General features: G+C 55.5%; 13 protein-coding genes and 1 long non-coding RNA gene across 23 annotated transcripts; 8 read left to right on the top strand and 6 right to left on the bottom strand.

The window, feature by feature from the left end:
• Window positions 1–310: 310 nt before the first annotated feature.
• DIRAS1 (DIRAS family GTPase 1) lies at window positions 311–20,687 on the bottom strand. 2 transcript variants are annotated; one of them, XM_074939567.1, is made up of 2 exons: window positions 20,442–20,687; window positions 311–5,274 (listed from the first exon to the last, which is right to left on the bottom strand). In XM_074939567.1, the coding sequence occupies exon 2, from the start codon at window positions 5,248–5,250 to the stop codon at window positions 4,654–4,656; it is 597 nt and encodes a 198-aa protein (XP_074795668.1). In that variant the 5' UTR covers window positions 5,251–5,274; window positions 20,442–20,687; the 3' UTR covers window positions 311–4,653. The 2 variants fall into 2 exon arrangements, with proteins under 2 accessions (XP_074795668.1, XP_074795667.1); XM_074939566.1 differs by lacking the exon at window positions 20,442–20,687 and adding an exon at window positions 18,200–18,272.
• A 3,056-nt stretch (window positions 20,688–23,743) lies between these two features.
• SLC39A3 (solute carrier family 39 member 3) lies at window positions 23,744–33,403 on the bottom strand. Of its 4 annotated transcripts, none has more exons than XM_074939565.1 (4): window positions 33,338–33,394; window positions 31,118–31,178; window positions 30,647–30,996; window positions 23,744–30,063 (listed from the first exon to the last, which is right to left on the bottom strand). In XM_074939565.1, exons 3-4 carry the CDS (start codon window positions 30,851–30,853, stop codon window positions 29,323–29,325), a joined length of 948 nt encoding a protein of 315 aa, XP_074795666.1. In that variant the 5' UTR covers window positions 30,854–30,996; window positions 31,118–31,178; window positions 33,338–33,394; the 3' UTR covers window positions 23,744–29,322. The 4 variants fall into 4 exon arrangements, with proteins under 4 accessions (XP_074795666.1, XP_074795664.1, XP_074795663.1 ...); XM_074939563.1 differs by lacking the exon at window positions 33,338–33,394 and adding an exon at window positions 32,332–32,819; XM_074939562.1 differs by lacking the exon at window positions 31,118–31,178 and having other exon boundaries at window positions 33,338–33,403.
• A 6,348-nt stretch (window positions 33,404–39,751) lies between these two features.
• On the bottom strand, window positions 39,752–55,740 carry SGTA (small glutamine rich tetratricopeptide repeat co-chaperone alpha). Of its 2 annotated transcripts, XM_074939424.1 has the most exons (13): window positions 55,592–55,647; window positions 53,013–53,155; window positions 51,950–52,099; window positions 47,257–47,360; window positions 46,899–46,983; window positions 45,373–45,472; window positions 44,342–44,446; window positions 43,994–44,132; window positions 43,105–43,167; window positions 42,659–42,696; window positions 41,199–41,288; window positions 40,683–40,806; window positions 39,752–40,336 (listed from the first exon to the last, which is right to left on the bottom strand). In XM_074939424.1, exons 3-12 carry the CDS (start codon window positions 52,047–52,049, stop codon window positions 40,692–40,694), a joined length of 939 nt encoding a protein of 312 aa, XP_074795525.1. In that variant the 5' UTR covers window positions 52,050–52,099; window positions 53,013–53,155; window positions 55,592–55,647; the 3' UTR covers window positions 39,752–40,336; window positions 40,683–40,691. The 2 variants fall into 2 exon arrangements, with proteins under 2 accessions (XP_074795525.1, XP_074795526.1); XM_074939425.1 differs by lacking the exon at window positions 53,013–53,155 and having other exon boundaries at window positions 55,592–55,740.
• A 698-nt stretch (window positions 55,741–56,438) lies between these two features.
• On the top strand, window positions 56,439–71,101 carry THOP1 (thimet oligopeptidase 1). The gene is made up of 13 exons (XM_074939656.1): window positions 56,439–56,596; window positions 57,853–58,056; window positions 60,546–60,694; window positions 61,284–61,391; window positions 62,139–62,241; window positions 62,648–62,808; window positions 63,341–63,476; window positions 63,563–63,929; window positions 64,822–65,023; window positions 65,804–65,990; window positions 66,336–66,464; window positions 67,068–67,204; window positions 67,464–71,101. Exons 1-13 carry the CDS (start codon window positions 56,581–56,583, stop codon window positions 67,620–67,622), a joined length of 2,058 nt encoding a protein of 685 aa, XP_074795757.1. The 5' UTR covers window positions 56,439–56,580; the 3' UTR covers window positions 67,623–71,101.
• A 6,637-nt stretch (window positions 71,102–77,738) lies between these two features.
• On the bottom strand, window positions 77,739–92,018 carry PLK5 (polo like kinase 5 (inactive)). Of its 3 annotated transcripts, none has more exons than XM_074939164.1 (15): window positions 91,881–92,002; window positions 89,577–89,684; window positions 88,188–88,304; window positions 87,147–87,276; window positions 85,530–85,617; window positions 85,355–85,450; window positions 84,738–84,936; window positions 84,043–84,181; window positions 83,866–83,954; window positions 83,661–83,769; window positions 82,381–82,461; window positions 81,854–82,013; window positions 80,757–80,886; window positions 80,368–80,470; window positions 77,739–79,549 (listed from the first exon to the last, which is right to left on the bottom strand). In XM_074939164.1, exons 1-15 carry the CDS (start codon window positions 91,983–91,985, stop codon window positions 79,263–79,265), a joined length of 1,941 nt encoding a protein of 646 aa, XP_074795265.1. In that variant the 5' UTR covers window positions 91,986–92,002; the 3' UTR covers window positions 77,739–79,262. The 3 variants fall into 3 exon arrangements, with proteins under 3 accessions (XP_074795265.1, XP_074795267.1, XP_074795266.1); XM_074939165.1 differs by having other exon boundaries at window positions 79,237–79,549; window positions 80,368–80,478; XM_074939166.1 differs by lacking the exon at window positions 89,577–89,684 and having other exon boundaries at window positions 91,881–92,018.
• A 10,620-nt stretch (window positions 92,019–102,638) lies between these two features.
• On the top strand, window positions 102,639–121,075 carry ADAMTSL5 (ADAMTS like 5). Its single transcript, XM_074939283.1, has 12 exons — window positions 102,639–103,005; window positions 106,513–106,582; window positions 111,027–111,181; window positions 112,711–112,771; window positions 113,489–113,597; window positions 113,763–113,890; window positions 114,246–114,369; window positions 115,411–115,494; window positions 116,419–116,582; window positions 116,964–117,207; window positions 117,829–117,900; window positions 119,024–121,075. Exons 1-12 carry the CDS (start codon window positions 102,887–102,889, stop codon window positions 119,335–119,337), a joined length of 1,644 nt encoding a protein of 547 aa, XP_074795384.1. The 5' UTR covers window positions 102,639–102,886; the 3' UTR covers window positions 119,338–121,075.
• A 3,665-nt stretch (window positions 121,076–124,740) lies between these two features.
• Window positions 124,741–129,348, top strand: LOC141977982 (CTD small phosphatase-like protein 2-B). Its single transcript, XM_074939817.1, has 10 exons — window positions 124,741–125,004; window positions 126,216–126,393; window positions 126,571–126,705; window positions 127,054–127,168; window positions 127,260–127,365; window positions 127,546–127,632; window positions 128,248–128,310; window positions 128,833–128,912; window positions 128,994–129,120; window positions 129,331–129,348. Exons 2-10 carry the CDS (start codon window positions 126,231–126,233, stop codon window positions 129,346–129,348), a joined length of 894 nt encoding a protein of 297 aa, XP_074795918.1. The 5' UTR covers window positions 124,741–125,004; window positions 126,216–126,230.
• Window positions 129,349–129,953: 605 nt separating this feature from the next.
• LOC141977643 (uncharacterized) lies at window positions 129,954–131,969 on the top strand. The gene is made up of 3 exons (XR_012636253.1): window positions 129,954–130,113; window positions 131,199–131,294; window positions 131,837–131,969. It is a non-coding gene; the product is annotated as an uncharacterized LOC141977643 (long non-coding RNA).
• A 4,478-nt stretch (window positions 131,970–136,447) lies between these two features.
• Window positions 136,448–146,837, top strand: LOC141977712 (uncharacterized). The gene is made up of 4 exons (XM_074939322.1): window positions 136,448–136,501; window positions 138,544–139,564; window positions 143,525–143,738; window positions 144,673–146,837. Exons 2-4 carry the CDS (start codon window positions 138,688–138,690, stop codon window positions 144,884–144,886), a joined length of 1,305 nt encoding a protein of 434 aa, XP_074795423.1. The 5' UTR covers window positions 136,448–136,501; window positions 138,544–138,687; the 3' UTR covers window positions 144,887–146,837.
• Window positions 146,838–147,577: 740 nt separating this feature from the next.
• PCSK4 (proprotein convertase subtilisin/kexin type 4) lies at window positions 147,578–162,904 on the bottom strand. Its single transcript, XM_074939251.1, is given in 16 exon segments — window positions 147,578–147,703; window positions 147,705–148,159; window positions 149,199–149,318; window positions 150,119–150,243; window positions 150,964–151,143; window positions 151,723–151,840; window positions 152,165–152,268; window positions 152,853–152,953; window positions 153,233–153,445; window positions 154,083–154,255; window positions 155,515–155,603; window positions 156,375–156,451; window positions 158,173–158,301; window positions 158,745–158,840; window positions 159,737–159,841; window positions 162,734–162,904. Coding segments are annotated over 16 exon segments (2,382 nt in total).
• A 1,273-nt stretch (window positions 162,905–164,177) lies between these two features.
• Window positions 164,178–186,116, top strand: REEP6 (receptor accessory protein 6). Its single transcript, XM_074939439.1, has 5 exons — window positions 164,178–164,368; window positions 177,259–177,352; window positions 177,937–178,075; window positions 178,742–178,910; window positions 184,082–186,116. Exons 1-5 carry the CDS (start codon window positions 164,254–164,256, stop codon window positions 184,129–184,131), a joined length of 567 nt encoding a protein of 188 aa, XP_074795540.1. The 5' UTR covers window positions 164,178–164,253; the 3' UTR covers window positions 184,132–186,116.
• A 2,041-nt stretch (window positions 186,117–188,157) lies between these two features.
• On the top strand, window positions 188,158–191,144 carry C25H19orf25 (chromosome 25 C19orf25 homolog). Of its 2 annotated transcripts, none has more exons than XM_074939427.1 (3): window positions 188,158–188,237; window positions 188,920–189,082; window positions 190,255–191,144. In XM_074939427.1, exons 2-3 carry the CDS (start codon window positions 188,947–188,949, stop codon window positions 190,449–190,451), a joined length of 333 nt encoding a protein of 110 aa, XP_074795528.1. In that variant the 5' UTR covers window positions 188,158–188,237; window positions 188,920–188,946; the 3' UTR covers window positions 190,452–191,144. The 2 variants fall into 2 exon arrangements, with proteins under 2 accessions (XP_074795528.1, XP_074795530.1); XM_074939429.1 differs by having other exon boundaries at window positions 188,190–188,249.
• A 2,018-nt stretch (window positions 191,145–193,162) lies between these two features.
• LOC141977763 (granzyme M-like) lies at window positions 193,163–198,733 on the top strand. Its single transcript, XM_074939426.1, has 5 exons — window positions 193,163–193,685; window positions 194,205–194,361; window positions 195,395–195,539; window positions 197,118–197,375; window positions 198,322–198,733. The coding sequence occupies exons 1-5, from the start codon at window positions 193,625–193,627 to the stop codon at window positions 198,472–198,474; spliced, it is 774 nt and encodes a 257-aa protein (XP_074795527.1). The 5' UTR covers window positions 193,163–193,624; the 3' UTR covers window positions 198,475–198,733.
• A 3,386-nt stretch (window positions 198,734–202,119) lies between these two features.
• On the bottom strand, window positions 202,120–246,642 carry APC2 (APC regulator of Wnt signaling pathway 2). 2 transcript variants are annotated; one of them, XM_074939560.1, is made up of 15 exons: window positions 246,504–246,642; window positions 226,311–226,469; window positions 225,344–225,434; window positions 223,536–223,713; window positions 222,533–222,641; window positions 222,150–222,263; window positions 221,537–221,614; window positions 217,323–217,415; window positions 215,760–216,144; window positions 214,284–214,379; window positions 213,733–213,872; window positions 213,168–213,245; window positions 212,385–212,501; window positions 211,826–212,040; window positions 202,120–210,765 (listed from the first exon to the last, which is right to left on the bottom strand). In XM_074939560.1, the coding sequence occupies exons 1-15, from the start codon at window positions 246,555–246,557 to the stop codon at window positions 205,107–205,109; spliced, it is 7,566 nt and encodes a 2,521-aa protein (XP_074795661.1). In that variant the 5' UTR covers window positions 246,558–246,642; the 3' UTR covers window positions 202,120–205,106. The 2 variants fall into 2 exon arrangements, with proteins under 2 accessions (XP_074795661.1, XP_074795662.1); XM_074939561.1 differs by lacking the exon at window positions 246,504–246,642 and having other exon boundaries at window positions 226,232–226,352.
• Between the last annotated feature and the right edge of the window lie 213 nt (window positions 246,643–246,855).

The raw sequence follows: 246,855 nt of genomic DNA, 5'->3' as shown, positions 1-246,855 counted from the left end.
TGAAGCATTCCTCCAGGGGCTGGTTGCCCGGGGAGGGGTTCTGGGCAGGTTGCCAGGGAGCCCTTGTTTAGAAGGGAGAGGGTTGGAAGCTGGATACAAAGCTTGGCACAGCAACCCTTGCCCAGGGGAGATGGGAAGTGACAGAACTGGGTAAGGCAGAGCCAAAGGACTGGTTGCAAAGACCCTTGTTCCAAGAGTGACCGACCCAGACCGATGAGGGATCAAGCTCCAGACACTTCCACCTGGGGGAGATCAGATGTTCCCAGCCAGGCCGTGCTATAAGCCATTGATCACACCAACCATGCAGGAATGCAGGAGTAATTTATTTATTTCAGGAAGACTAGTTCTAGAATAAAGGCTACATTGTAACATCGTCTTGTTCCTTTCTTTCTTTGTTCGGTTGGTTTTAAAAAGCCAGTAATGCATGGGAGCTAGTTACTGATCTCATGCTGGCGTCAGAGGGGGGGTCTAGGCAGGACTGGTATTTACAATGCAAGGTACGAGAGTTGAGTTTCAAAGCACCATACAATATTCAAGACGCCAGTCTCTTAGCTGGGAGGACGTTATCTTCAATATCATATGACCGGGCCAGATACACGTGTAAACAAACATCTTGCTCCTTGTTATTACTATTATTACTGGGCCTGGTTTCAAGGCGACGTGGATGGGTCAGTGCCTTGACAAAACTCCTGCTGAGGGCCTGGACCCCCGCCAGTCCCCCTAGCCGTGCCTTGCTTTCGATACACAGCCTGGCATCCCCAGGGGTAACAGGCTAATGGGGTGATCCCAAGCCTGGCTGCCCCCCGTCCAAGACACGGGCTGAGCACGGCTAGGCTGACGGGGACGACTCTGCTTCACTTGAGACAGAGCCTAGTTTCCTCGCTGGGGGCCCCAGCCACCTCCCACTGAGCCGGGGGAGGCTGCTCTTCCTGGGGGATTGGCTTGCTCGCTTGCTCAGATTCCACCAGGGGACGTGGGAGGGATTTGGGCTTGGCAAACCCGCCCCCCCCCGCGCCAGCGCGCCCACCCCAGGGATGGCCGAGGCCCCTCCCCATTAACTCGCAGCACAGCAGCTGGTGCCCTGGACCCCCATCCAGGGGGAGCAACGAGCCGCTGGCTAGCCCCGATGCAGAGAGACCCCTCTTACTCGCTAGTGGACAAGCTGCCCCTGGTGGTGAGGAGGCCCCTAGCACCCCCTAGGGGACAGGTTTGGGCGAGCAGAACATCCCTTCCCTGGTGCAGAGTCGGGAGGGGACAGCCTGGCCAAGCCACCCGGGGAGCAAGCTCTGCAGGGAACGCAGCTCCTGCCAGGAGGGATTCCAGCTGCAGCCAGCTGCTTCCTGCGGGGTCCTCCTTGGGCCGATTCTGCCCTGCCTGACAGAGCGAGGGGCTGGGCGGGGTTCAGACAGAGCCCTCCCCTCTTCCTCCTACAGCTGCGCACCCAGCAGAACCCTGTCCTCTCTGTAATCTGACCCACCCCCTTATTAGGCATTTTTGTGGCTGTCTCTGAGCTTCTAGGGCTGGAGGGGGCCAGATCCCTCCATTGGCATAAAGTGACGCAGCCCCTATTGATGTCAGTGGGGATTTACACCCGCTAGGGGAGCTGGGCCTGGGATGGGCTGCCCGCACAGATTTGCAGCCCAACTCTGCAGGCTCCAGGAGGCCAAATCCTCCCCCCCACTGGAATGTTCAGGGAGGTAAAGTCAGGTCACAACTTCTCCCCTTCGGGTGCTGCTTTGAACTCTGACTCTTCTGGGGTTTGTCAGTCTCTAGGCAGAGCTCCCCCCCCCCCACATGATGCCTCCTGCACTGGCTCCATCCACGTGGCCGTGGTGATGTCCCAGTGGCACCCGTCACCGTGGCATCAAGCCACGCGCAGGCTACCCCAACAAGGCAGTTGGGGGAGGGGTAGGTGGAGAGGCCATTGAGCCCAGTTCCAGACCTGCCTTGTAGGCAAGAGTTCCAAGACTCCAGCACACGGGGCGTGCATCAGGCCCGGCCTCATTCCCTGGGGTCCATCAGCGCAGACCCAGGGGCGCCCCCGTCAGCGCTCTCCGCGATTGTGCTAGGTCAGGGCTCCCGAGGAGCCCCACACGTTGTGCTTTGGCCAGCAGCTTCTGGGCTGCGAAGGGTTAAGAGTCAAGGGGGCTGGTGAGTGGCAGGGCTGAGCTCAAGGGGCTCCTGCCGCAGGTTGGATCTGCAGAGTTCTGGGTCAGCCTATTACAACCACAGGGGCGGGGTGCAGGGTTTGGGTCCCGCTGGGACGTGCCTGGGGTCACCCCACTTGGCACGGCTACCCCTGAGCATCTGCAGCCGTCGGACCTGGGGCCCATCGGGCAATTCCCTAGGGACCATAGGGATAAAATACCCCAGCCGTGGCCGCCCCCTGCTGCAGTACTGGCATTGCCAGCTGCCGTGCTTGGGGCTGTCCCTGGAGCAGACCAGTGCGCTTATTTAAAAGGAGGATGCCAGTGGTGGGGGGCGCACGGCAGCTGTGCTTTGGCAGGGAGGGAGGGTGGTCCTGGGAGAGCAGGGAGGAGGGTCTTGCTAAGCTGGGTGGTACCCACTGGAGCAGACCCTGTGCCATCCATCGCAGCTGGCTCGCTCACTCTGGTATGAGGGTTTAAGTGCAAAGGTTCCCCCTCCCCCCGGCTCCTGATTCAGATGTCGCAGAGCTGGACCGCGGCCCTCTGCAGAGTCTGTGGCCACTGGGGGAGGAAGGCTTGGGATTCAGACATCTCTAGCTGGAGAGATCCAGCCAGATTTGCCAACCGTCTGCAAAACAGGTCCCTAGTCCACGTGCAAAAACGGGGGACCATGCATGCAAAAGGGGAAGGGTGGAAACCAGGCATGCGCAGAACACGCATTAGTGCAAGCACCAACGGGCAATCAAGCCTGTGGGTGCCCAGTTTTCGTGTGCATATGCTTGTCTCGCACCCCCCCCCCCCATTGTGTGTGCACCGTAGCCTGTTCTGCACCACCGTCACCAGCTGCTGTGCCCCAAGGGCTGCCTGCTTGCACCCGGAAATACACTGTTTGCACAGACAGTGGGGCTAGGGGCAGATGTTCCAAAGGCAGCCCCCACAGTCACACTTTCCACCTCAGGCTGAGATTCTTACCAAACCTAGCACTGCCACGCATGCCCCGGCCCAGCTCAGCCCAGCACGGCCTGGCATGACTTGCCCCAGCCCAGCCCAGCACAGCCCATCAGTTTGCCCCTCATCCCTCAACACCCTGAAAATCCCACTGGCTCCACGTTGTGTCCAAAACACCATCAAGATGCTGGCGCTCACCCCTCCTCCTTCACCTCTAGCCCTTTCGCCCCCACTGCTGGCTAGATATGTGCTATTCTTTCAGTCACTTCCGCACTGCTGACCTATCACGCTGAGCTGGTACTGCTTGGCATTTTGGCAACAACAAAAGAAAAAGGCAAATCCTGAGGGTGGGAAAGGGATCGCTTCTCTCTGGACACCCTGCCCTCATCCCACCTCATCGCTGTGTCGGCGTAAATAACTCCCTTCCAGCTGGGTTCTGTCTCTTCTCGCTGCTTTACCATTCCTGTCCAGCCCCTCCTAGGCTAGCATCTCGTTCTCTTTAACTTGGCCATGGCCAGCTAAAATCCTCCTTGTGCCGATCACATGCATTTTGTTTTTCAGTGTCTCCCACTGTTCAAATAGCCAGGACATTCAGCAATGTAGAGACCCCTCCTTTGAGTGCCACTGCCCAATGGGGTATCGTACCCACCCCAGATGTTCTTGTCAGCTTCCAGGTCCTTGCGTGGATCCTGGCATCTCTTGGAACTTGGGCAAACAACCTGAGAGCGGCCCCATCCCCAGCAGGGCCGCGATGACCTTGGGATTGTGTTGCAGTTAGCATTCTAGCCTGGCCAGACTAAGCTCATTGCTAGTCTTTCAAAGTCTCCGCTTAAGCGACGTACATCGGATCACCCCTTTGGGAATCGTGTGTGTTCCTTTGACTGGTAAGGAAGGGTCTTGCGAGGGCCTGAAAGCACCCTCTGCCCCCTCGCTTGTAGATTTGGGGTCTCGGCGTCGTTAGGGAACCAAATGAGGACTGACCCCCATGCATTAAAATCCACTCCCCCCCCCCCACTATGCCCCAGCTAAAAGCTGTCAGTATTAGCAGCATTCACTGTTCAGTTCGTGCCGCAATAAGTGAGTGTATCTCTGACGGGCTGAGTGTCCATGCCAAGGCTCAGACAGGTCTCCCTGCAGGCTGCATCCACAGATGGAGTCAAAAGCCAGAGAGTGGGGAAGAGAAGAGAGAAGACGTTGATCAAGAGTCGTCTTCCTGCGGCGTTTCCTTCGCTCCCCCCCCACATCCCTCATCTCGCTGCAAACAAACAAAACTGAAATGCACGTGTGCGATCCAGCCCCAGCCCCCAGGATTGCATATCCCCCTTCCGGAGAGCGAGACCGTGGGCCCCGTCGCCAGGGAGGGGAACGTACCAAGCGTGGAATCGGAAAGGGAAATGGTCCTGGGTGAGCGTGCACCGCTGGCTCCCCAGAGCAGTCACAGTGATAAGATGCAGCGAGAGGGAGGAATGGGGGAGACGGGAGGGCAATGCCGCCTGGCGCTCCGATGCCGATGTTTAAACTTGTCAGGCGGAGAAGAGACGAGGGACAGTCCGGTGCTTTACATAAGGCTGCATTTCCCCTTGATTTTGTCTGTCCTCTTCTGCTTGCTGGACCGCTTGCCGTCGATGTTGAGGCTCATGTTCCTCCTCTTCTCCAGGTTGAGCAGCTCCTGGAAGAGCTCCTTGACATTGTAATTCATCTTGGCCGAGGTCTCCATGAAGGCGCACTTCCACTCCTTGGCCACGGCCTCCCCTTCCTTGGTCTCCACCTCCCGCTGGGTCTCGTCACACTTGTTGCCCACCAGCATGATGGGGATGCTGTCCACGCTGCCCTTGATCTGCAGGATCTGCTGGTAGATGGGCTTCAGCTCCTCCAGGGACTGCTTGCTGGTGATGGAGAAGACCAGGATGAAGGCGTGGCCTTTGGAGATGGAGAGGCGCTGCATGGCCGGGAACTGGTGGCTACCTGTGGTGTCGGTGATCTGCAGGGTGCAGACGCTCTTGTCGCAGCTGATGACCTGCCGGTAGGTGTCCTCGATGGTGGGGATGTACGTGTCCCGGAACGTCCCCTTCACAAAGCGCAGAACCAGGGAGCTCTTGCCAACACCGCCGGCTCCAAACACCACCACCCGGTAGTCATTGCTTTGCTCGGGCATTTTGAACGGGGGATGCTGACGCACCTGGAAGTGGATGAGACAAAAGGGAGAGAGAAGGAGACATGTCACAGGGTAGGAACGGCGACAGGCAGGAATGGAACAGGCAGAGCAGGGTGGGACGGGCCAGACTGGCTGTAGGGTCTGACCACCCAGTGTGGCAGACAGCCCATACTGGTTCCAACCATCAGCCCCTGCTCTCCACCTCCCCATCTCCTTGGATCCTCCCACCTCCCCGGACCCTCCCCCCTCCCTGGGTCCCACCGCCCTGCTATATGGTTTGCTCCATCTAGTCTTTGGTGTCACCCACCAGATCCCAAACTACTCCTCTCCTACATGAATGCAATATCACACCATCCTAGTCCTTGTGCTTTTCCCCTCCCACGCCCAGCTCCGCGTGGTCTTCTCCTGTTATTTCTATTTCAACAGCATCCAGAAGCCCCAACCGTGATCGGGGCCCCCCTACCGGGGGCTGCACAGGCTCCGAGTGACAGACAGCGCAAGAGATGCAAAGGTAGAATAAACCCCCATCCCTGGGCTGTGCCATAAGAGATGTAACCCTGCATCTAGCTCCACCCATGGCGTTGGCATTTACAGGGCATCTGTCTCCTTCGTACCAGCAACTCCCATTTGGACCCAGAGGTTTCCACTGCTGCTAAATCTCCCCAGACTTAGCCCTCAGCTGCTATTCTTCCCTGCTAGCCTCGCTGAGGGGCTGTCAAGCCTTGTTTGAGATTGCAGAGATGGGGAAACAGAGGCCCGGAGCTCGTGCCCGCCTTGCCCAGGGTCACACAGCGGGAGTGGCTGGTTCCGCTGGGAGGAGACGCCCAGGTGCTGTGCCCACTAGACCACATGACCTCTCTTTGTTCCACTCGCCCACGCACTGATGCAGCCCCAGCTCTTCACTGGCAGCAGCAGCAGCGGTCCAGAGCCCAGGAGGGGGCCCAGTGGCGAAGCCGGTGCCGACCCCAGCTCCTGTTCCAAAGGGCGACGCCGGGCTCCCCAGATCTGCTCATCAAACCCACGCAGGCCAAAGAGGGAGGGTCAGCCCCGAGGGGTGGTGAGAGCGAGACAGACAGGGACGCGGGGCTTCCACTCCGGGCTCAAAGGCAGCCTCTGAAGAAAGGGCTGGGGATGGGGCCACATTCCCTTTTAACTTAAAAGGAAACACAGCAGGCGTCAACCCTCAAGCTGCAGCCTCAAGCTGTCACCTTCGTGCCCAAGGGCCCAGCTGGGATCAGGGCCCCATTGTGCCGGGCGCTGCACAGACATGGAGGGGAGCTACACCGAAATAGACAAGAGAGGCAGAGGAAGGGCCATTATACCCATTTGACAGGCGATAAGATGCAAAGAGAGTCAGTGACTGGGCCAAGGGTCCATAAGTATCAGCGGCAGACCCAGGACTTGAACCTGGCCCAACGCCCCCAACCCCTAGGCTGGCGGGCCACCCTCCCTCTTGCACAAATGGCTTGGATTTCCCTAGCCTCTGGCACCCCAATGGCATCACCTCACCCGCTCCTGAACTGCAGCCACCACCAAGCAGCAGTTGCTCGGGGCCACCCAGACTGTGCTAGTCTTGGGGCTTGAGAACGACAAGGTCGGTTGGACAGGGTTTGGCTATCCTGGAACCGGCGCTGCCTCCTCCCAGGTGGCCGATGCGGGGAATATGCTGTCAGCACGGCGGAGGGATCGGCTCTGGCGCCCCACACCGCAGCGGGAGGAGAATAGCCCGTCAGCCTGGGCCCACGCTGCCGACGGTGTTATCCCCCCCCATCACAAAGAGCCGATGGGCCATGGAAGCCAAGGCCGGTGGGGAGGGCAGGGCTGGGAGTGAAGGGGACTCAGTGCAATGCTGTTCCCCTGCCACACCAGGGAAGCTGCCAGAGGCATCTTTCATGTGGGTCAGCCCGGCCCTGCATGCTAATCAGCCTCCTTGGGTGTTCTCCAGCCAAGCCGAGGTGGCGAGGAATGGCAATCAGCCAGAGCCTCCCACGCGGCTGTCACGAGCCTGTGGCTCAGCTGCTGCAGAAGGGAGCACTGGGCTCCGGGAGACGCTGGCTGTGCATGGGATGGGGCTGGGATTCCCTGGGTTTCATGCCAGAGGGACTGACTCCGAGGGGGAGACTCCTGCTTTGCAATGGGTGGGGTCCGTGCTGTTTGGTGGGGACCCAGCGCTCAGCTATCTCCCCTGCCCCCGGGATGCAGCTCAGCAGGGTTCTCCTTCTCCTCTTGGAAACCTCCATCCGCTGCCACCCAACCTCCCCCACGTCGGTCAGGGAAACAGGAGCTCGCAGGACCTCGGCCCTGCTTCTCTCCCCCAGCGCCCCCAGCTGGCAGGATATCGGAGTGTGGGGCAGGTTGGACGCTAACCCCTTGCTCCACAGAGCAAGCCTACGGCTCTGGAGCAGGCTCAGTGACGCAGGCCAGTTGGCGGGGGGAGGCAGGGGCACTGGTGCAGAGGGGCAGGAGAGCGGCAGAACGGGGGGCGGAGGGGACGCTGGGAGTCCCAGGATTTCCTGAGGGCTGGCTACATGCATGGAGGGGGAACCCCATGGAGGTTTCACTTCCCCAGCCCAGTTCTGGGAACGGGTAACTGGTGGGTGTGGGCTGGACGTGGTCCAGACCCCTGAGCACACATCCCCTGGGGCCCAATCCCGACCCACAGGAATAGTCCCATGGAAGTCGATAGAGTTACTCACTTGAGTGAGAATTATCCATGTGAGTAGGGGGTGGCAAAATCAGCCTTCTGCATGTTGTTCTTTCGTTAACACCTAGGGGACCCAGATGAGATCAGGGTCCCCTTGTGCCAGGCACGGCCCAGACACAGTGAGAGCCAGTCGCTGCCTCAAAGAGCTCACTGTCTAAACAAAGGAAGGCTCGTTAACCCCATTTCAGAGAGGAAACTGAGGCCCAGAAAGTTTAAGGCCCACATTTTAGAAGGCACTAAGGTGCCCAAACACCTTTAAAAATCTGGGCAATCTCCTAGCAGCTAAACCCCCCTTCCTCTCAAAGTCTGGGTACTTCTGCCATGCGCCCATCGGTCCCTGAGTTCACCCCACAGGAGTCCAGTTCCAGTTCTTTTCCTTCTCCAAATGCCTCTGCTAATTCCCATCTCCCCTTTGACGTTGAAAAACCCTGGGCTGGAGCTCTGTGCCCACCCCAGAATGGATCCCGGCTGTGCCAGTGCTGGGCATAGAAGAGAGATGGCTCATGACCCACGGGTGGTAACCACTTCTCCCCACCCTCCGTGGGTTTTTTTTGTTATCCACTCCAGCTTGGTTTCTGACTCCTCCCCAGCAACGGCTGATGGATCTAGAGGCCAGGTGGTGAAATTACTCGCAGCATCTGGGAGATCTGGGTTTCCAAGCAGTCCCGCACTGCCAGGCAGCTCCGGAGTGGCACTGTGGGTCACGTGTGCACAGCAGCTGCTGTTTTAGCTATTTAAAAATAAAATGGTAGTGGTGAGGGGGGGGTCTCCCCGAGGAGCGGGGAATGGGGGGAACATTCTTCTAATTTCCCTTCTCATTGCTAGCAAAGGGTCTGTTTTTTCTGCCTGTGGGATGTAACTCACCCCTGTGCAAAGGGCCAGCCCAGAGCTCAGGAGTCCTGGCTTCCAGCCCCCCTGCTTTAACCTACTAGACCCCCACTCCCCACCCAGAGCTGGGGATAGAGCCCAGGAGCCTTGATTACCAGTCCCCCCAGCTCTAACAACTACAGCCCCCTTGCTGAGGGGTGGCACTGCCCAAGAACCATGCCATCTGCTTGCCCTTGAAGAGTCCTTGCTGGCACTGTCCCCACTGAGAAAGCCCCAGGCACCTGCCCCAGAACAGACTGGGCCAGGGAACATGCAGGATGCAGCGCTGGGTCCTGCCTTGCTGCCTGGGGTGGACTTCCCAATAATAGATCAGCACTTTCTATTTTTATAAGATGCCACAGTGCAGCCATATGGCCAGTTCACTGCCACCGGCACGGCATCTGTAGCAAGGTTTGCTGGAAGATCACAGACTTTGAGGGGGCGAGGGCTGGCTGGCTGCAGCCCCCTTTTGCCTTGGGGTCCCTGGCTCGTAGCTAACTCAGTTCAGCAATGACAGAAAGCCAGTGGCGTCACCATCCAAGGTGAAATGAACGAGTTCGGGGGGCTCTCAGTCCAGTGGCAGGAGGGCAGGTGCCCCGGACACTGAATTCACCAGCACTAGCCAGCCGGGTCCTCGGCAGGCTTAGCAGACAAGCTGAGGATTGAGACGGCCATAGAGAGCCAGCTCCCCTCTCTGCCTACGGAGAAGTCAGGGCACCATGCCTCCGGGTGGCTGACTCTGCAGGTCCCCAGGCTCTGCCTGGGCTGGAGGAAGAATAAAAGGCTTCAGTCTGCAGGGCTTTCAAATCAGCACCTTTGGCCAGCAATAAACGCTTGGGAAATTGAAACTCCCCCCACCCCCATGCCCTGCAAGACGCAGGGGTGGGCGCTGCACATCCCTGCCCGGGGAGATTGTCCCTTCCAGCGAAGCTCTGCTCCGATTCTGCTGTGGGACGAACACAGCACCGGAATGATCAAAGCCAGGGGCTGGGTTAAAGCATTGGGAACCCCACACGGACGCCACCCCTGGCCTGCTCTGCTCTGCTCTGTCGACATGGGGTGGAGGTAGCTGTGAAACAGGGGCTTCTACCTGCCTAAGCCCTCTCCCTGGGGGTGCAGCTCAGCAGCCATGTGGGGCTGAGTGCACAGTGCAGACCAATGAGACACACACACTGTGCTCGCGCCAATGAAGACTTTTCATTTGTCCTTTCCTACCCCTGGTTTCCTGAGCAGAGACGCAGTATGTGCATTCTGCCCTTCGCATAGGGAAACATTAAGAATTTACAAGTAAAGGGAAGGATTCTTTGTAACTAACAATGCCAAATGCCACCTGGGACATAAAAGTCATACCCAGTTCTTTGTACTTACATCAACACTGGGAACAAAGGGATGTAATTCCTCTGGGCCTTGACCAGTCATTTACACCAGTGCCAGGTGAATGCAAAGGCACCCTGATCTGGTAGCATCTTATACCGGCTCAGCACCAATGTAAATGACTGCACAGGGCCGCAGAGAATTGGACTCAAAGCTTCCACAGTCAGAACCCAGTTGATGCTGTTGCTGGTGACACCCGGGACAGAATATTGCTGTGATTACAGTACACCTAGGCACCCCAGCTGCGATCAGGGCCCAGCTGTGCCAGGCGCTGCACAGACACACAGTGAGAGACTGGCCCTGCCCTGAAGAGCTCACTGCTTAAATAGAAAAAGGGTGGGAGGGGACGTGATTTCCCCATCCCAGCACGTCAACAGCAGAGCTGACATTCGAACCCAGGAGTCCTGATGCCCTCTCCAGGGCCCACTCTGCCAGACCACACTGCTTCACGTAGCTTTCATCTACTTTGTTCAGAGCACCTCCTGGAGGGCTGATGGGAGTGAAGACACCACTGCTGCATTCAAGTCAGCAGACCTGACTCCGACAGACACACAAGCTGCAGATCCGCCGAGTGAGCAGCTGCCATTTTCACACAGGCGTCTGTGGCTGGTTTAACGGCAGCGAGGACACTTTTGATCAGCCACTTCCTAACCCCGGGGACAGCACGAAAAACAACAGCACCCGCCAGGAGCTGCGGTTAATCACCCCTCCGGTGTACTGCAGCCAGCAGCCCTGAATCCCGCCGGAGATTCTTTAATACCGTTCAGAAATTTCCCTCATCCGTCCCCACCAATTATTGAAGGAAATCGCTCCGAACAACAGAGAGCTCGTGTTGGACAGCCCGATTCACCAGTCGGTGCATCTCATGAGCAACTGCAGCACAAGTTAGTGGGGTAAAGCCAGAGTGAGTGAATGGGGACATTGAAAACCAAGCAGGTTTGGGCAGGAGATGAGGTGCCAAAGCTAATCTGCCCCGTAGACTGCACCTGAGTCTGGGCATCAGTGTGGTCTGGTGGATAGAGCATTGCCCTAGGAATACAGACACCTGCTTCATTTCCCAGCCCTGCCACTGGCCTGGTGGGTGACCTTGGGCAAGTCACTTCACCACCTTGTCTCAGTTTCCCCATCTGTGCAAGAGGGATCACGAGACCAACAGTTGCTTTGTAAAGCGCTTTGAGCGTAGCTGATGATAAGAGCTAGGGAGTAGCATCATTCCTCGGCCAATTGGAACAAGAGCATCTCCAGCGCAGCTGGGAGCGAGCCAGAGAGACAGACTCGAGCTAGTGCACTAAAAATAGTGACGTGGATGTCGTGTCTCCATCAGAGACACAGGCTAGCCTACCTGAGCTCAGCCCCAAGGGTCTGGGGGCCATGAGAGTGGTTTTCAGTGCACTAGAAGCTCACCCCCAGCCACAATATAGACACAGTAAAACCATGATATTGAATGTGGCTTGAGGCCAGGTTTTCAAGGCACGGCCCCCAACGTGCAGAACGCTGGGGAAAATCTGGTCACTTTCGTAGATTCCTAGACTGGTGCTGAACTCTTGCAAATATCCCAACCCCAGCACTCAGCGTAGACAGGGGTGGTTGGATTAACACCATCCCAGCTGGTCCCCAAGGGATTTTTAACCATTACAGTCCCAGCCTGCCCTGAGGACCTGATTCCCCTTGCCCTGCTTCATAGATGCCAGTGTGAAGTGATGGTGAAATGCTACCAGGGCACAATGGTAAACTTTTTGCACCCACTTTGCACTGGTGTGAGCGGCGCAAGCCCAGATGGTGTTAGTTACCCTGACCCGGCAAGGTCATGCACTGATGTTGGGACCAAATTTGCAAGTGAAGACAAGCACCCTGGGGATGGGAGGCTGAAGTCTCAGGGCAGCTACATGGCAGCTGGACGTCCTTTGATTTTCAGTAATACACAAACATCTCAGAGCCCAATGCAGGACTGGGCGGGGTCTCATTTAGTAGGGATCTCCCCCCGGCTGGCAGAGTCCCAGACATGCCTTGCCCTGTCTCTCTCTAGGCCAACTCTTGCTACAGGGCTTGAAACAAATGCTTCTCCCAGAGACCATCACCTCCATATCACCAGCTCCAATCTGCCCCCGCCCTCCAACGGTTACCTATTGGGTGGCCTGTGCGTAATGAGTTTGCTCGATCTCAGCCCATCTTCCCAGGGTATTCAGATCACAGACACAAAACCACATTGGCACCCAGACTTTCCAAAGAACACAGCACCCAGCAGCTCTCACTGGGAATCCACCACCCCTCCCCCACTGGGAACAATGGAGAATCCACCCCCCATACTCCACTGAAACCAACAGAGAATCCACCCGCCTAAATTGAGAACAATGAAGAATTCACCACCCCTCTCCCCATTACAATGGAAAACCCACTCATCATTGAGAACAATGGCGAGTCCACCACCTGTCCCCCTCCCAATACAATGGAGAACTTAGCCCCATTGAGAACAATGAAGAATTCACCACCCCTCCCCCAACTGCAATGGAGAATCCACCCCCAGCCATTGAGAACAATGGAGAATCCACCAGCCCTCCCCCTCCCAATACAATGGAGAATTTAGCTCCATTGAGAACAATGGGAACGGAGGGCCTTTGAAAACCTGGCCCCAGTTGAACATCTCAGCCGAGAAATCTCTGAGTAGGGCCAGCTGGGCCATGGAGCAATCAGCACAGAGGAGACTGTTGTGGGGGGCCAAGGGGGGGGGTTAACCAGATGATAAAACCCTTTGTCTTTCCCCTGCTCTAGGGCCCCGGCAGGCTGAAGGCTCCTCTGATCTGCTAGCTGGCTGAGACAGGGCTGGTTTGCCCTCCTGTGATGCTCTCAGAACATCCTGATCCCTTCGCAACTGTCCGAGCAGCTGGGCGGGGAACCGGTGCGAGTTCACCCCGCTGCTCTGCCGGACCGGGTCGGGAAAGGGGCCTGCACAGGCCAGCAATGGAAATGTCCCCCTAGCACATCTGACTGCTCACCAGCTGGTTTAATTCCCAGCCTGGCTGCTTCAGTGATTCTCTTCCGTACCACCCCCACCCCAGCCCTGTTTGTGTGTTTAAATCATCACTGGTTAGGCTTTGTCCTAGTTAATGTAATGCTGGTGAACGATTGAACAGAGGGACCCAGGAAAGATGGATTTGTGGTAAGGCCTTGGAAAGAGACTTGTTAAACAGCCGCTGCACTCCAGCCCAGAGGTGGCTGCATTTCAGTGGTGGATGAGGCAATTCCTTAGCGGCAAAAGGGGTAAGGGAAACCCAAGATACTAGTGGCGGGGGGGAGGGGGTTAGTCTTGTGGTTAATGCTGATGGGTGCTGAGCACTTTGGAAAATCTGGCCACATCCTTCAGCCACCTCGATGGGAGCTGAGTTCCCCTAACAATGTGGCCCGCCCTGAACCAGCTGCTTCTGGGGAGGGAGGAGCAGGCAGGTGAACAAGATGCTGGTCTGATTGTGTGTATTTGGCTGGGGAGTGGGCTGGGAGGCTGTTGGGGTGCGAACCGCGCAATTGATACTCTGGGTCTGCAAAACTATTGCAGATCCATCACCCTTTTTGCTCCTTGTAATTTAACTCCACGGGTTTTTCCCTCCAAGGGCAGGTCCAGGAACAGACCCAAACACATTTCGCCCCAGCCAGCCCCTGCTTTGTGTTAGGATCGGACCCTCTCTGCCTTGAAATCCAGGCCAGCACAGGGGGCTCTGGACACTGCACAGAACCTGCCTGCATTTTCTTCTCTCTTCTCCTTTCCACTCCTTTTCCTGCTGCAGTTTTCCACATTCCCCCCAGCCGACCTTCTCCTGTCCCCAGCCCCTCTCCTAAGCGGAATGCAAACAGCCTTCCAGCCTGAGCCATGCTTTCAACCACATGGTCTTTTTAGCTTGGGTTCAAACTTAGGTGCAATGAGTTTGCCAGCCCTGCTGAAAAGCCAGCTTGGGATCATGGACAGAGGAATCACCCAGGAGATGCCAGGGATTTCTCTTCTATTGTCCTTGGAAAGTCAAAGGCTGGGGTTTGAAGAGTTGAACACATTGGATTCTGCTGTTCCGAACCAAGCACTGAGACATCCTTTAAAATACAGAAATCTCAGACAGCCTTGTCTACACTGGGCAAACGGAAGGCATGTTAAGAGGGGCAGTGTTTCCCAGTGGAGAGGGCACTTTGCTAGGAGTCAGCCGACCTGCATGTTAGTCTCAGCTCTGCCACTCACCTGCAAGGTGATCTTGGACATGTCACTTCACTGCTCTGTGCCTCAGTTTCCCTTCTGCCCTTCGCCTTGTCTATTTAGATTGTCAGTTCTTTGGGACAGGCACTGTCTCTCGCTGTGTGTCTGGGCAGCGATTTCAGCAGGGAACTCGAGAGGCTAGCATCATAATAAACATGATTTTGCCTGTAGCGTGGTAAGGGACTGTCATGTCCAGTCAACGAGGGACTCTGGCCTTAACCACGAGCAGCTAACACATTTGTCCATGTCCACACTAAGTGCTACTTCAGGGTTAAGCTCATGTTAGCACACAGCCCACCACCATGGTACATCTCCCCAGTGGAAAGACAGCCAGACTCTGCAGCAGACAACACCCGTCCCCATCGCCTCTGTTTCAGATCACACAAAGGGCCCCACTCTTGTGCCCCCATGGTTTCCAGCTACCCCCTGGTGGGCACATCCCAGAGAAATGAGGGGACGGGCTAGGTAGGCCAAACTAGAGGAAGGGTAAAGCAGTGGCTGGGGTGCCAGCCTGTGACACAGAAGACAAGGGTCAATTCCCGGCTTTGGCACAGATGCCCTTGGTGACCTTGTGCAAGCTGATTAGGTCCGAATCCTCAAAGGGATTTAGGTTCTTCACTCCCACTGATTTCTATGGGAGTCAGGTGCCTAAATACCGGGGGGGGGGGGGGGAGGCAGTGCCTCAGTTCCCCATCTGTGCAATGGGGACAATAGCCCTCCCCCTTCTGCCGGCTTGTAGGGATAAATAATTCAAAGATTGCGAGGTGCTCGGGCCCCATGGTAATGGAGAGCGATAGAAGCCCCTCAGCAGGAGAGGTTGGTCTCTCCCACCTTCCGCTTCACCGTGTGACACCAGCCCCTGGGTGCAAAATCCCTGTGCTCTGCCCTGAGCCACGGGTGCCATCGCCCCACCAAGCTCTCAGCCCCCTTGAGCCCCCAAGGCACCTCAGGATTCATTGGAGTGCAGAGGAGGGATCACCAGTGGTGCTGGGCAGCCTGAGCCAGGGCCTGAGGGCCCCCATCCTGCTTGGCAAAGGGGTAGATTTGGGCTGAGGAAGTGACAGAAGCAATCGCAGGTGGAAAATTCCCTGGGGTGCAGGGAGAGCGAGTGAGCAGACAGTTCAACAGCCCTAAGAGTCCCAGCAACAATCCCTGACCCCTTGGCATCACTCCCCCCCCCCGGGCAAACACCACCCGGCTCCTGTGCGACGGGTGCAGTGCCACTGGGCGATGCCCAGATCACTGTGCCAACGCTTGGGTTGGCTTGTGCAGGACGCAGCGCTGGGCTGGGCTCTCTTGCTCTTCAGGATATAAAGGCCAGAGGCAAGCACCGAGCTGTCCTGCCCCTTTGTTCCCAGGTACGTCCCAGGGATCTGAGAAAACCCCTCGGGCCCAGTGTGGGCAGGGCACCTGCTGCTGAGGACAGAATCGGTTCCCACCACTTTTCAGATGATTATGAGGGGCCTGATCCCTCGAGGAGCCAAGCACCCCCAGTTCATCCAGGATGGATGGGAGTCAGAGGGCACCCAGCACCCCACCTGGTCACCTCCATCAGGGTACCCCCTGGCTACCCCAGTCAGCAGAATCTGTACAGCAAGGCCATTATCCTGCTGTCCCCAGAGCAGACAGGACCCAGGATAAGGCAAGTTTTGGGGTGGAGGGGACCTTCATATTCTTAGAGCAACTCATGGTGATTAACTCTCCAAGCCATTTCTCTGGGGGGGGGGGGGGGGCATGGCCTGGAAGGGGGGCTGCTCCTGGCACCCACTCTGCCCCACCTTCATCTCTGGCATTTGGCAAGGCCTGAAACATGGTGGGTTTCACCAAGTGGAGGGGTGGGGGGCAGGTGGGACTGCCAGCTGGGTTCTTCCAGTATCCAGCACTGTCTGCCCGACCCCCTATGCTGCGTGGTTTACCCAAACCAGTTTGATCCCCCATTCTGGTTACAGGAGCCCTGGACAGCTGAGTGCAGGCTTGGGGCCGCATCAAGGGTTCCCACGGTGCTTCACAAGCAATGGCCTGTGTGCCGTGTGTGTGCGTGTGCGCTGTGTGCGTGTGCCACGTCTTTGCTGTGTGTGTGCTCGTGCCATGTCTGTGTGCCGTGTGTGTGCGCGCGCTCTATGTATGTAGAGAGAGATCTAGATACACATGTACAAAAACACGTATGACCTCTAGATATGTGTGTGCGCATCTATGTGTGACCTGTACGTACGTATATACAGAGAGAGCTAAATATACGTCTGTCTGCTCTATATGTATGTATATATATGTATAGAAATCTAGATACACCCCCAGAGAGGCATACACAGAAACACACATGCATCCACACACGTACACACATTTACATCCACTCCAAGAGCTCGTTAACTGCTCAAGCCTGGTTTGCACGCTTCTGTTCATGCTCTGAACAAAAATACCTTGATTGCAACCGTACCTATTGGATCCAATTCGCCTAATAGCAGCACAACCCTCTGATTAGGAAATCGAGTGTGTGGAGGAGTAACTGAGGGGGCTTATTTTGGGGGCCCCATGAGCCAGCTGGCTGCCTTGCGATCACCTTCCTGCACAGAAAACGTAGCTAACGCTGTGGAGGGGGGTTTATTTTTATATATTGCCTACAGAGGGTGAGAACAGTCGTGTACTGCTTGGCATGGAATAAACAAACTGCTAATTCCTGATGGGCAGTGAGGAAATACTGCACTAGAGAATGCAAAAGGCACAAAAGGAAGATGCCTGCTACACAGTATGGAGCTATAGACCTATCAGTTACAGGGTAGATAGATAGATATGGGGTGGAGGGAAATGAGAGAGGCAAGATAGATAGCTAGACCTATACAAAAATACATACATAAATCAATCTATACACCCCAGTACATGCGCATGGATACCGCATATGTACATCAATTGATACCTCTGTACATACACATCTCCATATATTTATATGTACACAGGTAGACACAGAGACACATGGGCACCCATATAGACACATGCATGTAGAGATGCCTTTCCATGTGTAGACAGATGTACAGGTGTGTATATATATAAAGATCTGACTGCAGAGATAGATGCCCTCACAGTCAGATGGCTAGAGGGGTGTGTATGACGATAGATGACTAGAGGGATAGGAGATGGGTATGGAGATAGAAGGGGGGTCTGAGGATGGGGTGGGTGGGTATGAGGATTGGTCAGTGGATAGAGGGGGGATATGAGGATGGTGGGTATGAGGATGGTGGGTAAGAGGACAGAGGGGTGGATCTGAGGACAGAGGGGTGGACATGAGGATAGAGGGATGGGGGGTATGCGGATGGGGTGTGGATCTGAGGCCAGGGGGGTGTGAGGATAAGGGGGTGGATCTGAGGAGGGGGGGTATACGGACAGGGGGTGGATCTGAGGATGGGGGGGATCTGAGGACGGGAGGGTATGAAGATAGAGGGACAGGGGGGTATGAAGATAGAGGGATGTGGGGGTACGAAGATGGAGGGGATCTGAGGACTGGGGTGGGTATGAGGATAGAGGGACGGGGGGTCTGAGAACGGAGGTGGGTATGAAGATAGAGGGACGGGGGGGGGTATGAGGACGTTGGATCATTTACCCCCGCCCCCCTCCAGGGGTCCGGGGCTCAGGGGTCCGATTTGCTTTTCCGTGCCAGCCCCCCCGGCCCGCGGGGCTCTGCTGCAGGGCTCCCTGTCCCGCCCCCCGGGATCGGGCTGCGCTGGGGGGGACGGGACACCCAGCGAGCCCGCCGCCAGCCGCGCCCGGCGCTGCCTTACCGTCCGCCCGGCCCCGGGCTGCAGCCGGCTCCCCGCGGCGTGTGCTGGGGCCGCGCCCAGAGCCCCCCGCGCCGCCGCCTCCGGGCCAGCCCCGGCCACTCGCGCAGGGAGCGGGGGCTTCGCTCATCGGTCAGCGGCACGGCCCCGGCCCCGGCTCCTCCCGCCCTGCCCGGCGCGGCGCGGCACCGCCAGCTTTGCGCAGAGGCAGCCTGACACCGGGCGCCTCGGCAGAGCTCCAGCCCCAGCTGGGGGGGGCCGAGAAACTCCTCCCCCAGGCCGGGCTGGGAGGCAAAGGACCCGCTGGCGCAAGGAGGATGCTCCAGCCCCGCCCCGGGGGATTCAGGCCCCCCCTCAGGCCAGGAGGGGGTTTGGGGCTCGGCGGGGCTGACCCCCTGCCTGGCACAGGCCGGAGAGCTGCCCCCAGCGCCCCATGCAGCCCCCGCTGGGCCTAGGGCAGCCTACGAGCCAGGAGAAGGGCAGGGGGAACCGGGTGTTTCTGTGATAACCCCGGCTCCGAGCCCGGCCCCCCCCCGGTTTGCTCAGTCAGCGGGGAGGGGAGGACACGGACCGGTGGAGGAACCCAACACAGAGACCCGAGTGACCTTGCTGGAGGCTCCTTCCCAGGGTCGACCCGGCCCAGCTGCTTCCAGAGGAAAGTGCCTGCGGGTCCAGGCAGGCGCAGAAAGGGGCAGAGTTAAGGTGATGGGCTCACCAGCAGGCTGCCTCGGCCATGCCGCTTGAATGGTGCCTTACCCTTTTTTTTGCAGTTAGTTCCCTAGGCATTTTTAAAGGGAAGAGAATATCTCCTAACCTTGTCTCGCTGTCCCCTTGGACTCCCTGGAAGCCTGTCTCCATCCCCCTTGTCTGATGCTTAGACAGGGAGCTCTGTGACGCAGGGGCCACCTTTCTATTGTGTTTGTGCAGCGCCTTGTCCATGGCTGGAACTCCTCGCTGCTGCAGGAATATAAACGATTCATAACGACAAAGAAATGTCTCCATGCCGAAGGGGTTAAAGGCCAACTGGTGCAGATGGACAACAGCAGTAAACTGTGGCCTTGGGGTGAAATTCACCCCTGGGCAGAGGGCCCCTACAGAGTCCATAAATGCCTTACATCCTCAGCCAAGGGCATAAGTGGTGCCCAGTCCTTGCTGCATGGTGGGAAATTTCACCCATGTACACTTAAGCCCCCAAAGGTAACCTAGTATCTAGCAAAAAGAAAAGGAGGACTTGTGGCACCTTAGAGACTAACCAATTTATTTGAGCATAAGCTTTCGTGAGCATCCGATAAAGTGAGCTGTAGCTCACGAAAGCTTATGCTCAAATAAATTGGTTAGTCTCTAAGGTGCCACAAGTCCTCCTTTTCTTTTTGCGAATACAGACTAACACGGCTGCTACCCTGAAACCTAGTATCTAGCAGCATTGCAGAGGTCCATAGCAATGCTTCCTGGCATGCAATGTAAGGAATCCTTAGGGTAGCATCAGAGGCACATGGCCCTTGGCAAACCCTCTCGTTTTCCACCGCACTGAGGCTTCTGCGTGGGGTAATTTCCACAACCCCTTTCTAGTGATAATACTCCACCCGTCATTAGCAATTCTGCATACATGCACCTGGGAGATTGAAAAGCAGCCTTGCAGGGCAGGCTTACTCCGCGTTGTCTAAGGCTCTGCAAACCCACTGAAAGTCCCATTGACAGCAGCTAGGGCCACACCGCCTCTCGGCATCAGTGGGTTTTGCAGAAGACGTGTTTTAGGTTGAGGCGAGGTAAAAGTTTTACAGTAGGAAAAAAGTGTATTTACTTCTCCCCACACCCCATCGCACAACTGCACACACAGACACACCCTTTCTCTACCACAACTCAACAGCAACTCTGGGGAAGGCACTCAGTTTGCCCCCCAGAATGCACCTTTCGGCTTAGACCAAGCCAAGAACATTCATCCCCCACGGGCGAGTGTCTGGAAAAGTTACAAGCACATTGAAAACAAGGAGGAGGGGAGGGGTGGTAAATGGAAGCTGTTTTGCAACCTTCAGAGAAGTCAGAGGTTAAAAAGTGCTCTGGGCAGGATGGCCTAGTGGCGAATGCGGCTGGAGTAAGGGTCAGGAGACCAGGTTCTATCCCTGTCTCTGCCATGGGCCTTGGTGAGTCACTTTAGCCAGGACTCTTAAAGGAGTCAAAGGGAGGCAGGAATTCTGTCCCAGCCTCCCGTGCCTCAGTTTCCCTGTAAAATGGAGAGGACACTTACCTTCCTGTGTGAAGTGTTTTGAGATCTACCCAGGAAAAGCCCCTGAGAAGAGTCAAGTAGTGGGATTCTGGTTTCTCATTCCATGGTCCACTGCAGAATGGCTCTCTCCAGGACCCTTTCTAGTGTGTTGTCCAGTCTAGGTTTAAAAATCTCAAGCAATGGATTCCCCCCCACTTCTCCTGGGGGGGGTCATTGCACAGTCTAATGCAGGTCAGTGCTAGGAAGTTTTTCCGGATAGCCTGCCTGTGTTGGGCCAATCCTCAGCTGGTGTCAATGGATTCAGTTCTTCTGACGTCAATAGAGCTGGGCTGATTTATACTCACTGGACACGTCACTTCATTTGATCCCAATACTCCGATTAATGTATTGGTGTATTGCCCCCAATCACCAACAGGCCAATGTCTCTGACGTTGCAGGGGACGGTCACACAGATGTTATGGGGGTAGGTCTTTAAGTCTGTAAATATATGCAAATTACGTATGGCCAGCATGTATGGAACTTTGCCAACGAGGTCTCACAGCATCACAACATCTGGCCACTCTTGACACAGCCCGGGTGATACCTGGGAGAAAGCATCCTCACATGGCACGCGGGTGACAACCAACACACTAGCGCTGTCTCAGGCTGTGCGCTGCAAGCCTCACCAGGAGCAGAAAGGTTTGCAGGTGCTGTGGAGGGGCTGGGTTCTCTGCCTCATTTTACAGGGAGCAGAGTTGCTGGCAGCATGGTCTAGTAGGTAGGAGACCCGAGTTCTAGTCTGACCTCTTGCCTAAAGTCTGTCAGCAGGTCAGTGGTAGTCACTTCCCTCTGTTTCTCCTTCCACCTTTTGTCTATTCAGACAAACTTTTTGGACCGGGGCTGCCTCTTTCTACATGCAAGGTCTTTACAGCTGCTACTGAGTTATAGTTAAGAAGGGATGTTCGGAAGTGGGGAGGAATGGGGGCGGGGGGGCGTTTGAGTCCTTCCAAGCTTTTTTTTTTTTTTTTTTTTTTTTATTAAACAAATACCTCTTACTGTTGTAACTCTGGCTGCTCTCATTCTCCATCAAAACGTTCTCTTGGATCCTGCTCAGCTCCGGGCTTCAGCACAATCCTGTGGCAATGAGTTCCATCAGCTACTTGAACATGGCATAAAAAAGTATTTCCTGTCATACTGTTTAGAAAAAAACTGCTGCCTCTCAATTATCTTCAGATTTTAAACACCCACCTTTCTACCCTTTGCTGGCCCAATCTTGCGCCGAGGTCCCAGGCCAAAGCCACTGCATATACCCACCCCACTGTTTATGCCAAGCGGCATCCTTAGATCACTGTCTTGGCTCCTTGAGATCTCTTGGCCCAGGCTACCCAGTGCAATATCTTGCCTCTTGGGCCCTGCTTCAAACCCGTCCCAGGTGGGAGGTTAATAGAAACTGTTATCATCATACAAATTACTGGGTGGCCTTCATCCTCTCCCTGGATAGGAGTACTAAAGATGTAACCTTGCTGGCAGGCCCATCCGAGAAAGCAAGGGGATTATGAATTATGAGTCATGGACTAGGAGCCCTCTGTGCTAGGCACTGTACAAACACAGGACAAAGCTGGCCCCAAAAGCTTTCAATCTGAACAAGGTCATCTAAGTGAAACCGTCTGCCCCTCATTTGCATTCAGCTTCAGGGACAAGGGTTAGTGCTGCCGAAAGGAGCCAGCTTAGCAGCCTGGAAGACTGGCCACCCCTAAGCTGGCCCAGCTGTGCAGCAAGCTGCCCCCAGGCTCCCGCACCTTCTTTGCCTCGGAGAGGATTTTCCAGTCTCCATTTTTTAGAAATCTGTTCAAAACTCAGAAAGACTTTAAAATGGCCCTGAGATCAATCCGGCTGGAGGAGGCTCTAGTCTCTCTTCATGAATGAAGCAGGGAAAGAACCGAGAAAGAACTAGAAGGAGAGTGCAGAGGCAGGTCTTGTTCTGCTGAGGGCCCACAGTTCCGATCCCGGTGGACTGGGATTGCCAGGCCGCTCAGTGCCTCTCTGCGAATCCCTGCGTGGGAGCCGGAGGTGGGATGACTCATGTGAATGCTGGCACAACAGCAATTAAAATCTGCAGCTGCTATTAATAGCTGCCAGCGGAGGAGCCTGGCCGTCGCTGAATGAGTGCGGCTCCCACGCAGCTGTCAGCACGACTCCCATTGAGAAACACAAGTGAGTAATAGCACAGAGCCAGCAGGGAGGGGTCGCCGCATTCTCGGGAGACTCCTCCCTGGAGATGCAAGTGACAGGATCCTGCTGCGAACACGATGCTTCCCACCCTGATTACAAGGGATGTTAGGCAGTGACCCCCTGGGGGAGACAGACTCTTCCTCTACCAATGATTCAGGGCCAAGATGGGGCTTTCCTAGGTGCATAATAAACCCACCCCCTCACTGCCCAGCGGCAGCATGTACGGAACAATTCCTTGGCCCCTTGGCGTGGAAGGAGCTGAACCGTTACTCATTAAAAAAAGAAATCAAGGCTCCTCCATCGTTTTAACGGATGCTGGGCTCTTCCTCCTCTCATTCCTTTCACTCCAAGGTTCCCGCTGGAAGGACTCCTGCGGGCTGTATTGTCTTTGGTGAACCCCACTGGGTGAAGCATGTCAGAGATTCCACGGGGCATCTCCATTGGCCTGGTGGCTGAGATCAAGTGTAGGGATGATGAGGTTTGCTCCCACACCTGATCTAGTGGGCGAATATTTCCCAACTACTATACTTGGGCTGTCAGCACTTTGGGACAGAACCCGTCTTTTGCTTTGTGTCTGTACAGCACCTAGCACAGCATGACTAGGTTTGCTAGGCACTACCAGAACACAAATACGTAACAACCCTGTCTGCAACAGTCCTAGCTGCTTTTCGGTTTACTCAACTAGACTTTGTGGGTCAATTCACCCTGGCCCTGTGCCTGGGACAGTCATGCCAGTGCAGAGCTGTAAAACCAACCCCCCAGATGAGAATGGGGGCCTTATGCACCCACAGAGCATGGGTATAAATGCCTGTGCAAGACAACGAGCAGTTGGCCCCCATAAGCCAAATTCCTATTGGAAATAAGCAGACAACTCCACAGAAATCAGGTCTGAACTGACCCAAATGGCTTTTACAGTTAGCCAGGCCCAGGGTGTAAAACTGGAACTGGATCACGGCATGGAAGGCTCTGGCTGTTTCGGGGCCCCTTACCCACAAGCTAAATGCACACCACGTGTACGTCATGGAGAAGCATCCGCAGAAGCAGACTGGGCCATGGTGTCACAGGCAGAGCGGCCCAGAAACATTAAGAACTAAACAAGTGAACGAAACGAATCAAGAAAAGAACATAGTGTTTATTGGGAGCAGTTGTCAGCTTTCTGCTTTTCTAAAGAAAACAACAACTGTACAAATAATAACCGCAAGTTGCCCGCGCAGTTAAATAAATATTCTCATCACACACATGGGTGGATCATTCTGGAGCACAGCAGATTAACAGGAAAAGGTCTGACCTGAGACAATCCCTGATCCATCTACAAAATGTGCCAAGTTTGTGGCTCTTAAGGTGTTAAATCCCAAAGTCTATCAAAACAGAAACCTGCCTTGATTGCAAAGGGCTCGCCCCTTCCATCAGCCCAGCTGGAACCCTGGAACCCGAGAATGATGAATGACCAGCACTCGCCCCAGGCCTGGCTCTAAGGGGTCCTTCTGCAGGAATATTAACAAGTACGATCAATCCTGCTAGGACGATGTGTTGAGGGTTGGGACTGCCTCCTGTGCCAAACCTCAGTCCATACCAGGAGGACTTTCAGTTCCCTTGAGGGGTACACTTTCCTCTTCTGTGAGCACAATCTCTTGCACAAGAGCAACCCCCACAGGAGTATTTTAAGCTGTATCAGTCCCACTCTCACTACTGGGGGGTGTGTGGTGTCCAAACAATCTGAAAATGCCTTTAGCCCTTTGCTAATAGCTTGGGGTACACTCAGATTTGCCCATCCTGAGCAGATGCCCCTGGGACACCACAGAGTTCTTTTAAAAAAAATCTTGTAGCTAGGGTTGTCTGCTTTGGCATTAGGATTTTAACCCCAACCCCTCAGCTAGGAGACAGACACATCTCTCCGGACAGAGCCACAGAAGGGGACAGTCAGGATCAGGGAGGGGGACTTGGATGCCAGGAGGGCAGATGGGCCAGCAAAAGATCCTCCCCCTTACAAAGGGATCCACAGAAGGTCAGAGAACTACAATCTAAAATACCCAACAAGGCCCAGTGGTTAAATACTCATTTAAATCCAGATAGCCTCTGATTTTCTAACCTATGTTAACGGACATTCAGATCTGTCCCATTTTAGATATTTATACTGACACCAGCATTCCTATTTACAACCCCGCCCCCCCCCCGGCCATTTATAAAGGCTACAGATGTGTCTGCCCAGCCCTTGGTTAAAAAAAATCACCAGGGACTGCGTCTTCCTCCCAGGAGGAGTCTGCATGTGGCAGCCACAGCACCATGCCCACATTCACACGTATCCATTTAGGATGTGACACAAGCACTGAAGAACCCCAGTATGCTCAAAAATTCACTTCCCATGGCGCCCTCCTCGCTAATGGGCTGTCTTAAACTCAGAGCAGCTGATGGATTTTCGCTTCTATTCTATTCAATTCATTGCATTTGTCTAGCTGAAAAACACATTACCTCAGACCACAATGAAATATGGTACAGAGGCAGGGTAAGTAGGGTCAGTCAGTGCATCTGAGAACCAACAATCATATGGACACACAACACAGACAACAATCACAACTTCATCATGCCCCACAGTGTACTCAATTGTTTCTCCCTTCGTTATGGCTGATTTTCTGATCAGACTTGTGCTAGTGCAGGGTCCCTCTGTGTAGATCCGACTGCAGAATCGGGACCTACGCTTGTAAAATAAGCTATTTTGAAACCGAAATCTACACCAAAGTGGTACAGGTCACTTGGCCTTTAATAGAAGGTGAAAATGGGATATCTGATTGGAGGACACACCTTCTGCCCTGCCAAGGGGCTGTTTCTATTACCTAACAGGTTTGGTCTCTCTCTAACCACAGCACTAGTCCCGAATGGACGTCCCTTTGGAGAAAGCCAGCGTTTACGAGAGAGACGAAAAAGGTCACTCAAAATGGGAGTGCCATTTTCATAGCCACTCGAGTTCCCTGAGCTTTCACCATTCTTTCTAGTCTGGGTTGGGAAGGAAACTGCACTAAAGCCAGTTATTTCTCCTTGTTACAAGGACTAGTTTTAAGTTTGGCCATTGTCTCTTTTTGTGTCATGGGGTATGTCTACACTGCGAAGAAAAACCTGCAGGGCCAAGGCACCGAGCCTGGGTCAATTGACTCTGGCTTGCGGGGCTAGAAATGGCAGTATAGACATTCTTGATACAAGAATCTGCAGGCTGAGTGGTAGCTAGAACATGTTCAAACCTCGGCAGACCAATCATCATCCCAGGGGGCTGGATGTGATCCATGTGCAGGTCTACATCACTCACCACATGCTGGAAAGGAGGAGCCCTTCCTTTACGTGGTATTTATGCGCTTGACATTCAGTTAGAGGAGCTGAATGACCCCTCGCCTACGCCAGTTTAACTCGGTCAATGTAAACGGCTGCAAAGGCCCTTCTACCATCTGATGTGACTGGGAGGATTTCAGCACGGTGCAGCGCCTGGGCTGGACCTTGCAGCTCCCTGTCCATAAAGACCAGCAATCTGTCCTGTGATCTTGTTACGGGAATGTCAAGATGAAATCAAAGCCACGTTCCATGGAAAGAAATCTGCAGCACTGGCTGGGGGACACACGTGCACATGCACAAACACATGCCCAGAGCCACGGGGCAGCTTTCCTGTGCGTCCCAGCAGAGAGTAAGCAATCTGGCCTGCACTCCTGAAGAGGCTTCCTGCAGGCCTGAGCCAGGCACCCACTCAGCAGTAGCAGGGTGGGGAAAGGATGCTGACAGAAGATGCTGCTAACTTCCCAGATAAGGAAACCTGGACTCTCGCTCCTTCCTTCGGACAAACTCTGCAGAGAAGGGCCCTTAACTCAGAAGTACCACTGAGCAAGTGCATCTTTCTGGGCCAGGAAATCTATTCCTGGTTTGGACTGGGGTAGGCACATTCCTGCAATTCACTGGAGCTTTGTTGGGATAAGTCTTGGCTATTGATTTAGCTTGAGAGCATCCTTCAGGCTGTGGATCACTTACAGGGAGGCACTCCATCTCCTACCTTGCTCTGATTGGCATTCAGCAAATACCAGGGTGTCCTACAAGCACTGGCAGAGGTGCATGGGAGCTCCAGTAAAGAGGCAGCCATTACCAGTGGCTGTGGTTTGCCACAGGAGAGATGCAAATCTGGATACCACCTTGGGATTTTGGCTCCTCTTACAGGAAAGAGTTGATGACAGAAGGGAGATCCAACTCTTCTGCACCTCGCTTCTCCAGTTCATGTCACCCCAAAATACACCGCCCCAGTCACAGTCAGAGCATTAGAGAAATGACAGGCCTGTACATGTGACAGTCTGATAGAGACTGCTGCTCACACATTGAAATCCAGTGGTAATATCAGCCCTGCCTGGCCAGCTGAAGGGTTTGAGGATGGGGGAGGATCCTGAATGTGGAAGTGGAGGAAAACAAAATGCTCTTGAACAAATGGGCAAGTGAAAACCTGGGCACTCAGACACTGCCCACTTCCACTGTCTTGGAGGTGCTCAAATCTTCTGGCCACCTACCTGCAGGATGGAGCCAATGCAGGACAAAAGGGTCTGCAGCCAGACACAGACCAGCTTTAGAAAAGCAGCAATTAATCGGCAGCAATACCCATCCCACCTTTGATTTACAAAATGAACAACATAAAACCAATCCCCTGTGAACTGCCCGTGACCTACCTAGTTGCACATTAAAGCCCACAAACATGTTGGGGTCCATTCTCACCACACACGCACCCCCTTTCTAGTGATAATACTCAGCACTTCCACAGCCAGGACATGAACTGGCTAATTCTCACAACACTCCCAGGGGGCAGGATAAATATCATCAGCCCCTTTTCACAGAGGGGGAAAGACCTAGCCAAGGTCACTCAGGGCTTCTATGGCAGAGCCAGAATTGAACTCAGAACTTCTAGGCTCATCCCCCGGTCTCAGTCACTCCAGCAGTGAGGACGATTTGGGGGGAGGGATAGCTCAGTGGTTTGAGCATTGGCCTGCTAAACCCAGGGTTGTGAGTTCAATCCTTGAGGGGGCCATTTAGGGATCTGGGGCAAAAATTGGGGATTGGTCCTGCTTTGAGCAGGGGGTTGGACTAGATGACCTCCTGAGGTCCCTTCCAACCCTGATAGTCTATGATTCAAGATCCAAACCAAACTGATAGATTCCCTGATACTAAGGTGGTGTGGGAGAGCAGGAAAGAATACAATCTATCCTATCTCACAGCATCAAAGACCCCCAAATATACTCCCTCGCCACTCGTGTTCTACAGCCGTTGTGTAGTTTTCATATCTGATTGAATGTTTTACACGCAGAAATCTCCAAGTCATTACGGGCACTATGCCTGTCTTGCCATCAAAGCCCTGAAGAGGCCAGAATGAAGGGCGAGCGATAGAAGCAGCAGGGTAGGTTGTGACTGCTGCGCTGGAGGCAAACCTCCATGTGGTGGCTAGCTACGAGAGAGAGAACGTTTACAATGCCACCTGCCAGCAATTCTGTATTTGGGAACCAAATTAGCACATCATGCCAAACTGTATTTTAACTGGCCCTTGCTAACTGGGGTCACCTGAGGCCTATAATTAGCTCCTCCCCATTTCTTCCAAGTAAGATTAATTAACTTTGGTGTTCTGTAGCAATTAAAATATTGGTTGCCAGACACCATCAGTTGGTCCTCGTCAGTCACCATATGGGACAGATGTGCCAGTATAAGAGAGAAGCAAACACGTTAGCACAAAGACGACATGGCTTTGGGAGAGTCATTTTGGATCCATCCAAGGGTGAGTCCCCCACAAACCAAAATCCACCTCAGACAGTTGAAATGCCCTAACTCTGTGTTCTGGAAATTGCAAACATCCGTTTGTTACAAACTCAAGACCATGAGGCCAGAGCTCCCTGGATGCTTTGGAAAGGATTTTGGATTTTAATGCTAAGTTTTTCAAAGTGATCGTTACCCAAACTCCTAGAGATTCACATCGGTGACTGTGCAATGAAGGGCCAGACAACAGTGATGGAACACGACACATGGGGGTAAAAAGGACTCTGGCCTGTTTCTTTGATTAATCTCTCAGGAACAATACCGACACAATGGACCTTTTGTGGTTTAACAGAATTTCTGCGAGCAGAGGATCCTAGCTCAAATCTCACCTAAAAGACATTTGTTGTATCCCAGAACAGTTGATATTTTTGGCAGTTATTAACACCAACCAGGTTTCTTCTCAAAACTAAACTGGCACAAGCAGCTTAGTGCTGTTTTGCGATCCATTACCCCAGCCTGCTTTCAGTTTGATTTCTCCGTTACTTTTCACCTCCTTGGAGCCCAGAGACTGAAGGCAGGAGCGACAGAATATAAAGTCAGGTTACCCTGTGCTGTGGGGTGGGAGCTCTAGACAAACAGCAGAATGCACAGCAGACAAGGTCCCTTCGGCGGTAATGTTACAACCAGTTACTTCACCATGACCTCCAGCAATCTCCACACCAACGTCACAACCCATTGTTCCAATGCCACACAAAACCTCTTTCTGGACACTCCCCAATCTTATTTTCTGTGCAGCCCTTTTGCCAGGTCGATGCGTAAACACCCCCCAGACTGTGATGTTCCTCAGTGTCCCTACTTGGCTGGAAAGGGGTCTTGTTCTCGGCACCATTTACAACAGGGAGGAATCGGGGTTTACTGTCCGTCACTCCAGCCTTCACCACTTGAAAAAGATGAGCAACGCCAAGGTCGTGTAGCCCAAGACCAGGAAGAGGACCTTCAGCAAGCGATCATTCTTATCTTCCAGTTCCTTTGCCAGGATCTCAAAGAAGGTGACAAACAAGAAAGTTCCAGCAGCAATGCCCTGTAAGAGCACAGAAGCCACACTGCTGGCCAAGTTCTGGGCACTCTCAATGCCCATGCCGATCCCAATACCCAAAGGAATCATCAAACTCACCGTAAGTGCTAGCTTGGCAGCGTCCTTCAGTGTTAATGAGATCTTGGCCATGCTGATGCCCAGCGCCACAGCCACCAGTGTCTCATGAATGGCCACGCCCAGGAACAGACTCATGACTTTGTTTCCTTCCTCCTGTAGGCCCAGGGCCAGGCCCTCAAAGATGGAGTGGGCAGACAAGGCAAACACCAGGCTGAAGAGCCGCAAGGGGCTGGATTGGGAAAGCTCCTGGATGTTCAAGCCATGGCTGTGGGAGTGGTGGCCACGCTCATGGTAAAGCGTGTGCCCTCTGGAAGATGCTATGAAGGGGCTCTCATATTCTGAGTCACTCCCGACATCTGAGCCGGCGTTGAAGGTCTCCAGGTCGATGAAGGAAGGCTTCTCCTTCCGAAAGGTCAGGATGAGCTGCTCCACAAAGACAGTCATAAAGAAGCCCACCAGCATGATGGTCTCGGCCAGGGGGTAGTCTGCGGTCACCTTCCCAAGCTTGAGAACTTCTTGAAGCTGGAACAAAGGGAAAGGAATCTGCAGTGAAACTGGCTGCATCATTCACCATTCAAAATAACATGGGGGACTTCTCCCTAAGCTTTAAACGTTTTCAATGCAAAGGCTGGAACCACAGCAGGTACCCAACCACGGGCATCCACCAGGGTACATCAGGCTTGTGTTACTGGGTCTCTAGGATCCTCCACCTTGCTTTAAGGATCAGCCTCTTCCTGGGGTTCCCATGGCTTCTGTTTAATGGTGTACACTTTAATATGCAATGAAGCTGGCACTGCCTAGTCTCACAATGATGAGTCTGGGGTTAAGGGCAGCCCAGGCTTGTGCCCTTGTAGCACTGGGATTAGCAGAAGCCCCTGTGTGGCACCAGCTTGCAGAGCAGAGGGTTTGGTCTGATAAAGTGGTAGCTTCCTGAACATGCTGGGAAGCCCTGGCCTGTGGCACTGTTATCATATCGGACAACATCTTCAAAGCAATATCACCTGAAAGCAGAGGACATTCCCAAATCCCCGCGTCAGAACAGAAGGGACTATCTGGAGTCATTACAGCTGCAAAACAAAACCCCAACGAATTTACCCACAGCTACCTTTTCTCGTACGGCGGGGAGCAAGGCGTTGAAGCAGGTGGCCAGGAAGACCCCTCCTCCGAAGGAATTGCAGAGGGCAATGACCTTTCTGGAGCGATGAGCTTTCTCATAATCTGCTTCTATTATCTTGACAGGCAGGAGGGACCCGAGCAGCATGAGGAAAAAGACCCCCAGCAGACACAGAACTTTGACTGCTTTGATATTCATCTTGTCTCCCTGGAGAATGTCCCCTGCCAGGGACTCTGAAAAGTGAGTTTGCTGGGGTCCTTCAAATAGTTACTTTAATTGTTATATCAGCATTTAAACAGCAAAAACCAGTGTCCAGAGAATCATGTTCCTGAGCTCGCTAGCTGTGGAAAGGAGCAAGACAAATGATATTTTCCTATGTAAATAAATAGTTAGAGCATGCGATAGAGCACCTTTCATCCCAAACTTGCATTTCAATCTACATACAGGAATTACGTCACTCACCACTAACACGCAGCCATCTCTAGAGTGGAGGGAACCAAATAGCTAGCCTGCACAAATGGGGCTAAGGAGGTAAGCAGAGAAAAGGGAAATTTTCAAAGTTAGGACACAGGGCAAACTCATGACCCTGTAAAAAGTGCCACCAGCTCTTTCATACTGAATAGAGGCAACCTCAGGTGGCGCAATCTGAGAGACCCAGGCACGGTAAAACGCAGAAAATGCAGGTTCCAATCCTGCAATGGGAGCCACAAGGGCAGAACCTTGCACCCATCAAAATCCAACTGCAGGATTCGGGCTTTAATTCAAGCCGCCTTGGAAGAATATTACTTCATCTATGGTGTGGGTACCTTATGTTGTTGAAATTACACTTTTTAAAATCCACTTTCACCATTTATGTGGGTTTCTTTTTAAATTTCACTGAGCTGGGTCAGTTTCCGTTTCTTACGCCCAAACTGCAATGTCGCTATGGTTGGGCTGAAAATCCTGCCGCAACGGTTGGGCGGCCAATTCTGCAGGTGAATGGCTGAACTATTTAAAAAGCCAGTTTTAAATTAAATGAATAAACAATCCTGAAATCATGTATATTATTAGGTTTTGAAATACGATTATTTTTGCCTAGCAAAAATCTAAACCAACCCTAAACCATCTGTAGTATGCCCTTTAAAGGGAAGCCCTTGGCAGAAATTCAGTATTTATTCTTTATTTTCTCATACAGAACAACAACAGAGTGGGTGAAAGAACAAACAGATGGTAGCTTCACAAAAGACAAAGATGTAAAACTCAAGATCCCTGGATCATTATAAACAATTTACTCTGAAACACAAAAGTTTTCCCCCCCATATGGCATATGCAGCCAGGGTGCAATTTGTATTCCACAAAGCACTTTAAAAGAAGAAATGGGTTAAATTAAGATTAAACATTTTTTACAGGTATACTATCATCAATGATGTTTCCCTCAAGATCTAGAAATTAGGCAAAAGTACAGCTAAGATTCTAGCCCGTTTCCCTTAGCTATTACACTGAACTAATTTACAAAGTCAAATCAATGGCACGTTGAGAGGTTCTTACTGCTGTGGCACAAAGGTAAAGAGTTCCATACGGCTGGGAGCACTCAGCAGTCTGAACCACAATATATTTCACTCTAATGAACAAAGACAAAATGTTCATAGCCACGCTGATGCTCAAAGCAATGATAGACAAGGTAGATAATTGGATACCTGGTTACCGGACCAGCAAATGAGATTGAAAACAAAAAACCTTGGGGCTACAGATTTCCTTGAGGGGGTGGCAGTGTTTTCCTTTCTGAGCTGCATGGTTCTAATAGCAGAGGGGAATTATCATTTCGTAGATAATTTCTCCTGGAACAAAATTGTTGCATTATAACATTGTACCAGACCCAAAGACTGTTTTAATGCCAAAGTCATGTTTTAATGACTTGAAAAAAGGGACACTGACGAACCAAGTTTGCCCTTTGTAAATCCTTTGATCTCTAGGACAAAGTCGATATGACGTTTTGATCACGCTACGTTGTCATATACACAAGACCATGCTGGGATCCCTGAAAATATTTGGGAAGGTTATTAATGCCTGTAGCTCATACGACAGCCCTATCAAATTGGACCGGGCACGGCAAATTTAGATTGAACAGCCTTCTGACAGAGGATGGTAGCTCCTGCGTTCCTAGGGAATCAAAAATGCTGACCCAAGACATGAGGGTTGGAACCGCAGCTGCATTTTCTAGCAGCTGCGGCTAGTCCCTCATTGGGGGGGGGGGGCTACGCTCCACGTAGCTTTGCTGCCCCCTCAGAGCACAGTGCTGTTGGGTCACTGCACCATCACGCTCCCCCCCCGCAAAGTATGGCCCTGCCAGCCTTGGGATGTGGGAGAAAATCCCACCCACCTCACAGAGCTGGGCCGCCGCCGGATAAAGTCGCCTCCGCCATCCCCATCCCCCCAAACTAGCCCCTCGGTCCCTGGCGCCAGGCTCAGCCAGCACCGTGACTCCGTGGCCACCCGCCCCCGCTTGTCTCTGACTCCCAGGAGGCCCAGGGCTCCTCGACCCTCTCACGACCCGTCCCCAGGCTCCCACCCAGGGCCTCAAGCCAGGCTCCCAAACCCCCGGCTCCCGCTCCACGTCCCATCCCCCCACGTGTCCCCACTGCTCCCCCCCCGGGCCTTGTCCCCCAGCACCCCCGGGTTCCGGGACGGTCCCTCCTCACTTACCTTCGGGATCCTTGGCCGGCTCCACGCCCGGGCAACCCCCAAACCCTGAGGTCCCACCCTTTCCGCAGACGTTCACCTGTGATTGGCTGCTGGGGACGCCCGGAGAGCAACCGCCGTTTCTCACTGGCTGGAGGGGACGCCAATCAGCGCCTCTGGCCTCGCCTACCCGTTATGCCAGGAAAATGCTCGCCCCCCTGGGCCACGGGGTGCGTCCCTGAGGAGGGCCCGAGGAGAAACAAGGGCCCGCTGTGTAAGGTTCCGGTGCCTGTTCTAGAGGCTGCAGAGCTGTCCAGGGGCAATTGGTGCTGAAAGTGGCATTGTGCGTATGGGGCTGGTGGTTTCAGCAGGGGAGGGCACAGGTGCTGGAACTAAGGGTGCTGCCACTCCCCCGAACTTGAATTGGTTTCTGTTATACACAAGGCTTATAGTTTGGTTCAGCGGCTTTCAGCACCCCCACTATAAAATTTGTTCCAGCAGCCCTAGGGGAGCGGGAGGAGGATTGCTGGGTTCTGCTTCCGGCTCCAGCAGGGACTTCTTGAGTGATCATGAGCAAATCCCATCCGCACCCTGTGCTTGTTTCCTTAACTGGAACACAGGACGAATACTAGGCCCCCTGCAGCGAGGCTCCGCTTGAACTAGCATCTCAAGTTCTGAGGGACTCTCAGATGAACAAGGCTCGAGCAGGGGAAGAATGGTGGTATCCGTGTGAGAACAGCAGCTTTCAACGGAGGCCTCTCCTCTGACAGAGAAAATGCTTGAGCAGAAGCTGTCAGCAAAGTTCAGCAACTGCCTTGCGAGAGGAGAGTCAAAGTTTCCCAAAACAGTATACATCAAGCAGGGCCTAGGTAGCTCACAATGAGGATATGGAACATTTTAACCCTACATCAGTCATTAGAATAGACAAAGTGGGAGTGAATGAAAATAGCAACCTACCGAATGTGACGCAAGTTGGATAGAGTGCACTCAGGGCAGCAGCCAAACATCCACATCACAAAAAAACACCACCCTAACTGCTGTGGACTGGTTCCCTGGCTAACAGTCTCAGCAGAGAGGCGGAGACAACAGAGACTGAACCCTCAGTTCTCGAGGTGACACCTCCGGAATTCAGGATGGAGACACAGTGGTGGAGGTAGCATCTACGGGGACAACCAGCACCACCACTTGTGCTGCTGTCCTGTTGAGAAGTTGGAGGACTTCATTCACACTGGGGCGTAACTAGGTCCTCTCCCTTAAAAATAAAAATTCTAAACAAAGAAACTTCCTCCCTCTACATTGTAGGTGGATGGTCAAGAGACAGGTAAGAAGCGCCTCCCCACATACCCCCTCTAGAGGTGCTCCTTAGGGCATGACTCACCTTCCAGCTTAAAGGTCTGGATTTCTGCTCCCAGGAAGAGTCCTACTATTGCATTTGCAAACAGAAAAGGCAGTTTGTTCTGCACCCCTGACCGCACAAACCGTTGCACAGGGACTGTGGTGAAATCCGGCTGACATTCACCCACAGCTTAGGAAATGTCGACCTGCACTAAATATTCTCCCAACCTTTGGAAAAACTGCTGTAAATACACAAGGCAAGGAGCAGTTAAACACCTTTAAGAGATGGTGGGTGACCCTAGGTAGTTCCCACCCCACTGCACCAGTTTTGCACCTGCCAGGCTACCGGAGGGGGCCTTCACCGTCCCACAAACCTCTGGCCTTATAGGTAACAGCTAATATTTTGATGCACAAGATGCTGTTTTTCAAATGAATTTTGTTTGGAAAGAAGATCAGAATCCATGGGATGTAAAATAAATGCATTTTGCAGGACCATCATAAGGGGAGACAGGATGTAGCTGCCAGTATTGGATGGGTGTAAACACACAAAAGAGGGAGAGGAATTGGTTTGATTAGATTAAGTACACATACCTAGGAACAAATAAAGGAAAACATTTAGGCTGAATACCCAGGAAAACTTTCCCAACGAAGAGCTTTTCAACTGTGGAACAGCTGCAAGGGAGGTAGTGGAAGCCCCATCATTACCATGTGGACTGTATTAAGCCCTAAGAAAACATATGGTCAGGAATGATCATGAATTGAGTGCAAGAAGGTGGGGAGAAATTGACACTATTCCTTCAACCACCAATCATCTCAAACAGCTGTGCTTCTAGCACAAACTCCACATGGAAGATCCTGCATGCAGAAGAGCCAAGTAGCATTTCTATCATTTCCATCAGCTGACACACATACATGCGCACAAATGTAATAGTAGCAAAGCTGAAAAGTAAACGGGACAAACAGCAGCATTTCCCAGTCTGAGGGGTGGAGGTAGAGAAGAAACCAAACCTGCTTCTTTTCAAGCAAAGGAGGTTTTGGGGGGCAGGGGGCAAGAAATCCTCTCAAGTTAATTGGAAATCTGCAAAGAAGAGGAAAGGCAGCTGGCTTTGTGAAACAGAAGGCTCTGAATACACAAAGGTGGGGTTGGAGAGGACAGATATTTACAGCCCTAGGCAGAGGAGTCAGTGGAGTGAGACAGACAGGAAGGCACAGGCTGCACCAAGGTACGGGGAGGTAGGATGAATGATGAAGCAGGGCCGATCTGTCAGGGCTGCTCAGTGGAGAGGAAAGAGCCAGCAGATCTTTCCCCTTTGCCAACTCCCAAATGACACAGCCACAAGAAACCTTTGCTTTTCCCTAGTTACATCTGGCCTCATTTTGTGCATGAGGGCTCAGTGACTGGCTGCGGTGACAGTGGGAAGGTGGGAACTGGGGGAAAAGAGGATACTTATAGTTATCATAGCTACATGGATTTAGTTTATATTACTGTAGCACTTAGAAAGCACAACCACGGATGAGGGCCAAGGGACATCGTGGAGCACTTATTTCTCTCTCTAAGAGCCTCACCAGGCTCAAACTTACCAAGCATCGGTGAATTAAGACCAATATTCACCTCTAGGAGTGGAAAACATAGGCATAGCAGCACCTTAACTGGAAGGTTCAAGTTTCACATTGAGAGTCCAAGTTCTCCCTGGGACTGCTCTCGTTTAAGGGATGGACTTTGTCCAAGGGCTGAGTTTCATAGTTTTCATAGCTGGTGACAGCCACAGACATTGTTTCTTGTTGGGAGCGAAGTTATAGTCAGGCCTGACAAAGCCTGCTGTGTAGGTCTGCATCTTTCTTGCACCTGCGCAAAGTCATCATGCTTGTGAGGAAAACAGAAGTAACTTCAAAGCCAGAAAAGAGCAGTTTGTTTCCAGGGTGGGAGCCATTGATGGGGTCTGGTTATGCAGGTGGAGGCCATGGCTCTGGCTGAGAACCTCACTGTATCCATTGAGGCATCAGCTATGAATGCAGCTGTGAGGGAAACTTTTGTTAGACACACACCATTCACCCAGCTGCAGGAATGCAACGCTCCTTTGTCATTTAGAAAGACTTAAACCTGAAGGTTAAAAAAAACCCTTCAGTATCTGTGAACCACTGTTTAAAAAAAATTCACACCAAAAGGAGAAGAGAAAGTTAGCCAATGGCTCCCACGCTGAAGTTCTAAACTGCAAGGACATCACTCAGTTTCACTTTCTAGGTGTTTTATCTTTTTAACATAGTAGGGTGTTTTAAAATAAAAACATGTAAATGCATTAGTTAGTTTTAAATGTAGCACTGCAGGTGCTGCATGTGAACTGCTAGCCACAGAAGGTCTCAGGGGACATAAAATGAAAGCCTCACCAAAGCACAACGTTTCCTGCACAGGGTACCCGCAGTGAGAGGAGCTGCACCCCTTCAGCTTGTGAGATGGACTGTAGATGCAGGTATTCCAGAGAGCTAGACATGACTAAATATTAGTCGTTTTCCACATGCTACACTGGATCATCCAGTCGCAGCCCTTTCCTATAAAAGTGGTCTCTTTTTGCTGGGAAGATGGGGGGAGAAAGTTTGAAGCCCTAAGAACAGTCTGAAAATGCCATGCCAGCTCTTGAACAGTCCACAATAAAAACTGTGGTTTTTACACACATGTAATGTGTGCTGGATGTTGTTTTTACAACACTAAATTTAAAGTATCCTTTGGGTAACCCTCAAAAAGACATAAAAAAATAAACCTAGTGACAGGACAACCCACGTGGGAAAGAAGGACCAGGAGGCCAAAGCAGTAAAGTCGTTCAAAAAAATGGAAATGAAAGCAGAGTGCAGCCCCCGGTGTGTGATTCTCGAATTGTGATCTTACAGTAGCCTCGAAAACGGATGAGAGACCCCAACCATTGCTCATGCAAGAACACGCTGCAACGTGTCCTGCCGTGCTGCAGCAGGAGGGTTTATTCAAAACTGTAAAAAAGCAACAGAAAATATTCTACTCTCATCAAGTCACACGAAAGGGACGTCACCAGCCTGAAACCTAGTTGCTTAAAAATATTGAATTGAAAGTAATCTCCAGCTCCACAACTGCCCCTAAGCTTTGTGGTTCTACAATTTCATGTTCCTGGTTTTAAAATTGTTTCTTCTCCCATTACTTTGGGAAAGACCCACCTAAACAAAGGACACGGACTCTAAAAGGGAAAGCAACAAAACTGTCTTTATACAATGCTGTCAAATGCACAAAAAGAATAAGACATTGTTTCACTGAGCTCTGTTTCATTTCTACTAATCTTAGGTGTTACTGATAAAAATCTCGAGACAGAAGTCTGATTTTTAAATTGATAGTGTCCCTTTAAAACATTTCCGTATATATCTAAAAACGACTGCTAAACTGCAATAGTTTAAGGGAAGAATTTAGGCCCAATATTTTCCAGGAGTTTAAGTAATAATCAGCTTTTGCAACATTTAATAAATATATTTCCACCAATTTTTAAAAAAATTGCTATGGGACTAGCTAATTTCAAAGTAGCAACGTTCCCCGGCAGTGATTGCATCCCAAAGGTTGCAGCACAGTGCCAATGTAGGACACCCAGACTGAAACTGATTAGAAGCTGCATATAAATGAAGTGAAACTGACTAGCCAATTTTCAATAGCCAAGCTGAGCCACATACAATAGTAAATAAGCTACATGAAAAGGAAATCAGAATATTTAAAAATGTAAATTTTACCAGTCTCAGGTGGAATTGGTAACAAATGGAGAGACAGATTTCTAACTAGGTTGTGAATTTTAGCTGGCATCTCTCCCTTGTTATTAATTTTCAATTTAACTATAAAAGATCCTGTTTGGTTTCTCTTTGCCAAATTACTTAGAAATATGCAGGGAGAGAGTTTCAGGTAAAGGAGCAAAACAAGCAGCAAAGAGGGGTAGTGAGAGGGAAAGAAAAACCACATGTAGGTTCTGTCCGGTTGTAACTGTTGCACAGTGAAGCAAGACCTCAATCCTGCAAGTGTTGGCACCAGGGTGGATTGCTGTATCTGGGCAGACCCCACTGGAGCGAGCAGAGCTCCATACAGGTGCAGCAGTCCACTCACGAGTTATTGCTCCGAGGACTGGGGCCCAAATTAATTATTCCTATGAAGAGACTGGGCAAGCCAGTCACACCCTGTGCCTTATAGGCCTTGTTGTTTTGGTCACCTCTGATCAAAAGGGATGACAAAGAGAGCATCAAAGTATTTTATTCTCCACAAGTTACAGTGACCACAGTTAGAGTATTTAAAAAAACAAAAAAACTGTTTACAGATGGTATCAAAAACAACAAAAACCTATTTAGTTGGACACACCTCCTGCCTCTCACTCATCTCCCAGACTTTTTAAATCTCTTACACCTACTAAGCTTTAAACTAGATGATTTTTTGCACCTGGCAATATGACACTTCACACACATCCCCTGCTCTCTCTGAGTTACTCTAGTTTGAACCGCAGGTTTATAAAGTCCCTCTGAGCTTGACTAGTGAAATCTCTAGTGGATTCACTTACACATTTTGAAGTCAGTCCATTACTGGGCACCTGAACTACAGAATCATTTGGGTAATACTAAAGGTCCTGGTGGATACAGGACATTTATTCTGGTAAATTACATGGGTCCCTCCCCATCTTGCCTGTAATACACTGCGGCATAAGAACTCTTTGCCAGTCCCACAGCTCAGTTAGTGACCAGTCAGTATATTATGGATATTCCACCAGCTCACATTCCCATGTATTCGGCAACTCGAGCCCCTCTGAAATGGGTATCTGCAACTCCCATCTCTATCACAGAAGCCTTGATCTCCGCGACCACTCACACGCAAGAGACAATAAAAACTAGAACTTCTAAAAACTTGAAATAAAAGGAGTCAAATCTTCTCCCTCCCCAACTACCGCAGAGAGGACAGCTGACAAAGACAGAACCATGATTTTGTTTTAAAACACTAGATAAATTGTGTCATTATTGGCAAAAAAGATCTGAAAAAAGTGTATCAAAAATGCTCAATTTGAAGGAGTCACAGAAAATGGTCTTACTCCAGGCAACCCCCCCCCCCCCCAAATACACTTACATTCACAAATGCCTTTAGAGATGTCCACCATCTTAATCTCCTGTGTAGAAACTGCATCAGCAATATTGCTATGCCCCTAAATGAGAAATGCAGTAACCATAAGCGATTTTGACACCCAGCTGTTGGGCACAAGGAGATTCAGTGACCTGCGATAGGTTAATTGCGTTTAAACATTGGCGTCTCTTAAACATGATGAAAAGACATAAGAAGGGGAATGGAGCTGTTCGCTCCTTTTAAGCAGCTGGTCAGGAGGGTGGAGGCTTCTTACAGTGAAGAGTGCTGTGTCCTCGAAAACAGATTAAAATCCCCAACGTAGCAGGTAACAATGTGGTTGATTTTCTGAGTTCTAGAAAGACAATTGATGCTGGTTCATGTTTACTGCTTGCTGGATCTTCCAGAGGGAAAAGAGGAATTTGGGTGCAGGGACTAGGGGAAGAAAATGAGAATCTGTCTTTAACATGCAGGGCGTATGAAGTTCGTTTTTTTTCTGGTTTGTTTTCTTTTTTCTCTCTTTTCCAACTGGAGAAATGGCAACACACACATGGTTTCCAGTTTTTTATGGTGAAGAATTCCCATGGGTAGCGCTGCAAAGACAGGAAGACAAGACATATTTGTGATTTTTATTTTTTAAACTGCCCCTCTCATAACTCCTTTGCACATAGGATGAGACTTATTTGTTTGATGGCCAGCAAGGGACATGTAAATCGCATCTCGTACTTCCATAGCATTCTTCAAAGCACTTTACAACCACTAACCCTCCGTGCCTCTCTGAGGCATGGTGCTATCGCACACATTTTACAAGTAGGGAAACAGGCACAGAGAACGGGTGAAGTAAGTTGTCCAAGGACACAAGACGGATCTTGAGAAACCCGGCATGGAAGTCCTTGCTCCGCAGATCTGGCTTGCATGATGTAGAGCGTATGGACTCACCTGGTATTCTCATTCCTGCTGATCCTCGTGGCTAGCACTCGGGGTTCGACTCCTAATCTGACTTCGTAACTGCTCTATTAGCTCTGGATTCTGCTGCTGCATCTGCTGAGCAAACTGCTGGCCGCTAAAGGAGGGAAAGCGACACAGCTAACCCCTTTTCCGCATCGCGCATGTCAGGCAGGGCGACCAGATGTCCCGATTACATAGGGACAGTCCCAGTATTTGGGGCTCTCTCTGATATAGGTGCCTATTACCCCCCGCCCCGATTTTTCACACCCACTAACTGATCTCCCGAACGTCAGGGCAGTTTGGAACACAGAAGTCTAGCACTGTGATCGGGCATACGGAGCTCTCCAGGGCACAAGAGCCACCCCTGTTCTGTTTAAGAAAAGAAGTTGGGGTATGTTACCGAAAGGCAGGGGGCGAGACGAGAATTTTGTGGAAGGTGCTTGGTTATAAATGAAACTTTGACTTTTGATCAAGGACGACTGAGGGGAGGAAAGTCATTCTACGTACGCTTGGATAAGGCTGGCAAGGTCATTAGGGGAAGGGCTGGCTCCTGCTGCTCCCATAGGGTTCTGGCCACCTGAAATCATCCCAGACATTCTGCAAAGAAATATTTATTGCTCAGAACAAAAGAGATGGAGATTTCACTTCCTACAAGTTTTTCGGCAGGGAAAAGTTACCTTTTTTTTTTTTTATATTAAAGTCAGCACAAAGCATGTCAGTTTCATGATTAAGGAGGAAAAGATTTGGCTTGCTAGAACTAAAATTTAAATTAAGGCGCTCCTACAATTAGCGTGAAGAGCCAGAGTTTCTCATGGGATTAAACGTAATCCTATCCCTCCCTCCCTCAGTCCTACTGCTGAATGCTTGGTCAGACATTCAGGAGAATCTTACTGAAACCCCTGCCGCTTGCCTTCTGATCGTTAAGGTCTAGCGACAGTCGAAAAGCTACATATAGTAGAACCTCTCTAATTCACCCTTTGTTTATTAATTTCATCAGCTGCAGTTTCATTTTAATTTATGTTATCAACAGCACAATAGCAAGTGGGCTGTCGTATAGATATTGTAAAGATTTTAGTGATAATGGGCCTTGCTACAGTATCTGCTATTGCTGTCTTGAAAGATGTGAAGATTCTGCCTACTGCATGCATGGTTTATACAGGAGGTTCTACTGTATTAAGAGATCTGTTCACTCTGTGTCTTCAAGTCAGATCTGGGGACACTGGAAGGCCGAAGGTGTTTCAACTCATTTAAAACAGAGGGTCTATGGGTGTGCAAGCTGGAGCCTATCCTGCCTTTTGCGTCGTCAACAAAATTGGCAGTTCAGTTCCAACTGCAGAGCCTCTATTCAAAATGACAACGGAAGAGGCAGAAAGAACCAACTGGAGATGGTGACACCAGATCTTTGGCTTGTGAACCAAGCCAATGGGATCAGGAAGTCAGAATAATTAGAGCATCCCCAGGGTGTCATTAGAGTGCCCCATTTCTAACTGCAATTGTGGGATAAATAGAAGAGTCACCCGGCTTATCTATGTATTTTATGGCCTGACAGTATGTGAGCACCTCACAAACATTCAGGAATTTGTGCTCACAGCCCTCCCGTGACACAGGGAAGTATCCCCATTTTATAGACGAGGAATGAGACAGACGTGAAGGAAGTGACGCAGGAAGTTTATGGCAGAGCCATGAATCAAACCCGGACTTCCCGAGCCCCAGCTCAGTGTGGCAACTCCAAGCCACCTTCCCTCCCCTTTCTGCACATCTTTACTACACAGGTCCTTAGCATGTCAAGCCATAATGATCACAACAGGGACACAGAACAAAATAACGTGTTGCTTTAAATGCCTTCATAAGTGTTTATGAGCCCAGAACCCACCAGAACCTAACTTCAGCCGTACCCCAACAGCCAACCAACGCACAACGTCAAACGAATGATTCAAAGAAGAAATATGAGACGGTATCGAACTTACAGCTGTTGTACTTGTGGATTGTTCATGAGGTTAGATGCCTATTTCAAAAGAAAAAGATTACATCTTATTTAAGAAGTGCCTGCATGGATATACAGATGTCGTGCCATTCAACTACACAAAGTGAAGGCAGAAACACTAAGCTATATTAACAGGAAGAGTAGCGACAAGAGGAACACAGTACAACACACAAGACAGGGCTGATAATGCAGAGTAGGGAGCCTCTAATCATGTCCTCACATCTCACACTGAAAAGCCTGTGAGTAAGTAACTGGCTCTTTAGCTTTAATTCAGTCTCCTCAAAGCAATCCTTTGATGAATGAAATGAAAACGTATCTGCTAATGAAATGTCTGAACTCCCAAGGTCACGTATCAATACATTTAGTTCCTTACATCCAAATACACAGACAAGATGCAAGCTGGCTGAGATCCAACGTGTGCAAATTTACCATGCTCATGAAGCCCGGGTTATTCAGCAATCCAGCTAAATCAAATCCTCCTGTGCCTCCAGTCTGCAAGGAGGAAATCAAATAAAAATTTAGTCAGGCACAATAATGACATCTACCTGCCTCCAAAGCAGCTCACAGAATGCTGCAATTAACCTAAAGGTGTACGTCTTTAACCAGAACCTCACTACAGCTGTGAATCATTCTGTACACAGATTTGTGATTTAAACCTAAACAAAGTTAAGAGTGACTGTTGCTTAAGGTTCTTCATTTATACCCTGGCCATAAGGGCCAAATTCTCATTTACACTAAAGCCCAAAGGGCCCTTAGTGGAAATGAGAATCAGTCAAGCCCTAAATACTCTGGCCTGAAAACTGAGGGTGATCAAGGATATTTTTCCCTCTTAAGTTTGTCCCTTTTTAAAAGGCCATCAAGAAAACATACTTCAAAGAACTTCTTCCTTCTTATTGGTAGGAACTAATGAACACAAAGAGTTTCAGAGTTAAAGGGCAATAAGAGAGTAAACATTGTTTAGGGCTGTGAAACTCCGCTTTTTAGTTTCATTCTTTCTAGGCATTTTCCGGATAAGCTGCTGTGTTTGGGTTCACAGCACTGCAGGGAAATTATTCTAACTGGGTTTTAACTGTGTTATAAAACTGCCTTTTCCCCTACTCCTCTCCACCATCACCACCTTATATGTTACACCTATATTCCAGACGTAACCCAAGTTAAAAACATCCCTGTCACATACTGGGAGACATTAATGTAGCAGTTAGAGCTGGTCAGTAACACTTTAAAGTAGCACAATGAAGACATTTCTTTTTCTCCCCCCAACCCCGCACCCAAGCATAATTCTTGGCTTGGCCCTCAAACAGGATGGGAAAGAACTTACTGGACTAGGGGTTTCTTTCATTTTCTGTTCGGCTATTTTAAGGTTTGATTTGTACGTTTCGTTGTCTGGATCCAACTCCAGGGCTTTTTTATAGTAAACGACAGCTTCTGCGTGTTTGTTTAAACTAGAGAGGGCTAAGCTATTGACAGAGGAAATAAAATGAAGAACCATTATAGAAGGTTACATACCAATTTGTGGATTTTTTTCAACGATCCACAGACCGTTAAGCACTGGATATTGTCTAGTTAGCATTCTGGAGTAGAGAACCACTACCAGTATCATTGCCACAGGACTTGCCGTTCATTTTTAAGACAACACCGTAATAAAAAAGCCATTGCCAGTACCTACCCCATTCTGCCATAAGCTTTGCTGTAGTTCGGATCAATTCCTATAGCTCTTTCACAGTCTCTAACTGCTCCAGCATAGTTTCCTAGTTTACTGTAAGCAGCAGCCCTAGAGAGAATGGAGAAAGCAAACCATAGGAAGTTTATTGGGTCTGAATATGCCAATCAAAGTCACCCTTCATGCTCCCTCTTCAGTGCCCAAGGGAAGGTTTAAAATTAAAACCTCACTTCAGCTCAGATTCTAACTTGGGTAACAACCGACTGCTATCCTCAGCTCCCACTGTAGTTTCAGGGGAATGCACTACTCTCCTCCTTCATTTTCTGTCCCAAACATACCATGGAGCATGGCTCCATCCTTGCGCTGTCTCAGAGTTGTCTGATGAGTGAAGGAGATGTGTCTACTAGTTTGTAGATCTGTTCAAACTGGTATTTTTCAGGATGGAAATTGATCTCTTAGTACAAGATATCACAGCTCTATGCCTTGATTTCTCAGGTCAACGTTTATGCTCCCCCCCCCCCACATACACAGGTGGAGGCAAAAATATATATATATAAATACTGGAATATGCTTGTTCATGCCTCAACTTCTATTGAAGGTGCTCAGCACCTCATAAGCTGAAGCCCTCAATGATCACATGATACTGCATGTTGAATTCCTTGAAAACCAGTCCTTCAATCATTATCAACACAACCTTTCCAAATATGTGCTGTCTGCCTCAGTTAGAAAGGGATATTGGAGCAGAGTCAGACAGTGTTACTTGGTATCCATTTATCTCACCAAGTGCTTAATAGGACAGGGATATGGAAAACAGCCCTACTTAGAAATGCCAGTGCCACAAGGCAGGCACAAGTCAAAGGAAAACACGCCAGCACAAGTTTACAAAAGACAAAGGACAAACAATAAATTACGAACAGTCTGATAAGGTTCAAATCAGGAGTCTCACCATTGTTCCATAAACAATGAAAAATGAGCAAGGCTCAGAATATAAGAACGTGAATATAAAAACCCACAGAGAAAGAGTTAAATGTCAGTACCTGTTGCAAAAATATACTGCATTTGATGGATTTAATTCAATTGCTTTTGCGTAGAAAGACACAGCACCTTCAAAGTTTTCTGCCTTCATTTGCTCATTACCTAAATGGAAAAACAACGGTCTCTGTAACAAGTCAAACAGATGATGCAATTAGAGCAATGGGCTGGGGTCTCAATTTTTCTTGGCCTCTGCTTAAAAAATAATGCAAAAAGGAGCATGTAGATATGTTGAAAACTCCACTCTTTTGCACATCACTTAGAACAGGGGTTCTCCACCTTTTCCTTTCTGAGGCCTCCCCAAACATTCTATAAAAAACTCCACAGCTCACCTCTGCGTGCTACACCAACGGTTTTCTGCATACAGAAGTCAGAGCCAGCATTAGTGGGTAACAAGCAGGGCAACTGCCTTGGGCCCCATGCCAGGGGGCCCAGTGAAGCTAAGTTGCTCAGGCTTCAGCTCCAGGTGGCAGGGCTTGGGGCAGCAGGGTTTCAGCTTTCTGCCCTGGGCCCCAGTGAGTCTGATGCTGGCCCTGCTTGGCAGACCCTCTGACACCTGCTCGCGGCCCCACAGCCACCTGGCTGAGAACTGCTGCCTTAGAATATGAGCAACTGGGAGATCTGCTCAGCAAACAGTGCAGGGGAAAGTCTCCAGCAAGGAAACTGTGGGCCTTTTGGCATTATGGGGATTCCAAGCTAACCACGGCCATTTCAGAAGGGATCCTGCCGGCTCCCTCATTAATTTCTCTTCAGCTTCTTTCAAGCCCACAATCACCGTAACAGCTTTCAATCTCCATCCACAGATTCATTGAGCCAGGCAGCACTGCTCTCACTGGCCACTAGGGGTGCTGCAGAATGGGGAGAGTTTCACTTTCTTCCAGGATCAGCATGCGGTCTTAACATTGCAGGGAAAAGGGGTTACAGTCGAGAAGAAAACAGTGCGCATCTGTGCCATGTTCCACTCAACACGTTCTTTTCCAGGATGCAATGATCAGAGTGAACGCTAACCGGGTCTCCTAGCTAGATTCCAACTGGAGCCACTACATTCTGCCACCTAAATACACTTCTGCAGTTTTAGCTGAATGTAGGATTCTGCCCCTCCTGCTTGGGAGCTGCTATGTTCTGCTGAAGAGCAGCCACATGCCCATGCAGAAGGCGCTGCCGTTAGGGGATGGAAGCAGTTCCTATACATACCATCTGAACAACATTCCAGCACCCTTCTGCTTCAGCAGCACTATGGGGGACTGGCAGGACAAAGGCATCCTCTGTCATCAGAGCATAAAAACCGGTGAATCGCCCACATGGGGGGCGCATTCTCTGACTCTCCGTGGTTATAGAGAGATGAACCCATTCTTAACTCCACCCCACTGCTCCTAATTACATCACCTCGCACAATTCCTCTTCCTTCTTGCGGCATAGACCTTCAGATACTTTGAGTTAAGCCTGCCTGCCTCCTTCGTTGTTAGTTGCCTATTCTGTATATATCATGTTATCCTTCCCCTGTCAATGCACTAGCCCCATATGTGGTTACCTTCAGTCTTAAGTCTTTCAGCTTCAGCTATGTCTTCTTCCGAGGGGGTGACTGGCTCAGAATTTGTTCTGACGTAATGAGGCTCCTTATAATATCAAAGCAGAATGAGAAAGCTATGCTTTATCATCGGCAATTACTATAAACCAATGCTCCAATTTCCCTGACACTGCATCTTTAGGAGTTAAATGCTTCCAGCTTTTGACTCCCCCAACAGGGGGACACAGCTGTGAAATTAAGCACACTGGATAGCTTTCCACTGTCTCAGTTGAAATCTCAGGTCTATAATATTATTAATAAATACCTTGCGCTTAGACAACAATTTTCATTAGTAGATCAGAGAAGTCTGCAGGACACAAACCTTTTCTGTAGCAGCTTCAAAAATTTCAGGGAGAGTTTGAGACACAACCAGATCTTGATCGTCCATGGATACTCCAAAAGCAGTCTCCAGGCATTGGATTGCAACTGGGTGGGAAGGAAGGTGGGTATTTAACATTCCCCACATCCTCTAAACACCTGTTTGTGTCATTCCCTCCCTCCAGTGAAGTCTGAATTTATGAAGATACCAGAAATATAAGTTTATATGAAGCAGATTACATATTTGGGGCATAATCTCAAATCCAGCTATGGAGTGGTAGTCTGGAACAGCTGAGAGCGCCTAGGACTACGGGGATTTATTCCCAGATCTGCTACTAGGCGTGAGAGAGACCTAAGGCAAATCATTTCACCTCTCTGCCTGTTTCCCCATCTGTAAAATAGGGACATTATGTACCTTTCAAGGATATTGCAAGAGTTAATGTTTGCTAAAGTGTTTGGGAGGGGCCCTTCAATGAAAGGAGTTATGGAAGCAAAAGTATGACAAAGAAATCATTTAAAAGGGCAAAGTTATTTTAAGACAGGTTGCCAATAGGAAGAGAAATGTGGAACCACAAGAGAAACCCCCCCATTTAGAAATAAAGAGAATTGCAAAGTTTACAAGGTATGTGAACACAAAAGTAACCCTAAAGGAGTTGTGGTTGTGTAAGCAAAACATTTTAGCTAGGTACTTATATGGCCCCATCCTTGTAGTATCTGACAGCCCCAGAAACAAATGAATTTATCCCTACAACATCTCTGAAAGAATTATCCTAGTTTTATAAATGGAGAAACTGAGGCACAGAGAGATTTAGTAACTTGCCCAAGGTCACCTAAGGAGTCTGTTGCAGGGCTAAGAATTGAACCCAAATCTCCTGGATCCCAGTCCAGTACCTTAGCCACAAAAGACCATCTTTCCTTACATCAAGGATAACACCATGTTGATTAGAGCATCTGAAACCTCATGCACAAGCCATTAGCTGTTGAGCACAACGCACTTTCTAAAGGATCAGAAGACTGCAGCAGTCCTTTGGCTACAGCGGCAGGCAGGTGCTTGAATGAACATTATCTTGCTGAAACTGGCACATGCTAACATGCCAGTGTTTTCCCAACACACTTAACAGAGCTGTGCAAACCTTGGCTCCAAGGACAGAGCTTCTAGAGTGAGTCACAAGGGCAACCTCCCCATAGTCTCAGATGACAGAGCAGCAGAATATGGACCCTGGATTTCAGAAAAGCAGACTTTGACTCCCTCAGGGAACTGATGGGCAGGATCACCTGGGAGAATAACATGAGAGGGAAAGGAGTCCAGGAGAGCTGGCTGTATTTTAAAGACTCCTTATTGAGGATACAGGAACAAACCATCCCGATGTGTAGAAAGAATAGTAAATATGGCAGGCGACCAGCTTGGCTTAACAGTGAAATCCTTGCTGATCTTAAACACAAAAAAGAAACTTACAAGAAGTGGAAGATTGGACAAATGACCAGGGAAGAGTATAAAAATATTGCTCGGGCATGTAAGAGTGAAATCAGGAAGGCCAAATCACACCTGGAGTTGCAGCTAGCAAGAGATGTTAAGAGTAACAAGAAGAGTTTCTTCAGGTATGTTAGCAACAAGAAGAAAGTCAAGGAAAGTGTGGGCCCCTTACTGAATGAGGGAGGCAACCTAGTGACAGAGGATGTGGAAAAAGCTAATGTACTCAATGCTTTTTTTGCCTCTGTCTTCACGAACTAGGTCAGCTCCCAGACTACTGCACTGGGCAGCACAGCATGGGGAGGAGGTGACCAGCCCTCTGTGAACAAAGAAGTGGTTCGGGACTATTTAGAAAAGCTGGACGAGCACAAGTCCGTTGGGCCGGATGTGCTGCATCCGAGAGTGCTAAAGGAGTTGGTGGATGTGATTGCAGAGCCATTGGCCATTATCTTTGAAAAATCATGGCAATCGGGGGAAGTCCCGGACGACTGGAAAAAGGCTAATGTAGTGCCCATCTTTAAAAAAGGGAATGAGGAGGATCCAGGGAACTACAGGCCAGTCAGCCTCACCTCAGTCCCTGGAAAAATCATGGAGCAGGTCCTCAAGCAATCCATTCTGAAGCACTTAGAGGAGAGGAAAGCGATCAGGAACAGTCAGCATGGATTCACCAAGGGCAAGTCATGCCTGACTAATCTAATTGCCTTCTATGACGAGATAACTGGCTCTGTGGATGAGGGGAAAGCGGTGAACATGTTGTTCCTTGACTTTAGCAAAGCTTTTGACACAGTCTCCCGCAGTATTCTTGCCAGCAAGTTAAAGAAGTATGGGCTGAATGAATGGACTATAAGGTGGATAGAAAGTTGGCTAGATTGTCGGGCTCAACGGGTAGTGACCAATGGCTCCATGTCTAGTTGGCAGCTGATATCTAGTGGAGTGCACCAAGGGCCGGTCCTCGGGCCGGTTTTGTTCAATATCTTCATAAATGATCTGGAGGATGGCGTGGATTGCACCCTCAGCAAGTTTGCAGATGACACTAAACTGGGAGGAGAGGTAGATATGCTGGAGGGTAGGGATAGGATACAGAGGGCTCTAGACAAATTAGAGGATTGGGCCAAAAGAAATCTGATGAGGTTCAACAAGGACAAGTGCAGAGTCCTGCACTTAGGATGGAAGAATCCCATGCACCACTACAGATTAGGGACCGAATGGCTCGGCAGCAGTTCTGCAGAAAAGGACCTAGGGGTTACAGTGGACGAGAAGCTGGATATGAGTCAACAGTGTGCTCTTGTTGCCAAGAAGGCCAATGGCATTTTGGGATGTATAAGATGGGGCATTGCCAGCAGATCGAGGGACGTGATCGTTCCCCTCTATTCGGCATTGGTGAGGCCTCATCTGGAGTACTGTATCCAGTTTTGGGCCCCACACTACAAGGAGGATGTGGGAAAATTGGAAAGAGTCCAGCGGAGGGCAACAAAAATGATTAGGGGACTGGAACACATGACTTATGAGGAGAGGCTGAGAGAACTGGGATTGTTTAGTCTGCGGAAGAGAAGAATGAGGGGGGATTTGATAGCTGCTTTCAACTACCTGAAAGGGGGTTCCAAAGAGGATGGATCTAGACTGTTCTCAGTGGTAGCAGATGACAGAACAAGGAGCAATGGTCTCAAGTTGCAGTGGGGGAGGTTTAGGTTGGATATTAGGAAAAACTTTTTCACTAGGAGGGTGGTGAAATACTGGAATGCGTTACCTAGAGAGGCGGTGGAATCTCCTTCCTTAGATATTTTTAAGGCCCGGCTTGACAAAGCCCTGGCTGGGATGATTTAGTTGGGGTTGGTCCTGCTTTGAGCAGGGGGTTGGACTAGATGGCCTCCTGAGGTCCCTTCCAACCCTGATATTCTACGATTTATGACTTTAGGGAGGAAAAGAATCAATGTAGCCCACAGATGGCAAAGCAGATCTACACTCCTGCAAGGATACGCAGCATCTGAAGTGCTGAATTATTGTTTGCTTTTTTTTTTTTTTTTTTAAAGTTAAATGCAAGGGGTTAATTACTCCTTCCTAGCTCTTTGAGCTGCTTGCTGTAGCCTCTCTGGCTATACACTGGCAATAGCCGAGATACAAAACAAAATGGGCAACTCTTCCAACACTGGCTCCTGCCCCCTCTCTTTCACATGTTGTTACCTACCAACGTTCCCCGTCCCGGGTCAAGGATGGTGCATTAAGGGCAGACCTAAGGACATGCTGGAAGAGTTCGGCCTCGCAGAGTCCCTCTAGCTTGTATCTTTATGTACACAGCACCCAGCACTTGAAATAACTTTTCCATGCTTGAAGGAACCTTCTCTACTTCTACTTTGCCTACAACGGTCACTCCCTCTCCTGGCTCTGGCTGCACCCTCTCTTTCAAATAGTCTGTGTGTGTGCTGCATTTGGGTGAAGGGCCATATGCTCCCATCGCTGCACAGCCCTCCCATAGAGTCTGTAATACCCAGGGTCCCCCACTGGAAAGGTTCTTAACATCAGGGTTGGAAAGCTTCCAACTAGTATAAGGCATTTATTTTTAGCACTGCATTGTACTCTCAGAAGCTTCCTGATCTCTCAGGCTTGCAGAGTTTTTTGAGACTTAGGGCTTTGTCTACACAGTGGGATAACGTGCACCATGGGGTGTGATTTCTAAAGCGCATGAACGAGTTGTGCATTAATTGGTCCGTGTATACCTTGCTGGTGAGCACCAAATACATTAGAGCACACTAGGAAACACTCAGTGCATACCTGCAGGTTCTACATGGACCCATTAATGCCCAACACATTCGTGCATTTTAGAAATCACACTTCCATAGTACGCATTGCCCCACCACAGGCAAGCCCTTATCTAAGACCCAATGTGGCAAGTCTCAGACTTCGGATGAGTGTAAATTTCAATTGCCATACATATATATTCCTTTCCTGGGTTAGCCTGTGCTTCTTCTGGAAGAGGCTAGCAGGAAAGTTCTTCTCTTGTCTGGCTGCTTAACATTTTGGGTGCCTTCTCACTACGAGTTTACATAAGATAAGATTTCACTTCATCAATTCCGAAGGCTTAGGGACTACAGCACCACAGGAATTGCACAGCTGAATGGGAGGCAGATAGTAAGGACTGATCTGCTAGGGTCCCCCAAGAGCCATGGAGCAGAGGTCAAGTAGCACTGCTCTAGAAGGCATGAACAGGGAAGGACACCCACCCACTTACCTTCCAAGCTCTCCTGGGCATCAGGAGAGAGACCCCCGTTCTGTAGCTGGTCATGTAGGAACTGGATGATGGAGTATGCCAGGCGCCTCTTGTCAGCCATTTCGTCTCACCGTCAGAACTTTTTGCTCTGATTTCTCTTAATAAAAAAATCTACAGAAAAAAAATGGTTCAATTTAATGAGCAACAGGGCAAACAGCGAGGTTCTACCAAGTAGAATACAGCTATCCATGCAGAGGAGAAGGATGGCCCACTGGTTAGGGCGCTAGCCTACAATTCCCAGTTCTGCCAGAGACTCCCTGTGTGAGCCTGGGCAAGTCACTTCATCTCTGCCTCAGTTTCCCACCTGTGAAATGGGGATAATAGCACTGCCTGCCTCACAAGGGTGCTGTGAGGCTAAACATGAATGACTGTGAGGCGCCCAGATACTACGGTGATGTGGGCCACTTAAGTACCTTTGATACACCGGTCAAGACAGAAGCCACTGAGCACTTGAAAATCTAGCACAGCCCCCTACTCAGGGAATATACAAACCACCATTTCAGAGAGGGGACATTGAGCCCAAGAGGCAACATGATTTGCCCAACATTAATATCAGAGCCTGGAAAAGAATTCAGGGATACCCCACTGCCAGTCCACTAGCTTACTACCATGCTCCGGGTATTTTTGGCTCCTATGTAACTTGACCAGGTTAACAATTAAAGAAACTTAGTACAGAGTCAGAAGACGTTCTGAACAAGTGATTGGGCTCAGTTAGCAGGGGAGCGGGTAAAGATTCAATTAAACTTTGCAGAGTCTAAATTTCAATGAGACACCGGAACAAAATACTAGTCATCTGAAAAGAACAGATCAGAACTGAGTGGGATGAGCTATCACTGCTGACCTCAAAAGTGGGAGGGAAATGGGGATAAGGTCTTATGTCAAGCTCACACCGTGACTTGGGATCACACCCATCAATGCCAACTGACACCAGTGGTGTAGCACAAGGACCAATTTGACCATGAAACACTAAATGGAAAACCCTTCTGCCCAGATGGGCATTAAAAAGGTTCCACAAGACACTTACCACCATACGGAGATGAGACTGTTTGCTGGATAATAGTCATTCTACTGTTCCATGTGTGATTTTAGTGCTTGAGAGTCCTGGGGACTGAAGTCCTCTATCCACATAAGATAGACACATGGCTCAGTGGTTTGAGCATTGGCCTGCTAAACCAAGGGTTGAGAGTTCAATCCTTGAGGGGGCCATTTAGGGATCTGGGGCAAAAATTGGGGATTGGTCCTGCTTTGAGCAGGGGGTTGGACTAGATGACCTCCTGAGGACCCTTCCAACCCCGATCTTCTATGATTCTATGTGTGGCAGCAGGACAAGTTTCCCCACATACCCTCAGCCAACGAACCTTAACCCCCATCTAGTTTAATTAGAAACCAACATCATACAATTCATTAAGTTATTCAATCAACAAGATACTCCCACCCACATAAATACTACCTGCTTCTCAGCACAGAGAAACTCTGATCAGTCTCACACTGAATGGAAATAAATGGGCTTTGTTAAATCATTTCACAACTGTATAAATGCAGGCACCAGTAGGGCTCATTTACTGGGAGGAAAAAGTTTCTATCATTCCTTAAACTTAGAATAGTGTGTCCTGGGGCAGAAAACCCTGATCCATACAACAGACATGTAACACAGCAACTGATCAAAACATATTTAAAGTCTTAGATGGAAAGTGTCTTTACAAGGACACTGGGTGCTTAGCGCACGAACAACAGTCACATGAAAGATTCACAACTATTTCTGTGCCTGCCAGCTGGAAACTACTGAAAATGATTAGATTCTCTTCCACAACCAAAGAAAAACACACAGATATCCCAGTCAAAATCTTTAGTACCATTACCTATCAATTCTCCATGGACAGTTCAGGTGAGTAACTATTAACCCACAATTTCTCCTCCTTCCTGAAACTTGGGGCCAGTCTAATAAATCAGATGGCACGTCAGATCATTTTACAGAACCGATCATCCATAAATTTAGCAACTTCCCTAAATCTTGTGTGAGTGAATGTGTGTGTGTGGGGCGGGGAAGGGGGGGTTAATGAAAATCTCCTCCCCAACTTCTTCAAAAAGGCTTTTCTCTCTCTTACTTTGAGATCCTTGCATGGAAAATGTTAAGAAATGCAAAGTATCATTATTACTCTTACAGAGAACTTACCCACAGAGGCCTGCACTAGTTTGCAACTGCAAAGACGTACCAAACGTTCTAGCCTTCAGGAAGGTTTCAAATCCTACCATCAGAGTCACCTCTGCTATTTCAATACAAGACAGCCACCCTTGCTTTTAATCAAATTTAAGAACATAAGGCTATCACCAATTCCCAGGAACTCCTGCAGAGATGTACTTTTTTCAAAGGCCATGTCTACACTATAGACTTCTGCCAGAACAGCTATGTTGGACAGAGTTGTGATCCTTGACCAGCGTACTGGAAGAAGCCCTAAGACAGATACAATTATACTGGCATAACTGCACGTTGGCTGGTTTTGTCTGAGGGTACGTGGAATAAGCTAGATCAGTAAAAAATGTGGTTTGCCAGTATAAGCTGTCACGCGAGGAGCGCTTTGCTGGCATAGTAACCCAGTAAAGCACTCCGAGTTCAGACATGGCTTAAAGCTTGCTCACAGTTTTTGTACTGGTATAACTGTGTTGGTTTGGGATGTGATTTCTGGACCAATACTGTAGTTATACGTATACATAGTGGGAATACAGTTATACTGCTATAAATATGCTTCTATTGGTACAGCTTGTTCCCCTCCCCATATACGATTAAGCTGCAATGGTATAAGCATATTTATACTGGCATAACTACACCCGCAATAGGTGGCTGTACGGATTTTGCTACAGGGATACAGTTAAAGCGGCACACCTTTGGGGTGATGGGTGCAAGACAGGAGATGTGCATCAGAGCTTCCTCATTCGCTTTTGCTTTCAAGAAAACAGACTCAGCTGCCAGCCGTTATTTAAACCCGACCCAAAGAAAGCCCCAGGCCAGCAGCTGCTTTCAGAAACAGCTCGCCTGGGGAACAGGCGTCCCATGGCAGTTTCAATAACCGATATCTCCCGCCAGCGTCCCCCTCCCCACCCAGCCCCACTCCCCCAGCCGGCTCCCTCCCCGCAGCACCCCCTCCTAGCTCCCTCCCCCCACTCCCCCAGCCTCCCCCCCCCGCCGGCTCCCTCCCCAGCCCCATTCCCCCCCCCGCCGGCTCCCTCCCCCCCCACTCCCCCAGCCTCCCCCCCCAGCCGGCTCCCTCCCCAGCCCCATTCCCCCCCCCAGCCCAACTCCCCCAGCCAGCTCCCTCCCCGCAGCCCCCCCTCCTGGCTCCCTCCCCCCCAGGCCTCCGCCAGCTCCCCCCCATAGCCTCCCCCTCCTCCTGGCTCCCTCCCCCCCACACTCCCCCAGCCGGCTCCCTCCCCGCAGCCCCCCCTCCTCCTGGCTCCCTCCCCCCCACAGCCAGCTCCCCACAGGAGCCCCGCCCCCCCAGCAGGGACGGGAGAGTGGGGGGGGCAGCTCCCGGGGGGGTAGGAGGGCAGAGCTGGAGCCAGCCCCAGCACGGGGGGGCCCACCCCCAAGTGCACCTTGCTACTCACCAAGCGCCTCCGAGCTCCTCTCGCCCCCACCCCAGCCAGGCGCACACTGCGCAAGCGCGCAAGGACCAGATCCCCTCTGGGCCACCCGCCCGCCTCTCCAGCTGCGCAGGCGCCCAGGCTTCCCCGGAGCCTCCCGTCAGCGCCGCATGCGCCAAGGAGCGGGGCAGGCCAGCTCCGGTTGGCGCGCAGGCGCACCGCGTCTCTCCCCGCCCCCGGACCGTCACACGGAAGCGGAAAGGGCGTAACCGGAAATGCCCCGAGCCAGGCGATGACCGTCAGGCACTGACACGTGGGGGGGAGTGCGCACCAATGCATTGTGGGATCGCGGAGGGTAGCTCGCGCAGCCGCTCTTCCCCGACATTTACCATAGAGATGTAGCTCGGGGTGGTGCTCACACAGAGAACTCCGCCCCTCCCCTCGTGCTTTGTGACAGGGGGCGTCTGCCCCCCGCCGCCCCCCACTCCAGGCCCTGCCCCCCCCCGCGACCCCCGCTGGTCTCATGGTCTCTGCCCCCGTTGTCCAGCAGCCCCTCCAGCACCCTGCCCCCCACAGCTACCCCCCCCCCGGGCTAATTCTGAGAGAGTGGGCCCCGCAACCCCCCCTTACGCCACCCCTCGAGCCGGGCTCCCCCGCCCCCTCTGAGCCCCCCCCGCTGTTGCCCGCAGAGATCAGTTCCCCCATGGGGGGGCAGGATCAGAACCCTGGTCCTGTGGGGGGGGGGCAGTGCCCTCCCGGGCTGGGGGGGGGTCCCCGCGGTGCCCCCCTGCGGTGGCCAGGCCGCCCCCCCCTCCCTAGGGTGCGCCAAGCGCAGTCCTCCGCCCTCCCAGAATCCTTCACGTCGCCCGCTTCTCCCCGCCCCCCTCTCTGCGGCCGGGGCCGGCGGCGCAGGACCCAGGGCGAGCCCGCGTGTGGGGCTGCACCGCGCTTCTCGGCCGGGGGCTCGCTTGGCAGCAGGGTCAGGCCCGCTGGATCCGCCCTTCCCGCCCGCCATGGCTCCCCCCACAGGTACCCCCCAGCTGGGGGGGCAGGGCCACGTGGGAGGGGTGCGAAGGGATTAAAACAGACGGGGGGAGCAATGGGGGGGGTGGAAAGGGAAAACGGGCAGGGGGCGATGGCGCTGGGGTGGGGGGTTGGGGAGGGGCTATGGAGGCGGGGGGATATGTAGATGGGGGGCAAAGTATAGAGTGAGGGGCGTGGGGAGGGGTCTAGGGTTGGGGAGGGGTGGCAGAGTGTAGGCTGGAGGAGCAGGGAGGAGGGGGGCAGCGAGATGAATGTTGGGTGGGGGGGAAGCGGTGTTTGGGGTGGGGGGGCTGGGGGAAGCGGTGTTTGGGGTGGGGGGGCTGGGGGAAGGAGGATGGGAAGTTGGGGTGTCGGGCAGAGTAAAGGAGATGGGAATGGGAAGGCGGAGTGGAGGAATTGAAAGCCGTGAGGCAGGTTTAGCTGGAATTCGATGATTATAAGTTGGCGAGGCAAGATGGGCGAGGTAATACCTTTTATTGCACCAGCTCCACTTGAGTAGAAGGTTTCACCTCACCCACCTTGTCTCTCTCATGTCCTGGGACCAGCTCGGCTGCAGCTGCAAACAGAGCTGTGGAGATCACTTGTAAATCTGAAGCTTTCCAAGCAATATTGCTGTCTCTCTTTCTTTGCCTCTCAGGTGGGCATCTGCTCCCTACTCTCTATTTAAATTTCCCCTGCAAGCAAGGAGAGGCTCCTCTCCAGCTTGTAAAGGGCTGCGGGGCTGGAGTGAGATAAAGCTCACTTCTGTGGAGTTACTCCCAGCACCGTGGGGGTGGCAGCTCTGCATCTGTGTCTGCTGCAGTCACTGGTCCCCTCATTTAAGGCTACACTGGGGTGCTTAGGTGTAATCTTCCCGTCATCTACCCCTGCTGCACCAGTTCTTTGTCATTCTTTGTGTATGTTACTTCCCCCCCAAACCAAAGTTTCAGAGCTCCTCCACAAATCTCTGCCAGCCCTCCTGCAGTAACAAACATATGTGTGTCTGATTGAGGGCAGGGTAATTAAGGAATCAAGTTTTGGTTAAGGGGTTGCTATAAATGAGGGGGTAAAACCTTGACTGGAAACAGTTTCGTTTACTCTTTGGTTCAGACAGATTGGGTTCTCTTCAGAGCCTGTTACAAGGGATCTGTGGTATTTGGCAGACCTGTCTTTTGAGTCCCTGCCTTATTAATCTGTGGGTGAGCTCTCCACACTCTTCTAGGGCAATATCTTATATGTAGATCTCTTTCTTACCTATTCAGGTAACGTTGTGGACAGCCAGTCCCACAGACCCCCAGTGAACCGACTAAGATGGGACCTGACAGCAGAGCAAATAGAGAACATGACTGTCGAGCTCCTAGAGAGGACCAAGCAGGTCTATGACCGGGTGGGCTCCCAGGAGCAGGGGGAGGTCTCCTATGAAAATACCCTCAAAGCTCTGGCTGATGTGGAGGCAGAGTATACAGGTACGTGGACGAACAGGATTTGGCTGTTTTCTGGAGCCCTCTTGCTTTTGTTAGTAGCGGAGTGCTTTTTAGATCTTGTGCATCTCTGGTCTCTAGAATCATTGGTTTTTCCTTGCATAACTCCACTAGCCTCTCTCTTACGTGTCCTCCAGGCACTGTTTATACAGTGGGACATAACTAGGAAAAGTGGGATGAAATTGGATGGGAAACATAGACAGAATGTCAGGAAAAATCTGCCTGACGGTGAGTTTGGCAGTGGGATGGTTTCCGAGAGGAACAGCGGGCAGCCCCACTAGTTGTGATTTTTAAAAGCAACACTTAGGACTTTGAAGTTGCCTGTTGCTGCAGTATCTGGACAAAGGGCTGGACGGTGTGCTGAAGGAAACAACCATGCATCGGCAGAAAGATGATTGGATGACCAGGGCTTTTCCATCTCTAGCTTCTATGATCAGATGTGGGATGAGCACACGTGGGTGTGAGCTCCCTTCTCTGTGTAAACAATGTATTTCTTTTTAGAACTACAGCTAAAATGCTCTGAAAAAATAACACCGGGTTTATAAATGCAGCTGACCTCAGGGTAACACCTGTTTATTCTCAATGGTGCATAAATCATACAACCTTCCACCCTTGCAGTATCTTTTCCTGAGTCTGACCACCGGTGGTGCAAGGGAAGTGTCATGAGTTTGTGTGCTGGAAATGGCCCAACTTGATTATCATACACATTTTAAGGAGAGTGATCACTTTAGATAAGCTATTACCAGCAGGAGAGTGGGGTGGGGGAGAGAGAACCTTTTGTAGTGGTAAATACACACAAAGCATGAAAAAATGGGTATAAAAAGATCTTCTATACTTTCCACAGTATGTGTCCGATGAAGTGAGCTGTAGCTCACAAAAGCTTATGCTCAAATAAATTGGTTAGTCTCTAAGGTGCCACAAGTACTCCTTTCCTTTTTACCCTCCTTCTCTGATCCCCCCCCCCAAAAAAAAGGGGGCGGAGAGGGGAAGATTCCTTACTAAGCAGCGATGGTGTTAACATCCGCAGACCTGTCAGCCCTTTCTTGGCACACCCAATTCTCTGCTCAGCAGAGAATTCTCATGGCGGATCTGTGGGGACAGCAGTGCCCTGCTGCAGGGTTTTGTTGTTCAGAGTCGCACGGAAGTGGTGGTAAGGGATATGCTCCCTGCCTTTGCCTTCTGAAGTGGAAATGGGCAAGGAGAACACAAGCTGTGGACACGAAGGCTTTAAGAAGCATCCACGCTAGAACAGCATCATTTTAAAATGTGATTATTTGGGGTTTTTTAGTCCGTCTCAAAAGACCTTCCTAGCAATTAAACAATCAAAAATAATCAGACTTTGGAGCGCCTGCCCAAACCAAAGGACCTCCCCCAAACTCTGTTATCTGTGGCCAAAACCCAACCCTGCTGGGCTTTGTCTACATTAGCAAATCCCTGAGCTGCAGCAAACCCTGGTGTGGGTCCAGCTGAGCAGAGCTAGATAACCCGGTGGAAAACGCCCAAGTTCTTTGTATGATGCAGCTTCCAGCATGGATTGCCCCAGTGAGGAGTTACCATGCTGCGGGAGGTGTAGCCCTTGAGGTCGATCCAGCGCCCACAACAAAGTCACTGTGATCTTTAGGAGGGGAGGTACTCTGTGACTGCTAGGTTCCTGGCTGGCATGACACTGGTGTTCTCCGTGCCAGTTCTGTGGTGATAGCTGGGTACATCCTTCCCAGCCCACGCTAACCTGAGGGAGAGTCCTAGGATCCAATCCTGAACCCCTGAATTCCTGGGAGTGGCATACTGGATGTATAGGTATTTCCTGATTAACCAGCAGTGCTCTGTCTAATCCTGTCTCTTTGGTTAAGCAGACAGTAGTGGTTGTGTGTAGGGCAGCATCTTTTAACAAGGACACATTGTCTGGCCTCCACAGCATCATAGGATTTCACCTAGAACTATGGCTTGAATTCTCGTGCTCATGAAAAATGGGAGACAGGTGGCACTGGTCAGAGCCAGGAGTTAGATGGGCAACCGCTGTGCAAGCTTCCCCACGCCACTCTGCCTGTGTGTCATGGCAAGCTGGGTCTCAGGCCATTTCCCAAGGGACAGGTGTCACCAACACCCCACAGGGTACTGCCAAACAGAGCCATAGGATATTGCGATGCTTTCCGGAGCAGTCAGAAGCCAAGAGCTTTGCCTCAAGGAACTTGCCATATAGCGTCGACACACAGATCTGGCTCTGAGACCAGGAGACTCAACAGAGACTTCAAGGACTGAATGAGCTGAGGAGGATCGAACTCAGTGCTAGAGGGGTTTGTTCCGGGTCAGGTGGGGACGTGTTGGTGGGAGTAGCTTGCCGTGTCCCCGCTTGGGCTATTTGTCAGGCTCCAGATGGTGAAACTGGCACCTACTTCATACACTAACCCTAGAGCACACCAGTGCATGCACTGCTGCTCCTGCTGCGGCCTGAGCTCCTGGCTTTGTCGTTTCAGTTCAGAGGAACATGCTGGACTTTCCCCAGCACGTCTCCCCTCGCAAAGATATCCGCTCGGCGAGCACGGAGGCGGACAAAAAGCTCTCAGAGTTCGACGTGGAGATGAGCATGCGGCAGGATGTGTACCAGAGGATCGTTTGGCTCCAGGTTCAGAGGAAGGGGGGAGGGATAACCTGAGTGGCTCACAGTGCTGAGAAGACAACAGGCCCAGCATTCCAACAGGGAGTGCACAGGGACCTCCCTTTAATTTCAATGAGTCCCTCTCCCTACTGTCTGTCGTATTGAGTTTAGAGCTAAATTACAATGTGAGGGCAATATTGTCTAGTAGTTAGAGCAAAGGACTGGGGAGTTGGGACTTCTGGGATCTAGTCTCAGCTCTGACTCACTGTGTGATCTTGAACAAGTCCCGTCCCTTTGTTTTGCCTCAGTCTGCCTATCTTTAAAATGAGGCTGGTGACCTTGACCTACATCCCATGGAGGTTCAGGGTTGGCTAATGATTTGTAATGTGCTTTGAGATCCGTGTTGAAAATGATATAGTGGGGACCAGCCTCTTGAATCTAACTCTTCTAGGGGGGTGTTTTCCTCTAGTTCGGGGCCCGCAGACATTGAAGCAGTCCGGGCGTAGGACCGACACCAATGGCTTGCTGCGGCTGTGTGGCAGCTGTAGATTAGCAAACCCCACTCCCTGCACTGTCGCCCCTTCAGCTCCGGACGCTCCCCCTTTTTGTCTGACAGGAGAAGGCAGAAAGTGCTTCCCTGAGGCCTGAAGCGAAGAGGTATCTAGAGAGGCTGATTAAACTGGGTAAACGAAATGGCCTTCACCTCCCGGAGGAGACGCAGGAGGTGAGACTGTCAATGTATCGTAAATAGCTGTACAGAGGGGTACCTACGGCTAAAGTAGTGTGATCTAGACCAGAAGACGGTCAGCCAGGACTCCTGGGTTCTATTCCTGGCTCTATCACTGACTGAGGGCAAGTCAGGTTAACGCTCTGTTTTCCCTCCTCTAAGGTGGGGATAATCCACCTGTCAGCCTGGGGAGCTAATCTTTGTACCCTTTAGGGTCCTGGGCTGAAGAGAGTCACAGTAGAACATAGCAGCCTAGGAATGAAAGCAGCCTCCAGCCCGAGAGTGATAGTAATGTGCAGTTTGCATGCAGGGGGCAGAGGTTCTGTAAGGGTGGTGGGGAACAGTGAGCAGATTTAGCTTGACTAGAGTAACCCTCATCTCATGGGCCCCACTGCAGCAGATAGGGCTAGAGGGCGGTCGGGGGACTTGACACCAGGTTAAAAATAGACAAGCGGGGAAATGAAATCAGCCGGTGGCTGGCCGGATCTTAAACACCCACAGCTCCTTGAGCTGGCCACAAACAGACGGGCCTGTGGTGTGATGGCTGGGCTTCCACCAGGGGTGACCGGAGATTGCCTATCCCAGGCTGAGATCTCTGTGTCTCTGCGCAGCCGGCCCTGTTTGGAGAGAAGCCGGGGACCCATGTGCGCACAGAACTGACTAAGCATTGCTCAGCTTTCTTCCACGATGTCGCTGGGTCTGATGATGTGTGTGTGTGTGTGTTTTTGTTTGTTTTTTTTAAAGAAAATCAAAGCCATTAAGAAAAGGCTAAGCCTGCTCTGCATTGACTTCAACAAAAACCTGACCGAAGACACCACCTCCCTGCCCTTCTCCAAGGAGGAGCTGGGTAAGGGCAGCTCACGGTCGGGGGAACCAGGCCTGCTGGCACCTCCGGGAAGATTTGCTTCTCCTGGCGCTAAGTCTCCAGGGACTGGGTCACCTTTGACCCATCTCTGAGCTCGCTCTCTAACTTCCCGATCAAGTGGAAACCTGCCAGTAGAAATGACTGGCAGCTGCTGCTGCCCCTGAGTTTGCTTTGGTCCAGCTGGAGCAGTGTGAGAGTTGCCAGTTACACCCAGCTACAGAGCCCCTTTTGGCTTGTGCACTCATTGGCTTCCAGGGAAGGAGTGCGTTCCCGTGCTTCCTGATTAAGCCGCCCCAGAGCCCACTGCCTGGGGAGCGGCATGGCTGTGGTGGGGGGGCTGCAGATCGTCCTCAAAGTCTGTCCGTCCTTGTCTCCTCTCCTCCTCCAGGGGGGCTCCCTGAGGACTTCCTGAACTCCCTGGAGAAGACTGAGAATGGCAAGCTGAAGGTCACCCTGAAGTACCCGCACTATTTCCCCCTCATGAAGAAATGTTGCGTGCCTGAGACGAGGAGGAAGGTGGAGGAAATGTTCAACTCCAGGTGCAAGGAGGTAGGTGGATGAAGGTCTTGGGGCAGAACTCCTGAGCATGTAACCCTGTTAGCCTAGAGCACAGCACTGGCTTTCACCCTAAGCTACAGCCCAGTGCCAAAGAGTGTTTCCGGGTGTAGGTCACCAGTGCCAGCCGTGGCCCAGGAGCCCCTTGGCGTCGGCTGGCCAAGGGCACAGGGGGAGCATTACACTGGCCCAGATCAGTGGCAACTGCAGGCCACCATCATCTGAGGACAGTTCAGCGGCCCATTTGAAACGAGCATGGTGGGCCTCAGGCCAGGGGCCTGTACCACCCAGCCCGCCATCCCACTGAGCATTCTCAGCGGAGATGCCAAGGGTTCGAATGGGTGATGGAGGCCCTGGCTGGGCTGGCTGGTGTTTTGGGGGGACGTCCTGGCCTAGCCTTTGGGCGTGAGGGGACTGACTTGCTGCTGCTTTCCTGGGATGGCTGCTCTGTTCCACCTCGGCCTTCGAGCCTCCTCCCTGCCTGGCACTTCCGGCTCCACGGGCTGAGCCTTCTCCTCCGTCGCAGGAGAACTGCTTGATCCTCAAGGAGCTAGTGGACCTGCGGGCTCAGAAATCCAGCCTCTTGGGCTTCGACACTCACGCTGATTTCGTGCTGGAAATGAACATGGCGAAAACCAGCAAGACCGTGGCTTCCTTCTTAGGTACCACACCTGGCTTTGGAAGGGGAGGGGCTGGGTTTTCCTGTACATCCTACTCTCATGGTTCTTCCCCCTCTTCGTCTGTCCAGATGAGCTGGCCCAGAAGCTGAAGCCCCTGGGGGAGAAGGAACGGGCTGTGATCCTGGACCTGAAGGAGAAAGAGTGCAAGAAGCGGGACTTAGAGTTTGACGACCGCATCAACGCCTGGGACATGCGCTACTACATGAACCAGGTGGAGGAGACCAAGTACAGCGTGGACCAGAACCTGTTGAAGGAGTATTTCCCCATGCAGGTGGTCACCGCTGGCCTTCTGGACATCTACCAGGAGCTGCTGGGCCTGAGCTTCCTCCTGGAGGAGCATGCCCAGGTCTGGCACGAGGACGTCCAGCTCTACTCGGTGAAGGACATTGCCTCGGGCAAGACCATTGGGAAATTCTACCTGGATTTGTACCCCCGGTGAGTCCCCTGTCACACCAGAGCGAGGGAGATGGGCTTGGGAACGGTGGATCTTGTCACCCAGGCCCACGGGGGAACCTCCCGCACCCCCTTCGGCGTGACCGGGGAGTCTGTCTGCAGGAGAGTTACGGGCTCTGGACTCCTTCCCAGTGTGACTATGGAACCGGTTGCCTATGGCTAGTCGGGCAGGGTGTGGTGCTGCCACCTGAGGATGGGAGTTGTGTTTGTGGCTCTCTCCTTGTGCCACCCGTCCCTGGCAGTAGGTCAGCACTGCCCGCCTGCCCCTCAGAGTGGCGTTAGCTTTATCCCTGCAGTCAGCAGGGCCTGACTTCAAGGTGAGGGCGTATGAGGCTGAGTGGGGCTTCCCAATGTCACCCAGCAGCTCTCCGTTGTGCCTTGCCCTGGGGTGGTCTCCCCATCCCGTCTGAGCTGCAGTGACAGCCAACCCCCACAGCGGAGGCCAGAGAAGCCCTGACTCCTGCATCCCTGCAGCCTGCCTCTTCTCTCTGGTGGGTGCCTGACCTCCTCCTCTCCCACCAAAGCAGCACAACAAACGCCGAACGTCCAGTTCCCCTATATAACTCGCCCCGGGGGGATGGCTGCTGGGGGGGGGCTTTGCCATCCCAAACCACTCGCTAGGGTCAGCTTGAGATCTGCTGTGTGTTGCTGCGGGGCCTGTCTGCTCCTGCAGTGGGATTGGCTCTGTCCCATTCCCTTGCCCCCGACGGAAAGCGAACAGGGGTGTGGTTGGTCCAGCTGATCCCAGTGAGCACTTGTTCTGCATGAATCCATCTGCGCCTTGCAGGCGGCCCCTGGGTTCTAATAGGCTCCCTACGTGACGCGGCCTGATGTGCTGGTACGTCCGTCTGATGGTCTCCTCCACCCACTCCAGGGAGGGAAAGTACGGGCATGCAGCCTGCTTCGGCCTTCAGCCAGGCTGCCTGCTGCCGGACTCCAGCCGGCAGGTCTCCATCGCTGCCATGGTAGCCAACTTCACCAAGCCCACACCGGATGTGCCGTCCCTGCTGCAGCACGACGAGGTGGAGACCTACTTCCATGAGTTCGGCCACGTCATGCACCAGCTCTGCTCGCAGGTAAGGATGGGGCCATGTGGGGGGCAGTGGGTCGCTTGCTCGTCCTAGCCCCGCACAACGCTGCAAGGGGAGGAGGCTGGAGCACCGGCCAGAGCCACACCGAGGGCAAGGGGTGCAGACATCCTCGCACACCGCTCTGCCGGTGGCTCTTGATCCCGACCCACAGCTCCCCCAGCTAACCCAGCCCCGGGCTCCCTACACACAGCTGTGCCAGTGCCCCTCAATCCCCTCCTGCAGCTCCCCCTGCTATCCCAACCATGGGCCCTTCCCCTTCACCGCTCTGCCAGTGCCCCTCGATCCTGACCTGCCAGCTCCCCCTGCTATCCCAGCCATGGATCCCCCACCTTCACCGCTCTGCTGGTGCCCCTCAATCCCAACCTGCAGCTCCTCTGACGCTCTGCTATCCCCGCCCTGGGCTGCCTACCCACCCAGCTCTGCCTGTGAGCCGCAGCCCCCGCTTTGCCAATCCTTTGCCACACTCGCGCGACAGCTGACAGTTGTGCCAAACAGTGCGGCAGCTTGGGGCAAGCGAACGGTCCCGGGGACAAGGCTGAGAGCAGCAAACTCCTCTCACTTATGATGGAGGCTCTAAATTCCGATCTCCACGCTTGCCAAGCCTGATCATTTAATCGTGGCTTCTTGTGGCCAGCCGGGGCCATTCTGCTTGGCTGGGTTACTCCTCACCCCCAGGTGGGCACTCTCTGCGGCAAGGGGGATCTGGGCTGGTACTCTGTGTCTGCTCCGACTGGGCTGCGTTGTGACAGCATGTGTGTCTTGTAGGCAGAGTTTGCCATGTTCAGTGGGACCCACGTGGAGCGGGACTTTGTTGAAGCCCCGTCTCAGATGCTGGAGAACTGGGTGTGGGAGAAGGAGCCCCTGCTGCGCATGTCCAAACACTACAAAACCGGCTGCCCCATGCCCGACGAACTGCTGGAGAAGCTCATCCAATCCAGGCAGGCAAACACAGGTAGGAGCCACGGCCCCCCCATCCCCACCCCACCATTGGGATCAGCCTCGTCTCGCCCCTCTGCTGTGCCCGTTGGGGGGTGGGGTTGGTGGGGAAGGAACCCACCTGTGATCGTTAGCAGTCATGGGGCAGGAGGGGCTGTGGGTCTAGATTGAGGGGTGTGGGGGGCTCAGCACTGGAAGAGTGGGAGATGGCAGGACAGGCTTGAGGGGGTCTTGGCAGAGCTAGGGGGGTGGGGAGCAGGCACTCGCAGCCGGTCTCTGCCAGCTGTTACCCACCCGCCGTGGCCTCCCGCGGAGGCGCTGTCTGCCTCACACTTTGCTTCCCTCTCCCCTCCTTTAACAGGGCTGTTCAACTTGCGTCAGATCGTCCTGGCAAAGGTGGACCAGGCCCTTCACACCCAGACAAAGGCAGACCCAGTGGAGGAGTATACCCGGCTGTGCGAGGAGGTGCTAGGCATCCCCGCCACCCCAGGTACCCACTTGGCACTGATGGGCATGCTGGTTCTACAGGTTCTGGGGAGAGGGGCTGTGGCTGGTGCAAGTCCACGGTAAAATCTTCTCTCTGAAGATCATGTCAAGGGGAAGGAGCTTTTCCTCCCTTCCTGGTCTCCTGCCTAAGCACATTCCAGGGCAGACTCTCAAAACGCCCTGTGCCAAAAATCGCTCCCCTGTGCCCCTCAACAGGGGGGCTAGAGCCACTGGATATTCCCAGCCCCAGCCTATAAAGGCAGCTTTGCCTCATTCTGCTTCCCCACTCGCTTTGGGCACGTCTGCCAGAGTTAGGGTGGCATGTCCAGGAGTGTTGGGCCTGGGGAATGTGCCGTTCGCTCCACTGGGAGCAGCGTTAAGCCACTGCCGAGCATGGTGGAAAATCCATTCCCCTCCTCTCCCCCAGATTGTTTTCCCACTGGGATCAGAGGGAAGTTGATCTGGTGCCTGGGCTGGTAAATTTCCACGTCAGGTTTTTGCCGCTTGAATCAAGGATGTTTTCCACCCCCCTCCTCAGGCAATTGTCTGAGTGCCTGACTCCTGCAGCGCGTCTCATCAGCGGGCCATGTGTCTCTTAATTCCCAAGGTACAAACATGCCAGCCACATTTGGCCACCTGGCTGGAGGCTACGATGCCCAGTACTATGGCTACCTCTGGAGTGAAGTGTATTCCATGGACATGTTCCACACGCGCTTCAAGCAGGAGGGGATCATGAACTGCAAGGTAATGGAAGCTCCCGTCTGTCTGTCTCCACCGTGTGCCATAGACATGCTGCCTGCTGTGGGAATATCAGCCCAGCGGGAAGGGTGCGGTGATCTGCAGGGACCCCCGCCCTGGCTGTGGTCAGCCCAGAACATGCGGAAGGGGTTAGCACAGGCAGCAGCATTGTGGGATGAGAGCTCTCTCCCTCGCTGGTCTCCCGTGCCCTGATCCCTCCTCCCGCTCTGCCTTCCCCCCACCCCTGGCCTGTCTCCCCTTGCAGGTGGGCATGGATTACAGGAACTACATCCTGCGTCCCGGGGGGTCCGTGGATGCAAGTGTCATGTTGCGACGGTTCCTGGGTCGAGACCCCAAGCAGGATGCCTTCCTGGCCAGTAAAGGACTGAAGGTTGAGTCCAGCTCGCTGCCTTCTGCCTGCTGAACACCCGCCCACCACCCTGTGAGTAGAGCCAGCTCCTGTGTCTGCGAACCCATCCTCCTGAGCCAGAGAACCAGGCAGCACCAGACGCCTCTGTCGTCCAAACACCCGCCGGGCGGGCTGACACCGCGGCTGCTCTTTGGCCCCAGAGCAAACGTAGGGCCTCGGGCAGAGGTTTAGATCCGGCGCTGCCATTTCCCCTCTCTGGAATGACAGCCGTGCCAAGGGGAGGGCGGTGCAATCCGTCACCCCTTGGCGCGGTGCGGCGTGTGTGTGTGTGTGTGTTATAAGTAGCCCATACAAATTGCCTTGAAGCTGAAACTTTGCTCCCAGAGTGTCTGCACCAGGGGGCAGCTCGACTGGGGGGTCGGGGTGTTAAAAATTGGATTCACCATTTTAGAAGTGGCACCGTTGTTTAAAAGCTGAGACTTCCCTAGCCCTCAGCTTGTTTTGTGCCCAAAGGTAAAATCACGGCTCTGATCATAAAACAAATGAACAGAGAGAGAATTAAATAGCAGGGAGGATTTGGGCTTGGTCTCCTCTCCAGTGGGCAGATTGGAAACCTCAGAATAAACCCGGCTGCGAGGCCAAGGTGTAAAAAGCCACAAAGTGCACCTGCGCTAACTTAATAGCCTCGCTCACCCCTAAAAGGAATATTCCCGTCCACACTACTAGCCTGCCGGGCGAGTGGGGTGTTAGTCCCCTCTCGCCCCAGCATCACCACTTGAGTCGAGGAGACTCCACTCAGAACCTTCTCCATTTTGTTTTGATCAAAGTAAATGAAATTCCAGCCCATGTCAGAAGGGGGCGCTGTCCCCTCTTCCTCCCCTGTGAGGTGGGTGAGTGTATTCAGAGCTGGAAGGGACGCCACCCTGCAAAGGTACCAAGCGTCCTCTTCTGGGCGGTCAGTACTTAGCAAGCTCGGATGCTAACAAAGCTGGGGGTGCGTCAGTATCGTAACATGACCAGGCTGCTGCATCTCCGAAAGCAGAGGTTGGTCCAGGAAGCAGGGGGCACAGACAGATGACAGCAATGTGGTCCGCAGGGATACAAATATCTAGGGGCCTAGTGACCTGGCTAGGGATCTTTTAATGTTGGGCTGTGGGGAGCTGATGAAAGTCAGCCGGCTCAGGGCCCTGTTTGCACTGCAGGGGAACCTGTGTGAGCAGCGACTCCATCCACCCACAGGTACAGCCTAGTGCCAGCCCTACTGCAGAGAGGCCAGTGCTGGCACCATATGCCTCCCTCGCTGTCTAGCCTCCTCTAACCCTGCTCGCAGTCTGTCATCAGAGGCGTTGGTCTCCCCCTGCAATCCAGGTGTCTTTGGCGGTGGGTCACTCAGACTCTTGACAGACTGACCCGTCCGTTATGAAATGGTCCGTTTCAATGGAAGTGTAGGCTGTGGATCAGTCCCTCCTCCTCTGCCCCGGGATGGCTAACCACTGCCTTCGCTCATTTCAGCAAACGCCCTTTTTGGTTTAGTGTTTCGCTGTGCTGTGTAAAACCAAGCAGGATGCGATTCAGCTCCTTGTACAATGATCCAGCTGAGTTGCGTCATCTACTCTCACCCCTGCTTCTCCTCAGGGACAGTAGAAACCCACAGCAAATTCTGGCAAAAACTGTTCTCCCTCCATATCTGAAATTCCACACCGGGCCTATTCTATACTACTTGATTCCTACTCTTGTATAGTGTAATACTAGATGTAAGACAGGGAGAATCATCGGAAATATTTATTAGCTTCTTAATGTCAGTTACTGCTCTGCTGGACCGAGTGTTACAGAAAAGCCCTATGAACTGCCAGGCAGGAATCTCACCTACTTCTTTTAGCTGATGCACTTTTAAGCATCACTTTTAAGGACTGTAGCAAAGCGTGAATTCGTTTAAATGGTACAAGCCTCCCACTAGGGTAAGATTTGAGGTATAAATTGATTCTTATTCACACTCCCTTTTCTCTGTGATTATGCCCCAAACCACTGTTGATCCATCTCCGTTCTAACTGCTGCTGGTAAGTGGGTTAAAAACCCAAATAACCAACCTTTTTATTTTCTGTCTGAAATTTTCCCCCAAACTCCCCGGCCCTGGGCAGGGAAAGGCAAGCGCAGACAGAGAGAGGAGGTGCAAAGTTTTCAAAAGTAGTCACTGAATTTGAGCTCCTCAATTGTTGGGGGATCCAACTTGAGCCTCTCAGGGCTTGATGTTTTTTCTGAGGGTGTTGATTTCAGCTGGAACTGTGGGTGCCCAGTGCAGCTATTGGACCTTTCTGAAAATGTGTGCCACTCTTGTAAAAAGAATACTCATAGTTGTGTTTCTTGCTTCAGCTTAAAGGATTCAGTTAAAAATCATACTTCTGCCTGGATTTTTGTAACCTCCCAAGTCTCACCATTAGTGAAAGATCCAGGGGTGGGGGTGGAGTCGATATTTTCCCTATGTTTTCACTAGGGATGTTAATATTGGTTTAAAAAGTTAACCGGCTAAACGATTAAAATTATATCGTTTAACCAGTTACCTGTTAACCAATGTCGCTCTGGCAGGGGCTGGGGTCCTGCAAGGGCCACTCCAGCCCGATGTTGTGTCCCGCCTGCCAGCTGCGGGGTTTAACAGTTAAGGTCTGGTTAATGGTAAGCCTAATGCTTACTGGTTAACCTTTTACATCCCTAGTTTTCACTCCCACCCTGTGCATTGGACAGCACTTCATAAAACTGACTAGACACGCAGGATGAAACCCTGCTTCCATCGACTTCAGTGTCAGAACTCCCACTGATTTCAGTAGGGCTAGGATGTCACCCACAGTTCTCATCCTTTCTAGTCATTTTGCCTTGTTTAGGGTTTCTCAGTAACAGGAGAGAGAAACATTTTGTTTCTCCACAAAGGAAAACGGGGCGTGTAAATGTTCGCCCAAATTGGAGAAGGCCCCAGTGACTGGGGTAGAAACTACAGTCGCTTTTGATTCTTTGTTTTACCAGACTCGATTTCAGGATGTCTTTGCCCCTTTAACAACCTTCACATTTACAGTGCCCAGCTCTGGAGCTCGCCCCCAGCCCGTGCTCCGAGAAACAGCATCCACCCCTGTGCTGCTGTTAAGCAGCTGGATGCAGCTCTGGCTGAGCAGGGAAGGTTTTGGGCAACGGGGAAGGATAGAAACCGAACTCTGGGAGCTTAGCTCCTTGTGGGAGATGGCAGAATCTGCCATCTGCAGGGCATCCCTGGCACCGCCTGGCTTTCAGATTTTCCGTAGTCCCTGGGCGCGGCTCATCCCCTAAAGAGTGAAAGTGAGACTGTTGTTTTCTGGTGCTTCTGTTGTCATACAGCATAAACAATCTGTAGTCTCTGGACAGATCCCCTGGCCGCAATCTGTCCGGTCCCCCCTCTTTGAATTGCAAATCATCCGCTACCCTTAAGTTCCAGCTTCGGGATCCTCCACACAAAATCGGTTACATTGCAGGAGCGACACCTACCAGTCACCTGAACCCCCCCCCCCGCCCCCCCAACCTTCAGCTTCCTTTTGATTCTCATTTTCTTCTCCTGCTGTGAACATCAAAAGGGCTCAGTGACTGTTATGCGGTTGTTAAGTCTCTGTTGTTACCCGGAAACCTGTTGCTGTGTACAGCTGAACGTGTCAAGATGCTGAGCACCCTGGACACAGGAGTGGAGCGTAATCCTGCTGTAGAAATCTGGGCTGCACTATTGGATGGGTTTAGCTGGATCTCTGCATTAGATCTTTCAAACAAAGCATTCCCCCCATGCCACCCCAAATTCAGATTGTTTTAAATTCCACCCCCCACCCTCTTCTTTATTTATTTGTATAAAGGAATCGTGGCTTTTCCCTTCCACACCTGGCTCAATGTTATTCACCAAGAAAAATCCAGATACGGAAAAGGATCAGTAAAAATTGCTTCATGAGCCATGCAGGTGAAACCACCTCTGTGGCCCTGTCTCCCTGCCCCTTCTGGTGACTGGGGAAGGCGATCGGATTTGGGATCCTTCCTCGCCGCCCGCCTCTCTGTTGTTTGGCTTGGCCTCCCGATGTTCCGTCCCAGGGCTGGGTATGTAAGAAGTGATGTGGCTCCTTGGTGCCCGCTGTGTACTTTACACACGTTTTCTCTCTTCCCCCCGTTCTAGACATAAGCTCTATCTCTGTCCCTGGGCGTCAGCGCACACATGGCTCATCGCTTTTATGAATCAATAGTGTGGGGTGTTTGGTTTTTTTTTAAGTGTAAAGATTCTGGGTTTTAAGGCCTTTTGACCTCCTTCCCTGCTCCCTTCCACCCACTTAGTCTTTTTACTGAATAAGCTGGAATGGGATAAACTGTACGCTTTCCTCTCTTCTAACCAGGCCTCTGCGCTGCTCCTCTCAGCTCACCATGGCAGTTTGCATGCAGAGGCTGGAATTCGTGTCCTCCCTGGGTCACAGGGAGGCACCTTTAGTTGTGGACCTTCCTATCGTCCTACACAATCCACCTGACGCTATGGCAATCTGTGCTCAAGGCGGGCTCAGGACTGGAATAGCAGTGTGGCTCAAAGCTGCATTGGTAGCCTGTGTGGTGCCCCTCTCAAAGCACGGGGTGGTCGTGCCCTTGCTTTCACTAGCACTGGAATTCACTCACATGCCCCATGGCAAAGAACAAACCCTAACTGCACCAGGCACCTTGGCCTTGGAGCGTGGCTGCTTTTCCCTCTCACCCCGTTTCTCCTTACCCGATCCAACCGGGGGAGAGGTCAGGTTGTTTTCTGTTAACCTCCTCCCAGGTCAGGGTGGTGTGTTTGGAGTTTGTAACGGTCACGTCCAGCCCTGCTTGTTACCGGGGTTGGATTTTACATGATTCCTAGCACCAATAAAGAGTTTTCGTAAATTGAGCTGTCGTCACTGGGTCTCTGCCATGGCCTTGGCTCAAGAATGTTGGGGAAAGAGAAGGGGAAAGCTTCTGGTGGCCTTCACCAGGACTCCTGGCTTCGGTGAGAGCAAACCTCAGAATCTCTAACGTATTTATCATCTCAGCATGGCTGGGCTGTTCTACCCATTGTGCAGATGGCAGTATTAAGGCAGAGAGAGATTAAGTGTCTTGCCCCGGGTCACAGGGAGACCGTGACAGACCAGGAATTGAACCTAGGTCTCCCATGTCCTAAGTTAGCACTCACCATCCTTCCTCCCTGTTTCACCCTTACACCTCCTTAAATTACAGGGTTGATCATGATCCTGTGCATTGCAGTTGCTCCTAGCAGCCCCGGTTAAGCACCAGGACCCCACTGTGCTAGGCGCTGTACAAACCCAGAATAAAGAGCTGGGCCCTGCCCTGCAGAGCTATGAACAATCAGACACTGAAGTAGGGTGACCAGATGTCCCAATTTTTTTCTTGCATAGGCTCCTATTACCTCCCTCCCCCTGCCCCGATTTTTCACACTTGCTGTCTGGTCACCCGTCAGTGAACAATCAGTGCTTTATTCCACAGCCCACTTCCTAAACTGTCTCTCCTGGATACACCTTCCCCATGCTGCCATTCCCTGCTGCTTGGCTCAGCGTTTCCTCCAGTGCTGTGATCACAGGGGATTGATGCGCGGTAATTTGAGCATGGATGTCCGGGGCTGCAGAAAGCACTTCTCCCCTGCAGGGGGCAGCGTGCAGCCGCTTTCTGCCCCATGCAGCAGGACTGGTCTGCTGTTCCCATGCTGATCTGTCTGGGCTCTGGGCATGTCCTTTGGTCTCCAGGAATCAGCTCGGGGGCTGGTCTGGGCTGGGGGGCAGTGTAAAGGGGCTGGGCTCTATTTTTGGAGCAGTTTAGGAGGGTGGCTGCTGGGGGGGAGAGGATCAGGTTTTCCCCACGCAGCTGGGAATTGGGACCACAAGGCGACCAACGAGGCCTGCCACAGCCGTAGCGGGAATTGGCCACCTCTGGCCAGCCGGGGCTAGACGTGATGGATTCCAGAGCTCACCGCCGTCGGGGCTCCTCCGACCCGAAACAAGGGGGGTGTAGCCGGGGCTGCAGGTGGGATCACCTTGGCCTTCGCTAACCTTTGTATTCCTCTGCCCTGTCCCCCCTCCCCAAACCAACTCCCCCAGTGCAGCCTATCGCTTTACAAACAGCCCTGTGTGCTTGGCAAGCGGCTGGGCATTGTGTTCAGGCTGGGGGCTGCAGTGAGGTCAGCCAAAGAACCCCCTTCTACCCGCCCAGGACCTGGAGATGGGCTCTGCTATTTGCACCTCCCGACGGCCCCTATCTGGATCTTCCCAGCAACACCAGCTGGTGCGCCTGGGCCTCGTTCTTAACCCTGGCGGGGCTGGGTGTCAAGCAGGCTGTGCCAAGCGGAGGAGGGGCATCACCTCGAGCTGGGGGCAGCTTGGCCGCCTATGCCTGCTTGGATCACCTGGGACTCTCTTGCAGCCGGTTCCTGCTGGCACATGCTAGAGCCCTGGAGCAGAAACGGAGGCAGATCTAGCTGCTCCATGGAGCCTCTCCCTCCTGCAGCGAATCTGGCCCTCCTACAGCTCCTAGCGCAATGTGGCCTTCGTCTCCCCTGGGCCCACCTTGGCCAGGCATGCTGTTCATCAGCCTCCTACCTGCCTGCAGCCCTTAGGCCACCCCCAGGGCCAGCTTTGTCTGCTGGGTGTTTGGTGTTGGGGTCTGGCTGTTCTAAGCCCTGCCCCTGAGCGATTTTAGCCAGGGCATAGCCCCAGTCTAGAAACCATTTGCACCCAGGCCACATGATTGGCACGGGTACAGCAGCATCACCGTGGGCAGCAGTCCTAGAGGAGATGAGGCCTAAATCTATGAGACAGCTCTAAAGGGGGGGAACCCCCCCATGGTGCCAGCTGCTCCTTGCCTGCCCTCCTGCCCCCCACATGCACTGGTGGTGAAAGAGCCCAGCCCCCCAGCGGCATTCTTATGGCACGTCCGTGAATGTGAGCCCTGTGGTCAGGGCTGGCTCCGGGCACAAGCTTTCAAAGCAGATGCTTGGGGTGGCATTTAGAATGGGGCGGCAGTTCGTGTCCCGCGACGGCAATTCAGTGGCAGCTCCACCGCTCTTCCCACCGTGGTGACTGCTTGGGGTGGCAAAATTGGTAGAGCCACCCCTGCCTGTGGTGCCATGCTCCCTGCACCACACAGTCTGCCGGCTCGTGAGCTGTCTGGGGCAGGGACTGCGTCTTCCTCTCTGGGTGGTGCCCAGCACTGCAGGGGCCCGATTCTGCTGGGGAAGGTCGGGCACTACCCCACGAGCAATAGCAGCCTGGGGTATTTGCCCCTGCATGAGGGCATGTGGCATGGGGGTGAATGCTAATCCGTGCGCACACCCCACTCTCTGGAGGGGCAGAAGGGATCCCTAGTGGTTGGGGGGGGTGGGGGGAATTGACACACGTCAGGTGGACGATTAGCCCAGAGCTCATGCCAGCCCCAGCCTGATTTGTCCTGTCTGGTCTTTTAATATGTGGCTGCAATTTAAATAGCAGAGCCCAAATTAGCCCTGCCAGGGTGCTCAGCCAGGCTTCCCCTCAGGGGCGGGGGTACGAACTGGCTACCTCACTCCCAGCACTCAGGCTCCCCCTCGATTTCTCCAGCTGATCCTGCCCAGGGAGGGATGTGACAGGCCAGGGCCTGTAGGGAAATGGAGGCACAGCAAGGGGAAGAGACTGTCCCAGGAGCAGCAAGCAGGGAGGGGGAAGGACCCGGTCTGGGCCCTGGCATGTGGAACACCCACCTCCCTGCTCCTGGTGCCTCTCCCTGGGCAGGGCTGTCACGCAGGGGGCATGGTAGGGTCTGTTCCCACTTGGCACAGTCCCATCCAGCCCAGCGGGTGCCAGACCCAGGGCACCAAGCACCCAGCTAGGGAAGGGCTTGGCAGGGCCGGGAAAGCCATGAAATGGGACTTGCTGCAGCCCTGGCCCCGTAGTCCTTGGCCAGTTCTCACAGGGGCTCGTTCACAAGCGGGGGCTCTGCGGGGGGGGGGGGGAGGGAGCAGGGCGCATTCCTCCTCCGTGTACAGCTGAAAGGGCCCGATAGGCTTGTCGCTGGGACCTTGTCGCACTCAAGGGGCTAATCTCCAAACACAGGGCATGTGAGCTGGGCTCTGCATTCTTGGCAAGGGCCCGCCGTGGGGGTCAGACACAGAACAGCTCCCTATAGGGCTAGGGGCACCCACCCTGCCCAGCCGCCGCAACCCTGCCCAGCAGCATTAGCTCATTCAGCTCCGTGCACGGCAGGGGACAAGCACCCGGGCTATAACCACTGGACACCACCGCCCTGCACGGAGCTGAATGCCACGGAGGATGGTCCCTTGGGGCTGCTTAGTCATGGCTCCGCCGGGTCAGGGCCTTTCGGAATCAGCAGCTGCCTGTTGTTACAGCCTCCGACCCCAGCTGGCTACGGAAGAGCGAGAGGCCTTTGCCCTGCTTAGGGCGAGCCCCTAGCGCCAGAGCTGGAATTTCCTGTTGTTTCTCCGCTAAGCACATTAGATAAAACACGCACACGGGTGAGGACTCGTGCGTGCACGTACACACAGAGACAGACGTGTGTGTGTAGCCAGGGGTGTGTGAGCACAGGTAGACACAGACGCATGTGCCCACCCAGACGTGTGCATGTACCCACACGTGTGTAAGCGCACACAGATGTGTACAAAGACACACACACACACACACCCCTGTGCCTGGCACCTCCATGATCCAGGCTCTCTGCCCCCCATCATGGGCTCTGCTGAGTGATACTCCCTGCAGTTCACGTCACACCCGGCGGCTGATGCAGGGCCACAGTGAAGCAGCCGGAGGAGACCCGCGCGGCCGTGCAGCCCAGGGAACGAGACCAGCCAGGCAGGCTGGGGCAGCGCCACTCAGTACTCGGCTGCCCTCCGCCCTCTTGCCCGCCCAGTTGGGCAGCACCCTGCCCCTCAGGCCCCTGGTGTGCTGCCAGGGCCTTGCTCCCAGCTGGTGCCCGCTCGTCTGGCTCTTGTCTGCTCTGGGCGTCGGCCTCCTGCAGCGCTCGCTGTGATCCAAGCGTGGGTGGGTTTGTGAGAGCCCTCGAGGGCACCTGGGGCCGTTTCACTGCAGATTGCAAGGCGCTGCAGTGGGGGGGATCCCCCGCCACCCGTTTACAGGGGAGGGGATGCTGCTGAGCAGGGCTGGATGCCTCTAACCCCAGAGCCGGCTCAGCTCAGCGCCAGGGCCCCCTAGCCATGTGCCCTAGGCCTGCCCTGAATGGAGACCAGGCGTGGGAAGGGAGAACAGACTAAGCCTCTGGTCCTTTCAGTCTGTGGCAAAGGTAGCCACTTAGTGCCCCCTGGCTAGTGGGCCGGGCAGCTGGGCAGCTAGAAACCAGGCAGAGGCCCCGCCAACTCCAGCCACGTCCTGGGCCCCCGCCGGTGGCTGTTCCTGGGTCACTAATAATAATCACCCCAGGCTCTGACCTAGGACTTTTCCTCAGTAGGTCAAAGTGCTGTTTAACGGAGGGCAGCAGCATGATACCATTTTACAGAGAGGGAAACTGAGGCACAGAGCATGGCCGTGGCTTGCCCAAGGCCGGTGGCAGAGCAGGAATAGCACCCAGGTCTCCAGCGTCTCCGCCAAGTGCTCTCTCCGCCAGGCTGCTGATCCATCCGAGGCAGGTTTGCAGAGACCCCTGGAGGGCTGGAGCCCCGTGTCACAGCCCCAGAGCCCTCAGAATCAGACACTGCTAAGCGGCGGCCACAGGAGTTTAATGTGGAACAGCGTTTCTGTGACTTACGCCAGCCCAGCCCCTGCGCTGCCAGCGGGCTGCAGCTAGAGACCCGCTGGTCGGGCTCTCCCAGCCCTGGGCTCTCCTGGGCCTTGCAGCTCTGCCCTTTCCCCTCGCTCCCTATCTGCGGCCCCCCACTTCACATCCTGCATTGCCCTGCCCCTCCGTGCTGTCCCAGCGGTTTCTGCACCCCTCAGTGCTAGGGTACGTGTGTGTGAACAGCCCCTCTCTGTCCCTGCTCCCCCCACCCTCAGCGCCAGCTGGCACCTGCCCCACCCTCACCCACAAGCCAGGGTGCGGCCGGAACCACTGGGCCGGGCCAGGCCAGGCCAGGCTGCCTCCTTGGGCAGGCAGAGGAGTTCAGACTCAGTGGGGCCTGGAACCAACCAGACACCCCTGACCTCCCCCTCACCGCCCCACAGCTCCTTCACCTTCCGCCACTCGCCCTCCAGCCAGCTCCCTCCCCGTCTGTGACATAGTTCCTCCTCTGCCTTGGTGGGTCCTGCGCTTATTGGTGGATTTGCTCGCCTCTGAGGTCCACGGCAGCCCTCAGTTTGGCCACTTTGGCTAGTGGCTCAAACCCGCCATTCACTCAGCTACCCTCAGCACTGGCCAGCGCGGGGAAACGGAAGGAGAACAATCCCTGCCGTCTCTGCTGATCCACCATGTGGGTCGGGCGACAGGCCAGGGACCTTCCCCTCTGGTGGGACCCACAGTCCAGGGCAACTCCTGTATCCCATAGGGAATTGGGGGGACCCCTGGCCCAGGGCGCTGTGGATCACAGCAGTCTACAGTGTTTCTTGTGACAGCTACAACTCCCTGGGCTATTTCCCCATGGCCTCCTCCTAACCCCTTCTCTAACCTCACCACAGGACCTTCCTCCTGATGCCAGGTAGCATTTGTACTCCTCAGTCCTCCAGCAGCAGCAGCACCAGCATGCCCATGCCCACGCCCCTTAATTGGCTCCAGGTATCCTAATTAGTCTGCCTACCTTAATTGGTTCCAGCACGTTCCTGATTGTTCTGGAACTGCCCCTGTTTCCTTACCCAGGGAAAAGGGAACTGCTTAATCTGGGGCTAATATATCTGCCTTCTGTCCGTTCATGCATCTGGGCAGAGTTCCTCTGGGCAGCGTCCACTGGCTCCCTTGACGCCTTCGAGGAGCACTGGGTGCTGTCTGGGGTTCTCTGCTCAGTGTCCTCATCAGGTTCCCTTCGTTTGACCCTTTGACCGCACTCCTGTCCCTGTTATTTCATTAGTTGTCCCCCGGAATCACTTGGTTTCCAGGTCCTGTGGATCCTCCCCTTAGACTGAGGGGGGTCCTTTAGCAATGGGCTTCTGCCCCCCCCCCCACTTCCTGGATCCCAATAGGATCACTCTCCTGTAGCCATCTGGCCTGACCCTGTCACACCTCCCGCATTTGCACTCCTGGGTTCTCTTGCCTCCTCAGAGCACCTCCCTCCATCACGTAACCTTGGCTTTCAGTGCCCCCTTCCCATCCTGGCTCCAGTCTGGGCGGGAGCCTGGCCCAGCAGGCTCCTTCCCCACCCTCCGCCAGCGCAGAGCAGTCAGGCCCGGCCAGCTCCAGTCCCGGACCCTGCAGGCAACTCCCCAGTTTGCCTGGCCACTGGCCCCAGCCATTCCAGGCAGCCTGGTGGCCCCCGCCACCCGCTGCTCCAGCTCCCCTTTGGGAGCCACCCCTGGAGGCCAAGGCCCGTTTGCAGCGCCCCAAATCCCATCCTCAGGGGACGCCAGTGGGTGAAGCTCCTGGGCCGGCATTAGCATCGGGCAAACGGGCACCTCCAGGCCCTGTTGGTTCCAGGGGGAGCGAGGGGCAGAGTGAAAAGGACCCATGTCTCCACAGCACCCCCCCAAGCCAGGGAGTAGGGTTTGATCATCAAATTGGGTCCCATAAGAGCCCCTAATGGGCCTGCCCCGGGCCACAACATCACCTCAGCCGCCCTGTGTCCATGTCCATGCCACGCCTGGTGCTGGGCAGCGGGTCTGGCTCCCGGGGGCGGGAGAGTCCCGGGGGGGCAGCGGAGGCAGCTACAGGGAGTGGGCCATGTCGAGGGCGTACTGCAGGCGCTCCCGCAGGGCCGGGGCGCAGCCCCCTGCGGCCAGGGCGCCCAGCGGGAAGGTGGCACTGACGCGCTGCTGGTCGATGAAGGTCAGGAGGTGCCCGCCACCTGGGCAGCTCAGCACGAGCTTGGTCCGGTCGCGATAGAAATTGACCTGCGCGGCAGAGAGGGGAGGGCGAGTGACGGAGCGTCCCACAGAACCTGGCCCAGGAGAGGGTTAATACCCCTCCCCCCGCCCCAGAGTCTCCCCCTACACACACATTGGGGAGGGCCAGGGAGCCCCGCTGGTGGCCCCCGCTGCTGGGATCCGACAATCGGACCAGCCCCATGAGCTTAGGGAGCTCTGGCTGCAGGGTGGGGGCTCCTGCTCCACTCCCTCCCCCTTGCCCTCTAGTTCTGACCCTTCTGCCCCCCGACTGCCAGCCCCCAGCTGCCCTTGCACCTAAGCCCCCCTTTCCCCAGGGGTTTCCAGCCCCCGCTGCCACTGTCCGGCCCTGCTGCCAGGAGAGGGCCTTGGGGCAGTCTGGGTAGGGGGGCACGGACTGCAGCCCTTCTGGGGCGCCGCATTCCCTGCTATCCCAGCCCCGGGCCTGTCACCCTGGCCAGGCTGTGCTGCAGCCCCCAGGGAGGGCGGAATGCAGCTGAGGCCGTCAAACTCACTTCACTTGTGACACTGGATAGTCCAGAGCAGCCTAGGTCTGCAGAGGCCCTGTGCTGGGTGGGAGGAGCCAGAGCCTGGGGCGTGGCTTGGGGGAAGTGTGATGGGGGTTGCGGGGCGCTGCGGGGTGGAGGGGAAGGACGGGGAGTAGCCATGGGGTGGGAGGATCAGGGGAGAGGCTCGGGAGAGGAGGGAGCAGCCGTGGGGCAGGCGGATGGAGGGAGAGGCTCGGGGGGGGCACCGGACGAGGAGAGGCCTGAGTGGGGGCTCGGTGGAGAGGCTCAAGGGTGTGCCGGGGGGAATGGGGGGGTTACCTGCAGCGTCCCATTGCTGAAGAGCATCAGCAGCGCCCGGTCCGACTTGGCACAGCACAGGAGACAGGGGGCGTCCGTGGAGCTGCTGGGACCCGCCGGGTCGCTGCCCCCCTGCCAGCAGGAGCAGACTCAGGCAGCTGGCTGGGCCGGGGGGGCACCGAGCCTGGCTCCCCCTTACAGCCCCCGCCCCCCCCGGCAACATGGGCACAGCCCAGAGGGGATGGGTGAGCGGGGGCAGCACTGCTGGATGGGCCAGTGCTGCCCATGGCACTGCACCCTGGGGCCTCCCCCAGCCGCCCCTGGCATATCCCGCGCTCCCAGCCCCGTGATTCTTCCCCCTCCCCACCCCCCGGCCCAGCCCCGGGGTTTCCCCAGCCCCGGGGCCTCACCTCCAGCAGCTTCTGCTGCATGTACTGGGAGAAGAAGTGCAGGATGCCCATCTTCGTGGCCAGGGAGGCGGGCACGTCGCTCTGGGGGAAGGACACGGCCTCCCCGCGCCCTGGGCAGTAGCAGACACGCCTGGAAGGAAGCCACAAAAAAGCCGCGAGGCTGGAGCAGCGGCCTGGGGGCTGGGATGGCGCCAGGCAGAACCCCGGGAGAGGAGGCATCAGGTGTCCCAGGTGCCCAGAGACCTGCCAGGGCAGGTGCCAGGCGAGGTGGGTGTCAGGGGGACTGAGCAGAGGGTTGGGGGGGGTTGGAGGTACCTGCTGCTGCATGGGCAGACGGGGTGGTGGGTGTCTGAGCGGGGGTGGGGCTGACTGTGCAGAGGGCTCCAGGAGTGGCAAGGCAGGTGCTGAGGTGGGTGCTGGGAAGGTAGAGGGCCAGGTGGATTCTCAGGTGGGGGCAGAGGGCCAGGCAGGTGCCCAGGGGAGGGGGCATAAGGCCAGGCGGGTGCCCAGAGGATACCTACGATGGCTGTGGGCAGAGGGCTAGGCAGGTGCCCGGAGGAGAGGGCAGAGGGCCAGGTGGGTGGCCGGGGGAAGGGGAAGAGGGCAGGCAGGTGCCCGGAGGGGATATCTACGATGGCTGCAGGCGGAGGGCAAGGCAGGTGCCCAGGGGAGGGGGCAGAGGGCCAGGTGGGTGCCTGGGGGGATATCTACAGGGGCTCTGGGCAGAGGGCCAGGCGGGTGGCCGGGGGGGATACCTACGATGGCTGCAGGCAGAGGGCTAGGCAGGTGCCCGGAGGAGAGGGCAGAGGGCCAGGTGGGTGCCCGGGGGGATACCTACGGGGGCTGTGGGCAGAGGGCCAGGCGGGTGCCCAGGGGAGGGGGCAGAGGGACAGGCGGGTGCCCAGGGGATACCTACGGGGGCTGCGGGCAGAGGGCAAGGCAGGTGCCCAGGGGAGGGGGCAGAGGGCCAGGTGGGTGCCCGGGGGGATATCTACGGGAGCTGTGGGCAGAGGGCCAGGCGGGTGCCCAGAGGAGGTGGCCAGGCAGTGCTCAGGGGAGGGGGCAGAGGGCCAGGCGGGTGCCCAGGGGATACCTACGGTGGCTGCGGGCAGAGGGCTAGGTGGGTGCCGTCGGCGAGCAGGGCGCCCGTAGAGCCGTCCGAGAGCAGGTAGCCGAAGCCATACTTGTTGGAATAATCCACCCACCTGGTGACCCAGAGGACGGGCGGCGCCAGGCGCTGCACAGGGTTGTGCTCGGCTGCAAGGAGAAAGAGGGGAGCCTGAGGCCCAGCACAGGGGCCCTCGCAGGCCCCCGGTGCCCAGCCAGCTGGGGAGAGGCCCTGACAGAGCAGGTGCGGGGAGGAGGCAACCTGAGCAGCGTGTGCCTCCACCCAGCAGACCCCCACTGGCCCGGCCCAACCCCTGGCACTGCCAGGCCCTGTGGGGCAATCCCACCCCCCAGCACGGAGTCCTAGCCCCTGCAGCCGATGGGCTGGACAGTGGCCCAGGGTGGGTCCGGCCAGGTTCGCGCGGGGGGCTTGGTGCCTGGGCTGAGGAAGGCCCAGGGGACGATGGAGCTGGGCGTGCAGGGGTTTGTGGGTCTCCGGCGCAGGGCTCCCTCTTACCCAGAGGCATGTTCTCCAGGCAGCTGCTCAGCACCCTGGTGACTGACTGCACCGCGCTCCCCATGCTCCAGCCTGCATCTGCTGCAGAGACGGGCTGGGATCAGGGCTCCATGCATGGCACCCCCTGTAAGCCTGGCACCCCTCTGCCCCCCGCCTTCCAGACCCACCACTACACCTGCCAGAGTTGGGGCTAGAACCTAGGAGTTCTGATCCCCGCCCCCCATCTAACCACTATACCCCACTCCCCTCCTGGAGCCGGGGAGAGAACCCTGGGGTCCTGATCCCCCACCCCCGTCGAACCGCTAGACAAAGCTTCCATCAGTGAGCACAGCAAGTGGCTGGATCATTTCTCTGCCCCGCCAGCCCCATGTGCTCTCCTGCCCTGAGGGCCTCCCTCCCGCAATGAGCGGGGCTGTTGCCCCAACCAGCCAACAGGAAGCAGCGAGGGAACCCAGGGGGGCCACACCAGGGGGAGGCGTAGGGTTGCCAACTCTCCCGGTTTCGCTAAGAGTCTCCCGGAATCAGGCCCTATCTCCCGGAGGCTACTGAAGCCAAGCCGGGAGGTTTTTAGGTGCTAAAAGTCTGGCCTCGTGGTGGGGCTAAGGCAGGCTCGGCCCCCGCAGCTCCCATTGGCTGCAGTTCCCAGCGCATGGGAGCTGCGGAGTTAGCGCTCAGGGCATGGGCAGCACGCAGAGACCCTGCCCCGCCCAGGGGCCGCAGGGACGTGCCAGCCACTTCTAGGAGCAGCACGGGGGCAGGGCAGGCAAGGAGCCTGCCTTAGCCCTGCTGCGCCGCCCACCTGGAGCCCACACCCCTCACCCCCTTCTGCACCCCAATCCCCTGCCCCAGCCCAGTGAAAGTGAGTGAGGGTGTGGGAGACTGAGGGAGGGAGGGAGGGGCCTCGGGGCAGGGGGCGGGGCAAGGGTGTTTGGGTTTGTGCGATTAGACAGTTGGCAACCCTAGGGAGGCGGGGGCCTCGTACTGCAGCGATCCCGGCCCAGCAGGCTCCCGGGGGCCCTATTGGGGGCTGCTCCGGGCTCCTGGCCACGCAGTGCACGTGAGCTGCAGCCTCCCCGGGCAGCTCCCAAGGGAGGTGGAGACCAAGAGAGGTCCTTGGTGTGGGGGCCCAACTGGAGCCCCCCCAGGGCCCGATCCCCAGCAGGGGCTCTGCACACTCCGCTCCCAGCTGGCATCAGGCCCTGGATGTCTCCAGCCTAGAACCCTCCCAAACTCCAGCCCAACAGCTAGAGGCCGGTCTGGGAAATGTGGCATCCACTTACAGTCGGCACTGGAGCATCTGGGCCTGAGAGCTCCCGTCATGAGCAGATGGATGGAGAACATGTGGGGGCCCTTGGGTAATGGCACAGCCTGGACACTGCCTCTTTCCACCTGGCAGGGAGACGGGGACAGTGGATGAGAGGGGGGAGCCGGGCTGCAGACCCCGCCAGGTCCCTCCCCACCCTCCTTCCCGTGGACCACTCCTACCTCGCTGTGCTGCTCCGTGCTGGGCAGGTTCTGAGCCTGCCAGGATTGGTTCGTCAGCTTCTCCGGCTCCTCGCCGGGCACTGGGCTACCTGGATGGAGACACAGCGGAGCTGTGACGCCACACGGGCACTGCCAAGCTCAGCCCAGAGCACGGGGGGACGCGGCCACTTGACCCACCTGCCCGGGGCTCCTGGCACGGCAACCCCCTGAACAGCACCTTGGCCGCCTTCTGCAGGAGCTTGCCGATCGGATTGGGCAGGGTGAAGACGGGCACCGAGTGGCAGGCGCGGGACGGTAGCTTGTCCGGAGTGAAACCCTGGGAGACGACAGCCACGTCACTCCATTCCCGGCCGTACTGCATGCTGGTGCCACGGAGGAGGCAGGGCAAGGACCCCACGGTCCATATGGGCACCAGGGCTAGAAGGGGCCATAGAGGCCAGGGATGGCGGAAGTAACCCAGAGGGGCTGGAGAGGTTGGAGCACCAGCCCAGGGACTTGGGGCACTGTGTCGGGGGCTGGGTGCAAGAACCTGGATCCTCTTGGCTTTGGTTTGCTCCAGGGCCGGCCGCTGCTCTTTGCAGCTGAGCTAAGGGCACAGGACCCTTCTGGGGGCTGTGGGCTAGGGGAGGTGGCATTTTTCCTAAGACAGGGCAGCACAGGTGCACGCCCACCCTGGGCGCCTAGACGGGGTTCGCGGGTGCAAGCGCATGCCCAGCAATTGGGCCTGGCTTCCCCAGTGTACGTGCAGCACCCGTCTTAAATCCGAGCAAGCGGCATCACGACCTGGCACACGGGGTCGCAGCGCTGCTCGGGATGGGTGCGTGCCATCTATAGTGCCCGGAGCGACTCGCCCGCCCCTGCATCGCCCGCACCTGGGTGAAGAATTCGTGCTCCAGCACCTCCTCCAGGCTGGGCCGCTCTGAGGGGCGGGGCGCCAGCAGGCGGCCGATCAGCTTCCTGGCGCCAGGCGAGAGGTGGTTGGGGGCGGGGTACCGGCCCTCCCGGATGCACTGGTACATCTCCTGCTTGTGGGTGTTCTCGAAGGGGGAGCAGCCTGTCAGAGCCGTGTACCTGGAGCGAGGGAAGGCAGCCAATCAGAGCCTTCCCAGTGCACCAAGGTGGGCACAAGCGGCCAATCAGAGCATTCCCTAGAGGGGAAAGGCCCAGTGTCCCATTCCCCACCCCACTGAACCAGCCATTCCCCCTGGGGCCGGGTTGGAGCCAGTGCCCCAAAGAGTCCAAAAGCCCCATGTCCCATTCCCCACCCCACTGAACCAGCCATTCCCCTGCCCTGGGGCTGGATCAGAGCTGGTGCCCCAAAGAGTCAAAATGCCCCGTGTCCCATTCCCCGCCCCATTGAACCAGCCTGTTCCCCACCCTGGGGCTGGGTTGGAGCTGGTGCCCCGTATCCCATTCCCTCCCCACCAACCCGGCCCGGCCCACCCCGCTCGGAGGCATTTGCCCAGTTGCAGCCTGGTGCCTCACTCACATGATGCAGCCCAGGGCCCAGATGTCGGACTGGAAGGAGTGCCCCTTCTTGGCGATCACCTCGGGGGCCAGGTAGTTGGGCGTCCCACACACCACGCTGTAGGGGAAAAGGAACAGGAGGTGAATCCGCAGAGCGCCCCGGCGAGGACTGCAGGCTGTGCTGGGCCAGCACTTACCCCCGTCTCTGGCTGGCCTGCTCGTCTCTTGTCGCCAGCCCCAGGTCCCCGATCTTCACCTGCATATTCTTCGTGAGGAAGAAGTTACCTGTGGGGTGAAGAGAGGTCAGCCGCTGAGTGCACTCCAGGCAGCTTTCCAGTCACAGGGCCAGAGTCACCCCCCTTTGCAGGTGGGGAAACTGAGGCACGGAGCGGCTTCAGATCACACAAGGAACCAGTAGCAAGGCTGGGAACGGTGTCCTGGCTCCCAGGCTCTAGCCACTAGACCATGCTGCAGGGGAGAAGGGAGCATGGAGGGGGGCATATGCGGGGCTGTCTGTGCTGACATATTTCTGTACAGCAGCTCAAGCAGCTGTGGAGACAGGAGTAGCCCATTGTTCAGGGGAAGGCTCTGGACAGGGCCTCCTCAGTAGCCCTGGCGGTTTGTATGTGCCCCATGGGAGCAATAAATCACAGACAGGAGGCCCTCCCCAGCCCAGCAGACAGAGGCTGCTCGGCAGGGGGCAGCTGTGTGTGTGTCAGGGAGAGAGGCCGCATCTGGGGGTCCCCACGTGTCTCCCCCTCCACGGGGCAGCCCCTACATGGAGAGCTGGCTCCCGGGCTCCCATTCAGAAGCATGAAGTCACTCTGGTGGCATTTACTCCCAACAAGCCAGACGGCCAGACGCGCTGCTGGTGTATTTATAACCCCTCTCCAGCCCCCAACCCCCTTCAGATGGGGTCTCAGAGGCCAAGGTGAAGGGCACAGGGGCAATTAACTCCTTCACTGCTGCTCAGGGCTTAAAGGATTGAAAGGGTCCCCAGGAAGATGGATTTGGGGACCCCTGGTGCTGCATTGCTGTAAGGCAGAGATCAATCAATCCAAGGGTCTGAGCCTCTAGGAGCTCAGTCCCATCTCCTCATTGCCCAGTGCGGGAGCTGAGAGGAAGGGGAAGGAGGTGACCTGCCTCATGTACAGCTGGAAAAAGAACCCAGGAGTCCTGACTCCCAGCCACCACTGTTCCTCTGTTCCCCACACCAATTGGACCAGATTCCCAGCACCAGGACCAGAACCTAGGAATCCTGGCACCCCAAAGCCAGCTCAATGCTTCTCACGGCTGGAGAGAGGACCCAGGTGCCCCAACTCCCAGCCCCTTCCCTCCTCTCCCCCAACCTATAGGGCCACCCTCCCAGAGCTGAGACCAGAACCCAGGAGTCCTGGCACCCAGCAACCTGCTCCACACGCCTCAGGAAAGAAGACCCAGGAGTTCCAACCCCCACCCCCACCCCCGGGCCTCCCCACACGCCAACCCACTGCACCTCCCAAGCACGGCATAGAGCCCAGGAGTCCTGCTTCCCAAGCCCTGGCTGCGACTACTAGGCAACACTGCCCTCCTGTCCCCATGGGGTGCCTTCCCCACTGCAGCCAAGTCCCATAGCATGTCTAGGCGAGGACTCTGGAGGGGTGGGGCGGAATCCAGTTCCCTCTGCCAGCCGCTTTCCCACGGGCACCTGCTCAGCATCAGAGGGCCATGTGTAAGCATCACTGGCGAGGTCTCTCCCCTGCAGCCTTTGGGGATCCCCCCTCCCGCCCCGGCGTCCCCCTGTGCTCCAGCCAGCCCCGGCTCATTGCTCATACTCAGCTTGAGGTCGCGGTGGATGATGCCCTGCTGATGGAGGTAGCATAGCCCCGCCACGATCTGCCTCAGGTAATATCGGACCTCTGGCTCCGTCAGCGTTTTCCTGGCCTTCAGGATGTGGGCAAGGGACTGGGGATGGGGAGAGGAAACAGCTCAGCGACAGATTGGGTCCAGCACAGCACGCAAGCCTCCGATCGGCAGCACGGTCCAAGGTGCTGGTAACTCCCCGCCCAGCCTTTTGGGGACAGATAGGATCGGGGGGCGGGGGGTGGGAGAGAGGCTTGTGTCAAACCCATCCCCCCTCCCTCTGACCCTCGGGCGCTCGACATCTGGGCCTGACTTTCATGGCTCCAGCCTGTCTCTGTTTGTCGGAGGGTCAGTGGAGCTGCTAGAAGCAGGTTAGTTACTCTCGTATCGCCTTGGAAAGCTGCCCCACCCTTCACTTAGTGGACTAAAAAGTCGGCCCTGAAGAATAAACACGTCTGTCCCTTTCAATCCGAAGGGAGCGCCATATATATAGCTGTGTTTGGAGTGACTCCTCGGCTGCTCCCAGGAAATCTTCCACTGCCCCAGGGTAATTTAGAGCAGCCTAAGGACTGCTCTAAGTGACACCAGCTTGGGTGGCCCACTAAGCCCAAAGGGTGGAAGGGAGGGGAAAGTGACTCACTCGAGGTCACACACAGTAGATCACAGGCAGAGAGGGAACAGACCCCAGAGCTCCAGAATCCCAGCACCTTCTCTGCTCTAGACCAGGCTGCCTCCCGCAACGCTAGTCAAACAGGCCTCTCGCAACGTGCTGCAAGCCAGATAAAGGCTGGTCTCATATTTTCAAGCCAGATTTGCAGGCGCCAGAGGATTGGAAAAGAATCAGGAGAGATGCCCAATTTATTATGGCCCCAAATGTATGTAGGCTCCTAACTTCCCTGGATTTCAACGGAAGTTAAGAGTGCAAACACCTTGGAAGTTCTGAGTCTAGGTATTTCTTTGCTCCCTTCCCTGATGAGATCCGGGGCCCAGCGCCTTGGCTCGGCTCGGCTCACCTTGCGGCTGCAGTACTCCAGGATCATGTAGATGTTGCCCCGGTCAGCAAAGTGCCGGTGGAAGCCCACGACGTGCCGATGGTTCAGGTGGCTGTGCAGCTCGATTTCCCTCTCGACCTGCGGGAGGAGAATTGCAGACGCGCACAAAGAGCAAGAGAAACGAGTCACGAGCCCGAAGCGCTGGAGTCAGCTAGAATCATACAGCGCTGTGGAAAACACACACGCACACTGCTCCCCGGCTGGGCCTGCGGATCCTGGGTCCTCGTGCCCAGCTCGGAGTTTCGCAGCCGTCAGCGTTGCACTCACAGCCCCTGGGAACTGTACGACAGCAGTAGGGGTCATTCTGCTCCTCCCAAAGCTACTGGAGCGATAGGAGAAACCCCATTAGCTGCTAGCAGTATAGGGCCTATGATACACAGCTATGCAGTTCAGATCCCACCCATAGGTGGCAGCTGTGCATACCCACCCACCACCGGCCATTTCATTAGAGTCAGAACCCAGCTAGCTCAGAGCATTCATGCTTTTTGGTTGATGCCAACATGAGCTGGTAAAATGACAGCAAGACCAAGGCTTTAACGAGATCTGACATATCTCTCGGGCAAGGGGCCTAAGGGACACCAAGCAGTTGGCAGACGGTGTGCGCCAGGGAAATCACGCCTCTGCCACCGAAATGCAGCTGGCTCTGCGGTGGAATGTGACCGGCATCTCGCAACAGCCGAGTCACACGATAGAGGCAGACGGGGAATTTCTGGACCCTGAACGAAGCTGCAGGGGGGATGGAGACGATCAGGCTGTGGTTACCCGCAGGGTGGGCCACCAGGGTTAACGCTCTCAATCTTCGGTGCTCAGGCGCAATGGCCTCCCCACGTGGAGGAATGAGAAGCAGTCGCACCCTGCACTGACGTTGGAGGCTGCGGCTCATCTCTGCGTGGCCCGTGGTTTGCTCTGTGATACTCAGAGACCGTGTCTCAGCTGGGGGCTGGGCGACACCCCGGGGCTTGGGGATGGTGAGAAGAAGAGGAAAGTGGAGAGTCTGCGGAGGGAGGGGGGCTTTTTTGTTTGCCCTGGGGTTTATCCCCCACCACCCCCAAGATTGAGGTACGGGGTGAGGGGGCGCGGGAATGGGGCTTGGCAGGGGGAGGGGTATAGTCGAGCCCCAGGTGCTGGCAAGGAAAGGGTTAATTAACCTTTCCCATAGTTCATGGGTGTCTGCCCAGCATAGGCAGCCCAGCTGGGAGAAGGCAGAACAGGGCCCAGCTGCGGCCAATTGCTCCTCTGGGGGGATGATAAGAAGGGTGTGGGGAGAAGGGGGTATGATCTCCAGACTTGCCTGGCCAGTGCTAGATGCTTCCTTCCCTCCCCACCCTATGGGAGTAGCCCCTGCCTCACCTTCCCCCTGCTCTCCAGCTGGGAGATGCGGGACTGGGGGACGATCTTGACAGCGTAGACCTTGCCGGTGGACGTGTCCGTGAACTTGTAGCACCGGCCGAAAGCTCCCTGCGCACAAGGAGGAGCCATGAGGATGCTGGTAACCTGGGGCTGCATCCTGCTCCCCCGGCCCTGTGGGGACTTGTACCGGGGGGGAGCTTCCCTGGGACAAAGCTGTGGGGGTTGGGCAGCTGGGGAGGGTCGTTCCCACCCTGACAGTGCCTCCAATGATGACCCTTGGCCCTTCCACCTGAGACTAGAACCCAGGAGTCCTAGGTTGGGCTCGCCTCCCAGAGATGAGATGAATCAACCAACGCTGGTGCCCCAAACGCTGCTTTACCTCCTCAGTCCTTCTCCCCTCAGTGCCAGGGCCCTGAGTTGCCATTGCTGGCTCTAACCACTAGCCAGCAGTGCCCATGCTGAGCCGCCCATGCTGAGCCTCACATGCTGTGCAAGGCACTAGCCTTTCCAGCGGGGATCGTACGTGTTCTGGGCAGCTTTGCATGGCAGTTGGGGCTCTCCTGCTTCCTGACCTGGCTGCTCCTGCCTGCCAATGCAGTTGTCTTGAAAGAGACAAAGTTCCCCCTCCTGCAGGTGCAGCAGCAGCTGATGGGCTAGTTGCTTTGTCTCTGTGCCTCAGTTTCTCTCCATTTGCCACCGGGCTCTGCTTCCTGTTGATTTTTGGCTCCAGGTTCAAGGCCAGAATGCAAAGCTACTTAACCCATTCCTGTCTCACCCCTGTTTGGTAGAGCAGTGAGGTCAGCGCCGGGTGTTACGGCTATGAACAGAGATAGGAAATGAGACAGACAGGGTCTCTAGGTGCTGAAACTCAGGGGGGCTGCCTCACCCCCCTGGCTTGAAGTAGTAGTAACAACCCAGATACATGGTTTCCACCTTAGCACCTCCACTGTAAAAATTTGCAGCACCACTGGATGGCTAACCCCTCACTGCCTCGGTTTCCTCATCACGGGGGCTGTGAGACCGAGGCTTTGTCTGGGGGGTGGGCACTGCAGCAGCACCAGTGGGGCGCAAGCCCTGCTCTCCGGGCGTGGGCTAGCAGGCCCCTGGCTGGGCCCATGGGGGAGCAGCATTGAGTCGGGCTGGGCACCCCGTGCTGCCCTGGGCCATCCCAGCCTCTGGTGCCCAGGGCCTGCAGCAACAGCACAGAGCAGGGCCCTGACCAGTGCTTTAGGCTGCTCCGTCCAGGGTAGGGTGACCAGCAAGTGTGAAAAATCAGGGCGGGTGTGTGTGTGTGCATGTGTGTTGGGGAGGGGGGGGGGGATAGGACTCTATATAAGACCAAGCCCCAAATATTGGGACTGTCCCTATAAAATTGGGGCATCTGGTCACCCTAGTCCAGGGTAACTTTAAGTGCTTGGGGTTTCCCTTGGCAGACTTGTCGTGAGCTGGCCACAGTAGGAAGTTCTTTGATCCCTTGATTCCCGGGTCACTGGCATCAGGGCGAAGTAGGTGTAGACAGCTGCCCCTGATGGGGTCGCAGTTTGCACGGGTGTAAGCGATGGTACAGTGTGATGGAGGATCGGGCCCAGGGTATTAGGGAGGGTAAGGAGCGGGGCTCCCTCTGCACCCAGGAGGAGCTGGGAAGAGCCCCCAGCAACTCATGAGTTGTAACTTCTCCCTGGTAAGTGGCTGCCGGCCAACGTGGGAGAAGTGGCTTCCAGAACCCGAGGAGCGAGGGCAGGTCTGGCAGCCCCCGGCTGTGAGCACGGCTCCCTGATAATCTGCAGCTGCTTTTGCACCCCACGGGCTCGGGCTAACTGGCACAGCCTGATCCCTTGGCTCAGCAGAGTCTCCCGAATCAGCCCGGGGCCTGCTGCAGCTCAGTGGTGGGGTCCAGTGAGATCAGCAGGGCGGGGCCTGGGGTTCGAGTCCTGGGTTTTAGTCCCAGCTCTCAGAAGGGAATGGTGTCCAGTGGATCCAACAGGGGAATGGGGGGTAGGCATCAGGACTCCTGGGTTCTATTCCCAGCTCTGTCACTGATCAGATGACCTTGGGCAAATAGCCTGCCCCCTCTCCCCCTTGCCTCAGTTCCCCCCATCTAAACTGGAGACCACAATGACTTGCCTACCTCCCGTGGGGAAGGGGGGCTGGATGAGTTTAGTCCATGGCCAGCATCCAGTGGCAGGTGCTAGAGAAGTACAGAAGTAGCACTGTCTCCATCAGATGCGCACACAGACTCTGCCCCCTGACAGCCTGGGGGGAATTGGCTTCCCGAACAGCTTGAAAGTGGGGGGAAAAAGGTACCTTTCCCAAGAGCTGGCCCCTCCTGTACAGCGTCCCGGTGCCTGGATCCTCTATGAAGTAGCTCAGGTTGTCTCCCTGTGCCCTCCTGCTGGCTGAAGGCTCCATCCGCCCCAGTCCCTCTCCCACCCCCTATTCCCCCCTGGCTCTTTCTCCGAGCTCCACTCACCGTGCTCAAGGCAGAGCACTTGCAAACCTCTTATAATGCAGGCAGGGGCTTGCTCTCCCCATCGCCTGCCGATTGGATACCCAAGACATGGGCTCAAGACTCCACAACTTGGGGGCGGGCAGAGAGGAGGGGCCGGCCGAGCTCGTTAAAGGGGAATCCAGGCTTGGCAGAGCAGCTGCGCCTCCGGTCCTTGCCTTAGCAGCAGCTGGGTTTCTGAGATGGTTTGCCAGGCCCTCACCTGGAGTCCTTGGAGGGGCGGCATCATGGCTGGTTACTGCGGTGACGGTTGGGATGTCACCCATGGGGGAGCGGGGGGTTATGGTAAGAGACGAAATAGCCTGATATCCACCACCCACTCCCGCACTGGCGAACACCTTTAGCCAGAGAAACGTGGAAAATCCGTGACCCAGCCAGACCAGGGGGTCTGGGGACGTCTCAGCTGCTCTAAACATGGGTGTGCGGGAGGGATATGTCACAACGGAGCAGAGAGATGGGGAAGCGATGTGGTCACCAGTGCCCCCCTCCTAGGGCTAGGCCTGCCATGTAAATATCCCTTGGCTGAATGATGCCCAGAGGCTCCAGTAGAAATCAGGGCCTTGTTGTGTTCGGCGCTGCACAGGCCCAGCCAGCCCCTCCTTTCATGGTCTAGATGGACAAAGGGGAGAGAGAGATGGCTGAGAAAAGGGAAGCACACAGAGAGCGAGTGTCTTGCCCATGGCCACAGCCAAAACTGGTGGCAGTGCTGGGGGATAGAACCCTGGTCTCCTGAGCCCCTGTCCGGGGCCTTATTCACAAGGCTAAAACTTCGCATTGTGGAAGTATCCTGACCCAATTCTGGCTAACTTCAGATCCCTGGCTCCGTGCGGCGAGTGTTCACGCAAGAGCTCACAGCTGGGATAACTCCGCCAGGTCCATTCTGCACCCGACATGCCTCCCCACCCCCATTGCATGCAGCCTCCTCCTCCATGTGCCATCCCCCTGCTCTTCTGTAGCTTTGCCGTGCGGCTGTTCAACAGCTGCCTTGCTCCACCCCAGAGCTGGCTGTGTTTCGGGGTGGGGGTGGACGGGTCCCTTCCAGAGGCATGGCTTCATGGGTGAGGGAAAGGGCTGTGAGATGCCCAGGTGAGGTGGGCGCCATGGGATGATGCTGACGCCAGCAAGGAGATGCTCCCTGCTGCTTGTTTCTACTCTCCCAGAGTCCCCTCTGCAAGGGGCGGTGGCCCCAGGACTGAGGGGACAGGGTGGGTTAGCTGGGAGGATAATCAGAAACTTTCTATGAGCCCCTTTTGGGCGGGATCTATTTTTGGGGGGGGTCTTCTTCCCCCTTGTCCGTTAAGGTTTGTCTCCATGGAGAAACACTGCAGAGCTATAGCAAAATAATTCTAACTCCCCCCACATGTGGCCACTGTTCCACAGGACAAGTGACTCTATTCTGGGATATTTATTCTACTTTGGCATTTCCCTGTGTAGACAAACCTTCCCACCTGCCCCTTGCTGCACCCTTGAGCACCCCACTTGCATGTCCATGCACCACGGGGGAGCCCAGTGGCCCCTCTCTGGAGCTAGCCATGCCCTGGGCAGCCCTAGGCCCGGGGCCGGCTTGGGCTCCCTTGCACGTTCTCGCTAGCTTGGCTCCCTCTGGTGTCCAGCTCTTGCTCTGATCCCGTATTTTGGTGGGGTTGATGGAAGCACTTCCTGACGCTGGGATCAGTGGCTGGGGAGGTCATCTCATAAGGGGTGGGAGCTCCTACACCAGGGCCATGTACAGCTGGGCTGGAGAACAGCAGGTAGGGCAGCGGGCAAAGGGGATGGCAGAGGTGTTCTAGGGTCTCTGTTGTCTCTGGTCCTTTATAGAGAAGCTGACTTCCCTTCCACCTCTAGGGTGTGGGGAAAGGACCCTAACCCCCCAGGTAAGGCCCTTAACCCCGTCCTGAGAATCCCCCCCGGGCACATCCCAAAGGTCCTGCCCCTTCCTTCCATCCTCCCACATCTGCCGCTCCCCGTCCTCTTTTGTAGAGTGAGGGGGAGAGGGTCAGAATAACCCACTCGTGCTGTGCCTGGAGCCCCTCCTCCCACTGCACTCTGGCAGCACAGCCCCACTGAAATGCAGCCACTTCTGGGGGGGTGGGCCCAGCAATGCTGTGCAGCAATGCGAGGAGGAGGAGGAGTGCAAACGGCAGCTCCCCCGGGATCTCTAATGCAGGCAGGTTGGGCTTGTGGTTAAGGGGCTCTGCTTATCTGGGTTCCATTCTTGGCTTAGCCCCAAACTTGCTATGCGACAGTGGGCAGGTCACTTCGCTCAACACTGTCCATCTTGGATGTCTAAGACTAGGCCCCCTGGATCCATGTTTCGCTGTGTAAGTGACCTGATTGGCAGAGGTGCCAAGTATCCACAATGCCAGTGAAGTCTGTGGGCGCTACAGGTGCGCACTAGTTTTGCAAATCAGACCCTTTGATTGGGCGCTTAACCTGAGGCACCCAGGCTGGAAAATACTGGTCTTAAATCTTGCTGTGCCTCAGTTTCCCCATCTACAAAATGCTGGGGAGGGGGGCCTGTGGGCTAAATTTATGTACCTAAAGCCCAACAGGATCCTAGGGTGGAAAGTGCTGTAGAAGGGCGGAATCTTATTGTTCCTGACATCCACACAGGACCAAGAGCATCTCAGAGCTCGAGTCATCTGCCCAGGGGATCGCAGGGACTGGGTCTGCCTTGGAATAAAGCAACCCTCAGAAAACTTGAAATGAAGTTGGAAAGATCTCCCCGGGCGGTGCTCGTGTCCGCAGGAGCCTGCAGTAGCTGGGGGGAGAGGCGAGGGGGCAGCGTTCAACAAGCGATGAAAGGCAGCCACCCACTTCAGCAAGACTGGACGGGGGAGCACTTAGTTATTTGTATTATGGTACAAATCGGGCAGCACTGCTGCCCCCCTCCCCCCCGCCCCTGGCCAGGCTGTGTTTAGTGAAAATATCCTGCCCTGCCCTGCCCTGGAGGGACCCCTGGCTGGTGGAGGAGAGGGGAGTTCAGTCCCCATGGTGCATTCACCGGATCCCAGCGAGGAGGCCCGATAAGCCCCCATCCTAGTGGGGTCTTTGTCCCCTGGGAGCTGGGCTGGTTTTACCAGGCAGCTCGGCTGAGCTGAAGGTGAAAGGCAGATGCTGTGGTTACCGTGGTGGTGCTGTTGCAGCGACTGGGTCACCAGCCTGCGCCCCCAGAAATGGCCGAGCACCCCCAAAGAGGGGCAACCTTCCGGCAGGCCCAGCGAACGCAAAAGGTGGCTTAATTAGCAAGTGCTCATGAAGTGTTTTTGGCATTACAGGACCGCCGACTCCTTTGCTCTTTCCCCTGGGCAGCCCCCGGGGCTGGCGCCACTGGGTCTGCCGCTGTGGGTCCTGCCCAAATGTTCCCATCTCACCGCCTTGAGCCTGCCTCCAGGCGGGCAGCTCTTGCGATGTCTTCCCACGCCATCGGCAAGCAGCTGGTGCCACCTGGCCGAAGTCAGGGTGCGCGCTCCCTCCGTGGGGCTGGTCGCAGGGGGCGGAGCCGGGCTGTGACGCCAGGCCTGTGGAATGTGTGTCCAACACCGGATCGCCTGGTGTTTACAGTGGCACCTTCTGCTCTTCACTCCTGGCAGGAGAACAGGCTGCAGTGAGAGCCTGGCGGCTGTCTGCGTCTGGGGAGAAGAGGGGCTTGTTTAGAAGGAAGGGTCCCCCTGGACTCCTGGGTCCAGCACATACACTTCTCCTGCAGTCATCGTGGGCTCCTCTCTACACCCCCAGGGTCCCCTAATGGGAGCTGCAATTGACACACAGAGTTAATTTCAAGTCCTTGTGAAAGGGGCAGGGGGTTAATCACTGCACACCAGCATCATGGGCTAGGGCTAGGTGAGCCCTGCTCAGGGCTGTGGGGAAGCCAGGCCCCCCCCACTTTTCGTCCCTGTTATGCACTTTGGGGGAGGGAGGGATTCCTTCCCTATCGCTGATCTGGCCTAAACCGGACTCCTGGATCCCAACTCCCCTGACATGTGGAAATCCAGCTCTATCTCAGAGTTCTTCACCTCCTGTCCCTGGGAGGCCTCAGATCCCCTCTGGGGAAGGGGGATGCAAAGAGGAGGTGTCAAGTCCCCCCCCCCCACAATACACCTCCTTTCATTGCACTCCCTCTCTCCAGGTGGGGGCCCTTGGGCGGGGGGGGGGGGAACATGCCATATCACCTACACCCAGCCTGGCTGATGCCCAGTAACTTGGGAGTTTGGGGCGAGAGGATGGGTGTGTCTCCGGGGAGCCTTTCCCCTTGAACATTGAGGGCTGGAGTCTGCAGCTCTACAAGGTTGGCAAGCAGCCAAAACAGGGGCTGGGAACAGCTGCTCCCGGAGGTTTGGCTCCCAGACCCCCAACAAACACCATACAACTTTAACCCATTGAGTGCTGAGCCACAGGGCCAGGGCCCTGTCTCTTCAGTGTGCCGTGTACAGAGAAACAACACAGGGTCTGATTAGTCAGAGGGTCGCTCACTGAAGGTGCATCCCCCATCCCCTGTTAGCACCTGGATCTGCAGTGATTTAGTGAGACGGGAAGGTGGTCGTGTGGGCAGGCTACGGGGCTGGAATGCAGGTGATATGGGAGCTATTTCTGGCTCTGCCCCTGACTCCCTGTGTGGCCCTGGGCAAGTCACATCATTGCTGTGTGCCTCAGTTTCCCCCATCTGTAAAATGGGGATAACAATCCTTCCTAGGTCTGGGCTGGTTAGATTGTAAGCTCTCCGGGGTAGGGGCTGTTTCTTATTAACTTTTATATACAGCACCTTGCACAATGGAGCCCCGACCTTAGTTGGATCCTCTTGGTGCTATGATAAATAACTATATAAAATAGTCTCTGCTTCCCTGTTATTTAAAAGGCAGGGACCAATGATCTGTATAAACTCCCCAATTCCATCAATGTGGTGCCAGGTTGAAATCCAAGAAGGCTGCATTCCTCTCTGTCTGGAAAATGGGCTGCAAACACTCCACTGATACATCTAGCTTCCAAGAGCAGCCAGTGCCAGACACTCCATACGGCTTTAAAAAACTGCACTGCTCTCCCCATGGGAGGAAATCCCTTCCTGACCCTCCCTGAGCATCTGCTCTGAAGCATGAGGACTGGGAGTCATGGCAATTTCCCTTAGCCAGTGTTCCTGCAAGGGCGTTCTTTGTGGGAAATGCCCGATCCCTTCTTGTTAGATAGCACTGTTACAAGGGTGCCGGCAGAACAGATGCCTGTGTAAACCCAAGTAGTTAACAGATAAGGTGCAGTACATGGTGCCTAGCAGGAGGCGACCCGTTGTCCCTGGATTTTCTAGGGTTAAGAAGAACTCTTGCTGAGGCCTGCAAGCGGTTTATGGATTATTATTATTTACGATTTAATCTGTATTGGGGTAGCACCTAGGAACCTTAGTCACGGACCAGGACCCCACAAACAGAACAAAAAGGAGCTGCCCAAGGAGCTGACGACCTAAGTACAAGAGACAGCAGGTGGATACAGACAGATGGTCAGGGAAGCCCATTTAAAGAAGACTTCTGCTGTGCTCCTCTTTATGTGGAGCCCTGCATGCTGCTCGCCCCAGTGACATCCTGCAGCAGTGAGTTCCAGGGGTTGATGGTGTGTGGCTGGGGGAAGGGCGCACTTGCGATCTCCTCCCTTGTCCTCATGCTGCGGGACAGGGAGCAGAGCTGAATGGTGCAAAAGTCCTGGAAGGGAGATGGACTTGGGGCCCAATCCTGGCCTGGGATCGATGCCTCACCACCCCCACTGGGAGAGCGTGTCTCTGAACAACACCCCCACAAACACAGCTGCTGTGGGTCCCACCAAGGCCACGCTGGGAGCTGCCGGCCACCATCCCTCCGGCGGGCAAGGTGCTGACGTGTCCGTGAACGCAGGCTTCAGGCAGGCACCTGGCTGATTATCCCCCTCCCCCCCACATACCGCCAGCGCCCCACGGCCATGCGGGAGGATGCTGAGCTGCAGGTGGAGGAAGCTGACTCAGGAAACGGTTCCCAGCTCCCTGCAGGGGCCGGGGGGCGTCCAGAGCTGCCTCTCCGAGGGGTGAGGCCCGGGCTCCCCTCCATCCCCTGGGGCTGCCGGAGAGCTCTGGGGCCAGGTTCTCCCAGCCTCAGGCCATGTGCTCTCTTCTGAGGAGGTGGGGAGCGGCCTTGCCCCGCCAGCATCTTCCTTCCCAAGGCCGGTGGTGGGAGGGCCATGTGCCCCCCTCCCCAGTCAATGGTGGAAAGGCCGTAATCCACCGCCCTCCGTGTTGGCTCAAGAATCCCTCCCCCACTGAGCACTGGAAAGGGCTTCATTTTCCTCCCCCATCTCCTGCTTTGTCCTTCCTGTCCTTGTGCTCTGTACCCCTGCTCCCCCCCGCCCCCGATCCCACTCTTCATCTACCCCCGGCCAGACCCCTCCCTCCCTGCAGCTCCCTCCCCTTCTCTGGCTGCCTGACACCCCCGCAACACACGCGTCCCTTTCTTCTGTTCTCTGCCCTTCCCTTCCCCCACATCCCTGACCTCTCCTGTCCTCCTGCTCCCCCTGCCCCTCCCACTCCTGAAGCAGCCTTGGCAGGAGAACAAGGCGCAGCCCAGCTGCAGGTGCAAGGAGCTGCCCGTTTCCCAGCATGCACTGCACGCGCTGGCCTTGTTCTCGGGGTGGGGGGGTGTCAGCTGCATTCTAGCCAAAGATGCAGCCCCCTTTGCTCTCCCCATCTCTCCAGCCCCTTGCACCCCCCTCCCCCGCTCTGCCCATCCTTCCCAGCCCCTCCATTCTCTCTAGTCCCCCAACCATCAGCCCCTCCTAGGATTGCCAACCCTCCAGGATTGTCCTGGAGCCTCCAGCAATCAAAGATCAATCTTTAATGAAAGATTATGTCATGTGATGGAACCTGCAGGAATACGGCCAATCAAAGTTGGCAACCCTAACCCCCTCGTGCCCCCCACTCCCTGGCCCTAGTGTTTACCCGACTGCCACTCCCCGCGGTCCTTCCCTCTCCTGTTACCCCAGTGTTCTCAGCACTGGGCTGGTGGCATGGAGTGGGGTTGGCTGTGGGGTGGGGAGGGACATGAGGGGGGGCTGGCAGGGCTCTCGGGGAGGACTGATGCAGGGTGGGAGCAGAAGGGTATTCTCAGAGCCTGTAAGCAAAGAGAGAGAAGGAACCCTGGCCCCCTGATCCCCGCACCCCGGGGGAGCTCCGAGCTGTCCAGCCCGGAGCTGGGAAGAGGGGGTTTGGCCGTGGGGCCTGGTTTGGCCCATTGTGCAGAGGCCTTGCTCACACTGCCAGGCTCTGGCCGTGCCTGGTGCTGCTTCACAAGAGCCTCTTCCCCCAGCTCTCCTGGGCTGGTCCAGCTTTGCTCCCTGCCCGCCCCGCACCCCACAACCTGCCCACGCCAGCCGCAAGCCCTCTGAGCTCTCGGTCTCAAACCTGGGGGGTCTTACCCCCAGCTGGGCCGTGATCGTGGGCTAGGCAAGCCCAGCTCCCTGGGGCTGGCACCGCTGGTGGGCCGGGGACAGCGGAGCCAAAGCCTGGATTCCTCCCAATCCCGCCCCGCCTGCCCCCCTTCCCACGTGGGGCCAGGCCAGTTTGCCTGGAGGCTGCACTGGTTGTTGGTACCAGTACAATGAGATCTGGGCATATGGCCAGACTTGGCATATCACCCGTGTGCCCAGGGCACCGAGCCCCACATCACCACTGGCACAGCACAGCATCGCTCGCCCCCTCCCACACATGCAACAGCCTCAGCCAGGACCTCCCCTCTCCCCATCAGCTCAGGGAGCTGGTGCTTTGCGAGGGGCAAGGGGACAAGCCCCTGATGCTCTGGTCCCCATCTCTGCCCTCCCTGCCAGGAGGGTCCAGGGCGGGCAGCAGGCCCTGCCTGGCATCCCCCTGGAGTAGGATCTCCCTTGCGGCGCTGGCCCTGGCTGGGGACGAGGCTGGAGCCCGTATCTCGGTCACCTCCCGGGGTTCGCCCGCTGGCTTCGCACTGCAGTGGGGCAGGGAACGGCGCCAAAAACAACCTGTCTGGGATGGGCTCTGAGCCCAGCCCCAGCACTCGGCACCTGCGGGCTGATGGGAACTGAGCTCCTCCAAGAACCGCCCCCCCTCCCACTCCCAGTCCCTGCCCCCCATGCCCCTGGTTGCTTCCAATCCTACATAGCGGTGGGGGCGGGGGTGCATCAGCAGGGACGGGAGAAATAAAAATGCCCCCCAAGCTTCCTGTCACTGCTTGATCCCTGCCCTGGGAGGGGTGGGGGTCGAGATCTGCCCTACCTTCCCGGGCGGCTAGGGGGAGCGAGCGCCCCCAGCAGAGCAGGGTAGTGCTGGGGGGTGGGCCATGGTTCTCCGCCTGCCAGGGGCTTGCTGGGGCTGTGGGGTGGAGCCCCTGGGAGTATGTGGGGCTGGAAGATCTAGGGGATGGAAGTCAAGTTGTGCTGGGCTGCAGGGGGAAGGGGCTGAGTCCCTGGGGCAGGGCCATGGAGGGTGACAGGCCCTCGCTTTACCTTGCGATGGACCCGGGGCTTTCACAGATGGGACAGGAATGCTGTCTAGGGGGCTGGGCCTGGGAGTCAGGACTCCTGGGTTCTGCTCCCAGCTCTGGGAGAGGAGTAGGGTCCAGGGGCTAGAAGGGGGCCAGAGTCGGGCCTCCTGAGAGCTCTGCCTAGCTCTGCTGCTGCCTCTGCCCGTGAGCGTGGGCGCGTCCCTTCCTCTCCGTGAAATAGTCCCAGTAACGCTCGACGAGGAGAGCCCCAGGCGCGTGGGAGAGCGGAGCTGGCCTCCACGCGGGGCCTCGTTCAGCCGCTGGGCCGAGCCCCCTCCGGCGGGCCTAGCCAGCAGGGGAACCTTGCATGAAAGAACTGCATGGAAGCAGGGTGTCCCTGTGGCTGGCATGAGCCGGCACCGAGCTCAGCCCCGGCACTGCCTGGGAAGCTCAGGGGTTGCTGTAACCCCGGCCTGCAGGAAGGGGCAGGAGCTCCACTCTGCAGGAAACAAGTTGGGTTTGAAGCAACAAAGCCACGAGCAGTGGCAGAGGCTGCACGGGATGGGGGAGTGGGCCAAACTCCACCGGGGGGGGGGGGCTGTGCAGCGGGTTGCCCACTGGGCCTGACCCCCCTGTCATTGGCACCAGTGTGAATCAAGAGCACGTGCCAGGAGCCGCTGGTGTCAGTGTGAACAGAACAAGGCCTAGTGGCCGTCAGTGTAACTTGCACTGATTGGCCCACCTGTGAGTGTCACGGAGCAGCAGGCAGGACTGGATGGAGTCTCAAGTTGTTTCTCCCCCTACCCTGTCCTCTTCCCCTCCTCACCGCGGTGAGTTAAGAACATAAGAACGGCCGTACTAGGTCAGACCAAAGGTCCATCCAGCCCAGTATCCTGTCTGCCAACAGCGGCCAATGCCAGGTGCCCCAGAGGGAGTGAACCTAACAGGTAATGATCAGTGATCTCTCTCCTGCCATCCATCTCCACCCTCTGACAGACAGAGGCTAGGGACACCGTTCCTTACCCATCCTGGCTAATAGCCATTAATGGACTTAACCTCCATGAATTTATCCAGTTCTCCTTTAAACCCTATTGTAGTCCTAGCTTTCACAACCTCCTCAGGCAAGGAGTTCCACAGGTTGACTGTGCACTGTGTGAAGAACTTACTTTTATTGGTTTTAAACCTGCTGCCTGTTAATTTCATTTGGTGGCCCCTAGTTCTTATATTATGGGAACAAGTAAATAACTTTTCCTTATTCACTTTCTCCACACCACTCGTGATTTTATAGACCTCGATCACATCCCTTGCACCCCCCACTGGCTGTCAGTTACGTTTCGACCCCTTTCCCTAACCTCGGGGCGGCTCCATCCTCTCCCGTGGGTTACTCCTGATTTACACCGGGGCTGAAGCATGATCAGGAGCAGGCCTGTGTGACCCCAGCTGAGGAGCTTCCACAAGTCATTTACATCACCCCTGGCTTTGGCCTGCTTGGCACCCTCCTCCACCAGCTCTGAATTTGGCCCTGTGTATTTATTTATAGCTGATATGGCCCAACACCTCCTGAAGGCAGGTTTGGCCGACAGCCTGGAAAATGCCATGGATCAAAGAGTTAACTTACCCTTTCTGCCCTGGCTCCAAACCCGGCCCGATAGAAACAAATCAGCGGTGGGGTTTTCAGCATTTTCCTCCGAAAGGGGAAAACACTTCGGACTCGCCCGGCCAGTTTGCCCTGCTCCCTTTAGGGAAGGGCACGGCCGTGGTGCGTTCCCTATCAGAGCAGCATGGGCCTTTAAGGGTTAAGTGGGAAACCGGGACGGCCATGTGCACCTTTGGGTATGAATATTAATAACACCAGTTGTTGTAGGCAGGATCAGAGCATTAAAAAGTGAAACGACGTAAGGGGAGGAGAAAGGAAAAGGGCTTTAGCTCCCTCCCCGAGGAACCGCATGGGACACTGCGTGGCTGGGAGATCCAGCATGAGAACCCACCTTCCTCCAGCGTTTTGGGACAGCTAAACCCAGGAACTGGTTACCCCGGCACGGCCCCCACCTCCCTCCCCCCCACCCACCCCCTGGAGGATCAGCACATGGGACGCCGTCCAAGCCGATGCGGGCCAGACTCCAAGGCTACGGGCTGCTTGGGAATGAGAGTGCAGGAGTTTCTGGAGAGGGGAGCTGGGCTGGACTCTCCCCCACGTGCAAGTCCCCGTCCGGGTGCTCAGGTCTGATTGGACGCTGAAATCTTTGGGAGAAAGTCGGGCACCTAGCACAGTTAGTTCCCAGCTCCCCTCTGGGAAGTGAGCCCAAGCCACCAGCATCCAGGAGATACAGGTGGGAGCTGGGATGGCAAAGCACCCACCTGATGCCAGGATTAGCGGAAGGAGAGGAGTGGGCACAGAAAGCCAGGGGTGCCAGGAGGGCCTGACATCCAGCCAGCAGACTATGGGCTCCCAGAGCGTCTGGTAAGAGTATTTTTTTCTTATTAACCCTTTGCAATCTGTCCTTCTCTAGACCCTGTCGCCTGAAGGTTCTTCAAATGTGTGGCGAGCACTAGCCATGGGAGCCCCCCCACCTCCACAAATGTTATTCACCCCGAATGTACAGATGGGGGAAACCGAGGCACGGAGCGGGGAAGTGATTTGCTCACGGTCAGCAAACAGAACCCAGGAGTCCTGACTCCCAGTCCTCGCCCGTCTCTAACTCCTTGATCGTACTCCTTCCCTGCCCTCAGCTTAGAGAGAGTAACGGCACAGGGAACCCTCAGCCAGCAAAAGCCAGGCAGGCCACTGAGATGGTCTCTGAGCTCTAACTCACCTGGGCTGGGGGCAGCGTAAGGTGCTTGCTTAAAGCAGAGTGGGGGCAGGCTGCAGGGTGTGGTGTGTGGGTTTCACTGTGATTTAGAAGCTGGGAGGGTTCTTACATCCTGTCCTCCCCATCCTGTCCCGTCCCCCACCGCCCCGGCCACATGAGAAAACTTGTCATGTCCCGGGTGGAGCATCCCCGGCTGCTGCAGCTTGCTGTGATACTAAATCAGGAACAGTTCAGGCTCCAATAAAACCCGCTCGACCAGAGCCTGTGAGATCGGAAGAGAATTCCCCCCACCTGACCCCATAGCTTCAGACGGACTCCGTGGGTGCTCTCTGCATGTAGACGGCACCCCTTCCGGCCTGGCAGGGGCAGCTGGTGTGCCAGGTGCTGGTGCCACTGATGTTCCGTGCCCTGCTTCTGCAAATCACCGGCCTCCAGCTGCCACGTGGAGGGCTTGGTGATCTGCTGGCTGCAGTCTCTGTGACTTTGCAGTGAGGAGAGGATAACAAAGGTACCTCCAGGAGCTGGGGATCCTTGCCCCCCCCGCACCCTCACACACGGGCATGGCATTAACTCGCCATCACTGGCACACCCAGAGGGCATCTCAGCGTGGTGAATGGGTCTGATCCTGCCACCTTCACTCACCCATGCCATCCCCCTCTGGCATGAGTGAGAGGAGAATCAGGCCCAGTGTGTGTCCGGTTGCAGGACTGGGGCCCTGTTTCTGCACCATGGGCTGGATTCTACCTTCCTTCCCTGTGTATCACTCAAGAGCAGGGCAGGGTTTGGCCCAGCGAGTGAAACCATCACCAGCCCAGGCTGGCGTCCTGGCAGGGCTCTGGCCAGCGTGTTCTGTTCTGGGGCCTGCAAAGGGACCAAACACAAAACGATACCCCCAGTTGCACCTCCGATTGTTCCATGTCTGACTCATCTTTTGAACGATGTAGGGACTCATCTCGAAAAGCTCCCTGCGTCAGCCAGGCAGGGGGAGCAGGGACGGATGGAGACAACACTCCAGCAGGACTTTCCCAGCCCGAACTTCTGTGACTCTGCGGGAAAACCCAGGGCAGCTGGGGGTCAGAAGGGGTGGGAGGAGGGGTGGTTAAGATAGAATTTTTCAAGGCAAACTAATTGCTTGTTCTCCCCTGCATGGAACCGGAAGCCCTCAAACCAGACGCTGTTCTGAGGAGGGTTCTATGTTTTAGAGCTCAAGGAATTCTAACTGGGGTGCAGTCTAGAACCCACCGGGTTCGAAAACCCCATGTGAGCCTGTTGCTTCGGCCCAGACCCGTGTGCGCTCTGGAACCCTGTGCAGGCCTAGGGGACCCAGCCTCCGCGTACCCCATGTGAGCCCGGGGCGTCTACATTCTAGAACCTGGCTCATTTCTCAGGGGTTGTAAATTCTAGAACCCGCAGGATAGGCTGACGGGGAGGCAGGTGTCGCAGTCCGGCACTCCCATAGATCACAAGCCCTTTGGGGCAGGGACTCTGTGTGCCTGTGTGTGTCTGTCTGGGGTGCAGCCCCAGGCACCCGGAGCCCTGCCCTGAGTTCTGAAGTGCTCTAGAACCCAGGGTGAGCTGGTGGCATGAGCCTCCTAGCCACTATGTCAGTTCTACGCTCTAGAAGCAGCCTGCATTATTCTAGAAGCATTCTGGTCTCGAAATGCTAGGGACAAATCCTAGACACCGGCACCCTTTGTGCAGGGCGGATTGCTGAGTGGATGTGGCATTCCTCACGCAGAGAGAGGAGGTTGCTTTGCATATCCCAGGCTGGCCGCGTGACTCATCTCCCAGGAAAAGAGCCCCGAAGCCCGGAGCAGGAGCTGTCGAGTGCCCTGACAGTTCTACCAGCAGCTCAGGGTTTCACCTCTCGCTTTCAGCTCGGTTCCCAGCGGGGACCGCAGGATCCTACCTCTGCCCTGTCCTGCCAATGCCGCACGGGGGTGGGGGGGGGGCAGCGGAGCAATGCCTCCCAGTCGGGCTGTTCTCCAGGCAGGCAGAGTGGCCAGGAGCTGAACAGCCCATGGGGAATGAAAAGTGACTTGGGGAGTGGCCAAGCTCACCCGGGGAGTGGCACAGACTCAGACTGAACCTAGGTCCCAGTCGCAGGCCAGTGCCCGACCCATGAGGCTGGCCCGCGTCCTAGGGGGCTGGCCTCTCCGCTCTTGTCTCCTCCGCCCCTCCCAGCCCCCCCCATTTCCCCCTCCCACACACACCCCCACATCTCTGCCAAGGGCCTAACCTCACCCCACAGTCAAACACCCCCCGATTTGTGGGGTCTGGACCTGGAACCCAGATGTGGATGCAGCTTTCATAGCTTGACCCCCCACAATGGTCTGAACTGAACCCCCCAAAACAAAGACATTTATTTTGGAGGGGCAGGGGAGAGGGTCAAAATCTGGCCCCACATTTTTCATCCCAGCCCCCCCCCATCTCCAGTCAGCCCGCCACCCCCACTGGATTGTAGGAATCCACCCCACCTTGTTCCCTTCCCTGATGATCTCACACCTGAGCTGTTGTGTCTTGTCTTATCTCTGTGTGTCTTGTCTGGCTCAGGCCGAATCTGGGGGGAGGGCCGGGACCAAGCCAAGCTTGCTTCGCAGGGCTCCTGTCTCCCTTGTGTCTGTTATGCACCTGTGGACATGAATGTGGGTAACTAAGGGGGGGACACACACTCCAGAGAGGGCTCCCCCCGCATCCCTGTTCCCCCAGGTGCCTCTAAGAACCGGCCAAACTCAATAGCTTTGGCTGCTTCTCCAGCCCCCTTGAATCTGCAGAATTACACCAGCCTGGCCTTTCTCGCTGGCTCCCCCCATGCCTGCCTGGGCTGGAACAGCAGCCTCGGCCCATGGCATCTCAGGGACGCGCGGGGCCAGCATGTGACTGACAGTGGGTCAGGTACTGGATTGGGACCTGCGTTCAGTTCCCAGCTCCCCCACGGCCTCTCTGTGTGACCCTGGGTGAGTCACTCGCCTCCCTGGGCCACAGTCTCCCCCTCTGTGAAATGGGGGTTCAAAGTGCTTCCTTTGCCTGGTCTGTGTAAGTGCCATGAGGCAAGCAATGTGGGAGCCTTTGCCACCTAGCGGGGAGTTGGGGGGTTGACATGCCAGGCAGGGCAAACTCTGGAATCCACGCTGAGTTTTCTCTCTGGCTTTTTGCAGGCACAGTTCCCTGGGGACCGTCCTGCTCCTGACCTGGCTGAGTGTGGGCTGGGGCATCGGCAGCACTCAGGTAAGTGGAGGAGAAGAGACCACGTGGACAGGTCAGATTGGAGGACAGACCTTCCCTAAGGCCTGGCCCAAGCCTGCAGCAGAGTGGGGGTCATGTAGGATCTGAACATCTCCCAAGATATCTGTCCCCACTGATGCACGTCGTGGTATCGCCACCTGTAACTGCAGGATCCCACCGACCCCTAACAGACAACAGGCCTAGATACACACCAAGCGAGGAACATAGGAACTAACAGGCAGGATGAGACCCACGGCCCATCTAGCCCAGCGTCCCTTCTCTGATGGTGGCTAGCACCAGCTGCTTCTGAGGCAGGTGTGCAAAACCCTGCAGTGACAGTAATGGAACAACCTGCCCCCTTGGAAATTTCCTTCCTGACCCCTGTGATTTACGGGTTGGCTCATGCCTAGAAGCATGGGAGTCTCTGCCCTCCCAAAGCTCTGGAAATAAAAATAACTTGAAGCACTTGCCAAGGGTCACAATGCCACTATATCTGGCTAACTGACTGGTAGATAGCAATTCATCCGTCCTTATCTAAGCATTCCCACCCACCACTGCAATGCAGCCCCCCCGGAGTGAGAGCTGGCAGCTGTTTGACAACACAAAGCAACAACAGCTATAGAGGGGATTTTGGGGAGATAGGATGTAAATGCCTCCAGCTGGAAGCTGGCCAAGATTCTGGGAGTAACAGACCCCTGCGGTGGGGGATCGGTAGCAGCCACAAGGGGTCAGGGCCCCATCTCCAGCAGCAGTGGGCCTCCGTTGCAGGAGGCATGTTCCATTCGTCATACAGGAAATAGTCTCTTCTCTTCTCAGCTGCTTTATTCCTCTGCAGCCAGAGCTGCTCTGTATTTCTTTAACTGGCTGACCCAGCCCTCCCCTCTTGTCTGCTCCTCGGGAGGCAGGGTTGGCAGCTCATCAGGGTCAGGTCGCTGGGTTGGTCCCCCCTTTGGGGTGGGGTGGCTTGGGCACCAGCATAGGAGACCCCTGGGAGATCCTGTCCAGGAGCCAGTGAATTGATCCAGCCAGGCCTGGCCGTTTGCTTCTCTCCCAGTTGCCAGATGACCCCGCCGCCTCATCTCCCTGTTTATTTCCAGCTCTGCCCGTAGCTCATTAATCCCAGCATCTGCTGGGGAGTTAACAGCCCAGGCCTTGGGATTCTCCGGCCAGCGCCCAGAGGGCCCAGTGCAGAATGCCCACGGAGCTGATACTGATCAGCCCAATTGTGTGGGGGTGCCGAGTAAGCCGCAGCGCAGGGCAGGTGTGACGCTGTTGGGGGTTACCCAAGGCGGCCAGGAGGAATCACTACCACAGGGCGGGGCCGAGCTGACAGGTGTGACTTGTTCTCAGTGTGCATTGAGTCAGCTCGGAGACCCACCCTGCTGCAGGTGACAAGTCCCCCCCCCCCCCCCCCGGGTTTGGAACCCAATATTCTGCGTGTTACGTATCTGTACAGATGCTTCCCTTCCAAACATCTCACACTCCCCAAGAGAAGAGGCTGGGTTTTCGCTGTTGGGATAGACTGTCAGTGAAATAGTGCGGTGGCTGGACACTGATGTAATGTTCCTTGCCAGGGCATATTTGTGTCCCAGAAGGGACTTGCCCAGAGCCACACCGCAAGTTAATGCCAGAGATGAACCCAGGCATCCTGGCTCCCAGCCCCACTCTGCTCTAACCCACTAGACACCCCCCGCCCCACTCCCCTCCCAGAGCTGGGGTGAGAACCCAGGTGTCCTGGCTCCCTCCCGCTGCTCTGATCACGGGATCACACTTTACAGGCCAGCTCGGCTGTAAACTCCACGTGGGCTGGTGCCTGCGTTCTGAGCAGCATTTGCACTGTGAGGGGGAGAGAGAGGGAGGGTGTCACAAGGGGAGCCCGTCAGCAAAGGAAGAATCTAACCCAGCACAGCAGTGGTGGGTCTGAAGGGGCCCTGGGAATCCCAGCTCTGGGCGTGGCAGAGAAGGCCCTGCGCAGGCCCCAGGAAACACGCTGCAGACAAGAAGTAACTGGTGTGCAAATTACCAAATAGGCCTGCATCCTCCCCCACCCTAACCACAGAGGCAGGGACCCACCCACGGCACTGAGATCATCCCTCCTGTCCTAGGGCTGGGTTAAGGACACAGGCAGGGGCTCCTCTCTGCCAGCATGGCAGAGCTCTGCATCCTGGCGCAAACGCTATCTGGTCACAACAGTTGTGCACTGTGCCTACTTGGCACAAGGTTGCAGGGCAACCACGTATGGGGCCCTGGGTGCATCTGCCCCCTGGTCTCCTGCACGGGTGGCTCCACCCACAGCTCCAGGGGACGTTTGAGTGAGAGGGGGGCTGAGCCCCCACGGTCTGGCTGAATGCCAGGGGTGGTAGCTGCCCCAGGGAGCATCAAAGAAAGGCCTGGGGTGGAAGGCTGTAGTTTGCCACCAGAACGGGTGACCGCTGGACCCTGGCACAGCTCATTTGTGGGTCAGCTTCCACATGGGGGATGCTCTGCACTCGCAGCCCACCCCCGTGTCTCTCACCAGCTTCTGGCACTTGGCTTTCCCGGCGGTCAGGCCCCCGTGCATCCGTGTGTGCGTGCGTGTGGGTATTTGTGTAGGACAAGGCCTGCAAAACCCCATGCACGCATATGTGTGTACGATATTTGTGTGGCGTTCTATGTGTGCCTGCACGCACATGTGTGTGCTCATGCGTGTGACTCCGTGTGCAGTGTGGGGGGGAGATCTGCTTTTTCCATCACCCGGCCCCAGGAATGCGGCAGCTGGGAGTCCCAGAGTCGCAGCAGCTGATTTGGGCCTGGAGGTTCCTTCCAGCTTCCAGCTTTTAATAGGCAGCAGGTTTATTAACAGGCAGCAGGTTTAAAACAAATAAAAGTAAGTATTTCTTCACACAACGCACAGTCAACCTGTGGAACTCCTTGCCAGAGGATGTTATGGGCTTGGCCTTCACAACAGGGTTCAAAAAAGAACTAGATAAGTTCATGGTGGATAGGTCCATCAATGGCTATTAGCCGGGATGGGCAGGGATGGTGTCCCCAGCCTCTGTTTGCCGGAAGCTGAGAATGAGCGGCAGGGGATGGATCACTGGATGATTCCCTGTTCTGTTCATTCCCTCTGGGGCAGCTGGCATTGGCCACTGTTGGAAGACAGGACACTGGGCTAGATGGACCCTTGATCTGACCCATTAGGGCTGTTCTTATGTTCTTGCCTCCAGCTCTGGGCAAAGGGAGCACCAGTGTAATAGACAGATTCCTATCTATCTATCTATCTATCTATCTCATTCTCATGGTGGTGGCTGAGCTCTTGTGAGTCACACCCCTGCGGGGTGCTAGCATGTCGTCCCACTCCCCCTGGGGCTGCTTAGCCAGGGGCAGTACAAGTAAAGGTGTATCCATCTCCCCCCCGCCCACCTTTGGGGAAGTTCCCCTCCAGATCTGGCTCTGGACTCTCCAGCGTGGGGCTCATCACTCTTCTCCCCAGGCCGATCCCTCCACCCCGTCCCGATCACTGTCTGAGAAGGACAATGGATAGCGGGGCAGGGGACTGGAAGGGGAGACAGGCCTGGCTGGGGGGGAGCCAGGGGATGGGAAGCCAGGAAGGAATCTTCATTCCAAACGTCGGAGCAGAGATAAAGCAGGCGCTGGAGGGATCCTGCAGGATTCAGTGAAAGGAGTGGAAGGGACAGAAACCAGAGAAGGAGACAATTACAGGGCTGGGGAGGGGGAGGGGGGTGATTTCACTGTGTGATGATAACTGCCCAGCAAAAATAAAGGGGTGAGGGTGGGGGAGATCTAGGATGTTGACTCCACCAGAGAAGCCATGTGGCCCAGACTCCCCCCTCTCCCCCCGCCCCCCCCGCCTCCCAAGCCTTCTCGAGTGGCCCAAACTGGGCAGATCTCAGACCTTATTGTTATAGCTACAAGCCGCCCGTGGCCTCCATCCAAACTGTGAATGGAAACCACACGCCTGACTCTGAGCCCGCGCCCCCCCCCCCAAAATTGCTCAATTGGAAGCAACTCTCTCCAGCGTGCTACAGCTGTGCTCCCCCCATGGCGAGTGTCCCAGGATGCCCCACTGGCAGGGAGCCTGGGGGGGCCGGTGCCAGCTGCGCGGCGGTTTCCAGGGACTGTGTAACAAAAGAACCGGGGAAGGTTCTTGGGGATCTGCCATCTCTGCACTGGGCTGGGCGTGTTGGTGACAGGGCAAAGGGAGTGGATGGACGTGGGTGATCCTCCCGGTGTGGAGCAGCGGGAGTATGGGGGGGGCAGATAGCCCCTCCTGGTGTGGGGCGGGGGAGGATCTGAGGGCAGAGGGACTGAGACACCCCTCCTGGTGTGGGTTGAGGGGCCCCTGTGGGAAATGTCGCTTGTATAACTGGAGGGGCACAGGGCAGGCCTGGGCTGCGAGGGACTGGCCCATCCAGGAGGGGTGACTTTGTCATCTTCCTTTAAGTAGGGGACAGCCAGCAGGACCCTGGCGTTCGGCCTGGAGCCTCAGCCCCGCCAAAGGCGCCAGCCAGGCCATGGGGAATGGACGCCCTGGGGAGCCTGGAGCGCCTGCTCCAGTACGTGTGGGGACGGCGCCTCCTTTCGCACCAGGAAATGCATCCGGTGAGTGGAGGATCCAGGGGGGAGAACCATGGGAACCCTCACCATGTCGTGTGACCATGCATGGAACAGGCATGACGGCATCCTCCCCCAGGGACCAGACACAGGGCATCTGAGCCTGGTTATTACAGGGCCAGTGCTGATGTGGGGCATGGGAGAGGTCTTTGCCCAGGGTGCGAATGACCCCTCCGCAATGCACCCTGATACAAAGCGACATGCACGTCTGGAGACCACCGGCTCCACTCCAGGCAGGCCCAGGAATCCACCTCTGGTTCTGCCCAAAGGCCGTCAGCCGAACCCTCTCACCTCCCTGCGCCCAGCATGGCCAGCTGCGCCAGTCCTGGGCAAAGGCTGGCCTGGATTCCATGGCCCAGCCGGCAGGGATCCAAGGAACAGGCTTGATTTCTCCAGCGGCCCAAAAGGTTCTCATGGAAAAATATTTTTCTCTGGGGCATTTCCGACGACTTTGCATTTTAATTTGGATTGAAACTTTGGGGGAGGGTTCTAATGACAAAAGTTTGATTTGGGGTTTTTTTCCCCTTTTTTGGAGGGCGGGGGAAGGAGAATAACAATATTTTTAGTTAATCTGAAAAATTCCATGGGAAAATGTGGAAGGAAAGTAATTTTTATTTGGCGGGGGTGGGTGGGAATGTTCTGTATGTTCCCACCTGCACAAAATTGCAGATGAAATTTTTTAAGCTTCATTTGACATTTTGCATGGAAAATACACAGGCTTGGCCTGATTTCTAGGTGGGGAGAGAAATAAAAAAGCTTAAACTTGGGCAGAATAAGCTGCCCCCCAACCTCCCCCCTCCCCCTGCTGTTCCTACCCCCACCCCCTCCCTCCAAGTGACTGGGCTCAACCTGACTCTGAGGATCAGACTAGATGATCCCAATGGTCCCTTGATATCCATGACGCACACCCCGAGGGGTGTGCACTGGGGTATCAGTCCCCTTTGGGGACCCCTGGCTGTGGCTGGGATCCCAGGCAGACATGGACGGGGTGCAGGCCTGCGGATTTGTCTATGCCGGTTGGCCAGAGTCCGTGGGTGAGCGGGTTCCTTATCTCTGCCCTGATTAGGCGGGGAGGCGCCTGGCGAGATCGGGCATGATTCAGGGCACGCTCTGCCCCACTCCCCCAGCTCCCCAGCCTCGGCGGGGATGTAAGCCGAGCGTCTGGGCAAGCAACAGTGCTCGCCTTGGCTAGCCCCGGGAGGCATGGCTGGCTGGGCGGGCGTCTGGCTCTGCGCCCTGCCTGGGATTTCGGGCACCTTTTCCTTCCGCCTTGTTTTCCTCTTGCTCCGTGGTGGTGCCACCACACATTCTTCCAGCGAGTCGTCGCAGCTCCCGCACCCCACACGCCCCACCCCGGAACCCCTGCCCGGAACGGGCGCGGCAGAGCCAGCCCCGCCGCCGTCCCCGGCTCCCTCCCTTGGGCACAGGGCCTATGATGGGACCCTGCCATTGCCCTGCCACCCAGATGGAAGGCCTGGCAGCTTGGGAGCCGCTGTCCTAAGGTGCTTTTACCGCAGGTTCCCTGAAGAGGAGCTGTGTGCAGGGGAGCCCCGGCAGTACCGAGTGTGCAAGCTGCACGTGAGTGTGCACCAGAGCGACGGCGGCTGGAGTGGGGGAGGGGTGCATCTGAACCAGTTTATATCCGCACTGTGTCATCCCCCCAACACACGATGCCACAGCAACACGGAGCTGCCAGCTCAGAGCGAGGCACCAGGGTGCAATGGGTAGGGTGTTAGACCGGGACAGCGGGCACCTGGGTTCTGTTCCTGGCTCTACCGCTGGCCTGGCTGGGTCCTGCCTCTCTGTGCCTCAGTTTCTCCATCCGCTCCTCGCGTGAACTTTGCAGCCCCCAGAGGGGTGGATGCCAGCGGCTGGCCGCTTCTCTGCCCCATCCCCTTGGAGGTTTGTCCGTCGCTACCACAACTGGGTCGTGCTCCATCCTGTCTCGGTGGCAGAGCCCCGCGGTGGGTGGTCCCTTCCTGTGTTCTCCAGCCCAGCCCCTCTGCTGCTCTGATCTCGAGACTCACGTCTCATCTGACTGCCTGGAAAGACAGAGCTCAGGCATCCAGACCAGCACTGGGCATGGGCATTCTCCCTGATTCTGGGCCTCCTGCAGTTCCCCGCCACCTGCCCCATTTACAGGTGCCCCTGCCGGGTGCATGATAACCTGCCCGCTGGTCTCTGCTAGTACAGACGGGACTCGGTGGCACTTTGCCATTCCTTCGCGTGCCCGATGGCCAAGGCAAGGTGGGTCGCCCCCCTGTGAGGCTGCAGCCCTGTGCCCTTCCCTTGCAGGAGTGTCCTGGCAGCTCGGTGCCCTTCCGGGCCGTGCAGTGCTCCCTGTATGACGGCAAGCCCATCCTGGGGAGCCAGGCGAGGTACCAGTGGGTTCCTTTTCATGGAGGTGAGTCCTGGGTTCGAATCCACCCCCGCGGTGGCACAGCCATTCTGCTGCCTCTCTGTTCTCAGCCTGGGGGCCCTTCTCCAGCGGCCCTTGCTGAACGGCAGGGCCTGCTGGTTTCCTGGCCCCTAAACTGGAACCGCTCCCATCCCCGGCTTTCTCCTCCAGCGCCCAACCTCTGCGACCTGAACTGCCTGGCGGTGGGACACAATTTCTACTACACCTTCGGCAGAGTGCTGGACGGGACCCGCTGCAGCCCGGACTCCCCGGATCTCTGCATCAGCGGCCAGTGCTTGGTAGGGCTCGCTTGGTGCTGCAGGGCATGGGGCTCGTGGGGGGCCCCGGACTGGGACCAGCACTGTCTGCCAGTGCCTGGCGTACCCAGGCAGAGGGGGGGTTTCGCCCTGTGCCTGGTACCCAAGGGGTTGCCGACGCCACGGCAACAAGGGATGCTGGATAAGGCTCACCCACCTCGCAGACCCTGCATTCAGGGGACGTAGGTGGGTGAGTCCCAGCCCTGGCAATGCGGGGAGGTGCCAGCACTCCGGGCTGACTCAGCCCCCGCTCATTCTGGGGGTCGTCCCATGCCGGGTAGGGATATCCGGTGCAGCCACCTCGCCCTTCTTGACGCCCGCTTTCCTCTCCCACCAGACAGCGGGCTGCGACGGGATCCTGGGGTCCGGCTCTCGGAGCGACGCCTGTGGCCTGTGCGATGGCAGGAACGACTCGTGCCTCTTCGTGCAGAGGGTGTTCCGGGCCGCGCTCCCCTCCTCCGGTGATTGATTCTCCAGGGGTGAATGCTTTGGCTCTTGGCTTCAACGCTCCCTCTCTGTCTCCTCCGCTGCACGCTCTGCCCCCCGCCCGCCACCCTTCGGAGCTGGCACTGCACCAGCCCATCCCCTCCCTGCTCCGGGCACCATATCCTCTTCCTGACACCAAACGGGACAAACCCACTGGCCAGGAGGAACTGAGCAACCCCACTGCTCGACGGCAATGCACAAGCCTTGCAGTTGATAGAGTGGATGAGCTGGCGTGGGGGGAATGGGGGGTGCTGCAGAGATGGGGACCAGCTCTGGGAACAGGAGGCAAAACCCCATTTGCTGTGGTGCCAGGCTTCAGTGCCCACCACGCCCCTCCCTGCACAGTAACAGCCTTGCTAGTGGCTTAGCAAATAATCCAGGCCCCCTTGAGTAGCGGCAGGGGAGGGAAGGAGGGTGCCCAGCTGCATGCTGGCACGGCCCTGGCAGCCACACCCTAGTGACGCCAGGAGACACAGGCCTGGCCCCTGTGGGGAAAGGGCTGAGCCCCCAGAAAGCTGCTGGTCTTTCCCAACAGGGCGGCGCCGGGGCAAGCTTCCTTCTACACCCCCAAAGCATGTCTGAGCCCTGCCCTCCAGGGGGGCAGAGGGCCGTCTGAGCCCCTTTCAGTCCTGGGCCTCTCCAGAGGCTGCTATAGACGGCTTCCACCCAGGGTGGCTGTGATGGTGACCTCGGAGCTGGATTGGACGTGGTGACCCCTGGGAGAAGGGATCCCAAGGCCCATTGCCCCACTTAAGCCCCCCCCAGCCATCCAGTGCCCCCCATGCCTGCATGTGCCTGTGAAACTGACATCCCGCCAGCTCCAAACCACGCCGCAGCCTTCGCTTCCTTCCCCGCCCTGGACACGAGTTGGGGGAGCCGTGCAGGACGAGCTGGCCTCTCGCTGCCCCCGGGGCGGCGCCGTTGGGTTCAGCCCACACGTTGCTGCAGCGCCGGGAGGAACCAGCCTCCCACATGCCCAGGCTCTGCCCTGACTCCTGTCTCCCCCCCACCCATAGGTTTCTTTGGGTACAAGAACGTGACGAGGATCCCGGCAGGGGCGATGCGCATCAAGGTCACCGACTGGAGCCGCAACTACCTAGGTAGGAGGAGCCACCCCCACCCCATGGCCTCTTGTTAGCCCCGCCCTGCCTCACTTGACTCCGCCCCCCCCACAGACCACATGATGATTCCACTTGGAGTGACTCTCTGTCCCACAGCCGGAGCGGCGAGAGCGAGATTGTGCTTGGGGAAGGTGCCTTTAAGCCAGAACCCAGGAGTCCTGACTGCTGGAACCCCATCCCGCTCTAACCACCAGACCCCACTTCCCTCCCGAAGCTCGGAAAGGAACCCAGGAGTCCTGACTCCCACCATGCCCCTGCTCTAACCACCAGACCCCACTTCCCTCCCGAAGCTCGGAAAGGAACCCAGGAGTCCTGACTCCCACCATGCCCCTGCTCTAACCACCAGACCCCACTTCCCTCCCGAAGCTCGGAAAGGAACCCAGGAGTCCTGACTCCCACCATGCCCCTGCTCTAACCACCAGACCCCACTTCCCTCCCGAAGCTCGGAAAGGAACCCAGGAGTCCTGACTCCCACCATGCCCCTGCTCTAACCACCAGACCCCACTTCCCTCCCGAAGCTCGGAAAGGAACCCAGGAGTCCTGACTCCCACCATGCCCCTGCTCTAACCACCAGACCCCACTTCCCTGCCCAAGCTGGGAAAGGAACCCAGGAGTCCTGATTCCCACCCTGCCCCTGCTCTAACCACTAGACCCCACTTCCCTCCCCCTGCTGTAACCACTAAATCTTACTGCCTAGCCAAGCTATGCTGGGTTGGGGCCCTTTGTGCATCCTCCCCCCAAAATGGCATAGCTACCAGCCAATGCCATTGCACCATCTGCAGCTTTACCCCACGGTGCCTCTCCCCCACCCCCGAGCCCAGCAGACCCGCACACTGTGCCCCCCCAGGTCCCCTCCCCAGTCCTCCCTCTCTCTCACTTGGGCCACTCTGTGTCTCTCTGCAGCACTGATGAACGGGGAGCAGCAGTACGTGATCAACGGGGACTGGGCCATCGACTGGCCGGGCGCGTACGAGGTGGCAGGCACCACAGTGCGCTATGCCCGGGACGCGGACAATCACGAGACCCTCGAGGCAGCGGGGCCGACAGAGGAGGATCTGCACGTCATGGTGAGGGGGGCTGAGGGAGAGAGCGAGCTGGGCTTAGGGGCTGCCCCATCTCTGTCTCCCCTTCACAGGCTGATCTTCCTGGTGCCCTGACAGCGTAACACCCCGGGGACCCCGGTGCATGGGAGAACAGCCCCCCCCCACACACACACTTCCCCCAGCATGTGTGTAGGGTCTCCCCCGAGTGCAGGGCTGCGCACCTTGGTTCGTTATTGTAGGGTCTCTCCCGAGTGCTGCTGGGCTGCACACCCTGGTTCGTTATTGTAGGGTCTCTCGGGGGGACTGTTGTATGCCCCCGGGCAGGTGGGAGCTGGGACGCGGGGGGCTCATGCAGCCTGATGGGTGGGCTCAAAGGCAGCTCTCCGTCTTCCCCCGGCCAAGCAGGTCCTGTTCCAGGAGCCGAACCCGGGCATCGAGTACGAGTTCTGGCTCCCCAGGGAGCGGCACGGGCAGCTCCAGGGTGACTCCAGCCCCCTGCGACAGCCTCAGCCCAGAGGGGTCGACCTGGACCCACCCAGTGTGCCCCAGCCTGGGCCTTGGACCACACTGGTGCCCCCCACGCACCTCAGCATCAGGGACACGACCACGGAGAGGTCCCGGCGGGGACCCACAGACACAACGCAAAAAGGTGCCTGCTCTGTCCTCATGGGTCTTCCCTCCAGGGCCCAGACGATAGACAGACAGTACCTTGACTGCCCCTGCTGGAGCGGACTGGGGCAGGATGCTACCCCATGGGGGCATATTGCAGAGCCCAGGGGAAGCCACCTTGGCAGCAGGATCCCAGCTCTGCTGTGGGGGGCAGATATAGCACCATGGGGGTGGCAGGGGGGAAGGCCAGGGCTAGAGAAGCGCCCCACCCCAGAGCGGTTCCAGACTGGGATCCGAACTGCAGTTCTGCCCTGGCCCCTAGCGCTCCAACGGGCAGAACCAAAGCCCCAGATCTGAGCCCCTAGGGCCCTGGGGGAAGTTTGGATCCGGAGCTAAACATCCTCCTGGCCCCAGGTCCCTTTGTCCATGGGGCTCCCCTGGCTGCTGGGATGTGGGACCCCCCGCCCACCCAGCAGGGCTGCTAATGCTCCACCACAGCCCCCTCCCTCCCAGCCCCACCCTTAGACACAACACAGCTTCCCTCGGCCCCTGGGGGCTTCCGCTGGGGCTTGCAGCTGTCGGGCAGGGTAACGGGGTTGCCTGCATCCCCCCCAAACGATCCTCCACCCCCCACTGACTGCCCTGGCTTTGTGCCCCATAGGGAGCTGCGGCAGGTGCCAGACGCCCAAGGGAAAGTCCCAGCGCATCCGCCACTACTGCCAGAGTGACTTCGGTAAGAGCCCCTGGCCCAGCCCCCTGTGGGGGGGCTGAGCGTGAACACGGCAGGGAGAGGGAGCCGGGGCAGGCACAGGGGCCACGCGGGACTGGAACAGGCCAGGAGACCCGGGAAGGGATTGCCGGGGCACGGTGGGCACTGAGCTTGGCTCCACATTGTCTTTTTAAAAAAAAAAACTTGGCCACCCAGGCTCCCCACTTGGGCTGGATCAGAGCTGGTGCCCCTTGAGGGGAACCCCGTGTCCCATTCCCCAGCACCCCAGGGCAGCCAGTTCCCCACTGTGGGGTGGATTGGAGCTGGCACCCTCTAGAGGCGGAAGGGCCCCACTCCCCAACATCCCAGGGCAGCCAGTTTTCCGCCATGGGGTGGATTGAAGGTGGTGCCCCCTAGAGGAGGAAGGGCCCCATGTCCCATTCCCCAGCGCCCCAGGGCAGCCAGTTCTCCCTGAGGGGTGGATTGAAGGTGGTGCCCCCTAGAGGCAGAAGGGCCCCATGTCCCATTCCCCAGCACCTCCAGGGCAGCCAGTTCCCCGCCATGGGGTGGATTGAAGGTGGTGCCCCCTAGAGGCGGAAGGGCCCCATGTGCCATTCCCCAGCGCCCCAGGGCAGCCAGTTCCCCGCCATGGGGTGGATTGAAGGTGGTGCCCCCTAGAGGCGGAAGGGCCCCATGTGCCATTCCCCAGCGCCCCAGGGCAGCCAGTTCCCCGCCATGGGGTGGATTGAAGGTGGTGCCCCCTAGAGGCGGAAGGGCCCCATGTCCCATTCCCCAGCGCCCCAGGGCAGCCAGTTCCCCGCCATGGGGTGGATTGAAGATGGCGCCCCCTAGGGGCGGAAGGGCCCCATGTCCCATTCCCCAGCGCCCCAGGGCAGCCAGTTCCCCGCCATGGGGTGGATTGAAGGTGGTGCCCCCTAGAGGCGGAAGGGCCCCATGTCCCATTCCCCAGCACCTCCAGGGCAGCCAGTTCCCCGCCATGGGGTGGATTGAAGGTGGTGCCCCCTAGAGGCGGAAGGGCCCCATGTGCCATTCCCCAGCGCCCCAGGGCAGCTGATTTTCCGCCTGGCCTGTTGCTCCCCTTCCGCCCGCTCTCCCCGCCCACCCCTCACTCGGCTCTCGCCCGCAGTGTTCCGGGCCCGGATCCTGGCCAAGCGGCCGATCGGGCAGGAGACGCGCTACGACGTGCAGGTGAAGCACACCTACCGCAACCGCTTCCCCCTGGTGCACCGGGAGTACGTGTGGGTCTCCAACGCCTGCGACTGCCCCCCGCTGCTGGAGCGCCACGAGTACCTGCTCATGGCCCGGCGCCACGTCAACTACGAGCACACGCTCAACCGCATCCTGCTGCAGCGCGGCAGCTACGCCCGGCCCTGGTCGCCACGCGAGGACGTGCTGCTGCGGGACATCGCCGGGCACTGCGCCCGGGGCAGGCCGGCGTGACCGGGTGGGAGCCCCCTCCCGCAGCAGCGGGGGAGAGCCCAGCCGTGGACAGGGCGGGCGGGGAGCGGTTTGGGGGCGCCCTGACCCGTTTCCATCCAGCCCTCCCCCGTACATACTCGGGGTGATGCCACAAAATCCAGAGCTCCCCTCAGATCAGCCAGTCTGACCAACGCTGCCTTCACCTGCCACTCACCCCTGGGCTGGCTGGCTCCAAGGCAGGGCCCTCATGCAAGCACGTACCCCTGGCCTAAAGTCACCCCCTTGCTCCCAGTGCAGCCAGACCCTCACCTCGAGTGCCAGCCATGGGGGTGAGAGCTGGGAGCTGATGGGAGAGCGGCTGCTGAGATCAGCTTGGGACGGCAGTGACGGAGGAAGGCAGAGGGCAAGCGGAACGGGGGGATTTCAGTCTCCAGTCTCTCCCCGATCCAGCCATGCTGTCCAAGGGGTAAAATGGGAATGTGGCTTCACAACAGGGCAGGATGTTCGAGTCCACGCCTGGTGGTCGAGGGGACACAGGGCTTTAAAACAGTGCCTCCCTACAGGGGCAAATCCAGGCCATGAGCCTCGCAGCAAGCCAGTTACTAGACAGTAGCCACCCTGCTCAGTCACCTCCCTGCAGCCCTGGCACTGCGAAATCCCTGCCAGGCAGGGTGCAAACGGCGTGAGAACCCAGCCATCACATCCACATCCGCTAGCATGCCATGCACATGCTAGCACACCATGCAAACACACGCACACGCTAGCCCATTGTGCAAACACACACGCACACGCTTGCCCATCGTGCAAACACATGCACACGCTAGCACACCATGCAAACCTACACATGCAAACACACACACACAAGCTCACTCTGCAGCCCCCGCATCCCCGCCGTGCATACCAGCACCCACCCAAGTCCCGCCCCTCACACACCTAAACTCGTCTGGAGCGCCCGAGGCAAAGCGTCTGTGTCTGTCTGTAACTAACCCCTCTCCCTGCCCCCTCTCCCTGGTGCAGGGCTGGGCGGCTTTTCTCGCCTGGCCACTGCTCTGAGTCGAGTCTCTGGGATCAGACACTGCTGTGCTGCGCCCCCACCCCGCCCACACTGATGCCTGCCGTGTGCTCCTCTCCCGGCTCTGCCCAGCAGTGATAACGCTTGAGTCCCTGGAATCCCACCCTCAAGCCCACGGGAGGTGCCCTGGACTCCATCTGCCCAGCCAGCCCCGTTGCCTGGGCCCACCAGCGCATGCCAGGCGAGCTTCCCAGCTGGGCTGGGTCCTTGTTCCATCCTCACCCGGCCTGCCCCACTCCCTGCTCCTGCTGGGAGCCACACGCTCCCTTCAGCCTAGGGGTGGGCTCCCAAGAGCTGGCACAGTGGGCATGGGCACACCATGAGATGGGCACCTGAGGGGGGGTGGTACAGCCAGAGAGGGGTGGCCCCCGCCCGTGAGGGTGCTCCTAGGGCCAGGGCAGTCGGAGGAGGGGGCAGACAGACACACCAGAACATGCCAGCAGGTGGGCTCTGCAGGAATGGGCAGGGCGTGTGCTGAGATGGGCCTCGCAGGGGTGGAGGCTCCTGGGACTGGGGGCAGAAGGGGAAGGGGTCAGAGATGGACACAGCGGGAGGCGGGCCCTCCCTAATGCCTCCTGAATGCACTGCTAACCCAACACGTAGTCCAGACTTGCCCCTAGCTGCCCCTCGGTGGCGCTCCCTCCCAGACCCCTCTGCAGCCCCCCTGCCTGCTTCCATCAGGGCACTGCCCAGCCTCTCGCCCCGGGAGAGTCAGGCCAATGCGGGGCTCCCTGCTGCACCCCATCCCTTCTCTGTGTTGTGTTTTTGGGGTAATTTATTTTTGCAAAATAAAATATGTCGCTGTGTTTTTAATTTAAGCCTTTCTCCCCCAGTTTGGCCAAGTGCCTGAGCCCGGACCATGCCTGGCATGTCCAGGGCCCCAGCTCTCTTCCAGCCACCTCTGGGCTGTTTAACTGATACTCTGCAGGGAAAGGAGGAATTCTGCATCCACTGGAGCCCAGAATGTCAGTAATGAGCCAGCATCCAGCCAGGGCAAGCACCAGCTCCTGCCTTTACATCTGCAATGATCCCAGAGGGGTAGGGACCTTGCTCCCGCACCTCCAACCCCACATCCCTTCCCATGGAGCCAATGCGTTCTCTGCTCTCAGATACCCGGGGAAGCACCTTTCCACACAGCGCTGGGGCCTTACCCAGGAACGCCCTGGCCAGCTCCTGCGTTTACAGATGCTCCCTGGGGAGCTTTAAGGCCCTCCACGCAAAGTGGGCAAAGGCCTTAAAGCCTCATGCATTGGTGCTGTATGTGCCTCCCCCCCCACCCCAGCCAGCATCTCCCCGCCACTCAGGGCTCCTGCCTCACCATCACTCTGCAGGAGCCCCTGGCTCAGGTGGGGCCCTGCACCCCAGTGATTCCGTGCCAGCCTCACCTCAGGGCTCCAGGGCGTGTCACCCACTGAGTCACAGCAGCAGGGTGGCAAGGAAGTAGGCAAGCCCCGCCCTGCTATCACCGGAGCCAGGGACTGAGGCCTCCTGACTCATGACACTGATGGCTCTCTGTTTGCAAAGCAGCGTTCCAACAGGCTCCCAGCACGACCCGCTCGGCTGATGAACTTTGCCATCCCAGCGAAGGAGCGGGAGAGGCAGAAAGGGAAGCACTGGCCTGGGTAGAGCTCGGCAGAAGCCAGCGCTCTGGCCCCGCTCCCTTATCTGGAGCTGTTTCCCGAAACAGGCGGCTTTATCTCCAGGAAAAGAGCTGGAAAGCCCCTGTCACAATTAACAGTGGCGGCAGGATTCGCTCCTTCCCCGCCAGCACACTCAGCTCTCACCCCTAGACCCAAAGCGCCTGCCAAAGGGCAGCTCCGTCCCAGGATGACAAATCAACACGGGAACAGGCTGTGAACTCACGGCTGAGCGGGGTCTGCATCGCAGAGGTGGGGCCTGGTCGTCCCCGATGGATTTTTTGAGGCATGTGCTGTGGCCTTGACAGGCCTAGAGGCTTTGTGCTACCAACGGCGTCTTTTGTTTGCCTTCCACCCGGGACAGCTGGAGGGTTCCAACCCCAACGAGTGTGAGAACGCATCAAGAAAGAACTAACGTCAAGTCGCCATGAGAGAGAGCGGGATGTTTGTCTGAAGTCTGGGACTCAAAGGCTGCTGAACAACTGCGCTTGGCTACTTGAGGCTGCAGGGTGCAGGAAGCAATAAGTGTTGACATTTCATAGCTCCAGCCACTCCAGAGATGGCTAACCAGGCTGCTGAAATGCGGCTGCTTCTGGGATGCTGTTGAGAGCGGATTCAGAGCACGGTGCTGGGCACTAGCAGGAAATGGGTCCTGAGGGTGAGATCTAGCAAGCTGTGGAATAGCCTCGGAAGGGATGGGCTGGCCCATGGCCCTGGGGAATACACTGCAAAGGGAACCATCCTGTCCAGGGCAGGAGGATGCGGTTGCTGGGATCTGTTAGGCTTCCCATTGCAAAGCAGCCTGGGGCACTGGGGTTGTGAGTGTCCGGCAGAGAAAGCCCTTGAAACAACGTGGCCAGCTCTCGTGATCTTAACCTGAGTCTCACGATACCAGGTGCTTTCCTTAAAGCCCCAGTTCTTGGAGTCAGGTGATTTTATCAGACTCTGAGCTTGCATTTAAATCCCTAGCACGTTTCTCGCCTGCCAGGCTGCCCAGAAAGCTTGAAAAGGTGACACCCAGAGACTCAACAGCCAGGAGGCAAAGAAACCCAGCCCCACATTGTGAATTTAAAAAAATCTTGTGATCTTTAAACTAATCTGAGGTGGGGGGGGAGGGAGTGATAAAGGCTGGGGATGTGTGATAATGCACGGCCACGCCCACCTGCTCACAGATACACACGTGAAGGCTCATGAGTGCATATACAAACACGCCTGTGCACGCGTGTGCACACAGATGTGCATGTATGCACACACATATACACGTGAGCGCACAGGTATCGCCCCCTCCCACCCCTTCTTTCTCGGGTTCCAGCTGCAGCTTGAAATAATTCCCACTCCAGATCCCAGGGATGGCACCCAGGGCTGAGCGCAGGCTCCTGATGGCAGGTCACCTGGCCACGAACCTGTGAGTGAAGCAGAAGATTTTATGGCGGGCTGTGTATTTTGAGTCCTCCATGGAACATCCACCAGCATTTCTGGGGGCCTCGCGTCCCCATGGAAAACACCCAGCCGGCCCCGAGGACACCTCACAGCTGGAGTGGGGCGCCCCCTGCGGGCTGTTTGGAATCTGACCGGCACCACAAGGACCACAGAGCTGGGCTCGGTGTGGGGGGCTCTGGGGCTGGAGCAATGTGTGTCTGACAGACCCCAGGCACGGGGGTTTCATCTTTCCGTCCTTCTCCCATGTGAACCCTCCGCCATCAGCAGAATCAAAGAGGAAACGAGACGGCGTTGTCCAGTCTCCCCAGGACTCACAGATGCTGTAAGGAGCAAATCCACTTGTGACAATATTTGCAGCAAGCATGCATCATCCCAGGAGCTCAGCCATTAACGCAGCCCCACAGTCCCTCTGGGGGGGTAGACTGACCCTGTTTTCCACATGCGGAAACTGAGGCACAGAGCGGGGAAGTGACTTGGCCACAGCAATACAGTGAGTCCGTGACAGAGCTGGGGACAGAACCCAGAGTCCTGACTCACCGTCCCCAACCTCTAGCCCCTTATGTCTTAATTTCTGGTTTAGGTCAGAAGTGAAATGACTTTGTCGGGTCGTTACCCAGCCCAGCATGGACATTTGATCGTAGCAGGGGAAACACCCCAGCAATTGGCATGGCCGGCAGCTGCTGCTGACGAACCCCAGGACTGGAGTGGGGGGTGGGGATGGGACTGAGGGGCAGTGGCAGAACTGCAGGGAGGGGCTCCACACTGGAATAGGTCCCCGGGGGTCAGGATCGAGGGGCGTTGGCAGGGCTGTGGGGGGTGACCCAAGGTTGGAATAGATGCAGGGCCTGCAGGTCAGGATCGAGGGGCATTGGCAGGGCTGTGGGGGGTGACCCAAGGTTGGAATAGCTGCAGGGCCAGCGGGTCAGGGTCGAGCGGCGTTGGCAGGGCTGTGGGGGATGACCCAAGGCTGGAATAGCTGCAGGGCCTGCGGGTCAGGGTCGAGGGGCATTGGCAAGGCTGTGGGGGGTGACCCAAGGCTGGAATAGCTGCAGGGCCTGCGGGTCAGGACCGTGGGGTGTTGGCAGGGCTGTGGGGGGTGACCCAAGGCTGGAATAGCTGCAGGGCCTGCGGGTCAGGATCGAGGGGCATTGGCAGGGTGAGGGAACCGGAATAGCGCTGGAAGCCGCGGGCCAGGAACGAGAGACCTCCTGAGACCCGTGTGGGTGAAGTTTGCAAGCACCTGCCTACACTAGTGGCCCGGCCAGTGCTATTAACCCCTCAGGTTCCGGAGCCATAGCATGCACCCGTTAGAAAGCTGGGGTACGTTATTCGTTTCGGGCTTGAATGGTTGAGTCTCCGGCTCTGTGCGTTGGAATGATTTTTTTTTTTTTTTTTAAAGCTCCCGTCCCTTTAAATGCACCCAGATGACCTGCAAACCCAGCTGGGCTGCGTTACTAACCAGCCCTGCCAATAAAACGGAGCCCTGGGGGCTTTCACTCTATGACTCCTCTCCCTGATGGGCTGCGGTCTCTAGGCTAGGTGAGTGTTGCCAGCTCTGGGCTGGGCCTTTTCAGGCCTCAGAGAGACTTGAACAAAATCCTGGTTCTCCTGGAACTGGGACCCCCCGTTTGTTGCAATGGGCAGCTGGTTTCCTGAAGCGCCTGTCGCTGTATTGCCTGGTGCCAGTTACAGAAAGATGGAAGAGGTGTTGGTCTCTTTATTTGAGCAGACAAGGCTCCCCCCAGCCTCTGGGCTACGCTTACACCCCAGGGATGAACCGAGCTAGGGAGAGGAGGTGGCTTGATGGGATCCCTCCTGTGTCGCACCATGATGTCCCCCTGGCCCTGCTCCCGAGGCCTGGCTCCCTGCTGCCCTGCCCCCTGTGCAGGGGGTTCATGCCTGGGCCAAGCGGCTGCTTTGCACTCGTGGCGATCCCTGCACCTGGGGCAGGTGGATGGCAAGCCAAAGCCCTGGTCACGCCCATGGGGGATGCTGGAGCAGATGTGGCTGCTAGGGAGGGCCAGGTACTAAAGTGACTGTACCGTTCATCTCAGCTGGTGCTAGGGCCGTGTGACCCCTTCTGTCTGGGGCAGGCCTGGCAGTGACAAGGCAGCCATGACGCCTCTGCCTCCCCATCACCGGAGCCGTGGGCCCCCCTGCCTGGGAGCGAGCCTGCCCCTGGCCAGAAGGCGATTTGGGCTGTGTTCATTCAGTGGCCTCTCGGCTGCGGCTCCCAGCCAGGCCCTGGCTACAGCCGTGTCCGTGCCGCCTGGCTGGCAGATCTCTCCTGCCCGGCCTGGGTTGGGGCTGTTGTAGAGTGGGGGAGGGACCGATTCCACTTCCTCTGGGGGTCCTGGCCCCTTTCTCCCTCTAAGTGGCTCCAAAGGCACTTGCTAGGTGCCCCGCTGGCTGGGTCTGCTCCTCTCCAAGCGCCTCTGTCTCTGGGGGTGACTCTCCCTCCCCTGACATCCCTGGAGCCAGTTTAACAATTCACTGTGTGTGCTGGGGGTTGCACTTTCCTCTGAAGCATCTGGTTCTGGCCGCTGTCGGAGACGGGTCGCAGGTCTGATCCGGTCTGGCAGCTCCAACACTGAGGGTCAGTTGCCGTTTGCGACGCGCTTTGAGATCCCTGGGGTGCTGACGCTGGAGAGGGGGCTGAGCCTTCTTGAGTCTCTTCCCACTGACCGCTAACCATGCAGGGTGGGTTGTTTGAAGGGTCTGGGTGGTTCTGTCTCCTCCACCGTCCCCAGCTGCCCGTCCGCACCATGATGCTGCGCTCGGGTAAGATCACGCCCCGGGTGAAGAAGCCCTTCAGCCCCAGAGAGACCAGTGGCGATGTGGAGGATCTGGGACCCCCAGTTCGGAAGGCGAGTGCCCCCAGAGGGGGGAAGAGCCGGGGGAGAGGCTGGCGAGAGGATGGCCCTACAGGTGAGGGGGCTCAGGCTGGGGAGGGTGGTGTCCCAGTGCTCTCCACCCCTTCCCCCATGGGCATTGCGTGCCCAGCACCTTGCAGAGCTGATGCCTTGTGCTGACTCTTCTGTGGGTCCCCCCTCCCCATTCCACCTCCTATGGGCTGTAACCGCCTGCCCCCTTTGCCTCCCGCAGAGCCCGTGTCCCCGCTGACGGGAAGGGCCCTGAAGGTGCATTTCGAACTGTGCCCATCCAGCCCAGCAAGCAAGGCGGCTTCCCTCCAGGGCCCACCCCTGGGCGTCGTCTGCTTCTCTCCCCTGGGCACAGAGGGTAAGTGGGGCTGGCTGAATTGCTGGGCCCCTGATGACCGGGCGCTCCCGTGCCCTGCCTCGGGGCTGCATGTGAGGCCAGCTGCCCCAGCGAGGGCGCTTCGCCACTGTCTGGCCTCCAGGAGCCCTCAGGCAGCAGCTGAGTGTGGGGAGGCCCAGGGTTCGGTCTGGGGGGGCCACTGTCGGCGACTCTGGGGATTGTGTTTGTGCTGCATGGACATCGACTGGACTGGGTCCCCTCAGCCCCAGCCTGCAGGCTCTGGGTGCTGCCCCATTGGTTGCCCCAAAGTCCTAGTTTGTCCCCATTGAAACTTAGGGCCATCTTGAAGCCAGGCTTTTGTCCCTACAGAGCCAGAGAGCCCTCGGGGGCAGAGAGGGAAGCCCGGGGCTCAGCCTACGGGTGGAGTTGTGTACTTCGGAAACCTCCCATCGGATGAGCCAGAGGAAACCAGTATCTTGAGCCCGTGAGTACGGCGTTCCCTGGGACGGGGGGTGGCGGGGGCGGCTGTACCCCTGAAGCTCCAATCCCCTTTCTCTGTTTCCCCACCCATCCAGCTTCATCCACAAGGCCCTGCCCCCCAGGTCCAGCCAGAAGCCCCCCAGGAAAGAAACTCCCATCAAGACCCGCAGCACCCCTGAGAGCACGCTGGTCCTGGAGCTGGTGAGCTGGGGGGTGTCTGTGCAGGGATCAGGCCCGTCCTAAAGGAGCCAAATCCCCACCGTGGGCCTGGCGCCACCGTACAGTGCATCGTGGCTGCTGCGCCAGCTCGGGGTGCTGCTGGGGTGGGGGCCTCGCGTGTGGGGAGGGTGCTAAAAGCAGCTCCGCACTCCCTGCTTGTAGGAGGGGACCCTGGTCTGCTGCTCCCTGACCTCCAGCCGGGACGCCGACTGCACCTTCCTCACAGACTTCCAGGGGGACGCTTATCGGGTTAGTGCCTGGCAGGGGCTGCCGAGCAGCCTGGGGTGTGATTGGGGCAAGGTGTGTGTGTGGGGGGGAGCTGGAGGGGGCTCCTCGCCCTTGGAGGTGGCAGCAAGGAAAGAAGTGGGGAGAAGGGCCCCGCCCCCGATCCGCCCACTAGATGGGGCTCGAGAGCCGTGTTCACCTGGCCTCCCTGCCTCGGGCCTTTCCCGCAGCCCTCCCGCACCGATCGGGCTCCAGGGCCCTCCCTGGCCGGTGGGCAGTGCGGGGAGAGCAGTCCCTTCCCATCTGCAGTTGCAGTAGCTAAAATCCAAACTGCAAGCGCCACTGATCCTCCTGCTTCAGGGCGCAAGCCAAGCCTGCATGGGGGTCAGGAAGGAGTGGGCTTACCCTGCACGCCAAGGGACTGGGCCATCCCCTGGAGCCAGCGGCTCCTGGGGACCAGATCCGCAGCTCGATGGGCCTTTGAGCTGACTTGCTGCCCCCTCTGTCTCTGGCACTGAATGAGAAGCCTTTGCTGGAGGGGTGTTGTTTTGTTTGGGTTGGGGGGAGGTTGCAGTGCAGGGGATGGAGGCTGGACCCATTAATACAGATCCCTGCTTCCTGCCCCCTGGTTTCCTTGAGGTTTACATGAAGCTGCGTCCCCACGTGCAGGAGTTCCTGGAAACTCTCTCCAAAGCCTATGAGGTACCTGCTGGGCCCCTGGCCTCCCTCTCCCACAGCCAGGGTGCTGCACGGATGTGCTGGGGGTGGGGGGAACACTGTGCCACGCCAGGAGGTGTAAGGGAGTAACGATGTTCGCTGTGTGGGAGGAAGGGATGTGCTGGGACATCTGCGATAGGGAGAGGACCCAGCTGCAGAATCCAGATCCAAAGCCAGGCTTGAATTCGGAGGTCCGTGGGCTTGTCTGGGTGGGTGGTGAGGGGAGGCCAGCTGGGGGTTCATCTCTGGACTGAAGAGATCTCTGGAATCACTGGGTCCCAGGGTCAACCCCCTCTCTGCCACTGACTCCCTGTCTGACCACATCGGTTCATCTCCCTGTTCCTCCGGCTCCGCATTGGTAACAGCCGGTGATGCTCCTGGGAGAGGAGGGTTGTGGATATGGGGGTGGGGGGTGAGCTGGGGTTAATGCCATTTGTGTCTGGGAGCTGCTCAGACACTACTGTGGGGGAGCCGCTCCCAAGCCCTGCTTGCATGCTCTTCCCCCAGATCTTTATCTTCACCACTGCAAAGCAGGACTACACAGAGAAGATCCTGGATGTCCTGGACCCTCAGAAGAAGCTGATCAGGTGACTGTCCCAGGCAAGAGGTGCAGGTCTCCTCCCTGCCCCCGCTCAGACTCTTATCCTGCCCTGGCCTCTCCCTCCCAGGCACCGCCTCTATCAGCAGGACTGTCTCTGCCTGCAGGGTTACTACGTGAAGGACCTTTCCATCCTGGAGAGAGACCTGGCCAGGACAGTGGCCCTGGATGATTCCCTCCAAGGGTTCCCTTACCAGGTAAGTGGGGGGTGTTGGATGCAGCTGGCATGGCTCTGGCTGCACAGGCTGGGGGTGAGCTCTCCGAAGGCAGTGTGACCCTCTGCCTGCTCACCCCCATCTGGTGCCATGCAGCGGGTCAGAGGTCTCTTCCCCCAGCCCCCCACCTCCCTTGGGGAGGGGGGAGTCATGTGTTACGGGGCATAGGTGAGGCGTGCTTCCCGTCAAAAGCATAAGAAGGTCATTTGAGCCCCTTTTAGCCCCAAGGTTCCTATGGTGCTTTGCAAACAGTCGCACTCCCCTGCTGCTGGAATGCAGCTGCTTCTGGGGTGTGATGCAGCAGCTAAACAATACCCAGCAAGGCTAGGCTGCTGAAGGTAAGACTTGCCCATGTACGATTGCCCCAGCATCCTGGCTGGATTCTACACTCTGCCTCTCTGGCATTCTCCTGAAAGCAAGTGACACCCCAAGTGCCAGGGGCATTAGAGACCACAAGAGGTTGGGTCCTTTAGCCTCATCCTAAAGACCAGGGTCTCCCATGCTTGGTCCTAATCCTGCACCCTTCTCTGCTGAGGTCCTGCTGGGGATGTTTGCCTGAATATGCCATGCCCGACCATCAGTGGGGATAAACACAAGAGGAAGCAGGATTTTGGAGAGGGGTTCCCACCCACCCTAGCTCTGCAGAGCATGAGGAGTCCAGAGAAGCCGATAGCAAGAGGCCAGTGTGGCTCCATCAGAAGCTCTTTAATGACCTGAAAACCAAAAAGGAATCCTACAAAGAGTGGAAAAGTGGATGAATGGTTGAAGAGGTGTCCAGACAAATCGCACATGTGGGGGTGAAGTGCAAAAAGCTAATTCCCAAACTGTTATGCCTCGCAAGGGACATATGCGGTTCTATAAAAGACAAAGGAAAGCACAGCCCACTTAGCGGGGAGGCAGAGCTAATAAGGGATGACCTCAAGAAGCTGGAGGTGTTTGGTTAATGCCTATTTTGTTCCTTTCTTGGCTAGAAAGGTGAGTTGTGATCAGATGGTTAACGCTATGCAATTAACATACCAACAACGAAGGGGAAGGAATACAAGTCACATGGGGAAAGAGCAGGCTAAAGAATACATAGCTACGTTCACGTTGGCAGGGCCTGACAAAATTCACTCTAGGGTCCTTAAAGAACCAGCTGAAGCAATCTGAGACCTGTTAGCAATTCTCTCTGGGGACTCCTGGAGGATGGGCAAGATCTTGGAGGACTGGTGTACAAAGAGGACCAAAGAAGTTCTAGACCACTCTGCCTCGCTTCACTCCCCGGAAAGATACCGGAACCAAATTCTAACCGCTCCGTTTGTGAGCACATGGAGGATAATAGCCAGCCTGGATCTGTCCAGAACAAATCCTACCGAACCAACCTACTGTTCTCCTTTAATCTCCTTTGGGGTTACTGGCCTAGTGGATGGCGGGGAGGGAACAGACATGATGATGGGGTGGGTGGGTTGTGTCCTTTTAAAAAAGGCTTTTGACCATCTCACCTGAAACTCTCAAACCCAGGAAATGCAATCAAGAGGAAATTGCTAATGGTTGGGGTGCAACTGATCCCCAAGTTGTTATCAGTGACTCACTGCCCAAGGGGGAGGGTGTATCTAATGGGTCCTGCAAGGTTTCAGAGGGCAGTGGTGGAATCCCCATCAGTGCAGGTTTAACTGGTTAGACAAACACCCCTCGGGGATGGTTTAGGTTGACTTTGTCCTACCTCAGTGCAGGGGGCTTAGACTTGACCTCTTGAAGGGAGGGATAGCTCAGTGGTTTGAGCATTGGCCTGCTAACCCCAGGATTCTGAGTTCAATCCTTGAGGGGGCCATTTAGGGATCTGGGGCAAAAATTGGGGATTGGTCCTGCTTTGAGCAGGGGGTTGGACTAGATACCTCCTGAGGTCCCTTCCAACCCTGATATTCTATGATTGAGGTTCCTTCTAGCCCTGCACCTCTAGGAGTCTACACTTTCTCCCCACTCTTGCCCCTGGATTTCTAACCTCTCCACATTCCCCTGGCTAACTGCTGGCTGGCGGGGCTGCCTGGTTCTTGCACAGCCAACACTCCTTCTTTCTGCAGATTTCCAACTGGATCCCGATCCCCGGCTGGCTGGGGGACCGCCAGGACGAGGAGTTGCTACGCGTTCTCCCGCTGCTGGGGAAGCTTAGCCAAGTGGTAAGGAGACAAGCACGCTGAGCCAGCTCGGTCACTATCCCCCTAACCCAGCTGACCAAGGGGCTGGATGGGATCTCGCCCGTTCTTGCCTTTCATGGGCATTGCCCCTCCTCAGGGCTCAGATGTGCCCTGTTTCTATGGAGACAGGCCCCGAGCTGAGCAGTAACATGGTTCGTAGTGCCACTCCACAGTGCTAATCTAGGGTTATTGATCTACCAATAAAGTGGCTGGATCAGCTCCTCTTACCCTCAGGAGTCAGTGGTGCTGATCATCTGTTTAGGAAATAATGCCCCTGTAACGCAATGGCAGAACATGCCACATCTTCTCCCCCCTTCCCCACCAGGGGCTGGTCCACTGAAGGAGAAGAGCCTGTTGGCAGAGTTACTTGAGCAGTAGCGGGAGGTCTGGGATCTCCAGCACTGCAACACAGTCTCCAACTCCCCTGCCTCCAACTTGTGATGAAAGAGGGGCTGGGGCTGAGCCCTGGCCCAAACGAAGCACTGCCCACCTGAGCTATCCCCTTTGAAATCCCTCTCCCATAGGGTGATGTCCGCACTGAAATCCGGAGGAAATACCGTCTCTGCAAGCTACTGGCTGTAGACTGATGTCTGCCCAGGGACTAAGTGTAGAGGGGAAAAGCCTTCCCAGAAGTCTGTCCTGATGAGCTGCTCTCAAAGGTCCCAGGCACAAAGCTTGCAGCAAGGCAAACGTTCGCTCTTCTCCTTCTCCACATACACCCAGCTGGGAAAACTGAGCTTGGCAACCTAACATGAGCACAGAGGGTAGCTTCCTAAAGGGGAAATCCAAGTCTGACCCCCAACTTTCAAGAGCTACAGTTCAGAAGTTACTAGTGCCTTTGAGTATCTGTTTTGGGGGGGGTCCAACTTGAGAACCTCTTAAAGAGGACTGGGTTGTTTTTTACCCACCCTCTGACAAATCAGGCCCCTTAAATGTGTCCTAGATGGGCACCTGGACTCATAAGTTTATTAAGAAAATCTTGGTGTGTATATTAACCCAAACGAAGACTCTTCGAAAACTTCCCCTTTACTTAGTGCTCTTCAAACTAGGAGGAGACAAAGGAAGCTTCCCTCTGCAAAGCAACAACTTCCCTGCAGATCTTTGCAACCCAAGAATTGCAGCAAGGTCCCAGTGCTTGAGACCCTGAGTGAAACAGACTAGAAACAAAAGTTGAAACTGACCGGCCTCTGAGCTGAGAGAAATACAAATGGCTGAAGGTAAACTCCACTTAAATTCTGTTGTCATCTTTGTATTAAGCTGGGCTGTTTGTATTGGCTTTGAAACTGGTGTCCTTAAAACAGTTTTTAAAAAAACAACCTTTTGAGACAGTTTGTTCAGCCAGAGGACTGCATTTAAGGCTTGTTGTTCCAGAGTGGCTACAGTCTAGTATCTGAGTGTGTGCTGGGGCCCAGGGCAATGGTCGCTGGCTTGTGCAGCTCTGCCCACTGCTAAGATTTCTCTAGTGGTGCATTCACACCTGCCTCTTGTCTTTGTAGCTCACCTCCTGAATTCTTCCAACTCAGCACTTCCTCCCCCTGCCACAAAACAACTCAAGGCCTCCCTCTTTTCCCAGGGTGGGTCAGTGGAGAGCAAGCCAGGCTCTCCCTGTAGCCACTCCAGGGGGCTGATTGAGTGTGGGTGGGCCCTGATGGGAGGGGAATTTGCAGCCAGCCTTGGCTTTCAGTTTTCAATCTGTGTGCCCCTGTCTTGCCAACATGCCCTCCCCCATGCTGGGAACTGAGCCACTTGGGTGAGCAGGCTGGCACAGGCAACCCTGGGAGCTTGGCACTCTCTGATCACATAGTCCGGGTTCTGCAGTGAGCCACGGGCACTTCAAAACTGTAACAGCAGCTAGTGCTGTGTTCAGCAAGGCCATCCCCAGGGCCAAGGAGCTGGGGTGGGTCAGCGGTCGACCATCCAACTCAGCTGGGCCAAGTAGCTCTTTCCAGGCCAAATGTTGGTATTCTTCCCTCCCTGCCCCCCAGACACCTCCCTCATGATCATCCATGTGCAAGGCTGGTGTGTAACCCTTGTGCCTGGCTCTGCTGAGCCTGGGGTGGAGTTAGAGAGATTTTTGTGTGTTGGGTCCTCTCCCTGTTTTTAAGGGCCGTGGGCTGAGATTCCCAGCTGGACTCTTATAATTTTTGTTTTGAAAAGTTCTTTATTTGTAACCTTGTTTTGTTTAATAAAAAACCACCATCAACTACTCATCTCTGCTGTGCTGCTCCCCTCTCCTCCTACACCCCCCCCCCCCCAGCTGCCTGCTTTGGTGCAAATGGCCTGACACAGACTCAGTCCTAGTCACCAGAACACATGCCAGAGGGAAACTCTCTTCGCTGCTGGTGGCAAAGGGCTGCTGGCTTGCAGGCAGCCCCAGCCATGTAAGGTTCTAGATCTGGGGTAGCCCCCAGAGGGTGGCAGTCGTACAGCAGGGACAATCTGCCCTGCTTCTGAGCCAGGGGCGGCCAGACAAGGGAAGCCCCAACTGTCTCTCTTGGGTGTCTGCCCAGGTGCAGCCATAAGCTCCCTGGCTGCTGCTCACTGGAATAGGCACAAGTTTCCCCTATAGGTGCAGCCTTGGGCTGGAGCTATTCCCACCACAGACCCCCTCCAGCCCCCCGTGGGGTGCTCTGCCTGGGCTACATGAAGGCTCAAGAGCCAGCCATACTGGGTCTCTGAGCTCAGGCAGGGGGTCATGCTGCTAGACCCAGAGGTCCCAGGTTCAGTCCCCACAGCTGATGCCCCTGCCCCAGGCTGGGGCGTCTGGGAAGAGTGGGTTACTGAGCCAGCCTTTCCCTTCTGGGGGAGACTAGACTGTGACCTAGCTGCTTTCTCCAGCCACCGGGAAATGGGGGGGCCCATCCTGTTCCAGGAGCTGAGGAATGCCCCCTCCCCCAGCCACCACCAGCTCAATCACAGCAGTGGAGTCGGGGTGGGTGTGTGTGTGGGGGGTGGCACCAGAAATCCCACCAGCCAGCCTCATTCCTCCACATGCACAAGGGGCTGCAAACCCCAGTAGCCAGAGGTGGGAAGCCTGGGTCCGGTTCAGCAGCTGCCCAGCCTAGCCCTGTGGCCAATAGCAGCCTGGGTGCATAACCCTGCCTCTGCCACCCCTGTAGAATCCAGCCGGATCCCCTCACCAGCTTGTGTAACTCTATCCTCAGCGCCCCCCCCTGCCTTCTGCTGGGCTCTCAACACTGAGCACATGGCCGCTGCCGAACAAAGGGCCCTGTTGTCAGAGAAGCCCTTAGATCACCCCATCCTGGAGGATTTCAGCCCAGCTCTCAAAGCTATTATGCGGGGGGGGGGGAGAACCAGTAGCCACCAATCGTACTGCTCTCCCGCAACAGGGCCCCGGGCGGGCAGTGAGAGAAATCCCAGCTGCACAGGGGCCACGCTTCCTGCAGGAGGCTCCTGTCAGCTCCACCCCAGTGCAGTGCGACACCTACTTTGTAGCCAGGAGTGCTTCAAGCTCCCATACAACCAGGACAGGGCTGGGGAGCTGGGTTCTGTTCCCTGGCCGGCAGTGGGAAGAGGGGTTAGAGCTAGGGATGGGGCCTGGATTCGGGGGGGGGGGGCATGAGCAAGTCCCTTCCTCTCTGTGCTTTGGTCTCCCCAGCTCGAGTGGGCTCCCTGCTGGAGTCCTGCTGTTAGAGGAAGGTGGCAATGAGCAAGGCGGCTCTGAATTAGGCAGAGGGGCAGCTGCAGGAACCATGCTCCCATCCTGTGAGACGGATGGGCATGAGGGGTTAAGATTCAGGAGACCTGGGCTTGATTTCTGGCCCTGCCACAGCCTCTGTGGTGGAGTTTACTTGGGCAAGTCACTCCATCTGTGCCTCAGTTTTCCCATCTGTAAAATAGAGACGGTAAGCCTGGCCCACAGTGCTTTGAGATCTAGGGATGGAACATGCCATGCAAGTTAAGAGCTGGGCTGGGACCGGGAGGCTGTGCACAGAGAGAACCAGCTTTAACCATTTCAGTGCTGGGTGAGGACCCGCTCACCGTACAGCAAAGGGACGGTCAGCCCTCAACCTATACACCCAAGCAGTGCACTCTTAGCTGGACCCCAGGCCCCTGCCTCCGAGACGTGAGTGCTACGGGGGGGACATTCCTGAGACCCAGTTACGTTCCCCTGGTGCTGGTTTTAGGGTACTGAGAGTTCATCAAATCTACCCCCCACAGGAACACTGACACTCAGCTAGTCTGATCTGCAGAGGGCTGCCTGGTGATTCCTGGGTCCAGCCCATATCTTGTAGTTGAGCTAGTGCATCTGTTAACTAGGACTGGACTTCAAGGGGTAGAGCACGTACCATGCCCCCAGGTAAGTTTGCTCCAGTGGTTAATTCCTCTCCCTGCCAAATATGTGCCTCTTATTTCTAGGCTGGATTTATCTAATTTCTGCTTCCAGCCCTTGTCTTGTTCTGCCCTTTGCCTGCTAGATCAAAGAGCCCTCTGCTGCTAGGGGCCTCTTCCTCATGCAGGTACTTGGCTGGGGGTCAAGTCTCCTCTCAAGGGTTGATACCACTAACAGAGAAGCCCTTTGAGTAAGAGCAGCCGAGCAGAGGTCAGGCTGCCTGGGTCCCAATCCCTGCCATTGGGACTTGCTGGGTAATATTTTGAAAGTCCCCTTCCCTCAGTGCCTCAGTTTCCCCATATCGTATTTGTATTGCAGGAACACTGACCCCCATTGTGCTAAGCAGGGCACGGAAGATTTTACAGCCTAAAGGGGCAAGAGGGGGAAAGTGAGGCACTGGCCTATGCCCCACTCCATGCCCTTACCCACTGGCCCATGCTGCCACTGCAGCTGGAGAAGGGACAAGGACAGTGCTGGGCCTTAGAGGGGACTGCGGGGAGGGGGGGGCTGAAGGTCTCTGCTCCTGCGTTGGCTGCCTCTGCTGAATGGCTCCCGACTCACCGGGGAGTGAGCGGCGCAGAATCGGGCCCCAGAATCCCCCCTCCCCGGCAGGGTGAGTCTGCAAAGCGCTTTGGGATCCTCCGCTGGCGGGCTCAGAGCCATGTGGCCCGGGTTAGGGGCCGCGGCCGGCCCCGCCCAGCGGCGGGGATGGGCCGGGCCGGGGCGGGGGGGAGCCGCCTTGGCCAGGCACGAAACTTAACTCGCGTTTTCATTCAAACTCGCTGCCGAGACTGAGCCGAGCCCGGGCGCTGCGCGGAGAGTCCCGGGGGACGCGGTGAGCCGGCCGGGGCGCAGGAGGGACGGGGCCTGGAGATGGGGGGCAGGTCGGAGGGAGGTGATTTGGAATGGGGGGCAGGCTCGGGGGTTGGATGTAGGGGACCGGGTTGACGGGGGAGGTGGATGGTGGTTGTTGGGGGCGATACAGAGGGGGTAGGGACGGGGTGGATGTGGGGGGGCATGGAGGGGGAAGGGTTGGATGTGGGGAGCAGTTGGGCAATGGGGGCAGGGGTGGATGTGGGGGGGGCATGGAGGGGGCAGGGCTGGATGTGGGGGACAGTTGGGGCAATAGGGGCAGGGATGGATAGGGGGGCATGGAGGGGAAAGGGCTGGGGGGGCTGAAGGTTTCAAATCCATTTGTATTCTGAGCTCTCGACTCTGTTCGAAGTGACCTTTTCCTAACAGAGCAGGGACCCCCCCCCATTGCCCTCCCATCTCACTAGAGTTGGGGGGAGAGTCCTCTCCTTGTCTAACTTAGGGTCGCTCTGAGGGGCCGGCTTTGGCTGGGGCCCCCGGACCGAGACACGGTGGGGTGGGGAGGTGGAGTTTCACTGAGATGTCTCTTCTCTGCTTTCCATCAGCATGGGAGGAGGGGGGCAGTGGAGATCTTGGAGGGACACAAGTTACCCCATTTTCCTAGCCTGGGAGCAACCGTGAAACGCTTTGATATGTGCGGGGGGGGGGGAGGTTGGTGTAATTTCCCAGCTGCGCTGAGGATGCTGCTGTCCCAGAAAGGGGGGAGGCAGAGGGAAGACCAACGAGACCTGTTTGCTTAGGAGCCCTGCGTGCCTTTAACCCCCCCAGCCCCACCCAGGTATCTCCCAGATCACAGTACATAGGACTGGGTCCAGCAACTTCGCTTCCAGCTCCAGGGCTGGAGCCGATGGCTGGCTGGGGGAGGGGGGACCACCTCCCTGTGGGATAATATTCCCCATCCAGGTGCATTGTGGGGCAGTTCTCCTCCCAGATTTGGCTGGTAGCAGAGATGGGATTCCCAAGGAGCCGCCCCATTGATCTGTGCACCAAGGCGATTCCCGTATCCCAGCAACATGGCACCCGTGGGTGTGGGTCACTTGTCCTCTGTCCCACTGCAGTGAAGAGGCCCTGTTAGAAGGACACAGTTTCCCCATGGCACGTTCGGGGGCTATCCCTGAGGGCTCATCCAGCCCATGGGCTGTGCCCCACAGGGCCCCTGTCTCCTGCGTTGGGGGAGGGACGAGTTCTGTCTTAGACTGGGGAAATTTCTGCTCAGTGGCCCATTCATCCCTCCTGCAGCCTGTGTGGAGACAAAGCCCCCCCCCTCCCTGAACCCCCTGGCTCCTGTCACACCTGGACCCCCTGGGGTCTGAAATCCAGACTGCACACTGGCCAGCTGGAGCTGGCCTCCAGCCCCATCCCAGCCCCCTTCACAAGCTGTGGGGCAGCAGGGCTCTGCCCCGATGGGAGCCCTGGGTCTGCATAGCACTTTCCCAGGGATGGCACCCTCCATCTGGCTCCGGGGTCTCAGCCGCATCTTCAGGCTACAGGAGGAGCCTGCTCCCCGGGGAAGCAGAGGCCTGTCTCCGCTAAGAGCACGGAGCCCCTAGCCCTGATCCTCGGGGCCAGCAGGAGAGAGGGGATCACAGCACCTGTCCCTCCAAGAGAAATCCTGCCCCACATAACATGGAGCTCCCCCTCCCCCCAGAAAGATCTGCAGTGACAGCTGCTTTTCAGGCATCAAATCAAATCCAATAAAATGTCCCTGTCAGTCCCTACCCCCCCCCCCCATGAGAAACCTTGCTGGAAGAGATTGGCATATTGCATTTTCCCAGGAGCAATGACATGGAGTGGGGTCTAGTGGTTAGAGCAGGGGGCTGGGAGTCAGGAGTCCCACCAGTTAGCTCAGAGGTGAGAATCTGGACTTCCCACCTCTGAGGGGAACAGGGTCTAGGAGTTAGAGCAAGGGAGCCCAGGAGTCAGGACGGCCAGGTCCTTTCCCTGGCTCTGGTACTGATTTGTGGGGTTGCCTTAAGCAAGACCCTTCCCCTCTCTGTCTCTCAGATTCCCCCTCCATGATGGTGAGACCCACCTGCCAGGAGAGCGGATGAGCCCTGGGGATCGCCAGGGACAGGAGGGGGGTCGGACACCCTGTTCTCTCCCCCGGGCTCTGACGAGTCTCTGCCTTGCAGCCCCACCCCTCCAGCCATGACAGCCCCCAAGGCCCCAGCCAGCTGCCACCAGCTGCGGGAGTTTGACAGTGTCAAGGATTCCATTGCCGACCTCATCGACCAGCTGCAGGACATAGACCCGAGCCGCCTCTCCTTCTCACCCTTCCTGGACCTGGACACCCAGATCTCCCTGGCGCCTGTCTCCGACAGCCCCGAGTCCTCCGTCGAGGAGCTGCACTCCACCTCCGAGGAGGAGGCCTCCCTCAGCCTGGCTACAAGCGACTCTCCAGGCCCAGAGGCTGAGCCGGTGGAGGGGATACATAGCCAGGGGGCTGGGCCTCTCCTGGGGGAGGACCCCCGGCCTTCCACGGTGCAGGGGGACCCCAGGCTTCCCATGGCAATGGACCCCAAAGACCTCATCCTTCCATGGGGCTGCGACCCACGGGAGGCCGGCTGGGCGGGGCCTGGAGACAGTGTGGTGGTGGCGGTGCCCAAGGAGACCTGCTTCCTGGACAGGGTGGGGGCAGAGACCCCCATGGTGCAGCACATGGAACATCTGCCCACTGGCAGAGAGCCAAGCAGGGCGCAGCCCCACAGCGAGGGGCCGGCATGCCCCGCGGCCGGTCGGCCTCTCCCCAGGGAGGAGCAGCCGTTCCTCGGCTCAGGTGTGGAGCCGGTTTCCTGTGGCCCCGAGGAGCCCACCCCTCGCCCGCCGGGGAAGTGCTGTGGCTGCTGCACCAGCTCCCACCTGAAGGCCGTGTCCTCGGTCTTCATCTCGCTGCTCCTGGCACCCTGGGTCCTCTACGGACTCTATTACCTCCTGCCCTTCGAGCCGCCGCTTTGCCCGGATCTGGCCAGCCGCGCGGCCTTCGCCCTGCGCTGCCTGCTCATCGCCGTGGTGCCCAGCATGCTTGGTAAGGCCAGGGGTCGTCGGGCTTCAGGGCCCGGGCAGGGGTCAGGAGGGAATCTCCTCTCCTCCTGGCAAGCTTCTGGGGGACCCAAGCTGTCACCCTGCCTGCCTGCCCCCCAACCCATTGTGGCTCTGTCCCTGGTGCAGTTTACCCCAGTGCAAAGCGGGATGGTGGTGTTTTGCACACCCCTTGCATCGGTGAACAGTGCGACTGCACGAGGGGGCAGGGTGATGAGGGGCTGGTCCGGATGCTGGTTTGGCCACCAGGGTTCTAGTCCTGACTATCGGAGGGAGAGTTATTGAGCAGGGGGCTGGGGGCTGCTATTCCTGGCTCTGCCATGCCCTTCCCCGTGCCTCAGTTTACCCTGCTGTAAAATGGAGATAATGATACTGTCGGGGGAGGGGGGTGGCAATTGACATTTCTCAGACCTGGGTCATTGCAACATCTGCTTAGGAACCTGGATGAAGAGAGCAGAATTCCGGCTTTCCTTCTGGCCCATCTGCCTTTCTTGAGACCCTCACACAAGGGTCTCAGGATCTTTCTATTGACTCCTATGTCTTGGCCTTAGCCCCCTTGGGCACATGGGTATTTGTGAGGGGCTCCCCTCTCTGGAGACCTTCCTCCGTTCATTTTGGATCCCTCACTTAGGCTCTTGTGAAAGGGTCTGGAGTCCCAAGGGCAGCAGACTTTCCATGCTCTGCAACACGAGATACCAAGACATTCACTCTGCCCTGTTGGTGACAGAAAAGCCACTTCCTACTGGGCCTGGTGCCATATGGGATGGTGTCACCAGCTAAGCTGCTCCCTGGACCCCCAGCAAGTGCGGGTGCATCTGCCCAGTGCAGGCACACTGGGCTGGATGGCTGATTGGGCTGCCCTCAGCTGGGGTTCCCCTCTACCTTCTCATTTCCCACTTCCCTCCCTGCTCTGGCCATGGTGCTGAATGCAGAAGAGGGACGATGTGGTCCCCACCCCAGTTAATTTCTTTGTGTGCTGATTGCTTTCCATGGGGTGCCATGTGGCTGGGGCTTGCCAGCCCCCGTCACCAATTGATCCTTGTTACCCAGCAGTGGGGTCTCTGCAATGTGCATTGACTTGACAATGGAAATCTCCCTATAAGTGGGGCCAGGAGTGGACAACTCCCAGAACAGCCACCAATCGTGACCCATCACCCTCTGATGTCCTGGGGAGATCCCGCTCTTGATTCCAAACCGGGACTGTGGCACCAGCCCTGTTATAATCTGTCCCGGGTTTTGCATTGAGCCCAGCGCCTGCTGGGGCAGGACTATGGCTGCTCAGGGCCTGATCCAAAGGCCATTGGAGTGTTTCATAGGATCATAGAATATCAGGATTGGATGGGACCTCAGGAGGTCATCAAGTCCAACCCCCTGCTCAACGCAGGACCAACCCCAACTAAATCATTCCCGTCAGGGCTTTGTCAAGCCAGGCTGTAAAAACCTGTAAGGATGGAGATTCCACCACCTCCCTAGGCTCCACTGGATCTGTTTGGCTCAGGCTTCTAGTGAGTGCTGCGAGGTCGCCCTTGCAGGGCAGACATGGCCCCTGGAGCCTACTGTCCTATAGCTCACTGCGGAGTCTCAGCCCCTCCGTGGCAGGAGCACAATACTCCCACCATGGGTCGGAGCAGCGTGTGTGGGGCTGCAGATGCCTGCAGAGACCTCGCTTATGGGCCATGGAGAAGACCTGCCAGATCCCCAGTCCCCTCCCTGATGGCTGAGAACAGCTGGTTATTTCACAAGCAGGGGGAGTGGCAGAGCTGGAGTCTACAGGGAAAAAGAAGTCGCCCCAATGCACGGTCACTGCTTTGATTTCCAGTTAAGCCCCCCAAGTGCCCCTAGTTCTGGCAGAGACCTTTCCACCACCAGCCAAGCCAGGAATGTCCTCTGGGCCTGACTCCCATCTCCAGCCACCCGAGCTCCATCTCCCATGCCCAGCTGCTCCCTGGCCTGGGCACTTCTGCCACTTGTACGCGTCTCCCGCTGTCTCGGTGCTGTCAGCACAGGGGATGAACGTTGCCGGGCCCCAGCCCCCGTCCATCTCCCGTGGAAGGCACTTGGGGAGACGGTTTAATTACAGAGAACATTCCTCTTTGTTATCTCTGTAAACAGCAAGCGGGACAGGGAGCAAACACAGGGCTGTTGGCCTGGAATTGGATTTTGGAAGGATCCCTGAGCCCAGCATTCCTGCCTTAATGAGAGAGGAGTGGGAGCTGCTGCAACAGCTGCCTAGCCAGCCCCTGAGCTTAGGGAGAGTCTGATCAGACGCTAAACCAAAGGCACCTATCTAGGGACTTAGATGGGCCTTGGATGTCTAGTCTGGAGGCATGCAGTGGGCTGAATGCACTGGGCTTTGCATGACCAGCTGGCTTATCCTCTCCTTTCACTGGGTGCTGGGTGGGTGGAGGCCTGGACTCACTGCTCATGCGAATTTGCTGTGCACCTCCTGAGCATCCGGTCCCTGAGTCAGTCCCTTATAATGATTATTTGTAGGATGGTCATGTATGGAAGTCCCCCTGGCATGGCACGGGACCCGTGATCTGCACAAACACGGCCCTGCCCCATGATCTAGGTTCCAGACCCTGCCCCAAAAAAGCTGCACTCGTGGGAAATTTGCCCTCTCTGTGTTCCATGCACTAATAACTTTCATCTGCATCTGGTAAGAAGCTGTGTGGGGAGGGATCAAAAGGGACCCCTCCCCGCCCGACCTTCCCCACCTAGTGACCCAGTTCTGAGCCTCTGCTGGCACTTGCCAGATCAGGGCAGTCAGCTCCACCTGCCCTTGAATGTTTGATCGTGGCTTTTGATTCCTGTCTGCCAGGGAATTAATTCAGGGGAGAAAATCTCACTGCGACCAGGAGGCTTTCTGATGAGGGGCGGCGGGGGTATCAGCTGGGGAGGAGGAAGGGTAGCACGTCTGACCTTTGAGTGACATTGATTGCTGCAGCCTGTACAGGGGGGAGAGTCCTGGTTGCCCCCTGAGACTTACAAACCGAGGCTTCCCCTTCTTGCATGGTGGGTTAGGTTTAGCCCGAGTGACATGCAGATTGCTGGCCTCTCGGCTCAGCAGGAGACAGGTAGCAGGACACACAGGATGGAGTGCAACCACACATTCAAGGCTTTAAGTGTAGGATCAGGTGCGTGTCTCATGCTTCTGCTCCTGGGGCCCACTGTGTCCTGCCTTGTGCCTCGCCAGCCAACGGACTCAGCCCTCTGAGAGGTATCTCCGTCCACTGGTACATTAGTGCCTAGGGCTTTGCATTGAGATTGATGCTTATTATCACCATGGTACAGATGGGGAAACTGAGGCATGCAGCTGCTGAATGACTCACCTGAGGTTACAGACAGTGGCAGAACCACAGATAGAACCCAGAAGTCCTGGCTGCCATCTATCTAGGGTATTTATGGCTCCTATTGTCGTAGTGCCTGAGCATCTCACAATCTTCATCCTCCTTAACTCCCTGTGAGGCAGGGCAGGGCTGGGGCTCTGTGGTGCAGAGAGGCTGTGATCTGCCCAAGGCCATGTAAGAAGTCTGGCAGAGCAGGGAATTGAAGCTGGGTCACTTGAGTGCCACCCTAATCTCTGCAGTGGTCTTCCCTAAATGCCCAGTACTCTGGGCCCTATAAACTCTTGGTCTAGTACAGCTCCGAGCACGTGGTGGTCACTGAACGGGTACTGATAAAATAGGGAGGAGTTGTATCCAGGGACTGGGTGAGCCACATTTACCCCCGGGCTCTGCCAAGCCCACAAGCTCTTTTGTCTGGGGACAGGGAACATGGGGGGTGGTGCTGTATTTGCTGGTGCTGTTGGCCGAGAGTGGCTCTGTCTCAGCAAGAGCACGGCAGGGCCTCGAATCGGCGCTCAGAAGCATGAAGGAGCCTGAGTTTGGCTATGGTGTCTGATGCAAGCCTCTCCCCTTCTCCCCTCAACCCGCCCTGCCCCTAGGTGTTATGTTCGGGGCTCTCGCCAAGCTCTGCTCGGTGGCCATTGACCCGCTGGACACGCGCTCCCCGCCTGTCCTGCTCCACCGGTTGTATGTCACCAGCTCCATGGAGCAGTTTGTCATCTTCGGCCTCAACATGGTGGTGCTGGCCACATTCCTGGCCCAGGAGCACCTGCGCCTCATCCCCATCCTGGCCGGGCTCTTCTCCATTGGCAGGTGAGACGCTGGGACCAGGGATGGCCAGTGGGCAGCATGGACAATGCACCCAGTTAATCCTCTCCCCCCCCACCCCGTCCTGCACCCCACAGAGATTCAGTTAAATGCTTCTTGTCCGGCCCCTCCTTAGTAGAGACACAACTCGGGGGCCTGACGCACCGCTCTTGCCCATCGTCGCTCCACTGAAGCCAGTTCACACCAGTTGAGGATCTGGCTCTTCAGTGGGAACTGAAGCATTGAGCTGTTTTGGGTGTAGTTCCCCTCGCGTCCCCTCTAACTGCATCTCCCCACTGAGCTGGTGGCCCCTCCCGGCCTGTTGCTTGCCTCAGGACCGTCGTGAGGGATTCCTGGCCCATTGCTCGGGCTGCGCTGCCTTCCAGAAACCTCCTTCCCCCATCGGCATGGCTGCGTGCCGGCCCGGAGCAGCACCCACCGAGCGGTCAGGCTGTAGAAGTCAGTAGGCGCTACCGTGATGTAACACACAGGAGAGCTTCTCAGAGCCTCTTGTTTATTTCCAGCCATGTTCTGAGCCGGATCTCTTTGGCAGGTGTTTAACCCTGATTGCATCTCCTTGGCTGGCTGATTTCTTAGACTGGGGAGGGCTGGGGGAGCTTTCAGCAAGAGTCTGCAGCCTGGGCGAGGAATGACTTGGTGTCAAATGAACGGCCGGGGGAGGCTATGATGGGTACTGGATAGAGATGATCTCAGCCACTTGGACCTTTAACCTCCCAAGTAACTGCATGATCCTCATGTTCTCCCCCACCCTGGTCTCCGCTCCTGTTCTCCATGAATTGCGTAAGCTCCCCGGGGCAGGGGGTCCATCCTTATCACGCACCACTGCTGGGCACTACATGTGCTAGTCACCTGGCGAGCTGCCCTCGGCCCTCTGGTGCGCCGGGGACGGGTAGCGAACTCTCTGCCCTTTGTGCTGCAGATGCTGTTACTGGATCAGCCTCCACGTCGGCAGTGCTTACCGTGGCTTTGGCTTCGGACTCGCTTTCTTCCCGGCCCTGGCGATGACTGGCTACAACCTGTTCTGTCTGTACGACCTGGGCTTCGCCTTCCTCTTCGCGCCCTCTCCAGCGGGTGGGGCCGGTGGTGGGGCCACGCCTGCCCCCACGTGGGAGCCGGCGACCCAAAGCACTTGAAGGAGGAGATGGCCCAGGACGGGGAGAGTCGTGAGCTCCAGCAGCCTCCAACTCTGGACCCTGGAGGGACGTCCTGTTACCTCTCAGCCAACCAGCCAGCCGGTCACAACAGCTGCTCCACCTGGCTTGGGTCAGTGCACAAGGCAGCATAAAGCTGCCGTGCTACCCTGTTTGCATCCCTGCTTTGGCCCCTCCCCAGCTGTGTCTCTCCCCCCCCCCGCCCCTTGCCCCCCACAGCTGGGCAGGGCTGAGTGATGGAAGAGCCCCACAGCTGAAGGCAACTTCTTAGCAACCTCCACCCTACGGTCACTAAGACACCGCAGAGCAGCAGGGCCCAGCACTGTGCTACCAAACAGCACAGTGTGGGAAGGGCTTTTCCCATCCGAACGCCTGCAGCATGCAAAACAGCACCAGCTCCTAGGAGATACTGTAACTGATAGAGATTCTTGCCCAGGGAGATCCCCTTCAAGCCTGGTCTCTCCCTCCCTCCATCCCGTGCTGTGTGCCAGGGGCACAGCTGTCTCCGCAGCATGGCCAAGGTTAATCTGAGCCCAGAGGAGAGGGGCTTTAGCCTCTCCCTTTGATGTGGCCTGGTCCTACCTCCCTCTGGCATGCTGCTGCAGCCAGGGCAGAGAGATGAGCAACTGCGTCCTAAGGACATGCTAATCCTGGCAGATTGGGTCACGTGGCCAGACCTGGGTCAAAAGCCTGGCTTGGTTGCCCTTGAAAATTAGCCAGAACTCCCAGGAGAAGGCTCTGAAATTCTCAGCTACAGCTCTGGTGTTTTTATTGCTATTTCCTCCACGGGGCCGGGGCACCTCACAAACATGGGTCTGGCACCCGTAGCAGTGCCCAGAGGAGCTGTCCTTTCCTTTCTCTGCCACCCAACCCCCACAAGTACCGGCAAGTTACATAACACCGACTGCAGGCACAGGCCAGGTACTCAGTTCTGTGAGTGGCTGGGGGGGATTAAGCCCTTCTCTGTGCATTTATGATCCCAAATACTCTTGATCAAAGTGACTTTCTGATTTAAGAGGGGCAGCGGTGGCTTGCTGGGAGAGAGGATTTCATCCCATTCAGTGACGAGCTGGAGCAGAGCAGCAGCCAATGGACTTGATCCAGCATTGCCCTGCTCCCCACGGGGGGTGCCCCTTGCTCCCAGAGCAGTAGAGTGACGATTGGTACAGAGGAATGGGAAATTGGACTGGCTGTGGGAGGAGCGTGGATGCTGTCTGGTGAGCTGTGTGGGATGCAGGGGGCAGGAGCAAGCCCGTGTGGCTGGTAAGCAGCGGGTGGAAGGGGAGCTGGTTGTTTGTAGTGTGACAGGAGACGGCTGTTAGTGCTGTTGGGCGGGGACATGGAGTGGTGTTGTGTCAATATGCAGTGCTGGGCCCAGGACCTTACAGAGACAAGACTGGTGGGGACATCTCTTTTATTGTCCCTCACCCCCAGAAGTCAGGCCAATAAAAGATCTCACCTCACCTCTCAGTCTGATCACCATGAAGGATTCTAACTCCACCACCACTGCCCGAGGCAGAAAAACACCCACCCAGGCTCTAGGCTTCCTCCCTTTGCCACCCCCCTGCTCCCTGCCAAGGATTATTGCCAGGACGGAGTATTCCCTTCCCTGGCTGAGCAGAGGTAATTCCCCACTTCCGCTCTGCCCAGAGGTGACAGCACCTGAACGGTGAATTCTGAGAAGGGAAACTTGAGTCTAAGCTGCCCCCAAGGCCAAGCCCCTCAGTTCTGTTCGTGGAACAGAAACCTGCCTCCCTCCTCTACTTGCACAACCATTGTGCAGGCCTGGGCCCAGCTCCACAGCTGCTAGAACTGCCTTGAAATCCAAGCGGAGGGTCTGGCTGGCTCCTTCCGGCACAAAAAGGCCATTACGTGTAGTGAGAGTGGCCACCCCTCTGCTCAGCTGGGTCCTTGTAGAAACTCCCTGGGCAAAAACCTCTGAACAAAATAAAATATTGTTTCTACCTCTTCAGGAAGTGCTGCTTCTGTTACTGAGGGATTTCGGCAGCACAAAGCCATGGCGGGAGCTGGTTGCAGGAGGGCAGGCCCAGAGCCTCGCAGCTTGGTGCCGAAGGCTGTTCTGCGATTGCTTTCAATGGGCATTAGGTTCCTAAAGGCCTCTGATGCTCTGGGCTGAAGAGATCAAGGCTTGGTCCTTCGTTACCTAGCAAGACCCCCGGGGCTCTGTGGGCCAAGCCGTACAGCTAGCAGCTTAACATTCCCCCCCCCCACCTGCAAAGCTGCATCGGCTCACAGCTAAACAGGCATTTGAGGTGCCAAATGCCCTCCTCCAGCAAGAAGAGGGCCAGGGGACTGGAAAATCCTCTCCCTCCCTTCGGGGCGGGGAAGGCGATACCCTGAACACCTGCTGGGCTGCTGTAGCAATGCTGCAGCCCTGGGCCAACCCTTTGGCCAGTGCAGTAGCCCCCAGGAGCCACGCTGGCTGAGCTCCAGCCAGGGACAGGCGCAGAGGAGCACGGAGCCCCCCCCCCACCTGACTCTCCAGCCCCTGAGGCTCAGGGATGCGGGAGCAGGGTAGTGGTAGCCAATGCAGGGGTCATGGCAGCCCATAGGGTTGGTTCTGCTACTCCAGTCCAACCTGCGTGCACCAAGAGAGGAGGCGTCAGCTCTGACTGACAATAGGGGATTTATTTCACAGGGAGGGGGGTGGTCTCAGGTTCTAAGTCTGGAAACAGCATGGCCTGCAGGCAGTGTCTGGGCTACATGGCCAGCGCTGCCCTCCACTGGTGGCCCAGAAGCCTGCAGCTGCCCTGGCTCATTTAAGCACCCAGCCCCTCATGTTAGCACTGGTCCCAGTCTCACTTCCCCCTGCCAAGCCAGCGGCTGTGGGCAGAGCGCAGAGCCCCTTCTGCTGCCTCCAGGAGGCGGCGAGGGACACCCCATGGCAGGTGATGCAGAGGATGCCCACGAGGAGAGGGCCCCCGCCCAGCAGGATCACCAGGACGAGGAGGACGACGTGCTGCCCCTCTGCAGGCTTGCTGGGAAAGAGGAAGGGGTACGCCGGTGGGGAGCAGGAGTGTGAGAGCTCATGGAAGGTGCAGAAGGGGGGGCAGGCGGTGCAGTTGTTGGCGGTGTCCCCCCGGCACGTGTAGCAGGACGGGTGGCAGGTGGCGCAGACCTGGACAGGGTGTGGGCTCCCATCCAGGCGGGAAGACCTCCTGGATCGGTTGTAAGAGTGGGGAGGGCAGTAGGACAAGCAGAGGTGCTGGAACGCATAGAAGGGGCTGCTGCATTCTGCAGGGAGAGGGGCAAGAGTTAGCATGAGCCCCGGGCTGAAATGCAGCCACCTCTGCTGCATCTGCAGGGTGGATGGGCAACAGCCAGCAGAGCCGGCTGCACAGCTGTGGGGCACGAAGGGGCTTACAGCCCATCTTACTGAGGTGCCCTGGCATAGCCAGTGCCCACACGCAGCAGAGGGGAGCCTGGGCCCAGATCCACAAAGCTATTTCAGTGGCTGTTAGGAGCCTAGATACCTTGGAGGATCTGGGCCTTGGTGTTTAAGGTCTCCTCCAAGGAAGCCCTGCAGGTGTGGAATGCCACTTACTGCTCTCTGCAGGACAAAGGGTTAAATTGACCCTGCCTGGATTCAAACCGGTGACTCCCAGGAATCTAGGTGGTTTCTAGTTCCAACCTGCTGCACAGAGCACTGATAACCCCTCAGGCTTAAGGAGGGACAGGCCTGCTGATAAGAAGCAGAGCGTTTCTGCCTGCGGGACTGAAAGGCTGAGACTGGTTCAGCCCCAGGCCGGCCCGGTTTCCTGAGCTCAAGCCGAATGGCTTAGCAGCCCCTCTGGCCAAGCCGACCATGCCCCACTGTAATGCCTGATTGAAGGAGGGGGAAGGACACCAGCAGGCTTCCCCAACTCATTCCTGGGGCCAGGAGGAGATGCCAGTATGGCCAGGGCCTGGTGCACAGCACCGCTGCAAGGAGGGGGGTCTGTCACTGAGTGACCCCCTATCCCGCTGAGGAGTGCCACTGACTGGATACTCGGGAGACCCAGCCAGAAGAGTAAAGGGAACACAGAAGCATCCTCAGGCTGCTGCAGACGTACCTCCCCCGCAGCTCACCAGGCAAATGGTCTCCTCCGAGGTGAGCCGAGGTGGCCGGCTGTGCTGGCAGAGCCCTGCCTGCTCCGGGGGTTGGTGGGGGTCAGGCCACGTGGCTGTGGATAACTCTTGACTTTGCCTGAGGATTACAACAGAGCCCCATTGGGGCCCTGTGCTAATGAGTCTATTGGTGCCAGGGGGGTAACGAAGAACAAGGACGACTCACCCTTGCACGTTCCCTTGGAGTCCCGCCTAACGCACTCGCTCACAACGGAGGCTGCTACCTGCCTGGCCATCATGTCCTCGTCCGTTCCGTAGAGCTGCAGGACGAAGCTGGTGAGGAACCCTGGGGGGCAGGAGGTTCAAGAGAGGAGGGGCTTCAGACTCGATGCTGGGGAGCCCATGATCCCAAATGCCACGAGTTCCCTACAAGACACCTGCACGGGCGCTTCATGGAGCTCTGGGCCCAAAGGGTTAACCCCAGGTGCTATGGATGAGCACTGGGACACCGGGTGTTGGACGGGTTAGTGAACGAACGCCATGGCCATTCACAGCCGGAGCCCACTCCACCCCATCCCAGTGCTAAAGGCCGTGATACATGAGAGTGCCCCTAGCAAGGGAGCTTTAAAGGATCCCAAGCAGGTGCAACCTCACTAGCTCCAAAATCCCTATCAGAAGAGGGAATTTAGTCCAGGCCCTGTGTACACTGAGGGGTGCAGGAGGATGGGATAAAGAGGACAGCAAAGGAGGGGTGCACGGGGGAGGAAATGTAACAGGGCTCAGGGGCACCACCTGGTTCCTGGTGCACAAGGGATTAACTCTGGCTCAGCTTCCCCTTGCACAAGCATTCAGGGGAAGAGTTGTGAACGGCCATCTGGGAGACACCAGTGTCTTTGGGAACAGTGCACTCCCACTGGGAGATGGCAACGCAAGTAACAACTAACCCGGGAAGAGACCTTGCTGCCTAGAACTCTTCGCTGGCCTACAGGGGATCATCGCTCCAGTTCTTTAGGCACATCCCCACTTGCTGAGCCGTTCAGCAGCCTGTTCTGAACTCTGCTCAGCCTCAGCTAACCAGAGGAAAAGCAGCTGTAGCGATAGCAAATGGGCTCTTGCATGCGTCTCCTGCATGGCGGGGACGCTCACCTGTGTTGTAGGCATCTCCCTTGTTCTCTAGGAAGAGCGTCCAGGTGCCTTGTGGGTCCTCGTCCCAGAAGTGCGTGGACATGAAGGACCAATCCCTGTAGCCCTGGTTGCTGGTGTCGTGTGGCCTAGCAGGGGCGAGGGAAGGGAAATGCTCAAACCCTTCAGACTTTGGAAACTAGAAGATCAGAGGATGCACTTCAGAAACCCAGAGGTGAGCTTCAGACAAGTGTCTGGGTTCTTACAACGGCAGCTTCAAACGTACCAGAGCCCAGGAGAACTGGCTGCCTCAACCATTTGCCTTTCTAGCAGGAAGACTTCTCGAAGCAGCCTTCACCTCACAGCCCTGCTGGGGTAACTCTCTTCTGGGCATATGCTGCTCCCCAGCTTGGGTCAGGAAGGAACCTGTGCCCCTGTAATCTAGTGCATTGTGGAGGCTGGTGGCTTTCCCTCAAGAAGTCAGCACTGGCCACTGTTGGAGACTGGATACCACACCAGATAATCCATGGATCCATTCCAGGGCAGCAGTTCTGATGTCCCCAGTGCAATGGATCCATATAGAGACATGACCTACCTCTCATCTAGCTAGGACCCCCCTGCCCACTCACCTTTAGCAATATGGGAAGGGCAGGGCGGTTGTAACCCTGACAGCTGTTTGTGACTCTCTGGAGGGTCGTGACCTGCAAGTTGAGAACTCCTATCCTAGCGCCACAGCTCGTTTTAGAGCAATCATATTCCTTAAGACTTGGGTTTTAAATCTCTGTGTCCATGAAATTCCCATTTGATCATTGCAGGCTGCACCTTCTCCCATGGAAGTGTGAGCTAAACACTTCCTACTGGTACCTTACCTGATGGCCACCAGGGTGGACTTGGTTCCCATTGGGCTGGTCAGAGAGATGGCCAGATCACCTCTCCTGCTGTAGCTTAGAGAGATGCGGACCTGGACGTGCTCCAGGGAGCGGATATACCTGGTCCTCCCGATGCAGGTGGAGACTTTTTTGTTGACTGTGAGTTTTGAGCCTATCTCCCTGCCAGGAGACAAGAAGAGGAGGTGAAGGCGTCTGCCCCTCTCCCTTGGCTTGGGGCCCAGCAACCCAGTGAGATCAGGTACAGGACTGCCTGCTACTAAAGCCTCTTGCTTCAGCACACATTTTTTAATGAAACCACAAAGGAACAGCATCAGGTCTGGTGCATCCAGCAAACCGGAGCTAAAGCAGAGCAGAGCTTTGGGGTATAAGTTCATAGGGTCCAAGCAGAGGATGGGGATCATGCTTTGCAGGCAGGGTTATTCTTTTTCTGGGGGAGGGCCCCCAGTGACCCAGCTCTTGCCTCCATGAATATGAGGGACAGGCAGTCACTAATCTTTGCTGCCACCCCCTTTAACACCCACACAGAACTGCAACAGCAGGACCTCCTGAAGTGCTGTGGTGTTTGTATGTATCCAACCCATACTTGAGAACCTGATCCCCATCCCAAGGTCTCATTTCCCTGAGAAAGTGTCTGCAGGAAGTCGTTCCCAGCTCCTGCTTTGTGCACAGAAAGGCTTTTCTGCCAGGATTCCCCGCGCAACACAAGGGGTCAGATTCCAACAGGATTTCTTCTCTTACAGGGGTGCATAGACAACCTTGACTGAACACTTCCTCTGGGGCCTGGTTGTAGTCCACTTCTTGGCCAGGTCCACCAGGTCACCAGCATCCAGGAGTCCATAGCCGTAATGGTGGCTCACTGAAAAACAGACACCCAGCCCAGGGAAGTATCAATGAGCCCCAACAACGGACTGCTAAGACGTGACTCATGGTAGCTTATTGCTTCCAGATTTGCTGGTGAAAAATCAGCTCTTAGATACCCAAACAACCAGCATTTTCTTTCACAACAAACATGGAAGGTGCACTTGGTCTAGATGCTGCAGCATTAGTGGAGACCAAAGCTAATAAAGACTGGTAAGGGCTGCAAACTTCTTGTTCTTTTAAATACCATGGCGGATGTAACTAGGATCCCTGGGTCCCGGTAGCAATCTGCACTGAGTAAAGATCTAACGAGCAGCCTCACCTTTGCGTCCGACTCCATTCAGGGCCCAGTCTTCTGCCTGCAGATGGGCTGGTTTGGAGGCTCTCACCACGAGATGCTGCATGTCGCGCCAGGTCAGTGCTGGGCTAGAGACAAGGAGGACTTTGGGAAAGAGGTCTCCTGTATCAAAAGGTTGAGGTGACTCGGGCTGGTGAGAGAGGGCAGGTGGCTTCTGCTCATCCACACAGCAGATAGAGCATGGGCAAGCTTTCTCCAGGCGGTCCCAGCTTGGTCTCCAGTGCTTTGGAGAGGCTGCGTTACAGGGTTAATAGCTGAGCATCTTTGGCTCATTTGGTCCTTGGCTTCTCTGCCAATTAGGGCAGAGAGTGGGGTGGACACCCAGCCACTTGGACTGGATGGAGACCCACCAATTGGTTTCCTGCAGGCAGCTGAACAGCTGGGAGGGGGCGCTAGCTTTGGTTTCCCGAACTGTATTCCTGGAGAGGAGACTGCGCAACCCAGGTCATGAGCGATTTTGACTCCACATGACTAGATACCGTGTTTGCTTTTGTCGGAGTGATGGGGAGATATTTTGACCATAATCCCTACAGACATTCTAAGTGACTCTGGAAAGAGGCCCTAGCAGATTCCCTGGGGGTAGTGGCTGCGTTGCCAAGGCAGGGACAGCCTTAGGGGGTAGGAGTGCAGCGTGAACGCACGTTCTACCTACTTGGCCTCCAGAGCGAGCGCGATCATCCCTGCAGCCATGGGGGCAGAGGCTGAGGTGCCCGTGTGCTTGTCGGTGCAGCGATGCCGCAGATCAGTTGTCACCTGGGGAGAGAGGGTAGGTAAGGAAGCTGTGGGATTGGCTTCTCAGAGAGATGCAGAGACACGTTCTGGGCTGAATCCTCTGCTGGGTTTGAGCTGGCCTGTGCGGGTAAAGGAGTGAAATGAAGGGCAGAACTCTCGAGCCATCAGTCGGCTCCCCAGTCGGCCAGAAGGGGTCACCTCTGAGCCGCCTCTTGGCTGGGGCCCCGCTGCGGTGGGCCCTCGAGTGCAGCCATAACCTAGGGGAGAGGAATGGGCGGCGGGGGGACGGAGACGACTCACGATCTGCTTCTCGCTCTTGGTGCCGCTGCTGTAGGTGGTGGTGAGGGTGGAGGCGCAGGCCTCGCTGTACCAGGGCACCCGGCCGCTCTCCGTCGCGCTGCCCACCGACAGGGTGTAGATGCTGTTGGTGTACCCGTCGCAGTTACAGTTGTCGGAGTGGATGCCGCCGTTGCCAGAGGCCCAGACGAAGAGAGAACCCAGGCCGCCGCGCCCCTGTGGGGAGGGGAGCAAGCTGGGACTAGTGTTACACTACATGGGGCGGGGGGGGGGAGGTGTCGGGACAGAGTCCCGTGCTGTTGCAGTGGTGTTAATATGGTGCTAATGTGACACAGGGCTCCTCCCAGCTCCCTTGTCGGTTCCCAGTGGGGACCCTCAGACACGGATATTCCAGGGTCCTGGCTACAGCTGACCTAGTTTCCATGGAAACAATACACTGTAGTTAAGCTGACCAATCCCCACCTGCCGCAGCATGCGTACAGGGTGCTATTTCGGAGGGAGATGGGAGTAAACAGGAAGGGCGGGGCTAGTTCCATGTAAAATTATACCCAACAATTGTTCGTAGTGGATCAAACCAAGGCTCTAGCTAGCCAAGCCTTTCGCAGCAGGCTGGCTCGGACAGTTCAGTGGAGGGCAAAAAAACACCCAGCACCCAGGGCTGTGTCGTGCAGGGGGGAGCAGAATTGCTCCCTGAACTGGCCCCAGGTGCCTGGCCCAGAGCTGCCCTGCTGGGGGTCTAGCCCATGTTATCCCTCCCCTTCAGAAGCCACAAACCCCATTGACGGCCAGAGGCCAAGGCTCTTTTCAGAGGCAACAAGCCGGCAGAGGAGCCACGCCCAGAGCTGGCGCTTACACTTGCTGTCCCCTTGTAGAAAGCTTCCAGGGCCAGCATTCCAGGCCCCTCCACAGTTTTACCATCATCTTCCGGGCCCCAGCTAGCGCTGTAGATGTGGATGTGCTGGGGGCGGAAACTCAAGGATTGAGCCTCCACGAGGTCCGTGATGGGACCATCGAGCATCCTCACACCTGTGGGGCCAGGGAAGAGAGGGCAGCTAGGTCAGAGGTCTCTGTGAGCCAGCGCTGCCCTCAATGGGCCAGTGAGCCCTCTCCCACTCCAGGTCAGGCAGGCGTCTCCAGTTGCTGACATGAGCATGCAAGCCTCCACGGTAGCCTCACACCTAGGGTCCTACTAAATTCACAGCCAAGAAAAAAAGCATCACGGACCATGAAATCTGGCCTTTTGGGTGCTTTTACCCTGTACTATACAGATTTCACAGGGGAGACCAGCATTTCTCAAATTAGGGGGCCTGACAAAAGAGTTGCAGGGGGTTCACAAGGTTATTTAAGGGGGGTTGCTGTGTTGCCACCCTTGCTTCTGTGTTGCCGCCTTCAGAGCTGGGCTCCCGGCCAGCAGCCGCCACTCTCCAGCTGCCCAGCTCCAAAGGCAGCGCGGCCGCCAGCAGCAGCGCAGAAGGAAGGGTAGCAGAACCGCACCCCCACCCCCCTACAATAACCTTGTGGACCACCCCCCCCTCCCGCCAATTCCTTTTTGGGTCAGGACCCCTACAATTACAACACTGTGAAATTTCAGATTTAATTAGCCGAAATCATGAAATGTACAATTTTTAAAATCCTATGACTGATATTGACCAAAATGGCCTGTGAATTTGGTAGGGCCTGAATCATAAATTAGCCAACAGCTCTTCTAATCCATTTGCAGCAGCTAGGCAAGAGCTCCCTCTAGTGTCACGCAAGGCTCCAGCTTCAGCCAGGTCAGCCTAACCTTGAGCACGCCCAGGCATTCACCAGTCAATCTCCGTAGCCATAGAGCGTGGTGAGGCAGGGATGGGGTTTTTGCTGTTCTACAGATGGACCCACAGAGGTTAAGGGACCAGATGTACAGAGGTGCTGAGCATCTGCAATTCCCATTGGCTTCAAATGGATTTGTAGCTACTTGCTCCTGCTGCAAAATAAAAACCCAATCCATCGGGTCCTCACGGACTGTCCAAAACCATGCAGTACGTAATCGGCAGAGCTGGGTTAAGAGCTCAGGAGCTCCTGCCCTCATGCCCTGTGCTGAATCCACTAGACCGTGCTGCCTCTTCAGATAGTCGCAGCCAGTTTTAACCAAGAGTTTGGTTTGAGATGCCCGCAGAACTGCCCTTATGCTGTACAGCCTAGTCCCTGTTCTGGGGCCAAGCACTCCCTCAGAGGTGTGGGCAAGCTCGGGCCCTCCCTTCCCATGAGATCTGGGAGGTATCACTCCAGGAAAGCAGGTCGCTTACCTCCAATTTTTGCATTGTAGGCGACACCGACTCCACAGAGTCTGTTGTTGGCTGTAGCTGCCACCTCTCCTGCGCAGCGTGTCCCGTGCCTGAGGGACAGAGGCAGGGAGCAAGAGTCACCACAGCCATATCTGCCAGCCAAACAGCCAGATTCCCCCATACACTCTGCCTTGCCACGATGGACAGCGCATGCTGTTCCTCTCCCTGGAATATTCCATTAGAGCAAGGATGGTCCCTCTTTAAATCACCTTGGGGGTCGCTTTCCATTTGGGCACAACTCAGTCAGTGCAAGTTGTGGTAAGTGGTGCAATAAGTGCTGGCAGGTGGGATGAGAGAGAGAACAACTGAAAATACCCAGCCTGCCTGATGGCCCAGATAGCATTACATTTGGTCACCGTAAGAGAAGGAGGGGCCAGATGCAAGGTTAGGATCCTCCTATTTGAGTCAGCTGGGAATTCAAGGTATTGGACACTCTGGGGTACACTGCACCCTGCATACATGCACTGGTGAGCCTGCCAGATCAAGAGCGCTTGGTAACATTCACTACAGCTGAGACGCAGCTTAGAGTCATTGCTTAGGTAGGGGAAATCCTGAGGCAAATCCCTCTGACTCCAATCCAAGTGCCCGAATGTCCCCCCACAGGAACATGCATGCTTTGTAACCCCAGTCCTTCATTGTACAGGGACAGAATTAGCTTCCACCTTCTTCACCTCAATGCATCGTAATAGTGAATCTCATGATGCCCCAGGAGGACGACCCAGGAGATTAGCTCTACCACCAGAGAGACAAAATCCCCAAGGCAGGGGATTTAGATCTGGACACCCCAAGCAGCAGCACCCCCGTTTGCTGCAGAAACTCACCGATTCTCATCCCAGACATTGTAACGAGGCTGTGGGTCGGGATCATTACTGTTGAAGTCATAACTCGCAAGGGGATCCTAAAGCAAGAGGAAACACGAAGGTGAGAAGACCCTGCTTTAGAAAGCGTATCTTTGTTACAATAGACATTATACGTTCTCTTTAACCCCTGAAACAAAGCCAACAACCAGGTAAATAATCAGCATCTATGTAGCACTCCACATTGTGAGTGTTCTTCACAAGTGTTACCATGTACTCCTATGGGGCACTGCTAATATCCCAGGGGTTAATCCAGGGAAATCCTATGGCCTGTGTTACACAGGAGGGCAAACTAGATGATCAGAGTGGTTGCTTCTGGCTTAATAATTTAACAGTAGGAACACAGAGATTACCTAAAGCAATTCAGTAGCAGAGCCAGAAGTAGAACAGGACTTCCTGGCTCCTAGCCCTATGCTCACTCCACTGGGTCTCTGTCTCAATTATATGCAAACACAGCAACCACTTGTCTCTTACAGTCCAGCCATCAAGAAAGAAGATTTTATCTACACACACACACAGAGCACTGGGATTAATTTTAAAGCTGTTTAATAAACAGGATTTAATTAAACCAGAGCAACTTTGTAGACCACTCTTCTGGTTTAAACCCAGTTACGTCAGTTTAACTTAGATGCAAATTAAACTAATAGAAAACAGGTTTAAATCAATATAGGGTCCTACACACAACTTTCACTGGTTTGACAAGGTCTACTTATAATCACACCTTTGGTTAAACTGGTGCTACTCTGTGTTTTGACCAGAGCATTAGGAAACCTAACGCTTTACAAAGCATTTACCCCCATTTTAAATGGGGAAATGGAGGCACAAGGAGCTGAAAAGTCACTTGCTAAAATAACCCAGCAGGTCTGTGGCAAAGCCAGGAATAGAAGCCAAATCTCCTGAATCCCATCCCAGTGCTTTGTCCATTAGCCAAGTGCCTCTCAAGGGGTACATGTACCCCTGGGGGTACACAGAGGTCTTCCAGAGGGGTACATCAACTCATCTAGATATTTGCCTAGTTTTACAGTAGGCTACATAAAAAGCACTAGCAAAGTCAGTACAAACTAAAATTTCATACAATGACTTGTTTATACTGCTCTATGTACTATACGCTGAAATGTCAGGACACTATTTATATTCCAATTGATTTATTTTATAATGATATGATCAAAATGAGAAAGGAAGCAATTTGTCAGTATTAGCGTGGCAGTGACACTTTTGTACAGTATTTTTATGTCCGATTTTATAAGCAAGTAGTTTTTAAGTGAGGTGAAACTTGGGGGTACGCAAGACAAATCAGACTCCTGAAAGGGGGACAGTCATCTGGAAAGACTGAGAGCCGCTGCATGCTGTCACTCTGGGAGGGAGGAGTCAACCCAACTTCTGCGCTATTTAGAGGACTTACGAGATGCACTATAAATGATCACTTATTAAGGAGATTTCTCCATTTGTTTTCTAAACATGTGCTCGGATGCAGCTTCCTCTAATTACATCTCGTCATGTTTCTTTGGTCTTTGATATTTCTTTTATAGAAGCCATTTCAAACGTCTGAAGTTTCCCTAAGCCTCTTGATCCAGCCGTCCAGAGGCTGGGCTCCCCAGGGCTGAGCCCCACCACACCAGGACAAAGGTTCTTTCACAGCTTCTCCTCTTCCTTGCAGGGAATATGCTGCAAAGAAGCAACTGGTTGTAGCTGATCGATCCCAAACGACTCAGCTGTGGAGGTCACAACCTTGGACACCTGGATAGTTTCAGATTGATCTTACGTAGTTAGCAGACAGATCGGGGTGGTCTCTCTCCAGTCCGTCATCCAGGATGGAGAGCACCACGCCCAAGCCGGAGTACCCCTTGCTCCAAGCCGTGAGGATATTCAGGTCTGGATGGACGTCGTTGTTCTGAAACAAAAGCCAGACCAGGTTTGAGCACAAAGATCCATTCTGGCCTGTGATCTATGAATCTCCTTTACGAATCATAGAATTGTAGGACTGGAAGGGACCTTGAGAGGTCTTCTAGTCCAGTCTCCTGCACTCAAGGCAGGACTAAGTATTATCTAAACTATCCCTGACAGGTAACTGTCTAACCTGCTCTTGAAAACCTCCAATGACAGAGATTGTTCTGATTTATTACCAGTATTATTCCTACTTTACAGCTAAGGAAAATGAGGCATGCAGTGGTGACTTCCTCAAGCAAGTCAGAACTGAAGAATAAAAGCCAGGAGTCCTGGCACCCAGTTGGCTGCTCTAAATGCTAGAACACATGGACCACTAAACCACGAGGATACAGTAGCAGAGTTAGAGGAGGATCAGACAGGAGGAGGTAACAGAATATAAACTCTTACCATGTACCACTGTTTATGGAACCAAGGATCTGTTGGCACGACAGCAATGGTTCTTTTCGTACGCCTCTTCAGCGTTTGCTGCTCGAACCAGTGGACCTAGATGGAGAGGAGTCACCCTTCTTAATGCCAGGGAAAGCGGCAAGTTCTTCTTTGCCGGTCTACTCCCAATGACAGATTTCACCTCCCATTGTACATTTCCCATACCATTTACACCTCCGTGCTCTACTGGCTTGGTGGAATGGCCATTTTAACCAGACACCTGGAGATTTGCCATAGCCACCGAAGTAGATCTCATTCCCTGAAGCTTTCGTCTGTGGTTGTAAAGCACTAACAGAAAAGACCCTCTATCAATTCCTAACCAAATCAATTCCAAAGTCTGTTACAGATATTTTAACTGACAGGGCATCAAATGAACGAGGAGATCTTTGGCAAATGCATTCAAGGTCTGCCTCTAGCAGACTATGTCTAGGAAAAACATTGGCAGTCGCTCATGATAAGATAAAAGGTCCTTATGCTTCAGATCTGATCACAAGCTGGGACTCAAGAAGAAAGCCCCTCCACCAAACAAACCGTGGATAGTAACATACTATTAGTTCTTCTGCCATCCTCTGAAGCACTGGTCACTGTCAGGGATGGGCTATCAAAGTAGGTGGGACCCTGCATTCAAGGCTACACATGCTGGTTTGATAGCACAGCAACTCTATTCAATCGGTGCCTGATCTGCAGTATTTATAGACATAACCATGGAAGCCGATGCCTTGGCCGATCCCTTTCCACCTTAGCTCTGACAGGAGGAAAGAGGCCATGCTATATTTCAACCAGAAGTTAGGTGCTCCACGCAGGAGTAACTTGGTGATATTCTCTGCCCTGTGCTATGCAGGAGGCCAAACTAGATGCTCACAATGGTCCTGTCTAGCCTTAAAATTCACAAACACATTTTCTAGCAAGCTGAAGTTCTTTTGAGCTTCTACCGGAAATTACACTCTATTCACCTTGGGCTCTCTTTTCAGATGCACATGCCAGCCCCAGTGTCTGTTCAGGGATTCCTGCACCATGCCTCGGTGTTTGAAATGGTAATAGTGTTCCCCTTCAATTATCTGCAGAAAGAAGAGTTATGTATAAGGCTAGGACACAGGTGACAACCAGAAGCCACCAGAAATATTAACCATGTATGTCTAATAAAATGCAGCATCTGGCATTCTGAGTATACAAGCTAGATCTCTTCCCCCTTATAAGCACTTTCTCTGGGCATATTCTAATATATTAAAAACAGGAGAGAGTTGTGTGGGGTGGATTTATTTTTTTTAACTGGCCCGTTGCATTAGGAATTTCCCTTCTACGTTTGACTTTGTCATTTTAGAATTCCCTTCAGAGTAATGGAGAGTTAACGTTTCTGATCAGCCTGCCAACTGCTGGCTAACAGGGGTGGGTCTCTCCATGTTTCCACTTTACTCAGTCATGGGGCACTAGATAAAACCACAGTACATGGCAGTTTAAATGGAATTTTGTTCTCCCCAAAGGACAGGCATCCACTGAAGATCCCCAGCCCTGAACACACCAAGCGTAGAGAGCTAGTTCCACAATCGGTTAGCAAAAGACATCTTTTAAAGCAAAAGACAGGGGAAAAACATGACAAAGATCTGCACAGCCTTTTAAATATTCTATGAGGCCATTTGGATGCTACAGCAGAAAGCTAGGGAAGGACACAGAGGTGGAGCTGATAAAGAGGAAATCCTTGTAATATCCAATTGCAAGCACAGATCCTCTGCTTAAGAGATAAAAACATTCCGTGGCAAGTTTCAGCTCAGGTTATTCATGTGGCTGAGTTACCCTGAAAACAGGCCTATACAACGGTAAAGACAAGTAGTTGTTACTTAGCAAAGCACCACTCGGATAAAGGTTGGTTCAGCAATTGAAATGTTGCCTTGTAGGACACATACTGCCAAGGAAACAACGGAGGGTGGAAAAGGGGCAAACAGATGTTCAAACACCCAGACTCAAGCTGAATGGAAGGTGGGGAGTGGTTGCTGAGACTTCTGAAATAGTGCAATGTTGAGCACCCAGAATAAAGGACAAGTAGGAATCCTAGAGTAAATTCAGAGAGCGACTGGGAGAGGAATCAAAGAAAAAGGACTAAGAAGATAATGGATTTTGGAACGAGGTCTGAATGAGGGGACATTGAATTAGTGGGACACACCTGGCTGCATGAAGCACCAGCATTCCTCCTGCCAGGATTTTATGAAGAGGGCAAGCCATTGTATGATCAAAGAAAGCACCACGGAAGATGGGTAGGTCAATATCTGAAAAATCATGGTGGAAAGTCAGTTGGGGGCTTGTTTTTGGTATAACAGAAGATCAGATTAAAAGCTGGAGAGAAGAGGTCGTTTGTAACCAAAGCAGCTGCTCCAGTGGAGTTCTCGAGGCCTAAAACTGGTTGTATAGGCACAGAAGGTGAATTTAATCTCTTATTGATTTACGGGGATACATGGCAGGATGATGGCTGCCGGCCTTTTAGAACTAAAAGGAGATAAAGCGCTCTTTCAGATTAGAGTGTCAACTGGCGGGCTGGCTTTGTGTTAGGTAAGGTACTGTAAGCTAGTGAGGCGGCATGAACTAGTGAATAGAGCACCAGCCTGGGACTCCAGACACCTGGGTTCTATTCCCAGCTCAGCCATTAACCTGGTGCATAACTTTGGGCAAGTCACTTCCTCTGCCTCCCTCTCACCCTTTATCAGTCTGGTCTATTTAGACTGTAAGCTTTTCAGGACAGTAGCTGTCTTTTACAAAACGTTTGTACAGAACCTAGCACAAACAGGGCCCCAAATCTCAACGGGGGCCTCTAGGTTCTAAAACACTCTAAATAAATATAAATAGAAAGGTGCAGAGAATGCATCCAGAGAGACTAGGGAATGCTGAACAGAGTCATAGACTGCAGCGTTTGGAAAAGCAAGCATTCCCTTCTAGTATTACCATTACATTATTAAAAATTTCATGGAAATGTTTTAATTAATCTGGGATTTTTTGGTAAAAGTGTCTTTTTTTTACCAAAACTTAATTATGGGCCAACTAGAATGAAAGAGTCCCTGCTCTGCACCAAACTTTTTTCCCCTTAAATTGCCATCCGTTACTAATCCCCTGGTGGCAGCGTTAGTGCAGATAACAGGCTGAACACCAGTGGTATTCTATACAACCTTGCTGTATAATAGGTCCTCTCCTTAAAGATTCATTTGCATCTGTTGTCAATGCCATATGCATCGTGTATGCTTTTAGCTTAAGCTGCCGCATGAGGAGGACTTGGTAATGATGCTAGAGTGTCATCTAAAAATAGAAATAGAGCCTGATAAAAGCTTCTCAGATACAGATGACAGAAAAGAGGGAGAGTGAGGGGAGGAAAATAGATAAACAAGAGGCAATGTTTGCGGGAGAAAAAGATTGCAACATCAAATGGCACCTATGCAGGGCTGGCCGGAAGCCGCCTACTTAGTCCTAGGTGCAGTGTAACTTCTGGAAGAGTCATCTGTAATGGCAGGCAATGTGAGGGCAGAAGTGTGAACTTCTGCAGCAGGTCAGCCTTTCATCAGCTCCCCCTGCAGACAGTCAGGTGGAGGAGTGACCTGGCCCCCTGGCTCTCAACAGGAGCTTTTCTATCTGGGGAACAAATGTTGGGGTGTTGTTAGAGGGAGGAGGATATGCTTCGCTGCCCCCCAGCCCCCCATCTCATAAACACATCTCTTCCCACCCCCGCATTTCTTGGAAAGGGGGTTTGGAACAGGAAATGGACTGAATTCATGGGGAAGGACTGGAAGAGCTTGGGAGCAGCCCCTCTTGGGAAGGGGGTGGTCTGGGAGGAAGGAGCAGGGTGTGGGGCAGCAGGGAGACAGTTCCACCAGCTGCTCCACGACCAGGTTGCTGGGGCTAGGGGTGGCATTCGCAGACTGCCCCTCTTCCACCTCCCCTATTTAGCCCTCCCCCCGCGGCCTGCCCCTCACCTGCCCCAGGCAGAGCAGCCCGTGCTTGCGGGCCAGGCGCTCGGCCTCCCGGGCCCCCGCGGGCACCCTCACGGCCCAGCTGCTCAGGTAGATGCGGAGCCCGCCCCAGCAGCAGGAGGCGCCGGCCAGCAGCAGCAACAAGAGCCGGAGCCAGGCAGCCGCCGCCGACATGGCTCCGCCCAGAGCGCGGACCGGGTCTCCCCTGCCCGGGGGGAACGCGGGGCTACCCCCGCCAAGGGGCCCTTAAATACCCGCCCTGCCCGGGATCTGCGGCCTAGCGCTACGCCTGGAGCCGGGGCCTCGATTTGGCCTCTCTCCCGGGCCGGGGAAGGGTTGCTCGGACTTCCCCACCCCACGTGTTCACACCCCGGCCCGGCCTGGGTCGCCATAGCAACCGCAAGCCAAGGCAGCCGGGCTCGGCAACCTTGCGTCCCAACAAACTACAACTCCCAGTGGGCTTTGCGAGGAGAGGCGGTGGTCCATTGGCTGCGAAGCCTTATGGGGGTTGTAGTTTTCTTAAAGCATTGGGCGAGGGTGTGTTTTTTCCTTCCCGTGATGATGTTTGCCGGGCTGGAGCATCGTCTGTGATTGAAAGATGACAAAGAGTTGTGGCGGGGGGGGGCTTTCTTTTTGTCATAAATATTGTTGTAAATATACTTTATTAGTATCATTTATTTGCCTCAAGATAGCGCCTAGGGAGCTGGGGTCATGACCCAGGACTGCCCTGCGCTAGGCGCTGTATAAATACAGAACTAAACGACAGGTTTCAGAGTAGCAGCCATCTTAGTCTGTATCCAGAAAAAGAACAGGCGGACTTGTGGCACCGCAGAGACGAACACATTTATTAGAGCATAAGCTTTCGTGGGCTACAGCCCACTTCACCGGATGCATAGACAGTCTCTGCCCCCAGGAGCTTACCATTTCAATTACTGTGTGCACCCCATCCCCTTTATCAGGCTCTTCCCTCTGCCTGTTACCTTGGCTCCCACCTGCCCTGATCTCACAGGCAGGCAGCCCCTGTCCAGAGGATGCCCCAGGCTTGCTTCCCGTGCAAGGGGAGCAGCCGGGGAGCTGGTTTGCTAGGGATGATCCTTATTGGCAGGGCGCTGCCGCTGCTCAGGCTTGGTCTCACCCTCCTCTAGTTCTGTATATTCGTCTGGGGCCTCCCCGCTGCTCTCCTGAGCCCTCCTGGCATTCCACGTGTGGCCTGCCCCCCAAGAGGACCCCAACTCTGCCCCCCAAAGAGGACCCGGCCCCTGCCCTCTCTGCCCCCCTGCCCCATCTCCTCCCCTGCGCCCTCCCTTCTCCGCTCCTGTTGCGTCCCACGTGCGCCCTCACCTGTCCCCTGTGACGTCCCCTGCCCCGGCTCCCACCTGGCTGCGCCCCGCCCCGCTCCCGCATTGGCCCGGCGCGGGGAGGCGGGCCCGGCCCGGCCCCGGCCCCGGCCCCGGCCGCGAAGCGGATAGAGAGCCAGCAGCCGCCGCGGGAGCCGGAGCGCGGCTCGCCCCGTCGCAGCAGCCATGGGCTCCCTGCAGCAGCGCTTCCAGAGCTTCCTCGACCAGCCCAGCCTGCTCACCGACCTGCTGGGCCGGCTGGAGGCTAAGACCGGCGTCAAACGCTACTATCTGGCCACAGGTGGGAGCCCGGGTGGCTACACCCCGTCCTAGGGGACTTCCCGCTCCAGCGAACCCCCCTTTCCTGCGGAGCCAGGCGTGCGATTTCCTCCCCTCCACCTTCCCCGGGGAGGGACACTTTATCCAGCAGCGGCCCCCCTTTGCCCTGCGCGTCCTCCCATTCTCGGGGAACCCCTCGGGGCACTCCCCTTTCTAAGGGGACCTCACCACAGAGATTCCCCTGGCTCCCCGAGGACACCCCTTCCGAGGAGACCTCCCACTCCTGCAAACCAGGAGTGCTATTTCCTCCCCCCATCTTCCCTGGGGAGGGACACTTTATCGGGCAGGGGCCCCCCTTTGCCCTGCGTGTCCTCCCACTCTCGGGGCATGCCCCTTTTCTAAGGGGACCTCATCACAGAGATTCCCCTTGCTCCCCAAGGACATCCCTTCCGAGGGGACCTCCCGCTCCTACAAACCAGGAGTGCTATTTCCTCCCCCGCACCTTCCCTGGGGAGGGATGCTTTATCTGGCAGGGGCCCCCCTTTGCCCTGCATGTCCTCCCCCTCTTGGGGAACCCCTTGGGGCACCCCCCTTTCTAAGGGGACCTCACTACAGCTCTCTTCCCAGGGACACCCTTTCTCAATATATTCCTGCCACATTCCTCCCACCAAGAGACCCCCTTTCCCCCTGGGATCTCCCTTCCCAATGCCCCCTCCCTTGGTGCCCCCTTCCCCCAGGACTGGAGGTGCAGTTGCCTGTTGATCTTTGCCTGGAAAGGGAGAGTCTTGTAAGTGCGCTCCAGGCCCGTCCCATTAAAGGGCTTTGCTTGACTGAGTCAGTTTCAAGGGACAGGGAAGGGAAGGGAGGGGGGGAGACCCTCACAAGAAGAAAGAGCCTGAGCTCTTTGAAACTCTGCCTCTTGCCTGTGACTGAACTCTGAGAGCCTCTCCTGGTCTCTGACCACATGTGGCCTGTTTGGCTTGCAATGTACAGGTCTCTAGGAGCGCTTTCCTCCACTGCCCAAAGCCCAGTTGTTTCTGGATCTCCTTGCTGCTGGGTGTGACGGGGCGGGGGGGCGAGCACTGGGAACTGGCACCGCCTGGTAGACCTGCTCTTGAGAAACACCTGGCTGGAGGATGCGATACTTTTTCAGACCAGCTATTTAAGGGGCTAATAGAAGAAGTCAAAGTATCATGCTGTAGGGTTTAAACCAAACTCTGCTTGGGATGGGGGGAGATCATCTGCCTCCTGTGGGATTTCTTGCAGCTTCCTCTGAAGCAACTGATAGGTATTGGATTAGATGGTCCTTGGGTCTGATCCAGTCCAGCAATTCCTATAGATCCTGTGTTTGCATCCAGTAATGGCACAAGACGCATTGTTAGTGTAGCTGACTGTTTTGGCTGAATGGCCAGTCGGTGCTTCCAAGCTAAATGCCCAGCTATACAGTACTTTAGCGACTATTTGGAAAGTTCAGTGACTGTCATGAACTCACCCCAGCACTGCTCGGGAGGAAGGAAGTATCTTTGTGTAGCAGAGGGAACCACAGAGAGGTCAAATAATTGGCCCAACAGGAAGCTTGTGGTAGAGCCAGGAACAGAAGCTGGAGTCCCCCATTCCCCTCTAGCCAAACCTCTATGTCTGCATTGTGTCAAGCTTCAGAGGGGTAGCCGTGTTAGTCTGGATCTGTAAAAGCGGCAAAGAGTCCTGTGGCACCTTATAGACGTATTGGAGCATGAGCTTTCGTGGGTATTCACCGACAAAAGCTCATAATCAAATACGTCTGTTAGTCTATAAGGTGCCGCAGGACTCCTTATCTGCATTGGTTTTACATGAGACCATTCTTAAACATTTGCTGCAAGCTGCTGGTAGGAATCAAAATTCCCAGCTCACAAGCACTTTGACCTTTGGCGTTAATGGGCCAAATAAAGATCTTCTTCCCCCTTTCTCAAAAACCCTCCTCTTTGTGCTCCCCGAGGTCACACGGTGCCTGACGTCCCATCCAACCTTTGCTTGGCCGACTCCGGGAAGTTCGTTCGTTCTTCTTTCAGAGTAGCCGCTGTGTTAGTCTGTATCCACAGAAAGAACAGGAGGACTTGTGGCACCTTAAAGACGAACCAATTTATTTGAGCATCCACTTTCATGAGCTACAGCTCGCTTCATCGGATGCATTCCACTGCATGCACCGGATGAAGTGAGCTGTAGCTCATGAAAGCGGATGCTCAAATAAATTGGTTCGTCTCTAAGGTGCCACAAGTCCTCCTGTTCTTTTTCCTTTCTTCTGCAGCAAGTGCAGCAACAATAGGTTTGAGGTAGCTGACTGCTGTAGCCTGTAGGCTGGGACTGGCATGAAGCTACTCATTCATTTATAACTGTAAGCATCCTCTGCCAACTTCTAGTCAAAGTCTGATTGCAAAGGAATAAATAGGAAATTGCTCATTGGAAATCCTATTTTGCTTCATTCCTCTATGGCATATTCTCACCTGTCTTGGTTCTTCTTGGACCAACCTGCAGGATTGTGGTCTGTGTGGCCGGACCCCTGTGTTTAGCTCATGGGACAACTAGCAAGATTGGGCTTAGACTCTTTGGGGCAGAGACGGGGTTATTTTATAACAGGGGGCTCTGTTCCTGATTGCAACCTTTGGGTGCTGCTGTGATGGTGCATCACACGGGCGCCTGTGTGCTGGAGTACACTTTCCTCATTTCACCTTTACCTGGGACTTTCCTGGCTTTAAATGCTGTATGTCACAATGCTGGAAATATCTGCATAAAGAGATGTGTTGTCATGTGTTTTTTCAAGCAGGCAATATTTGCAAACAATACTTAGCCCGCTGACATCCTTGCTGCTGAAGATCCAAGGGAGTCTGTGTGGCACTGGGATATTTAGGATTTAATACGCTCTCCTTAGTAGAGGGACGTGTGAATTGTTATCAGTCAGACTTCAGCTAGAAGCCAGTCTACGCCAAGATAGCTACTCTCTGTGGCCTAATGATTAACTCCTGTGAAAGGAGAGTCTGTCTCCCAGGCTGCATGGCTTCTCTCCCTCTCCCCCTCCCCCACCCCACTTTGCCAAGCTTTAATGCAAACTTTTGTTTTAGTCCAACTGTATTTTACTCTGATTTCATTTGAATTGCAATCTGGGTTCCTGTACTACAGAGAGATGCTGGCACGGAGTCCTTGACAAGCTGTCTTTGTCAGTGCCTGCCTACAGTTCAGCCACGTGATGGGTTAAGCTGGGTAGTGGACAGCTTGAGAACAAAGGAATATTAAAAAAGCAGCTCCCTTGTAACTGATCGGAAGTGTAAGCCTGCCGTCTGCTTCTGTTGCTGGGGTACCATTCCTAGCTGCTCTGTGCATTGAAAGGGGGATGCCCCTGCAAAACTTACTTTGCCTTTTAAACATCATTGTTCTTGTTCCCTTTTAGATCTCTTTAAAATCGATTCCCCCCCCCCCCCCCCCGCAGTGGGATGTTAAATGTAGCCATTAGTCTTTGGCCTCGGAAGACCAGGGATCTACTCCTGTTCTAGAACATGATTTGAAAGGAGTATGGTTGTCATGCAAGACCTGCATGCATTATACCCACTGCCTACTTTGGTGGGGGCGGGGGGGGGGGTTGCACTTTTTAATTAACATTTGCAAAATGCTTTGGCGGTGTCAGGTATTGGGGAGATCCATGCAATACACCCTGTCTCTATAACAGACTAGATTAGCGGGGGCCTCACTGATGAGGACTGGGGTGCATGGCAGAGTTCTGCACTGGGCAGGGCTGCGTGGAATAGCAGCCAGTGCAGAAGGTCAGGTTGAAGGTTGTCATGGAGCCACAAGAGCTGCGCTCTGTCCCAGTTTTTAAACGGTCCCTTGGAGAAACCCAGTCCCCCAGTGGGTCACTCTCTTCCCTAATTGTACATCATGCTGCCTCTGTGGCACAGAGGCAGAGTCCTAGGGCTCCAGCACTCGGTTTCACCCCAGGAGCTCTGCCCAGCGAGTCCAGCTGAGATGCTCGTTTTTGGGCAGAGCCATTATGCTCTTCAGGGACAATGCGCTTTAGAGAGTATTTGCAGTGACCCCAGGCGGAGTAGGATTTATTAGTCGACTGTAACACGGCATTGGAGTGTCCTTAGATTACCATAGGGAAGCCAGGCTTAGGACATGATCTATCCTGGCCATGGTCAGTCCCAGGTGAGAGCTCCTGCTGAGCCACCTGACTCTCGGCCCATTGTCCTGCAGAGACATGGCCAGGTGATCACGAGCTCTGCCTGCCCAAGGTTTTTGGGTGTCGATTGTTCAGTCCCATTGTCTTTCTGGATCCTCCACTGATATGGTGGATGTCGGCCAACCCATTTTACGACCCATTCGTACCACCCCAGACATGTATGTGATCCAACACCTTATGTCTTCTGCTCTGCCTCCAGAGCAGATTTAACCCTTTTTGCAACCACTGGGTAGCAATGAAAGGACAGAGGGGAAACTGAGGCACGCATCGGCCGCATAAAACTATTCTAGAAAATTCCCACGGTCACAAAGGGGCATTGGCCAAGCTGTCTGTGAGGGAGAACAGGGCTGGATTAGCAGGGAGTGCTGCATGTCAGAACTGATCTGCACTGGCAGAGCTGTGTGGCCAGCTTCCACGGCCAGTCGTAGTTAGTCCTTTTATGATCTGTAAGGAAAAGAGAAATCCAAACACATAAGCAAAGGCCTTAATCCCACCGAATGAATGTGGTTGTTGTCTTTCTCCCCCGCGCGCCCCCCGCCCCCAATGCTACCTTTTGATGTGTCCCATTGTAGGGCTTAAGCATGCTGGTATTTCAAAAAGTTCCTGTGGGTAGACTTCATGCAGCCCATAAAACCAATTTTAAGGCACTCTCAGCTGGGCCCACCGTGGTGTGATGCTGCTTTATTTTAAAGGGAGGGATGGCAAATGCCACGCTGCAAACCCTGTGCAGTGCTGAAATTACTCCTGCCAGTCTGACCCAGGGGCTTTTACACCGGACTTGCTGCCCTAAACCAGACCCAGAGTCAAGCTGGTCGGTATCCTGCCTCCGGCTGGCCAACACCTGATTCTTCAGAGGAAGGCGCAAGAAAGCAGGCAAGCGCGGGATAATCTGCCCCCTGTGAAGGCCTCTTCCTCACCCCTAATAATTAGAGAGTGGCTTAAAGCTTGTGGCTTTTTATGCCCCTTTTGGGGCCCATCTGTGCTCTGCAGGGCAGGAGGGTCATGTTATAGCATACGTAACATGAGCAGAGTGTCATGTCCCTCTTTGGTAACTTATTCACTGAATGTAAGAGCCTACTACCACTACTAGTTAATAGAGTTTCTCCTCTAGAGGCCTGTGTTCTGGTGCTCTTGCAGAATTTAGTAACTGTTTGCAAATCAGCGTGAACCAATCCAGATCCCTTCGGACATGTATCGGTGAGCGTCCCTGCAGTCCCCAGTAATCTGTCTGTGCTGGTGAAGTGCCAGAGTCTGTAAGACTGGCATTGCTAGAGGATGGGTGTGTGGAATAGGGTAATTAGCTGCCACCCCTCCTTGATTGGGAGATAGGCCTGGCCTGTAAATTGCAATGCCGGGGGTCATGTGGGGTGCTGCACTTACTGCTTTGCTTGTGCTTGTCGGCAGTGAGTGTTCTTCCTGAACTTTGTGTCTCAACCTTTGTGCCGTCCCTGGATAACACACAGCTGCTAGGCTGATCTACTGAACTCTCTCCAAATGTGCATCCTTCAGGAACACGCAGTGCGGAACTTAGGGTTTTCTCTTCTTGAAGGCTAGGCAGCATTCCCCTCTCAATCGATTAAATCAAAACCAAGATAGGTTTTAACTTCTGGGACTGGGAGGGTTTAATTCTTAATAAACTACAAATATTTAGTACAAGTTTGTGCAGAGAACACTCAAAGACAGCAGCAAAGGTGTGTACGTATCGGGTCCCAGCAACTGGGAGACTCCCAGACAGGTTCCCTGAGCTCATGGGACCTCTGCCGCCCAGGGAGGATGGGGAGTATCAAGCTCCCCAGCTCTACTGCAGATGCTCAGGCAAGAGTGGGGAGAAGAAACACAGCCCCATGCCACTGAATGCCCAGGTGAACCACGCGCACTGCAGGAGAGCTCGGATCCTGGAGCAGAGAGGCTACATTTTGGCTGCTCCCCACCATAATTCTCCTGCTCCTCCTATCCTACTATGCACTTGATGAGCTGTCCCCGTGCTCCTCCCTGTCCACCAGCTGTGGGCACCCCATCGAATCTAAAGCTGATGTAGGGGAGCAAATGGGGTTGTTTTGTCCTCTAGTAACATCCCTACCCATCATAGTCTTTGTGTCAAGCATAGCAAACACATGCTACCGCCTCCCTGCTGGCTTTCTCATGTGACCTCTGGTAGTTTTTGGGTCAACCTGGGTCAGACGTGCTGCAAGGCCGCTGTGGATGCTGCTGATCCTGGCTGACGCCCTGATCAGCGTGCAGAAGAAGAGGACTTGTCCCCCAAAACTTTTGGAGGAAGAGTTTGCGGGGCAGTTCTTCTAGGTGCTACTGCCATACAGATATGCGCAACAGAAGTCCCAGCTAAGATTTGGACCCCATTGTGCCAGGCGCTGTACATATATGTAACTGACATTCTACCCCCAGGAGCTCTCAAGTTAAATAGGCAAGACAAAGCATGGGAGGGGAAAGAGGCACGCAGAGGGGACATGCCTGTGGTCACACAGCAGGTCAAGGGCAGAGCTGGGAATTGAATGCAGGTCTTTTGAATCCCACGCCCCTAACCACTAGACTACACTGCATCTCCAGTCATCTGAGCTGGTTGTCTCCTTTGTTTGCCCCAGAAGGACCTGACTGAGGAGCAAGAATCCAGGGGTCTCTGAATTGCTCTCTGCCTATCACATCCTGTTTTCCCCAGTGCTGCTGCTCTCTTACATGCACCTGGTTTTAAAAACAGTACAGACACTCCCTAGCATTAGCCTGAAGGCCAGCAAGAGACCCTCCTTCCATTAAAATGACTTGTAAGCTTTCAGATCCATTAGCAATGATGGACGCCTCTCCGCTCTGTTTTCCTTTCTTCCAGAGCTTACTAATGTCTCCTTGCAAACATCTTGCCACTTAGTAGCAATTTTTGCTTCTCTGCCAGGACAGGGAATGCAGCGTGTTCCCGAACAGCCCCGTTCTCCCGACGGGGCTCCTGTCTCAACTCTCGGAACCGATGGGAAGACCGGCCCTTGCACAGAATCTGATGTGCTCTGCGGACAACAGGTTGTTCCTAACCCTGGCAAATAGTTCCCCAAAGTTAAGGAAGCAATAGAAATGGGGAGGGGGAGGAGCTCAGAGGAGTGGGCGTGGCCTATGGGGCCCTCCACCTTGAAGTAGTGGGTTCAAATCCAGCCCTGGCAGGTGCTACTGACCCCATCTGTTGGGGGGCGAAGGCTGCTGCTGAAGTGAAATGTGTTGGCCTCAGTCCAGTCCTCGTCTAATATATATAAAAATAAAAAGATCCAGCACAGCCCCTGCTAACTGGCTGCATTAACAGGAAGCTGGGCGAGGTGGACCGTTGGTCTGATCCTGTGTGGCCGTTCTTATGCTCTCCTTCTCTTTTGGTCTTGCCGTGAATGTGGGAGACTGGGCTGGCCCCTGAGTTGCTAACTCACAGCTGGGTGCCGTGCAGACCGCTTGTGCCTATGGCTGCTCACTTTGCCGTGGGTCACTTCTCGTGGTAAAGGCTGAAGAAAGAGCTAATGAGAGATTTTTCCACTAGCTGCAAAGAACCAGCTGATGGAATGGAGGCGACTAGCTCTTAGTGGTGTCGGCAGATGCCTCTCTAGCCCTTCTGGGGCTCTGCTTTGCTTGATGCTCCCATCAGGGTGGATTTGATTTAAATCACTAGTCAGGAAGACTCGGTTTAATCATGGATTTCTAAATAAAAGTGCATTCTTGTTGTTATAACCTTAATACATATTCTTCACAACTCAGAGGAGAGATGTAGGTTTCATTTTTAAACAGTGACTTATTTGGAAAACTTTTCAGATTAGTGTTACAGCTATATCAGAAAATGAATGATTGTTTGGTTATTTCATTTACCAAAGGTAACTGAAGCAGATAGTTCACCTCCCAATGACTTCATAAATATCTCCAATTCAACAGGTTAATCATTAATATTTGGAGGATTTTCTTGCCATGCTGTATTAGGAGGAGAACATCACTGGACATTTATATTTGTTTTATTTAACTAAAACAACAACGTTATGTGTTCTGGATATTTTTCTTCAACAGCAAACACATAATATTTTAACAAAACAAGCATATGAATTTTTGATTTTAAATATTCAAGTTTTTTAAAATCAGGTTTGTTTTTGTTAAAACTGTTTAACTAAAATAGTTAAATGAAATATTTAAAAAACAAAAATTAAATCAACTGTCAGCCCGGTCAACATGAGAAACTTAAAATATTGGTGTCTGCAGCTAACTCAGTCGTCTTCACTTTCATTTTCCTGTTTGTTCATAATCTGGAAAAGAAAACCAAGCTTGCCTGCTTCTTCAGGTCCCAAATGATTTCTCAGTTTGGAATGAATTGGTCCAAAGGAAGAAAATATTCTTTCTACACCGGCAGAAGCTACTGCTGTTAAAAGTGAGATTATCACTTCAACAGTCTCTGAATCCAAGTGTTTAAGTGACTTCCTCCAGGTCACTGGTGTGACTTTCTTTAAAACATTAGCAAACATATATTTCTTGAATGGTTCTTATTCCTAAACTGGGTCTCTTTTACAGCCTGCTGCCATTCTAGGTTTTCCCTTCTAGTGAGAGAATGGTCGGGTAGATCTCAAAGCAATGAAGGCTACACCCGGAAAGACCTCAGGACTTCTGGAATATGCTGCTCAAACGATTTCTCTTTTGTTTCTACTGCCTGTCCCTCCCTTCTCACATTTATCTCCAGGCTTCTTCTCCTTGTCCAGATTTATTCCACCCCCAACAATCTTCTGTTCACTGAACTTTTTGAAACTTTGTACTTAGAGAGAGGTAAGGGATTGACTCTGTGTACACAAATGTGCAGAGGGACAACAGGATTGAGGTCTGTTATTTCTCACCTATAGATAGATATTTATTTACAACCAACCAACCAACCACTTTTTGCTGTTAACAAGCATGTTATCTCTGGAGACACAAATCCACAGTTTGAGAACTGCAAAACTAAGCATTTCTGATAGTGCTCAGTCTGGAAGATACCGAGTCCCCACTGGGTAGACAGTTTAACCTAAGTCTATACAGAAGCCCCTGGAACCCCATAAGATTGGGTCTCTAATCCATGAACTATTGGAACTCATTTACAAAACTTTTCTTAAACATTAAATGAATATTTTGTCTCATACTGTAGAATTAGAATTTATAATCTCTATTCCATGATGAGATACATTATAGCTCGAATATATCTGAATTAAAACTATCTTTAGATAGGTGTGTTTTTTGTTTTTTTTCCTCAAAGCATTTTATCCAAAACTTTTTTTTAAAGCCACCCTGGCTCCCATGGGTCCTCAGGAGCCTTGCTGAGGAATGGGCAGAACTACCACCCACACCCCACTGCCCAGTTTCAGCTGTACTCCTGCTTGTTGCTCAAAGGTTGCAGCAATATTTGCAAAGCCCAGGGGAAAGGAGGGAACATGAAGCTCCCATGGGATCAAAGGTTCTTGCCAGGTCTGTGAAGGTTTTATTTCCAAATGCCAATCAGGATCTTGTGCAACAGGAATTTCAGCGAAGGAAAATGGCAATGTACCACAGCTCTTGAGGATCGTTAAAGGAACCTTTGGACGTTCTCTCGTTGGGCTGACCAAATCTTTGTTATACGTTGGTTCGTATCTTGCCTTCATCACCACGGTATCTGAGCGCCTTCCATTTGTGCGTTAAGCGATAGAGCTGGCATCCATCACGTGTGGCTTGTTCTCTCGGCGGGGGGAGAGCTGTGTGTGTGTGGTGTGCAGTGTTAAGGTTTAGTGTCTCTTTCCAATGCCCACGCTGCTTTGCTTGTATTGGCGAAGGCAGGGTGGAGAAGTGTGCCTTGCACTTGGAGCAGAAGATCAAGAGGTCTGTGATGGCCCCTTGTTCCTGGAGGAGTTTGTTCTGTGGTCTCTGAGAGAGCTCAGACTCCTGCACAGATGCGCTTTACTTTCCTGGGAGAACCACAATAAGCCAAGCTGGAGTAAATAACACTGTGTCAGTTGCTAGTGTCTTCCATCAAAGGATCTCAAAGCACCTTGACTATTGATGCCTTATGACTGCTCTGTGGAGTGGGTCGGTATCAAACCTCCCCACATTTTTTTTTACATATGGGGAAACTGAGGCACAACGTGACTGGCCTAAGGTCACATGCTGAGTCTGTACCCCCCCACCCCGTGTTGGCAGGGAGTCATCTTAGGCGTGACTGTTTAAATGAGTGAGACTTTGAGGGTAACTTCCAGACATCCCCCACATCTAAAAATAGCCGTGTAGCCGCGGCAGCAGGACAGGCTGGCCGCCCGTGTACATCCCTCTGGTTTCTGATGGGTCGTATCTGGGGTGGCTACCCCAATCCTGCTACTTGCGTTGCCATGGCTACGCTGCTCTTTTTGGTTCCCTGGCTTGATCAGAGCTAGCAGGGGTACCTCTACCCCAGCTGGAAACTACCTTCCTGCTCCAGCACAGATGTATCCTCAATGTCTCTGCCATGGTGTGACGCTTCCCCAGGGTACCCAGGGTTGTGAGGCTCCTTGCTACCACCTGCCCCATCGGTGCCCACCATGGGTTGGCTCCCCATCACCTCTGGGAATACAAGCACTGCCATCCAGGCTTCTGCCAGCCCTGCTCTCTCTGTACAGCTTCAAAATAGGCATGTTCCAACCTCCGAGCGTCTCCCTGGAGCAACCAGCCACTGATCCACTGGCATTCCCAGATCCTCTGCTCCCAAAGGAGCAGTACCCCGCCCCAGCTTACCAGCACAGCGCCGCTTAACACACAGCACTTAGATTTGTTTATGGAGCAAGCGAGTGTTTCTTCTACAAAGCACAGAGATTCCAATGGTGCTTACAGACAGCCCCCCAACCTGAAGCAAATACTCACCGACAACCACACAACAGAACCACTAACCCAGGAACCTATCCTTGCAACAAAGCCCGTTGCCAGCTGAGCCCACATATCTATTCAGGGGACACCATCATAGGGCCTAATCACATCAGCCACACTATCAGAGGCTCGTTCACCTGCACATCCACCAATGTGATATATGCCATCATGTGCCAGCAATGCCCCTCTGCCATGTACATTGGTCAAACTGGACAGTCTCTACGTAAAAGAATAAATGGACACAAATCCAGACGTCAAGAATTGTAACATTCAAAAACCAGTTAGAGAACACTTCAATCTCTTTGGTCACTCGATTACAGACCTAAAAGTTGCAATTCTTCAACAAAAAAACTTCAGAAACAGACTCCAAGGAGAGACTGTTGAATTGGAATTAATTTGCAAACTGGATACAATTAACTTAGGCTTGAATAGAGACTAGGAGCGGATGGGTCATTACACAAAGTAAACTATTTCCCCATGTTTATTTTCCCCCCCCTCCACCCCCCACCGTTCCTCAGACATTCTTGTCAACTGCTGGAAATGGCCCACCTTGATTAGCACTACAAAAGGTCCCCCCCCCCCCACCCGCTGGTAATAGCTCCTCTTAAGTGATCACTCCCCTTACAGTGTGTAGGGTAACACCCATTGTTTCATGTTCTCTATGTATATAAATCTCCCCACTGTATTTTCCACTGAATGCATCCGATGAAGTGAGCTGTAGCTCACAAAAGCTTATGCTCAAATAAATTGGTTAGTCTCTAAGGTGCCACAAGTCCTCCTTTTCTTTTTGCGAATACAGACTAACACGGCTGCTACTGTGAAACCTGGAAAAAGAAGGTTACACATCAAATAAAATCATAACCCAGGTCCTAGAGCCTCAACTTAACAGGCCACTATGGTGTCATGAGAGCCAAAGCTTGCCCCAAATCCTCTGTGTGGCACAGCCAAGCCTGGCGGTGCCCTTCTGTTCCTGAAGTGAACTGTGGGCTTGCTTACTTCCTCGGTGAAAGATACCAGGGTGTCCCTTTATAGCCCACAGGTATATCAAGAGTCCTTTGGTCTTTAGTCACCCTCCTGCTGTGTATTCCTTGCTGGAGATTTTACAGGCTCTTGTTCACTTTTGCTGGGGGCTCAGCGCACACACAAGGGTCTGTGGTGAAGTATACAATCCTTTGCATATAACCAGACGAGTAGAGATGCATTTTCTGCCTGTCTGATAGGGCCATGTTCATCACCTCCTGGCGGCCGTCTTTAACTCTGACCTTAAGAATATAATTTCCAGTCTGGGTACAAAACTTCATAAATATCCTCGCCTAAAATGTGGCATGGTTATGCTGACCAGTGTGCTACTGGCTTGCCTCTGAGACCTCACATCTGCTCCTTCAGTGACTTGATATGCCTAGAATTACCCCGGGCATTCCTGTAAAACTCTGTTTACCCCCTGTGCCCTCTGACCCTTGGCATCACGAGCTCCAGGAGTCCTACGTGGCAAAACGCCTGTTAAATGCCTTCAAGCGACTGACCCTGTCTGATTTCTGCCCTTGGAGGCAGGATCGAAACAAAGGGGAGCCTCCGGGCTGGCCCTGTGCAAACGAGAGGTTAAAGGAAATAAGGAAGATGGTATCGGCAGACGGGAGTTAACCCAACCTAGGAGCGAGCTTGTCCGGTGGCCACACACCCAGACTGGCCATCTGACTACCAACAAAATAGATCTGACACCACCACGCTGAGGGGGTTTCTCCAATTACAACTTTGTTTGGGACATAGCTGGCTAATGGCAGTCGCACGCTAGCACGAATCTCAGCCCTGAGGAATGTGACTCTCTTCCTGTCTCCTTTCCTGGCCAGGTACCATCGCGTTCCTGGGGCTGTACCTCCTGTTTGGATATGGCGCCTCGCTGCTGTGTAACCTCATTGGCTTTGTCTACCCAGCCTACGTCTCGTAAGTGCCAGCAGTCTGCACTCTGCTTAGCACTGCACTTCCCTGGCCTTACATGGGGGTGGAGGGCAGGGGTGTTCGTTTCACCGCTGAGAACTTCTCTCTGGGGGGAGGCACCCGGCAGAACGCACCATGTTGTGTTCACCTCCAACGTCGCCGCGCGGAGCCCTCTGAGTGGCTATAGGAATTAGTATTAAGCTGCAGCTGGGCCCCACAAAAATGCTAAAACGATCAGTATCTGCCCGTTGCATATGAAATGCTAAATGCTCCTCGACCAGGGAGAACGTCCCACGATGTTCTTTGAGTCCCAAGTTTAGTCTCCATTGGGTTTTTTGACCAAGATGATAAAAAAAAAAAAAAAAATTAGTGTGATTTTTTTTTTTTTTGGGGTGTGCTCAACTTGAGGCTCCCTGAAAGGGGCATGTTCTTCAGACAGTGGATGCTCGGCAAAGCCTCTGGGGGGCACCCAAAACTGACCCTCCCGACTCATTTAGTAAGCTCTGAAAATCTCAGCCTTAACATGCCCGTCTTTAACGCACCTAAGCAGCGTAGAAGGTAGAACTGACCTGTCCCCTTTCTGCCCGTAGCATCAAAGCCATTGAAAGCACCAACAAGGACGATGATACCATGTGGCTCACCTACTGGGTGGTATATGGAGTCTTCAGCGTGGCAGAGTTTTTTTCCGACACCTTCCTCTACTGGTTCCCGTTTTACTATGCTGGAAAGGTAACCGGGGGGGACGGGACAGGACGGGGGGACGACAGATGTCGGCTTCTGTCCTATTTCTCCCTCCATGAGCCATCTTCTGGAGATAAAAACCTTGGGTTAGTGTGAAGTTGACCAATTAGTAGCACTACAGGCTTGGGGCCAATCTCTCTTTGGTGTAACTGGAAGTCAATACCAGGGATGACTCTAGCCTGGCGTTTCTATCCATTGTGGGTGTCTAGAGGGTTGCTGTTCCTAGGCAGAGTCTCCAGCCCAAAGCTCATTGAAGTTGGCAGAGACTCCCCTTAAATTTAATGGGTTTTAGACAATAGCCGTGGAAGCCCACCATGGTACCAGTGGTCGCTGAGCAGAGCCAGACTGGGATAAAACTCGCTGGCTCCTCTTGGAGGTGATTCTTCACCTCACTGGGCCTGAGCCCGCCTAAAACTTGAACTGATGCACGTGTGAACCAAAACAGACCAAATAGTTTGTTCAGGTCTAGCTGGAGCCTCTTGGCTGCTTTCCCCTCCTCGTCCAGCTGAATGCTCCTCACTGAGGGTTTGTCCTGCTGACGTCACCCGTGGCCAATTCTGCCCTTTAAAGCTGATGCATTGGAATGGTTTGTGTCTTGCCATCTGACCTCTGGGTCTCTTCCAAGCCTGGAGTGAAGTGTCTCCTTCCCTGCAGTGCCTGTTCCTGGTCTGGTGCATGGCGCCCATCTCCTGGAATGGCTCCCAGGTGTTGTACCAAAATGTCATCCGGCCCTGCTTCCTGAAGCACCACCAGACAGTAGACCACGTGCTCAGTGACCTGAGCAGCAAGGCGCTCGACACTGCTTCGACAGTCACCAGAGAAGGTACCGTGTCCTGTTCCCTCTCTCTGTTCTGGCCTGTGTTCTCAGTTACCCCGTTCCTGTGCTTGGGACAGCAATGTGGGGAGGGGCGTTAAACCACCTTTTGTTCTCCTTGTAGTCCAGGGCAGGGCCCTCCCAGGTCGGGGTGTAAGTTAGAGCTGTCTCAGGGCTGCTCTAATTTTGGCATTGCTTCCCATGGCCTCGTGTGTGTCCTGGGAAGCAGAGATTAGCTGTCATACAAGGTACTCTAGCCATACCTCCAATCTGCCCCTGGCCTGGGAGCAGGGCCCTTACCCCAGCCAGGGAGACCCTCTGAGCTGGGAGTATTTTCAGAGGGCTGTTTGCCCCCTGCTAGAGCAGCACAGCTGGAACTGCGAATCAGGCCCTCGTTCAAGACTAGACCATCCCGTCGGTGTCGCTGCAGGAACATGCGCGCTCTCTCCACCCTTCTCTCGTTCCGTAACTTTGTGGCCAGACAGAGCCCTGTCTCCTCTCCGCAGCGATACGAATCGGCTCGTAATCTCTTGCCTCTTCTCTGTGTTTTCTCTCTTCCCTTGTGCCTCTCTGCACAGTCCTCCATGCGCTGGCCAACAGCAGAGCCCGTCTGGTGTCCGAGGGGGCCACAGCTCAGCTTGTCTGTATGTAATAACTCATGTCGGTCACCCGTAGGGCAAAGGCCAGTTTAGCACGACTTGCCCCCACACGTCAGTACGGGCTGGACCAGGACGCTTGCTCTTGGGTTTTAAAGGCAGCCAGTTCAAATCTTGATGCTGTTTGGAGCAAAGCCCCTGAGCATGTTCTTGGTTGAAGATGCTGCTTTATCTCCTGTCCCAGTGGCTGCTAGAATTTGGGGGTCAGGGGAAGGGGTGCAGTGGCAGTGATGGTTCAGGGACTTGTTAGTTGGCTCTCGAGCCCCTCCAATGGCTGGTTCAAATCCAGCCGAAGATCAGCAAGGACCAAAACATGTGTCTTCAGGGGCCTTTTTATTTTGGTGGCCACTATCTAGTTGCCAGTGGATTTCCCTCCCCCCGCCCCCACCTAAATTTTTAAAGTCAGGGGGGCTGTTGCCAAACTAATCTGATCCCCAGCATAACACAGGCCCTAGAGTGTCACCCAGTGATTCCTGCATTGTGCTCATTACAAAAACCGCCCACTGTATTGGCCCTCCGGCTGGCAGCCTTGGCAGACATGCCAAGGATTAAATGAGCACTGGGAAAGGAACCTCCCCCTTTGACCCCAAACTAGGGTCGCTCAGTAGCGGGGTTGAGGTACACTGGTGGTAGCAGTGTCAGGAAGCCAAGTTCTACCAGGGCTCCATCTGCCCTGGGGGCCAGTGGAGGTGGCAACAGTCTTTGCAGCTGTCAAGGCGGTGCTGAGTTTGTGCAAAACATCTTGTCACGGAGTGCCCGGGCGATGCTCTGGAACTGCTCCCCATGAAGCCAGTCAGGACTCTGGGGCAGTCGCCTTCTGGTGAGCAGCCTGTCCGCAGGGCAAACAGCTCACACGGCTTCCACCTTCCGGGGTCTGACCTCGGAGCATTCAGCATCCTCTGCCCCTCCGTGTGCTTCCCACAGCGAGACCGCTCAGGCGGGGCTCCTGGGGAAGCCAGAGGGTCCTGCACCCCAACTTTGCAGTCAGACGGGACTCTCAGCCAGCCAGTAAAACAGAGGTTTATTAGACGACAGGAACATGGTCTAAAACAGAGCTTGCAGGTGCAGAGAACAGGACCCCTCAGCTGGGTCCATTTTGGAGGGCAGTGAGCCAGACAACCACGTCTGCCCTTCACTCCATGTCCTAGCCAGCCCCAAACTGAAACTCCCTCCAGCCCCCCCTCCTCTGGGCTTTGTTCCTTTCCCAGGCCAGGAGGTCACCTGATTCCTTTGTTCTCCAACCCTTTAGCTCTCACCTTGCAGGGGGGAAGGGTCCAGGCCATCAGTTGCCAGGAAACAGGGTGTTGGCCATTCTCTGTGTCCAGACCCCTGCACACACCTGCCCTCTAGGGCTCTGCAGTGATCATACACCCTTACCCCACCACCTAGATACTTAAGAACTGCATAAGGGAAATTGAGGCACCCCCACAATATTCGGAGGAACCATTAAGAACAGTCCCACTTCGTCACACAAGGCGGTGCTGAGTTTGTGCAAAACATCTGGAGGAAGGTGCTGGGTCAAACTTGTACTCTCTTCTCACTGGCCGCTCTTAAAGGTCCTGTAATTGGAAAGCACGTGGATTAACAGGTTGCCTCTGAACAACCACCACAGGTGTTGCTAACCCTAAAAACATAACTTGAGTATGCTTCGCTCCAAAAAGCAGCAACCTTGTGACATGCGATTGCAGCCCAGAGCATTATGGGTAACTTATGCAGATTTGCATGACCGTGGAGATCTTATTTTTCCAACAGGAGTCAGTGATGGGGCTGTCCTGCTGGTCCTTTATAAACCTACTTGGATTGAAAACCCTTGTGGTTTCTTGAGGAAGCTGGTGATGCTGGAGGAAAGTCTCCTCACTGGGGGGTCATGCTAAACTCTCCTTTCTCTTCCTTCCCTTGTGGAGAACAGTCTCTGTCCTCTAAATGCCAGCACCCCCTGGCCTCCAGTAGCTTAACCCCCCACCCCCACCCCCCCATCTAGAAGGTGCACTGTAGTCTGTCTTCCCTTTGCTTATTACTGTGGTGTTCGTGTCATTCACATACATGCCTTGGTGGTAGATACTTGTGGGTGGGGTTTGGTGTGTCTGTTTCTCCAGGGTAGCACCTGCCCCAGATCCCAGGGTAATCTGGTTGTTAACTCCTCAGAGTGCTATTTCAATACAGCTCAGACCCAGCCTGGTGTCTTGGCTGGCGGAGCAGTGCCACGTAGGAGACCCCCATTTTGGGGGTGGGGTTACATTCCAGGGGCCCACAAGAGACTTGTCGGTGTGGGAGGTGAAATCCAGTGGCCTGGGGTAGGGATGACCACAGCAGGCCCGCTGGAGGGAACAGTGCTGACGTGGTTTCTCCCCTGGTGGGAGTGGGTTGCTCAGAAAGGTCTGGCTGTTTCTCCCTGAGCCCGCCAGCACTTGGGGCGCTGTGTCTGCAGTGCCCTGCTACTTATGGGGAACAGGGCCTTCCCCACTCCCAACAGGCATCATATGATGGGTGCTGAAGTCCAAGACAGTGGCTGCATCATGGGGTGACCCTGCGGGGAAGGGAGAGTGGAGGCTCTGCAATTTCCTATCTGACCTGAGGACGGGGCAAAGGAAAAACCACCCCTTGGAGGGCTGAGCCACAAAAACTCGCCCAAGAGGGAGCGTCCCCTACCCCTCATCCCTTGAACTGATCCCAGCTGCCTGTGTGTGTGGAATTACAGGGCCGGGAGTTCCCAGCTGCCCCTCGGACACGTTAAACCCATCAATCGCATTAGCCAGAAGTGGATTACACGGCATCCTCCGTTCCAGCGACACAAATAGCTCTGCTAACGTAGCACTCCCTAGTGTGAGCGTTCTCAGGGGGCATCAGTCCCAGCCCCTGTTTCACCTTCCAGCTGAGGGGTGCAGTTCCTGGCTGGGAAGCCCCCTTGGTCCCCTTCAGAGACCACAGGGGAAAATCACTTGGGGTTCGTTACGCTGCAGTTAAACAACTGCGGCTGGGCTGTGTCAGCTGGCTTGGGCTGGAGCCCGGGCTCTGGGACCTTCCCCCTTTGCAGGCTACCAGAGTCCAGGCTCTAGCCTGAATGTTTACTTTGCATTTAAACAGCCCCATAGCCTGAGCCCCATGAGCCTGAGTCAGCTGACACAGGCCAGGTGCTGGTGTTTAACTGCAGCGTAGACACCCCTGAGAGGTGCCCAGTTACTACAGTGTGTGTGGTAGGTATGGATGCCTGGATAGGAACCTACCCAGGGGCAGACAGAGGGTTAACTTTGAAAGCAGGAGGAATGGAGTGTGTAAAGCCACAGGTGACAATGGGACCTAGCTGGTGCTTTAGATTGCCACTCCAGTTCCCTTTGGGAGGGGCACGGCTCCACCCCTGCAGCTGTTGGCCAGGGGTGAGGTACAAATTCTTCACAGCTCAGGTTTCCAGGCCCCTGCTGCAGGTACAGTAGAACCTCAGAGTTACAAACACCAGAGTTACGAACTGACCAGTTAACCCCACACCTCGTTTGGAACCGGAAGTACCACAATCGGGCAGCAGCAAAGACACACAAAAAAGCAAATACAGTACTGTGTTTAAATGTAAGCTACTGGGGAAAAGGGGCGGGGGGGGGGAAGCTGTATTTTTCTTCTGCAGAGTAAAGTGTCAAAGCTGTAGTAAATCAATGTTCAGTTGTAAATTTTTGAAAGAACCGTAACGTTTTGCTCAGTTACAAACCTCCATTCCCGAGGTGTTGGCAACTCTGAGGTTCTACTGTACCTCTGCCTAACCAGCCCCTGAGCCCCTGGCTGCATGTCAAAAGACCCACCCCCAAGTAAGTTGGGCAGTGTCCTTTTCCCCCTCAGGGTCTTAAGTGCTCCGAAAGAGGAGAATCTGGCTCTGGGCTGTCTGGTCTGGAGCACCTAGCTTTACACCCTGGAAAGCTGATGCAGTGGTTTGTGGTGTTATAGCTGGATTACTAGGGCTCTAGCTGCTCCTAAAGTGGATTAGGTAGGAGCTCTGCCAAGAAGTTCACAAGCTGGCACACAAGGGTACCTCTGTGCCCGGGCAAGGCTTTTGTCTGCCTCCTGTTCATGCCGAGTGTTTTGCCCAAGCGTGATAGCAGCAGACTTCTTAACCAGAGGCAGGACATTGCCAATGTCTTCTCTTCTCTTTGCTTCACTGGAATAGCAGAGGTTTTCGGGGGTCTAATACCCAGGGAATAGGGTGTAGGATAAAGGGGAGTCCAGTGGTTAGAGCAATGCTCAACAAGCTGGACACCTGGGTTTTATTCCTGGCTCAGGGAAGGAATGTTGTCTGGTGATTCGAGCACAAGCCGGAGGCAGCGCTCCTTGATTCTCTATTGCTGGCTCTGCCTGGATGTCCTCCATGACCATGGGCAAGTCACTTCTCTGTGCCTCCACTGACCAGTCTGTAAAATGGATTCAATACTTCCCTTACTCTGGGAGGGTGGGGGCAGAGGTTATAGGGATCATTCTATCACTCGGAGGTCCTCCAGTGACAGGTGACCAATGTGCTAATTGCCTTTATTTTCCTCCTTGTAGCATCCAAAGCAGCAGTGCACCTTGGTCTAGAATCTGACAAGACCAAGTGAGGACAGAGCTCCAAGGCGCCGGCTGTTCTGAGTTTCCCACTGCAACTCCCTAAACCAAAGGCTTGAAGTAACCCACAGGCACCCGTCAATAAACCAGTGATTCCCCTTCCCACTCTGAAACCACACTGGCCAGTAGCAACAGCAAGCAACTGGCTCTAAGCTGTCTAAGAAGTACACCTTCCAGATCTCCCCAAACCTAAAGAGCTCCAGCAGATCTAAAATTGCGGCCAGGCACTTGCTGGGAGTCAGCACCTAGGCACTGTGGGACCTTCTGATCTCAAACAGAGACACAATTTGGTAGTTCCTGTTTTGCAGGCAGCCGTTATTCTGCAGGAAGGCTGTCAGCTCTGCACTAGATCACAGGGGCTGCTGGTGCATTTTCCCCAATCGTGTTTTATGATGTAGAGCACAGATTGGAGGGGGAGGCAGACCCCTGGAGCTAGCCTGAGACCCGCCCTTCTAGTATTTTTGTGGCCTGAGCTTAGGTGTAGAATCATGATGCAGTATAACTCCCGGCTATAAAGCCTTCAAGCCCCCATCCTGTTTCCCCCACCCCCAGGCTACAGTCATCCTAACGCAGGATCCTTTGCAATAAACCACAGCACAAAAGGGAGAAGTAAGTGGGTTCTGTAGCCACTGGCTCTTCAGCTGTCAATTCCACAGGTTGTTTTTCTGTCTCTGGCTTGTTCAGTTTTCACTTCAGCAGGCTCGGGTCCAGCCCCAGAGCAGGCAGCTCTTTTCTTCCCCTCGCACACCCCGGCCTTGTGCTGCCCCTCTCTGAAGACAGGGGCCATGCTTCCAGTAAACAACCAAGCCGGGAGAGGGGTGGGTTTGTGAACAATGCTGGCTGAAACAGAAGGATGTTCATGCCTGGCTTCAAGGGGAGGGAGTTCCAGACTATTCGCTCTTCTGCAATCACTAGCAATACCACAGAAGTTGCTGCTCTGCTTTGTGATCATAAAACGAACCACAGCGGTGTCCTGTGGGGGCTGCAGGGAGCTATATGGGGCAGCGGAGGTGGGGAATTAACATGCACATGAAGCTGTTATCTCCAGGGAGATCCTGCGATCCACAGAAACGTTCAGATCTTTAATCCTTTTGAAGGAGGAAAAAGGCAGCAGTACTGCCTGACTTTGGAAATGCTGACTCACGTTTTTTTAACCCACTGCTGGCACTTCCCTGCTAGCAGTTACGCAGCTGACCCAACATCCATACCAGTTCAGAGTCTGCCTCTGCCCGAATCCCAGCACTGAGTGCAGCTCCAGGAAGGGGTCCCTAGGGAGTTTTTTGGTCTCACCCAGGCAACAGCAGTGCAACAGGGGACAGGTGGCCTTTGCGGGGAGGGGGAAGTTAGCACCAACCTGTGAGCAGCACGCACTCCATAGCCTGCAGGCCTGCAGCTGTGCTTCCATCTTAGCAGGCTGCTTTGGCAATCATACGTGTCCTGGCAGTCTGGTTAGGTGTTGGCTCTGCAGTTCACTTCCAGAACTGGACAAGGCAGGGTCTTCCAGTAGGGTGTGTGCTGTGGGCAGGATGCTTTCAGGGCATGTTTGCTTTCCAGTGCTTTGGCATCCGGCTTTTGCTAGCTTTGACATCTTTCACTAAACCAACAAGCTGTAACTTAACTTGGACCAAATCTTAATCCTGTCTGAGCTTGGAAAACCCTGATCTTAGGCTGCCCCTTGCTCCCTCCACACTTCAGACCCTGAACTCTAGCATGTCTGTGTTCTGCTTGCAATTCACCATCTCCCTCCTCTTTAGAAAATAAAATGTTAATGTCTCTAATTTACTTCATCAGATCCTGGCAGGGGGCAATCTCAACAAGCTGTGAATTCTGTAGGGAGCAACAGGCTTCCATTTGTCCTCAGTGGTAACTCCATCAAGGTACAGCAGTTCATGTACTGGCTGCTTTTTTATTTAAAAAAAAAAAATTGCTCATAAAGGGATTCTCTTCCCCCCTCATTTGTATTCATTTATTTTGTTTGAAACCGAATAAATGTGACTCAAACTCGGTTCTGTTCACGGGTTTTATTTGCATTGCTTGTTCTCTTCATGCTTGGCTTTATTCCTGACGCAGACTCTCTGAATCCTGAGGAAGGGAAGCAGAGGACCAATGAAAGTCCCCCTCTCCCCAATTTAGAGGAAGAGCCACAGAGCACCACTGATGCCCCATTCTGCCACTGCACCTCAATCCTATCCTGGGGGTCCTCCTGCATGAGACGGAGAAGGGAGATTGGACACTGTTATTCCGTCCCTGGAGTGCCATCTGCTTACTTCACCCGGGCAGCAAAAGTAATTTGAGGGTAACAATTTAGGAATGGAGCAAATTCAGATCAATGTGGATGTAACTCCCCTTAAAGTCAGTGAGTTACTGCTGCTTCAACCAGAGGCATAAGTGACCCCATACGCAAGTTACTGCTACTTCAACCTTGGCAGCTCTTGCTGCTGCTCCCTGGGTGCCAGCTGAGGACTTGCCGTTTTGACATAACAGGACATGCCACTTCTTGTATCAACGGGCTACCAGTCTTACCCACCTGCCCAGCAGTCACCCAGTTCATAGGGCTGCTGCAGGTGCTACTAGAGATTTGCTGTGCTGTATATGCTGATGTTGGGACAGGTGAGAGGATTTCATGAGTGACTGAATCTCAAGCACTTTAGATAAACAACCTTTTCGCTGCACAATAAAGGTGGCCCCAAAAACCGAGAGCCCCTATAGGAAATCTGCAAGTGGGTATCCCTACCCCAACCCCCAGGGGGTGATATTGAATGAGCTACAGGCCTATTTGTGTAAGCAGGGGCTGAATGAGCTCTCCCCCTGACATCTGGTAGTGAGCTGTGGAAAAAGACATCAGAAGCTGATCTCGTTTGCATAGATACCCCCCCCCCAGGTGCTTGGCATGATGGGATTGCTTACAAAAACGTAACCCTTCTGCCAGGTGGAGCCAGCAGCACCAAGGGCCAGGTTCAGTATCTAATGGCTCCTTTTCAACAATACGACATAAAACCGGCTCAAGCCCACCCCCAGGGCCAATTACACACCACCCTCTGGGCGCCTCTGAGTGTAGCAAAAACTTTTAATAAAAGGAGGGAAGTAACCCAGCATTAATTTGGGAAAACACCAGAGCTAGGGTTCATAAACACAAACCGTGAGCCAAAGACCCACTCCCAAGTAAGTTGGGCAGTGTCCTTTTCCCCCTCTGGGTCTTAAGTCCAGCAACCCAAAAGTCCCTTTGCCCGACCCTTCTCTGCACCCCACTCACTGCACTTGGCCAGGGCAGCCCCAGAGTTCAGAGGTTAATCGACAGCGTTCACCTCCCTGTGTGGGTGTGGGTGGCTGGGTAAGGAGGCACCTTACACGCACTGCTTGGGTACTCGCTCACTGCCCCGATGGCCGTGCCTCTGTGGGGCTCTGCTCTGGCCCTCTCCGCCAGCTGCCCTAAATGGTAGGGAAAAACCGGACACCTGGTCGCCCTAGGCTGAAAGCTACCTCTCTAAAGACGCCTGCAGGCCAGGGGCCGTCAGTGGCCACCCGTCCTCCCTACCCCTGCGCTGGACGCCTGTGGCAGGAGCTGACCCCCTCAGGAATGGGACGGCACCTGTCCCCCGCCCTTACTCCTCTGACCCTCTGGGCCCCCCCAGGGTAAACACGGTGCCCCAAGGCCGGCCCACGGCGGCTGGGCCCAGCCCCGCCTGCCCCTCGCCGTGTTCGACCCGCTCCGGCTGGGGTCCCCAACCTCACACCCTTGTGCTCATCTCCCCCGGGCACTGCTGGCCCTGCGGCCCCGGGGCGGAGGGAGAGGCCCCCGGGATGTGGGGATCTCAGGGTGGGGTGGCCTCCCGCTCCAGATGTGGACGGGGGGCGGGGTCTGAGTCACGCTTCGCCCCGCCCCCCTCAGATCTTCCCCCCCCCCAGCCCCGGCGTCACGGTCACGGTCACGGTTGCCCCGGGCGTCAGCAACAGGCGCGCGCGGCCCCTTTAAGGGCGGCGCACGCAGCGCGGGACGCCAATGACGTGGCGGGGGCGGAACCGGAAGTGGGGCCTGCCGCTGAGTGGGGCTGGGCATACGGTGGCCGGGGTGGGGACGGAGTCCGGGAGCCGCGATCAGGTGAACGTCTGGGTGGGTGCGTCAGTTCGGGGGGGCGGGGAGGGGGGTATACGGAATGGGGGGATGGGCGTGGGGAGGGGGGTATATGGAATGGGGGGGGGTGGACATGGGGAGCGGTGGGGTATGGAGAGGGGGGTATACGGTATGGGGGGGGTGGACATGGGGAGTGGTGGGGTATGGAGGGGGGTATACAGTATGGGGGATGGGCATGGGGAGGGGGGTATACAGAATGGGGTGGGCGTGGGGAGCGGGGCGGTGTGGGAGGGTATATGGAATGGGGGATGGGCATGGGGGGTATACGGTATGGGGGGGTGGGAGTGGGGAGCGGGGGGGTATACAGAATGGGGTGGGCATGGGGAGCGGGGCGGTGTGGGGGGGTATACGGTATGGGGGTTGGGAGTGGGGAGGGGGGTATGTGGAGTGGGGAGCGGTGGGGTATGGAGAGGGGGGTATACGGTATGGGGGATGGACATGGGGAGGGAGGTATATGGTATGGGGGGTGGGCGTGGGGGAGAGGGGTATGTGGTATGCGGGGGGATATAGGAATAGGGGTATGGGATATACAGTGTGAGTTGGGGGGAAGGGATAAAGGGTTTATATCCAGTCGGGGGGGGTGGGCAGCAGCATTATCTCAGCAGGCAGGAAAGTCACTGACTTCTTAGTCTCTTCATGCCCATTCCAGGATGCCCGTTTATGAGGCGGGAGAGTTATGAGCTCGAAAGGCAAGAAGCGGGTGGTTCTGCCGACTCGGCCTGAACCACCCACCGTGGAACAGATCCTCGAGGACGTCAGGAACACCCAGCCATCCGATCCCATGTTTGTCCTTATAGCAGAGTCCAATAAAGGTAGGAGAATGCATCCCAGCTCTTTGCCCCGGGAATCTCCATGATCCATTCTGTATGAAATCTTCCAAACGGTGGGAGCCTGTCTCTGTCCACTCCAATCCTACCTATCAATTATAAAATCTTCATCAGCGAGCATTGCACAGATTGGCCCTGAAAGTTCCTGCCATCTTGCCAGTTTGTTGGCTTGGGTGATATGAGTTGCTGGGTCTCAGTCCTGTTCTTGGAGGACACCTCTTTATAGCCCAAAATCCACAGCTGTGATTGGTGCTCTTGTTGACAATTTCTTCAGGGAAGCCACAGACTTCATGGGGCCTGGAGACTGACCTTCCCTTTCACCTTTACAGGTGTCCTCCCCTGTTTGTAAGTAAGGCGCGTTGGTCAGAGCACGGCAGGGAAACATCCCCTGGCGCTGCCTGTGCTGTGCCAGTTTAGAGGCTATAAACAGGTCTTTGGCCTGTATGACTGTTAGTTTCATCAGAACTAAACACACTCAGAGAAAACTGATGTATTCCAGGTGCAGAAGTGTAAAAGGCTTGTGTGAGACATGTTTAAGGAGACCTAATGTGAATGAGTGTGTAGTGGAACAAGGCAACACAAATCACAATAGTTTTGATCAGAGGAGCCCAGAAAACTAAACCCAAGCTTTAAAATGAACGATCTTAATTCCGTTTTCATTATTGCACCTTATCGGCAAACTCTCTTCCTTTGGGAAATTGTTGCCAGGGGCAGTAGCACTGGGAGGTGGGTTCTGCTTACAGGGCTTTGGGGTGGAACATCAGTGGGAGACTATGGGCCACGGGAAAGAGACTGTAAAAGGGGGAAACTTTATCACTGCTTTGATCTAGGATGAGTATTATATCCCCCTTCGAGAGGGTGAAGCAACTTGTCTGCATTCACGTGGTGTTAGTGGCAAGAGCTGGGTATAGATCCAAGGAGTCCTGGCTTCTAATCCTCTGCTCGGAGCACTGGAACAAGTATCGCTCTTGTTGTAGGTAGCAAATATGCAGAGTGGTGCTTCCTCCATTCCACTTGATAGATAGGGGATGGCTAGTTTTCTATCGAGACCTGAAGGTGTATCTGATCTGAAATGTAACTTAGCTTTACATGAAGCGACTACCCCTTTTGAATGCATGTTATTCTCTGTCTTTTCCTCCCACATTTCCCCTCCCCAGACTTGCCAGCCCCTAGGAAGAAGGAGGATTCTGAAGTGAAGACCGAGCGCCTGTACCAGCAGAGTCATTCTTATGTAGAGATGAACCAGCGGCTGCAGAAGGCCTGCAGTGTGCTGAAGGAGAAGTGCATAGAGCTGAAGCAGGCGGGCGCGACTTTGGAACAGAATATCGTGGAAATTAAGGAAAAGGCCTTGTGAGGTTGTCTGGCCTCTCTGGGATGCCGAGAGATTGGGAGCAGAGACAAAAAGCTGGCCCAGGAGGGTCTGCTCTCAACTGTAAAAAAGCCCTGCCTCCTAGTCCTGACAAACTTCTCAGTGTGTGTTAGACTTTCACAGACCTCCCCAGTGTGGCTTCTTGTTTCTGTATCCAAATCATAGGGCCAGAAAGCCACCCAGCCAGATAACCCCGGTGTGTGCTTTGATTTAATGGAAGATCTGTCACTGCTGCAAGTTGCCTGGAATCTCCAAGAACCAGCCAAGCCTCATGAATGCAGCTTCACAAGAGTTGCCCCTCGTGCTCACTGGAAACGCTAGGGGGTATGTGAGGGTGGGTTTCATCTTTAAAGCTAAAAATGCTACAGGATCTGCCTCCGTAGCCTTTTCCCAGTGGGCGGCCCTGATCTCGTTGCTCGTGTTCGGAAGGGACTCTTGGACCAGGCGTCTTGTTGAGCCATTAGGAGAACCTGATACCAGTTTCCAAATGGCAAGCTTGAACCTGACCTGGCTGGGGTAAGCGTGGGCTCCAGGCAGCTGTTGACTTTTCGTAAGCTGCGTGTCACCGTCTCGGGTGCCCATGGTGACTGTTGGCATGACGTCCCCCTCGCCCTCCAGGTTTACCTACGACTTCTCCATCTGGTACTGCCTCCATGACGACAATATTGCTTCCTGCATCTCCATGATGCTGAAAAAGCAAGGCCTCCAGGGCTATGCTGAGCACCAGGACCAGGTGGCAGGGACGTCCATTCTCATGACGGCCACTGAGGTCATCCAGGCCAGCAGGGTTGCTATCGTCATCTTGTCGGCCAGCTCACTGGACGACCCCTGGTGTCAGCGCGTCATGGAGTGGAACCTGCATCATGTGATAGAGCAGGAGGGGACGAAGATGATCCCGGTTTACGTGGACGTGGAGAAAGAGCAGGTGCCTCTGGTTTTAAGGCATCTTAACGAACTCGACTACAGAAACAAATTCTTCGAGCGGAGGCTGCTGGAGAGCTTGAAGAGCATCAGGCCTGCAGCTGGCCGAGCGAGGGCTGTGCGCCCCTCCAAAGCGGCCAGCGCCAAAAGCAGAGTCAGCTGATAGCAACTGGGAGAAACTGAGCCCGGTGGACTTGGCTTTGGTTGATTCCTGCCAGGAGTGAGGCGCTGTGTCTTGCCCTGTCCATTTGGCATCCGGGGTTTGCTGTGGGCCCCGGCGCGGTGTTGGCGGTGAACTAATCTGCTTGGCTTTGCGCCTAGACTCGACCCCCGTGAGAATACTTAGAAAATAAAGTGGTTGCTAGTGGGAGTTTGCTATTAAAATGCAGTGGGAGTCGATATGGAATGTGAGCCACGGCGCCAGGTCTCCTAAATCTCATTATTTAATAAGCTCTTATTAAAATCCATTCCTCAGAAAACTGAACGGCTGAGTCTTTGTTACAAGCTCTTTAATGGAGAGGGGCTGGGTAGGGTTAAGATAAGGTCCTGCTGGGAGCCAATAATGAGCTTTATTCTCAGCTCTGACCCTGGCACCCCCAACCCCACCAAGCTTTTCGTTGGCTGTATCTGCCCTGGTAACCAGCTGGTCCTCTCCCAATGCTTTGCTATGCTGATGCAGCTCACACCAGGCCTCTTGGAGCCCTGTCTGCACTAGCTGTTCCTGGTGCGGATAGCAACAGATGGCGATGTCCCTAAAATGCTGGTGTAAAGTAGGGCTGTGCCTCAATTTCTTTCTGTCTGTGCAATGGGTGCAACAATGCTTGCCTGTTTTGAAGGGGGGGGAAGAGTTGTTTGTGATTTCATTGGAAGTCGTAATAACCCTTAGCCCTTATTTAGTGCTTTTCAGCACCAGATCTCAAAGCACTTTACAAAGGAGGCCAGTCTCATTATCCCCATCTTGTAGATGGGGAAACTGAGGCACAGGGAGGAGGAGTGACTTGCCCGAGGACACAACTAGCATGCTAGTGGAAGAGCTGGGAATAGAATTTAGGTCTCTGGAGACCCAGCCCCTTGTTCTGTCCACTAGCTAATGGTGCGGAGTGTGGCAGAATTGTAAAGTACCGTGGACCTGAAAAACCTGAGCACTTTCCTTCAGATCTCTGCTCGCACCTGGGTGTTGGCTCCATCCCAGTGTGATCATTGGGATGTCGTGCTCCCTGCAGTTAGACTCCTCAGTGAGCATTGGGTGGTTGCGACCTTGGGTTTACGTCTCGGAGAGAGACACAGTCTTATCACACGCTACGAGCACTGACACAGCTTCTTGCCCGGGCTGGGTGCCGGGGAGGGGGTCAAAGGTGCATGTTGCAGTCGATCACGTAAGTGGTTGCGAAAATGAAGGTAGTGGCGTATCTCTTGGTCTTGACAAGGTCCAGAGCTGTGAAGTGGCTGAGAGTTGGTGCATGGGTGTGACAAGGGGACGGGGGTTGGGCAATTGGATGCTACGCTACAACCCTAGCTGGATCAGGGGAATGGTTCCACATTTGTAATCTAGTCCAGCCCCAGGACCTGTTTCAGCAGCTGTTTGTGCCTAAAGATGTGATCCTGATCGAGGAGTGCAATAGAAAGGGAGTTAAAAGTGGCTGGAAACTGCAGGGGAGCAGTTTACATCTCTTACTTCTGTCGGGGCATGTGGGCTGGGGGATTCGGCCGTGTGGGGTGGGGGGAGTGTTGAGGGGTGGAATGTCACAGAGCAAACAAAGATTGGAATCTGGCCCCAGAGTGTTCAGGAAGCATGTAATGTACTCGACTTGCTTTTTACCCTCTCACTTTAGACCACTGAGTTCCTGTTTTCATGGCGGTAGCAAGGTGAGCCCGTCTCCTCTCCCTGCTGGTAGCCTTGGCATGTTTCAGCTGTTGGCACTCAGCGTCTTCCTCCCTCTGAAACATCTCCCAGCCCCGGCGCAGAAACACTTTGCTTTCAGCGCCGTCAAGTTTTCACAAGCGGTGAAGAAAGACCTGCCGTGGGTGTGACAGCAACAAGGTCGGCTGCACGTCCTTTGCTCTGCAAACCTCACACCTCTGCACCACCCGCCCCCCGAGAGCACTTTCTCCCGCTGCCGCAGAGGAGACGCGAATGCGCTCAGGGAAGGAGCGGGGTATATAAGTAAGAGCGGAAATGCCCCCTGACAGAAGCGGTGGGGCGACGACGTCTGCAGACGACTCAGTGTGGCAGCAGCATGAAGGCAGATCGGAAATTGCTCTTCCTGGTGCTGCTGTTCCTCCCCATTGGGAAGGCTGGTGAGTGGGTGGTCACGTGGTGACAGGGAGTGGCAGGGTGGCCCAGTGGATAGGAGCACGGGGCTGGGAATCCAGAGGGCTGGATTCTATTCCTGACTGCCCCTAATTAGAGTGGGCTCAGCTGAGCCATTTCTCTCTCGCTCTCTGCCTCAGTTCCCCCATTGGTGAAGGAGTTTGCCTTTCTCTGAAACGTCCAGTATCAGCAGCTGCTGGAGCCAGGCCTCTGGACATGATGGGTCAATAGACTGATGGTTTAACATGGCTGGGGGGGAATCCAGGGCTCCTGATTCATACTCCGATGCCCTGCCCATTGGACTGGAGCTAGCTACCTCTCGGCTTCAGGGCTTATACACCCAAGGGCATAGTTGGAGCAGCTGGGACATGGATCGGTTCCAACATGGTAGTGCTGGGATTCGAAAACACCTCCCTTTCCAGAGTTTGGGGTGAAAATTGTCCCCTGCATCTGCCTTGCTCCCCGGTTCCCGTGCACTGGGGCACGTCTTGCTTCTCTCTTTGCAGCAGGCCAGCTCCAGTCTTTGATCATTGGGGGATGTGTCGCATTGCCTCACTCCAGGCCCTACATGGTGTCTATCCAGCTCAAAGGCATTCACTCCTGCGGGGGGACCCTAGTCCACGCGCGCTGGGTGCTGACGGCTGCGCACTGCTGCGTCGACCCGTGAGTACAGAACCCACCCCAGGCTGGTGGGTTCCCGCAGATTAGGGCCGGAGGAGCAGGCTCGTGGCTCGGATGGGGGGGAGCAGGCTGTTCTGGTGATTTGCTAGGTGAGCTCAGCCTTCTGCAGGGGTTGCTCTGCTCCTGCAGGGACAAATAGTGAAACCAGGGTTTAAGAAATGCCAGAGGAAAAGGGCCATTACTTGCCGAACACCTGTCGGAATCTCACCAAACCAGCAGAGCAGCAAACTAAAAACCCTGAGGGTCATTTAGCGTGGCAGGCGCACAGGGTCAGGGTCGGGAGGCGTAAATGGGGGGACTGAATGCAACTGAAATCTTTCCATTGCCTTCTGTAGGAGGCAGACTGGGACCCTAGAGAGGAAGGGAAGGTCTTGTGGATCAAGGGCAGGACAGGGAGCCAGGACTCGAGTTTTCTCTCCAGCTCCTCCATGGTCTTGGGTGAACCAGACAGGCCACATTTTTCAAAGGGGATCTCTGATTTGGGGTCTGTGGGGCCTGATTTTCAGAGGCGGTTGACAGCCTCCAGCTCCCCCAACGCCCAGTGGAGTTGTGGGCGCTCAGCCTCTCTCAGAAGAATCTGGCCCAAGGGTGCATCACGGGGTGGGCACCCCAAAACCAGGGCACCCCAAAGTGGCCTGAATGGCCCTGACCCTCAAAGGTATTTGAGCACCGAACTTCCAATGCAAATTAGACACCTAAATACTTTTGAAGAATCTGGGCCAACGTGCCTGCTTCTGCATTCTCAGATGATACTTGCTTAGCTCATAGGAGGCATCTGCATGCAGAGCCCATCTGCCCTCAGCACACCAGGGGCATGACAGGAGGATCAGTGGTTGGGCTGGCATCACTGGGGTCATGAGTCAAGAGCTGGGGGAACGTGCTCCACCAAAAGACGATTTTCTCCTCTGACTGCAGGCTTAGCTTTGTGCCTCCCCGATGGGGTGTTTCCATTGGCATAGCCGGGTGTCCGCAGTGAGGGTGCTCACGCTAGAGAGGCTTTCTTTTTGTGTCTCAGGAGTAAGGGTTCCATCAGGGTGGTGGTGGGTCTCCATCGGCAGACTGTGAGAAATGCCCGAGTGCAGGTCTTCACTGTCGCGAAGTTTGTCCCGCATCCTTCCTACAACAGCAAGACCATGGCAAATGATATCATGCTGCTCAAGGTACGTGGGTTTGCTAGAGAGCCATGGGCTCCAGTTATTCTAGCTTCTGCTACAGGGGGCCAGTCCTATGAGGCGGCAGCATCTGACCATGAGGCTAGGGCAGTGGAGTGGGTTCAAATCCTGGCTCTTCCTGTTGTGTGGTCTTGGACAGATCGTGTTGCCTCTGCCTGCCTCAGTTTCCCCCATCTGTAAAATGGAGGTAGTAATAGTCCCTAGCTCTTATCATCAGTGGATCTCAAAGCACTTTACAAAGGAGAGCAGAGTTGTCAAGCTCCTTTTACAGATGGGGAAACTGAGGCACACGGAGGTTAAAAGTGGACTTGCCCGAGGTCACCCAGCGGGTCAGTGGCAGAGGCAGGACTAGAGCGCAGGTGTCCTGAGTCCCAGCCTGTGCTCTAGCCACTAGGCCATGCTGCTAATGATATCAGTATTTCTTATGTGGATGGAAAGCGCTGTGTTAGGACCCTCAGGGGCAAGCCGGGGCATTCAGCACTGCATAGGATTTACTCCTTCCTTTGTTCCTCCATCTCATGGTAGGTGGAAGGTTGAGTGGGGTGAAGGGGGGATGGGAGGGGTCTCTTTGGAGCCCTCTTCTGCTGTGGCTAGAAAGGTGAGATTCAGAAGTGTCAAACTGCCTAACCCTTACAGGAAATCTTTAACGCTAGCAGGGCTCTCTAGCCAGTCTTGAGTCATTCTCAGCTCACACCCTTGCCTCTGAGGTGCTGGTAGGTGTGCAGCCTGGCCTTGCTTTTGCTGAGGGGTAAAGTTTTTCCCAGAGTCTGGCCTCTAACAGAGCTAAGGATGCTTCCCTCTGTCCCTCAGCTGCTTTCCAACAGCTAGGAATTCTCATTCCTCCTCCCCCTTCCCACCATCCCTCAGCTTCTCGGCCTGCACGGTTTCCTCTAGGGCCGGATTGGGGGCTTGGCCTCTCAGGAAGCAGCCTAGAAGGTGCAGCCTGGGTGGTGGGGAGTGGACACGGACTTCGGTGAGTCCTAGATTCTGGGCTGCTCAATGTGGGGCTGGTGCAGCCTTTCGCGGGAGTTAGAGCAGTCACCGAGGCACCTGGCCGCCTAGGGGCTGCTCTGCACTCCCCGCACCAGCATCTGCCAGGGGGGGCAGTGCACGCTGTTCCTGTTTGGGGGAATTCTCCCAGGAGCCCTGTGGCACAAAGGGGCGTTAGGAGAGGGCTGGAGCCAGGCCCCTGGCTGTTTGAGACTGGCCAGGCTTGGATAGCAGGGGTCAGTCTCCGTGTATTTTTCAAACCTCCTTGGGGTTGTGGACTCCCTTGCTTAAGACAGACCATTTCCCCATCCCCCCTACCTAGGTCACTATAGAACTTGGTGATGAAAAGAGTCACATTTTGGGCTCTTTGTATCAATGGCACAAAGTCACCGCCCCCTCCCCCCCGGCCCCCAGCGAGCCCGGGACTGGGCCGCAGCCTGCAGGAGAAGCTGGAGGCATCTCCACTGAGATGGAAACAGCTCGGGGGACTGCAGTGGTGCTAGGGCTGGGAACCTTTCTGCAGGCTGGCGGAGTCTGTCCCCAAGGTCTGACCTTGGCTTTCGCTCCTGCCTGCAGCTGGACAGGAAGGTGGCTTGGAACAAGGAGACGAGCCTTCTCCCGCTGTCCAAGAAGAAGCTGGCCCCGGGGACGCTGTGCAGCGTGGCTGGCTGGGGGATTTTCGAACAAAACAGCAAGGATTCCCCCGTCCTGCGCGAACTCAACGTCAAGGTGATGGACAGCAAGATGTGCAACAACAGCCGGTACTGGCATGGCGAGGTCACCAGCACCATGATGTGCATCGAAGGGCTCGAGAAGGGCTCTGCCCCCTGCAAGGTGATGGCTTAACAGCAATGCTGGTCTAGAAGGGGCTGATGGGGAAGAGTCCCCAGCTGGCTGTGTGCAAGGGGGATGGCCTCGTTGCCAGGCCTGCGTGCTTAGCTGCCTGTTCTCGAGCATGTGTGGAGATGGCAGTGCCTGACGAGGGGGCCCCAGGCAGAGCTAAGATACTAAAGAACCTGCCCTGCCCCTCCCCTGAGTATGCCCCGCCCTCGCTCCGCCTCTTCCTGCTCCCCCCTCCCCCCCCCAGTGCCTCCTGCCTGCTGCTGAACGGCTGATCAGCGGTGGGCAGGAGGCTCTGGGTGGGGAGGGGGAGGAGCTGATTGGCAGGGCCCACCTCGGGGTGCTGAGCACCCCTTATCTTTTCCATGGGTGCTCCAGCCCTTGAGCACCCACGGAGTCGGCACCTTTGCTGACAGGGATGCCCGGGGGTCTGGCCACGTGTTCTCCCTGGGAATCCTGTCCAATTTTCCATCCCGGAGGCTTTGATCCTTTTTGGCAGGCGAGGATAAGTGAGGTGCAGGGAGCTGCTGGCCAGGGTCTCCCCAGGTCTTTGAAGCCCTTGGTAGCAGGCTTGGCAGAGAGGCCAAAGACTGAATGGGCCATGGAGATTTGCCCCTAGGACAGGGCCAAGCTCCGCTGGGGCATGTGTGTGGGACGCTCACCCTACTTTGCACCCGCTCTGTGGAGAGAGGACTCCGGTCTCCGGGGCTGTCAGTCAAGCCCCTTTTACCAGCACAGCAAGTTGTTGGTTTGCTCCAGTCCTAGAATAACCCTCGTGCCTGCCCTGTGCAATGTGCCCCGCTGCCTCTATCCTCTCTGTTGCTTGGTGCCACCGCCTCCGTGCCCACCCCTGGGCCCTTCCACGCTCCTGCCCCTCACTCCCAGTGCTGCGAGGGGCCCCCCCAGGCTAACAGACGCCGTGTACTCTGTGCTGTTGCAGGGTGATTCCGGGGGCCCTGTGGTGTGTGGCAAGAAAGCGGAGGTGGCCGGCGTGCTCTCCTTCGCAGGCAAAAGCTGTGTCGACGTGTTCAAACCGGCTGTCGCAACGGCGGTCTTTAAATACAAGAGGTGGATCAAAAAATACATACAGTAGGGCCAAGCCCTGTGACTGCATCATCTGTAAGCTTGCCTGTCCATCTCCCCTTCCCTGTATTGACCCCTAGTGGCTGCCCAGGTTAGAGATCAGCTCACTCACCCATCCGTTTGGGCACTGCTGGTTCAAACCCCCCCCGCATACTTGTTCTCTTACAGAGGCTTCAGCTCTGTCCTTCTCCCTCTCGGGCCGGGCATGCAAACTGTCTGCCTGCGTCCCTACATCACGCTTCCTGCTGCTGATTTCAAATAAAAGTGAAACCTCGTCCGGTCGTGCGTGCGTGCGTGTGTGTGTGTGTCTTGGGGGTATCACGCTGTGGCTGCACCAGCTCCAGCTGGCACCACAGCCGTGTCTTGTAACTAAGCTAAAGCCTTGGCCAGACCAACTCGCTCTTGGAAATTGGAACTGGGGTAAGGGACAGCTGGGTGGTGAGCAGCTTCCCTGCCCTGAGCGGCACTTGCTGTCTCCTGTAGTGATTACAGAGAGGAAGGAGCCTCTAAACATTCCCCACATCACCTCCCCGGTGGGGGGGAGCATCTGCGCTCCCTGGGAAGCCCAGCTAGCTCTCGAGAGGTGCTGCACCACCCCGGTGTATTGTATGTGGGACTAGAGCTGGGTTCAAAGCTGAGGTTTTCCCAGCTCTGTGCCTGGTCTCTGGCCAGAGTATCCAATTGCCTGACCACAGCCATGGTGTGAGAGGTTATCCCTGTTGTATGGCTGGGGAAACTGAGGCATGGAAAGCGTGGCGGGGGGGTGGGGGGGTCTGTGTTAAAGTTGGAAATTAAACCCAGATCTTCAAGCCAGTGCCTTAACCCTAAGTCCACCCTTTCCCTGGTGAGCAGGATGCTGTGCCTGTGAATCGCCAACTCCTCAAGCCAGCTGGGGAACCAACCAGCTCTGTTTATTAAATGAAAACCCCTCCCTATCCCCTGCTGGCTCTCTCCTCCCCCCTCCACCCCTGGCCCCCGCTTCCAACTGGCCATGCAGTCCTTTTTAGCAGGGTGGAAAAATAGAGAGACCTGCTTCCTATTTACACAGCTTTAATTTTAATACTGTCCAGTGCCCCAGTAAAATAACATCCTTAATACGTACATACAGCAGGTAGGGGGTGGGGGAAGAAACCAGTAGCAAAAAACTAGACGGCTCAACACCCAGCGCACTGCTCGACCGACGAGGATGGAAGCCGAGGGTTACAGTGAGGGGATGCTAGGCGAACAGAAAGCACAGCTTGGGGGGGGGGGGGGGTTGTGTTTTAAAGTTAAACAAATGGTTACTGCAAAAATGGTGAGGTAATGCAGGCTTCCCCTGTTACTACAGGTGGGTTGTACCCTGAATTAAGTACAGCATTCAGACTGGATGGTGTGTGTTGCTCCTGAGGGGGGGAGGTTTCAGACTCTTTCTTTTCCTGGGGGAGGAGAGACGAGACCTTTGCTTGTTTAACCCCAGCACTGCAGGCCCTGAGCTGGCTGGGAATTTGCCACCGCGCCAAGGCTGAACCTTCATGTGGAGCTGACTCCCGCGGCGCTGAGTTTGCCCCCCGCCGGGGTTCTGTCAGTGGTGATGTCCCAGAGAGCGAGGTGTGTGTATCCCACACAGCAGGATGGGATGGGAGCGGGGGCTCAGAGGGGCTGGTTTGACCCCATGTTACAGCCCAACCCTTTCTGGCATGATGTAGGGGCTGTGCGAGGCCATGCAGCAATCATCCCTGGGGGGAGGAGAGAAGCTGCTGGAATTGATGGGGAGCCAGCCTCTCTGCAAGGGGATCAAGGCTGTTGACTGCCACAGCTGGGGTTGGTGTGGGCACGTTGGGTCCTATGGATGCAGCACCTCAGCAGCTGGCTGGGTCCAGCAGCTGCTGTTTGAGGCCTTGGGCCAGCACGTGTTTGGAAGAGGCGAGGCGGGTGGGTGAAGGGTAGGAAAGTTCAAGCCGTGACCCGGGTGCTGAGGCTGGAACACCCACCTGCTCCAGCACCCTTCCCTTGAGATCACAAGCCCCTGGGGCCATCAGAGACCTGAAAAAGACCCATCACAAGCTAAAATCCCGCCTCTAGCAGTGCAGCAATTGGTCCCTAGGGTGGATGACAGCACAGTGCCTCGCTGCTCCAACCAGAAACTCTTCTAGCTGCGACCAGTAGGGCCCTCTCCAGCCTGCGCCAATGACGGCCCCTCGGGTTTGCCCCTGTCAGCTGCATGCCAGGCCCCACAAGGATAAGGTACCCCCCAGCAGCCCCATTCTGCCCCTGCTTCATTTTTGTAACAACAGTTGCAACACGTGACTCAAGCCTCTTCCAATGCGAATTAACCCACCGCTCCCCAGGGAGAGGGAAGCAGGAGCATTAGCCCATGTACAGATAGGCAGGCGGGGCAAAGCAAGGGGCCTCGTTCAGGGCAAGAGGCAGGCCCCAGTTGGCTCTTTTTGGCACCCTGGGTCATCACTCAAAACTGTAAAGCCCAGGGGGAAACCGCTGCAGTTCCAACTTTGTGGCATTTCACACCCAGTGTGCATGGGTGCAAATCACCACAGCAGCCCCAGAGCCAGCCAACCCCAAACCTGAGTGAGGTGGTTTTCGCTGTGCAGCTTTGCAGAGCAGGGCCTGGCTGACAAGGCTAGCAGGCAAGACCCAAGCTGGGGACACTGGCTATAGGGGGCCAGGACTCTAACCCCTACACTTCCCCTGCTCGCACACTGAATGCAGACACCATGAAGAGCACAGCACCAGGCCAGGCCTCTGCTTTTAGCACTGCTTCAAAATGCCCAGATAAAGGAGGAAAAAACCTTGTGAGGGAACTTCCCGAGAGCCCTCCTGAACCCGCCTTACCTCACACAGCCCATCCAAGGGCTGTTGGGGGGGGGCGTCAGGTCTGTGACTTGGTGGGTTTAGTCCAGTTCTTAGTGGACCCATCTCCACCTCATAAAAACCATCCATGGCACTGAATGGCACCACCCCCACCAGGGCAGAATGGGGCCCATCTGCCAGGCTGCCTGTCCACTCCAAGCACATGGGGCGGTCGAAGCCCAACCACTGCCCTGCTCTGTGATCGACCGGAGCCTTTCACCTGCGGGGCTGTCCTTTCGCCAGGCTTCGAGTCACTCAAAAATATGATGCATCTGAACAGCCCAGAAGGCTTCTGCCTAGCTCCTGAAAGCAAAGTCAGGGGCTTAGTAGAGTGGCTTGGGAAGGGTTTTTCCCATGAAAAAATTCTAAAGAAACAATATTTTGCAGCCCTTATTGGTGATGCATTGTCAGGTTTCCATCATGTTTTTCTGTTTTGAGAGGTGGTTTTAATCCAAAACTGGAATTTTGTTGTGGGAGGGGGTTTCTGTTGAAAAACTGACAATTTTGGCACCTTGAGGGCTTAAAATGTCGGCGCCAAGGGCCTTCCATGCAGCTCCAAAATGGGGCAGTTGGATGCACAAGTCCCCTTGGTGAACGCCAGCCTCTTATTCCGGACTAGAAATGTGGTGGCGCTGTTGAACTTGCCGCACTGCCAAAGTGAGTACAAGCGTCCACCCGTGGCGGTCTTCCTGAATAGCTCTTCCTGAAATGCTCCAGGTGCAGACAAGCCCTTATGCGCCTAGCCACTTAGACACTTTTGAAAATATTCCTCCCCACCCTCCCCACCCCCCCGCCAAGTGTTTAGTACTTTCAGTGAGGACCTTGTGAGACTCGGACTCTCCACTGGAGCTGGTACGTATCTGACCCCCCCATTACCATATCACCCGGGCACCTTGCCACCTTCAATCTTCATAACCTCCCTGGGAGGCAGGGCTATGTCCATATTTTACAGGTGGGGAAGTGAGGCACAACGAGGGCCAAGGTCACCCAGGGAGTTCAATCCTTGATGCCAGCTGGCCACAGTCCTAAGCTAGAGCCACTCTGCTGGCCTTTCCCTTTAAGGCTGCAACAGCGCCGATAGCTCTGCTCTGTCCTTGTTCCGACCTGCACTTGCCTACCCCACTATCCCCTTCCTGCCCATGCTCTCCTGTTTCTACAGCGTATCTTGGGGTAGGGGGGCATGTTTCCCCAGCTAGGTTTGTTCAGCACCCGGCCCAGTGGGGCGGGGCAGGGACTGGGGCTGCCACTGTATTACAGGAATGAAATAGCCATCCTTATCTTTCATTCAAAAGAGTCCCAAAGCATTTTGCACAGCACAGACTGAATAGTGGCCCCTGGGAAGTCAGTGACAAAACTTACATAGGCTTCAATGAGACCAGCATTTTACCCTGTACAATGGCACCTTTATATGCAAGTATCTTCATCGGCCACTGAAATGAAGCCACCCCTGGGGCTGAACGTGGTGGCTCCTTTCAACAGCACACAGCAATGCTGCCAGCTGTGGAAATCAAGCTGTGCCCTGCATCCAGCTGGAACGCCCGGATAATTCGTGGGAGGCGGAATGGAATAGTCCACCTTGGAATCGAGCCATCATGACCTGGTAAGAACACCTGCCTCCGTCATAAAGACCCTGCACTTAGTCGTTGCCAGTGCAAAGGGATCTGGGAGGCCTGCAAACGTCTAGTCCTTTGGAACCTACCACAAATTATTATTCAGCAGATTTTTTAAAAAAATCTGGCATTCTGATTAATTTATAACACTCTTGAAAGAGAGCAGGCTCTGGCCAAATTGACACCCTCCGAATGCCTCTTTTTTTAAAAATACCACTTCACCCCCACAATCTGCCCTCCTGATCACAGGAAGCCACGTCGGCAGCTTCCCTCCGAGCTTTGTACCGTTAATCAAAGCCAAATCTGACCATGCTGGACAGAACCTGTAACAACAAAGCCCAAACATGTGGTAGGCAACCCCCTCTGCTCCCTGCTTGTGATCGGGCAAGGCCCTGAAACAAACAAGGAGTCCCAAGTCCCAGTGTACCTATAAAGCACAGTATCTTTGGGGGCAGGAATGGGGATGGAGAGAGAGACACGCCTCTTTCTCTCTGTCTCCTGTTTCCCACTTGCAAATCAGGAAGTCACTCCCATGCCAATGACCTCAATGGTGCGACAATGGTGTCAAACCACGAGAATCAGGACCATATTTTTAAGGGGCGATTTTCACTCCATGCCTCCCACTCCATGGGAATTAGTCACCCGATGAGTGACTCTCCCTCAGAGGCCAGGCTCAAGGGGCACTGGTGCAGACCTCGCTCCTTTCCTCACATCCTGCTGCAGCCTGTGACTCCCTCCCACCCTTTGCCTGGGCGGCACTGGAGAGCGAACTGGACTAACTACTGAAGGGGGGCCCCGAAGCTCATGAGGAGTAGCCTCTGGCCCCACCGTTAGCGCAAAGCCTGCATAGTGGGGCTGAGTTTACAAAGAGGATGAATGGCATAAATCAGCCTCCCCTACCCAGACCTGTCCCCCTGGCCCGCCGAAAAAACAAAAATGGCCTTTCCTTTCCCCGGCTCCTTGGCGTTGCCCCATGCGCTGCAAGAAGCGTTTCCATAACAACCCTCCTCCCTTGGCGATAATAAGGTGCTGCTCTGCTCCCCCCAGACACTGGGTGACACCCAACGCAAACACAATCCTGGCAAGTTAGTCATTAGCGGATTAACCAGTCACCATAATTACAGGCCTCGCGCTGCGCAAATGGCTGGTTCCGTAATGGAGAGGTTCTGCCCTTCTTCTGTTCCCCATTGTAGAATCCTCCCCAGATTCCCCTCACCCCACCCCTCTCCCGCTCTGCCTTTGGTCCATGGGTGGGTTTCCGAAGGTGTTTCTATAAATCAGCTGAGATTATTTGGATATGTGGATATTAGTGCCGACATGTGAGACAAAGCATGCAGCTGAGACCTAAGATTAAGGCTTTTGCTTGAAGCATTCTTGGTGGTTGGGTTTGTTTGTTTTTTTAAATAGAAAGAGCAGCAGTCCCAGTTCCCTTTGAAATTTCAACCTCCTGGGAGAACTTAGAGGGACCCCAGTGAATCAACGACCCCTGTTGGTTGTCCTCGGATCGAAAATCCCAAGTGTGCTTCAATGAAAGCGTGGAGACAATGGGCCTACAGCCCCTCCTGGCATTGGACTGTCCAGGAGACAGCAGGTCATGGGGGGAAGTTGGCTGATTGCTGCTTCAAAGTTCTTCAAAAACTGTGAACTGTGAGGCCCTCAAGACATCCCACAGGCTCACTGCTAAAGTTCATCCCTTCATGCAGGACACCTGTGGCCATCTAGGCTCCAAGGATAAAAATCCCTCTCCTTAAACTAGAGTGTATGGTGATCAGACATTGCAGTAAAGACATTGGCACAGCCATCAACAGAACACAGATGTCAGGGGAATAGGGGTGGGCGATTACCTGGTTCTTTCCCAGCGCCCGACGGTAAAGGTTCCAAAGCTCCATTAAACAAAAAAGAAAAGGCGGAGAGAATAAAGGAACAAATACTTGCTTTTCTCCAGGTGTTTCGTGTGTGTCTCAATCAAAACTGTCCCAACCCTCCTGGCCAACAGTTACATCAATGCAAAAGTTCCTCCTTGGTTTGTTAAGCTCAAGAAAACAAAAACGCTGCAGCTTCTGTCTCTTTATGAACGAGAGTTTTGTCCTCACGGAGGTGCAGTAGTGAGAGTGCCTGGGGCTTTATTCATTTTTTAATACACTATCACCAAAGTTGAGGTGTTCTTTGCATTTGCAATAGCGGCTTAAGCTGGCATTTTTTCAAGCGATTTGTTGTTGATCATTGGTGCTACCATGGGGCTGGGAACGTAGTTGAAGGGAGTCACCCGGGCGGATCTACTGGGGGAGCTGTGCCTGCTGGAGGGGAAGCTCCCAACAGAACCAGTTGGCCCTTCATGGCTGAAGGAGATGGGCACAGTGCCCTTGATCGAAGTCAGGCACTCTGTCTCGCTCTTGGGCATCTCCCGGGTCTCCAGCGTTGGAGAGGTGCTGGAGTTGGTCTTGGTGGTGGGGTAGTCCTCAGTCTGCACCACAGCATCACTGGTTTTCCTCTGGATGGGGATCTGGGCATTGGGGGTCTCCTCCTCCAGGGTGCTGACCAGAGGCAGGGCTGAGGAAGGCAGGGTGCTTTTGAGGATGTGTGGGATGTCTTCATCTCGGATCCTTCTCCAAGTACCCTTCATCATCGCCATCTGCTGCTTGTCCTGCTGCCCCGGGTTCCCCACTGCAGGATTCGGGGTCAGCTTGGAGGCCTCTTGGCTCTTCCTTCTCCTGGCTGATGACTCGGAGCAAGAGGACAGGACGGAGGAGGGGCTGCTGGTCCTCTTGATGATGCTGATGTTGGGGGAGGAGGAATACCTCTTGAATGGCTCAGGCGAGGGGGTGTTGGTCTTCACAGGCAGCCGGGAAGGGCTCTCAGAGCTGGTCCTCCGAGGAGGCCTCTCACTGGGAGAAGTTTTGTTGTTGGCCGGGGTCCTTGAGATGACTGGCCTCTGGCTGGTCACCACCGGCTTGGCCACCTTGAGCTCTTCGCACCTGGAGGAGCACAGGAACACAGCTGGGAGGCCTGGCCTGCTCCTCTTGGGGGAAGTGCTCTGAGACAGCGAGGACACGGACTCGCAGGAGGAGAGCTCGGAGCGGTGCCTCATGATGAGACTGGAGGATTCCTTGATGAAGGTGAGCTGCCTCAGGAAGCCGGACCGGTCCGACTCACTGCCGCTGGACCTGGCCGAGGACATCCGCACCAAATTGAGCCGGGCGGTCGGCAGGATGCCCTTCCCATTGCCTTTCAGCTTAGGGCTGCCCACCTGCTCCTCCAGCACCGGCATGGAGCTCCTGGCCGGCAGCATCTTCTTGTTCGGCTTCTGCATGAAGGGGATGCGGACGGGGGATTTCTGGGTCTTGTGCTGCTTGGTGGCTGGGGGTTTCTGGGGGGGCGCTTTGGGGGTGGAGCCTGTTGGGGAGCTCCTGCCCACTTTCACCCCCTGAGATGGCAGCTGCTTGTTGAGCTGGGAGGGCGACGTTAACTTCTTCTGGGTGGGCTGGGAGGGGGTGGAGGTCCTGGAGGAGCCCGAGGAGGGGGGCTTGGTGATCCTGGCAGGAGGGGTGGCGCTCCTCTTGGGCAAGGTGAGGTCGGCCATCTCCGAGGCCTTCCCCAGCCTGTGAAGACTCCGTGACCTCTGCTGGCTCAGGGTGAGGTTTTGGATGGTGGCTTCGGGCTTAGTTGTGGCTGTTTTCTGTGGGGTGGACTTGGGGCTCGGGGAGTCCTTCACTGCGCTGGGCATGTAGATCACTGTCCTGCCTCGGAAGACCACTGGCAAGTTTGACATTGGCTTCTGCTGGCTTACGTTTTTCCCGGCCCTGGTGTTTCTGCCCCCAACGTCCATCACTTTCTTGCTCTCCTGAAAGGCCATCGCATGGTCTCTCTTCTCCACCTCGCGGCCTACCCCACTCCTAGCCCGCTTCTTATCCTTCCTGTCCAGGGACAGCTGCAGGGTGGGGCCGACAGACAGCCCTGACACGAAGGAGAGGATGGAGTCAGACTCCGAGGAAGGCTCCCTGGAGAGGGAAGCTGCGGCCTGATGCAGCCACGTGACGATGGAGTTGGCGCCTTCCTGGATGGCCTTCCACTCGATGCTGTCCAGGTCCGAGCCTTTGTCCGACACCATCTCGTCCGCTGGATTGTGCCTTGGCTCCGGCTTCTTCTCCTTGCCCGTGGTGCTCTTGGGGTTGGCACCTTTCAGCTTCTGCTTGTGCTCGGCGTTCCTGCGCCGAGCAGAATGCCGCCTCCTCCTGGGCAAGGCAGAGCCGATGCACTTCTGCAGCAGGTCGTCGTCCGAGGTGAAGCTCAGGGAGCTGGGGGAGCTGTCCCTCTCTTTGGCTAAGGCCCTGGAGGCCGCGCTTTCTTGCATCCGGCCAAGGGTCAGCTGCCTGTTGGCCTTGTACAGCGTTGTCCGCTCCTCGTGGTCACAGAGGTCAATGTCGCTCAGGGAGCTCATGGAGGAGCTGAGGGAATAGCAGGGCGGAGTCTCGTCCACGATGAGATTGTTGTGGAGTTTGGCAGCCATCTTGGTTTTGGCCTGCAGCAGCTGCCTGGAGCTTTTCTCCGGCTCCTTCTTAGGGGCGGTGCTGCTCCAGCGTTCCTTCTTCTGAGCCCGGGCAGGGCTGGCCTTCCTCTTAGGCGAGTCTCTCCGCACCTCCAGCAGGTCGTCGGAGTCATTCTCATAGAAGCAGTAGACGGCCTCCTCGGTCGGCGTGGTGTGGCACAGGGACTGAAAGGCCATGCCCCCGGGGGCACTGTCCTCACAGGGAGCACCCTTCCTCGGGGGGACGCCTTCCGGGTGGGCCCCTGCCCTGCCAAAGTCCAGCTCCAGGTTGGGTCCATTCTTCAGGGGAGGTAGCCCTCTCTTCACCTCAGCCGCTTGGCCCCTGCCTGTCTGGACAGGGCTGCCATGTCTCGACCCGCCCTTCTGCTGGTAGGCTGCACTCATCTTGGTGGGCGTTGAGGAGTTGGAAGCTGCTTTCCTGCCTGGCGCAGGACTCAAGCTCCCCTGCTCACGGGGTGCTTCCAGATTGCGCCCCACAGGGGACCCCGACACTTCCTTTCTCTCCAGCCTCTTCCCAGGGCCGCGCTTGTGGTCAACCTCCTCCTTCAGGGGGTACTGGAGGGTCTCGTCACTCAGGGAAGCGGCGCTGGAGAAGTTGATGGGGGTGCCTTCTGCGGAGTCGGTGAAGGAGTCGTCATCCTTGAAGAGGTCCCGGGCGGCAGGTCGCAGGTGTTTGGGGACGCCCCGGTGCGAATGAGTGGGCACCAGCATGTAGACTGGCATGTGAAGAGCCTTTTTGGTCTGAGGATTCAAGACCTGGCTGGGCAGGCCAGAGACTAGGGAGGTCTTGACCTTCCTGAAGCGGGAAGGCATGGCCGAGTTGATGCATTCCTTCAGGATCTCAATATCATCGTCTGAATTGAGCTCTGGACGCTCCAGCTTCCTCTTGCCCTCCCCGAATCTCTCTTCCCGCCTGTCCTCCTGCTTCTCATGTGCCACAAAATTCAGGCTGTTCCTCTCGGGGAAAGGCGGCATAAGCTTTAGCTCCACGTCCTTCTGGATGTAGTGCTCGTGAAGGGGCAGGGCACTTAGGCTGGAGGCGCAGGAGAAGTTCTCGTTGGGTTTCTCCACAGTGAAGTAGATCATGGAATCCAGGTCTTGGGGCAGCTGGAAACGCTCCTTGAAATCCGTGATCTCCATGAACTTCTTGACGTTGTTTTCCCACTGGATGTTGAACTGGCTGGTCTCCTTCTCCGGCTGGGATCCCAGTTCAAACAGGGGCGTCTTGCTGCGGCTTGGGGGCATGGTCTGACCGGGGCTGTCCGGCAGCTCGCTCGGGCTGATGGTGCCACTGATCATCTCACTACAGGGGTCGCTCTGGATGGAGCTGGCAATGGATGGGCTTTCAAAGCTGCCCAGGGAGCTGACCGAGCTACACCGGCTCATCACCAGAGGGGTCTCCTGAATGTAGTTCTCGGAGGAGCTGGACGGGGTCAGGTCCTCGTGCCGGGACGGGGAGGATTCCCTCAGGAAGATCTTGTCGCGCTTCTGGAAGGGGATGGCGATGGGTTGGGAGATCCCTCCTGGAGTGGCTGGGCCCAGATCCGCCGCCTTCACCTTCTCCTGTCTCCTATTGCAGGCCTCAGCCTGCTCCACGTCACCTTCGGTCTCGGCGCTCTCTTCCATCTCGATGATCTCCAGGGAGGAGTCGCTGTCTACCTCATTCTCGCTGTGGCTCTGCCCATCCAGCACATTGTCAGCAGAGGAGAGGGAAGAGAGGGAGCTGCACCGGGAGAAACAAATGGGGGTGTCCTCCACCGCGTACTTCTGGACTGACTCCTGCTCCACCGGGGCCGGCGTGTGGGCAGCCAGCTTCTCTGGGATCCTGCTCAAGTTCTCAGCCGTCTGGAGAAGCCCCGTGGGGAGCCAGGCTTGCTTCCGGCCTGGGAGAGTTGGGTGGTAACTAGCACTCGAGAGCCCCACAGCGCCAGGGGCCGGGCTGCTCTTGGCCAGATTCTCCAGCAGGGGGACATGCTGGTAAGAAGGGGAGAGTTTGATGGTGTGGACCTGAGGGTCAGGAGAAAGCTCATTGCCCGGCTCCTTCTTCCACTCAGGCTCCTTCTCAGGGGCTTTGGGGCTGGGGAACGTCACTGCTTTCTTGGCTCTGTCGTGCGCGTCTCTCGGCTCCAGTTTCTCCGGCTCGCCGGATTCTTTGGCCTTGACCCCCGGCTGCTCCATCCTCTCAGGCCTGTGGACAAGGATGTTCTTCAGATCCAGCCTGCTGGGCCGCTTCTGGTACCTCTGCAGCTCCTCCTTGTAATCTAGGAAGGAGGCCCTGGTGCAGGGCTTCATGTGCTCCTTGGTGCAGTAGCCGTCACTGGTGCTGCCGCTGTTCAGGCTGTCGTTGGACAAGCTGGTGTAAGCCTTCTTCAGCCTCAGGAGGGTGTGGGCCCGGCTCAGGTTCTCCCGCTTCACGAAGCTGCTGGCATCCGAGAGGCGGCACGGGGAGCAGGACTGGGCCCGGGCCTCGTGGACCTCATCGGAGCCATACTGCCAGTCAAGGCAGTGGTCCTCCGAGCTCAGGCTGAAGCTGTCGTCCGAGGAGGTGTGGAGGGTGGCAATGTCCTCCACCAGCTTGTCAATCTTGGCCACCGTGGTGGAGATCTTGTTGGCCAGCTTCTCGGCCGCCAGCGACACCTCGTCCTCGGGCGCTGGCAGCTTCTTGGGCTCGGCCGGCTTGCTGCTCTCGTCCTTCTCAGGCTCCGGGCCCCTCCTCTGGGCGATGGCCCTGGGCAAGGCCTGGCCCTGGAGGAAGGAGGAGTTGAGGAACATGGAGAGGATGGAAGCGTTCCCGGTCTCCGCCCCCGCCGAGACGTTGGGCACCTCGTCATCGTCGAAGCAGCCGGAGTCGGAGGTGTAGTCCTTCGCCAGGCTGTCCATGTGCCTCGGGGGCTTCTTGAGGTTCTGGCTCTTCAGACTCTGCTTCTCCATGGTGTCGAAGGCCTCCGCCAGGTGCTTGGCATCCAGCTCGGCCTCCAGCGCCTTCTGCTTCCTCACGTAGAGCGAGGGCATGCAGGAGCCCGGGGAGATGACGGTGGCGTCCTTGTACTTGAGGGGTCGGTTGGTGAGCAGGTTCCGGAGCGCAGCGGCGCTGCCCATGGCGATCATCTTGTGCTTGGAGTGGATGAGGTTGCGCAGCATGCTTACCGCCCCCAGGTCCCACAGCAGCTCCTGGTCTCTGGGGCTCCGGGCGGAGAGGTTCCAGAGGGTCCCGCAGGCGTTGCTGACGATGGTGAGGCTGTGGGATTTGAGGTGCTGCAGCAGGGTCTGCAGGCAGTTGTGGTCCCGGAGCACTTGCCTGCAAGACATGGATGGACCCTGCATAGGAATCACCCCGCTTCGACCATCAGAGAGTTAACAAACAACAACACTTTGCCCTTCTCGGCTGCCCCCCGTCAGAGGATCTCAAAGCGCCTCAAAATCCTCCAATTGATCCATCCCCACAGCAGCCCGATTCTATAGGGGGGGCAGCTGAGGCATAAAGAGGGGAAATGACTTGCCCAAGGTCACACAATGAGTCTCCAGCAGAGCAACCCAGAAGTCCTGACTCCTAGCTCCCCCCACAACCCACTGGACCCCGTTCCCCTCCCAGAGCTGGGAATGGAACCCAGGAGTCCTGACTCCCAGCTTCCTCCCTGCCCAAACCTACTGGACCCCACTCCCCGCTCAGAGCTGAGAACAGAACCCAGGAGTCCTGACTCCTTGCTCCCCCACCCCACAACTCACTGGACCCCACTCCGCCTCAGAGCTGGGAACAGAACCCAGGAGTGCTGACTCCCAGCCACTTCCCCACTTTGTGCCTCTGTTTCCCCATCGTAAAATGGGCACAATGAGCTTTGCAAAGTGCTTCGGGATCTTCTGGCGAAAGACCTGATGAAGAGCGCACAGTATTTACAAAACCCGAACAATCAATGTAACGCTCCCGGGACGGTAAGGTTCCCTGAGGCACCGTGAGTCTGTTCTATGGGGGAGGCACGCACCCTGGGGGGGGGATACACTGAGCTACAGTGAATAATATTAGCATCTCATCAGGGACAGCCAACAGGGACAGCACATCTTGCTGCCCTTATACTCAGGGGCCAGAATGGATCCAAGGCAGCTGGGAATGACCCACAGCCCCTCCAGATCCCGCCCACCGACCAGAACAGCGCTTTGGGGTTGGGGGAGCCTGGGAGCAGCGAGAGGATCGGATAGGGTGACCAGATGTCCCGATTTTATAGGGACAGTCTTGATTTTGGGGTCTTTTTCTTGTATAGGCTCCTATTACCCCCCACCCCCTGTACGATTTTTCACACTTGCTGTCTGGTCACCCTAGGATCAGAGCCGGGTGTGGCAGCTGCCCTCAGGGCGAGGCTGACCTGTAATCCTCCCGGGTGGCGATCAGGCTGGACACGTTTCTCAGGATGCCTCCTCCGCTCTCGATGATGGCCAGCGAGTTGCTCTGGCACTTGTAGGTGAGGGTGCTCACCAGGAAGCCCAGGGCACCCTGCACCAAGCAGATGGCGACTTTGTTCTCGGTGCTGTGAGCGGACAGGTTCCAGAGGGCGCTGAGGACACTCTTCAGGGTGGATTCCTAGCCAGGATAAAATCACCATCAGCGTCCCTCTAGTGCAGGGCCTCTTTAACGGCACCGGCAGCATATCTGTGAGTGCATCTGCTTTGCACGCACACCCCGCCGCCGTTTGCACACTCACCGTAAGCATGCTCACTCCGTGCATGCCATGGCCACGTTTGCAGATCCAGCTCACTGTACACATGCCATCTCCTACGTACACGCATATAGCAAGGGTGCAAGCCATCACCTGCTCTGTGCGTGCAAGGGCAGCGTTTGCACATGCAGCTCATTGTGAGCATGTAAGCTGCCCCCCGTTTTGTGTGTGCACACGCAGCCCAGAGAGCAGGGCTCACGCCTCTTACCTTGGTGGCCCGCAGGGCGCACTGCATCAGGCCGGTCACGCTGCCCACCTCGCGCAAGATCTTCTTGCTGTTGATGTCGGCCCTCCAGGAGAGGTTCCGCAGGATGCTGGAGACCACCTGGGGGGAAGAGATGAGGATGTTCACACACAGGGAGGGACATGGCCAGCGTCCTGTGCTCAGCCCACCTGCTCCAGGCAGAGCTGTCAATACAGGACTGGAGCAGTTCGGTCACAGCCCAGCAGAGGGCAGCGTCATGACCCTCTTTCACCCCATCCACCCTGCCACCCCCAAAGTCTCCCAGCCCCCCATCCTGTTCCAGCACCAGCTCCTCGCTTGGCTGCCCTCAGCAGAGGGGATTTAAGGGCAGCTCCTGGGCCCCTTCGGATGATCCCAGGGCCTGCCGTGGAACAGCCAGGCGGGACGAGCAGCAAGGACTCAGCCAGCCTGCTCCAGCAGGAGCAGGAGCCAGCGAATCCTGCACCCAACAGCACATGCTGGTCCTGGTGAAAGGCACCAAGTCAGGGACCAGGCCGGGCTTTGCCCTGCAATACCAGGCAGCCTCGCCATGCATCGCTGGGTGCCAAGCATGGGGTATCCAGAGTTATCTCCCCTAGCCAGGCACCCCACCGTGTGTGAGTGCCCCCAAGGCACGTGGGGGCCTGGAATAACCCAGGCCCTGTGCAGCGGTCAGTAGCCAGCCCAGGTGTATGCCATGGCTCAGTGCACATGGGCACGACCCCCCAGGCGTCTGCAACAGCCCCGGGGGAGCCAGTGTCCGCCTACCTGGTGCAGCTCCTCGCTCTCGGAGGCCAGCTGGGCCACAATGGCCTGCATGCAGCCCCGGCGGGAGGACAGAGTCGCCTGCCAAGGGGAAGAGATGTGGGGGGTCAGATCCTGCACACACTCACCCTCCAGTGCAGCCCACGGGGGCCCCAGAGCCCCTGCCAGCGCTGGAAGGGACCACAGCTGGGTCACCCAACTCCCTGCAGCTTAGAGCCAGCTAAGATCACTGCTCCCAGGCCCCTTCCCAGACCCACCCCATGGCCCCCTTCCCTGACTTCTCCCTCTACTCTCCAGGCCCCTTCATCAGTCGCATCCCCACCAGGACCCCTGCTCTGGCTGCATTCCCCTAACCCCCCTGTCCCGCCCTCACCCCCAGGTCTCTGCTTCCCAGTCCCTGCCCCTGGGTCCTCAGTCCCCTCCCTCTGCTCCCCCTGAGCCTTTATATCCCCTCCCCTCCTCCCAACCCCAGGGTCCCTGCCCCATCTTCCCCTGACCTCCCTCCCTCCTCCCATCCCCTTCCCAAGTCCCCCACCCCCTGGGCCTCCATTCCCCCCACCCCCCGCACCTTGTTCACCACGTCCCCGAAGGTGAGGTTGGTCAGCGCCATGCCCGCGTATCTCCTCAGCGCCAGGTTGAGGGGGTCGCTGGTCATTTTGTGCATCTCATAATCCACCTGCAGCAGCTCAGCCACGGCCTGGAGACCACCTGGGGGACAATCCGGGTGCGGGTGGAGGGGTTACAGAGATGGACGGGCCCAGCCCGGCACTGCGGGGGGACAACCCCCCCTGCCCCCCGCTCCTCTTTGTGCCGGTGCCTCATGCCTGGACTCCGCTGGTTTGTCAGCGAGGGGGTGGAACTGGGGGGTCCCACTGAAAAGGAGCCAGGGTGCTGTATTCCCAGCCCCCTCCCATGTGTTCCCCTCAGGCACCCACCCCACTGCCAGGCCGTGCCATGCAGGAGGGGCTTGCTCTGCCCGTGGCATGGGGCACAGCAGCCCCCAGGGACTCTAACCCATTGAGTAGTGTCCTCTGCACTCCTCGTCCACCCGGGGATGGGGGAGCAGAGCCCAGATCCCTCTTGCGAGCTTTCCCCCTCCCGGGGCCGCGCGGGGCTTACCCAGCTCGTTCATGGCCCGCCTGTACTCCTCGTCGAAGGAGAGCTTCATGATGGCACAGGTGGCCTGGCAGATCTGCGGCTCGATGGGCACTGGCACTGCAAGGAGAGCGGAGGTGAGCAACGGGCCACGCAAGATCCCAGCCCAGCCATGGATCAGAGATGCCCGGATCCATTAGCCGTCGGGATCCCCAAATCCCAGCGAGGCAGGAGGGGACGGGGCTGTTTTCCCATCAGAGAGGATCTGTTTTGCTAACTGGACCAACAGACTCTGTATGGCCAGTCCGCCCGGGGATCAGAACCAGGGGAGAGACACCTGTGCTTAACCAGGCCTTGCGCATGCTCCCGGCACCCCTCCACCATGCGTGTGCACCTCACACACCTGTGTGTAGCCACGCCTGCACACACGCCTTCACTCACAATCACACACGTGCACTGACCCCCACATGCACACACCTGTAGGTGCACACACTCAGCTGCACACCGACACCCCCGATGCACACCATGTGCACACACACACATGCACCCCGACACACACCATGTGTGCACACACACACACACACTCAGCTGCACACTGTGCACACACCCACACCCGCACACTGAGCTGCACATCAACACACACCATGTGTACACACACTCAGCTGCACACACACACACACACCCAACACACACTGTGTGCACACACCCCCAACACACACTGACACACACACACACCCTGACACACACCGTGCACACATCCACCCACACACTCAGCTGCCCAGCGACACACACCATGTGTACACACACTCAGCTGCACACCAACACACACAAACACCCAACACACACCGTGTGCACACACACACCCCTGACGCACAGCGACACACACACACACCCTGACACACACCGTGCACACATCCACCCACACACTCAGCTGCACAGCGACACACACCATGTGTACACACACTCAGCTGCACACTGACACACACACCCCCAACACACACTGTGTGCACACACACACACCCTGACACACACCATGCACACACACGCACACCCTGACACACACCGTGCACACACACACATTCAGCTGCACACCAACACACACCATGTTCATACACACACACCCCGACACACCTGTGCACACACACACACCCCGACACACCCCAAGTGCTCACACCGACACACACCCCAACACACACCATGTGCACGTGCACACACACTCAGTTGCACACTGACACACACCTACAGCCCGAGACACACCGTGCGTGCACACACCCAGCAGACACACACTCAGCGGCACACCAGCCTGCAGTCACACATGCACCCATCTGTGCATGCACAGACATGCTTGCAACCCGCCCCCTCCCCACCCCCGCATACACATGCTCTCTCCAGGCAGAAGCATCAAGGTCAGGTGTCCCCTGCTCCCTGTGTCCCCCCCCGACTCCGCTGGGAGCAGCAGGCCCTGGCGCCCCTGCTGGAGACAGCGTCACCCTTCCCTACCGGCGCTGCCCTCGGCGCCCTGGCCCCCGTCTTTGCTCTGCATCTGCAGCCAGTCCCAGCAGGTCTCCGAGTAGGAGCGGATCTGCTCCAGCACATGCAGCGCCCGCATCTCCTTCTTGGCCTGGCCCTCGTCGGGCTGCGAGAAGACGATGTTGTGCAGGGCGGCGTTGGCCCGCATGCGGGAGTCCTTGCTGCTGCCGGGGCTCTGGGGGTCTCCTGGCGCCCTGTCCGCGTCGTGCAGGATCTGGATGAGGAGTGGGAGGCAGCCGGACTTGCGCATGGCCAGGCAGCTCTCCTGCGAGCTGGACATGGCCAGCAGGGTGCGGGACATGTCGTCCTTGTCCCGGGTGGCCAGCATGGAGAGGAGCCAGAAGACCACTTCCACCTGCAGAGCACAAGCACTCAGTGGGTTACACTGCACCCCACCCTGGCCAGCCCCCCCGGCACAAATCCTGCTGCACCGTTCCCTCAATTGCAGAGGTCCCCAAACTGTGGGGCGTGCCCCCCTAGGGGGGCATGGAGGAATGTTCAGGGGGGCGGGGAGAGAGCACCACCCAGCTCCGCTCCTGGCCCTGCCCCCGCCCCCAGCCCCCTTACTCAGCTCCAGGGAGGGGGTGTGTGGACAGGGGTAAGGGGGGGGGCACAAGGTAAAAAGTTTGGGGACCACTGGGGTCCATTCAATGGTGGGCAAAGTGAAACAGACAAGAGACTGGTCAATTTCACTCAGCAGCTGCCAGCCACCTCTGGTCACCCCGGGACAAGCCTGGGGCAGGGGTTAATCCTTTAGGGCACAGAGAGGGGAGGCTACCTGACTCGCCCAAGATCACACAACGAATGTCCTCTAACCTTCTCAGCACCTTGGGCCTGATTCTCCTCTAACTCACCTCGGTGGAAATCACGGGCGACCCCACTGAAGTCGGTGGGTTTACACTGGTGTATAAGTAACGCAGGAACAGAATCAGGCTCCCTGCTTGCTTGGGGATCTAAATCTCAAGCCCTTTCCTGGTGCAATTAAACCAAGAAGCAACATGAGACCCCCTTCCCCCCGAACGGTGCTGGGGGAAATGTCAAATCAAATACTGGGGTCAGAGTGCACGATCTGAATAGACATGTGTAGGAATTGGGTAGCATCCCTTTAAATAGGTCGCATGCCTGCTGCTGGCGCTCCCTGTCTTCTGTGTTCCTGAAGCCACCAGAACCCTGTCAGAGCAGTGAGGTGTGAATGCAGCTAAGTCTGGCAAGTTGTACCTAGTCAGCGCATGTGGTTATCTGGACCCCGTTGCGCCTGTGGGGTTCCTTCATTTCACATTTCTTGTGTAAATAGCCAAAGATGCAACAATAGACCAAGGGCAGGAGGGGAAACTGAGGCACGGAGCGGGGCAGTGACTCGCCCATGGTCACCCAGCAGGTGAGCAGCAGAGCTGGCAACAGAAGCTCTGGGCCCAATGCCCTATCTGCTACACAACACTGACTGGCGCTATTCAGAGCCGGGGAAGAACTCGATTTGCTCACCTCCAGCGAGCGTCTGCGTTTCCTCCACCAAGGGATGGGGATTCTCGTTACCTTATTGTTGCTGAGGTGGCTCCCTCCCTCCTCGGGATGCGTTGGGATGTCCAGGCTCCCATCCCCTTCCATGCCAGACAGCTTCCCACACAGCTAAAAGAACAGAGCAAGGGGACGTCTAAGAACTTGTGACCTGTACAGAGCACACCCCTGCAGCTGCAGTGTTGGGCTGGCTGGCTCTGACTAGCCCCTGCAGGGTGGTGTGATTTTATTCTCCTCTCCCGGTCTGCTTGTCCCTGTCTCTCTGTCTGTCTCCTGCATCAAGCACACACAGAGCCCAGATCAGGGGTGAGTCTTGGTGCAATTTGCCCTCTCAGAGTGTAAATTACACCCCAGCTAACTCTACTCAGTGGGCCAGACGCAGAGGGAGCGTAAGGTGGATGACAACCAGAGCTAACTACAGGAGTCTCTGCAGCTGGAACTGAAGACCCAGTGTCTGTAGCTGGGGCAGTGACCGACTCACATCCCCTGTGGATCGGACATGGAGGGGGACCCGGGACACACTGATCAGTGGGTTCCACACCTTAAAGGTCAGCATAGGGCGTGACAGGGACTTGTACGCTGGAGGCATGTGTCACACCAGTTTTCACACCCTTAGATACATGTGAGACCCAGTTCTGCTCCATGTGAGGCTGGCAGCAAAACCCATTTCTTCTGAGGAGGCCAATCTACCAGCCCAATAATACCGCCCCATCAGCGGCTCATTCCAGGCAAGCAGACTCTTTGGAAATTGCTAAGGGACCCTGGCTCTTTCCAGACCTGCTCTCAGATCCAACGGTGCTCCAGAAAGACACCCAGCAAAGTGCCAGTCGCCTTCCAGGGGACCCCCTCAGCGTCACATAACTGGGCTCAGCAATGGAGAGACGTTTGAGAGCAGGCTGTGCTCACTGAGACCTCGATTCAGCAAAGCACTTAAGCACTCACTTAAAATCCCTTTGGCTTCCATGGGACTTGGTGCTTTCTGAACCGGGGCCTGCAGCCCCTGTTCTAGCCCTGGGCAGCACCCAGCAAGGGCAGAAGTCCCGTTGACTTCAATGGGAGCAGGATTGCGCCCCTCCAGCTCAGTCCCGGGGTGAAACAGAGACTTCCAGCCTCCGGAGCTGGCGCTAAACGGAGGGATACTGAACTGAAGGTGTCAGTGAACGGGGTGCCGGGTTGCAGCAGGTGACTGTGTTAATATGCCACATGGATTTTCTTATGAGGCCAATGCAAGCTCCAGCATCTTCGCTGCACAATGTTTTGCTAGGCCTTGCAATTAGGGTGGCCAGTTTTGGCTGGACGTATTCCTGGAGGTTTCATCACATGACCTCTTAAATGAAAGATTACTCTTTAATGCCTGGAGACTCCAGGGCAGTCCTGGAGGGCCGGCAACCCTCCTTGCATAGTGGAGGAAATGGCCTCTGACTACATGTAGAAGGGCCAGTCCATCTCTCTACCACCATCCTTAGTGACACATCTCCCACTCCGTCCTTGGTCCTCAATCAGCCCATATTAAATTATTTTAAACCCTCTCTCTCAAAGTACTTAGACAGCCCCAATCCCATAGTATCTGAGCACCTCAAAGCCACCCTGTGAGACAGGGCAGCAGTACTGTCTCCATTGCACAGATGGGAAACTGAGGCACAAAGATGCTAAGTGTCTTGCCCAAGGTCACACACACAGTCTGTAGCAGAGGCGGGAATTAAACCCAGCTTTCCTGAGTCGTAGGGCAAACAGCCTAGGCACGGGACTATCCTTCCTCACTACCGACCGGCCTTATTGCAGATGTATGTAATAAAATATGTATTGCCCAGGGATTCAAGGCCTCAGGACGGAGCGCTTTGGCTCATTTCTCTTTCCAGGACAAATCCCCCTTTTAGCCAACAGTGCGATAATTGTCTTACTGACTCTAAACCGCTCCATCTTCCCAGGGCTTAGTTCCAAGCCCCGCTGCGCTCCAGCTTTGCATGGGGTTAAGGGAGAAATTCACAGCCAGTTCTGCTATCGATTTCTTGGGGCAGAGAAAGGCTCGGGGCAAAATAATTTGTCTCTGTACTTACTTAATCTCCGTCCCAGAAGGCAGGAGAGAGCGCACCAGTGCCTGTTGGGAGCCCAGAGTAGGAATCCCATGACCTCTGGCTTTTTAAACCCAGTTCAGATGTTAATGAAACCCTAGGGCAGAATTCTGATCCCCCTGAAGTCAATGGCAAAACTCCTATTCATTTTAATAGGGCCCGGATTTCATATATGGCCTCTGGGTTTAAACCCTGGGCACTTAACCCTTAGAAAAATGCTACAGTATTATGCAGTAATTACCCAAAACACTACAGCTTCCAGCCGTATTACTGAAGGATTAAGGATTCAGGAGTCTCACTGTAGAATACCTCAGTATTTTTAATAACATTGTAGGGTTCTTATCTTGAAGTATTTTTGTTTAAAAATACTATTTTTATTATAAACCTGTGTGGGGTGTTAAATAACACTGCAGTATCTTTGAAACGATATGGTAGTATTATTTCCTAGCACGACAGTATTTTTCTTTATAACCCTCTAGTATTTTCAATACAAAAGCCAAAGCTTTTATTGTAGAGCGGCAGGTATTTTTAGTTAACCAATGATAGAGTATTTTTCTTATTACGTAATATAGTTAATAAAACCATGGCATTTCCCCTTATAATGCTGAAGTATTTTAAAAGGGCTGTACTATTTAATAATACTGTAGTATTTTGTTTAAATGCTGCAGTATTTTTCTTATCATTTAGTATTTTTCTTATCGTTTAGTATTTTTAATAAAACCTGAAATGTTTTCCCCCTTTTAATAGGATAGTATTTTTGATAATACTGTAGTATTTTTTTTAATGCTGCAGGTATTTTTCTTGAACAATTTTGAAGTATTTTTCTTATCATTTAGTATTTTTCATAAAAACTGAAATGTTTTCCCCCTTTTAATAGGATAGTATTTTTGATAATACTGTACATTTAAAAATGTATGTAGTTAATTTTATTCATAAAATCACGGTATTTTCCTTATCATGCTGTCGCATTTTTAATTCAGTATTGTTTAGTATCTTTGGAGAATAATGCTGTAGCATTTCAGTTCTGCTGCAGTATTTTAGAAACAACACTGCAGCATTTTAATCTTACAGCAGCTTTTAAAATACGGTGTTAGTACCGTTACTGCTACCGTAATAGTGAACCATTATGATTTGAACATTAATGTGGGTTTTAAATAATACTCTTGTACTTTTGTTTGACTGGAGTATTTAGAGACAGGGTTTTTTCAGATAATGCCGTGGTAGTTTTGTGCAGTTCGGGCAGGATATTCGCAGTCAGTGGCCTTTGCTGTGGACTGTGTTAGATCCGTGGGGTCAGTGACACACATCCAGCCTGGGGAGCAGTGGGACTAATTCCGGGGCCTGGGACACATCTGCCCCGCCCCCACCCGCTCCTGACTCCCAGCACGGGGGCAGGCTCAGCCACTCGGAGCAGATGACCCTGCAGCAGCTCTGCAGAATCCAACGCGGGGCCTGCCAGCATCTCCCCTCATGGCCTACTTCTCGTCGCCATGGCAACTGCCCATTTCATGGTGCCCGAGACACACAAAGGCCTCCCGCTCAGTGGGGCGGGGAGGCCTCGGCGACCCGCCTGCCTCTAGCGCCATTCTCACCCCCATGCCAAGCAGCCTCCTCCAGCATTCCCACCCTGAGAGAGAGAGAGCGACCTGGGCCTGGGGGGGGTGTGCAAGGGGAGGTCTCCCCCGCCTTGGTGCAATGAGGGGGGTGTGCAGGCGGAGAACGGGCACACCTGGACAGTTGTGGGGCGGGGGAGTGCATGCCTGTGTTTGCAAGCACACGCCCCCATTGGGTGCACGTGCAGGGGAGTTTGTGGGTGACTACAAATGGCAGGTGCCAGTGTGCGAGCCCACACGTAAGTGTGCACATGAGTCTGGAGCACAGGGGTGAATGTGCAGGCGTGCACGCCTGTGGGTGATGCTGTGCATGCCGGCGAATGAGTGACACTCGCGGTGTGGACGGCTGGGTGTGTGCACGTTTGGGGGTGACACCGTGGGGGGGTGCACAGTGGCGTTGCACACGCAGGACAGGGACTCTGCAGCTGTCTGTGGAACAGGCGGCCCTAACTGCACCGTCCCCCCCACCTTGCGAGGTTAGCACCACGCCCCCCTCCCGTGGGGGCTGCAGCCCGAGGCCCAGCGGACTCAGCTCCTGCCCCGTTACCTGCGGCTCCGACATCTGCACCTGGTCCTGAGCCTCCATCAGCTCCTTGTCAATCTGCTCCAGGCGGGACGCTCGGATCTGCGGGGATTTAACCACAGAATCAGCAAGCACCGGCCCCCCCAACCCAACGCCTCTCAGCCGTGTCCCGTGAGGGGACGGGATCAGGCAGCACGGGGCCTAAAGAGAGAGGCAGGCTCGGGCACTAGGTGGGAAAGGGGGACAAAGGGAAGGGCGGGCAGCCTTTTCCCAGATGAGCTACTCCCCCTCTCCCCCCATGGTAGAACATGATCCTGATTCCTACCCACCCCCTATTGTTCGGCTTTGTGGGTAGGGGGGTTGCACTAATTACCCAGATTTCTGGGGTGACGGGGGACAGCCTGATCTCCCCCAATGCCTCCCATTGCCCATATTTTTGGGAGGGTTGTTGCTTCCTGATCCACTACTCTCCCCCTGCCCCCCAAGACACACACTGCCCAGCTTTGGGGGGAGGGCTTTGCAGTCTGATCCCTCCCATTACTTGGTTTTGCAAAGGGGGGGGTTGCATTACTGGGGGGAGAGGGGGGAGGCTGAAGGGAAATAACCCGCAGGAAGGGAGCAGCTCCCCTGCCCTGACCTGAGCCCTCTGCACCATCTCGTCGGTCGTCCCGAAGCGCTCCTCCATGAGCGAGCGGATGTGCTGGGCCTCGAACTCTAGCTGCTGTCGGATCAGATCCATCTGCATAGAGAACTGGGAGCCGGGAGGAAAGGCAGGGCGTGAGGGGCAGGATCCCAGCAGCCCGGCTGGCCCCGCTCTCCCCCAGCACAGGGTATTCTCTACGGGAGGCGCATCCCACGGGGCAAAGTGCATCCTTCGGGACAGGGGACTCGCTCAGGTCTTGGGCTGAGTCCTCAACACCCCTTGAGCCCCTGGGACCTCCCAGCACCCAGGTACGCCTGGCAGAGAAGGGATCCCGGTCGGCTCAGGTCTTGGGCTGGTCCCTGGGACCAGGGACTCACCGTCTCCACGTGCGGTAGCTCGTCCAGGCGCGTGGAGAGGCTCTGCAGCTGTGTGCAGTACCAGAGCTTCTCTTTCTCCTCCTTCTCAATCTCGCTCAGCAGGAAACACCTGGAGAAGGGGAAGGGATAGAGGGCGGGCAGTCATGGACGCCCCACTCCATGGACCCCACCCCCAGTGCTGACACCAACCCAACCCCAGGCCCAGCCAGAAACCTCGTGAGGAGGGGGAAGAGCGACAGGAGAGGGATAAATCCTCTAGGAGCCTCTTCACCAGGCTCTCCCCACACTGAGCCCAGCTCAAGGGCTGGCTAAGGGCCCTGGGAGCGTCCCAGGCCGGGGCACGCAGCAAGGTGATGGGCAGGACGCTGGGTAATGGGAGCCTCAAAGGGGTCCCTTAGCCACCTGGTGAGCTAGGGCTCAGACACTGTGGGGATGGGGGCAAGATGGAGAGAGACAGACAGACAGACACAGGGGTGCACAGGGGGACAGACAGGTGGGTTCACAGGGGGAAAGGCAGACAGACAGACAGAGGGATGTGTATGGGGACAGACAGATGGGTGTGTAAGAGGCCAGGCAGGCAGACAGGTGTGCAGGGGGAGAGGCAGACAGATGGAGGTATATGGGTATACGGAGACAGACAGAGGGATGTGTATGGGGACAGACAGACAGACTGGCGCACAGGGGGAGAGGCAGGCAGACAGACAGACAGACAGAGGGATGTGTATGGGGACAGACAGACAGATGGGCACACAGGGGGAGAGGCAGGCAGACAGACAGACAGAGGGATGTGTAGGGGGACAGACAGATGGGTGTGTAAGAGGCCAGGCAGGCAGACAGGTGTGCAGGGGGAGAGGCAGACAGACAGACAGACAGAGGGATGTGTAGGGGGACAGACAGATGGGTGTGTAAGAGGCCAGGCAGGCAGACAGGTGTGCAGGGGGAGAGGCAGGCAGACAGAAGTATATGGGCATACAGAGACAGGCTGGCGGGTGTGTAAGTTTACCTCTCTCTGTCCAGCTCCTCCAGCAGCCTGATGGTGGCCCGACTCAGCTCCCCCATGCTGTCCTTCTTCTGGGGAGCAGCTGAGTGCAGGGGGCTGCCCTCGGGGCAGGCGAGCTCAGGCACCAGGGCGGGAGGCTGGAACTTCAGGTTGTAGAGGCTGGTGATGTCCATCTGCAGAGCTGGGGAGGCAGCAAGAACCTCGTGTGGACGGTGGTCAGAGGAACAGCGGGACTGAGCCTTGCCAGAGGCCCCCAGGTCTTGACCCGGCCCTGGATCGCTGCTCCCCCGAGAGGACGGTTGTAGCATTGCAAGGCACCCTCAAAACAACCTCTGCCAGCATCCAGCAGCCAGCCGGGCCAGCCTCAGGAGAGGGTGGGGAACCCAGGCTACGCTGTCCCAGCCAGCAGCCACTTCAAGCTGCATCCTCAGCTCCGTCAGAAGCCCCAGGGCCTGGTGACTGCTCACACAATCCCTGCCCCTCTTTTCCCCCTGGGGTGAATCCCACACACCGGGTCATAGGTGGGGCAGTGAATCGAGCCCCTGGTTGTTACATGGTTCCATACCCTGCTTATCGCACAGTCTGGTCCCGGCCACACCAGCAAACTCAGCATGGTGGGAGTGGGGAGCGCTAGCTTATTATAATATGCTGCCCCGATACGCCACATGCATTTCCCAGCAAAGTGAAGGCTGCTCATGGATCAGATGGAAGTGGGCAGAGTTAAGGGGAGTTAAGTGGGCCAGCGCCTCCTCATGCTCTGCTCACGCTGGGAAGGGAACCGCGCACCTGTGTCTGAATAGGATTCTGGCTGGCTCTGCCAGGGACTCCCTTGGTACTGGGGATGGGGGAGGAACAGGGCTGGATTAAGGGGCACCTGAGGTGCCAGGCTTGGGGGGTGCCGGACTCGGGGGGTGCTGTTTTTGTTGTTAGGATCTGTAAATCTGTAATTATTCATGCTATCAGACAAATTTATCGTCTTATAAGATAGGGATGAATCATGCACGTAAATCGTGCATCAAAGTCGCAGAATGGGCTGCAAATGCAATAAAAAAGAAGGTATTCAAACGGAGGCGGGGTCCGCCGAAGACGGTCTTTGCCTGGGGCACCATTTGGTCTAGGGCCAGTCCTGGGGGCAGTTCCTCAGATGGTGCAAAGCAGGATAGCTCCACTGAAGCAAATGAAACTGCTCGTGTGTTTCAAGCGCACAGGTAGGTGTTTGCAGGATCAGGGACGATAGGTGCATTGAAGGAGTCAATGGATCATTGGCCCTAGATTCCTATTATTAAATGAGCGGTCTAGGGTTAGAAATCCTTTCTCCCTCCCACCCTTGCAGCATGCAACTTCCATGTGTGTAAAGTTAAATAGAGCCTGATGCATAGTAAGGATCAGGATCTTCTCCAAGGTCACACAGGGAGTCAGTGGAAGAGCTGGGAAAAGAACCCAGATCTCCCGAGTCCCAACCCAGCAGCCCATCCGCTAGACCCTACTCCCCTCCCAGTGCTAGCAACAGAATCCAGGACTGATAACCCCCAGGACCCTGCTCTAACCACTAAGCACAACTCCCCCATCTGAGCTGGGACTAGAACCCCAGAGTCCTGGCCCCAGTCCTCCCCGCCATGCAGAACACTGGCCTTTTTGTTTCTTGGATCAAGGACAATTTACTTTCCATGTTGCCCCCAGCCCCCAGGTTCTGGGCTTCTTGCTGCATCACCCCACCGGCCACCATAAGCTCTGCAGGACTCCCCTTGTGCAGAACAGAACCCCACCTGCCCTCACCTCACTGGACGGGTCACTTCTTTGGGCTCACTCACCTTTCAGCTGGTCCAGGACCTCCGTCTGCCCGGAGGACACCATGACCCGGGCCTCTTGCTCCAGTTTGCCCTGAAGGTGCTTCAGGACTTCCTAACAAACAGAGGAATACAGCGCGAACGAGTCAAGCCAGCCAGGCCCCTGCAGAGAAGCCAAGATGCAGATGGGCCACAGAGACGGGGCTCCCCTCTCACTCCTAAGGGGGATCCCGCAGGGCAGGCTGGCTGAGCTCCTGGGGGGATTGTCAACAGCAGGGATCAAACCCCCGCCTGCACTAGCCATGGCCGGCGCAGGCCCACCAGCTGCTACGCGTGGCCTAGGCACCAGCAGTGAGGAACACACCACCACAAGCGTGTGGGTTACACGTACGGGGCCAGGGGATGGGCCAAGAACATCCATTTCCAGGGCTCCTAGCTCAGCCCCTTTCACCAGCTCTTCCCAGCAGCAGGGGAACGAGAGGCAAAGTCAACATCTCAGCTGGCATCGCTCCAGCCAGGCCAGCGGAGGGGGGGGGGGCACAAAGGGGGGGATCACGAATGCGCTCAGCTCCTACTCTCTCCCTATGCTCTGACTGAAGCACAAGCTGCCGGGGGCGGGGGGGAAGGGGAGACCATTAAATACATGACCCAGTGAGCTCTAGTACAGAGAGGACCTGATTAAACCTTTTGGGGGGAGGGGGTGAAGGGAAAAAGAGTCTTAGCTCCAGGTGGGGAAACTGAGGCATGGAAAGGACAAATTCACTGCCTAGCCAGGGTGTAAATCCGAGCAGAACGTGTCCAAAAGCAGAGCAGGGGGTCAGAACACTGGACCTCCCAGCTTCCTGCCCTGTGCTCCGCCCACTAGGCCTCCCTCCCTCTCCAGGAAACCCAGATGAAAACTCGCCACCCCACCCTGCTGCAGGGCGTTGGGTGACTTGCTCAGCAAGGGCCGGGAGAGAGGGCTGGGCCCTGGGGCCGGCAGCGCCTTCACCTTCATGTCCGAGGTCTCATTCTCTAGCTTGGAGAGGTGGCTGGAGTTGTCCTCCAGCTCCCTGCGCAGATGGGTGTTCTCCTTCTTCAGGGCCTCCACCTGCCGCACCAGCTGGTCATAGGATGCTATGGAGCCAGACATCTTCAGCTCCTCCAGTGCCTGGGAAAGAGAGAGACGTGGGTGCGCCGTCCCCGGCAGGGACCCCCTGCGCCCTGGAGCGCCCTGTTAGTAGGTATGTTCCAGCAGTGTCCAGCTTGATCCCCATTCAGCAGAAGCACTGGAGGCTTGTGCACGGGGGGTGGGGAGTTTGCAGGTCCTGATTCAGTGCTGGCTAACGGGAGAAATCCATTGCAGATGGGCAGGGGCTCAGATCCTAGGTAAGGGGGGCCAGAGAAGTACCATAGCAAGAAATGGGGGCCCCAGGGTGCTGCCCGGGGCACCAGTCCCTGCCCCAGTCTAAGACAGACCAAGGCAGGGTTATTAGTCCTACCTGTCAATTGGGGACCTCAGGCCGAAAGAGAGTCAGCGACTTGTCCGAGGTCACCCAGGGAGTCGGCCGCAGGGCTGAGAACTGGCCCCAGACCTGCAGCCCAGGCCGGTGTGCTCAGTGCCACAGGCAGAGGGGAACAGGGGTGGGGGGTGACTTGCCCAGGGTCACCCTGCCAGCCAGGAGCAGAGCTGGAAACGGCAGCACCCGACCCACTGAGCCACGCTGCCCTTAGGACCTGCCCAGTGAGCTCACGTTACCGTGCATCCTTCTAGGGACCATCTCTTCTCTCACTCCTATCTCACCAGCCGACCTTCTCCCCATCTGCTGCAGCTCTCTGCCCATCTCCCCCACCAGTATCTCTGTCCATGCGCCCGCAGCCTGCCCGACCGTCCACTTTGTTCTCCGCAGCATTTGCTGGACGAAGCTCCTGGGCAAGGATCCTGCCGGGGGGTGACGGAGCTGCCGGGGCTCAGAGAGCAGCAGGCCCCGGCCGAGGGGATCCTCAGGTCATGGTTCCTTTGGGTCTCTCCTGCCTTTCCCCCTGGAAGGACACGCCCAGCTCCCGGGATTCCCCTTGGCCTCGGAATGACGGTGCACCTGCTGCAGTGACCAGCACCCACTCCCCGCACCCCACACCCACCCGCTCAACCAGAAACACCCGCCCTGGGCTGGAGGCTCCAACGGGGGACACTCGGCGTGGTTGGGTGGGAGCAGGGCGGCTGGATCCCAAGGGCTTCCCTTTGATGGGATGAAAACTTTCCAGCACCTCCTAGTGGCTGACTGAAAAACAGCACAGGCCCCAGAGGGGCTCCTAGAATCTCCTAGCCGCATATAGATGATCAAATCCAAGAGTTTGCAGCTGCGAGGAAGGTTAAGGGGAACGGGACTTGGACACTGCAGCTGGAAAGGGCCGGTTGGGTGTAAACCCACGCACCCAATTCGATTCTACTTCCTCAGGGTGCTTCACACCTCTGATCCCGCAGCGCGGCTCCCTTTGAAGTCAGGGGGAGCTCTGCATGGGGAGGTGCTTGTAGGATTCGGCCCTCCAGGCGGTGCTCATGCTGGGATTGAGGGTCAGTAGCATTGTGGGGGATGAGGGGCCAAAGCCCAGGGCTGAGATAGTAGAGAGGCTGTGGGTCAGGTAGGACTGAGGGACGTTGACAGAGCTGTGGAGAGCCCAGGGCTGGGATAGCAGGGGGCTGGCAGACAGGCCACAGGGGCGAGGACAGAGGGGTATGGAAACAGCTCTCACAGCAGCTGGCTTCGCAGGCCTAGCCTGTGCTGTTATTCCCATGTGCCCTCTCTGCTCTGCAGGGCCCCTCTCGCTCTTCCCTCCCCGTCTCCCGGCACGGGATGTGGCAGCGCAGAGCTTGGCAGCAGAGGCCCCCGTCCCACATCACCAACCTGCCGCTGCCCTGGCAGACATTCCCGGTCCTGTCGGGGCTGGTCGGGCAGCCGACATGGCTCTCACCCCAGATAAAGGAGCTCCCAAAACTGCGCCAGCGTGGGGGAGCTAATCTCACCCTGGATTACAACATTAGCGCCATTAGGAAGCATTTGCAAGGCAGCATTAGCCCAGCCAGGTTCCCTTATTAGGGAGGGGATTTGCTATTAGCTGAGCTGAGCACACTCAAAGAGTTAATGCAAGGAGACGCAGGTTTGCAGGAGTCAGCTGGCCCTGCAATGTGCCAGGCAATCGTCCTGTTCCCAGGCAGTGCTGCACTGGCAAAGCCTGGCACGTGGCACCCAAGGGGGAGGAGCTGGCAGCGTGGCCCCGAGCTGAGAAACTGGGGAGGGGCACCAGTGCCAATCACTTGCTGAATGATGCATTAGCCAGGTGCTCGCACTGGCTTCGTGATGCCCAAAGCAGGGGCTGGGCATCTCCTGGCATCGCCTCTTTGGGGGGTGGTTTGCACAGCACCGCAGGGCTGCTCCGTGAGGGTAAAGGGGCCTTTAGACATGGCAGCGGCACCAGCCCAACCCCGCAGCCAACACAGTCGCCGTCTGGCAGGGGAGGGCTCAGGAAAAACCCTGGAGTACCCAGGAGTAACAGTCCAACCCTGCAGCAGGTTCAGCCTGTAGCCTCGGGGCCATTTCTGAACCACACCCTGGTGTTTATTTCCTCTCCCCCACCCCCCAGTCGCTACACACAGCAAAAAGACACCCCCAGATCGCCCCGCCCAGATTGGGGGCGGGGGAGGGATAGCTCAGCGGTTTGAGCATTGGCCTGCTAAACCCAAGGTTGTGAGTTCAATCCTTGAGGGGGCCATTTAGGGATCTGCGACAAAAATTGGGGATTGGTCCTGGTCCTGCTTTGAGCAGGGGGTTGGACTAGATGACCTCCTGAGGTCCCTTCCAACCCTGATATTCTGTGAGATGCCCCGACTAGGTTCACAAAGAACAGCCGACCCCAGCCAGAGAGAGAACGGCACACCCAGGGGAACTCAAAGGGTTAAATCCGAGCTGGCAGTTCATCAGCCAGGCCCAGCCACCTGCCCTCCAAGTGACAGGCCCTTACAACCCCTGGCCCTGCTGACTCCTAAGTGTCCCCCATCCCCCTCCTTCCTTCACCCTTGATCACCCTGCACAAGCCCCCCAGAGGTGCTATCTCTCCCCCACCTCCTCCACTACCCTTCCCCCTTGTCTGTCTGTCGTCTCCTGGGTCTCTCTCCCTCTCATTCCTTTCTCTTTCTTTTTCTTTGGAAGGGAACAACAAAGGATCCTTTTCCCCCATCCCACCTTGCTGAGCCCCCTCTGTCTCACCAGAGACCCCCCTCACTGCAGGCCGTACTGGGGCAGACCAATGGTCCGGCTAGCCCAGTATCCAGTCTTCCAACAGCGGCCGGGGCCAGGTGCTTCGGAGGGAATGACCAGAACAGGGCAATTATCCCCCCGTCATCCAGTCCCCTGCACCCTCCCTCCTCTGCTCACCCCATATCCAACCCCCCAGCTTCCCCCCATCCCCTCTAACCTCCAGCTCTCAGGGCTGCCCCCAGCTCCTTCTCCTGCCCCGCTGGCTCCGTGTTCCAGGCCAGGGCGTCCTGGAGGGCCCCTCTTTGCACTCGTTTCCCCGAGGGCCTGCCCGGCAGGCTGGGGGGCGTCCGATGTCCTGGTGAACGCTGCATGTTCGGCCCCATCCCAGGTGCCGCATCGACGTTCGTTCACCAGGGGTGGCTTCCGTGATCAGCTAATTTCCTAGCAGCCCCCCCCGCCCGCCCCGGCATCACCACAATCCGACAGGAGATGGCGGCTGGGCTTTGTTTACCACGCGCGAGCGCTGTTTCCTTCACACGCTGCCCGGGGGCTAGGAAAGCAGCCCCCCTCCCTCCCCAACTGGAGCATGGGTTAAAATTCTCCCACAGGATATTTTTTGCTGCTGCCTTTGAGGATGCAACCCCCTCCCTCTGCCTGGGGTTCGGCACCGCACGGGGTGCCCCAGGGGAAGGCTGGAGCCCTCAGCGGGGAGGAGTTGCAGGTGGGCCCACTCCAGTCCAATGGGCCTCAATCCTAACCCCAGGGGGCCCCGACAGGGCCCAAGGGGAAGTTTGGGTTCCTGCTGCCCCATTCAGTCCTTTGGCGCTCTGCTGAGGGGGCCACCAAAGGGGACCCTTAGGGCCAGGTTTTCAAAAGAGCTCAGCAGTTAGCAGCTTCCACTGAGAACAATGGGGTATCCCCTCTCCCCCACTGAGAACAATAGGGCATTCCCCTCCCACACTGAGAACAATGGGCCATCTCTCCCCTCCCCCACCGAGAACAATGGGCATCCCCCTCCCGCACTGAGGGAAGTCTGGCCCTTATTGATAATGGCACTACTGGGTCTTTGTGACATATCCGTTGGAAACTCAACCGAGATCAGGACTCATTCACCCCGGTGCCACCAATGAGCCACCAGACGGTTCTCGCACAGCCTAGATTGGAACCAGAATCACAGATGTGAGCAGCCGGGAGCTGCTCTGGTACCCCCGAACTGAATGGAACAAAAATGGAACCCTAAAATACAACACACAAACACATCGACACACACACATCGACACACACACTCACTCTCTCTTCGATCGGGGACCGACTACGGCAAGGTGTTGCTGTCCTATGTGCCAGTCAAACCAAGAGCTGAGCGAATGTTTCTTTCAGTCATAATTTATTATGATTAATTATTTATCCTGTGGTAGCAGCCAGGAGCCCCAGTCACGGCTCGGACTGTGCTGCGCTAGGCGCTGTACAAAGGCAAAACAAAAAGACAGTCCGTGCCCCCAAGAGCTCACCATCGCCCCAGCTGCATTCCTGTGTTACCTGCCCCTGAGGCGCTCAGGGCACTTTGCACAGGTCAGTAAGCCGCTAGGAAGTAGGAAGATACCGTCTCTCTATGACAAGGGAGTAAACGGAGTCACCGAGGGGTTAATAGACTGATTTTCAGCAGCAGTGCTGAATACTCACCACTCCAACTCCCATCAATGGAAACAGGGGGTGCTCAGCACCCCTTAAAACTCAGGTCCCAGGGCTAGAATTTTCAGAGGGGCTCAGCACCCCCCAGACAGGGCCACACTTTCCCAAGAGCGCTGCACTTTGGGTGCTGAGCCCTTGGAAATCCGGCCTCAGTGTCTCAAGCTGGGCACCAAAACCCAGTGGCCCCTTTAAAGGACATCAGCATGAACTACCCTAGGCCAGCTGTCTGTTCCCTGCTATAGATTTAAACCCACGCTGGCCCCAACAGAGTCGCTCTGGATTTACATCCGTGTAAGTGAGATCAGAACCCGGCCCTTTGCGATTACCTTTGCACAAGCGCCGGAAAAGGCAGAGCCGTCATGGGGCATGCGTGGAACGGACAGAAGGGTCGCACCCCGGGGTCTCAGATAATGGGGACAAAGGCATCACCCGGTTGCCCGCGGCGATCAGATCTTACGAGTGGACAGAGGAATAACTAATAATCATGCTGGTTGCTCAGGACTCTGTCTCTGTACTTCCCCGGGGGACGGTTACCCCGATGGTTTCACACGGCATCCCTGGCTCTTGCGAGAGACTTTTATGTGGGTGCAGGACCCAGTGGTTCCCAGTGCGAACGGGGAGACAGTGGGTCCTTTATTGTCCTCCATGTGAACTGCAGGGTGACCCAGTCTCCTTGCATCAGGATGGGAGCTGTATGGGTCGGGCTTCAAGCTCCCCCCCGAGCTCACGACGTTTGCTTGCTGCCCCTTGGCTTCGGCGCAGGGTACCCTGGGAGAGCTCGCACGAGGCCAGCGTGAGGGCACAAAGGACAACAGCAGCTTCCCCATTCCACGCTCAGCGCCCGTTAAATGTCTAAGCTTGCCAGAGGGCTGGTGAGTGGGCAGCAGCTCACGTGCGTCTGTGTCCCAGCGTGTCAGCGCGCGTGTCTCCGCACGCGTGTGTGCGAGCTAGCCCACGCCTCACAGAGCACGGGCGCCTTTCAGGACGCGGGCGCGAGCCGCCACATCTCACGGCGGGTGTGCGTTCCGGAGTCTCTCTCGGGGTGCGATCGTGGCTCAGGGCGGCAGCGGGCAGGGGTGCCCACCGCTCTGATCGTGCAGGGGTGCCTCCGGGTGGGCGTGCACATGGCTCGGGGTGCCAGCGGGCACCCTGGAGGGAGACGGCGCTTGGGCTGCCGTTGTGGAGTGCGAGCACGTGCCCGGGCACAAGGAGGTAACAGCCACACGCCAGGCTCCTGGCACTTCACTGAGCGAGGGTACTATGAGCACGTGAGGAACCAGCCCTGCCCTATGCCTTGGGGCAGCGGGAAGGGGCCAGGATTTAACTAGATTGAGGGGAAATTTCGTTATCTGCCACAGCAGGATTAACAGCCATGCTCGCAACACCCTCCCCCACGGAGTGGCACCAGTACACAGTGAAATGGGGTAACACAACCACCCTCCTTTGTAAAGCACCTTGAGATCTGCTGCTGAGAAGCTCCAGATAAGCTCTAGAGAGGGGTATTCGAGAGAGCCAGGCAGTAACACCAGCAGCTGCAGAAAGCCCCCTGGTAGTGGGGCCAAGGCAGAAGCCAAGTACCCCTCCCTCCAGCCTGTACAACCTCGACGGACGCCCTTGTGTCTGACCCCCCGGGGGCTGATCCAGGGACCTAAAAGCACGAGCTTCAGTTTGAGCTCGAGAACGAACCCTCCTCGGTGGGCCTGTAACAGACTCACGCACTCTGTGGATGGGGCACTGTCACCCGCTCATCAGCAAACTGCGCAAGGTCTCACCCACCTGAGATTTCAGGAGGGACGGGGCTAGTCTGGGTCTGAGCAGGGGGCTTCCTCTTCTCACCAGTTAGCGGATGCAAGACCGTCCCACCTGGAGTCACCCAGGTGGTCAGTCATTTAAACCTTAGGACCAGAGCTGGTGGGGAAATTCACTGGTTTTCCCCTGCAAAAAAATACTTCTACAAAACTCAGATATCCTGGTTTCTTTTCTGTCTGTCTCTGCGTTTCAAGGCCAAAAACATTCAAGGAAAACAGGCTTTTTTCACAAAATCTCTGCTCCATCAAAATACCCTTTCCTGTTTTAAAACCCCTTTCAGTGGAAAAATCCCAAACCTGCTTGACTTAGGACCCAAGGGTTTCAAACTGCTCTGCAGACATCAATGAGTTAAACCTCACAACAGTCCTGCAGGGAAAGGTTATCATTCCCATGTGACAGAGGGGGAAACCGAGGCACGGATCAGGCTCCGAGGCAGGAGTCCCATGCTTCAATCACTTCCCCACTCTCTCCTCACCACAACCCAGGGGTCCTGGCTCCCAGACTCCTTTGCACTAACCACCAGAGTATACTCCCTCTCCAAGCCAGAAGAGAACCCAGGAGTCCTGACTCCCAGCCCTCCCTCGCTCCCCACCTCCCAGAGCTGGGCCAAAGCACCCGATGTCCTGTCCTCGACTCCTGTGCCTTAAACACCTTCCCTGCTGCCCCCAGCAGGGCAAGAGTTTCTGGTCCTCCCCAGTCTGATTGCACTTTGGGCCTCCCTTTTCCTCTTCCCAATGTCCTTCCCGAGCCAGCCAACCGGCTCCCCTCCACCAGCTCTGCCAAGACACGGCGCAGGCCCCACTCGGCAGAGATAATGGGCCGAGGGTTCCTTTAAACCAGAGCCAAGCCGATTTCCCACTAAATAAATAAAGAAGAGACAAGCCCCAATGGGAGACAAAAGGCTCCGCGGCTCTTTGAAGCCTCATGAATCTTGCGTCGTGGGCGATTCCCAGGCGATGCTGAATAAATCATGGCAATCAGGAAAAGCCAAGGAGATGCTGCCAACGGGGCCAGCCAATCACAGCCGGGCCAAGGCTCTCTGGTTGCTATGGTGACAGCCAATAGCACCCCAGCAGCCGGAATATAAAGGCAAAGAGGCTTTCAATTTCTTTTCCTGGGCTCTCGACCATGCCATCAAATATAGATGCAAGCGTGCTTGTTAATTCCAGCTCCATCCTGGGTTTCTGGGCCCAGCTCAAGACAACAACAGTCTGTGGTGAAATAAAAAGCGAGGGTCGGCGTTGTGAAAAGCAGAAGGCTGGTGCCGATCAGCCAGCGTCTTCCCTTGCAACGGGACAAGCTCCCCAAAACCTTCAGGGACTGGGGCAGTTTTTATCAAAGTCTTTACTCAGGTTGCAAGCTCTTCGGGGCAGTGTCTCTCACTGCGCGTACGTACAGCTCCCAGCACAATGGCCTTCTGATGCCTGACAGACTCTGGGCGCGTCCGTAATGCACATAATAGAAGGATGTGAGCATGTAAAACTCCACCAGCTACTAGATGCATGGGGCTATTAGTAGAACCATGAATGCTGATCTAGAGCCCAGTTTAACTCTTTGGGGCAGAGACTGTGTCTTTGTTCTGTATTTATACAGGACCAAGCGCAGAGGCCCAGTGCTGATGCCTCACTTTACACACACAAGCTTCAGAGCAGGATCTAGCCAAGTGGTCATCAGGTTGACATAAAGCAGATGGGTCTGAGTAAAAACCACTTCAGCCCATCTCCTAGTTCCACCTATAATACCTGCCTATTACATAGCGCTTTCAGTCATTAGATCTCACAGCACCTTACAAAGGAGGGTGGTATCATTAGCAACACCTTAGAGATGGGGAAACTGAGGCACAGAGAGGGGAAGTGAGTCACCAGTGGCAACACTGAGACTAAAACTAAGGTCTCCTGACTGCCAGGCTGTACCTTCTAGACCTCCAGCTAATGGGGTTTGATTGCCAGATGCGGACAGGGCTGCAAGCGGGTTGCTAAGAAACCCAATCAGGAAATCATAAAGACCTTTACATTAAAGGAAAATTGGGGAGGTTGAGGACATTTCCCCTCCTTGGCACAGGGACCCTTTGTCTGAGTGATGCGCTCAGAGCACCCGTGGGCATTAGAAACCAACAACAAATAATAGAGAGCAGTGGAATTTCCACCACAGAGTAAATCCAAAGGCCCCGTCTCTGACTGCACCCGGGCAAGTGGCAGAGGAATCCCCGCGGGACAGCCCTCTGTAATATCACAGCATCACAATGGGTTTGTTTGCCTCCGAGGAAGGACTTAATAGGAAAGCAATAGCCACCCCCTCCCCCCACCCACACCTTGCACGCACCCTTTGCCCATGGCACACAAAGCCCCCTCCAGCCAGCCTTTCCATCAGCTGCTTTAATCAGCATTTGTCTTTCTGCTCCAGCAGGCAAATGAATTATTTAGGTGCCCCAGGTTCCCGGCTGTGATGGGGAATGGGGTGTGGCTGCTGGCAGTATTTCCCCAGCCTCGGCTCCTCCATCCCCCACAAACTCCATCCCTGGGAATGCTACTATGCCTGGGGGAGGAATTCCTATAGGACACCCTCTAATCCCCACTCTCTTCCACAGTCTGGTCTCTCCTTCCCCACCCCTCCTCCACTTTTCCTCTTGTGCTCTGTCTTTCTCTCCTTCCACCTTTCATTCCCTTCCTTGCTCCTTGTTCCCCTGACTTTCTGCATGCCCTCACTCCTCTTTCCAATTATCCAGCCCTTCATCAGATCAAATGAGTTGACCTCCCCCCGGCATCTGTTTAAACAGCTCTCATCTCCAGATCACATATTGTTCATCGAACATCTAAGCCCAGCTCCCTTGCTGGCGTGAATGGCCATTGCTTCCCTGAAATCAATGCAGACATGACAATTTACCCCTGCTGACCACCTGACCTCTCAGGCCCAATTCCTCATAGCCCCAGTCTGGCCCAGCCATTTACACCAATCAAAAAGAGCATAACACACAACCAGATCAGACCTACATCCATTCTGCACTGGTGCTCGTGAGCGCACAAGGAGACCTGTGCCTATCAGCTCCTTGCTCCCGCAGCTCCTTCAATTGGCAGACGCCCACGCCCCAGAGAGAGAAGCAGCTCAAAGAATGAGAAACATCGACTCTAGAGTTGGTGTAGATTGTTTCCCTTAAACTGAATGCTTTTAAAAATCATTCCCTCATTAACCTTCATACCAACCCCAGCTCAGCTGCAAAGGGGCAATGCTCACACAGATGGAGAATGCAAATTAACCCTGGCTGCTGGGCACATGCCCCATTCCCAGAGGTAGAAGGTAGGAGCCAGGGTCAGAGTCCAGCTGGGGCTTGCTCAGGTTCTAATGAAGTAGGAGCTGCATTGGAGTTTCCTGGGGCTGAGGTGGGTGTTGAGATATTTACCAGGGATCCTGAGGACCTCCCAAGCTTTGAGGGCATTTTCCGATCTTTCCTTTCCTGTGCTTGCCTTTCACGCAGCCGGGGAGATGGCCCAGCGCACGCTGACATCAACGTGGAAACTTGCGGTTGACGTCAATAGAAGTGGGATTGACTCTTCTTTTGCGGGGGCGTAGGCAACTTGGTTTTAAATCGGGGCTAGCGGAGGGACCGAGTTACAAATGAATATCACTTGAATGAATCATTTTGTACCGTGGCAAAATTTGCCCACTTCAAATCAAGTGAGATGGACAAGCTTCTGTTCCGCACTCAGCATTTCCTTTGTGCATGAATGCAGTCCCAGAAGAAGGCACTCCCTAAGGCCCATACAGACTGAGGGCTGGGTTTTCCATAGTGGGCATCACCCCGCTGGGGTTCTGTGTTAGGACTTGCTGGGCTTCTCTGAACATCTGGCCCTTCGTGGAGCCATACACTTGTAGGGACCAACATGACCATCTAGTCCAACCTCCGACGCCAGATGGGCCAGAGTACCCCACCCACCAATTTCTGGGTCGACCCCACAGCGTCTGTTGGATCTGCAGCACCTCTTTTAGGAAGATGTCCACTTGCGATTGAAGGACTTGAAGTGATGGAGACGCCACAAGACCACTAGGTCAGTTGTTGCCGGAGTTAAAAACGAGTCCCTTATTCCTAATCTGAACTTGTCTAACTTCTGCTTCTGACCATTAGATGCTTGTTCCTGCTAGATAAAGAGCCCAGTACCAGGGAAATCTCTTCACCATGCAGGGACTTGTAAACCATGATCAGGTAGGTCACAGTCATAACTCTCCTTTGGATAAAGCATATAGAAAGCGTTTCTCACGCAAAGGCATTCTAACCACATCAGGGAAGAAATATATTGACTCCTTTTTAATTAGCTTCGATTCCCATCCTAGTATCTTTCTGGCCTTGGCCTCAGATGCTACCGATGGCAGAAGCAGGGCTCCTCCAGTCACAGCCGAACATCTCATTCCCTTTATTTTGCAACATCAGTTTCTTTAATGAAAACAATCCAAAGTATTCGCTCCCCCACCCCTCTCACTAGACACGCACAGATTGTAAGGCCAGAAGGAAGTATTAGTCTGACCTTGTTGCATAGCAGAGGCCGGGGTGAATAATGAAATATCCGCAAGATAAAGAGGGAAAATGAAAACCTGTCCGGTTTTCTTAAACCATTACATTCAATTTGGTGCCACAAATTTCACTTTTCCCCCCTACTAAATATTTGACCAGTCATTATCTTTGGCCCCCTTGTTATCCACCTCTCTGAAGGCTCTTGTTCCCAAAGGAAGGCTGGCCTAATGAGTAGGATACTGGACGGGTGACTAAGAAGATCTAGGTTCTATTCCTTGGCCTGCCTGTTACCTTGGGCAAATCACAGCTGCCTTGCACCTCAGATTCCCCACCAGTAAAATAAGGGTAATATTTCTTCCTGACCTCACAGGATAGAGGAGAACTGTACCTCAGGAAGAGGCATGTTGCCTGGGCCACTGTCTCTCTTCCTACCCATTGTCTGTCACACCTATTGAGCTCATCGGCTCTTTGGGGCAGGCCCAGCCCCTCCCTGGGTGCTGGTGTGGCACCGAGCCCCACAGCTGGAGCTCCGAGCTACAACGCAGATAACAATCATCTGCAGTTTGCTGGCACGCACACCGCCACTTTTCCTTGCTGTGCTCCAGGCCGAGTCCAAGCACTGTGTCATGTTATTCACGCCGTGCTGTAACCGCTTGGCGACTCTGTAGTGCTTCCCAGCCGTAGATCTCCAAGCGCTTTACAAAGGCAAGTCAAGGTCACATCCCCATTCTACAGAGGGGAAAACCAAGGCACGGACAAGTTCTCTCCACTGGGGGTGGAAAAGGCATAACGTGCTTGATGTACAGCCAACACCCCATCAGCCTCCTCTTAGGTCTCCCCGTCTGCAATGGGTGTTTTGGTCTGGGGGAACCTGAGCGAGTCATAGATTTTTATGGCCAGAAGAGACCACTGGAGCACCAGTCACCCCTTTATTGAGCCCAGTAACGTATGTTTGGCTAGAGCAGGTGTCCCAGACAGGCATCTTTCCAGAGAAGCTCTAACATTCGCTTCAGCAACGCAGGGCTCTTCTCTGGACCGGAAAGTGCGTTCTGAGTGTCGGAGCTCACTTCTTCTCAATGCAGCCGGGCCGCAAGTGCGCGCTCTCTCGCTCACTCAGACACACACAGTGACAGGCTGAGCCGCGGGACAAGCAATCTGAGGCCTGTGTTATTTTAAGGTTCTCATCATTATAAATTAATGTCACGTTCTCCCCCGAGGGGGATTTAATTCTTAGCAGCTAGGTAATTCTTCACACCTTCCAAAGGCAAATCGACGCAGCACAAACCCAGAGGAACGAGTGACCCTATGCTCGTGATTAGATCCCCGGCCCCAACCGGAGTCTTTCTGCTCTGGTGCCATATCTGGGCACCAGTTGTTGTCCCCATTTTATAGCTTGGGGAAACTGAGGTAGTACTGGACTTGCTCAAGGCCACTCAGAGTCAGTGGAAGAGCCGGGATTAGAACTCAGAGCTCCTGTGCTCACAGCACCAGCTGCTCTGAATGTTCCCCCCACCTTTTTGGATCCCTCCCCATGGGCAGCCACCATCTTTCTGACTACAGGCTGGAAGCCAAGGGAGGGGGAAAGGCCTTGGGGTGAGTCATTCAAGCTATAATAAAAAATACTGGATAGTAGAAGCAGTACAAGTCTAACCCCCCCGCGCCCCGCCCCATGCACAGGGGTAACTGCGCGGTTTATGCTGCCGTATGGAGACTCCCATTAGACAGTAGCACAGGCCAATAGATAGCAGCAGCACTTGGCTGGGACTCAGGAGACCCAGGTTCTAGTCCCAACTCTGCCACTGACCTGCTGTGGGACTTTGGAAAAGTTGTTCCCCCGTGTGTGCCTCAGTTTCTCCCCCCCTCTCCCACTCTTTCCTATTTAGATTGGAAGCTCTTTGGGGCAGGAGCTCTCTCACTGTGTGTATGTGCAGCACCTTGCACAATAGAGCCCTGACCTCACTTGGGACACTCAGTGATTCAGATGCCCATAGTAACTCCTTGTGCCCAGCCCCCACGTAGGGTTCAGCACCATGGACAGAACTTAGGGTCTCTTCTGGCCTCGCCACATCTCTGGAAGAGGCCAGTGGCTGACATTAAAGTGACATAGCTGGAGGTAGAGAGTGGCCCTGTGGACACCCACACACAGTTAGTAGATAATTAGCACATGCAGACTGACCAAGCAAGATTGAGAACATGTAACAGGGAGCAATGTGGGGCTCGTTATTTCACTATAAGGCGGGTGGCACTTTGTGTAGAGAACTGATGTGCACCTGGCCCAAGTTGCTAATAGTCAAGGGCCTGTGGCAAGGCCAGTGGAATCTAGCGACCAGAGCAGAAGACTGGGAATCAGGACTCCTGGGTTCTATTCCCAGCTCTGGGAAGGGGAGGGTGGTGTAATATTCAGGACATCTGGGTTCTGGTCCCAGCTCTGCCATTGACTCACTGTGTGGCTATGAGCAATGTCTTTTCCCCGCTCCAGGCCTCAGTTTACTGATCTGTAACTGTACAGGTTCTCAGGGAAGCGACGGTGCTTCATTATCTGACATTGGCCAAGCCTTTGACGTAGAGGTCATGAGCCAGGCACCCGGCGGCACAGATCACCCCCCCGATGATCTGGCTCAGTACCGTTATACACTCCAGAGTGTTTTGATAGTTTTGGGAAAATATCAGCCAGGAAATCAATTAAGAGACACAGCTCCTGCCCCCTGCAAAGCCCTTATGTAACTTGGCGGCAAGCTCCCAATGCGGCTCCCGGCTCTCACTGCCAATCCAAGCCACTGTCCCAGTCACTAGCCCTCATCAGGCATCAGCTGCTGGCCTCTGTCCCAGCAGAACCCCAAGACTTTGCCAGCAGGGGGAAGAAACTCCACTCTCCCCCAGCCTTATGGCTGATCAATGCACACAAAAAAAGCCTTTGATTTCCAGGGCCACATCCCCAACTGGTGCAGCACCGTAACTCCACTGAACTCATTAAAGGTGACGATTTACACCCGCTGAGGACCTGGCCCCTGTTCTAAGTCTGGCACAAACCTGCCCCTCTGAAGTGTCTCATTGTACGCAGCAACACAGAAAGGGATGGAGCTTTAGCCCTCTGCACAGCAAGGCCTAGCCGAGGGCACCCCCTCTCGTGACAGCCCTCTCGACAGTGACCGGCGGAGCTAGGCCATCTGGACCTGCCAAGATGGCAGAGACCCATGTGCCATCTCCACAGGCGAAGAGGAATTTCATTCGCCCTTTGCCCCCCTGGGACTATCAGTGCTCCCCATACGCTCTGGTTCCCTTCCCCAGACCTGGAGAAGAGCTCTGGGAAGCTCGAAAGCGTCTCCCTTCCTGCAACAGAAGCTGGTCCGATAAGAGGTATTTCCTCCCCCCCCACCAACCTTGTCTCTGTCTCAGCCTGGGACCAACACTGCAAACGCTCCTGTGTTCATTTCCAGGAAGTCTAATTCCCTGCAGCCCTGCAAGAACCCAAGCGACGGTATCCATGGATACTCCTGGTGAGGGGGAAAATCTACTGGTCCTGACATTCGGGAGCCTTCGTCTTCGCCGTGGAGATCTGCCGGGGACACGACACGTCACCTCGGCCTGCGGCTCTCACGAGGCAACGGCCAATTTTAGTCGATGCAGCGCAAGGAGGGGACGCGGGGGGGACAGGGGAAACAATAGCATTGTGTTGATTGGTTCCTCCATGTGCTAGAATTAAAATCACTGCTAGGGACTAGATCTATTCTGCACCATCCCCAGGCCCGGGAGTCTTCGCTACCAGCCCAGATGTTGCAGGGAGATTCCTGGGGTGGAAAGTCAAACCAGCTTCCCCTTGCTTAGCCAGGAGCTGGCTTTGTACCCAGAGGGGGCTAGAGGTAGGTGGGAGAGAGCCGGGCATTCATGGGGGGGGTAGGGGGGTGCGAGGTGCTTCTGCTGTCGCCTGGTCCTTCCAGGGCGTAGGTCAGCGAGGGGGAAGTAGGCGACTGGGTGTAAAGCATCTGCCTCCATCTCCGGTTGCTACAACCTTGGCCAATAACAGGAGCTTCTTCCCTGACACTCCTGGCCTTGTGTCCCACCCGCCCCACCCCTAGGGGAGCTGGTTCAGTTCCTGCCGGGTTCACCCTGCTATGGGACGTTTGATCCCCAGGAGCACGGGGTCAGAGTGGAGCTGTGCAAGAATGGGACGGGCGCCCCCCCTCCACGGGGGGGCTCCCAGGGGAGGTTTATTCTCCATCGGGACCAAGCCGGTGGAAAGAGGAGTTTGTGACAGTGAACAGAGGGTGAATAATGAATGAGCAATCAGCCTGCTATCGGCCCCCCCGGCTGCGAAAGGCAGTGGCTTGGCCACTCCGCTCCCAGCAGCTGCTGTCACACAGATGCCCTTGGGAATGGGGTGCAGAGAGCTGGGTGGGGGGAGCATGAAAGGGAGAGGGAAACACACAGCGAGGTTACAAAGGGGTGTTGCAAAGGGGGGCTGCATCTGCTGTTGCCTGGCTTCAAATTAGTGCAGGTCAAAACTCAGACTCAGACCCAGACCCCACTCTCACCCCCAGGGGTGCCCTCCAGCTCAGGAAGGCCAGCAAGGGGGGGCTGCATGGGTGGGGACAGAGGCGCCGGGGGCTGCCAGTCACATGCAGTAACTGCAGAGAGCAGAGGACAGTCCCGCTGGAAGAAAAGCAGCACGTCCATCACAACAGACACCTCCTCTGCACGGCAGCCCCCTCCCCGGCAGGTCCCAGGGGGCATTAAACAAACAGCATGTTGTTACCAGCTTCCACTAATTGAAACCGGAGTCAAGGCTGGTTCCAGGCAAAGGGGGACCCAGCTGGGGGAGCGAGGGCGGGGGGAGAAACCCAATAACCAGCAGCACAAACAGCCCCAAGGGAGGGTTTGCCAGAGAGCTAGCCCTACCCACCTCTGAACATATCCCAGGCTGTACAGCAGGGACGATTACAAACCAGAGGCAGCTCAGTGCATCCACCCCCCACACCAATAAAGCCAATGCAAGCCTCTCAGGAAGCAAGGGGGCGTCAAGTGGGCACAGAGGGGAACAGAGAACCCCACACCAACCAGGCCTGGTGGTCCGGGTTCTCTCCAGCAGCCTCTGTGCAGAGCCCAGTCTCCAAGGCACAACTGATGGGCTTGTAAGAAAAGATGGAGGAAGCCGGAATGAAATAACGAGGGCACATCTCACAGAGCGAGATCCTGCACGGATGGCCCTGCTGCAGCACCTCCCCACCTGTGCGCGGCCCGACGACCCGCCACGATCCCGGGGATCTGTATTCATTTCTTATCTGTTTTTGCTCTGAAATAAACAAAGTGTCCCGGGCTCAGGACCTGCCTTGGGATCTTTATACTTCGACAAATCACCAGGAACTAGGATAGATCCTTCCTCTTGGCACACACCCCTGGGCAGATTTGCATCTGCCAGCCCCTGCTCTGGGGGCCGGGAGACCTAGTGGGAATGATTAAAGGGAGGAGAGATAGGAGAGGAAGTAGGAAAGTGAAGGCAGGCAGCAGGCCAGATCCTGATCTCAGGGACACTTGGGTGAATCTGGAGTCACTCCACTTAACTCAATGGATTTAGGGCTAGATCCTGATCTCAGTGGCACCCAGAGTCACTCCCCTGACTTCAGGATCTGGCCCTCATGCCCAGTGAGGCTAGTGCAAATTCAGAGCCAGTCCCCTGACAACTCTGATGAAGCTACTTCAGATTTGCACTGGCATCCCCGAGATCAGGATCCAGCCCCCAAGAGGAGATTCAAATTCTGCTTTCTGTTACCCCCACACAATCCCCCAGAAGTCCACAGGAATGGAAGGCAGAACTGGCCCCAGTATGGGTTGTATACACAAGAGAGCAGAGGTGCTAGAGATGGAAAGACCTAGGTGATTTAGGATCTCCATTGGAGGCCTCCCCTCTCACTGCCTCAGTTTCCCCTCCCAGCCTTTATCTATCTGGTCTCTTAGTTGCAAACTCCCTGTGACAGGGACCGTCTCCCACTGGGGCCATGCAGGGCCCGGCACAGTGGAGCCTCTAAGTAATAATACAGTATGTTTCACAGCTCACCGTCCAGCCTGGATTTAATGGCCACCCAGGGGAGACTCTTCCACTGTCTCCAAGATCTCACTGCCAGGATAAGAGTCCAAGCCCCCCTGTCGACACTCCCATGCTGCCCAAGTTCTGACAGATCCCCCCTGCGCCGTCCCTGCCCCTCCCTCCTGCCAGCACCTGCAGGCGCAGCGATGGGATGCGGTGGGCACCTGGGAGGCAACAAAGCTCGATTCCCAGGGAACTAGGACAGGTCCCAGACTATTTCAGGGCAGGGCAACATACCACCTGCAGTCACACCAGCAGGGCTGGCTTTTGATTAGGGCGCTGGGACGGCCCCGGCCAGGCTATTGAGTTTCTGCCTGTTTTCAAGCCTCCCCTGACTAAATTCTCCAGGCCCCTGGCTTTGCGTGGAGCTCCTCGCAGCAAACACGGGGCGGGGACAGGCCGTGAACTGAAGAACAGCGGAGATGTGGAGTGGGTACAACCCCAGAGCGGAGAGGGGCAAGAGACAACAGTGGCCAGGCAGCAGAGGGGAAAATAACGGGGGGGAAGAGGACTGGCTGTCTCCTATGCCCTGGGATCCCACCTCCTAACCACACCTGCCCCAGCCCGGTAAGTGTCACCCAGAATTAGAGGGTCCATTAGCACAGGAGTATCAATTCACCCCGAACAGGGAGGCAGAGCCCTCCGCCTGCACGGCCACGCTGCGGTCAGGTGACCTGATTTTACAGGACAGTCCCAATATTTGGGGTTTTTCTTATATAGGCTCCTAATACCCCCCACCCTCTGTCCCAATTTTTCACACTTGCTGTCTGGTCAGGTCACTGCAGAGAGAGCCTGCCACAAGAATACGATGCAAGAAGCTGTTTAAAATCATCTGCCACTGTCCCTCAATCCTGACCTGCAGCCCCCCCTGCTATCTCAGTCCTGGGTTCCCCCCAGCCCCCAACCCCCAGCTCTTCTGGTGCCCCTCAATCCTGACTCACAGCCCCCCTGCTACTCCAAACCCAGGGCCTCCCCTGCCATTCCCAACACCCAGCTCCGCTGAAGACCCTCAGTCCTGCCCTGCACTCCCCTCGGCAGCTCCAGCCCCGGGTCCCCCCCCCCGCAGCAAGACATCAGTGCCTTGGAAAAGCTATTTCGCAATGAAATTCAGGCCGGTCTCTACAGGGCTGTCAGACACTCAGCATTCCCGAACAAAGCCAGACACCAAGCCCCGGTTTAACGTTCTGCCCCTCCCAGTTATGCCCCAGGAGTACAGAACTCGGCAGTACAATTCGAGACGCCAGCCCCTGCCCCCATCCTTTGAAAACACCCTCCGGATCCAGGAGAGACGTACAAGGCCCAACCGTCAGGCCTCCGAATTTCAAAGCAATGCTGCCAGCAGGCTTCTAGGGGCGCTGCACGGCCAGGGGGACTGTTTGATGTGTCATCGCAAAAGACGGAGGCCCAGACCGCTTGCGGTCACTAAGATATCCCCTGGCATTTTCCCCACAAGACAGGAACCCCAGCGTCCTACCTAGATCCCAGCGTGGGGCAATGGGGGGGGGGTTATGTGCTCCCTGAAATTCCCCGCATCAAAGAGACGTGTTGGGCCATGTGTCTAGTGCAGCACAGCTGCTGAGCTCCACCCCAGAGACAGCTGCAGCTCAGGGAGTGCGCGTGGGGGCGGTCTGGGATGCTGCTGGATGAAAGGCAATATGATATCAGGCCAAATTCCTTCCTGGTGTAACTCCACTGGAGTCGGTGGAGTTATACCCAGGATGGAGCTGGCCCATCATTGTGACTGATGGCTAGGCTGTGAGGGTAAGAGGATGATCAGCCAGAACAACAGACCCTGCATCGATCCAGCTCCCCTCCGCACCCACCACCTGGTCACCTCCCCGTCCCCCAGCACAACAGAGGTTCCAGGGCCCTGCCTGGCTGGGCAACAGACACCCCCCCCCCAACATCCCTGCAATCCCCCCGCCATGGAAGCGGCGAGCTGCCAGGAACCCAGCAGAAGCCCGCCATGGCCACTGGCTCCCAGCCGCACTGTAACCCTTTGTGGGAAGCCCAGCCACCCAGAGTCCATAGCTGCGTGGAGGAATCCGAGGTGCAGAGCCCTCCATGCAGAGATGGGGATGGAGAATCAGCCCAGTGCATCACCGTATAGACACAGCGGCATGGAGAGGTGGGCAAAAAAAGACAAGCAGAGCCGCTGTCGTGGATCTCTCGGTCTCTCTCTGGGTAGAACCTGCCCTACCAAGCAGCATGCGCAAAGCCCTGGCTGCTCGGCCCACAGCTAGCCCTGCTCGGTCTGTTATGCAATTAACGCCTCTAGAAAATGCACACACACCTTGCCATTGTGCCGAAGCCATCGGCAGCCAGGCAGGGCCAAGGCTCTGCCTCCCACCGCAGGGAGCTTTGTTTCCGTTCTCCAACTCAAAGGGTCCCCATTCTGGGCTCCCCACTGAACCTGCTAGATCTGATTTGTCATCACAGCGCCACATCGGCCTCAAACCGAGCCAGGACACACAGTCTGCGGCCACGTCCCCCCCAGTCCAGGCACCTCCCTGCGCCATGGGGCTAGACATGGAGGAGATGATGATGTCGACCGTGCCCCAATCTCCCTCCAAATAAAACAGAGCATGGATCAAAAGCCCCACCGCAATCACTCCATGCAGAGACCACAGTCCCCAAACGTGCCCCCCACCCTCTATGTCTCCTGCACCAACCCCCCCAAGACCCCCTGCAGCTTCAGGGAGGCTGCTGCTGACCCTGCTTAATATGCAACTCAGGATGGCAGCCAGAATATACAGCTACCAGCGGGGGGGGAGAGGGGGAATATCATTCCTTTTCTCCCCCGACCCTCGTCAGCTGGCTTTGCCAGTCGATTGCACCTGAAATATCCATCGCCTTTTGCTTTACCTTGTCTCCAAAGAAGGTCGAATGCAGAAAGGACAGGAACCAAAGCAGTCCCATGTAGCCTGCATCCTGCAGCTGTATCTGTCTCTCTCTGTCTCCTCCTAAAGGGCTGGGTCCTTGGCGTGGAATTTTTTACAAGTGTGCGGGGCTCCCAGCCCTAGGTGGCAGCAGATCCCATTTGGCTCCAGCTATTAGATCTAATGCAACAGCAATGAAAAGAGGAAAATTCAAGGGTGCAAGGCAAGCTGCAAAGGAGCGTGAGCCTTGGAAAAATATGGGGGTGGGGTAGGAGCAGGGTGGTGAATACACAAGACCTGAAGAGACAGCCAGGGAGACGCCGACGGTGCCAGAAGCA

Source organism: Natator depressus, chromosome 25 (genome assembly GCF_965152275.1).
Source record: "Natator depressus isolate rNatDep1 chromosome 25, rNatDep2.hap1, whole genome shotgun sequence".
Taxonomy (NCBI): Eukaryota; Metazoa; Chordata; order Testudines; family Cheloniidae; genus Natator; species Natator depressus.
Note: the sequence above shows the minus strand (reverse complement) of the source record. Positions and strands in the feature narration are given on the sequence as shown.

Coding starts and splice junctions, on each gene's coding strand:
- C25H19orf25 (XM_074939427.1), top strand. CDS start 188,947: ATGAGCTCGAAAGGCAAGAAGCGGGTGGTTCTGCCGACTCGGCCTGAA. Junction 189,083..190,254: donor TATAGCAGAGTCCAATAAAG/GTAGGAGAATGC, acceptor TCCCCTCCCCAG/ACTTGCCAGCCCCTAGGAAG.
- APC2 (XM_074939560.1), bottom strand. CDS start 246,557: ATGGGACTGCTTTGGTTCCTGTCCTTTCTGCATTCGACCTTCTTTGGA. Junction 225,435..226,310: donor ATGAGACCTCGGACATGAAG/GTGAAGGCGCTG, acceptor TCTGTTTGTTAG/GAAGTCCTGAAGCACCTTCA. Junction 223,714..225,343: donor GGTCCTGGACCAGCTGAAAG/GTGAGTGAGCCC, acceptor CTGCCTCCCCAG/CTCTGCAGATGGACATCACC.
- PLK5 (XM_074939164.1), bottom strand. CDS start 91,985: ATGGAGCCTTCAGCCAGCAGGAGGGCACAGGGAGACAACCTGAGCTAC. Junction 85,618..87,146: donor CCACCGCGACCTCAAGCTGA/GTATGAGCAATG, acceptor TTCACCCCACAG/GTAACTTCTTCCTCACGAAG. Junction 85,451..85,529: donor CAGGCCAGCCAGAGACGGGG/GTAAGTGCTGGC, acceptor TTTCCCCTACAG/CGTGGTGTGTGGGACGCCCA.
- LOC141977712 (XM_074939322.1), top strand. CDS start 138,688: ATGACAGCCCCCAAGGCCCCAGCCAGCTGCCACCAGCTGCGGGAGTTT. Junction 139,565..143,524: donor CGTGGTGCCCAGCATGCTTG/GTAAGGCCAGGG, acceptor CCCTGCCCCTAG/GTGTTATGTTCGGGGCTCTC. Junction 143,739..144,672: donor GGGCTCTTCTCCATTGGCAG/GTGAGACGCTGG, acceptor TTTGTGCTGCAG/ATGCTGTTACTGGATCAGCC.
- ADAMTSL5 (XM_074939283.1), top strand. CDS start 102,887: ATGGCAAAGCACCCACCTGATGCCAGGATTAGCGGAAGGAGAGGAGTG. Junction 111,182..112,710: donor CGCACCAGGAAATGCATCCG/GTGAGTGGAGGA, acceptor CTTTTACCGCAG/GTTCCCTGAAGAGGAGCTGT. Junction 115,495..116,418: donor CTGGAGCCGCAACTACCTAG/GTAGGAGGAGCC, acceptor GTCTCTCTGCAG/CACTGATGAACGGGGAGCAG.
- SLC39A3 (XM_074939562.1), bottom strand. CDS start 30,853: ATGAATATCAAAGCAGTCAAAGTTCTGTGTCTGCTGGGGGTCTTTTTC. Junction 30,064..30,646: donor TCCCCGCCGTACGAGAAAAG/GTAGCTGTGGGT, acceptor CCTTTGTTCCAG/CTTCAAGAAGTTCTCAAGCT.
- THOP1 (XM_074939656.1), top strand. Junction 65,024..65,803: donor TGCACCAGCTCTGCTCGCAG/GTAAGGATGGGG, acceptor TGTGTCTTGTAG/GCAGAGTTTGCCATGTTCAG. Junction 66,465..67,067: donor AGGCATCCCCGCCACCCCAG/GTACCCACTTGG, acceptor TTAATTCCCAAG/GTACAAACATGCCAGCCACA.
- DIRAS1 (XM_074939567.1), bottom strand. CDS start 5,250: ATGCCCGAGCAAAGCAATGACTACCGGGTGGTGGTGTTTGGAGCCGGC.
- LOC141977763 (XM_074939426.1), top strand. CDS start 193,625: ATGAAGGCAGATCGGAAATTGCTCTTCCTGGTGCTGCTGTTCCTCCCC. Junction 193,686..194,204: donor CCTCCCCATTGGGAAGGCTG/GTGAGTGGGTGG, acceptor CTCTCTTTGCAG/CAGGCCAGCTCCAGTCTTTG. Junction 194,362..195,394: donor GCGCACTGCTGCGTCGACCC/GTGAGTACAGAA, acceptor TTTGTGTCTCAG/GAGTAAGGGTTCCATCAGGG.
- SGTA (XM_074939425.1), bottom strand. CDS start 52,049: ATGGCTGACAAGAGGCGCCTGGCATACTCCATCATCCAGTTCCTACAT. Junction 45,473..46,898: donor TGAAAGACTTAAGACTGAAG/GTAACCACATAT, acceptor TTTTCCATTTAG/GTAATGAGCAAATGAAGGCA. Junction 44,447..45,372: donor GCAGTATATTTTTGCAACAG/GTACTGACATTT, acceptor CATTCTCTCTAG/GGCTGCTGCTTACAGTAAAC.
- REEP6 (XM_074939439.1), top strand. CDS start 164,254: ATGGGCTCCCTGCAGCAGCGCTTCCAGAGCTTCCTCGACCAGCCCAGC. Junction 177,353..177,936: donor GTCTACCCAGCCTACGTCTC/GTAAGTGCCAGC, acceptor TTCTGCCCGTAG/CATCAAAGCCATTGAAAGCA. Junction 178,076..178,741: donor CGTTTTACTATGCTGGAAAG/GTAACCGGGGGG, acceptor CCTTCCCTGCAG/TGCCTGTTCCTGGTCTGGTG.
- LOC141977982 (XM_074939817.1), top strand. CDS start 126,231: ATGATGCTGCGCTCGGGTAAGATCACGCCCCGGGTGAAGAAGCCCTTC. Junction 126,394..126,570: donor GCGAGAGGATGGCCCTACAG/GTGAGGGGGCTC, acceptor TGCCTCCCGCAG/AGCCCGTGTCCCCGCTGACG. Junction 128,311..128,832: donor CTCTCTCCAAAGCCTATGAG/GTACCTGCTGGG, acceptor CTCTTCCCCCAG/ATCTTTATCTTCACCACTGC.